The sequence below is a fragment of the Triturus cristatus genome, chromosome 10, assembly GCF_964204655.1.
Source record: "Triturus cristatus chromosome 10, aTriCri1.1, whole genome shotgun sequence".
In the NCBI taxonomy this organism is placed as follows: domain Eukaryota; kingdom Metazoa; phylum Chordata; class Amphibia; order Caudata; family Salamandridae; genus Triturus; species Triturus cristatus.
The window spans coordinates 628,804,663-629,093,020 of record NC_140593.1 but is presented as its reverse complement, the minus strand read 5'-3'; the positions used below and the strand labels follow the sequence as shown (position 1 = coordinate 629,093,020).

General features: G+C 45.5%; 2 long non-coding RNA genes across 2 annotated transcripts; one reads left to right on the top strand and one right to left on the bottom strand.

The window, feature by feature from the left end:
- Window positions 1-75,702: 75,702 nt before the first annotated feature.
- Window positions 75,703-251,703, top strand: LOC146789812 (uncharacterized). The gene is made up of 4 exons (XR_014969868.1): window positions 75,703-75,757; window positions 98,148-98,211; window positions 250,713-250,766; window positions 251,569-251,703. It is a non-coding gene; the product is annotated as an uncharacterized LOC146789812 (long non-coding RNA).
- On the bottom strand, window positions 165,552-173,932 carry LOC146789813 (uncharacterized). The gene is made up of 4 exons (XR_014969866.1): window positions 173,742-173,932; window positions 166,441-166,579; window positions 166,235-166,341; window positions 165,552-165,677 (listed from the first exon to the last, which is right to left on the bottom strand). It is a non-coding gene; the product is annotated as an uncharacterized LOC146789813 (long non-coding RNA).
- Window positions 251,704-288,358: the final 36,655 nt, after the last annotated feature.

Sequence of the window (288,358 nt, the reverse complement as noted above, 5' to 3'; positions counted from 1 at the left end):
ATACCAGTTGTCCTTTTACCGGAGTCAGTTGCAGTAGATCTCCAAAAACTATTACGTGTTTTCCTCCAAATAACATGTCATACTCTGTTTTAAGAATTTGCTGCATTCTTAAATGCACAAAGGCAAGCATCAAGTTTGAAACCATGCTCACCTCATCAATAATGAGAAGTTTCATTTTCTTCAGGACTCTTGAAACTTCACAACAAGCTTCTCCAGATAGCTTGTGGTATTCCAATTTGCTCTCATGCTCTACTAGTAGCATTAGTAAACGATGTAAAGTAATTCCTTTAATATTATGTGCGGCCAACCCAGTTGGAGCAGTGACAACACGACTCAGTTGTTTTTTGCAGATTACTTGTAATTACTTTAATTAAACTTTTTCCTGTTCCAGTTTGACCACTCACATACATTCGGATAGATTGAAATGACGTACATGAGCACCCTCTCTTTCATGAAGTAATCCATGGTCAATCTGCTCTTTCACTTGCTGATATATTTGTTTCTGTTCAACATTTAGTTGCTCTTCCAAGTTTCCTAACTGTATTACATCTTCTTGTGCTTAATACATTGCTGATTCCACCTCATTCCTTGCAATCGCTGCTTCATTTTCAACAATTGGTTGTCCTAGTGGATCTTGACTCAGTGCAGCGGAACTTTGACTGTCTTGAGAACTGTCTCTAGCAATCTCAGCTGCAATTATAGCTTCTTGATCAATTTCATCATTCAACATTTTGATATAATTTGCGAAAGCACTGCAATGTATGCTATCTTTACAAGCATTAAATGAATCTTCATAGCTGGGAAAATCTCCAAGTAATGCCAGTTCTGAACGCCATGCTTTGAACATTTGCAAAAGGGCTAAATAGTAAAATTCCCTTTTGTCAGCAGTGTCGCAACTCAGTTTTCTGTGATTAATTCAATTTCCTTTCCTTTGTTTCACCAGACATCCTTCGGAACCAATCACTCCATATTTTCCATCGTTGATGTTCTCTGTAGTATTCCGTTTAAAAGTGTAGTTTTGCAGCACTTCATAGAGACACATGTTCTCAAGATGATGACTTCTATTTGGATAGTATGTGTCCAGCATATCGGTTTTCAAAATATCTGTACTTTCAGGGTCATTTTCTGCTAAATATTCAATTTCTTGAACAGATCTCAGTACCCGATTTCGCATTCCTGCAAGACCTAAACTCACCCAAATGATTCTTCTATTTTTGGAATATAGACTTGCAGATGATAACCGATCTGAACATTCATATGCTCCAATTTCACGATGCAATAACATCTTCAAACTGAAACTGTATAATTTCTTACTTAGAGTCTTCTCGTGAGAAATCTCTTCCCACATTTCTTTCAATTCAGTCTTTTCTGATTTAGTAATGTAAGACGTTACATATCGAGCAACAGCAATGGAATTGTCCGCAACATACTGAATTTCCATGTTAGCGTTCCACATGGATAAAATAACTGGATTGTAGTCATTTATGTATTTTGATTCTTCACTTCTTCTTAAGTTGTAGGTGTTTTTCGGAGACTTTCTTGTGATGGTATGTCGTACAGCTGACATAAAACTGTTCACTCTTCCTTTGGATAATACAGGACGTGGAAATCCAAAACGACATTTGGTATAGAACTTATCCTTTGACTTGTACTTTCGTCAACAGTATTTTCCACACCTGTGGCTTTGAAATCGTAAGACTTGTTGTTTTAAGTTTTTGTCTTCTCTGCTATTGGGAAGAGCACATGTAGCATAATCTTAAAAGAAAGACAAAACAGTTTCATCTGAATCTGTTCCAAATTTGGGGGCGTCCTTGACCCATAACAACATATATATGTGAGGAGCACCTCTTGCTTGATACTTCTTTCTCCAAAAGAAATCCACAACTTCTCCAAGAGGAGGATTCTTTTTATTGCAGATGAAAGACATCATAGCTTCAAATCTATGATTGAAATATCTGCATACATTGACAGGATCCAAAGAGCACAATTCTCCAGGTGTCTTGTATTCAATATTTTTTATATCGGAATTTGCCTCTCGAAGAAATACAAGTAAATCATCCCCAGCATACTCAGCACCGCTTAGTGTAACGAACCATGTAGGAGTTCCCAAGTTCCGTAGCATACATTTCAGTTCTCCATGTCGACGATACCAATATTCATTAGTCCCACGCTGACATGCCATCAGATTAATCAACTGAAATTCTAAATGATCATCTCTCTGATGCACTTTATCCATAAAATCCTTTGCAGTTACATTTTGAAGATGCATTCCAGTTTTTAAAATGTGATTTACTGCATATGAAAGTCCAGACAAGTCACTTTCAAACACAAGATGAAACATATAAGGGATACATTGACGAAATCTTGGATCTTCTGCATATAATCTTGTTGTACGATATTCAGATGCAGGAATCTGCACAGGACGTTCACCATATCGTCCACCTTTTCCTGTTGGAAACAACTGCGGGAAACAACGAGCTTCCAAGCTCTCTTCCCATACACTCATGGGACTTCCTGTTGCTTTTTTCATTTGAAACAACTCAATCGTATTCCCCATCACCTCTTAGGAATGAAGTGGATGTACACTGTAATGTTCATAGATCTCTTCACATATGGACATGTCCACTTTTTCAATTTGTCCACTTAACCCCTTCTATGCCCATGACGAGATAGTCTCGTCATGGAGCGTGGTTGCGCTGTGCCCATGACGAGACTATCTCGTCATGGACCCCGCCCGCTAATGAAAGGCCCGTCACAGGAGGGGGAAAGGGCGGGGCACTCAAGGGGTTAATGTTTCAGTATCTTCTGCTAAATCTATTTCTTCTTCTCCAACAAACACATTTCGATAGTACTCATTATTTTTTAACAGATACAATGATGCCTTTTGCACTTTTCTAACATCCACTAACTCTTGACAGATTTTCTTATTCTTAGTAGGAACACCATTAACTAGAATGACTAGTGGCTCATTTTCTGCATGGTCTACACCAATAGTTTCAATATTTTTCCTTAAATCTAATGGTAAATACACAACTCTTCCTTTCAATCCTCTTTGCAACTCTGATGGAGGTAATTTACTTGCTTTGGGCTCCATACGAACAATAGCCTGAAACGGGTGAACACATTGCATGAGAATAGACTCATACGTATTTAAATCTATCAGCTCTGGTGGAATAGCAACCAACTCTAGATTATTATGAACAGCTCTAGCAGGCATTTTATTCTCATCTAATTTGTTATAACAATATTTGCAAATACGCTGCTCACATCCCAAATCAAAACAATCCTCTACCAACAAATAAGTTGCAAATTCCATCCACTTATCATTATCTTCTATTTCACTTTTTAAATACAGATTGACACCCCTAGTCTGATTTTTATAGTGACTTCGCCGACAACAAATACAAGAAACATTTGGTCTTTCACCTGAAATTACCTTAAACTTTGTGATTTCATCCTCAAATTTTTCTGTAATTACGGGTTCTACATTGTCTTCAACATTTTGTTCTACTAATGTGTCAGTTTCTTCACTCTCTTGCTGAGGCCTAAAGTAACAAAACTCTATATCCTCACAGACCTGCTTCACATCCGATACTGACCCACGCAAAAGAGCACTGTTCAACTCACTTAACTTTAGTGCTGGACTTTTTGCATAATACAACCTTCTCACTAACTTCCGCATTTGAGTATGATGTACTGCCAGCATTCTGAAATGGTGAAAAACACTTTGACAAACTTTCCTAGAAAGACAAGCCAGAGAATGACCATGCAAACCAGTATGTTTTCTCACTCTGCAAGGGTCTAGTCCTTGCAACAGCTTAATCTTTTGTTTTACACTTTTTTTTAGTATAGGCTTGTAAAAAACTACATAATTTTTCAATAGATTCCTGTCGTACACTGCAAACACTACTGCAATCCCAAGTGTACACAGGGTTTTAGCACGTCTCCCTAAAACTTCATCAGCTATCACTTCTTCTGCATTTGTTTCAACCATTTTCTCTTTCTCCATTGGACAACCGTCACTAACCTCATAACCTCTACCACTGGTGTCAACTGCATCATACAATAATTTTTCGCTCAGTGAATAACTCTCTTCATTAAAAAAAGGCTCTGAACTAGAACTGTGTTTCCATTCTCCCAAAAAAACATCAAACATTTTTTTTTTATTAATAACTCTTTTCCTCCTACTTTTGGCCTTCATTACATATCTTGGTTTATCTAGTGATAGAATTCTGTTTAACACTAAAATAAACAGTTTCCTTTTTACTTCAAAAGCCTTTTCCACAATGCTTTCAATATGCTTCTTCTTTTTATAAAATAAAGTTCTCTTTTTATATTTCTTCACATCATTCAGCAAATTATGCACTACTCTCCTGTAAAATATTTTTTTTTGTAATTCCTTATACTGTTTTTGCCTTCTTTTACCATACTTTATCTCCTTTGACTGAACATTTGCTTTTTTACTTTTCCTCTTATTTTGAATTTTTTTCTTACTTGAAAAATTCTCAGAAGTTCCAGCATTATCTACATTCTGTTTGCTCTTACAAACATTTTTAATAAATTGCTTCGTGATCTTACCAGAAGATTTTTTCCTTTTAGTCACATTATCTTTAAATAATCCTCCTGTCTCTGTTCTTTTCTTTTTCTTTTTTTTCTGGCATGATTTCTCTATTTTAACGTTGAAAAACAGTATCTGTAAAAAAGAATCACAAATAAATGTATATTAATAACTTTCAAATTTACACTATAACATTACTGTACAAACACATTTTATATAAAAACTGACTAAGGAACTATAGCCCTGAACCACAAGTGTGACAATGGTTAAAACACTACATGCATAGTGCATACTACTTTGAAGCAGTTCATGCCCTAAAGCCTACCTCACTAAAAGACTACATGCTAACTGACTGAATGATTACAATACTATAAGGAGACACACTGGGTGAGTAACAGGGTGTTTGCTAGAAGTGTATGAATACTAACTGGGGAATTGAAGGTGTGAAAGACAACTGTGTAGGTGATTAGAGGACTGAATGCATACTGGATAGGCATTTAAAGCAGTCCATGTGCTAAGGCCTGGCTCACTGCATGAGTACTTGGGTACTGACTGAATGATTAGAGTACAGCAAGGAGAGTACCTGGGTGAATTTATAAGTGGTAGGCTTTTGGCGCAGTGAATGGATTAGTATATGGTGCTGAATGGGTCACTAGAGGAGTGCAAAGGGAGTGACAGAATGTTTGCTGGACGGTATGGATACTGACTGGGGAATTGAAAGTGTGAAAGACAAGTGTCTAGGTGGTTAGAAGGGTGCATGCATAGTGGATAGGGGTTTGAAGCAGTCCATGTGCTAAGGCCTGGCTCAGTGCATGAATACTTAGGCACTGACTGAATGATTAGAGTACTGGAAAGAGAGTGTCTTGGTGAATTTATAAGTGTTTGGGTTTTGGCACAGTGAATGGATTAGTACATGGTGCTGAATGGGTCACTAGAGAACTGCAAATGGAGTGACAGGGTGTTTCCTGGAAGTGTATGGATACTGACTAGGGAATTGAAGGTGTAAAAGACAAGTGTCTAGGTGGTTAGAAGAGTGCATGCATAGTGGATAGGGGTTTCAAGCAGTCCATGTGCTAAGGCCTGGCTCAGTGCATGAATACTTAGGCACTGACTGAATGATTAGAGTACTGCAAAGAGAGTGTCTTGGTGAATTTATAAGTGTTTGGGTTTTGGCACAGTGAATGGATTAGTACATGGTGCTGAATGGGTCACTAGAGGACTGCAAAGGGAGTGACAGGGTGTTTCCTGGAAGTGTATGGATACTGACTAGGGAATTGAAGGTGTGAAAAACAACTGTGTAGGTAGTTACAGGACTACATGCATAGTGAATAGGTGTTTGAAGCAGTCTATGTGATAAGGCCTGGCTCACTGCATGAGTACTTGGGTACTGACTGAATGATTAGAGAACAGCAAGAAGACTGCCTGGGTGAATTTATAAGTGGTAGGCTTTTGGCGCAGTGAATGTATTAGTACATGGTGCTGAATGGGTCACTAGAGGACTGCAAAGGGAGTGACAGGGTGTTTCCTGGAAGTGTATGGATACTGACTAGGGAATTGAAGGTGTGAAAAACAACTGTGTAGGTAGTTACAGGACTACATGCATAGTGAATAGGCGTTTGAAGCATCCTATGTGATAAGGCCTGGCTCACTGCATGAGTACTTGGGTACTGACTGAATGATTAGAGAACAGCAAGAAGACTGCCTGGGTGAATTTATAAGTGGTAGGCTTTTGGCACAGGGAATGGATTAGAACATGGTGCTGAATGGGTCACTAGAGGAGGGCAAAGGGAGTAACAGGATGTTTGCTGGACGGTATGGGTACTGACTAGGGAATTGAAAGTGTGAAAGACAAGTGTCTAGGTGGTTAGAAGGGTGCATGCATAGTGGATAGGGGCTTGAAGCAGTCCATGTGCTAAGGCCTGGCTCAGTGCATGAATACTTAGGCACTGACTGAATGATTAGAGTACTGGAAAGAGAGTGTCTTGGTGAATTTATAAGTGTTTGGGTTTTGGCACAGTGAATGGATTAGTACATGGTGCTGAATGGGTCACTAGAGAACTGCAAAGGGAGTGACAGGGTGTTTCCTGGAAGTGTATGGATACTGACTAGGGAATTGAAGGTGTAAAAGACAAGTGCATAGTATGTTAGAACACTACATGCATACTGCATAGACATTTGAAGCAGTCTATTTGGTAATGAATGGTTCACAACATAAGTACTTAGAAACTGACTAAATCATCAGACTACTTCTAGGACAGTGCCTGGGTAAAACTTTTAAATTTTCAGTTTTGCCACAGTGAAGAGAATAGTACATGGTACTGCACCTTAGTGTCAAACTCTGACTCATTTTATCAATGCATAAGCAAAGACTAGCTTCTAATGCTACTAAAACTTGACAACATGACCGGTTTTAAAAGAGTTATCTGTCAGAAAATACACGATGTTACCCAATCCTTCTCTCACAGTGGTTCCAAAATGCACACAGACTCACTGTGTGATTCTAGACAACAACCACTATCCCTAGAAGTTTACCAAAACTCATTTACTACTGTGGAAGTGGTACGGGAACTGCACACAATTTACATATTTCAGGACTGCACCTTAGTGTCAAAGCCTGACTCATTTTATCACTGCATAAGCAAAGACTAGCTTCTAATGCTACTAAAACTTGACAACATGACAGGTTTTTAAAACAGTTATCTGCCACCAAATACGCGATGTTACCAAATGCTTCTCTCACAGGGGTTCCCAAATGCACACAGACTCACTGTGTGATTCTAGACGACAACCACTATCCCTAGAAGTTTACCAAAACTCATTCACAACTGTGGAAGTGGTAATGGAACTGCACACAATCTACATATTTCAGGACTGCACTTTTGTGTCAAAGACTGACTCATTTAATCAAAGCATAAGCAAAGACTGGCTTCTAATGCTACTCAAACTTGACAACATGACAGGTTTTAAAACAGTTATCTGCCACCAAATACACAATGTTACCAAATGCTTCTCTCACAGTGGTTCCCAAATGCACACAGACTCACAGTGTGATTCTAGACAACAACTACTATCCCTAGGAGTTTACCAAAACTCATTTACTACTATGGAAGTGTTAAGGACACTGCACACAATGTACATGGTGCTGAATGGGTCACTAGAGAACTGCAAATGGAGTGACAGGGTGTTTCCTGGAAGTGTATGGATACTGACTAGGGAATTGAAGGTGTAAAAGACAAGTGTCTAGGTGGTTAGAAGAGTGCATGCATAGTGGATAGGGGTTTCAAGCAGTCCATGTGCTAAGGCCTGGCTCAGTGCATGAATACTTAGGCACTGACTGAATGATTAGAGTACTGCAAAGAGAGTGTCTTGGTGAATTTATAAGTGTTTGGGTTTTGGCACAGTGAATGGATTAGTACATGGTGCTGAATGGGTCACTAGAGGACTGCAAAGGGAGTGACAGGGTGTTTCCTGGAAGTGTATGGATACTGACTAGGGAATTGAAGGTGTGAAAAACAACTGTGTAGGTAGTTACAGGACTACATGCATAGTGAATAGGTGTTTGAAGCAGTCTATGTGATAAGGCCTGGCTCACTGCATGAGTACTTGGGTACTGACTGAATGATTAGAGAACAGCAAGAAGACTGCCTGGGTGAATTTATAAGTGGTAGGCTTTTGGCGCAGTGAATGTATTAGTACATGGTGCTGAATGGGTCACTAGAGGACTGCAAAGGGAGTGACAGGGTGTTTCCTGGAAGTGTATGGATACTGACTAGGGAATTGAAGGTGTGAAAAACAACTGTGTAGGTAGTTACAGGACTACATGCATAGTGAATAGGCGTTTGAAGCATCCTATGTGATAAGGCCTGGCTCACTGCATGAGTACTTGGGTACTGACTGAATGATTAGAGAACAGCAAGAAGACTGCCTGGGTGAATTTATAAGTGGTAGGCTTTTGGCACAGGGAATGGATTAGAACATGGTGCTGAATGGGTCACTAGAGGAGGGCAAAGGGAGTAACAGGATGTTTGCTGGACGGTATGGATACTGACTAGGGAATTGAAAGTGTGAAAGACAAGTGTCTAGGTGGTTAGAAGGGTGCATGCATAGTGGATAGGGGCTTGAAGCAGTCCATGTGCTAAGGCCTGGCTCAGTGCATGAATACTTAGGCACTGACTGAATGATTAGAGTACTGGAAAGAGAGTGTCTTGGTGAATTTATAAGTGTTTGGGTTTTGGCACAGTGAATGGATTAGTACATGGTGCTGAATGGGTCACTAGAGAACTGCAAAGGGAGTGACAGGGTGTTTCCTGGAAGTGTATGGATACTGACTAGGGAATTGAAGGTGTAAAAGACAAGTGCATAGTATGTTAGAACACTACATGCATACTGCATAGACATTTGAAGCAGTCTATTTGGTAATGAATGGTTCACAACATAAGTACTTAGAAACTGACTAAATCATCAGACTACTTCTAGGACAGTGCCTGGGTAAAACTTTTAAATTTTCAGTTTTGCCACAGTGAAGAGAATAGTACATGGTACTGCACCTTAGTGTCAAACTCTGACTCATTTTATCAATGCATAAGCAAAGACTAGCTTCTAATGCTACTAAAATTTGACAACATGACCGGTTTTAAAAGAGTTATCTGTCAGAAAATACACGATGTTACCCAATCCTTCTCTCACAGTGGTTCCAAAATGCACACAGACTCACTGTGTGATTCTAGACAACAACCACTATCCCTAGAAGTTTACCAAAACTCATTTACTACTGTGGAAGTGGTAAGGGAACTGCACACAATCTACATATTTCAGGACTGCACCTTAGTGTCAAACCCTGACTCATTTTATCACTGCATAAGCAAAGACTAGCTTCTAATGCTACTAAAACTTGACAACATGACCGGTTTTAAAAGAGTTATCTGTCAGAAAATACACGATGTTACCCAATCCTTCTCTCACAGTGGTTCCCAAATGCACACAGAATCACTGTGTGATTCTAGACAACAACCACTATCCCTAGAAGTTTACCAAAACTCATTTACTACTGTGGAAGTGGTAAGGGAACTGCACACAATTTACATATTTCAGGACTGCACTTTTGTGTCAAAGCCTGACTCATTTAATCAAAGCATAAGCAAAGACTGCCTTCTAATGCTACTAAAACTTGACAACATGACAGGTTTTAAAACAGTTATCTGCCACCAAATACGCGATGTTACCGAATGCTTCTCTCACAGGGGTTCCCAAATGCACACAGACTCACTGTGTGATTCTAGACGACAACCACTATCCCTAGAAGTTTACCAAAACTCATTCACAACTGTGGAAGTGGTAATGGAACTGCACACAATCTACATATTTCAGGACTGCACTTTTGTGTCAAAGACTGACTCATTTAATCAAAGCATAAGCAAAGACTGGCTTCTAATGCTACTCAAACTTGACAACATGACAGGTTTTAAAACAGTTATCTGCCACCAAATACACAATGTTACCAAATGCTTCTCTCACAGTGGTTCCCAAATGCACACAGACTCACAGTGTGATTCTAGACAACAACTACTATCCCTAGGAGTTTACCAAAACTCATTTACTACTATGGAAGTGTTAAGGACACTGCACACAATGTACATATTTCAAGACTGCACTTTTGTGTCAAACCTGACTCATTTAATCAACGCATAAGCAAAGACTGGCTTCTAATGCTACTAAAACTTGACAACATGACCGGTTTTAAAAGACTTATCTGTCAGCAAATACACAATGTTACCAAACACTTCTCTCACAGTGGTTCCCAAATGCACACAGACTCACTGTGTGATTCTAGACAAACAACACTATCCCTAGCAGCTTACCAAAACTCATTCACTACTGTGGAAGTGGTAAGGGAACTGCACACAATGTACATATTTCAAGAGTGCACTTTTGTGTCAAAGCCTGACTCATTTAATCAACGCATAAGCAAAGACTGGCTTCTAATGCTACTAAAACTTGACAACATGACAGGTTTTAAAGAGTTATCTGTCAGCAAATACACGATGTTACCAAATTCTTCTCTCACAGTGGTTCCTAAATGAATACAGACTCGCTGTGTGATTCAAGACAAACAACACTATCCCTTGCACTATACCAAAACACATTTCTTCATCTACAAGGAGTACTACATTTTAGTGCAGAAACATATCTCATTTCACAAATTCATAAACAATGACTGGTTTCTAATTCTACCAAAATATAAAAACTGCACAGTTATCTGTCTGCAAACACATGAAAAAAACAAATGCTTATCACAGAATGGTTTCTACATGCACACACACACTGTCAATAAGATTGTCGAGAAAAAAATGTACTCCCTACACTTTAGCAGAAGAAATACATTAGTCTGATTAAAATCAAAATAGTCTACATACATCCCCTCACAATTAAATAACTCACCTTTCAAGTTGTTTTGTAGATTAAGAAGTATATCAGTCACACACCAGATATCAGTCACACACCCGATTTTCTTATACAGAATCTCTGCACTGTGCACCTGTCAGCAGAACCAAAGAATGGCAAAGTTTCCCTTTCATTTTCCACACATATACATGTAAACATCAAATCACATTCCTTCCCACATAAATTCAAAAGCAAACACACATTTCTATTGGTTAAACAGTTCAACCCTTTCCAAATTACATAAACTTCAACCCTTCCCCCAATCTGCCTTCTGCCCGTTACCATAGAAACAGGTCATGGAACACTGTACTGAGCACACAGGTCACACGTTCAGCACACACAATGTTGCTAATCAAGACAGCAAGTGTGCTTGACTTTTCAACATATCAGCTTATCATATATAATGTTCCTTACAATCAGTTTTTGTTAACCAATAAGAATCATGCGGTTAAAAAACAGAAATATACACCCTACCTTTCAGTGTAGAAGGTTGTCAAACAACCAATGATTTCTTGCATTCTTTCTTCAAAATTGCATCTTAGCCACCATTTTACAAATATCTTACTTTCCAAATTGCCATTTCATTTACAGAGACCATCTGAGTGCATCCAGACCTCCTTACAAGATGCTTACAGTGTGGATTGTGGGACACAGCTACATTTTCTGGAGCCAAAGGTATGCAGAAAACAAAGGCATTCACAAAGACCTAGGTTTGCCAAATGTAGACATTAAATGGATTGGACAGAGAGGGTTAAAGTGGCACCGATTGATGCCATTGGTGAAATCCTTCATGCAAATCCAACACCCTGACCTCATAATAGTGCACTGTGGTGGCAATGGCCTAGGTACTTTGACTGGGGTAGGTCTGGAAATGCTTATGAAGGACACCTTTGCAGAACTGCTTTCACTTTTCCCTAAAACTGCCTTTGTGTCTTCTAACATATGCCAAAGGCAGAAATGGAACTGGTCCGATCATTTTAGTCCACAGATTGAGAAAGCTAGGAAACATGTGAATAAATCTGTTTCTGCTTTTCTCCGAGACTACAGAATGGGGTCCATTTATAATAACAATCTGCGCTTTCATATGCAAGAGATGTATAGGAGAGATACACTTCACTGATGAAGGAAATAGAGTCTTCCTCAACAACTTTAGACTCTGTATAGGTACTTACTTATAAGTACCAAAAACTCTGAATGAACACAACGGCTCTTTTTAGAGCCACTCAAGAACAAAACACTTAACCTTAATCTTTATCTCGCAACAATTTCATTTTTTTTCCTTGGATCCGCGAACCCACCGCGAGAGAATCCGTGAATCCAACGCGATAGTATGCGCGCACCGTGCGCGCATCTCGCTGTTTTTTTTTTTTTTAAAAAGGGGCCCCAGGGGGTCCTTCTGGAACCCCCTAAGCACCTCTAGAGGGTCAGAGTATTTCCATTCTGCCCCCTTTATATGTTTTACACACTTATTCCCCTTGCTTCTTCAGCCTTGCTTCTACCGAGGCAGAAAATGGCCGCCAACAGTTCCTGGTTTCGAATGTAGACAGACACGCGACAGCCAGTTAGCATTCAGCGCACGATCGGAAGGATGTGCACTTGGTTCGGGGAGGGTGCGCTTACGGTGCGGGTAGGGTCCGAGGGTCCGCAGATCCTCCCCGGCCATAGATATTTATGTACTTTTAACTCTAATTTTCTCAGGAACTACTGAACGGATTCACACTATTTATGCAAAAGGCACGAGTCTGAACTAAGGACTATCTCTTTGCCAAATTTGGTGTCATTCCGTTCAGCGGTTCGGGCTGTAGCTGCGACAACAGATCCTATGGGAAATTGCATGAGGAAAACGTGTTTTGGGACCCCCTTTTTTCTCTGCCCCCACTTGACGAATCACCACGAAACTTTCAGGGTAGGAGCGGAGCGGAGCTGGCCCAAAGTTTCGAACATTTCGCAAGGATTCGTCAACCGGCGCCAGACTTATTGGGAATAGAATGTTGTGGATTTTCTATGGAAAATAGGTCAAAACTATAACTATCTACTGGCGACCGCCAGTAGAATATATATATATATATATATATATATATATATATATATATATATATATATATATATATATATATATATATATATATATCCCAAAAAAAGTCTCTCGTTACTGGAGCCCTCAACCCTTCAGGGTGGCCTCTTAACAATGGGCACGGAGCAGCCCATCAATCTCCAACATGAAAACACACAAAAGAAATAATTGAAGTCAGGTGAGTGAGAGTAATCATAGCGCATTGCTGTGCATTGCTCCGTGCCCATTGTTAAGAGGCCACCCTGAAGGGTTGAGGGCTCCAGTAACGAGAGACTTTTTTTGGGACTTACAATGAGGAGCATGACCCACTCACGCGCCCCTGCCTATCGAGGAGTTACCAATTTGGTTCATTGGGCACGCGTGGTGGAAGGGATTCAAAATGAATTATTTTCATTATTGATCGTGCTGGCTGGATTTCATGTTTATTTTCGTCCTAAGAACAATGTACAGCAATGCGCTATGATTACTCTCACTCACCTGACTTCAATTATTTCCATTCACGAGTGACACCGCCATGCAGGTACTGACTTTAATTTTTGTGAAACAGCATTGTGGCGATGCACTCTGGAACTTGTATTGTTTACTCAGTCACGTGGGCAACTTGATTTTAAAAAGCGCACAGCAGACTGCAATCAGCATTTGTATTTTGTCCTTCTACCTGTGAGCAAGGCTTGATGCCGAAACGTTAGGGACAGGAAGGAACCTGCTGTGCCTGACGGAAAATAAACGTCGATGTTTCACCAGCAATGGGCCTCTTTTGTGTGTTTTCATGTTGGAGATTGATGGGCTGCTCCGTGCCCATTGTTAAGAGGCCACCCTGAAGGGTTGAGGGCTCCAGTAACGAGAGACTTTTTTTGGGACTTACAATGAGGAGCATGACCCACTCACGCGCCCCTGCCTATCGAGGAGTTACCAATTTGGTTCATTGGGCACGCGTGGTGGAAGGGATTCAAAATGAATTATTTTCATTATTGATCGTGCTGGCTGGATTTCATGTTTATTTTCGTCCTAAGAACAATGTACAGCAATGCGCTATGATTACTCTCACTCACCTGACTTCAATTATTTCCATTCACGAGTGACACCGCCATGCAGGTACTGACTTTAATTTTTGTGAAACAGCATTGTGGCGATGCACTCTGGAACTTGTATTGTTTACTCAGTCACGTGGGCAACTTGATTTTAAAAAGCGCACAGCAGACTGCAATCAGCATTTGTATTTTGTCCTTCTACCTGTGAGCAAGGCTTGATGCCGAAACGTTAGGGACAGGAAGGAACCTGCTGTGCCTGACGGAAAATAAACGTCGATGTTTCACCAGCAATGGGCCTCTTTTGTGTGTTTTCATGTTGGAGATTGATGGGCTGCTCCGTGCCCATTGTTAAGAGGCCACCCTGAAGGGTTGAGGGCTCCAGTAACGAGAGACTTTTTTTGGGACTTACAATGAGGAGCATGACCCACTCACGCGCCCCTGCCTATCGAGGAGTTACCAATTTGGTTCATTGGGCACGCGTGGTGGAAGGGATTCAAAATGAATTATTTTCATTATTGATCGTGCTGGCTGGATTTCATGTTTATTTTCGTCCTAAGAACAATGTACAGCAATGCGCTATGATTACTCTCACTCACCTGACTTCAATTATTTCCATTCACGAGTGACACCGCCATGCAGGTACTGACTTTAATTTTTGTGAAACAGCATTGTGGCGATGCACTCTGGAACTTGTATTGTTTACTCAGTCACGTGGGCAACTTGATTTTAAAAAGCGCACAGCAGACTGCAATCAGCATTTGTATTTTGTCCTTCTACCTGTGAGCAAGGCTTGATGCCGAAACGTTAGGGACAGGAAGGAACCTGCTGTGCCTGACGGAAAATAAACGTCGATGTTTCACCAGCAATGGGCCTCTTTTGTGTGTTTTCATATATATATATATATCTATATATATATATATCTATATTACCTACTGGCGGTCGCCAGTAGGTAGTTATAGTTAGGACCACGTTTCCATAGGAAATCCGCAACATTCTATTTTGAATAACTTTGGCGCCGGTCGACGAATCCTCGCGAATTTTTCAAAATAGGTGGGGCGCTACGCTCCGCTCCTACCCTGAAAGTCTCGGGGGGAGTCGTCAAGCGGGGGCTGAGATAAAAGGGGGGTCCCAAAACGCGTTTTTCCCATGCATTTTTCCATAGGACCTTTAGACACAGCTACAGCCCGAACGGCTGAACAGAATTACTTGAAATTTGGCAGAGAGGTAGTCCTCAGGTCAAGGAAGTGCCTTTTGTAGGTTTGGTGTAAATCTGTTCAGTAGATTCTGAGAAAATAGCCTTTAAATCAATATATATATCTGAGCCAGCTTACGGTGCGCTTACCGTACGCGTACGGTGGCGTGCGCGAGCGCGATTCTGATTGGCCCTTAGATCTTAGTAAACATTCGAATCGGTCGAAACCAGGAAGCGGCGGCCGCCATTTTCTCTCTCGCACTCTGAGGGGGGAGCTGATAAACAAATGCCAAAAACATATAAAGGGGCTGTTTAGACAGCGCCCATGCACATAACCATGTTAGTTGAGTCTTCAAAGATCCCCCAAGGCAAAAAACGGTAATTTTTTATTTTTCGAAAATTTCGCCGATTACGCTTACCGTACGCTTACCGTACGCGTACGGTAAACAATTATTAAAAAAAAAAAAAACCCACTCTCTCCACCCCGTGTGCAAATGGTGGCATATGGCATATGAGAGCACAGCATTTCCCCAAAAAATTTCAACAGATTACCTATCACAAGGAAGCGCATAATATGTCCTCCATGTGCGCACGGTGCGCGAAGCGCATCGTGCGTACATGACCCGCGCACCGCGTTCCCGCCGTGCGTGCACGGCACTAACTGCGTAAAGTGGGCGCGCGGTGCGCGAAGCGCACCGCGTGCTCACTGTGCGCGCACGGAACAAACTGCGTTAAGTGGGCGCGCACGCCACGAATGGCGTAAAGTAACTTAGCATTTAAAAAACCGGACAAATTCACTGAAAAAACCATAGGTTTCACACACGTTATAGTTAGGAATTAGCATTTAAAAAACCTTGCAAATTCACTGAAAAAACCATAGGTTTCACACATGTTATAGTTAGCGGAAATTTTACTGATAAAAAACCAATGAAATTCCCCCGTTATAGTTAGTGCAGGAAACTATAACTCACGCGACCGCAATCTTCTGCTGATGACATATGTGTCTTTATGAAAAAAAAATATTTGTAATATATGTATAGCTAAAAATGTATGGAAGAAGACATGGGCAAATAAGTGTCTAAATACAGTATTAGCATCAGCAGAGGATTGCGGTCGCGTGAGTTATAGTTTCCTGCACTAACTATAACGGGGAAATTTCATTGGTTTTTTATCAGTAAAATTTCCGCTAACTATAACATGTGTGAAACCTATGGTTTTTTCAGTGAATATATATATATATATATATATATATATTATCTACTGGCGGTCGCCAGTAGATAGTTATAGTTAGGACCGTGTTTCCATAGGAAATCCGCAACATTCTATTTGGAATAACTTTGGCGCCGGTTGACGAATCCTCGCAAAATTTTCAAAATAGGTGGGGCGCTCCGCTCCGCTCCTACCCTGAAAGTCTCGGGGGGATTCGTCAAGCGTGGGCTGAGAAAAAAGGGGGGTCCCAAAACACGTTTTCCCCATGCATTTTCCCATAGGACCTTTAGTCCGAGCTACAGCCCGAATGGCTGAACAGAATTACTTGAAATTTGGCAGAGAGGTAGTCCTCAGGTCAGAGATGTGCCTTTTGCAGGTCTGGTGTAAGTCTGTTCAGTAGGTCCTGAGAAAATAGCATTTAAATCAATATATATATCTGTAAGCGTGCTCCGTGCGCTTACGGTAAGCTTACCGTACGCGTACGGTGCCGTGCGCGAGCTCAATTCTGATTGGTGGTTACATGACTGTAAACATTCGAATCGGTCGAAATCAGAAAGTGTCGGCCGCCATTTTCTGTCTCTCGCACTGAAAAACAAAGGTGGATATTGTGAAAAGGGGGCAACGGAGAGAGTTGCAGACCCCCTAGCGTTTGTCAGGGGATCCACGAAGGACCAAAAAGTATGAAAAATACATTTAATAATTTTTTTAAAAAATCGCGGAGTGCGCGTACGGTAAGCTTATCGTACGCGCACGGCAAAAAAAAATAATACAAAAACGAAATAACAATCACATTTATTAAATAAATTGAAGGACCCGCAAGGGAAAAAAAAAATTGATACTGTGTAAAAAAAGGCGAGGCGCGCACGGTATGAACTGCGCAACGTGGGCGCTCGGTGCGCAAAGCGCACCGAGTGCCCACAGCGCGCGCACGGTGCGCGAAGCGCATCGTGCGCGCAGGGTGTGCGCACAGTGAAAAACCAGAAAAAAAAATACAAAATAAATACATAACGCGTGGTCGCGTGAGTTATAGTTGCCTGCACTAACTATAACGGGGGAATTTCATTGGTTTTTTATGAGTGAAATGTCCAGCAAACTATAACATGTGTGAAACCTATGGTTTTTTAAGTGAATTTGAAAGGTTTTTTAAATGCTAATTCGTAACTATAACGTGTGTGAAACCTATGGTTTTTTCAGTGAATTTGTACGGTTTTTTAAATGCTAAGTTATTTATTTATTAAATTTTTTTTTCAGGTTTTTCACCGTGCGCGCACCGTGATTTATTTATTTATTTTTTTAAATCGCGAGGTGCGCGCTCCGTGAAAAACCTGAAAAGCCCACGGGTCATAGTCCGTGCCGTGCGCGCTGAGTGCGCGCACCTTGCGATTTAAAAAAAAAAAATTATATTTTTTTTCTCCCTTGGGGGTCCTTCTGTGACCCCATGACCAAGGCTAGGGGGTCAGGAACTGTCCACTCTGCCCCCTTTTCACGTTCTCCACCTTTTTTTTTCACCCCCTCAGACTGCGAGAGACAAAATGGAGGCCGACGCTTCCTGGTTTCGACCGATTCGAATGTTTACCGACATCTGACATCCAATCAGAATTGCGCTCGCGCACGGCAGGGTGCGCGCACCGTGCGCGCACGGTGCGCGCGTATAGATATTGATATGCTTTTAAATGCTATTTTCTCAGGAAATACTGAACAGATTTACACCAGACCTGCAAAAGGCACTTCCTTGGCCTTATGGCTACCTTTCTGCCAAATTTCAAGTAACTCTGTTCAGCCGTTCGGGCTGTAGCTGTGTCTAAAGGTCCTATGGAAAAATGCATGGGGAAAACGCATTTTGGGACCCCCCTTTTTTTCTCGGCCCCCGCTTGACGAATCACCCCGAGACTTTCAGGGTAGGAGCTGAACGGAGCACCCCAGTAGTTTAGGAATGCACTCACTCGTGTGCTTTTGATTCAAAGGCGCTTTATTAACAAAAACGCTACTTCACCCAACGCGTTTCACCTCCACCTGAGGCTTGATCACGGGATGTTGTTTGTCTCACCCAGCCTTCTTTTATTTCCACTTGTTGTGCACACTCCTTTTGTCTGTCCAGTGGTGCATTGTGGTATTTGTAGTGTGTACGTGAATACAAATATACATTTTTTCTTTTCAGTTTTTTAGTTTTTAGTGCTCTTATCCAGTGTTTGAAAAGGGGTCTTTAAAGAAGTGCTTTCTATTAATTGTGATTAATAGTGTTTATCAATTTACTACAAAGCCAATGAATTGGAAATCAATGTGTCCATTCATACTCTCCGGTGAGTTGTCTTTGAATTCACAGTCCCGGTTTAACTTGTCCTCATCAATCATTTCATCTCTCTGGTGAGTTGTTACTGTTCTCATGGATTGCATTTACACGCTCTGGTGAGTTGTATTGCAGCCTTCTATCCTGTTGGTCAGTTGTCTGTTTTTTGTTGTTTTGATGAGTTTATTGATGAGTTGTTATTTTCAAATGTGATTACAGGTGTACATATAATTCCTCATTTTGATTCAAACCTCTGGGGTCAAGGGTTCTGAATGTTATGATATGGCGGGATTCTTTCTGTCTTAAGATCCTTGTTCTGTCTCCGCCTCTTTCTGATTGCGGTATTTGTTCTAGAGCCCAGAATTTTAATGACTCCCATTTGCCATCATCACGTTGAGACATATGTTTTGCTATGGCATTTGTTGAATCTTTGTGAGTTGTAGCTCTGGTGTGCTCCAGGATTCTCTTTTTTGCTTCAAAGATGGTTCTCCCTATGTACCGTTTCTTGCAGGGGCATTCTATCATGTAGATCACATGAGTACTTTTGCATGTTAGATGTTGTTTGATTTGTCAAGTTTTGTTTTTCCCCATGTCTACGGATTTCGTTGGAATTGCAATTTTGCATACTTTGCATTGCTTGCAGGGCCAGAAGCCTATTCTTTGAAGCCAGGTTGTAATGGGGGCCTCTTGGAAGTGGCTATGTATGATTTTATCACTTATGTTAGTTGCTCGTCGATAAGTGATATTCAGGTGATTACCGATAATATTGTATAAGGTTTGATCCAATTGGAGGATTCCCCAGTGTTTCTTAATTATTGCTGATAGCTTGTTGTTTTCTGCACTTTGTGTAGTTATCAGTCTTATGATCGTTCCTTCTTTCTCTTTTGGTGTTGATTGCGGTTGTAGGATGTCTTTTCGATTCAAAGTCAATACTTTGTTCAAGCTTTTTTTCACCACATTTTTTGGATATTTTCATTTGAGAAATTGTGCTTCAGCCTGTTTGCTGTGTTTCTGGAATTCACAATCTTCTGAGCAATTTCTCCGCATCCTTAAAAACTCTCCATATGGTATGCTCCATTTGAGATTTTCTCTGTGGAAGCTTTCTCCATGTAAAACTGCGTTTGTTGCAGTTTTCTTTCGATGTAATGTCGTTTGGAGAGAGTTTTTTGTAACGTAGATTTCTGTGTACAAGAATTCAACTCTTTCAGCACTGAATTTGTATGTGAATTTAAGATTCATTGGACTGTTGTTCAATCTCTCAAAGTAGGTTGTGAATTCCAGTTCGGTTCCATCCCAAATGATAAAAAGATCATCTATGAAACGCAGCCATAGTACTATCTTTTGTCGAAATTCATAGTTGTTCGTGTTCCATGCGACTCGTTGTTCAAACCACCCCATTGTTAGGTTCGCGTAGTTGGGCGAAAAAGAGAAGCCCATTGCACATCCTTTTGTCTGTTTGAAGATTTGTTTGTTAAACACAAAGATATTGTTGTGTAGACACATGGAGATCATCTCATTCAGCATTCCATTATGTTCTTTATAATGAATGCTTCTTTTTCCCAGGAAAAATTTGCATGCTTCCATTCCTATGGTGTGTTCAATGTTTGAATACAATGCTACCACATCCATGGTTATTAGATTGTACGTTGGATTCCATTTTATTGAGTTCAATTTGTTTAAAAGATCCGTTGTATCTCTTAAGTATACAACGGATCTTTTAAACAAATTGAACTCAATAAAATGGAATCCAACGTACAATCTAATAGAGACTCCCCACGAAACCCCGGGAAGTCATAGGCGGCACACTCAAGCTGGCAAATACTTTCCTTTATTGAAGCAGCAACACAAAGCATCAGTTGCCTCCCCAACGCGTTTCGACGGGTAGTCTTGTTCACGGGAACGGCATTACTGTCGACCACCATGATATCCCACAGGTGAAACAATTTATAATATGCAAATGAATTGTCCAATCCACGCTATGCATCCTGGTCATGGTAGTCAAGAGACAACAATCAAACCTTTCAATGGTGTATTTCGCCGTGATTTGTTTGCTGCAACAATCAAAAGGGGAGCCAGCTTGTCCTATCAACAAACCCCAATTATGCTGGTCCGGACAGGCCCTAACGTGGAAATCCACGATGACTCAAGCCGCTCATTTCTCTATTCCATGAGCAGCCTGATGTCGTTTTCAGGTGGTGCACGCCTCTGCCGGCGCTGGGCTGCGCCGCGATATATGTCCATAGAGACTCCCCACGAAACCCCGGGAAGTCATAGGCGGCACACTCAAGCTGGCAAATACTTTCCTCTATTGAAGCAGCAACACAAAGCATCAGTTGCCTCCCCAACGCGTTTCGACAGGTAGTCTTGTTCACGGGAACGGCATTACTGTCGACCACCATGATATCCCACAGGTGAGACAATTTATAATATGCAAATGAATTGTCCAATCCACGCTATGCATCCTGGTCATGGTAGTCAAGAGACAACAATCAAACCTTTCAATGGTGTATTTCGCCGTGATTTGTTTGCTGCAACAATCAAAAGGGGAGCCAGCTTGTCCTATCAACAAACCCTTCAATAAAGGAAAGTATTTGCCAGCTTGAGTGTGCCGCCTATGACTTCCCGGGGTTTCGTGGGGAGTCTCTATGGATATATATATATGTATATATATATATATATATATTTATTGAAAATCCCGATATAATAACTGACTGGATATTATCTTGCACTATGGGAAATGAAGTTTTACTTGTGGTCATGTGACTTTTAATTTAAATTTGCACGCACGACGCACTTTGCTGTTACAATGTTTCCTCCTGTGAACAAGGCTCACGCCGAAACATGTAAGGAAATGGAAACCTGTGCGGTCACCTGTGGATTAAACGCTTTACTCTGGAAATGGGCCTCTGAGTTTTGTTTTGCTGCTGGCACTTGATGGGCTGCTCCATGCCCATTGTTTAACAGAGGCCGCCCTGAAGAGTTGGGGGCTCCGTGCACTTGGAGAACTGTTTTGATGTTTAATTCTCGGAGCATGACTCACTCGCGGCCACCCGCCTACCAAGGATTGCCAAATGTGGTGAAAGGGTGTCCGTTGTTTGGAAGGGAGTCGGGAGAGATGACCTCTCTTTCTGACCGTTCTGGGTGACGAGCGTTTTCCAGAGGCTGCTAAATCAACAAGCACTATGCAAGTAAGCAAAGCCACAGGCCGAATGATCAAACCCTTTACGAACTGTGCAGTTAATTGGACTAACTTGTAAATAGAGCACTAAGCGGAGTACAAAAATTTATTGAAAATCCCGATATAATAACTGACTGGATATTATCTTGCACTATGGGAAATGAAGTTTTACTTGTGGTCATGTGACTTTTAATTTAAATTTGCACGCACGACGCACTTTGCTGTTACAATGTTTCCTCCTGTGAACAAGGCTCACGCCGAAACATGTAAGGAAATGGAAACCTGTGCGGTCACCTGTGGATTAAACGCTTTACTCTGGAAATGGGCCTCTGAGTTTTGTTTTGCTGCTGGCACTTGATGGGCTGCTCCATGCCCATTGTTTAACAGAGGCCGCCCTGAAGAGTTGGGGGCTCCGTGCACTTGGAGAACTGTTTTGATGTTTAATTCTCGGAGCATGACTCACTCGCGGCCACCCGCCTACCAAGGATTGCCAAATGTGGTGAAAGGGTGTCCGTTGTTTGGAAGGGAGTCGGGAGAGATGACCTCTCTTTCTGACCGTTCTGGGTGACGAGCGTTTTCCAGAGGCTGCTAAATCAACAAGCACTATGCAAGTAAGCAAAGCCACAGGCCGAATGATCAAACCCTTTACGAACTGTGCAGTTAATTGGACTAACTTGTAAATAGAGCACTAAGCGGAGTACAAAAATTTATTGAAAATCCCGATATAATAACTGACTGGATATTATCTTGCACTATGGGAAATGAAGTTTTACTTGTGGTCATGTGACTTTTAATTTAAATTTGCACGCACGACGCACTTTGCTGTTACAATGTTTCCTCCTGTGAACAAGGCTCACGCCGAAACATGTAAGGAAATGGAAACCTGTGCGGTCACCTGTGGATTAAACGCTTTACTCTGGAAATGGGCCTCTGAGTTTTGTTTTGCTGCTGGCACTTGATGGGCTGCTCCATGCCCATTGTTTAACAGAGGCCGCCCTGAAGAGTTGGGGGCTCCGTGCACTTGGAGAACTGTTTTGATGTTTAATTCTCGGAGCATGACTCACTCGCGGCCACCCGCCTACCAAGGATTGCCAAATGTGGTGAAAGGGTGTCCGTTGTTTGGAAGGGAGTCGGGAGAGATGACCTCTCTTTCTGACCGTTCTGGGTGACGAGCGTTTTCCAGAGGCTGCTAAATCAACAAGCACTATGCAAGTAAGCAAAGCCACAGGCCGAATGATCAAACCCTTTACGAACTGTGCAGTTAATTGGACTAACTTGTAAATAGAGCACTAAGCGGAGTACAAAAATTTATTGAAAATCCCGATATAATAACTGACTGGATATTATCTTGCACTATGGGAAATGAAGTTTTACTTGTGGTCATGTGACTTTTAATTTAAATTTGCACGCACGACGCACTTTGCTGTTACAATGTTTCCTCCTGTGAACAAGGCTCACGCCGAAACATGTAAGGAAATGGAAACCTGTGCGGTCACCTGTGGATTAAACGCTTTACTCTGGAAATGGGCCTCTGAGTTTTGTTTTGCTGCTGGCACTTGATGGGCTGCTCCATGCCCATTGTTTAACAGAGGCCGCCCTGAAGAGTTGGGGGCTCCGTGCACTTGGAGAACTGTTTTGATATATATATATATATATATATATATATATATATATATATATATATATATATATATATATATATATATATATATATATATATATAATATATATATATTATATTATATATATTATCTACTGGCAGTCACCAGTAGATAGTTATAGTTAGGACCGAGTTCCCATAGGAAATCTGAAAAATCTATTTTGAATAACTTTGGCGCCGGTTGACTTATCTTCGTGACATTTTTCAAAACTAATGGGGCGCTCCGCTCAGCTCCTACCCTGAAAGTCTCGGGGTGATTCGTCAAGCGGGGGCTGAGAAAAAAGGGGGGTCCCAAAATGCGTTTTCCCCATGCATTTTCCCGTAGGACCTTTAGTCGAAGGTACAGCCCGAACGGCTGAACAGAATTACTTGAAATTTGGCAAAGGGGTGGTCCTCAGGTCAGGCATGTGCCTTTTGCTTAAATGGTGTAAATCCGTTCAGTAGTTCCTGAGAAAATCAAAAGTAAAATCACATATATATCTGGGCGGAGCCTAACCACACATCTCATCGTGAGATCTGATTCATCCAAGAAGTGTAGGCAGCCATCTTGGAACCAATATACATGAAAGCACCTCATTGAAAAGTATTGCAGTTAATAGAAGGTTTTAAGACTTTAGTTACATTATAAATCATTTGTTGATGGTACCATACTCATTTTAGGAATTGTGGTGTGTTCTAAGGTGATTTTACCATGTCAAAAAGCCTTCTGCTGTGATACCATGAATCATGTTTGAGAGAAAACTATTTTCTCATGCTTTTCCCACAGAGGTTTGGAAGGTGATCTATAAGCTAACTGAGAGCATATTTTCTGTAACTTCACATTATCTTTCTCAGTGATGTGAGAATGAAGTCTGACATTCTCAGTAAAACATGTACATCCAACAAGGGCAGAGACTGTCAGTTGATTCCTTTGTGTTCTACTGCAGCTTCCCAGAGTGTTCTAAAGAACAACTAGAGCGCTAACAGTCCTACTTATGACAAACATATGGCACACCTGAAGCCATCTTGGTTGGAATAAAGTGGTAATTCTTAAAACATTTAATTTAAAAAAGAACAAAATGAGGGGGTTCATTTTGCCATAGAAAGTATGATTAGTGCTGCAGAAAGCAAACTTAGGGCACATTTCGAGTGACTTCTCAAATCCTCTTCTATTTCATTAACCCCTTCGGTGCCCGCCCCTTTCCCCGCCCTGTGCCGGCCGTTACATTAGCGGGCGGGGTTTGTGACGAGCTGGACTCGTCATGGGCACAGCGCCACCGCGGCCCATGACGAGTCCAGCTCGTCACGGGCACCGAAGAGGTTAAAAAATTCTGACATGCTGACTGAAACATGCACTTTCAATACCAGCAGCAGACTTCCCTGGTGAGCAGTAGCTTTACTACAGTGATCTAATAAGCAACTAGAGTGCTAACATTCTGAATTCGTGGCAAATTTGTGACACATCTAAATGCCTTCTTGATGGAATCAAAGTAAAAAACTGAAAGTATTTCCTACTGAGGAGACTGTAGTAAATGAGGAAATTAGGAAGCATCATAACAAATAAGTCTCCCAAAATGGCCACCAGAGACAAAAGAGCCCATATGTAGCCCAAATATCACCCAGATGTAGCCCAAGTATAGCCCAATGACAGAATGTCCCAGAGTGTTCTAACGAACAACTAGAGCGCTAACAGTCTTACTTATGACAAAAGTATGGCACACCTGAAGCCATCTTGATTGGAATAAAGTGGTAACACTTAAAACATTTAATTTACAAAGGAACAAAATCAGGGGGTTCATTTTGTCATAGAAATTATGATTAGTTCTGCAGAAAGAAAAATTAGGGCACATTTTGACTTCTCAAATCCTCTTCTATTTCATAAACAAATTCTGACATGCAGACTGAAACATGCACTTTGAATACCAGCAGCAGACTTCCCTGGTGAGCAGTAGTTTTACTACAGTGATCTAATGAGCAACTAGAGTGCTAACATTCAGAATTTATGGCAAATGTGTGACACATCTAAATGCCTTCTTGATGGAACCAAAATAAAAAACTGAAAGTATTCCCACTGAGGAGACTGCAGTAAATGAGGAAATTAGGAAACTTCATAACAAATAAATCTCCCAAGATGGCCACGAGAGACAAAAGAGACCAAATGTAGCCCAAATATCACCCAGATGTAGCCCAAGTATAGCCTAATGACAGAATGTCCCAGAGTGTTCTTAAGAACAACTAGAGCGCTTACTGTCTTACTTATGAAAAAAGTATGGCACACCTGAAGCCATCTTGATTGGAATAAACTGGTAACACTTAAAACATTTAATTTAAAAAGGAACACAATGAGGGGGTTCATTTTGCCATAGAAATTATGATCAGTGCTGAAGAAAGAAAAAGTAGGGCACATTTTGAGTGACTTCTCAAATTCTCTTCTATTTCATTAAAACATTCTGATAGGCAGACTGAAACATGCACTTTTAATACCAGCAGCAGACTTCCGTGGTGAGCAGTAGCTTTACTATAGTGATCTAATGAGCAACTAGAGTGCTAACATTCAGAATTTATGGCAAATGTGTGACATATCTGAATACCTTCTTGATGGAATCAAAGTAAAAAACTGAAAGCATTTCCTACTGAGGAGACTGCAATAAATGTGGAAATTAGGAAACTTCATAACAAATAAATCTCCCAAGATGGCCACCAGACACAAAAGAGCCTAAATGCAGCACAAATATCACCCAGATGTAGCCCACATGTAGCCCAATGACAGAAGTGTGCAAAACACTTATTTTTTGTGTATTTGCAGTTTTATATAGTGCAGACTTGTCAGGTATTGGAGTGCTTTACATGAGCATTGGTTACATCGCACAAGATCAAATTCATTTTGGTTGTAGAAATGGGGAGATTAAGTGATTTGACCACAATCACAGAATGTTGAGCTGAAGCAGAAACTCCAACCTGGTTCCCCAGTTGCAAAGTCTGCGAAGTCTGCAGCTCTGGAAGTAACACCACATCCTCTCGCCAAGGTGCAACATTTAATCAAGTGGTCAACTGGATAAAAAAATATAAAGATTACAAATAATTTAAAAGTTCTTTGTCGCTATTTGAAAACTCAGAAAATATGTCCTCATTTTAGTTTTTTAGAGCACTAACCATAATTTTGATGCAAATAAGACCCTCTCATATATGTAATTTCTAAAGGAAATACTCTAGGTATTACAGTTTTGATCACATCAAGATGACGTCAGGCGTTCCACACTTTTGTAATAAATATTGAATGTTAGCAATCTAGCTGTTCATTGGGATACTGTTGAGAGGCAGAGGCCAGGGGCACGAACTCTGAAAATTGAAGGCAGGAAGGAGAGTGCAGAGGCAACAATTTTACCACACTGGGCAGGCAGGAAGGGCAGTGGCAACACAACAGACTATGGAGGGCAGTGGAAAGGGGGGCAGGGGCAACAAACAAACAATACAGGACTGGCAAGAGAGGCTGTGGCAATATAATAGGCCATTGTGGGCAGAAGGAAGAGGCAGTGGTAGTACAACCATACATGCCAACAGACCCGTTTCAGCCAGGAAATGTCCAATGTTTTTAAGCTCAAATGGGCTTTATTTGATCTGTCTCCTGTCTACAATCTCCTCTTTTTCAATGTAACTCAAAGGGGAAAATCAATACCCCAGTTTTTTTTCAAAATCTTCCTCTTACCAAGTTCATAATGTTCGCAAGTATGGTACATTGAATCATGGTAGGCAGGGGGAATTGGGGTAGGGACATGGACTCGGATAACAGAGGACAGGAGGGACATGGAGAGGTGCACCAAACTGACCCTACAGGGCAGGCATCAGGGTTTGCAGCAGCACAATACACCACACAGCGCATGCGGGACGGGAGTGCAGCACAACAATCCATAGTAAGCAATAGGGAGGGGACAGGACCATGCACATGGACAACAGAGAACAGATGGGAAAGAGGCAATGGTAGCTAGCTGACCATAATGGACAGACAGGAGAGAAAGCTGCAGCATAACAGACTATAAAGGGCAGGAGGGACAGATCAGGGGCATTACAATGGAACAGACAAGCCAGGAGGGAGGGAATAGGGGGTCTGCACATGGAAACCGAGGGCTGGGGGCAAGGTGGCAGGGCAGGAGCAGCAAGATGACCATGGAGGTCAGGCAGGATGGGCACTAGAAACAAGACACACCATGGAGAGCAACAATGAGACTATGGTGGCATACACACAGACCATGGAGGGAAGGTGGGAGGGGGTCAGGGGCAGCTAGCTGACCACACAGGGAAGGTGGGAGAGGCCATGGCAGCACAGAAGACCATGCATGGCAAGCGGGAGGGTTAGTGGCAGCACAATGGCTATGATGGGCAAGAAGGAGGGTGCAGGGGCATGCACAAAGGACCATGGAGGATAGAAGGGAGGGTCAGGACCTGGGCACAGACAAGAGAGTTCAGGGGAAGGGGCCTCACAACAGACCGCGCGGGGCAGGCAGGAGGAGCAGTTGCAGGACAACAAATCAGGGAGGGCAGAAGGGTGTGGCAGTAAAATGGACCATGGAGGACAGGAGGAAGGGGATAGGGGCATGGCATGTGGACAGGCAGGGTGGAGGTGGCAGGGACAGGTTACAGTCATCTGACAATGCTAGGCAGGTGGGAGGGGAGTGGCAGCTCAACAGAACACTCAGAGTAGATAGGAGTGGCAGGTCCATGGACCATAGTGGGCAAAAAGGATGGGACAGGGGCATGCACAAAGACATCGGAGGGCAGGGGGAAGGAGAATAGGGGCAGCAAGCTAAGCACAGAGGCTAAGCAGGAGGTCAATGATGGGCCATAGAATTGGGCAATGGAGGGCAGGAGGAGTGGACTGGTACATCATGCTAAATGGAGGGCAGTGGTAGCACATCGGACCATGCATGGCAGGAGGGAGGAGGCTAGTCCATGGATTCAGACAACAGAGGATAGGGAGGAGGTGGATGGGGCAGCAAGCTAACTGTTCAGAGAAGGTGGGTATTAGGAACTTTATTGTTTTTAAAATGTGTCTCTGTGCGAACTACTTAAAATATGAACAAGTATGCAGCATAATCTCACTTTTATTCAGGAAGAAGAGGACGTTTGTGACTGTGACTCCGGGCTCACTTGGCAGAAACACCCCCTGACCCTCCACCCCCATCGCAAAATGTAATGCCCGTGAAAAGGGTAGGTGGACGCAGTGTTATATAGAACATAGTCCTGAGAGCACGATTGAAAATGAAAACTAGATGTAGTATATGGTATAAACTATGCACCAAAAAGTGTGATATAAGATGAACCGGGGCGTGAAATATAATATGCAATACATTGTGCGCAATGACAGATTCATTGGAGATCGCGCGATAGCACAGGCACTAGCGCGTGCTATGCGATATGCGCCTTGGAGTGTAATATGCACAGGGCAGTGTTGTGTAACATAACTAGTCTCTAAAGTTGTAATATAAAATATGTGCTGGGGAGTGTAACGTTGCATATGCACTGTGACAAAGATATGGATCCCAGATTGTAATATGTATGGCATAGCGCTGTGCGTTATAACATACACATCGAGGAAGGCACGTTATATCGGGCAATATAACCCGTACGAAGGCAAGTGTGGCATGACATATTCACGGGGTGGTGTTACAGTGCACATGGGCTAGAGAGTGTCATAGCATACGCACTAGCTACTAGCTGGTGGAATACAACACAGAGGTGTGAGGCAATCGGCGGGCACTGGTGGGTGTAACACAGCATTGGGCTCAGCTAGGAGCACGCTGTGACTCTCAAGTGAGGTTCGTCTCCTTTCCAGAGAGTAAAATAAAAAGTATTACACATCCGGCGGTGGATTTGTTTTTTATTAACCGTGAGGGCGGTTTCTTGCATAGTTTGGTCGAATTTTTGTCGAATCCCCTTTGAATGGCTTGGTGTGCGTGTATATTAAATGTGCCCGTCAATAGCTACCCATGTTTGTATAAATAAACGACAAGGGTGTCTACTTGGAGAGTACCCACCGGCGGGGGCGCCGGGATTAGGCACGGTAGGGCGTCAGACACGTCAGAGCTTCACTAGCGGTGTAAATACATTCCATGTGGATTCATTCTATGCATAGTCGCCTTTTAATGAATATCACGCAAATCGTCATGGTGATAGGTACATACGGTTTGTCCAGCATGTCCTAGGTGTTTCTATATTTTTAAAATAATATAAAACAAAGGCCGGCCCCGGGGGATGGGGTCCCCGGAGCCATAAGTGGCCTGAGGAGGGGGGCAACGCAGCCCCCTCCTAAAGAATTTAAATTAAAAAAAAAGGCCATGACCCGGGGGTTGGGGTCCCCGGGGCCGATTAGGGCCTTGGGAGGGCCAAGTTTATTTTTTTCAACAACAAAAAATTAGGGTGCAGGCCCTGGGGGATGGGGTCCCCAGGGCCAGTAAATTAGAAAAAGAAGGGGGGCCACACAGCCCTCCTTCTTAAAAAAATAAAATAAATAAAAGACCGGCATCGCGCTGGAGGCCACGCCCCCTCCTTGTAGCACTCTGCAAACGCGCCCCCTGGCCAGTTGTAAGTTGGGGAATTAATTCCCCTTCAATACAGAGGGTCCCTGAGGGCCAACTAGCCCAACAAGTATCTCCAGTGTGCGCCAGGGAGCTGCGTTGCAGACAGGTGTTCTGAGGCCACGCCCCTGTTTACACCTCTATGCAATGCAGCTCTGTGGCACTTACTGGAGGTACCTAGTGGGCTAGTTTGACCCTAGGGACCCTTAGGATTCAAGGGGACTTAATCTCTCAACTTAGAACGGCCACAGGGCGCGTTTACACAGTGGTGAAGGGAGGGGACGGGGCCTGAGGTGACGTGTGCAAACACGCCCTGTGGCGCGTTTTAAGTTGGGGAAATAATTCCCTTTCAATCCTGAGGGACCCTGGGGGCCAACTAGCCCACCAGGTGTTTCCAGTAAGTGCCACTGCTCTGCGTTGCAGAGAGGTGGTGCAGGCCGTGCCCCTTTTTACACCTCTCTGCAATGGTGCTTACTGGACGTACCTAGTAGGCTATTTTGCCCTTAGGGATCCTCAGGATTCAAGGGGACTTAATCTCCCATCTTAAAAAACGGCCACAGGGCTTGTTTACACAGTGGGGAAGGAAGGGGACGGGGCCTGAGGTGACATGTGCAAACACACCCTATGGCGCGTTTTAAGTTGGGGAAATAATTCCCCTTCAATCCTGAGGGCCCCTGGGGGCTAACTAGCCCACCAGGTGCCTACAGTAAGCGCCACTGAGCTGCGTTGCAGAGAGGTGGTCCAGGCCGTGCCACTTTTTACACCTCTCTGCAACGCAGCTCTGTGGCGCATACTGGAGGTACCTAGTGGGCTAGTTGGACCCTAGGGACCCTCAGGATTCAAATGAACTTAATCTCCCAACTAAAAACGGCCACAGGGCGTGTTTACACAGTGGTGAAGGGAGGGGACGGGGCCTGAGTTAACGTGTGCAAACAAGCCCTGTGGCGCGTTTTAAATTGGGGAAATAATTCCCCTTCAATCCTGAGGGACCCTGGGGGCCAACTAGCCCACCAGGTGCTTCCAGTAAGCACCACTCTGCTGCGTTGCAGAGAGGTGGTCTAGGCCGTGACCCTTTTTACATCTCTCTGCAACGCAGCTCTGTGGCGCTTACTGGAGGTACCTAGTGGTCTAGTTCGACCCTAGGGACCCTCAGGATTCAAGGGGACTTAATCTCCCAACTTAAAACGGCCACAGGGCGTGTTTACACAGTGGGGAAGTGAGGGGACGGGGCCTGAGGTGACGTGTGCAAACATGCCCTGTGGCACATTTTAAGAGGTAGTTTTAATCCCCTGCCCTATTATATACTAGGGGCTTACGGAGGAGGTCATGCTGATCACAGGGGGACCCCAACGCATAGTGTTCCCTAGTGTATGTGGGTGTTTTCACTGTATTCTGAGTGTCTTTTAACATAGCACTGGCTCTAGGACTGGTTAGTCAGACTCAGTTACCACCAGTATCCGTCTGAAAAAGTTGAGGGTACAGGATGATTTTGCAACAAGGCTTCTTTCTGCTCTTCTGTTTGTTCTTTCTGCACGTTATCCTTCTTCCTGCACTTTACTTCGTCTTTGAGGACTTCTGTTGCCTCTTTCTGCATTTCTTTTTTTTCTTTCTGTGCGTTTTTTCTTTTTTCTTCACATGTCCTATCTCTGTAGGCATAGTTAGAAATTAGCATTTAAAAAAGCTTTGAAATTCACTGAAAGAACCATAGTTTTCAGGCACGTTATAGTTAGGAATTAGCATTTAAAAAACCTTAGAAATTCACTGAAAAAACCATAGGTTTCAGGGGCGTTATAGTTAGCTGGACTTTTCACTCGTACAAAACCATTGAAATTCCTCCGTTATAGTTAGTTCAGCTAACTATAACTCACGCGCCCGCAATGCACTGCTGATGATGTCACATATTACATCACTCATGACATGGTCAGTGACATCACGTGAGAAGGGGGCAGGATGGACAGGTCCTGACCCCCTAGCCTTTGTCAGGGGGTCACTGAAGGACCCCCAAGGGTAAAAAAAAAATATTTTTTTTTGCGGAAAATCGCGGGGTGCGCGCACCGTACGCGCACTGCACTAACAACGCATCGTGGGCGCTTGGTGCGTGAAGCGCACCAAGTGCCCACAGCGAGGGCATGGTGCGCGAAGCGCACCGTGCGCGTACGGTACGCGCACGGTGAAAAAACTTTTTAAAAAAATACATAACTTAGCATTTAAAAAACCGTATAAATTCACTGAAAAAACCATAGGTTTCACACACGTTATAGTTAGGAATTAGCATTTAAAAAACCTTGCAAATTCACTTAAAAAACCATAGGTTTCACACATGTTATAGTTAGCTGGACATTTCACTCGTGAAAAACCATTGAAATTCCCCCGTTATAGTTAGTGCAGGCAACTATAACTCACGCGACCGCAATCCTCTGCTGATGACGTCAGATATTACATCACTGATGACATATGTGTCTTTCTGAAAAAAAATATTTGTAATATATGTATAGCTAAAAATTAATGGAAGAAGACATGGGTAAATAAGTGTCTAAATACAGTGATGTAATATCTGACGTCATCAGCAGAGGATTGCGGTCGTGTGAGTTATAGTTGCCTGCACTAACTATAACGGGGGTATTTCAATGGTTTTTCACGAGTGAAATGTCCAGCTAACTATAACATGTGTGAAACCTATGGTTTTTTAAGTGAATTTGCAAGGTTTTTTAAATGCTAATTCCTAACTATAACGTGTGTGAAACCTATGGTTTTTTCAGTGAATATATATATATATATATATATATATATATATATATATATATATATATATATATATATATATATATATATATAAAATCTACTGGTGGTCGCCAGTAGATAGTTATAGTTAGGACCTATTTTCCACAGGATATCCGCAACATTCTATTGGGAAAAACTTTGGCACCGGTTGACGAATCTTCGTGAAATTTTCCAAACTTTTGGCCAGCTCCGGTCCGCTCGTACCCTGAAAGTTTCATGGTGATTCGTAAAGCAGGGGCCGAGAAAAAAGGGGGGTCCTAAAACGCGTTTTCCCCATGCAATTTCCCGTAGGATCTGTTGTCGCAGCTACAGCCCGAACCGCTGAACGGAATGACATCAAATTTGGCAAAGAGGTAGTCCTCAGTTCATACTCATGCATTTTGCATAAATGGTGTGAATCTGTTCATTAGTTCCTGAGAAAATTAGGGTAAAAAAGTTAGTGATATCTATGGCCGGGGAGGATCCGCGGACCTTACCCGCCCCGTAAGGGCACCCTCCCCAAATCGAGCGTGCACCCTCCCGATCGCGCGCTGAATGCTAATTGGTTGTTGAGTGTCTGTCTACATTCGAAACTAGGAACTGTTGGCGGCCATTTTCTGCCTCGGTAGAAGCGAGGCTGAAGAAGCAAGGGGAATAAGTGTGTAAAACATATAAAGGGACAGAGTGAAAATACTCTGACCCTCTAGAGGTGCTTAGGGGGTCCCAGAAGGACCCTCTGGGCCCCCCTTTTTTTTTTTTAAAAGGCAAAATGCGCGCAGGGTTCGTGGTTCCTATCGCGTTTGGTGCACGGATCCTCTCGCGTTGGGTGCGCGGATCCAAGGAATTTTTTTTAAAAAAGACAAGAAATCATTGGTTGTATGACAACTTTCTACACTGAAAGGTAGGGTGTATATTTCTGTTTTTTAAAGGCATGATTCTTATTGGTTAACAAAAACTGATTGTCAGGAACATTATATATGATAAGCTGATATGTTGAAAAGTCAAGCACACTTGCTGTCTTGTTTAGCAACATTGTGTGCTGAACTTGTGACGTGTGTGCTCAGTGCAGCGTTCCATGACCTGTTTCTATGGTAACAGGCTGAAGGCAGATTGGGGGAAGGGTTGAAATGTATTTTTTATTTGGAAAGGGTTGAAATGTTTAACCAATAGAAATGTGTGTTTGCTTTTGAATTTATGTGTGAAGGATTGTGATTTGATGTTTACATGTATATGTGTGGAAAATGAAAGGGAAACTTTGCCATTCTTTGTTTTTGCTGAGAGGTGCACAGTGCAGAGATTCTGTAAAAGAAAATCTGGTGTGTGACTGATATCTGGTGTGTGACTGATATACTTCTTAATCTACAAAACAACTTGAAAGGTGAGGTATTTCATTGTGAGGGGATGTATGTAGACTATTTTGATTTTAATCGGACTAATGTATTTCTCCTGCTAAAGTGTAGGGAGTAATTTTTTTCTCTACAATCTTATTGACAGTGTGTGTGCATGTAGAAACCATTCTGTGATAAGCATTTGTGTTTTTCATGTGTTTGCAGACAGATAACTGTGCTGTTTTTATATTTTGGTAGAATTAGAAACCAGTCATTGTTTATGAATTTGTGAAATGAGTTATGTTTCTATACTAAAATGTAGTACTCCTTCTAGATGAAGAAATGTGTTTTGGTATAGTGCAAGGGATAGTGTTGTTTGTCTAGAATCACACAGTGAGTATGTGTGCATTTGGGAACCACTGTGAGAGAAGCATTTGGTAACATTGTATATTTGCTGACAGATAACTGTTTTAAAACCTGCCATGTTGTCAAGTTTTAGTAGCATTAGAAGCCATTCTTTGCTTATGCATTGATAAAATAAGTCATGCTTTGACACTAATGTGTTGTACTTCAATATGTAGATTGTGTGTAGTTTCCTTACCCCTTGCACAGTAGTGAATGAGTTTTTATAAGCTGCTAGGGATAGTGTTGTTTGTCTAGAATCACACTGTGAGTCTGTGTGCATTTGGGAACCACTGTGAGAGAAGTATTTGGTAACAACGTGTATTTGCTGAGAGATAACTGTTTTAAAACCTGTCTTGTTGTCAAGTTTTAGTAGCATTGGAAGGCAGTTTTTGCTTATGCTTTGATTAAATGAGTCTGGCTTTGACACAAAAGTGCAGTCATGAAATATCTAGATTGTGTGCAGTTCCCTTACCACTTCCACTGTAGTGAATGAGTTTTGGTAAACTCCTAGGGATAGTGGTGCTTGTCTAGAATCACACTGTGAGTCTGTGTGCATTTGGGAACCACTGTGAGAGAAGCATTTGGTAACATTGTGTATTTTCTGACAGATAACTCTTTTTAAACCTGTCATGTTGTCAAGTTTTAGTAGCATTAGAAGCCAGTCTTTGCTTATGCGTTGATTAAATGAGTTAGGCTTTGACACAAAAGTGCAGTCTTGAAATATGTAGAAGTGTGCAGTTCCCTTACCACTTCCACAGTAGTGAATGATTTTTGGTAAACTCCTAGGTATAGTGGTTGTTGTCTAGAATCACACTGTGAGTCTGTGTGCATTTGGGAACCACTGTGAGAGAAGCATTTGGTAACATTGTGTATCTGGTGACAGATAACTGTTTTAAAACCAGTCATGTTGTCAAGTTTTAGTAGCATTAGAAGCCAGTCTTTGCTTATGCATTGATAAAATGATTCATGCTTTGACACTAATGTGCTGTACTTTAATATGTAGATTGTGTGTAGTCTCCTTACCCCTTGCACAGTAATGAATGAGTTTTGATAAGCTGCTAGGGATAGTGTTGCTTGTCTAGAATCACACTGTGAGTCTGTGTGCATTTGGGAACCACTGTGAGAGAAGCATTTGGTAACATCGTATATTTGCTGACAGATAACTGTTTTAAAACCTGTCTTGTTGTCAGGTTTTAGTAGCATTAGAAGGCAGTTTTTGCTTATGCTTTGATTAAATGAGTCAGGCTTTGACACAAGGGTGCAGTCCTGAAATATGTAGATTGTGTGCAGTTCCCTTATCACTTTCACTGTAGTGAATGAGTTTTGGTAAACTCCTAGGGATAGTTGTGCTTGTCTAGAATCACACTGTGAGTCTGTGTGCATTTGGGAACCACTGTGAGAGAAGCATTTAGTAACATCGTGTATTTTCTGACAGATAACTCTTTTAAAACCTGTCATGTTGTCAAGTTTTAGTAGCATTAGAAGCTAGTCTTTGCTTATGCGTTGATAAAATGAGTTAGGCTTTGACACAAAAGTGCAGTCCTGAAATATATAGATTGTGTGCAGTTCCCTTACCACTTCCACAGTAGTGAATGATTTTTGGTAAATTCCTAGGTATAGTGGTTGGTGTCTAGAATCACACTGTGAGTGTGTGTGCATTTGGGAACCACTGTGAGAGAAGCATTTGGTAACATCGTGTATTTTCTGCCAGATAACTCTTTTAAAACCTGTCATGTTGTCAAGTTTTAGTAGCATTAGAAGCCAGTCTTTGCTTATGCGTTAATTAAATGAGTCATGGTTTGACACTAATGTGCTGTACTTAAATATGTAGATTGTGTGCAGTGCCCTTACCTCTTCTAGACTAATGAATGAGTTTTGATAAACTCCTAGGATAGTGTTGCTTGTCTAAAATCACACTGTGAGTCTGTGTGCATTTGGGTAAGGATTGTGATAGAAGCATTTGGTAACATCATGTATTTGCTGACAGATGACTGTTTTAAAACCGGTCATGTTGTCAAGTTTTAGTAGCTTTAGAAGCCAGTCTTTGCCTATGCATTAATAAAATGAGTCATGCTTTGACACTAATGTGCTGTACTTAAATATGTAGATTGTGTGCAGTACCCTTACCTCTTCTAGACTAGTGAATGAGTTTTGGTACACTCCTAGGATAGTGTTGCTTGTCTAAAATCACACTGTGAGTCTGTGTGCATTTGAGTAAGGATTGTGATAGAAGCATTTGCTAACATCGTGTATTTGCTTACAGATAACTGTTTTAAAACCGGTCATGTTGTCAAGTTTTAGTAGCTTTAGAAGCTATTCTTTGCTGATGCATTGATAAAATGAGTCAGGGTTTGACACTAAAGTGCAGTACCATGTACTATTCTCTTCACTGTGCCAGAACTGAAAATTTAAACGTTTTACCCAGGCACTGTCCTAGCAGTAGTCTGATGATTTAGTCAGTTTCCAAGTACTCATGTTGTGAACCATACATTACCACATAGACTGCTTCAAATGTCTATGCAGTATGCATGCAGTCTTCTAACATACTATACACTTGTCTTTCACACCTTCAATTCCCTAGTCATAGGATCTGTTGTCGCAGCTACAGCCCGAACCGCTGAACGGAATGACACCAAATTTGGCAAAGAGGTAGTCCTCAGTTCAGACTCGTGCCTTTTGCTTAAATGGTGTATATCCGTTCAGTAGTTCCTGAGAAAATCATAAGTAAAATCATAGATATATCTATGGGCGCGGTGGATCCGCGCACCCTCCCGATCACGAGCTTTATGCTAATATATACATACATATATATATATATATATATATATATATATATATATATATATATATATATATATATATATATATATATATATATATATATATATATATATATTATCTACTGGCGGTCGCCAGTAGATAGTTATGGTTAGGACCTATTTTCCTTAGGAAATCCGCAACATTCTATTCCCAATAAGTCTGGTGCTGGTTGATGAATCCTCGCGCAATTTTCCAAACTTTTGGCCAGCTCCCCTCCGCTCGTACCCTGAAAGTTTCATGGTGATTCGTAAAGCAGGGGCCGAGAAAAAAGGGGGGGCCCTAAAACGCGTTTTCCCCATGCAATTTCCCATAGGATCTGTTGTCGCAGCTGCAGCCCGAACCGCTGAACGGAATGACATCAAATTTGGCAAAGAGGTAGTCCTCAGTTCAGACTCATGCATTTTGCATAAATGGTGTGAATCTGTTCATTAGTTCCTGAGAAAATTAGGGTAAAAAAGTTAGTGATATCTTTGGCCGGGGAGGATCCGCGGACCTTACCCGCCCCGTAAGGGCACCCTCCCCAAATCGAGCGTGCACCCTCCCGATCGCGCGCTGAATGCTAATTGGTTGTTGAGTGTCTGTCTACATTCGAAACTAGGAACTGTTGGCGGCCATTTTCTGCCTCGGTAGAAGTGAGGCTGAAGAAGCAAGGGGAATAAGTGTGTAAAACATATAAAGGGACAGAGTGGAAATACTCTGACCCTCTAGAGGTGCTTAGGGGGTCCCAGAAGGACCCTCTGGGCCCCCTTTTTTTTTTTTAAAAGGCAAAATGCGCACAGGGTGCGTGGTTCCTATCGCGTTTGGTGCACGGATCCTCTCGCGTTGGGTGCGCGGATCCAAGGAATTTTTTTTAAAAAAGACAAGAAATCATTGGTTGTATGACAACTTTCTACACTGAAAGGTAGGGTGTATATTTCTGTTTTTTAAAGGCATGATTCTTATTGGTTAACAAAAACTGATTGTAAGGAACATTATATATGATAAGCTGATATGTTGAAAAGTCAAGCACACTTGCTGTCTTGTTTAGCAACATTGTGTGCTGAACTTGTGACGTGTGTGCTCAGTGCAGCGTTCCATGACCTGTTTCTATGGTAACAGGCAGAAGGCAGATTGGGGGAAGTGTTGAAATGTATTTCATTTGGAAAGGGTTGAAATGTTTAACCAATAGAAATGTGTGTTTGCTTTTGAATTTATGTGTGAAGGATTGTGATTTGATGTTTACATGTATATGTGTGGAAAATGAAAGGGAAACTTTGCCATTCTTTGTTTTTGCTGAGAGGTGCACAGTGCAGAGATTCTGTAAAAGAAAATCTGGTGTGTGACTGATATCTGGTGTGTGACTGATATACTTCTTAATCTACAAAACAACTTGAAAGGTGAGGTATTTCATTGTGAGGGGATGTATGTAGACTATTTTGATTTTAATCGGACTAATGTATTTCTCCTGCTAAAGTGTAGGGAGTAATTTTTTTCTCTACAATCTTATTGACAGTGTGTGTGCATGTAGAAACCATTCTGTGATAAGCATTTGTGTTTTTCATGTGTTTGCAGACAGATAACTGTGCTGTTTTTATATTTTGGTAGAATTAGAAACCAGTCATTGTTTATGAATTTGTGAAATGAGTTATGTTTCTATACTAAAATGTAGTACTCCTTCTAGATGAAGAAATGTGTTTTGGTATAGTGCAAGGGATAGTGTTGTTTGTCTAGAATCACACAGTGAGTATGTGTGCATTTGGGAACCACTGTGAGAGAAGCATTTGGTAACATCGTATATTTGCTGACAGATAACTGTTTTAAAACCTGCCATGTTGTCAAGTTTTAGTAGCATTAGAAGCCATTCTTTGCTTATGCATTGATACAATAAGTCATGCTTTGACACTAATGTGTTGTACTTCAATATGTAGATTGTGTGTAGTCTCCTTACCCCTTGCACAGTAGTGAATGAGTTTTTGTAAGCTGCTAGGGATAGTGTTGCTTGTCTAGAATCACACTGTGAGTCTGTTTGCATTTGGGAACCACTGTGAGAGAAGTATTTGGTAACAACGTGTATTTGCTGAGAGATAACTGTTTTAAAACCTGTCTTGTTGTCAAGTTTTAGTAGCATTGGAAGGCAGTTTTTGCTTATGCTTTGATTAAATGAGTCTGGCTTTGACACAAAAGTGCAGTCGTGAAATATCTAGATTGTGTGCAGTTCCCTTACCACTTGCACTGTAGTGAATCAGTTTTGGTAAACTCAAGTTTTAGTAGCATTGGAAGGCAGTTTTTGCTTATGCTTTGATTAAATGAGTCTGGCTTTGACACAAAAGAGCAGTCATGAAATATCTAGATTGTGTGCAGTTCCCTTACCACTTCCACTGTAGTGAATGAGTTTTGGTAAACTCCTAGGGATAGTGGTGCTTGTCTAGAATCACACTGTGAGTCTGTGTGCATTTGGGAACCACTGTGAGAGAAGCATTTGGTAACATCGTGTATTTTCTGACAGATAACTTTTTTTAAACCTGTCATGTTGTCAAGTTTTAGTAGCATTAGACGCCAGTCATTGCTTATGCGTTGATTAAATGAGTTAGGATTTGACACAAAAGTGCAGTCCTGAAATATGTAGAAGTGTGCAGTTCCCTTACCACTTCCACAGTAGTGAATGATTTTTGGTAAACTCCTAGGTATAGTGGTTGTTGTCTAGAATCACACTGTGAGTCTGTGTGCATTTGGGAACCACTGTGAGAGAAGCATTTGGTAACATTGTGTATCTGGTGACAGATAACTGTTTTAAAACCAGTCATGTTGTCAAGTTTTAGTAGCATTAGAAGCCAGTCTTTGCTTATGCATTGATAAAATGATTCATGCTTTGACACTAATGTGCTGTACTTTAATATGTAGATTGTGTGTAGTCTCCTTACCCCTTGCACAGTAATGAATGAGTTTTGATAAGCTGCTAGGGATAGTGTTGCTTGTCTAGAATCACACTGTGAGTCTGTGTGCATTTGGGAACCACTGTGAGAGAAGCATTTGGTAACATCGTGTATTTGCTGACAGATAACTGTTTTAAAACCTGTCTTGTTGTCAGGTTTTAGTAGCATTAGAAGGCAGTTTTTGCTTATGCATTGATAAAATGATTCATGCTTTGACACTAATGTGCTGTACTTTAATATGTAGATTGTGTGTAGTCTCCTTACCCCTTGCACAGTAGTGAATGAGTTTTTGTAAGCTGCTAGGGATAGTGTTGCTTGTCTAGAATCACACTGTGAGTCTGTGTGCATTTGGGAACCACTGTGAGAGAAGCATTTGGTAACATCGTATATTTGCTGACAGATAACTGTTTTAAAACCTGTCTTGTTGTCAGGTTTTAGTAGCATTAGAAGGCAGTTTTTGTTTATGCTTTGATTAAATGAGTCAGGCTTTGACACAAAAGTGCAGTCCTGAAATATGTAGATTGTGTGCAGTTAGTTCCCTTATCACTTTCACTGTAGTGAATGAGTTTTGGTAAACTCCTAGGGATAGTTGTGCTTGTCTAGAATCACACTGTGAGTCTGTGTGCATTTAGGAACCACTGTGAGAGAAGCATTTAGTAACATCGTGTATTTTCTGCCAGATAACTCTTTTAAAACCTGTCATGTTGTCAAGTTTTAGTAGCATTAGAAGCTAGTCTTTGCCTATGTGTTGATTAAATGAGTTAGGCCTTGACACAAAAGTGCAGTCCTGAAATATGTAGATTGTGTGCAGTTCCCTTACCACTTCCACAGTAGTGAATGATTTTTGGTAAATTCCTAGGTATAGTGGTTGGTGTCTAGAATCACACTGTGAGTGTGTGTGCATTTGGGAACCACTGTGAGAGAAGCATTTGGTAACATCGTGTATTTTCTGCCAGATAACTCTTTTAAAACCTGTCATGTTGTCAAGTTTTAGTAGCATTATAAGCCAGTCTTTGCTTATGCGTTAATTAAATGAGTCATGGTTTGACACTAATGTGCTGTACTTAAATATGTAGATTGTGTGCAGTGCCCTTACCTCTTCTAGACTAATGAATGAGTTTTGATAAACTCCTAGGATAGTGTTGCTTGTCTAAAATCACACTGTGAGTCTGTGTGCATTTGGGTAAGGATTGTGATAGAAGCATTTGGTAACATCATGTATTTGCTGACAGATGACTGTTTTAAAACCGGTCATGTTGTCAAGTTTTAGTAGCTTTAGAAGCCAGTCTTTGCCTATGCATTAATAAAATGAGTCATGCTTTGACACTAATGTGCTGTACTTAAATATGTAGATTGTGTGCAGTACCCTTACCTCTTCTAGACTAGTGAATGAGTTTTGGTACACTCCTAGGATAGTGTTGCTTGTCTAAAATCACACTGTGAGTCTGTGTGCATTTGAGTAAGGATTGTGATAGAAGCATTTGCTAACATCGTGTATTTGCTTACAGATAACTGTTTTAAAACCGGTCATGTTGTCAAGTTTTAGTAGCTTTAGAAGCTATTCTTTGCTGATGCATTGATAAAATGAGTCAGGGTTTGACACTAAAGTGCAGTACCATGTACTATTCTCTTCACTGTGCCAGAACTGAAAATTTAAAAGTTTTACCCAGGCACTGTCCTAGCAGTAGTCTGATGATTTAGTCAGTTTCCAAGTACTCATGTTGTGAACCATACATTACCACATAGACTGCTTCAAATGTCTATGCAGTATGCATGCAGTCTTCTAACATACTATACACTTGTCTTTCACACCTTCAATTCCCTAGTCAGTATCCATACAGTCCAGCAAACATTCTGTCACTCCCTTTGCACTCCTCTAGTGACCCATTTAGTACCAAGTACTAATCCATTCACTGGGTCAAAAGCCAACCACTTATAAATTCACCCAGGCACTCTCCTTGCTGTACTCTAATCATTCTGTCAGTTCCCAAGTACTCATGTAGTGATCCAGGCCTTAGCACATAGACTGCTTCAAATGCCTATTCACTATGCATGCAGGCCTCTAACCACCTACACAGGTGTCTTTCACACCTTCAATTCCCCAGTCAGTATTCATACACTTCTAGCAAACACCCTGTTACTCACCCAGTGTGTCTCCTTATAGTACTGTAATCATTCAGTCAGTTAGCATGTAGTCTTTTAGTGAGGTAGGCTTTAGGGCATGAACTGCTTCAAAGTAGTATGCACTATGCATGTAGTGTTTTAACCATCGTCACACTTGTGGTTCAGGGCTATAGTTTCTTAGTCAGTTTTTATATAAAATGTGTTTGTACAGTAATAGAATAGTATAAATTTGAAAGTTATTAATATACATTTATTTGTGATTCTTTTTTACAGATACTGTTTTTCAACGTAAAAATAGAGAAATCATGCCAGAAAAAAAAAAGAAAAAGAAAAGAAACTCAGAAAGGCGCAGGAGCAGGAGTGTTTCTCATCCGTTTGCACTCTTCTCGTGCAAGATTGTTTGGATGAAGGGTCCTTAGGTGTTTCATCATACTTGCTCTGCCGTCCGAGTATTTCTTGTTAGGATCCCCTCGCAACAGAACTCTTTTACAAATCTTGCACGTGACCAAGGTGGCATTGATCTTTGTTTGCCCCTCTGGAAAAGTAAAAAATTTCCACACCACTGAAGAAAAACGTTGTGGGCGTGGTGCCTCCTCCAAACATTCATCCTTAGATTCAGTGAATATTTTAAAGCGACAACATTTACAGTTTTTGTAAGTTAAACTTATAAAATTTTGTTACCCGTAAGCATTTTATATATCTGTGATTTGTATCTTGTGGTATTTTGCTGAGAATAGCATGTTGGTTTTTTTTTAACAATCTTTCTGATAGTTTTTTTTTTGCCCGCTGTTAAGTGATGAGTACGATTGAAATCACTATTTTTAGTGAAATTCAATATATTCTGAGAACAGCAAAAAAGGCAAACAAATTACTTTGTGGAAATTATGCTGTGTTGTAAAAAATGTATTATTACATGTTATAATTTTTTTTTCCTCTTCTTTCATAGATCCAAATTTTAAAATAAGCAATTTATATGAATTTAGATTGCAATGAAAATCTGAAAAAAATGTATACTATTTTTTATTCCTATTACTGTGAAGGAAAGTTTAACTAAGTCTCAATATGCAGAATGAGGAGGTCTGCAAGAAGCTACAAAGTTGAAACACGTTTCTAAAAACACTCTGTTTATACCTATGTAGTTTTGAAATCTATAATCAGATATCATGTGACCTGCAAAAAAAGAGATTTGTGGGGTTCATAATATTTCCCATTGTAGGTATTGAAGGACCACAATCATTTCAATCATTCTTCTTTGAACATCTTTGCAGACAAAACTCTGTGCTTACCGTCTATCATTCGCAAGGAAATTTAAAACCGGAAATATGTCACTTTTTATAATATAATTATTGCGCAAGACACTCTTTCATATTTACAAAGAGAAGAAAAGGCACTCTGTGCACTTTTTATACTCCATGTAAATACAACCTCATTATGCACACCAGTTTGCGTTGAAAGGGTGTTCTATAAGTGTTGTTGTGCATGATTGCACTGAATACTCATAGAACAAGACACATGTCTAGATTTATCAGAAATCATGAATCTCGATATGTGTGTGAGTGCTGCACCATTCTAAAATTGGTGTAGGAAAGAACAACAAGGAGAATTGTTTTCATTTCTCCACATTTTTATATCTTCAATGCATGCTACAATGCTCAGCATACATTGAAAGAGAAAAATGCCTTTACTGATTGTTTTTGTGCAGGAAGGTGTGTCTTCCTGCACAAAAACAAACAGCACATGACACAGATATCCTTGCACTATGGTGCAAGGATGCCTGTGTCACCACATGGCTGCAGTTTAAGCAGCCGTGCAGAGAGAAGCATAGATTTGCAACATATGTACATATGTTGCATCCCTGTGCTTCGGAAGTACTACAGCACACTGCAGTAAAAGAGGTTACTGTGTGATGCTGCAGCACTTCCTCATAGTTCTGCACTTATACATTTACCATACGCTACTAATGCATTCATTCAGTCAATTTATACTACACATACATTCATCTAAACTTTCACACACTAAGAAAAAAATTTAGCTCTTTTTTTAAACCAGGAAAGTTAGTTCTTCCAAGAACTTTTTTTTTTCTTCTTTTTTGATTTTTATTTCTTTGGGGGGGGGGTTATTGCACAATTTTTGAATTTTTTGGGTTTTTCTGCAAAAAAAACAGGAGGAACCAAACAATAAACTTCAGGGAACAATAAAAAAAAAAAAATTTTAAACTAGCAGATGTGACTTTCTTGCTGGCGGCAGATCAGATCGATCGACTGCTCACCAGGCACAAAGTTGCATTGCACTTAGTGCAGAGCACTTTTAAAAATTGAAATTGAGGACGGCTGTCCAAATTTTGGGCTGATGGATGCTTTCTTGAAGTGCTCGGCTGCGATGAGGTGGAAGGCGCAGGAGCAGGAGTGTTTCTCATCTGTTTGCACTCTTCTCGTGCAAGATTTTTTGGATGAAGGGTCCTTAGGTGCTTCATCATACTAGCCGTGCCGCATGAGTATTTCTTGTTAGGATCCCCTCACGACAGCACTCTTTTGCAAATCTTGCATGTGACCAAGGTGGCATTGGTCTTATTCTGCCCCTCGGGAAAAGTAAAAAATTTCCACACCACTGAAGAAAAACGTTCTTTGCGTGGTGCCTCCTCCAAAAATTCATCCTCAGATGTATGAGGAGATGCAGGTGATGCCTGCTACCCTGAAGCCATTTTTAGTTGAAAAAAGTTAGAGCTCATTGTAAACTTAGTCTAAAAAAATCTTCTTCTCTGCAAAGAGATGCTCCTCCAAAGAAGGTCAAAGAAGAATGATTGAATTGGGTGGGGTCTTTCAATAGTTAGAAGAGGAAGTGTAATGAACCAATCAAATCTCTTTTTTTGCAGGTCACTTGGGATCCGCGCACCCTGCGCATACGCAGCACGCACCCAGCGCGCATCCGCGAAATTGAATTAAAAAAAATTATAGGGTTAGATGTAAAAATATATTAGTTTTAAGAATAGTTTAGAGTTTGTCTTCAATTAATATTCACATGAAATACATATATATATGTTTTTTAAATGTTAAATATTTCGCGGGATCCACGCACCTACTGCGTCATAGACGCAGATGACGCATCGCGGAAGCGCGTAAACGTTGCGTTACGTACATCGAATGTGTCGCGTATAGGCTGGGAGTCGCGTACCTGTCGAATTGCGATCGCGCACTAAACACGTACCCAACGCATACCATGCGCGGATGCTAACGCGTAGGGATCGAGAACGGTGCGCATTGTGTGCGCGGATCCAAAAACATGGGAAAAAAATATATAAAATAAAGTTTTGAACATATAGTTAAAGAAATATTTTTTAACATATAAAAAAATATGTTTGAAAAACCCAAAAAAAACAAATATTATTTTTTAATTTTTAAAAGAATTAATAAAAAAAATGTATTTAAAAAATGGTGATAAAAAAGAATTTCAAAAAAACATAATTAATGAAATTGACACACTGAATTTGAAAAATATAGAAATCCAATGAAAATCATTAAACATGATATCTTTAGAGATAAGTTATAAATAGGAATTAGCATTTAAAAAACCTTTGAAATTTACTGAAAAAACCATAGGTTTCATGCACGTTAAAGTTAGGAATTGGCATTTAAAAAACCTTAGAAATTCACTAAAAAAAACATAGGTTTCAGAGGCGTTATAGTTAGCTGGACATTTCCCTCGTACAAAACCCTAGAAATTCCCCTGTTATAGTTAGTTCAGCTAACTATAACTCGCACCCCCGCAATGCACTGCTGATGACGTCACATATTACATCACTCATGACATGGTCAGTGACATCACTGATGACATCACTGATGACATCTTAAATGACATCACTGATGACATCACTGATGACGTCATCCAGTGAATGTGTGTTTTTCTGAAAAGTTTAAATATGTTTTATATATTTATAGTGAAAGGCCTATGGAAGAATGAGTGGGTGTACGAGTGAAATGTCCAGCTAACTATAACTCCCCTAAAAACCTATGGTTTTTTCTGTGAATATATATATATATCTTTCCAAACAGATGCCACAGTAGTTTATGGCCACTGAAAGCGGACAACATTTCCTCTTCACTAGTTAAATTACATGTCCGCCATCACAGTGTGTATAATAAAGTACTATTTGATCCTTTGAGGGCTTTTCCAGCCACAAATTGATGAATCCCAGTAAATGTTGCACAGCACAAATTGAAGAAATAACACACTGTGAACTAACCTGCACTCTGCCATCATGTACAAACAGTTTTGTCCTTAGCAGTGGCCCTCCTCCCGGCCCTTTTCTCGGCACATACCTGAAGGCGCTGGTTTAGTAACCACCACTTGACATTTGCGTCACGTATAATGTATGCAGTGTGGGCGTTCCCCTCTAAAAAGCCTTGTAGAAGTGGCGCAGTGAATTCTATCCGATTTCACTGAGCCACTTCTAAGACACCACTGCGTCAAAATCAGTAGGCGTAAGACTGACACAGGCTAATTTACCATGTGACTTGCCCATGTGTAATGACACATTGCTGGAGTTGCATCACTTTTGCGACTCACTCCAGTAATGCATCATTACTGCGCCTACAGATACGTCAGAAATACTGAGGTTTCTGTAACTCCTTGTGACATGGAGTGCTGTACAGTAAATATGGCACATCCATGGTGTTGCAGGAAAGTACTGTTCAGGTTGCACTCCTTCCCTTTCACATCCATGGTTTTGCAATGAATGCAAACTGAAAAGTGTTGCATCAATGTTTTCATGCAGCAATGCAGCACTTTTCATAAATGAGATCCGAGATATGTATCTTGCATTGGTGACGTGGAACCAATGAAACCTTCAGACTGTGGAATTTCAAAATAATTTTTTTGCACAGTGTCTACCTGAACTACTCATTTACAAAACAGTGATATGCACTCTGGAAACTGACCCCCCGCTTCACTCCTCTGCACCCCCGGTCTCTTCTTCCCCGGCCTGAGTGGCTTATTGTAATCGGAACCATTTTCAAGCACAATATTCGCTACAGTAATGCTTCTATAAAGTGCCACATCATAAGTGTTAGAAACATATACGTGTTAAACTGATACCCCTTGACCCGGCACTGCTGCGTTATAGTGAAATGCAGTGAAAAGCCACGTGTCTGCATTTTCGTCACACGATATATGCAGTGAGCTTGGGCTAGCACGGCCCCATTTGTCATGATTAAAAAGAGATGGCTCATTCATTCTCCCACTCACCTTCACACATTCTTTAGGTCATGGTTTTGATGCTCTAAGGCCATTCACTGCTTTTATTTTGCATAAGTGTTCAGGGTATCTATACCCATCATGTTCATATCACTGCGCTACCCTCACTAAACCCTCATGGGCAGATTTACAAGCCCCTTGCATAATTTTTGCACTGCCGTTGCATCACCTTTTGTGACGCAGCGGCTGCGTAAAAATGTGCGCCCATTTACAACATGACACATTTTAGGAGATGCTTCACATTGTAAAGCCCTGCATCACATTATACCTACATCAAGTATGATGTATGCAGGGTGGGCGTTCCCACGCAGGAAAGCCTCGTAAAAGTGACGCAGTGAAATCCACAAGATTTCACTGCGCCACTTCTAGGACACCACTGCTTCAAAACCTTACGCCTGCTTGAAGCAGGAGTAAGGAGCGAAGCAGCACAATGAGGATAGGCCTCATCATGCATTGCTGGAGTTGCGTCGTGCTTGCGACACGACTCCAGCAATGCGTGACTTTTGCGCATACAGATGCGTCAGAATTTCTGACGTATCTGTCAATCCTTGCGCCATGGTGCGCCATATTGTAAATATGGTGCATCCATAGTGGCTCAAGGGTTTCTCAGGACGGTGCAGGGAAAGTGACGCATCTCTAAAGATGCACCACTTTCTTGTAAATCTGCCCCTTATGTGTGCTCTTTGTTCAACCGCACCCTACACATATTAGCAATGCCATCATCATTTTCAATTTCCGAACAGAAGGATGCATGATTTTAACAGTTCAGTCACAATTTAAAATGTTGAATGCTTCTAACAGCCCAAAATATGCCGATAAGTTAGATGTCATTGGGTTAGGGTCTGGGGCACAGGTGGGCTCAAGGACATTTTGAACTGAGCATTACATTTCCCATTAACGTACCATAAATGACTGGCACGACTGTTATTTTAAAGCGCTTGGACATGACAGAACTGCACAAAGCGCTATGTTAGTAGTATCCCCATTTTTATTAGGTCTCGCCTCAGCCAGCACATGCGCTGCTCTGCGAGACATTCAGTAAGCAGGTTTTGAAAGTGCTACCACAGGCTTTTGGTGGCCTCAAGCTTGCGGCAACCGCCATCTGTCTTTCCTCCGTCACGGGTCATTAAAACACGGTGCTCTCACTTTCGCGCGGCGGGCGCTCACTTGTGCACCACTTTTGAGGCCGGTCTTGTCTTGTCTTTTACTTTCACGGCCGCACGCACATTCCTCGCATCGCTCGCGAGCTTGCTCTCCAAAGCACGCACTTCAACTTACACCGCGGCGGGCGCTCGTGCGTGCACAACTGTTGAGGCCGGGCTTGTCTTATCTTTTACTTTCACGGCCACACACGCATTCCTCGCATCGCTCGCGGGCTTGCTCTTCCAAGCACGCATTTCAACACAGCCGCTGACCGGACATGACCCCTTCGCTACACATGCACAGCATCCTTAATTTTTCTCATAAGAGGAATTGCTAGAGGGGCTTCCAAACACGGCAGAATTAACACTCTGCATCACTGTCCTGACAAAGCCTGGCCCCGCCTAAGAGGACAAGCTCATTCATTGCAACCATTCACAAGCTGGATCCAACCATTCCAGACTCGGACAGGTGTGGCTTCCTAACTCCCCTACATGGCCTTCCCCCATGCCGTGTTTGAGGCCCACAACTTTACCTTCCAACCGTAACTGCATGTATTTTTAATGCAGCCGTACCGTGGTATGCAAATGCGAGTCTAGCATTAAACACAAATTGAGCTTGAAGTTGTTATAAAAGCCGCCATGCTCCGCCACAATTGTTAAAATGCAAGACCGTCTGCCTCCCCCATGGAAGGAAAGCATAGCTTTGGTTACTGACCAGCTTCAACGGACCGCCCAACTGGTCATCCCCCGCCCGCCCTGATCTCCTTAATCGACAAATTCCTCCTCTTGGACTGCCTCATCCCCCAATCCGGTCCGTCCCTCCTTTACCATGTAATCTGACCAGTTGCCGCCTCTTCCTTTGCCACTTAAATCGGTGCCCCAGTGCGCTTTTGTCGCCTTATAACCCTAATCAGCATGTATGTGTTTTTGGTTTTTTGGATTACCCAGCCTTGCCCACAAGCTCGTCTCCTCCCCTGAGACAGCGACCCCGCCCACTGTTACCTGCTTTCACCACCTCTTGCTCCCGACCCCCCCTCCCAGAATTCCTTCCCTCCATTGAATCCTCCCGCAGTCCAGGACACAATCCCCCCTATTGGGTGCCCCCCTGTACCCATCCCCCCTTCTGCCACCTCCCAAGCCATGCGAGTCACCCATCCCTAATTTGCCCCCCAAGACCCCCTCCCCCGCTCCCTGAAACCTCCGCTTCCTTCCCAACTCTCCACAACTAGCCCCCCACTAGCAGATCAAGCCCGGCAACACCTCCATTCTCCTGAATTGCAACCAAACCGTACCACCATCCTCCATGTTCACCGCTGCAAGGTCCGTCAGGTGGCCCTGGGCCCAACCTTGGGTGCAGCCGCACCCAACCTCCCCTTGGAAACCGCACACCCTCTGCCCCACTGCCCCCAAGTTCCCCCCAGCCAGGCTCTATTACCTCCCACCTTTGAGGGTGACAGTCTGCCCGGCAACCCTGCACCTATCACCCTCGGCCCTCCCCGCATCCTCCCTTGCAATACACCCCTGCACCCCTCCCATGACCGTGCCCGGCCCCCTGCCATGTCTCCCGAGCGCCCGCAGAAACTGTAATCAACCACACTGGGCTCAGAAGTATGAAAGGCTATGGCATGAAGACTACCCAACTCATGCATATGTCCCCTCCTGCAAGCACCCCTTGTTGCTCCTGCGCTCCGCTGCTTTCCCACCCGGCATTCCCAGTGCTCTCCTTAACTTCGTAATGAAACCCCTCGCTGCCCCTTCCCCAGGCTGCCCAATCACGGTGTCCCCTCCTTGCCCCCTTCCAGCTGAGCCCGCCGAAGAGACCAATCACCCTGCCCAGGAACACAGGACGTTGAACCACGCCGTGACCCAAACCCAGACCCCACCGCCCCTCCAAGATCGGCCGCTCCGAGCATAAGCCCCCACCCGCCCTGGAAACCCCACCATCCCCACTGTCTTGTTACGCCATCCTGTGCTCCCGAGCCCCACCATCCACGCCTCCGCAACCCTCAAGTGAGCATCCCACAGCCCGAGACCCACCCCCTTTCTCGAGTGCCCTTTCCTGCATCCAAGCATTCCCGTGTGCACCCCGGAGCCCCATCCAAAACTTCGCCCCCAACCTCACTGTGGTCCTCCTCATCCCTCTGTCGCACTTCATCCCTGAACGATTGCATTCATACGCCACATTCAAGCACCATGACCACCCACACCCACGGCCCCCCGCAACCAGATGCGCACACTCCACACCCGACTCCTCCGACCAGTAGAGGCGGCCGCGGATGCAACCCATCAGAGAGTAAACCACATTGTCGCTAGGAGCCGTGTACTCGTTCTTTATTCATTGGTAATACCAAATCTTGCAAAAGCCGCTGCCAACCGCTAATGGAATGAGGACGCTATTTGTGTATTGCGCTCAGCCGCACCATTGTTCAGCAAGACACCACGTCTGTTCCAATCACCATGTACGAGTGCATTTGTCGTAATCAAATGCAAGGTGGCATCCGGGCGAAACCGGGGGTGGAGCCCCATTATGCCGCTCCGCGATGACCATCCGCCCCACCCCCATAAACCACCTCCGCCTTCCCCAGCATTATTCCCCTTCCAGTGTTATAAGTGTACACGTATAAGTATTTAACCATGCAACAGTTGGTGTTGTTGCACTAAGGATATTCTGCTGCATAACTAATTACTTATAAGGTCCCAAAAGCGGGACCTATTGGCTATGCCAATGCTTGATAACGTATTATTGCTGGGAAGTCACCGCCACCTTACAGGAGGCCGTTCAATGGGCTGGGAAGTCTCCTTGCACAGACTTTGATAGTGCTCCACGTGAACATCCAGCGCACATGCCTGAACATGCAAACGCATCCTCACCTATACACGAACAGATAGATCATGTGCAAGCAGCGGGCACAACTGCCCATGCCATGCCAGTCCACGTGGATTGTACTATATACGCGGCACCACACTGTCCACTTCTTAGGAGTGTCCGTGTTCATAACATGAAACAGGCATCTAAAGCTTGGCCCTGGTGAATGTCCGTGCATTGCGAGCGCAGAGCGTGTGTGCATTAAACCTCGACTGGGAAGTAGTTTATGCTCCACGGTGTGTGTGAAAGACTTTGCTTGATTCTCACACCGCGGCACACACTTTGTCAGACATATAACATAGGGCTGTGCTGAAGAGGACACAGGGGGACGCCCAAGGGTCCGACTTGCACCGCTTGCACTAGTGCGTTTTAAACCTGGACCCAGCCCCGTGTGCCTCGAATCTCTTGTGTTCCAGAGTTCATTCAATTCATCTTTCCAGACAAAAAAGGAGGTTCCCGTTCTTTATATCGAAGTCACACGACAATCGCCAATACATTCTCGACTAGTTGTGGGGATAATTGATTCATCGTTGATACAGTTCTCCTGTGCACCTCGCTGCCTGTTCATCGATTCATGCACCCATACATTCAGTGACTCCTGCAATGCTATGTCCAGTGGTTATTGATGTGACCCGGATGCAAGCATTCAGGAAGGAGAGGCTTGATGCATGGGCATCCGCATAAATATTTCCGGGGGAGGCAAAATGTTAACGTCATCACCATCCTCCGACATGATGTGTGCCAGGTGGGGCACAAGAAACACTGGGGAGCAGGAGGAGCCATGGGGGACAGGAAGCAGGCTGTATATGATCTCATACACCATAGGGTTGTTGTGCCACAGCCATCTCTTTCTTTAATAAAGTAAGATTTCTCTGGTGGTTAATGCAAAGATCTGTGTTTTGTCTACACCCAGTTAAGAATCATGAAGTTTAACATGCAAATTTAAAATTTGTATTTTATGTATCAATGTAAGCAGGTTATTGCTTTTGACATCCTCTTGTTACTTGCTGTTCATAACTTGCAATAATTCTAATGTATCACAGAGAGCTATGGATTGGCATCAAGGAGCTACATGCAAGTGTCAAGGCATGGGTTTAGAACCTTATTGTTATTTTCAAAATCTATCTGTTAGCAAGATTGCCAAAAGAGGTCGTTCAGAAGTAAGAAAGTCTAACGGGGTTTTAAATCATGACTTTGTGTTTCTCCCGACCAGGCACTCTTGACAATTTGTAATCCTCATTGTTTTATGTAACATACTGTAGATTGATTTGAACACTTATGATTTATTGTCTTTTTTTAATGTGTGCGTGTGATGTAACATACTTTGACACCCTACACTGGGATGAGAAATGCTATGAAACATTTAAATAAAAAAATGAGAACATTTTAAAAATCATAGGCTCCAGGTAGTTCCCACCATGGTGATACTCAAACAAAAGGAGTGCTGATGGCCCTTTAAATTAGACCCTTGTTTTGGGGTTCCACCAGGTGAAACTCGAACAAAAGGAGGGCTGATGACCATTTAAAGTAGTCCATTGTTTTGGGTCCACCTGGAAGTGAAAATAAAAAAGCCCCTTCACCGCATGCAGGTTGATGCTGTAGGAGAGTAGGATCTGCTTCTGATGGTTACCCCCACTTTTTGCTGATGTTTCACTGTTTTTCGACTTTAGTCTGGCTGGGGCCCTGCTCTTCAGGACCCCAGCCTAGCTGCTTCCTATCTAAAATGGATTCCAGGTACCTTAGGTACCCTACAGATTGTATTCTGGAGTGCCCTTTTAAGTCCCTAGTATATGGTATACTATGTACCCAGGGCATAGGTACCCTAGAGGCCTACCAGGGGCTGAAGCATGTATTATGCCACCCCTGGGAAGTCCTCCAAAATTACACCACTGGACTGCTACTGCAGCCTGAGTAAGGTGGTGCATGCACCCCTTACTGTGATATAGGTTACCTGTATCACTACCCATACACACACATATAAACCTATAAGTCACTCCTATGGCAGGCCTTATCAATCCTGAAGGCAGAGTGCTTGGTTTTCAAGTGAGAGGGCGCGCCTGCATGAGCAGAGCCCCTCTGCAGCATTCGGAGTCTATTCTCTGATGCTGTTTGTGGTGCAGCCTGACCATATACTCTTAAGTGCATTATAACTTCAAGGTAAATGCTAACTTTGGGATGGCTGCACGGAAACATGTCATGTTTGGTGTCAAACACCTTGGAATCCTACCCCCACACCAGTAACTGGTGTGGGAGTAGGATCCCACCCTTCTAGAGGGAGAGACATGACAGCACCGGTATACCCGGTACCAACTTAACAGAGCCCTGGCATCACAAAATGGATGCTGCAGCCAAGACACAAGTCTGGCCTCCTGCTGCTGACCGAAACTTCGGCAGGGGAGACCTGGACAATAGGTTTCCTGTCACAGGGAGGTGTAACCACCTCCCAGACAGGCTGATGTGTATTGGGGCTGGGCGGAAGCACACCCAGAGTGCTTTGATGTCCTGCACTGGGGGCACATTTGGTGTCCCTGTGCATAGTCCAGCTCAAACCGGTTGCAGGGGCTACCAGCCCCTGCTCTGGCACAAAACTGGACAAAGGAAATGGGTGTAGCCACCTCTATTTCCAAACCCTCCCATAGGTGGGTCCCCTGAGTTAGTCCAACCCCTTCCTTAGGTATAAGTAAGGAACCTCTGTAACCAGAACTTTAGATATCCCTGGACGAAACTCTGAAACTGAATCCTGGAACTTCGACTTTCTACTCAAGACTAGAAGACTGAAGAATCTCCCTTGGAGTCAAGGAGTGACTCCCTTGCTTGTCAGGCACCAACGACACATCTGTCCGGTCTGCATCTCCGAAGCTCCCGCCGGACGGCAAAGACTTTGCAACACCAGAGGTGGATTTCCAGACTTCCCCGACGCTGACCTGAGTCCCCAGCAAAGCTGAGACCCGTTGCTGTCGTGGGTAACATGGAACTGGAACCCCTGGACTCCGTGCACATTTGCAAGTGCATCACCTTCCGGACGACTCTCGAAGCTGTGCTTTGGGTTACTTGTAGCCCAGACACCGAGCAGAAAATCCACCGAAGATTGCTGGCCTACCCACTCCGAGTGACCCGTGGGCCGCCATTTTGTGATTCAGCTCGAGGTACCTTCGCGATCCCTTGTCCGTCGACTTGTGGGTCCCCGAGATGGCAACTCTGATTTTCCTTGGGCTTTCCTGGTTGCTCCAGACGTGCCCCTACTCGCCCTCGCTGGGCAAGAACCTTGGACCTTGCTGGTCCTCACCGAAGCCATTGTTTTCTTTCTGTGTGGGTTGCTGTTGCCAAGCCTTGGTGTGTCCAATCCAGACCCTGACACTGCAGCACTCAACATCCTTCGTGGGACAGCTCGAATCCAGCTCCTGGTTGTCCTCGACGCCTCCTGGTCCTCGTGGCTGAAGAGTCAAGCTTCCCGTCAACTCACCTGAAGCACCCGACATCAATGGCATTCGACTATCGTGCCCCTGGTCACTGGCAAGTGACCCAGACTCTGTCCCCTCTGCTTTCAGGTTCTTCTCTTCTTCGATCCAGGCTTGGATCTCTTCGGACACTTCGCATCTTCCCGGCAGCAGCACTTCTTTGCCAGCTTCCACTGAAAACGATGACGCGACCCGACACCATTTGACACCTATGCACCCGGCTCCCCTGGGTTAGGTAACTCGAGTACTCTGGTGCTCCCGTGGGTGTTGGCTCTAGACACCTCTAAGTCCACAAGGGTTTGCTCCTAGTCATTTCCTAAGTGTCCTTAAACTTTAAAATTCCAACCGCGACTTTCCCCATAGAAGCTAACGGCACTCGCGGCTGTGTTCCCACACTGCACGCGTCCCCCGTGGGTCCCCTGTGTCACTACCTCGGGTGGTTCTGAAGGGGCCCAGCGATTCTACAGGCTCTAGACCTTTTGTCTAGTCAAGTCGTGGTTCTTATACCACTATTTTAGTATATGGTTTGGTACGCCCCTAGGGCTAACTGTATTTGTGCTATTTACTGTTGATATTTGCCTTGTAACTTGTGTACTTTGACTTCTAGCCTCATAAAGAGACTAGAGGGGTGTGTTTTATCCTAAATACATATATTTTATATATACCTGGTGTGGTTCTCCTTTCATTTGGTCATTCAAGAGATTATAGACTGGTAAAACAAGCTGCTTTACATTCCTTCAAGACTTAGCCTGAAGGCTGCTCTCCATAGCTACCACTAGGATAGCTTTCAATAAAGGTTGTCTTTAACCTATCATCTAGAAGGGGTTGTTTGGACTGGTACAGGGTGCCCACTATAACTAGTGGACAGCATATACCAGACAAACTTCTCACAGATGCTCAGAATAAAGAGCTGTCAGTGGCGGGTGCTGCTGGATGCGTCATGGTGTTGGCAAATTACGCCAGGCCAAAATCAGCATTACCTCATAGAGGGCACCCTGGATCCTGAACCATGCTTAATAACAGCCCTGGGATCTGGCAGGGGCACCCTCATGTTCTTCACTGTACTGAGCACATGTATTACCCCACATGATGTCATTCTCAATATACTGTAAAGGTGTGTGGTAAATCACCCGTTTTAAAGTGCACCAATCTCTGAATGGCGTGGGTTTACCTCAAATAAATAACGCTCACAAGCAAGTGGTAAATGCTTTCTACCATCTATTAACAATGTGTGCCAGGACAGGTTGCCAAACAAATACACAATTACACAAACAGTTCCATTAGTTTGGTCTGGTTCTTACGCCGACGGTTTAAGAGGAAACAGCACCTTACAGGCCTAATTCTGAGGTGGGTGGAGAGAACAAAGGCAAATGGTTATATTTTTTGTTCTTACTCCTGTTATGAGCTGATCATGCCGTTTGCTCTTGTGTTTGCTCAAGCAATTGTCAAGGGTCCTACCTGGAGGATATTTGATGTACAAATCTGTACGCTAGAAGTAATAACATTCAAAACTTGCCCCAGGAAACGTTTACTCATGTTATTCCTTATTTCAGGGCACATGTAATTGGGTGCAAATACATACCCCATTGCCAGCACCCAAATAATAATGCTGTATCAGGTGCAAATGGGAGTTTGTGCCTGAATTGTAATCGCCAGCAAAGCTGACATCGGAGACTAAAAAAGCAACAAACACATTCACAGATTTTAGCACTAAGAGTGTTTAAAGTCAGGCGGGCAACGCCCCTATGCGCTCAACGGGCTTCAGCAGCCCCCCCTGTCCCCTCCCTCGTATGTGACAGCTTCCCGGGCACACACACAGCCGCATCCGAGTACTTCACACAGGTCTTTAAAAGACCATTTACTTGTTAATGAGGCTTTGTTGTGTTTTCACCCCTTCTTAGAGCCCCTGCATCTCCACTCTGCATATGGGTGGATGAATTAGCCCCCCCACTCCCTCCCGAAATTTGACTCTAGTTGCACCTCTGTTTAAATTCGAGGTAGGAGAGAGATGAGTTGGTGTGAGGTTTAAAAGAGGGGTGAACGAGGGATTGAAGACGCCGCGCGGTGATGGTCATGGGCATCTGCAGGGAGGGCAAGGAGCAGCGCTCTGGGGGGGGGGGGGGCAAGCGCCCCTCCTTGCCCCCCCTGCAGACGCCCATGGCTTGATGCGAGGTTCAACACCAAGAGGCCAAGGCCTTGGAAGTCTCTGCGCTTTACACGGTGCCCTGGATGCAATGCGCTCTTCCTGCCTCTGCCAGGCTCCTGCGCTTTGGTGCCTGGCACAGATGCTGGACTCTCCAGTTACAGACAGCGGTGCCCCAATCAGAGTCCAGGGGAGTTCCAGGTGGCGCCCACCTAGATCAGGGCCAGTCTGAAGCGGTCAGGAGATGTAATGGCCCCCAGGGGCCACGACTCCCAGGTCACCAAGTTCACGGCCATGTCCCTGTACTGCCCCCTCGCCCCCTTACTGGCAGCATGATGCACCCATTCAGCCAGCCTCTTCCCAGTCGTGACTTCCCCTCACCTGCCTTGGGATGATTCTCCTGTCTGTCAGCCCTCTGCTTCATTCACCCCTCTTCTCTTGCAGCTCCCTCCCCTCCCCCAGTCACTAGCCTGTTCATCTCACCCTCCTCCACTCTCACTTCTCCTCAAACTCTGGCACCCCTCTGTCAACCTTCACATCCACTGCTGCCCCCACTCCAGGAATTATGCCCTCTGCTACCTGCAGTGCACACCGACTGCCTACTCTGCCCCAAATTTCACTTGCCCGCCTCCACATCATCCCCTTTCAGCATTGGTCGCTCTCACTTACTGCTGTATACACATTCAAAACACTTATTTCTACCTTTTCCCATATTTCAGACACTGCTCATTCATCACTGTCCCGCCCCTTATCCACTCTCTTGCCCATTCACCACTCTGACAATTATTTAAACTTTTTGTCCATATTTCAGCAACTCCACATTCTCCACTCTCCTGCCCATTCACCACGCTCTTGCCCATTATCCACTCTCCTGCCCATTTACCACTTTTTATACCTATTGCTACCTTTTGCCCATATTTCTGTAACAGCCCATTCTCCACTCTCCTACTTATTCCCCACTCTCCTGTCCATTATCAGCTCTCAAGCCCATTGTCAAATCTCCTGCCCATTCTCCACTCTGACGTTTACTTGTACTTCTTACCTTTATTTCAGTAACTGGCCATTATCCACTATCCTGTACATTCACCGCTGCTTCTGTTCATGTCCCCAACCATACCCTCGCCACTAACTGCACATTCTTCTCTCTCCTACCCATTCATCACTCTTTTGCCCATTCACCATCTCTTGCCAATGATTCACTTTCCTGCCCATTCACCACTTTGACACATATTTGGACTTTTTGCCGATATTTCTGTAACTACCCATTATCACCTGCAAATTCACCACCCGCCTGCCCATTCTCAAATTTCCCGCCCATTATTCACTCTGACCGTTATTTGTACTTTTTACCTATATTCCAGTAACTGCCCAATCCCTACTCTCCTACCCATTCACCGCTCTCCTGCTAATTCTCCACTCTCCTGTCCATTTTCAAATCTTCCAAACATTCTCCACTCTGATGCTTATTTCTACTTTTTGCCTCCATTCCAGTAACTACCTATTCTCCACTCTCCTACCCATTCTCTACTCTCCTGCTCATTCTCCTCTCTACTTCCCCTACTCGATTCTGCTGCTTCTGTCCCCCTCAGCGCCCATACTCCCTCCACTAACTGTCCATTTTCCTCTCTCCTGTCCATCCACCACTCTCCCTGTCCACCTTGGTAATATGCAACTCACAGACCCATACAGCCACTCACACACCCACTCACACACACACAAAACCACTCACATACCCATACAGCACTCACACTCCTAGTCACGGACCCATACAGTTACTCACACACCCACTCACAGATCCATACAGCCACTCATACACCCACTCACAGACCCATTCAGCCACTCACACACCAACACAACCACTCACAAACCCACTCACAGACCCATACAGCCACTCACACTCCCAATCACCAACCTATATAGCCACTCCCACACACACTCTCAAAGATTACTAGCTACAGTTAGGAAATAACATTTAAAAAACGTACAAGTTCACTAAAAAACAAAGGTTACAAGGACGTTATAGTTAGGAAATAGAATAATAAAAAACCTAAGAAATTCACTGAAAAAAACTAAAGTTACAGGGACTGTTAGACGGACCGGGAGGGTCGGCCGAGGACAAGGGGAGAGGTCTCCGGGGAGAGCCGTCTCCAGCGATCGTACAGACGAGTAACTTCCCCCCCCACAGATGTACGCCACACAAAGATAAGGTTTAACGTTCTTTATAAGCAATCTTTAGGTACGATAGAATGGTACACGGAGGTCAGGACTCAGGGGTCCCCTCGATTCTAGTCTCTTGGTGGGAAAAGGGGGTAGCGGGACAGTCTTGTTACCAATCTGGTAGATGCGATGGTATGATGGATAGCTCACAATCCTCGAGCTCGGTGTTCTAGATGGACGGGCCGCGGCAGCGCCAGCAGGTCCCGGTGAAGGTGGTCGTTACAACGGTCCGCGGCAGCGCCAGCAGGACCCGGTGAAGGTGGTGGTTACAACGGTCCGCGGCAGCGCCAGCAGGTCCCGACGAAGGTGGTAGTCACAACGGTCCGCGGCAGCGCCAGCAGGTCCCGACGAGGATGGAGGATGCAGAAGGCCGCGGCAGCGCCAGCAGGCAGGACGAAAGTTCACAAGGCAGGGCTACGGCAGCGCCGGTAGTCCGTCAAGGATGAGTTCTTCACGGTGTCTCTCGACTCCAGGATACAACTGCCTTCCTGCTCTGGAGCTGCCCCAGTTATAGGTCTGGCGCCCTTTGATGTCCGGACCCTCGCACTTGGAGGTCGGGAGGTCCGGGATGAGGGAGTCCAGACACCCAGCAGGGGGGTGGAGCCAGCGCCTGGGGGAGCTGGGGGCGATCGGCACCTGGCGGGGGAGAGCCATCGACACTTCTTTCTCCCATCGACCTGCCAAGTGGTCCGTTCACCTCCTGGGTGGATGGTGGTGCCGGGATGTCGGGGCCTGGCCAGGCCCAGGGTTAGGGTCGAGCTGAGGCCACGCGGCCTCGTGGTGCAGTGTCCAAGATGGCGGCCGGGCCGGGCGAGGGAGCCGGTAGTGGTTCGGCCCCATGATACAGAGATGTCCGGGGGCAGGAGTCCCGTCTGGAGACGGGGTGCGGGTTGTTTCTGTGGGTAACACCTGGAGGGCCGGGGCTCGGGCCCTGTCATGCGGGGAGGGAGCAAGCGCTTCGTGTGGCCTGTCCAACATGCGTCCCCCCCAGCTGAAGGCGGGGAGAGTCACCCATCCTCTTGGGGACTCTCGTCGAGGCGGAAAAAGCGTGACAGGCCATCTGCGTTGGCGTGGTCTTGGCCCGGTCGATGTTCCACAGTGAAGTCCATCCCCTGCAGGGAGATGGACCAACGCAATAGTCTGGGGTTTTCCCCCCGCATCTGCATTAGCCACTGCAGGGGTCGATGATCTGTTTGCACCCGGAAGTGGGTACCGAAGAGATAGGGCCGGAGCTTTTTGAGGGCCCACACCACTGCGAAGGCCTCCCTCTCGATGGTGCTCCAGCGCTGTTCTCGGGCCAGGAGGCGTCTGCTGATGAAGGCCACCGGTTGGTCAAGTCCCTCGGAGTTCAGCTGGGAGAGGACCGCCCCGATGCCATGGTCGGAGGCATCTGTTTGTACGATTAATTCCCAACTGTAGTCGGGGGCCTGGAGCACAGGGGCAGTGCACATGGCGGCTTTCAGCTTCTCGAAGGCCGCTTGACAGTCTGGGGTCCAGTTGATCTTCTTCGGGTGGTTTTTGGATGTGAGTCCCGTGAGGGGCCCCACAATGCTGCCATAGTCCCTCACGAACCGCCGGTAGTAGCCGGTGAGCCCCAAGAAGGCTCGGACCTCGGTCTGCGTGACTGGGGGCTGCCAGGACTGGATGGCAGCGATTTTGAGTTGCAGAGGGGCCACCAGCCCGCTTCCCACCTGGTGTCCGAGATAGGTCTCGGACCCCTGACCAATTTGGCACTTGCTGGCCTTGATTGTGAGGCCGGCCCGTTGGAGGGCCTGCAGGACCTCTCGGAGGTGGTGGAGGTGGTCGGACCAGTGGCGGCTGTACACAGCGATATCGTCCAGGTAGGCGGCGCTGAACTCCTCGAGCCCCGCCAAGACCTGGTTCACCAGTCGCTGACAAGTAGCTGGGGCATTCTTCATGCCGAAGGGCATGACTTTGAAGTGGTAGTGGCCATCGGGGGTAGAAAAGGCGGATCGTTCTTGGGCCCGGGGTGTGAGACCCATCTGCCAGTAGCCCGCTGTCAGGTCGAAGATGCTGAGGTAGCGGGCAGCCCCCATGCGGTCGATCAGTTCATCCGCTCGGGGGATGGGATGAGCGTCGGTTCTGGTAACAGCATTCAAGCCCCGATAGTCGACGCAGAATCGGAGCTCAGGAGTGGTGCCGGGGGCAGCAGCTTTGGGGACCAGCACGACCGGGCTGGCCCAGGGGCTGTCCGAGGGCTCGATGACCCCGAGCGTGAGCATCTTTGATACCTCCTCTTGGATGCAGGCCCGTACCCGATCTGGTACGCGGTACGCCCGGTGTCTGATAGGGGGACTGTCCCCAGTGTCCACGTCGTGCAAGCACCAGGGGGTGACCCCTGGGGTGAGGGAAAACAAGGTAGCAAACTGCAGCAGGAGGTCCCGGCAGCCTTGGCGCTGTTCCGGGGTGAGGGCATCGGAGAGCCGGACCCCGTCCACGGAACCATCTTTCTCACGAGTCTTCAGGAGATCAGGGAGAGGCTCGGAGTCTTCTTCCGCTCCACTGTCTGTAGCCATCAGGAGGCTGAGCTCTGAGCGCACAAAGTGGGGTTTGAGTCTGTTGGTGTGGAGGACCCGGAGGGGGTTCCGTGGAGATTCCATATCGATGAGATAGGTGACGGGGCTCTTGCGTTCGACCACTTTGAAGGGCCCCGTCCACTTGTCCTGCAAGGCACATGGTTCGGTGGGGGACATCACCCACACTTGTTGGCCAGGTTCGAATTCGATGGAGGAGGCATTTTGATCGTACCATTTTTTCATGTCCTCCTGACTGGCCTCAAGGTTCGCTTTCGCCATTTCTCTGAATCGCCTGGTCTGATTGCGTAGGGTCAGGAGGTACTTGAAGACGTCTGGAGGGGTCTTTAGGGGGGCCATCTCCCAACCTTCTTTGACTAGGCTGAGGGGCCCTCGCACAGGGTGCCCGTACAAGAGTTCGAAAGGGCTAAAGCCGAGGGACTTCTGGGGAACTTCTCGATAGGCAAAGAGGAGGCACGGAAGTAGTACATCCCACTGGCGACGGAGGGGCTCTTCCAACCCCCCAATCATTCCCTTGAGCGTGCGGTTGAACCGCTCGACTAGTCCGTTTCCTTGAGGGTGATAGGGGGTCGTGAATCGGTAGGTGACCCCGCACTGTTGCCAGAGGGACTTCATATACTTCGAAATAAAGTTTGTGCCTCTGTCGCTGACGACTTCTCGGGGGAAGCCCACCCGGGAGAAGATCCCCATTAAGGCCCGGCCGACCACCGGGGCTGTTACAGTTCGCAGGGGCACATCCTCGGGGTAGCGGGTGGCGTGGTCCACCAGTACCAGGATGAACCGATGTCTTTGTGCTGTACGGGGGTCCAGGGGCCCCACAATGTCTATTCCCACCCTCTCGAACGGGGTGGTGACAACTGGGAAGGGTTGCAGAGGTGCTTTGAGTTTGCGGCCGCTCTTCCCGCTGGCCTGGCACGTGGGGCAGGACCGGCAGTGGTTGAGGACGTCGTTTCTCATCTTTGGCCAGAAAAAGTAGGTCACCAGGCGACTGTAGGTTTTGTCCTGGCCCAGGTGTCCAGCCAGAGGGACATCGTGGGCCAAATTTAACAGGAAGTCTCTAAAACGGAGGGGCACCACCAGCACTCGACTGACCCCTAACTCCGCGATTCTCTGTTCACTGTACAATAGGTCGTTGTCCCAATAGATCCAATGGGCTCGGTGGTGTCCCCTGTGCTCTGGGCGAGGGCTTGCTGGCGGAGTCCCTCGAGGGAGGGACAGGTCTTCTGTTCTTGACGGAACTGTTCCTGGGTGGGCCCCCCTTCTTGACGCCACTGAGCCAGGTTGGGAAGGTCCTGGGGCTGAGTGAGCCCTTCGGGGGTTTGCTCTGGGGGGTCGGTATGGTCGGTGTCCTCTACTGGAGCGATCGGGGGAGGAGGTGCTGGCCATTCTGGTTCTTCTGGTCGGGGGATAGCACGGGCGGCCATGGACCGGGTGGTTACGCACGCCCAGTCCGGGAGGCCCAACATCCCCAGGTGCTCTCTTCTTTCTACGGCGGCCCACGGGGAACTCTCAAGATCATTCCCCAGGAGACAGTCCACGGGGGCATCATCTCGGACCGTCACCTTCAACATGCCGGAGACTCCTTCCCATTCGAAGGGGACGCAGGCCATCCGACATAGACTCTCCGAATTGTCGGCTGAACGGACGGGGCAGAGAATGTTCGGCAGGATCTGCTCTGGTTTTACCAGGTGACAGCGGACGGCCGTCACACTGGCCCCCGTGTCACGTAGTGCTTCGGCCCGGCGTCCATTAATGTTCACCCACTGACTATATTTTCTGGTGTTGGTGGGTAGGGGAGCCCGCGGGACCATGTCTCTTCCCCCTAGGTACGCTAGAACCATGGCGGCCGGTTCCCACTCTTGTTGTTCCTGCTCGTATTCTTCCTGTTCTTCGGAGATTTGTTCTCCCCCCAGGGCGGCGGCAGCTACCTGGCGGGGTCTCGGAGTTTGGTTCTGTGGACAGTTCGGGTCATTGGCGTAGTGGCCGACTCGCTGGCATCGGTGACACGTGACATTGGCTCGGAACCCCGGGCGCATCGGGGGTTGCCCCGGCTGGCCGGGGGCGGGGTGCTGGCAGCGGGAGCGGCCGGGACGGTGTCTCTTCCTCGTCCCTGGCCTCCTCCTCCTCCTCGGGGACGGTGCTGACCTTGGTTGTTCCGGTTCTGTTCGTGCGGCCCTCTCCGGCCCACTCGGGTGCTTTCCCACCGGTCAGCTTCGGCGGCGATTTGCCGTGGGTCAGTCAATTTACTGTCGAGGAGGTGCTGCCTGAGCTCGACGAAGCACTTGTTAGAGAGGTGCTCCCACACCATGAGATTAAAAAGTTGCTCGTAGGTCGTTACGTGGCTTCCCTTGATCCAACCCTCGAAGGCTCGGCTGAAATAGTTGACATATTCCACCCAAGTTGTACCCGGGATCCGGGTGAAGTCTCGGAACCTCTGGCGGTACATTTCGGGTGTGAGCCCATATCGGGTGAGGAGGGCAGCCTTCATGTGGTCATAGGATGACATCAGATGGTCTGGGAGCTGTAACAGGGCATCGCGGCCTTCATTGACGAACCTCCCCCATAGACCGGCTCCCCAGTCACTTCGATCGATCCGGTGGGAGGTCATGGCGATCTCGTAGGCCTTGAACCACTGTTGTATGTCGTCCTCTCGGACATACTCTCGAACGACATCCTTGGGGATGTGGACTTTCCTTTCTGTCGCTCCCGGGGTGCGCGGTCGCTCGGGCACCTCCATTTCTTTGTTCTGCTTCCGTAGGTCTATTTCTGCCAGTTTGCGCTCGTGTTCGTATGCTAATCTCTTTTCTTCGAGCTCTCTCTTTCTCTGTTTTTCTTCCCGTTCTTCTCGGAGCCGCAGATGCTCTAGGTTCAGTTTTTGTTCGGCTAATTTTAGTTCACCGTCCATTTTGAGCCGTGCCATTTCTAACTCATGTAGTCTGTTTTTTTCTCTCTCTTGGATCTCTTCCTGCGAGAGGCCCGTTCTTCGCTCTTCGGGAGCCGTGGTGTTCCTCTCTGATGCTGCAATGTTTTGGTCCGGGGATCTGGCGGCCCCGGTTTCTGCCCACGACTCAATGGCGTGCTTGAAATCGTCTTTGGTACTCAGGCCGGTGGTAGCAATGCCTAGTTCCATGCAGAATTGTTTCAATTCACGATGGCAGTACTCTTCCAATTTCTCCATCTGGAATTTCTCGGTGGATCCGCTCTCTTTGGTTGACATTGTGGTTTCGTCGTGGGGTGAGCTACTCTCTGTACGATTACGCGTTGATTCGGATCGCGCCGCTGGCCATCAATGTTAGACGGACCGGGAGGGTCGGCCGAGGACAAGGGGAGAGGTCTCCGGGGAGAGCCGTCTCCAGCGATCGTACAGACGAGTAACTTCCCCCCCCACAGATGTACGCCACACAAAGATAAGGTTTAACGTTCTTTATAAGCAATCTTTAGGTACGATAGAATGGTACAAGGAGGTCAGGACTCAGGGGTCCCCTCGATTCTAGTCTCTTGGTGGGAAAAGGGGGTAGCGGGACAGTCTTGTTACCAATCTGGTAGATGCGATGGTATGATGGATAGCTTACAATCCTCGAGCTCGGTGTTCTAGATGGACGGGCCGCGGCAGCGCCAGCAGGTCCCGGTGAAGGTGGTCGTTACAACGGTCCGCGGCAGCGCCAGCAGGACCCGGTGAAGGTGGTCGTTACAACGGTCCGCGGCAGCGCCAGCAGGTCCCGACGAAGGTGGTAGTCACAACGGTCCGCGGCAGCGCCAGCAGGTCCCTACGAGGATGGAGGATGCAGAAGGCCGCGGCAGCGCCAGCAGGCAGGACGAAAGTTCACAAGGCAGGGCTACGGCAGCGCCGGTAGTCCGTCAAGGATGAGTTCTTCACGGTGTCTCTCGACTCCAGGATACAACTGCCTTCCTGCTCTGGAGCTGCCCCAGTTATAGGTCTGGCGCCCTTTGATGTCCAGACCCTCGCACTTGGAGGTCGGGAGGTCTGGGATGAGGGAGTCCAGACACCCAGCAGGGGGGTGGAGCCAGCGCCCGGGGAGCTGGGGGCGATCGGCACCTGGCGGGGGAGAGCCATCGACACTTCTTTCTCCCATCGACCTGCCAAGTAGTCCGTTCACCTCCTGGGTGGATGGTGGTGCCGGGATGTCGGGGCCTGGCCAGGCCCAGGGTTAGGGTCGAGCTGAGGCCACGCGGCCTCGTGGTGCAGTGTCCAAGATGGCGGCCGGGCCGGGCGAGGGAGCCGGTAGTGGTTCGGCCCCATGATACAAAGATGTCCGGGGGCAGGAGTCTCGTCTGGAGACGGGGTGCGGGTTGTTTCTGTGGGTAACACCTGGAGGGCCGGGGCTCGGGCCCTGTCATGCGGGGAGGGAGCAAGCCCTTCATGTGGCCTGTCCAACAGGGACGTTATAGTTAGGCTCAGATTTCAGTTACACAAAACCATAGAAATTCAGCACTGAGCTAACTATAACTTATGCTCACACACTGCACTGCTAATGACCTCAATTATTACAACACTCATGACATGGTCAGTGATATTATATTACACAAAAGGTGAGATACAGGGCACCAGTGGGTTCACGCCTGCCCTTAGTCACTAATCAAAACACAGAAATGGCGTGACACCCCAGTGCTTAACTCAGTACGCTCATTTACCGACACATGAGAAAGAGATGTGTTGACATATCAGCTATTGCTACCTACTTCACTGCCATTATTTTTGGCAATTTCAAGAATGGGCCGAGGATGGCCCATTCACATAATGTGACATGCTTCATCATTTGCCACCTCGTCCCACCCTGGTAAGGTTATGCTACCAGGGAGGACTCGACCTCGGGCGGGGGCTTACCTGAGGGAACTTTACTTATCTTATCTGGATAATGCTGTGATACAGTTGACTGGTTAAAAACACCTTAGGATAGACCACAAAAGTGTCCTTTATTCAGGTGGTATCCCAGGTATATGAAAAAGTTACTAAATGTGTAACTACAGGAGGCAAATATGGGTGTAATATCAGTCACTGCATATGAGTAAATATACATGCCAACATGTTTCTGCCTTCCGTTGGCCTATTGGCCTATGGCATTCATCAGGGCTGTATTTGGGAGTCCCTATACTGCAAGCAGTCAGTGCAGAGTACCCGAAGAGAAAAAATATGCATATGAAGAGGACCTACCTCTCACCAACAATTTTTTCAGTTAGGAATAACCTACTTTTGTTGCGCTATTTGCTGCATGGTCTGCTCGTGGTGGGTCTCTCCTGTAGTCACACTTTCATCAAGGTAGAGAACCCACTGGTGTCCAACTGTGCCCCTTCCCTGGAGGGACCAGGACACCCGCATAAATAATACTAAAAAAATAATATCTATAGAAGAAATAATAATAAATGACCGGCTGATGCCGCCAATTAATTATTCACTGCTTCATGAAGAAGCACCTTATAATGCCTTTAGTGGACTAATTCAAATTTATTTCCATGCATGGTGGTGCCCTAATCTGGACAAGCAGCACAAAAAGATGATGGACTGAATGTTAAACATTGCCAAACATTCACCCCCAGTGTCAGAGATCTGGGTTTAATCCATCGTTATTTTCTCGCCATGCCATTCCAGTTTGGGCCCAGCCATATGCAAATCAGCCTTGACCCTGTTCCCTATGGGAACAGTCCAGCCCGAACTGCCAGGCCAGGTCTTCTCTGGACCGGAGAACAAGCATCCTGGGACCGGTTTTGGGGCATCACCCTTCATTAGCCAGACTAGCTTGAAACCAGTGGCGTAGCTAGCACGGGACCCAAGTCTGGGAATACCTTTCCCACTTGGGGTGAAAATGCAATACAAAAAGATGATGGACGGTATGTTGATCATTGTCAAACATTCATCCCAGTCAGAGGTATGCTGAGAGTATGGGACCCACATCTGGACATACCCTTCCCACTTATGTTGACATAAGCAAAAGGTTGGGGGAACAGGGTCAATATTGATTTGCAAATGTCTGGGTCCAAGCTGGGGTGGCGTGGTGAGCAAAAGAACAATGGATTCAACCCAGACCTTTGTGACTGGAGGCGAATGTTTGCATTGTTCAGCATTCTGTCCATCAAATGTTCCTTTTGCTTTTGTTGCCCTAAGTAAAAAGGGTATGCCCAGACGTGGGTCTCGTGCTCACTGTACCACTAGATTCAAGCTAGCCTGGCTGATGAGGGGTGATGCCCCGAAACCGGTCCCAGAAGGTTTGTTTCCGGTCCAGGGAGGACCTGGCTTGGCAGTTCAGGCTGGACTGTTCCCACGAGGAACAGGGTCAAGACTGATTTACATATAGCTGAGTGCAAGCTGGGTGGCATGGTGAGCAAAAGAACAATGGATTAAACCCAGATCTTTGTGACTGGGGGTGAATGTTTGCATTGTTCAACATTTCGTCCATCAATTGTTCCTTTGGTCTAATCTGGACAGGGGCACCACCAGCATTTTTAAGTGTTGTTGGGGAATGGGGGGAGTACTCTAGAACCCACATGCCAGAAATACTTTTTTTTTAAACTATGTTTAGTGGGGTCTATATAACATGACCCCAGGAAAACTTGCTCATTTTTTTAAAGCATTTTCAAAGGTAAAGCTTTTTTTCTCCAGCTTGGCAATGCAGGGACTCCTTGTGGTGGGTTTTATGGCTGCACTATGTGGTTTGAGGAGTGCATAAGAAATAATCTCACACTTGATTAATATTGTTTTGACTACAGATGCTTTATTTGAATGTTTATTGACAAATATAGTTATCATCCTTTGACAAACCCATTTAATATAATTTTTTTTTTTTAAAAACCTTTATTATTCGCAGTTACATCATCTCCCAATGTACAGTCACCATCCAGGGTGACGAAGCAGTTAAACAAAGTGCACATTTCCAGATGGTAGGACACAGCCATTCAGCCGGCAACCCGGAGGTCCGGCGGCGTCGTGCAGGTTAACATGTGGACAGGAATGAGGTGCGTACATTGTTAAAAGGGTAGGTCCATGGCACTTTTTCAGTGTTTTGTTGTGGTGTTCCTGATGTATGTTTATCAGCGACAGAGGATGGCGCTGTGGCCCAGCCCACTCCGCAGCTATCTCGGTTGCCACCCAGGCCCTGATCTGGAGTTGTGCAGGACATCGCGGGTACCCCGAAGTGTAAAGGCCTCCGGGCAGCCTAGCGCCAGCGTCGTGCTCATAGTGTAGGCTGGAGCGCGACAAGGATGCTGCAGTATAGCTCACTGCGACATATGTGGCAACGCGGAGATCCGGCGAGTCCAGTGTGCAGTTTCGCAGGCCATATCTATGCGTGTGCTACGCGGCGCATATCCGTCCTACCAGCGCCGCGCCCCCCAAGCCGCCAAGTGTCAGTGCACCCCTGGCATGCTACACAGTGCGCCCTGGGCAAGAGGTTTCCGCACTTTCCGGGCGTATCCGCCCCTGGCAGGGGGTGCGTGCCTACGCCACTTTGTCATCAGCAAGCGGGGCGCGCTAGGGGGGGCAGCGCGCCGAAGGCGCCGCGCAACGCATCTATCGCTTGTTATCTGTAGTTAGGTAAGGATCCGGTCCGGGAACTTAACCAATAAACAAACTGTTCCCCGCGTATGTGCGGCGATAGGAGGTGTCAAGGTTAAGGTTGTAAACTCTGGGGGGGTCAAGGGGAAGGGGGAAGGGGGGAGGAGGAGATCATTCTGCGGTATAGCGGGAGGGCCATCATCCGTCAAGTGGGGCACAGTGGGACCGCGCAAGGCGCGCGGGGAGCAGTAGGCCAGAGGGGGGGGGAAGGGGGCTGCCAGGAGAGCTGGAATCCCATGGCGCCTATGTCCACACTCATCTTTTCTATGTGTAGGATGCTCCTCTGCGCCGGAGAGGGAGCGGCTGGGCAGGGCAGAGTGATCATGCCCTCCCGTCGGGGCCCCCAGCCGGACATCGTGCGCGCTTCCGCAGACCGCGGCAGCAGCGATCGCTGTGTGTGGGCTATAGGTGCATAGCAAGTAAATCGCAGCAGCAGTCTCGTGTAGAGCGATAGGGTGGGGCTCTAGGGGCAAGCAGGAGGGGGCGGGAGCCAACTCCCTCGCAGTCCCAGGGCTGCCGCTGCCCCATCAGCAAGGGGGCGACAAACCCCAGAGACTCAGGTTATTCCTCGGCCCTGGCAGGCCCTCTGAAACTCTGTGAGGAGGTTATCCCAAAGCTGGGCGATGGGGAACTTCCGGAGCCCTGCAGTTTCCTCACGAAGAAGCACCGCACTCTCCGCCTGCGCCCAATTTACAAAGGAGGCCCTCCAATGTCTGGTGTGTGGGGGGGCGGTTGCCTTCTAATGCTTAGTGAGCAAGCGTTTGGCCGTTATAAGACCCATGTCCCAAAAGCGTGCCTGCACTTTGATATCTTTTGTGCGCTTATATAACCCTAGTATGCATGCTTCCCATGTGCGCGGGAGTCGTCCGTCAGAGTTGCGCCCGAGCAGTGTCAGTACGTCGTCCCAGTATGCCTTTATATGAGGGCAGTGCCATAGCATGTGTAATAGGTCTGCTCCCGGTAGCAAGCACCGCTGGCAAGTTGCGTCTGTCCGTGCGAAGTACCTGTTAATTTTTTCGGGCGTAAGGTATGCGCGCTGTAGTATATAGTATTGTATAAGTTTAAAGCGGGGATTGCATGGGATGTTGGTCGGACCGGCCAGTATCAGTGCCCATTCCTTGTCTGTCCAGTCTCTTCCCCTGTCTGTCGCCCAGTGCTCCCTCAGCGTTACTGTGGATGGCTGCGAGTGCGCCTGCAGTGCCTGTGCTAGCCAGTGTATAATGTGCGCGCCATTACCCATAACGTGAAGGTATTGCATGAAGGTATGCGTCGGAGGTTCTACCGCTAGGTCGCCCCAGGAAGCAGTGAGCGTGTGCAAGAGGGAGGCGTGCAGGAGGAACTGTCCCGCCAGGAGAGCCGTGTCTTCAGCCAGGTTGGCAAATGTGAGCAATTCGCCATCCGCATATAGCTCGCTCAGCGTGTCCACCCCCGCCTGTTCCCAGCCAGTCAAGTGGGCCTCCGTAAGTGGCCCCATCGGGCCAGGTGTACCCAAGAGCGGCAAACTCGGGGCATATGGCGTAGTTGCGCGCGTGAGACGAAGGCACCGCAGGAAACATTTGCGCGCCACTGCCAGGTAGATCTGGGAGGGGCAGGGTGTGCGGGTTATCGGGTGGAACAGCGTGTTTATTTGCGTTCGTGTCCAGGCAGCCGCGTGCGAGGCAGTGTCCTCAAGCTGCTTGCCGCTCGGCCATCCCGCCACCCATTGCATCTGTGCCGCGAGATAGTACAATTCCAAGTTAGGGACTGCCAAGCCCCCCGAATCCGTGGGCATATATAATTTAGCCAGCGCCACTCGCGGTCTCCCCTTGTTCCAGATGAGGCTACGCAACAGCACCTCTAGCTCACGGAATAGCTTGGTGGGAACATACAGTGGCATGTTCGCAAAATAATAGAGTAGGCGAGGCAGCACAATCATTTTGGTCAGTGCCACACGACTGGGCACGTTAAGGGGTAAGGTGTTCCAGAAGCCAATTTGTGCTCGGACAGAAGCGATCGCTCGAAAGAGGTTTCCCTCCAGGATATCTGGCAGGGTCCTGTAGATCCGTATCCCCAGGTAGCGGAAGGTGGTGGGGTGCCATTGCAGCTTGTCCCCTCCCAGCCGGATATCGCATTCAAGTGTGTCTGGGCTAAAGGGATATGCCCCCGACTTGGCCCAATTGACTCTCAGGCCCGACATTTCTTCAAATGTGCGGAAGATGTCGGTAAGGGAGGCAGGGATGGCAGTTATGTCCCTGACGTACAGTAGCAAGTCATCTGCATACAGTGACACCGCGTGCAGACCATCCTCCAACGGGATTCCCCACTCCAGCCCATGCGTCCTGAGAGTCGCGGCCAGCGGTTCCATGGCCAGAGAAAACAGCAATGGCGACAGTGGGCAGCCCTGGCGGGTGCCTCTGCGGACCCGGATGGCAGCTGAGAGGAGGCGGCCCGTGCGGACTCGGACTGTCGGTCTGTCATAAAGCAGGGCAATCATGGCACGGTATCCCCCCCCCCAGTTGATACTTCTCTGTAACCGCCCTCAGATACGGCCACTCGACTGAATCGAAAGCTTTCTCCAGATCCAGTATCAGGCATCCCGCTCTCGGCCACCGCTGCGTGGCGTATTCCTGGACCCGAAAGAGGCGGCGTATGTTGTAGGAAGTGTGGCGTGTGGGGACAAATCCATTTTGGTCTCGGTGCACCAGGGCGGGTACATGAGGGGCCAGTATCCTGGCTAATGTAGAAGCCAGGATTTTATAATCCGTATTTAGTAGCGCCAGTGGGCGGTATGAGCCCACCCGTGTGCTATCTTTGCCAGGTTTAAGAATAGAGACTAGCATGGCCTCATTTAACGTTGGGGGTAAAGCGGCATCTTCCGCTGCCGCTTTGTACATTCTCAGCAGTTCCGGGACGAGAATGTCTGAGCCGGCCTTGTACAGCTCCGCCGGGGTTTTGCCATTTGACAGGTTAAAGATGGCTTCTCGGAGCTCGTCTGGCTCCAGTGGGGCCCCCAGTTCGTCTTGCTGCGCAATAGTCAGGTGCGGCATTTGCAGAGGGGAGAGATAATCGGCTATATCAGGGTGAGGGACTGGTAAGCGGGAGCGATACAACGCATCATAGTGGGCAGTGAAGGCATCGTGGATGCCAAGTTGCGTGTAAACCAGCTCCCCCCCCCGTCCGTATGGCCGCCACCGGGGTCGAGCGGGCCTCCTGAGAGATCAGCCACGCTTAATGTTTGCCAGGCCTGTCGCCAAGGTGATGTGTTCTCGCCGAGTGCGCAGCATAGTTGACGTTTCGGAGTCGCTCTCAGAGGCGTGCATGCTCCGTACGGGCCTCGTGTAGCGGGTCTTCGTCCCCATCCATAGCTCCCTCCTCTCTTGTCAGTAAGTCCGACTCTAACCTAGTTAAGTCTCTCTCCAGTTGGTGCCTCACGTGTCCCTGTGCATGCAAGCAGTGTCCCCGGAGCACTACCTTGAAGGCGTCCCACTCCATCTGTGGAGTGGATGCCGTGCCAACATTATCCTCAAAGTATTGCGCGGCGCGTGCAAGTAAGGTATCTCGAAAAGCCGCATCCAATAACAGCGCAGGTTGTAGGCGCCATGTGGGCACAGGAGGGTGCGGGCGTGCCCAGGCTATGGACATGAAGTGTGGGTTGTGGTCCGAGTGCGTGCGACCCATGTATTGTGTGTCCGTCACGTGGGGTAGAAGGTCAGTAGATGCCATGAACCGGTCCAGTCGAACATGCAAGTCGTGAGCGCCAGAGTAGTAGGAATACGTCCGCGTCCCCGGATTGCGCAGCCGCCAGACATCATGTAGATCCCATTGCGCGGCCCATTCCAATAGCGCTTTCGTGGCTCCCCGTGTAGAGGCGTTAGCTGGGGGTGGGAAGGAGCGATCCAGTGTTGTATCTAGAGTGCAATTATAGTCGCCCCCTATTATCCACGAGGTTGCATGCCAAGGCGCCATGGTCGCTGAGAGCCGCGCCAGGAAGCCTCCCTGGTCTACATTGGGGGAATAGAGGGACACTAGTGTGAGAAGCTGCCCATCTAACCTGCCCTGCGCAGCCGTATATCTGCCCTCCCAATCTACTACTGCGTCTGTGATTTCCCAAGGAGTCCCAGGGCGGATCCATATCAGTGTTCCGCGAGCGTATGAGGAATATTCCGTAGCATACAATTGCCCTCGCCATCTACGGCGCAGCGCCCGCACTTCAGCTCCGTTCAAATGGGTTTCTTGCAGTAGCGCTATGTTGATTTTATGTCGTTTTAGGTATGAGTATATATGATAACGCCTGGCTGGCGTGTGCATTCCCCTGACATTCCAGGTGCATATTTGTACATTAGCCATAGCAGTCACGGGTGTGCGTGCGTCTCCCTCACCCCCCCAAGGCGCGGCCCCAAGCCCAAGGGTCCCCCAGCTCCAGCAGTCCGCTCCCACTGTGCAGTCGTGTTGAGTGTCGTGTGCGCAGTGCCATGTTCTCCAGCAGGGTAGGGGGGTAGGAAAGAAAGGGAATACATAAAGCCTTAACATGGCAACAAAGCCTAAAATACCAAAAGGTCGGTCACACAACAGGTCGCCGTCCAAACACTCAAGTGAGCTCGTAAACTATACAGTCTAAGGGGGTTCTTGTGGTTTACACTCTATCAGGAATCAAAACAGTGCAGCCTCGGAAGTGCCCGGCGTCTCACCCGGTGTGGTGTGCAAGCCTCCGCTGACCGGCGGACGTCTTGTGTCTGTCGCTCAATGCCGTGGCAGCTGTACGCCCATGTACCAGTCCAGTGTGGGCAAGGGTACCCGGGGGGGGGGGGGGTAGGCAGGTGCAAACCCATTTTATATAATGACATTGAATTACATTTTTTTTAAACTTTAAAATTCAGTGAAAAAAACAAAGGCAAAGTGATTGTTATAGTTTGGTATTCAAAAAACCTTTCGAAATTTACTGAGGAAAACATAGGTCAAAATGTCGTTTTAGCTAGGTGGCAATGCCAGTTGCAACATTACATTTTAAACTAAAAAAAACACTGACATTCGCAAGTTAATAATAACTATAATTTGAGCCCTGAAAAAACTACAACTGGTGTACTTGCCTAGCTGTTTTAGTAGGTTGGGCCCAGGGCCAGAAGGAGTAAAAGGCCTCCACCCCCCTGGCTGAGCCCAGTAGCCTCTATCTGGCCCATGCCCGCTGAAAGGGGTAGAGACAATACATATAAATATGTTGTCAGTCTCATGGTTATTGTATTGTCTGAGCTGTTAGTAATCTCCCAAACTATTTTATGCTTAGGAATGTACCTATCCCTGCATGTCTTAGAAAGCTGTTGGGATTCTGCAGTTGGATAATGGTGTTCTTGCAATCAGTCTTTGCATCAGTGCCTCCCAAATTCCCAGATTTATTTATATCATTCTGCCCAGAGGGGAGGAGGAGCTGCTGTGCAGCTCTCATATCTGCATCCTAAAGCACAAACAAAAGGCAAGTAACTGTAACAAAGTCTGCTTCAAAAACTGTTCCACGCAAACAAGACCGTTTTGCAATGTTAATCACTACAAGTATTCTTCTAGCCAGCAGAAAGGAATACTCTTCTCTGCTATGTTTCTGTTATTTTGCTAGTGGGACTAATGTAAACCTGCTTCTAAAATTGTATCCTGTGTCATGAACCTCCGGTACCACTGTCAGGTATCTGAACAGGGAGAAAGGTACTGGCGTTGGACAACCCATGGCAGCCTTTTGAACATGATTGTGTTCCAGAAATAATTCATGATTGTATGTGGTGCTCTTTTTATCTATGTGTTTGTTGTGCCCTTTACATTGTTTTGCCCTTTTGGTTGTTGCTTTAATATTAGCACACTCGAGTTTTCATTTCAGCTTGATTTCCTTCAAAATTGTCGTAAAAGCGATCCTGCGAAACGCGCACCCGAGGCCACCGTAGAAGCGCTATGCGTCCTTAAAAGGAGCCACGCCCATCCGCTGGCCACGGATTATTCTTGTTTCAAAGTCGGAGAGCAGTGCTAGCGGCTTCGTTCCAGACCGCATTGAAGCCGAGTCGCGCCCGCAGGTAATCTTGTCAGAGTCCTCGTTTGAGCCCAGAGCAAGTAGGACACTCCTTCTCTGGCTCTTTGTTATTGCTGATTTCTGCATACTTCTGTGATACGAGTACTGTGGTTTTCAGTGGCGCACGGAGCCCCAAGGTTTCTGATCATAGCGGGAGGACTAATGAGCTTGTGTCCCGCTTTCTGTTAGCAAACAGTGCAAAAAAGACCTTTGATGTGGACAGATGCCACAGAATGTGAAATGTTAAAATAAACAATTAATCCTTAAAACATTTACAAAGTAAAAAGGAGGTGGCAATTAACCCTGCAGCATCTGATACAGAACAGCATTTGTTACAGAAATAGTGAAGACATTGTAAGAACAAGAGAGACATATTGTAAGGCAAGACAGTTACCATATACTATTATACACATATATATCTTGTGCACATGATTCTTCATAAGAGGAGTAAATTCAATGCAGTGAATTGAGTTTACATGCCAAGGTGACAAGAGCTAGTTTGAAATCTCTGTTAAGTAAAGAAAAGGAAAGGATAGAACAGAAAAGGCCAAAAGGAATCTCTTCATGGAACTTCTTATTTTAATTCACAGGTAAATCTAAGAGTCTTCATCCAACTAATGTTTAAGCAATAATTGTATGTGTTAACGGTTGGAAGTCTTACTCAACGTATATGTTGTATCTCTTCAGGTCTCTCTCCCAGCAGTACCCTCCCTAAATTCCCTTCCCCTCATCTGGCCATTCTGAACAACTGTTCTTGTAAAAACCAGAGTCGGAGCTGCCAGAAGGTGGGCCTCTTCAGGGTACTGCTCCTGAGGAACTGAAAGAACTCCTGACAGAATAATCCGCCCACGAATTCAACGTTCCTCCCGAGCAGTAGTGCCAAGATGGCAACTTTGGAAAATCTTTGTAAAATGCTAGATTACATGCAAAAAGAGGTTGCAGCATCGCGTTTGGAAACTGCGGCCTTGGCCAGTCAGGTGGCCCAATTACAGGATCAAAGGCATAGTGAGCGTGTTCAACCCCCTCCCACTCTGGCCACTGTGGTTTGAATCCTTTACCCTCAGTCTCCGTAACTGTCCCACAAGTAGTTCCATTAGCTCCCCCAGAACGGTACGCTGGGGAACCCACTACATTCCAGACTTTTCTAACAAAAGCACAATTACATTTTATGGTGAGACCCACTGCCTTTCCAGATGCCCAGTCCCATATTGTCTTCCTCATTTCATACTTGAGTGAGGAAGCTGCTATGTGGGGGTTCCCTCAGTAAATTCAGATTACACTCTTTTACATGATTGGTGGGCTTTTAAGAGGGAATTTGAAAGAGTGTTTGGTAGAAGGACAAATACAGGTTCAGCCGATCGAGAATTGTTAGAATTAAGGCAGGGCAACAAAGATTTGGTGCACTATTTAACTCAGTTCAATTGCCTGATCGCCGAAACTAACTGGCCAGAGGACAAAAGAGCCGTACTTTTTTACCAAGGTTTACAAGATGAATTAAAAGACTTGATTGTACCAATTCATCCACAACCTACATCCTGTGAAGACCTAATTGCTTTGACTTTGCAGTTGGACCATCATTTGGCAGATCGTAAAGGAGAGAAACAACGACCGGAAATTCGTACGTTCACAAGAACCAAGGAAAGAAGCATAATTTTGAATCAAGATTCTACCGAACCGATAGAAATTGGCCGAATTAGTAAGCCACTCTCACAGAAAGAAAAGGACAGAAATCTCGACTTTGTTTATATTGTGTAAAAAAAGGGCACTTTGTGCGTGAGTGCCCCACAAAACCTAAAGGCTTGGGATCTGGAAGTAATAAAGATATCACAAAAACACAGGGAAACTAAGCAGCTTGAGGAAAGGTCAGGAGTGTTTCTCGAGTGGGATTCACCAATCTCCTGAACAGTCATTGGCATACACTCTGCTGATAGCAGTTCCTCATTTGTCTCTCTATGTATCCTTTGAAGTAGAATCTGTTCATGAGCCTGTAACGGTTATGGTCGATTCAGGAGCAACGGGGAATTTAATTGATTCTGCCTTTTGTCGTAAACTAACAATACCTACAGTAGCAAAAGTAGGGCCTGAAACAGTTCGCACTGTAGATGGTACTTTATTAACTTCAGGTTCAATAACGCATGCTACAGTAAATATAACAATGACATGTTTTGTACAAGATTCAAAACATAGCGAATGCATTAGTTTTGATTTAATTGATGTACCTCAATTCGGAGTCATTCTTAGGATGCCCTGGTTAACTCTTCATAATCCGACTATTGATTGGGCAAAAAGAACAATTGCATTTACTTTTGACTGGTGTCAACAAGAATGTCTATCTGAGAAACCATCATCTCAAGTCTTCGGATCACAATGTCGGGCCCATGTGAGCGAGTCTCAATCTCCTCCGACGGTTCAAAGCATAGCAACAGCTGCTGAACAAAACACAGACTTACCACAAATGTATGATGCATTCCAAAACGTGTTCAGCGAAAGTAAAGCTGAGACCTTACCACTACATCGTAGGTACGGCTGCGAAATAGAATTACTTCCTGGAGCAAAAATACCATGTAGTCGCATTTATGCACTCACAGAACAGGAAAATGCACATTTACGAGAATACTTAGACAAGTATTTAAAAAATGGATTCATTCGACCATCCAAGTCACCAGCTGCATCTTCTCTCTTCTTCATTTCTAAGAGTAATGGTGAGTTTCGTTCTTGCATAGACTATAGAGCACTAAATAACATCACAGTGTAGTGATCACTCCAGGCAGGTCACCATAAAATTACAGTGATCACTCCAGGCAGGTAGATGAGGTTCAGGAGGATTTATTCATGTTGGTTACAGGATCAGTAGTACAGCAGTAATTCAGCCCCACCAGGAGCAGCCAGCAAGGCGTTCAGCCCTTCTCCAACTGTGCATTTCATACACCAACATTCTATGTTACATCATTCTCTAGAGGATTCCACTGGTGGAGCAGTAGATGATCAGAACAGCATAATAACCAAGATACAGTAAAGAATTATTATCCGTTACCTTTGATCTCGGTTCTTCTTGATCAAGTACGATCAGCCACAATATACACCAAACTGGACTTAAGAGCAGCATATCATTTGGTGCGCATCAGAGCTGGTGACGAGTGGAAGACTGCGTTTCGCACTCGATATGGATTATTTGAATATTGTGTTATGCCGTTTGGTCTGTGCAATGACCCTGCGGCATTCCAATTCTTTTTAAATGACATTCTTAAGGACTATTTAGACCGCTTTGCTATTGTTTATATCAATGACATTTTGATTTTTTCTTCTTCCCAGTCAGATCATGAAGAACATGTAAAGACCATTCTGCAAACCTTACAGACCAAAGGCTTATTTTGTAAGTTATCAAAATGTGAATTTCACACTTCTAAGGTGGAATTTCTGGGTTTTATTTTGTCTCCGTATGGCATAACCATGGCTGAACGTAAAGTACAAGTGATACAAGATTGGCCTATCCCAACCTGTGTGAAAGACATCCAACGTTTTTTAGGATTTGCCAATTTCTATCGCAGATTTATTAACCACTTTTCCACCAAAGCAAGTCTGTTAAACAAATTGTTACAAAAAAAGTTACTTTTCAGTGGACCACAGAGGCTCAGCAAGCATTTGCAGAACTCAAACAAGCATTTATAACTGCTCCAGTATTGCAACATCCTAATTCTGAACAAACATTCATTGTAGAAGCCGATGCCTTGGAAACCGCAATAGGGGTGATTCTTTTGCAACGAGACTCCAGTTCTCACGAACTGCATCCGGTGGCATATCTGTCCAAAAAATTCCTTCCGACAGAGCTCAATTACACGGTGGCAGAAAAAGAGCTCTTGGACATCCGTTCAGCCTTTAAGGAGTGGCGTCATTTTTTATTGAGAGCAAAGTTCCCGATAACAGTATATACAGATTATCGCAACCTACAATTATTGCGCTGTGCAAAGGCACTGACTCCACGTCAATTACGCTGGACCCTCTTTATTGCGGAATTTAATTTTACTATCACTTTTCGGCTTGGCACTGCAAATCAAAAAGCTGATACTCTATACCGCTTCAATGAAGCAGATTAATCTAAGGTCAGAATAAACCCAGTACCCATGATTGCTCAAGATCATGTAATAGGAGTGACAAGGTCCATTCAGTTCTTGGAGAAACTAAAAGGATATATGTCATTAAAGAAATTAATCATCTGGCAACAACAACAATCAAGATGCTCTATTCATGACAATTTACCTTTTCAGGTTAATAACTTATATGTTCCAACCAAAAGATTACAAACCCAAATATTAAGGTGGTGTCCTGATTATCCATTGGCAGGGCATCCTGGTCAAGCCAAAACTTTAAAACTGATACAACAAAACTTTTGGTGGCCAAAGTGGAAAAAAGACACTTTTGGTTTTGTATAACATTGCGAAATCTGTGCTTGAGCTAAAGCAGAACATGCCAAAAAGACTGGTTATCTAATGACTTTACCTACTCCAAACCAAGTCTGGGAAGACATTTCGATGGATTTTATTACTGATCTTCCAAAAGATCAAGGACACAACACCATCTTAGTAGTTGTTGACAGACTATCAAAAATGGCTCATTTTGTGGCCTGTTCTGGTTTACCCACGGCTTCTGAACTGGTTTCTCTTCTATTACAACATGTTGTAAGACTCTATGGCTTTCCCAAGTCTATCACTTCAGACCGAGGGGCTCAATTCACTTCGCGCCTATGGAAAGCTTGGTGTACAGCTCTTCATACGGAACGGGTGAATCAGGTGTTAAAGCAATATTTTAGATGTTATTTGTCAAAAAAGCAAGATTCATGGGTCGACTTGTTATGGGAAGCAGAATTTGCTTACAATAACCTTAGCCATTCTTCAACCAAAATGTCCCCGTTCTTTGCCAACCATGGCTATCATCCTAGCTATCTACCATTTATAACTCCAAATCCTAAAAGTCAGATTCCATCCGTAACAGCAAAGGTACAAGAAATTACCACTTTGGTACGAGTATTACGAACCAACATCCTTAAAGCAAAAACTGTCTACAAACGAAATGTGGATGAAAAAAGAAAACCAGCTCCAGAATATAAGCCTGGAGACCAAGTGTGGTTATCCACAAAGAACCTCAAGTTTAGGAATAAGTACAAATTTCACCCTTGTTTTATAGGGCCTTTCAAAATCCTAAAATGTATAAATCCTGTTGCTTATAAACTAAAACTACCCAAGACCATGTCTGTACACCCAGTATTTCACACATCATTATTAAAGAACGCCACAAAGACAGCACAATTTCGTCCACCTCCAGTATTAGTGGAAAATCAAGAAGAATACGAAGTGCAAAGAATACTGAGTAGCAAACGCTGTAAAGGCAAGCTATGGTACTTAATAGCATGGAAAGGATACGGCCCTGAGGAGAATTCTTGGGAGCCCAGTGAGACAGTACATGCACCACAACTCATCAACAGATTTCATAGACTACATCCTGATGCCCCTGTCTAACGGGGGGACTTCATTTTGATGGGTAGGACTGTCATGAACCTCTGGTACCACTGCCAGGTATTTGAACAGGGAGAAAGGTACTGGCAATGGACAACCCATGGCAGCCTTTTGAACATGATTGTGTTCCAGAAATAATTCATGATTTTATGTGGTGCACTTTTTATTTATGTGTTTGTTGTGCTCTTTACATTGTTTTACCCTTTTGTTTATCGCTTTAATATTAGCACACACTCGAGTTTTCATTTCAGCTCGAGTTCCTTCAAAATTGTCATAAAAGCACTCCTGCTAAACGCGCACCCGCGGCCACCGTAGAAGCGCTGTGCGTCCTTAAAAGGAGCCACGCCCATCCGCCGGCCACGGATTATTCCTGTTCCAAGGTCAGAGAGCAGTGCTGGCGGCTTCGTTCCGGACTCTGAGTCGCACCCGCAGGTAATCCTGTCAGAGTCCTCATTGGAGCCCAGAGCAGGTAGGACTCTCCTTCTCTGGCTCTTTGTTATTGCTAATTTCCGCATGCTTCCGTGATACGCGTAGTGTTGCTTTCAGTGGCGCACGGAGCCCCAAGGTTTCTGATCATAGCGGGAGGACTAATGAGCTTGTGTCCCGCTTTCTGTTAGCAAACAGTGCAAAAAAGACCTTTGGTTTGGAGAGATGCCACAGAATGTGAAATGTTAAAATAAACAATTAATCCTGAAAACATTTACAAAGGAAAAAGGAGGTGGCAATTAACCCTGCAGCATCTGATACAGAACAGCATTTGTTACAGAAATAGTGAAGACATTGTAAGAACAAGAGAAACATATTGTAATACAAGACAGTTACCATATACTATTATACATATCTATATCTTGTGCACATGATTCTTTATAAGAGGGGTAAATTCAATGCAGAGAATTGAGTTTACATGCCAAGGTGACAAGAGCTAGTTTGAACTCTCTGTTAAGTAAAGAAAAAGAAAGGCTAGAAACAGAAAAGGCGAAAAGGAATCTCTTCAAGGAACTTCTTTTTTTAATTCACAGGAAAATCTAAGAGTCTTCATCCAACTAATGTTTTAGCAATAATTGTATGTGTAAAGGGTTGGAAGTCTTACTCAACGTATGTGTTGTATCTCTTCAGGTCTCCCTCCCCGCAGTACCCTCCCTAAAATCCCTCCCCCTCATCTGGCCATTCTGAACCTCGGTTATTGTAAAAACCAGAGTCGGAGCTGACAGAAAGTGGGCCTCTTCAGGGTACTGCTCCTGAGGAACTGAAAGAACTTCTGATATCCTGAGCACATACTTGTAATTAACATCACCATTCAGAATGTCTCAAACATACACCCTCTAAAGCAGTGGTCCTCAAACCTTTGTCTCCTGAGGACCCTCACTGAGTCACTACTGGAAACCCGGGACCCCCAAGCAATTTGTAGGATTTAAATTTCAAACATTTAAACAGTAATTTGCAAAAAGTACAGAAATAAGTGCACTCCAAACAAATACACAAATTACTAAAGATTTTGTTATTTTATATTGAAAAAATGTGCAAATATCGAAAAACTTTAATGGGAAGGTTGGTGCTCCATCTCGGTGATTAACCTTTTAATGTTTGGTTTTATTTTGCAGTAGGAGGCTTTTGCTCCTGCCAGGGCTGGACTGGGAACCCAAAGCAGCCCTGCCAAATGTTATCAGACCAGCCGCTGTATGGTGCATACCAACTGCAGCGAGTGAGCCTGAAAACTACAAAGGGAGCTCTCCCACAAAGAACATGTGGGAACAAATGATGCATTCTACAACATATTTGTCATTATATATTGAACTATATTGAACTATATTGGCTTTGAAAACATAATAAATGATGCTATTACTGCGCACCAGGATACGACAATCTTTGTTGGGGCTCTTCAATGATTCCCTCACTATCGCCCCCCAATAGTGCCTCTCATCTCTCCATAGCCCCAATGTCACATATATTTCATTTGTTTTATAGCACCTCTCATATCAGTGTAGGGTGTCAGAGCACTTTACATCGCACACATAAAGAGACAATGAATCATACGTGTGTAAATCAGTGTATAGAAAATGTTACATAAGGCAAAGGGGACTACAAGGTGTAGCATTCACGTCATCCATACTGGTACGCATTTTTAAGAGTGCTTGGTCTGGAGAAGCACAAACTCAGGATTCAGAACATAACACAGTGGTCAGCGTTGACTTTGATAATAAGAATCTATTTCTACCAAACAAACAATTTCTAGCAGCATCAGGAAAATGAAAGAATGGGAAAAACATAACTTACTAACTTACACCATGCACTTTGCATGCAGCTCTTTGATCGTAGTTCATAGCTCACTGTGCTAGATTACGATTGTAACTTATGAACTGAACAGTAACAAAAGAATATCTGTGACAAAAGCAGTAACCCTGAGCTGTGCACATAAAATACTTTTTTTTAAATGCATGGCACACATTCTTTGCAGCAGGCATATTAACTATCTGTACTACCTTAGATGAGTCAAAGTTGCCACTGGACCAAACTCCCATCTTTCTCCAGCAGGTACATTAATCATCGGAGTTATCTTGACAGCTTTATTGCTAGAGGAAAACTGCTGACTATACATGGAACTTTGCAGTGCTTTTAAAACTGCTGCCTGCACACCCCATGGGAATATGTCACAGATCCTTGGGGGTCCGCGGGCCACAGTTAGGGAAACACTGCTCTAAAGAGCTAGTGCCCTTCATTTTGGTACTCTATTAGGCCTAGTTTCTATGTAACATGTATGTATTGGCAGGAAAGTCTTGCAACACATAACAGCAACACATTTTTTTAATTGGAAAAATATCTGATGATGAATATGTAAAAGTTGTTAAGTTTTAGTTACTGTCAAACAAATCTTCTCTCAGGAGAAATTGAAGTCCATTAACACAAAAAGTCTGTGATCAAAGTGCAGGCGACAAGCACTGAGCAAGAAAATGACTGCCACTATTACAGTTAGGCAAGGCAATATTTTTCAATTCTGCAATACCAACACATTTTTAACTAGTGGGATATCACAACTTATTGAATAACAAATTGAAAAACAGTTCATACAATATGGTATATATCCTATAAGGATTCTAAAGATAAGGTGACAACACCAACATAGGCTGTCCCACAATCAGGCTACCTGGGAGCTACCAATCATAATTTATACTTTGCGGAAGGTCTGATGTAAATCAATACCTGCTCTTCACCTCAGATTTGTATGTGTGAAAACTACACGTCTCTGGGTCAGCCTGTCCACACATGGGCAGTAAATCTCTTTGTTCGGCTTTAATGCTTTTACAAACTTATCCAAACTTTGACATGCCCAAACTATGACATGCCTTTTTAGGTTTCGTCTGCAAAGGCACATTCGCTGCATGCACCCTCGCTTCCAAGAGGTATTGGATACAACAAGGCGCCCATTCCTTAACATTTGTTGGTTTCCTTGTCACTCTTAGTTGCTGCCTTCTAATTGGCCTTCTGCTGATAACGCTTTAATTGAGGACTACTTTTATTTTTTCTTCATCCCTTTTGTCCTTGTTGAACCTCTTGCTATGCCACCCACACTTCAGTAAAGCCCTTTTCTGCTTTTTGAATGGATGTTTATTTTGACAACAAATGTTACCTGCTTTTATTGTGGCAACAGATGTCTGCTTCCAAATGTATTTTCACTAAGACAGGGACATGAGCATAATTGCTTTCTTTATGTGTTAGGTTTTTTTTTGCCAAATGCCATATTTTTTTCTTTGTTTATGCTTCGGGAGATTAACCAATTTGCTCAGCACCACATTGCTGTTGTACCAAGACCCAACAAGCATTGCCAAAGACAATAAGTCTTGCCTTTCAAACTGTTAGCTCTGCCTTTATCTTCTGTTCATGCAGTACAGCATGGAAATTGCAGACTTTGGCTATAATGTGTAGCCATCCATGATGTATAGCTGCATGGTTGCTGTGCAGTATATGGAAAAATAATAAAGAAAAAAGGACCATGATTCATCCAGTGCCTATGCACTTTTTTTTAAAAGCGCATTATCCCTGGCTGCACCACAGTGATTTTTTAAGTAACTTTAGCCACACTGCAAAACATTAGCACTGCTGTACAGCATAGCTTCAAAACATTGCCAACAACCTTAGCTCTCATAGGCAAGGCTTATTGGCTTTGCCATTGCTAGTTTTCAGGAAGTCCTCTTTCTTCATGCATACTGCAGCAATAAAACCATCACACATTCAATGCTGAACCCTGTCTTTGCAACCAGAACCCTTTCAGAAGTGTGGCTCAATGATTAGAGTGGCAGACCCTGATGCAGAGGTCTAGCCCGGGACCAGGGTTCAATTCCCCACCTCGGCGGGTCTTGGGCTCAAAAATTCCACGGACCTGATAATTCTCGCCTCGGTGCCATTCCAATCATGGAGTCCCACTCTGCAACTCTGGGCAATAGCTTGCTTAATCTCCACAACGGCCCCCACAACGCTAAGGATGCCTGGCCTCCACCTTGGGGGTGCCCAGGAGTGGATGCCTCACAGGGAAAGCCAGGATGGGTTCCACAGCGGTATTCGTGCAAGCGCCTTGAGACCCTTGCGGGTGAGTAGTGCGCTATACAAGTATCATTTTACATTCAAACACTTTGTTCCAGAACATGTGGTTGGCATCTTGCTGCTCACGAGGGACCTCTGCACATGCGATAAAAGTGTGCATCTTGGAGCCGGACACCATGGTTGATGGACATCACATCCGAACCACTCCCTTTTGCCTTGCCTGTCACACAAAACACAGACAAGATAGTGCCCTTCAACTACCCAGGACCATCTACGTGCCCGGGCTATAATTACTAGTTTTCACCTTTATTGTGAAAACGCTACTCTGTCCTCACCTGCCGGGGAGAGCACTGTATTGTTTTGCGTAGAGTATTTGTTTTGCACATATCTATAGACAGGAGTGACACAGCTGTGACGTATAGGAGAGCCGGTGCTGCTGATGGAAGGATTTCCCACCCTTCGGAAACCCTAACCAAGATGTTTCACGACATTGGACAGCGGACTCGGGCAGGCTTTACTGAGAGCCGAGAAGGGTGTGGCATATCAGAGAACACACAGGACACCAGTGTTGTCAGACTGCGCACTCTAGCTTGCTGTGCCCTGTGCACGACGATGAAATGTAAAGCTAACGGCTGAAGGCACCAGTTGTTCTGCTACCAGCCAAGCAGAAATGAATCGTCAAAAAGTAACCTGGAGCATGAAGGGCTTCAGTAGACCCGAAGCAGCACGGGATGAATGTGCAATCTATCTCACTGGGAGGCTGTGCTAATGGTGGACCTAACTTCAACTATACCTGCTGCTGGTGGGAGCCACACGGTCTACAAAAACTGAAAGACAGTAATACACAGAATCCAAGCCCGTTTATGTGTCGATAAAAGGTCAGGGTCCAGGGTCTGTGACCAGGAAAGGGATGCGGGCCTTAGAGACGCCTGTCCCAAGCTACTTTGCGAAGAAGTGTATCGGCGCGCGCTTCTAAACCCTTCTGGAAGAGCGGATGATTTCAGGAGAGGCCTCTGGCGAGCACAGCCCGTCACCGCGCCCTGTCTCTCCCCCCTGCACTCTCCTCATGTTAGCCGCCCCTCCCGTGTCATCACTTCATTAATAACATCCACATATTTCCTTCCCTCCGGCCCGATGCGCTCGCGGCTGATTCTTTAAGTCAACGCATGTGAAAAGTCACCCACCTACCTACCTTTCACTGCTGGGTAATTGATAATATCCAACAAAAGCGGAGCGGAGTCGGCGCCACTCTCTGGTAAATATGCATGAGCTCACCCATAGTCAGGCCCATATTCTCACAAAATGGAGTCGATTGTCGGCCACTGCTTAGCATTCCATGGGTGTGAAACGTGCAACTGCGGGCAAGACCAAAACCATTAGCTCGGTATTTTATCTGTGATTATTTTCTGAACAGGATCCCAGCTTCTTTTCAACCTTTTGTGTTTTTTTCCTCAAACCTCCTTCCCTCCCAGGACCCCTGCAACTCCCCACCGCCGGTGGCCTCTTTTCGCTGGCTGCGCCATCCCCTTCTCCTTTGCGAGTGGGAGCGTGACTAATTTTGCCATTGGACGTCCCTGTGAGAGCCTGAATCACCCATTGAGGGGAGAGGGCGTCCACGCTTTCTCTTCCCAATGGTTTTTGTTCCCCCGCCTGAAAGTGTCTTTTTTAGGAAAAAGGGCTTCACTTAAATTATCTTCGTTTTTCCCCTTGGTAACTGGGAAGGGTCAGGAGGACGTTCAAGGCCGAAGAATATGTCAATTTTCCTGTAAATACGTCTCTGCCATTGTAGGCCATTGAAATGCGCTTCATGCAACAAACTTGAAAGGCTCAAGATGGCGGCATCTCCACTGGCAAGCTCAGCAGGACCTTGTGTTATTCTGTATCGGGGCCACCATGCACATATGGCAATGGCCTTCAATCTTGACTTGCAGCACCTATCAGCTCAGCTATGGCACCTCAATCATGAGCCGCGAAACCCCCCTGCTAGTCCAAGGACCCACCTGCTACTATGCTGACTTCCGTGTTGGAATGTGCCAACCTCAGTATTCATATCCAAGGACCACAAGCAACACGAATGATGCACATCGCTGCTGGTCCGCTGCACCACTTCTATCTTTAAGACCCTATTTACAACACTGACAATTTGATTGATTTTTGCCCCTTCGCACTCAGGGTTCACAGATCTCTGACGAGCTGAAACCTCAGTTAAGCTAGTTAATGCTAATGAGCCTCAGGTATGATGACCTCAATATATACTCCACACTCCGATATTATCCTGATATGGGAAGTGGGTCATGGCTCAAACAAAGCACTCTGTGGTAGACATTGGGGGAGATAAGTACAACAGTAGTGGCGGAGTGAGGCGTAAGCTGTCATGGCTTAACGCCTCACTCTGCCACTTCAGAAACGCAAGGCTGCACCATATTTACAACAATATGGTGCAGCCTTGCGTTTCCCCCTGCACTGGCGGTACACTTAGCAGTGTAGCGCCAATGCTGGCACCCTTGCACCAGAGGCGCAACTAGAGTCAAATTTCAGGGGGAGGGTGGAGCTAATAAAAATTTCCGGGGGGGGAGCTAATTCTTCCAGCAATCTTTAGAGTGAAGATGCAGGGGCTCTATGAAGGGCTGAAAGAACAACAAAGTCTCATTAACAAGTAAATGGTCTTTTAAAGACCTGTGAAGTACTCGGGTGCGGCTGCAGTAAGATGGACGCCAGATCACAACAGCTCAAAAACTGTCTGTGTGTTTGCCTGGTAAGCTGTCTTAGTCTGAGCTGACACACACAACGGGGGGGGGGTTGGTTGAAGCTCTTTGAGCCCAATGGGCATTGTGTGCCTGCCTTGTACGATAGTGCAAGGATGTCTGTGTGCAGGGAAAGATTGCTTATGTTTAGGAAAGTGTACATTCCTACACATAAACAATCTTTAAATACAGTTTTGTCACTTCTATGTGTGCTGCTTGATGCAGTACACATGGAAGTTACAAAATTTCATTTTTCTAAATGATTGTTTATGTGCAGGAAGGGGGACCTTCCTATACATAAACAATAAAAGGCTTTTTGCTTTTTCCATGTGTGCTGCACAAGGCAGCACAAATGGAAAAAGCAAAAACGAGAGAAATATAGTATCTCTCCTCGTTTCGGCAAATTAAGACCAGGTTTTCCCTTCTTAATTTTGGTGCTGCCTCCTATTTACGCCACCCTTCTAAATAGGGGGTAGCGTCAAAATCAATGGGTGTTGCGGTGGAATGCCCACCGCAACACCCACTGCCCGCCCCTTTCACACTAAGCATAGCATGAAAGGGGGCCTTATTTACAAGGCAGCTCTAAGCTGCGTTAAGTGGTTTAACGCTGCCTTGTAAATAAGGTGAAGCCCCTATCACCACGGAAACGTCACAAAAAGTGACATTCCCGTGGTGATAGGGGCTTATACTTATGCCCCTGAGTGTGCCTCCTTTACAGCAAATGTTAGGGACAGAGAAACAGAGCTCACAAGTCCTGAGCAAAATTTATATAATTGATGACCTCACAGGAAGTGATGTCACACATCCTTAGATAGCAAGGACAGCATGAGAAGTGCCTTCAAGTGAAATTATGAAAAATCAAACAAATGTAAAATTTATAAAATGACCCCAAAACATCATTATTGTAGGCTCTGGTTTACAAACCTAGTGGAGCAGCACTCTAATTCGTCCAAAGCCTCACCTTGTGTAAACAAATGGGTTTGTAGAAGAAACCCACAAGGGATGGGACTACTTATTGATGCCTCTTAAGCCCCGAGGTATGGCTTCATACAAAGTTGAACTCTGAAAAGAGTTGCCGTTAAATTTCAGGTCATAGCCCTACTCCCCGGGTGTGACATTTAGCCTGTTGTGAGTGAGAGCTGAACCCGAACCCCAAAGTGTGAGACTCACCCGCAATGACTCCATCTTGAGGTCTCTGCAGAAAGCATACTTCAAGCTAAGTACTTTACTGTGCACAGGAAAAGGGCTTTATGAATAGCATTTTGACTTAAACAGAGACAGCGTCAGGCATATTAGTGCAAAGTATACTGATGAGGATGGTGGCAGGGCCGGACTGGCCGTAGCGGGCACCGGGCAATCCCCCAGTGAGCCGCAAGGTTGGGGGACGTTTTTGGGCCCCTGGGGGCCGTTTGTGTTACAGGGCCATTTTTGCAGCATAGCTGCAAAATCGTCCCTGTAACAAAATCGCCCGAAAACCGGCCCTGGCAAAGAGCTCGGTGGCACTACCAAACCCCTGGGGGGGGCGGCCGAGCACTTTGCCACGGCCGGTTTTGTTTCCCAGTCCGGCCCAGGATGGTGGTGGAACAGCACGAAGATATACACCGGCAGGAGGGATCGAGCGTAGTAGTGTGGCGCATAGGAAGAAGGTCTAATACCCAGCAATGTGAGGTACATATGGAGGAGGATTATGGTATAGAGAAGGGAGGCCTCCCATGCATCGCTGTGAAATACAATGAGAAGAGGCCTAAGAAGGCTGAAACTCGCAAGGGGGTTGCTTGTGTTCCCTTCTGGAAGTTCAGATAGACAGTTCCTATGAGGAGCAAGGTCAGTACTGATTAGCATAAGGCAGGCCTTTGGTTAGAGTGGCACAGTGGATGAAAAACAATGATTTAGAATGCTACCCCGCGCAATCGTCAGTGGTTAGACTATTTCCAAGCAGTCACCTCTTGTGTGATTAATGTCACACTGGGATACACAGGGACATTTCTTTAGGTAGAGTACTCTGCAGCAAAAAGGTATTTATGCACAGGTGAGACATTTTAAAATGCAGGGGTGTGACAGCTGAGGCATACAAGGGATAATGGAAATGGTAAGGTCAGTGCTTAATTTATAAAATTATAGGTGCCAGGGCCCTGACCAGGAGACCACTGCAGCTTGCACCACCCATCGCCCCACTCATAGCTGTTAAAACAACTACTAACCATTCCTCTTGCCTGCAAGTGCATAAGTTCAGATTTTTCTAGGTCCCGAAAGATAAAGGAATGGCTAAGGAGGGAGGTATTAGAAACTTTAAATCCATATTGTATTTATAAATAACCGTTGTTCTGCTCATCTCTAAATTAAATGAGCATCACCACCATGTGGCAGACTGTCTTAAGTGTGGTCTTCACAATTAGTGCTGGTGGCAAGCACCGGAAACCGCTGGCTCAAATTAAGTACTGGGTAAGGTATGCAAGGGAAGGAGCCATAAAGGGCTCAGAAAGATGGAAATAGATTTTAAGATCGAATCTTATAAGACGCTTGCTGCAGTTTCTTTTTGCACAATATATGCCAATCACTGTTGGTGGAAAATGACTGAACATATGTCTGCCTTTCCCCACTGTTGGAATGGTCTCCATGTTCTCCTGTCCACCTTCCGTACTCTGGGTCTAGTTCTCCACCTTCCACTTTCTTGTTGATGTCTGATGTCACTCCTAGGATTTCCATCCATTTAAAAGGGCTGTATTCCCTTGTCTCCTTTTCAGCCGCCTCCCACTTCCTATTAGGCTTATTCATGGAGGTGTTTTCGTATGTCCCTTCTCCTAGTGTCTGACATTGGGAACCATGCTGTAAAAATAAAGCAGTCATGTGAAAGTCGGGAGGGTCCCACCTGTACAATGTCACAGTAAGTCGCTGTAGGAAGCTGGCTCTGTATGTACTATACCAAAGTGAGGTATAGTGTGCACAGAGTCCAGTGGAGCCCAAAAGGTAAACAGAGGTAAAGTAGATAGCACCTCACTCTCTATTTGTGGTAGTGTGGTCGAGCAGTAAGGCTTTATCAGTGGACAGTGTTAAGCATTTGTTGTACACACTCAGTCAGCAAATTAATTCACACACTCAAAGACAGACCAATTGTTTTAGTATAAACATTTTTTTTAGTTATTTTAGTTCCTAGAACCAAGCAAGCCTGGCACAGGTAAGTGATAAATACTTTGTCGTAAATATACACTTATAATGCAGTTTTGATTTTAATTGTATATGCACTTTGTTTTGACTTACAGTATTGTTATTGAGAAATGCAATGCTTTGCAAATACAGTACATATACTTTTGAATGGGTTTTTAAGTAAAATGACCAGTACATTACTTTCAGATTACTTTTCTTACACAGTGTAGTATACCTGGACACTACACTGGGACAATTCCTGCAAACAGGTAAGTAAAAGCGTTTTTGTTAGTTAGTACAATTTTAAAGAATTTCTTTAGGTTTTCCAATTCCACACTTCGAAACTTTTAATAGAGAAACAGTCAATGTTATCCTATAGAGGAAAATAGTGTTATTGGTTTAAAGGTAAGTACTTTGTTGTGGGAGTTGGTGTTCTGGGGTTAGACTCAGGGGTTCTCCAGGGTCAAGGATGCACTCTTGTTACAGCGTCAGCGGCACTAGGGCGGCCGGGTGCAGAGTGCTGAGGCCCAATGTTATCCAATGGGGGATAGGGGGCCTCCAGTTGGTGGCTGCTGGCGAGCAGGCCACTTGGTTGTGGGAGCAAAGCTCCTGAACTTAACCTCAGGGCAAATGGGGGTTTAGGCCAGCACAAAAGATGCACCCTCAGCAGCACTGGGGCAGCTGGGTGCAGAGTGCAGTTTTGGTGACGGAAGCCCTGTAGCTTTCAATGGGGAGTCTCCGGTTTGCAAAAGCACTGCAGGCTCGGGGACGAAGGTCTTCTTGGTGCGATCTTGGGATCTTGGGGGTTGGTTAGGCACCATCAGTTGGGCCACCCAAGGCCTAGGGCGTCGGGTGCAGGGGTGCCTTTTAGGGTCGTATCTTCTTAACAGCTCCTGGTCGCGGTTGGGGGGACCTTCCGGTTTGAGGCTGCAGGTGTCGGCTGGAGGCTTGAGGCAGGTCAGGGGTCACGGAATCTTGGGTCAGGATTGCCGGGGGGACCTACTCTTGGTGTAGGGCCACTCGAACTCGTGCCGTGGGCATGGGGTACAGAGTGGTGCGGACCCGTGGATCCTTGCGGAACTGGAGTCTGTTGTTTGAAAAAATCCGGTGTTCACAGGAGACAGAGCCTTTGGGATTAAAGGCAGGCAGGTCCTCCAGGTTTGTCGAGGTTGCTGGCTGCAGGACACACTGGGATTTTGCTTGAGCAGGTTAGAGGTGGGGACAGGCCGGTAGGTCTGGGGCCAAATCAGTAGGCGTCCTCCTCTTGTTAGCTTTGGCACGGCTGTTTGGTCCTTCTTCTTCTTTTCTTTTGCAGGTTCTTGTCTAAGGAAGCAAGGTTCAGGGGTGCCCCTAAATACTAGATTTAGGGGCGTAACAGGTAAGTGAAAAGGTTGGGACCAATGGGTCCCTTCTCTGGGGTGGGTAAACCCCCTATTATGCCACCCTCCAGTGGGAGAGGGGGCATAAGCCTTTACCTGGTTGGCTGAGTCCCCCCCATCTGCAAGATGGCGGGGACTGAGAGTTGGTCTTCACCTCACTTCCCCCACCTAAAGGGGGGAGTTGGCAGAGATGGGCACACCTCTCCCCCTCACTTGTTTTTCACGCCGGTTCTCGCTCCCAAAGTGGGGGTCAGAACCAGTGGGGACCAGTTGCTGAAAACAGCAAGTGGCCTGAGGAAGCTCACAAAGGTGGCAAGCCTTTATAGCTTCCCCTTCGTGGGGGAGGAGGCTTAGCACCTTGTCCGACGAAGTGCATTGTTTCAGGCCCCCGAGAACAGCAGGCTCTCGACCCAAGGCCCCAGAAACATGTCTGGTGTTGGCAGCTGAAAGCAGCCACTCAGCCTGGACACTAGTGGTAGGTCATTTTTCAGGGGGCATCTCTAAGATGCCCTCTGTGTGCATTTTTTAGTAAATCCCACACTGGCATCAGTGTGGGTTTAATGTGCTGAGAAGTTTGATACCAAACTTCTCCATTTTCAGTGTAGCCATTATGGTGCTGTGGAGTTTGTGATGACAAACTCCCAGCACCATATACTCTTAATGACAGAACTGCACTTACAATGTCTAAGAATGGACTTAGACACTGCAGGGGTACAGGGCTCATGCACCTGTATCGTCACCACTGGTATAGTGCACCCTGCTAGAGGGGTGACTGATCTATGACAGGGCAGTGGGTTGTAGGCATGGCACACGGGGCTGTGTGCCATATCGACTCTTCACTTTGTTCTGCACCAAAACACGCAGCCTGCAAAGGCAGTGTGTGAGTGTAGTGGTACAGGGCCTCTAAGTGTGGCACAATAAGTGCTGCAGCCCTTAAAAGTCTTCTCTGGTCACAGTGCCCTGGGTACCTGTGGTACCACTTACCAGGGGCTGACCTGTGGCCAGAGATGCCAATTGGGTTTTGTTTTCAATGCAGTTTTAGGGAAAGAACCTAGGCCCTGGGTACCTGATTGGCAGGAGCCCAGAGCACACTCAGACAAAGCACATCAGCAGTTCAGCAAAAAGTGGGGCTACCATTCAGAGAGGGGGCACTTTCTCACAGTCGCCTGTTAGATCTTCTGGGGAATCCGTGTTACCCTCGTCCTCTTGACACATCCCCACCCCAGGTTATTCCCAACTGGGGAAAAGAAGGGACATGGATAAAAAATCAGCCTTGCGATGGTCCCTGCATTTCCCGTGCCGGACTTCGAATTGAAGGGGCTGCAATGAAAGGAACCACCATAAAACCCTCTGGTTGTTGCCTTTGTTCCAACTCATCCTGGTTAGGAGAGCTTGGGCTTTATAGAGAATGAAGGGTTTGCCTTCCAAATAGTACTGTAGTTTCTCTACGGCCCATTTGATGGCTAAACATTACTTCTCTATTACGGGATAATTTTGTTCCCTGGGACAGAGTTTCCAGCTTAAAAATTGGACCGGAGATTCCAACCCATCTTCATTAACCTGAGAAAGCACAACTCCAATCCCCACCTCAGATTAATCGGTTTGCAAAATAAAATTGCAAAATAAAAGGTTTTTCAAAATTAGGGGAGGTAAGGACCGGGATAGATGTGATAGCTTGTTTGAGGTGTTGGAAGGCATTCTAAACATGGGCTGGAGGGTTTTGTATTTCTCGGTTGAGAACCTCCTTCTTCAGGAGATCAGTTAGAGGACCAGCTATAGTAGAATAATGTGAAATAAAGTGCCTGTAATAACCAAGGAGGTTCAATTAGGCCATTGCCCAACACGTATCCTAGGTATTTAACTCTGGAGTATCCTGCTCTAGATTTCTTTGCATTAATATGTAAATTTGCCACCTTCAGTTCTCGTAGAATGTTTTTACACTGAATTAGGTGTTGTTCCCAGGTTCTCCTGTAAATGGCTATATCATCAATATACACAGATGAGTACAATTGATGATTCTTTAAGACTTTATTCATAAGCCTTTGAAACGTTGCAGGAGCCCCATGCAGACAAAAGGGTAATACAGTGAACTGAAACAGTCCTTCTGGGGTGGCAAAGGCGGTCGTTTCTTGGTCTGATAGTTTCAGTGGCACCTGCCAGTATCCCTTCATGAGGTCGAGAGTCGGAATGTATTCAGCCTCTATTAACCTTTCTATTAATTCATCTACCCTTGGGAGAGGATATGCATCGAATTTGGATACCTGGTTAACGGTTCGAAAGTCTATACAGAAACGCATCATGCCATCAAGCTTAGGTACGAGCCCGATAGGAGAACATCAGCTATTCTGATAGGGTTTTATTAGTCACAGCTGTAGCATCATTTTGATCTTGTGTATAACTTCACGGCAGGCAGCAGGTATTCTATAGGTTTTTTGTTTCACTATGGACCCCAGGTGAGTAGGAATAGCATGTTCGGCAAGATGGGTTTTACCTGGGAGGTCAGAAAACAGGTGGGAAAAAGGCTGGAGTATTGACATAAACTTGTTTTTTTGTTTCTCTGTGAGTGCTTCATTAATTGGAAGGAAACTAAGGGTACTTGTGTTAGGAGACACTTGACTGATTGTATTCACCTTTTTTGGTTAAGGACCTAACCATTTTTTAAGCAGATTTACATGAAAGGTTTGTTCCCTTTGGGGGGTGATTTGCAGCCTGTAGGTAACCTTACCTATTTTGGTAGTGATCCCATAGGGCCCCTACCATTATGACTTCAATTTTTTCACGGAGGTAGGGAGCAACACCAAAACCCAGTCATTCACCAGGTAGCTACGCCATTTCTTCTCCTTCTCATATTCCCTTTTTTTGTGTTATCTGACTTCTTTCCACATTTTTGTGGGATAGGTCTCTAAGTTTTCCTATGCAGTTTTTTACTTGATTAGCATAATCAAGTAGCCCTTCCGCTTCATCCGCTGCATTCTTCTCCCAAACCTCTTTGGTCATTTCTAGCAGATTCCAGGGTTTTCTGTAATACAACAATTCGAAAGAGGAACAATCCAGGCTGCTCTGTGTTTGTCCCCGTTTGACAAAAAGAGCTAAAGGTAGAAGCTGACCCCAGTTTCTCCCTTCACCTGTTAGCATCTTCATTAATGGCAATTTTAACGTCACATTATACCTTTCTACCAGACCATTCATCTGGGGATGATAGATAGAGGTCTTAATATGAGAGGTACCAACAGAGGTCCATAAGGATCCTTTTATGACACACTTCGCATTCCTGGCTGTAATTGTTTATGGTGGCATATATCTCTAGCCAATAAAAGTGACGTAATATGGCTTGTGTGATTTTCTTGGTCCCGGTGTGACCGGCCAGCAAATGTAAATGTGCAAAGAACATGATTTGCTCATGAAATTCTCTAGGAACCAATAGCTGAGGTGATTCGTTGAGTTTACCTGTCCATTTTATGACAAATTGTGGATAAGACGTAGGGGAGTTGGGATTGGTACGTTGGGCTTCTTGCCATGCGTTCTGCAGGGTAGAATCTTTGGTTTGGGAGAGTTGGAAGTTACGGTCTGTTTCTCAAGGTTCTGGGGTAAGTAGTGTGTTTTATGGTGAAGACTCACAGGAGGGCGGTCCTGGTTGGGTCTGTAAGATCTTTATTTTTTAAAAACATTTCTAAGAATTCAAGATTGTCAGTGCTCAATATTATATTTTCTGGGATATTATGCAGCACCCCAAATTCTATGTTCATCTGGTGGCCTTTGGTGGTAGTAATAGACAGTTGAGCTACTGAATAGGTTTTTACATCTCTATGCACACATCTAATACACACTGCTTTTGCAGGTAGTATCTGTGAGGGATGGACTAGATACCCCAGGACCGCTGGTTGTTTGCACCCAGAAGCTAACAGGGGAGTAACCTACTTCCCATTTACCTGTAGACTTACATAAAACATGCCCTACACTCCTGGGTAATTAGAATAGAAGAGGTGTGTAACTCACGTCCATGGGTTCGTCTACTGATTTTGTTGTGGGGTAGAATCAAGATATGTGACCCCAGTCACCCCATTCAAAACAGTGGGGCCCTTTTTGTGTTGGGATTTCTGGTTTCATACTTCATCCTTTGTGAAGATCTATGGGAATTTTGTTTGCTTTCTTTTCATTCTTCTTCCCACGTAGTGGGGAAGTATTCCTATGACTTTTCTCAGGTTCCCATGTACAAAATCACAGTTGTGCCAGGGAGAAGGTAGTAGCCATATCTACTGCCTGTTCAGCAATGAGGCAAGTATGCTGCTGTAACCATCTCTGAGTGGCTAGGAGAAGAGCCTCCAAATATTGTTCTAAATATATTTGTTTCATTATATACTCTTTACTATTTTAATTTGGCAGCCACTCGTCAACTGCAAATTTAAATTTGAAGTATAAGGTTTTGGTGTATCTCCAGGGGCTTCCCTCTCTTTTCTGAACTTCACTCTATATGACTCAGCATCCATCCCCAAGTAATCAAGGATAATTTCTTTTAATGTTGTCATAAGGAGTGTTTCCTTAGGCATTGGCTATCTGGTAAGCAGCCTGGGCCTCTTTGGTAAGAAGTGGGGACAAGAAGAAGGGCCATTTGTCTTTGGGCCAACCACAGGCTCGAGCGACTCTCTCAAAATTGAGAAAAAAGCCTCTGGATCTTCTCCGATAACGTATTTTTGCAATGCTACGTTTGGTCCCATAGACTGGGGACTCCTGTTTCCTGCCAGGCTGGAGGTCAATTGAAATTGTTACTCAGTTACTTTGTGCAGTCCTTCAGCTTGAGATTTGATGGCATCACGTAATAGATCCTGTTCTGCCTTAGCGGATGAAACTTGTTGTTCCAGGGCCCATTCCAGTTGCTTTTGGCCCTGAACTAGTTGTTGAATTAGGTTTTCCATTGTATATTAAATGTAGAACTGCCCGCATTCTCCACCAGGTGTTGTACAGCGGGGATATAAAGGGGACACTACACAAGTTGACTGAAAATGCAGGTATTTTATTTGAATATAACTCAGTCAATAATAATAACGATGTGGACAAATTCTTGTCACTGTTCTTCTTTATAGTTGTGGGCAAAGCCGAGACCACCGGATCTTCACACGCCCCTCGGGAGAAAGACTGAGGCCACAGGTAAGTGAAAAGAGGTCTACTAACTAACTGTCTTTTGGGAAGGGATTGTGAGGGGAATATATTTGCTATACTTCCACCTTTACCCACTGGTATATTGCTTTAAGAGGGAAAATAAAATATTTTAGGCTGAGCTTTTCAACAAATGAACTCAATAACCAAATAAGCATAGGCCCCTTTCTTGAGTGTTTTCCTTTTTTGACATATCACTCTTCTCGCATTAGGGTTAATTTCATAGTGTGGGGTAATTGTTTCTGTAGTCAGGTTCCTCTAAGACTTTTATGTAAAGGTGCTTTAGGATGTTCCCCTAATGGAGTTTCCCCTCCTCTAGCCTTTCAAACCTTCCTAGGAACCACGATCGTACCTGACTAAGCCACGCTCCTCCTGGTGCGTGGCTGGGTGCAGTGTCTCTCCAAAATGCTCCGAGCTTCCTCTCATCGTATTCATCTTGCTTATTTCGTTTCAGATCGTCCTCCTCCTGAAAGCGAGTGATGAGATCCTTCTTCTTGCCTGCCTCGTCCTGACACCTTTTCCCACTGCCTGTATGGTCCTGTGCTCTTTTTCTGTCCACCCTCCATACTCTGGGTCTCGTTTTCCACCTTCTACTTTCTTGTCAGCATCTGACATCACTCCTGGGACTTCCGTCCATTTAAAGCAGTCGTATTCCCTAGTCTCAGTATCGGCCGCCTCCCACTTCCTAACAGGCTGACCTTGGGAACAAGGCTGTAAAAATAAAGCAGTCATGTGAGAGTTCGGGAGGGTTCAGCCTGTACAATGCCACGATAAGTTGTCTGATAGACCTTCTGGGGAATCTGTGCTACCCTCGTTCCCTTTACACTGACTCTATTAAAAATACAGTTGAAATCAATTGCGCTAAAATGCTAACCATCTTGAAAGAGAAATTAGATAAATGGTCAACCCTTCATTTAAATTGCGGGGACGTATTGCAGCACTTAAAATCACTATTGGCCAACACATTCTTTACAATCTATCAACGCTACCCTTAGGTCTTCCTTCTACTTTCTTTGCCAAACTAAAAAATGAATTACTACTTTTATTTGGAACAAGAAACCTATGCATCTTAGTCTTAAAGCTCTACAAGTTCCCAAATGTGAAGGAGGATTTGGTTACCTGATCTTAAGAAATACCACATATCATTTCTTGTTGCAAAATGCTCGCTATGGTTTCAAAATGTTGATCCTACAAAATGGCCTACATTATTTATTTATTTACTTGAGTTTTATATAGTGCTGGCTAGTTCCGGAGGTATCAGAGCGCTTTACATGAGGCGAGTTACATAGGTTACAAATTACACATTGTTACAGAAGGTACATACGTTACAGGTTACATCCGTTGGTTCAAGGCGTGTAGAAGGATAAGGGGGTAATGTAAAAGCGTAGCGGGGAGGGAGATTAAGCGGAGCATAGGCATAAGGATAAACAAAGTAGGCAGGGGAAGAAAAATGCAGGGGAGAGACGAAAGGAATAGGGAAGGTAGGCATAGAGGGAAGGAGGGAAGAGGTGGGGGAGGGGGTAGAAGACACAGTATGGAGACGAAGAAGTAACTGTGTCTGACGTCCGGCTGGGTGGGAAATGGTTCCCCACGGTAGAGGGGTCATTCCCAGTCCTCCGTTATATGTGATTCCCTTGATGCGGTTGACTCTCTCAGTGGGGTCGCTGAGACTCCAAGGCATAGATGCTAGATCCCTCCCCAAAAAGGGGAGAGGAGTGCTTTGGTCACGGGTGCACTCAGAAGACTGAAGGAGGGAAGAGGTGGGGGGAGGGGGTAGAAAACCCAGCATAAATACAGTGTCCGATGTCCGGCAGGGTAGGATATGGTTCCCAGTGGAAAGGGGATCAATCCCAGACCTCCACTATGTGTGACACCCTTGTCACTGTGGACTCTCTCAGAGGGGTCTCTGAGACTCCAGGGCAAAGATGCTGGATCCATCCCCAACAAGGGGAGTAGGAGCGCTTTGGACAAGGGCATACTTATGGGGGCCATTTTAGGGAGTTGGGTTGGAAGAGAGAGGCACTCGTTGTAGCAGGGTCTCCCCGACTGGGGGTTCTTCCGTGTAAGTCCCTGTAGCGCGTTCATCCGCGAGCTGCATGCCCTTTGAACTCTCTCGGCTTTGTTATTCATATAGCAGCCACCGGGTGAAGGGGAAGTTCACAGGATACGCACCCCATTCGGGGGGCTCCTGAGTATCCCCCAGGCCCCTCCCCTCCGGCCGCTCCGTACTGTTGTCGCGGGAAGCAGGTCTTCCACAAGAGCAGTTTTTCCTACTCGCAGGGGGCTGAGCTGCAGGGCCATGTAGCAGGATAAGAGCGGGGGCGCCATAGATGTCCAGTGCAGGGTCCAACGGTTGTATAGTTACAAGTGGCGATATGTTAAGGTCAGAACACAGGCAATATGAGTCATCACAAAATCAGTATCTCTGTGCAAAATAACACTCCTGATAATCATCGGTATTTCACCAAAACCAATACAAGACATTCATTGCCGCATCAGCAAAGGATCACCGCAAGTGAGGGAAAGCGGTAGTATGGAATTGTAGCAGTTAAAGAGCCTCAGCGTAGATTGAGACCGGAGAGAACATCCAGAAACCAATGTACATGAGCGCAGTCAGCAAGCTCACAACACCTCTTCTTTAGCACCGTTATAATTACACTGCATACCAACAACGATCGCCATGGAGGCAAAATCGGTCTCATACTGAGCCACTCCACATGTAGAACTGGCGCTGCATCAACACTGTCCCACTCGGCAACCTCAGAGGGGATAAATGCGCACTTCGTCGTCCTCACACGTCTGCCATTTTAGAGTCAGACACTGTTCGTCAGCATTCGTGAGGAAGCTGCAGATGGCCCGCTATAAAACGCACCTCACAGACAGCTCACTCTGCATCTGCAACAATGATCAATCAGTTGCCTCACATTCATTCTGGATCACCGCCGTAGCCGGTAAGATGTTTCTCGCTTTCCTCCCTTAGACGCCATTTTAGAGCCAGGCTACATTCAAGGAACAAAACATCAAAGCAAGGGACAAAACGTGGTTAAAAGGTGCAAAAACCTTGTTGGGATTAGGGTCTGATCAGTACCGCATGAGTTGGGTGCATTATAGGGCATTCAGTATCCTCGTTGGTCGCGCAAAGACCTCCGTAGTAGAAGTTGTTCGTGATCCGCCATTTTGAGCCTTCAAGCATTTCCCATCGGCCAAATTACAGACGATATTCATTACGAATCCGCACACCACTATCAGCGACACTGTCACCCTCAGGAGCAGTGCCGCAACAGGAACCGAAGCCTGGTTCTCCGGTGTGTCTTCAGCCACCCGAACTCCGGAAATGTTGCATTTTGTCTCTGCAATTGACAGAGAGACGGAATCAAAAAATTAGAAAAAACACTTTCTACAGCTTTTTCCTTTACCTGCTTTTTTAACAACTGCCAAGAGCAAATTTAGTAAAATCTCACCCACTATTATACCCTCTAAAACTGCCCATCTATCTTTGGATGAAAAATTAACTATTAACATAAAATTATCTAAAAACGTTTCCCTTTTTTTCTAAATTGCTGTATGAGATAAGGTCTGCTGTATTTATCTCTTTGCAGTTGTTTGGGGGGTCAAAGTTATTCAATTATATTTATGTGAATATTTATCATTTGTATAATGAAATATGCTATTAAAAACAATATCTCTGTATATATCTGCTATAAGAAATGCTATGACATGTATAAATTGGTTTTGTCTGCAAGAAAAATAAAAAATATATGTAAAAAATAAAAAAGTTTTCCTTTGGTTTAACCTCAAACTCCAATTGAATAAGCATATTTCTTTCTGGAGCTCATGGATTAATGCAGTTATGTTTTACATTACTGATATTTGGCGAGCAAATATGTTCTATTCATTTGACGACTTTAGCATCAAGTACCATTTACATCAATCGTAATTTTTTAAACATGAATTACTCTGCAATACCGTCCTTAATACTAATTCTGATTAGTTACCTACTGCTAAGTTATCTAATATATAGTTCTATCTAGGCCTTTTGAGTCGAACAGGACATATTGCTTCTAATGTATAAAAAAAGCTCTCTGTCTGTCCTTCCTCGTTTCTGGTTCTACATCAAAAATGGTGTTCAAACATTAATATATTATCTTCAAATGTACAATGGAAATCTATCTGGTTATCTAATATCGCTAGTTATTTACGGGCCACTCTTATATAAACTAATATTTATCTTTTGTATCAGCGTTTTTGGACCCCAGTTACATTTTTCAAAGTTAAACTATTAGATTCACTAAACTGTTGGCATTGTAGAACTGCCACTGGAGATTTACACCACATATTATATAACTGTGCTATCATTTTTACATTTTTGTCTGATGTTTGGAATATTATTACCCAGGTATTTAAAATCCAGCTACCGCTATCGTTTCATATATTAATCTACAAATCTTATTCTTTTGAAAATGCATTATCGCCTTTTGATTTTCTTATTTCTAATGTGATGGAATCAATTACTTAAAATTGGAAGAACGCAGAACTATTTTCAGTTAATGCTTGGTGGGAATGGGTTATTTTCCTGGAACGTGGACAATCCTCATTAATACATACTCATAAAGAATGTTCTGTTATTAGGCCCAATATGTGGCATATGTTGGACTCACATATTAATACAGTAACTCATTATAAAATGTATACTATTGTATTTCATATTTCTTATTGTTGCCCTTCTTTGTTTTTCATTCCTTAGTTTATAGTTAATGATTGATATAGTTCATTATATTGATGTAAGTTGATGTTCACATTTTTCTCATGAAATTGCTCTAATATTTATCCCTTATGATAATGTTTATACTGTGTTCACTGTGTATTATACTTTGTTCGTTCGTTTGTTCAATACTTTATTCGATTTCATTGTAAAATCATAAAAGTACACTAAATTACAGTTTAAACATTCCTAAAAACACAAAAATAAGACATCATAAACCAATTAATTTCTTTTAAACTATACCAAAATACTAATCAAGTATAATATACAATTTTATTTCTAGCATAAAAAATAGCCCAAAGAAAACTTGACATACTACTGCAAATCTCCATGGTAGGCAATGATTGTTAATAAACATAAGCAGGGCAACATTGTGTAAAATAAAATGGTCTTAAAATAGGTAAAACATTATGTTTTCTTAAACTGCTATAAAAATTACAGAAAAAGACTATGTGCATGGTGCTCTGTGCCATCAGGCAATCACAAGGACAGTTTGACAGTTTTGTAGACCAATCATTCATTTCAGGGAAGCTAATCAGGTTGTGAAAAATGTCCAATCTTAAGCGGGTCAAGTTAAATCTATGCCTAGAATTTAATACAAATTTAAGATAGGGTTGCATTTCATAAGTGGTTATAAATACGTTGATTTTTTAAATAACTAGCCATTGAGATTTCAGTAGTCAATTTAAGGTTCTCAATATGCATCATTAATTTGTTTTTCAAATCTTTTCTGCTAGTGGACTCTAAAGATTCAGGCTTCTCAAGTAGTCAGAGTACCCCAGGTCGCAGAAAAAACGCTGAATATATGTTAACCAAGGCATGCGTAGAGACAATCTCAAATTGACGCAATCGCCAAGTGTTATACTTAAAAATAATAAATATTTCTGAACTTAAAAAACACACTACTCATTTTGCAACACAAATCAACTGGTGACCAATTAACTTAAACAACCACTGTAGAAACACTTGCATTGCTATGTGTGTAACCTTCATGAGTGTTCCCTGTTATACAGTCTTTAGGAAAATGCCCTATTTCACCACATTTAAGGCATTGTTTTTTAGTGCTGAGCTGTTCATGACACTAACTAAATGAGACTTAGAGCAACATCTTTAATACGAGTCATACTTATGTTTACCCACTTACTTACCATCCTTTCATCTCTTCTATCACTCACTTTCACAACCTCCATCCCCCAACTTCACATATACTTACAGCACTTGCTAATGCTTTTGAGAATAAAATCAACATTTCCATGCATTTAGCCATATTACTTGACTCTGTCAAAATGTGATTAGAAGAGCAATAGTTTCTCTTGCATCTTTTTGCTAAACACAACCTAATTCAATTGGTCTCTTAAGAAAGTGTTGGGATGGCTTAGAGCGTCAAGATGGCGCTCGCACTCTAAGAGAGCTCCAGACCAGTCAGTCATCCGCTGTCATCCACACACCATCAGGAACCCTGTTTCTCTACAACAGTCCCATATGATGCCTTTGGACATTCTCTAGGTGGTGCCGGAATGCAGACAACACTGGTGTTCTGCATATCTTTCAGGATGTGAGAAACTCACCCTCTCCCACCATGGTGGTACGCGCCTGATTGGGGTCAGGGTGCCGCTGGGCCCAGGAACACGGAACGCCATGGGACACTTCCACTATGTGCTGTGCAGCGGCATCGCTTAAAGATCCCTGCCACTACTCGCCTGTGACACCCCTCCCAAGCCATCGGGTCTCTCCTGCACTCCAGCCTAAGGCCAGTGCATATTTTAAGGGAGACTTTGCAGCCCTACGTAGCTGGACGTGGTGAGTGCCGGACTGGTGGTGGAGGGCCGGATTCCTTGTGGGCCAGCACATACCTGAGGGCCGCCTGGATGATCCTCTGAGGTGCCTCGAGGGCTTAGTGTTTGGGGGGTGAGACATGTCTGGGTGCTCAGTGAGGGGTCTGAACTGGCCTTAGACTCCTGTGGTCTCTGTTCGGTCCTCTGGATGCCGGACTGCCTGCCCATGGCACCTGACCTTGGTGGCCCACACCTCCCAGCAGAGATAGCAGGTGAGTGCCCTGCCCATTGGACGCAGTCCTGAGGATATGCCACGGATCCGTCTGAGCATGAGATCGGCCTCCTGCAACTGCGGCAAGCATCGGACCTGTGGAGGCAGGTTGGTGAAGGGTCCCTCCTGGAGCTACTGGGTCCTTAGATGGCTCCTCACTGACCCCCCCGCCTGGAGTTGGCAGCTCAATGGCCCACAAAAGCTACTGCATACCTGTGGGACTAGCCCTGCATGCCTAGTCTTCAGCGCACGGGGCATACACGGCCCATCCGATTGCACCTCCCGACTTGGTTGATGATGTGCACTTTGTCTCATTCTATCCACTTAATAAGGTGCCCACTTCTTGTCCACTGACACTTTCTAATCAATGTGTGTCCTGGCTCCTTGGGCTGTGCCTGAAGACCTATCAGCAATGCTTGTGGGGAGTACCTCATGGAAAAGTCTTGGGCCCAGTTGATGTGGACCGCCCGACTTGGTGTCTCTTACTGCCCTGCCTCGTACCCAACAAGGATCATACATTGACAGATCACCACCTGTTCCAGATACGGTGTCCAGCACTGACGAAAGTGTCGGAGTTGCCAGCCCCTCAACACCTGATGCCATACTGCAAACCCGGCTAACCTCCCCTGGGGACAGACCTGCGGACTGTGTTTGGGCTACTGGGGTGCGCTTCCTCTTGGGTCCGGCTTCTCATGCTGCCACAGTTCTGTGGTAAGCAGGCTGGGCCCCCCTGAGGGCTGGCTGTACCACCGGCTCTCTTCACTGGCATGTGCAAGGATAGCCTCCCAGACCCTCATGGACCAGTATACAACAGGACATAGTCAAAACGGGGATGGCAGAACTGAGAAGCCACCGTCTTAGGAGGGCGACCTGGCCACGATCCTCTAAGCGATCCAGACCTCCCAAGCTTCAGTGGAAACCAAGATTGGAGAGCTGCGTGCAGATGTTGCTCTTCTGTGCTAAGACGTGCGCAACGCTACGGGCAAGATCACTGAGGCCGAAACCCGTTTGTCCACGGTAGAAGACGATATCACCAACTTGAAATCCCAGATCTCCTGCTTCTTCACACGCACAGCGGAACTCCATCGCTGCGCAGAAGATGCTGAAAATCGATCTCAGCTAAACAAAATGTTGGGATCCAGGATGGCAATGAGCTCCAGCAGGTTGTGGAATTCCTCAAAACCTGGATCAAGACATGGATGCTGTTGGATCAGTTGTCCACCTGCTTTGTGAGAATGAGCACACAGGGCCTTGAATCCTAATCCACCCCTGGGGCACTGCACAGGCCCATGATTGCCCAAATCCTCAACTGCAAACATAGAGATGCAATCTTGAGGGAGGCCCGCTCTCACACACACTTTAGGTGAGGCGACGCAAAGGTGCTCCTCTTTCCTGACTACACCAAACAGGTACAACAGCAGTGCTACTCGTATACGGCAGTCAAGACAAAATTCTGAGCGCTTGTATTCTCATACAAACGCCTCTTCGCAGCCAGACTTCGAGTTGTCCATGCAAACAAGTCCCGCTTGTTCAATACCCCAGAGCCTGCTTTGATGTGGCTCACCAAAGAACGCCTCTCCACAGGCTAGGCGGATCCCCCTTCTGGAGAGCAGACCCTCCGAGTCGGTTTGGACAGTCACAGCTCCTAAGCCGAAAAGAAACCGCACCCGCTCATGAAGAGGCCACAGCACAAAAAGATCCAAATCACCCTCTCTGACCCCTCATCTGCGGGAGCCGCCACTATCCTGCGGGCACTTCTCCCTGTCCACCGCCATGATGGACCCTTGACCGAGCCAAGTAGCCCTCCTTGCCATGACCTCTACACCTCCCACTGGGCAGATGGAGTACACCGATCCATCTCAAAGTCCTAAGATATAGTTCTCCAGTTTCTAGACATACCGAAGCTCTACAGCACTGTATTCTGATAATCACTGGCTGTGTCATTCCTGATGACTGGAACTGATTCTGTACCACGGAGGGTTCACCCCTCTATTCCCGGTTTCAAGTTGTGTTGTGTATTAGTTACTGATTTATGGGCAACAGATGCTTCTGGGGTAGAAGTATGGGATGGAGGGGTTATTGGGGGGGGCGGGATTACATGATGCTATATTTTATGGGGGAGTTTCGATTTGTTTATGGACTAGTTTGTTTTCCACCAGACTCAAATACACACCTACATTACACTTCATGCAGTATGACCCAGACACTCAGCCACTCAACTTGCACAATGGGTGCATCCTCCGGTTGATCTACCCTACAGGGCAGGGCACCCTTTCAAACGGACCCCGAACCTGACCCCTACTTTCTAAACAAAGTGCCTCTTCCTCGATTGTCCCACTCTCAGGCTCTGATGATGGACGAGCCATTATCGGCTGAAGAAATTGGGGCAGCCATCTTTGCAGTGGCTCCAAAAAGACCACCGGTCCAGATGGGTTCCCCACGGAGTAGTACACAGCATTCCAGGAAATCCCAACTCCCTGGCTTCATGCTCTCTATAATGATGTTCCACAAAATGGAGCTTTTCCACTCAAGATAGATGCTGCCACCATTGTGATAATCCCGAAGACGCAGCCCCCTTCGGCTTCCTGCGCTGACTACCGTCTAATCATGCTCATTAATGGTATGCTCAAGATATATGCCACAATCCTAGCCGCCCATCTCAAATGCGTCTTCCACACATTCATACATTCTGACCAGTGCGGTTTTATGCTGGTCCACAGTAGCCAGCACTGCCTCAGGTGACCTAACATTGCCTTAGCCCACTATCAGGGCCGGACTGGCCGTAGCGGGCACCGGGCATTCCCCCGGTGCGCCGCACGGGTGGGGGCCGGATTTGGGCCCCTGGGGGCCGTTTTTGTTACAGGGCCGTTTTTGCAGCATAGCTGCAAAATCGGCCCTGTAACAAAATCGGCCGAAAACCGGCCCTGGCAAAGTGCTCGGCCTGCCCCGTGGGGGCCGGCCGAGCACTTTGTCAGGGCCGGTTTTGGTTCCCAGTCCGGCCCTGCCCACTATCACCTGCTCCCCCAGTCTTGCCTTGCTTCTCATTGACTATGAGAAGGCTTTTGGCATGGTGGATTGGACCTACCTGGGGATTGTTCTACTGAGAGCTGGATTTAGGACACAGTTCCGTGGACTCGTCCGCTCGCTCTACACCAATTCCACTGCACAGGTCTAAGTGAACAGTGAACTCACCTGGTCCCTCAATCTCGATCCCCTGGTGCGGAAGGCCAAAGAGGACCTTGACAAATGGCAGTCCCTTCCACTAAATTTGATGGGCAGAATCATCCTGTATAAAATGATGATTCTGCTGAGGTTCCTCTATGCCTTTCAGAATCTCCTGATACTCCTAACTCGGCGCTGATACTGAGCTTTACATAAAGTGGCATCCTCCTTCCTCTGGCACAACTCTAGGCCTCGCCTGGCTCTTGCCCACTATCAATGTGTCCCATATGATGGAGGCCTGGGGATGACTAACCTATATCTTTACTACCTAGCCTCCCAACTTTTGGTGGTCAACGACTGCTTTACAGATCTCCGGTTCCCATCACCACCCCATAGTTACTAGAGTGGTTTTCCTCAACTGGAGGGCTGCACTCAGACCCTTTAAAAGGGATGCTAAACTCACACACCAAACCCCCCTTTCGCATGGCACTTGGCTGCGTGAGGTAGCGCTGCTGTAGGGTTTTGGGAAATGGGACCTCATCGGCATAACACAACTGAGCGGCATGTGATCTGGAAACCATATACAATCCTTCCAGGAACTCCAAGATAATTATGCACTCACCTGTTCATAATTTTAAAAATACTTACAACCAAGACACGCACCATGCGCCCACATACCACATGCTGCCCCTCACCCTGAGTTCAGTCCGATGGAGGTGAAGCTTCTCATGACCATGCTGGTCAAGGAAGGCATCTCTCAAATCTACCATACATTCCTTATTAACATTCCAGGCACACTACATTATTTCAGGATTTGTTGGGAGGGATGGCTGGGTCCCCTTGAGAATGACGATTGGCGGGATGCAATGATGGCACCTAGAGTTGTTACAATTTCCTCCAGGCTGCATTTGATCCAGACCTATTATCTTTATTGTGCCTATCTCACACCAGCCAGGCTGCACCGTGCAGGCCTCCTTTCTTAACTTACCTGCCCCTGCTGCACACATGCCCCGCCGACTTCTACAACATGCTGTGGCTGTGCCAGAGGATTCAGGAGTTCTTGAGCACGGTGGTGAGGGAGTTAACGAATATGCTGGGATGGCCTTTCACCTCTGAAGCTGTTGCTTGGGGTTAAGGAGTGATCCTGGGGCTCGAGGGCAAAACAGGCATTCCTAGGAACAGCCATCATGGTGGCCAAGCGAGATATGGGAGACGGCTAGAAAAACCCTTCCTCTCCCACTTTGTCGCAATGGAGACGGGAGTAGACTGGTGTGCACAGCAGGAGAGACCCATGTATGATGCCTGGGGCTATCGTTTGAAGTATGTTGCATATAGGGGAATTGGCTGGGACAGTTGGATTGAGCCTCACTCCTCATTGTATTTACGCATATGACTCTTCTTTGAGTAGTCGTCCTATAGTATCTTAATTGCTCGTATTGTGGTTAACTGCTATATATACCCTGCTGTACTATCTGAGTGTCATATTGTGCAAAACTCAGGAAAATTGTTATCAAAGAAAAAAAACAAAAAGAAAGTGTCATTGTTATCTTCAAGGTTACATGCTGAAGCTAAAATTCTAAGATTGGCGACATCTTCATCAATAATTTCTTAACTGCTTTGCTTCCTAGAATCGAAATTAAAGAATTCCACGACAACATTAGGTTCTTTTCCAATAGCCTCTTTACACTCGGCCCATGAGGCAAAACTACTCTGTGGCTTCTATTTTGGGCAGGTGGTAAAATACCTCCTGTCTTACAGCTCTCAAAAAGCTAAAAAGTCAAGCTTATTTCTGTTCTGGGTGTTACTTCTTTGTGTCACTTACTATCATTATGTTTTCAAAAATTCGATTCTATGTCTCTCACCACATAGGTGGCTTGCATGCACTGTGTAGAAATGGTGCTAGTGGGGACACTCCACACTGAAAAAGCTTCCTGTGGCAGATTACACAAGACAACAGGACAGTGTAAATTAATATCAGGCCAAGGTTTTCAATGTGTCAGGCAACATCAATGTAAAAGCAGGTGCCGAATTCTCTGACAATATGGACAAGAATTGCTATCATGATGCTGCTTAAAAATAATAAGCCTCTGATGATCATATAAAAGACTATCTCCAACATGAATGTCTTCAAGCCTGACACAAAGATGCTGATGATGATGTATAAGTCCACAGTTATGCACGACTCGCCGAGCACTTCTGAAGTTCGCGATACCAAATGCAACTCCCACTTGGTGCAAAACTCAAAATCCAATAAAGCAGCCACTTCTGGAGCTGCACAGTCCTGTGGCGAAGATGCAAATGCCGGAGGAAAAACAGACAATAATGGGGTAGCGTGTTGGCATGCATGGAGCGTTCCTTCTTGTAAGGTGCTATATTGTATGGACCACAACTTTGGCTAATTTTGCCTGATCTTCAGCATATACCTACCTACATGACATCATCTGTAGCACTGGGCCTCTTCTTGGTGATCAAGGAGCTGTGTTCTGAGTTGGGTAAATGAGTACCATTGACCTATGGGAGAACATCTAATGTTTGTAGTTCGTGGAAAACAGTATGACCAGGCTAAGCTCACCCTTCCTAGCCCTGGGCATTTATTGTAGGCTACATCTGGTCTGAGCCTCTGGGTTTTATTCCTTGCATGGATATAAGAAGTGTCTGTGAGGCCTACACTAAGTTAGCAGTCTAGCACTAATGCTGGCACCCTTACTTGTAACCTAGACTGATAGCAGGGGTAGCCAGTGATATCACAGGAGACTATACGGGCAACAGGGATCTGTTCCTGGAGGGCCCAGGAGGATTTTGAATTTGATGCTGGTTAAATGAGGATGGCAGAATTATCAGTCCTGTCAGAAGTCCACACGAGAACAACGCACATTAACAGTTGTTTAAAGCACTACCAGGGTACACCACTCACTTGTAATGGGGGGGGGAATGTCAGCCCATATGAATGGAATAGAAATGGAAGGAGGATATATAAAGTAAGATCAGCGACTTCAACAAGGTAACCCATGTGTAACCCCACACTGGAGACATAGAGCCCTATTTTGAGTTTGGCAGTTGAAAGGACGCCAAACCCATGGTGGCGGTGCGGCTACTGTCCGACCGCCCAATAACAAGTTGGGCGGTCGGACCACCATGGGACTGCTGATGCTGCCAGGGATCTGCAATCCCTGGCATCTTGCAATGGTCTGCGGCCCCTAATAGGCTGGCGGTGCCAGCTGCAGATCACTTGATGGTTTGGCCGGCCTGAGACGGCTGGCCAAACCGTCATACGCACTGACAGCAGTGCCCACCACTCCTCTTGCAGCCTGTTATTCCCCTTGGCCCCGCTTTCAAAGACTTGGCAGGAAAGGAAAAATAAAACGGTAATAAAATGTGTTTATTACTGTTTTATTTTTTCTTTCCTGCTGGTTTGAGGCAGATGGTGGGGAGGCTTTCTTCCTCCGCCATAGCGGAGGAGCCGCCGCTGCCTAGATTGTTTTTTCTAATTTGGGGAACAAACAGAAGGTGAGCTGATGCAGATCTGGTTAAAACTAGTCTGAAGAAACTTAGAATCTTTGGCAAGAAGGGCCCTATGACAAAAAAGCAGGCTCTTGAAAATAATTGGGTTATTGATTGGGATTCAGTGTAAAATGTGCAAATGTGTGGAAATATGTTATTTCCTGGAAGTAGCTGGATTGAGTTAACAGCATTACCACAGCCAAGATGGCCAGGTGTAAATAATCAAGACTGATTTGCATATGATTGTGTCTGAACTGGGGTGGCGAAGTGAGATGAAAATGATGATGGATTCAACCCAGATCTGTGACTGGGGTGAGTGTCTGAAAAGTTTCAGCGCTAAGTCCATCATCTCCTTGTGTTTGTTTTGTTCACCCTAAGTTGCCAGGGTATGCCCTGACGTGGGTCCCTTGCTCACTCTGCCACTGGATTTAAGCTAGCCTAGCTGATGAGGGGTGTTACTCTAAAACCGGTCCCAGGATGCTAGTTTGCTGTCCAGGCTTGGCAGTTGGTCTGGTCCCATGAGGCACAGGGTCAAGACTGATTTGTATATGGCTTGGTCTGAACTGGGGTGGAGAAGTGAGCTAAAGAACGATGATGGATTCAACCCATATCTGTAACTGGGGGTAAGTGTCAGAAAAGTTTCAGCACTCCATCCATCATCTCCTTGTGTTTGCAGATGTAAATGCCTGCACAATGATTGTATAGCAAGGCATCAAAAGCAGGTTAAGGCTTGCTTTAGAAAGTCTTGAGTATTCAAAATCATATCGATGTTAGCCATGTCTGAATTACTCAGCGGATGGGAGAGTTTCTTCTCGAATTTTGTAAATATATTTGAAAACTCTTTTAAAATAAAAGAACATGGAACAGAGTGCACCCAAAACCTTTGTGTACATTGTTCAGTATGAGGAAGGTCGAGAACAGATAATGACATAGAGATGGTTACATCTGTTCCCCAGTCTCAAATGTGAGGTGAAGTGGAGTCATATAGCATAAATGAAAGCGAAACCCAACAGTCCCAGAGGGTTCACTTCAGTGTAGGAACACATACATCTCATGGCAGAACTCTGTAATCAGTGACACTGGTGTGTGGCACGAAACTATTCAAGTTGCAGACCCACCCCTTCCCCTCCTATTACACTATCTGGATGCCTTTGAGGAGCTTTCCAGTTTTAGGATTAATCACAGGAATTTGATGGTGTTTCCTTTGGGAGCTTTGGTTGACTGTGAGCCGAACACAATGCGGGAATTGCCACTACGTAGGAAGATAGTTCAGTTTAGATTTCTAGGGGTTATGGTGGCACACATGCCCCAGAAACGCGTCTGACCTCTGTCCAATTCTGGAACTTTCTTCCATTCTCCCTCATTGGCTGGATGGCAGTTTCCAAGATGGTGTTTCACCCACATTTTCTGAATTCTATGCAACACTTGTTAGATATTCTTCTCCAAATGGTGTTTCGGAAATTACACTGCCTCATTACTTCGTTGATATGGTCTGGGGGTAGAAGCAGAGAGGCGAAGGATTTCCTGTTTTGATCGTTGGAGGAGGCGGAACTAATGGTTCCCAATCTGGAACTATATTTCTTGGCCTCCCAGATTTAGCATGCTTCAAATTGGCTTGTGGAGTGGAGTAACTAGGAGAAATCACTCTTGCAGGTCGAGGGGGGCCCTCTTTCCCGCAGATCCTGATGTTGGGGTATCAGGACGCGTGCCGGTGCCATATCTTATTAGACACACTAACTCTTTGTGGGAACGGACAGTCAAGGTGGTATTGGGGAAGGCTCCCCTTGCCAGGGACTTTGTGTTTTGGGATTTACCAGCATTTCAGATCCCAATTGAGCCTGTAGACATGTCTGCCTGGCGGGGGGGGGGGGGGGGGGGGGAGGTGTTTAGAAGACGCTGTGAGACTTATATCCCAATAAGGAGTTTTTTATGTTCGAATGGGTATGGGAAATGCTTCCGGGTAGGGCCTGGGAAATTTTGACACCATGGTAGTACAGCAGCCTTAGGGATAGCCCACATTTCCACTCACCCCATGCATGTCGTTTGCTTTTCAATAACTGTTAGAGTTGGTAGGGGAATGACTCTTGGTCTCCCACTAGTACAGAGCCATGACGGCAGACCAAGAGTAGGTCCTGTTTCCTGTCTGGGTAGCCTGGAATGGAGATCTGGGGATACAACTTGAGGATGTGCAGTGCACAAGAATGTGTACGTTGGTGCAGTCTGTATCTTGCAACTCCAGATTTAAATGTATACACTGCTTATATGTGACGCCGGTGCCTTTACATAAACTGGACCCTAGTAAGTCGTGTAGTTGTCCCATATACCAGACCCCTTTGGTCTCCTTTCTACATTTGGACCGGAATTGCTCTGTGGTATATACATTCTGGCTTGCTGTGGTGGAGCGAATGGAGCCGTGGTGCGGATGCCTGTCATGGCAGACCCTACCGTTTGCCTGTTGGGTAACGTTCGTCCGCCAAAAGAGTGGAAAATAGAGTTTAAGTTTTACAAGGAAGTAATCAGGAGCTAATCCTGAAGTAGTTACTGTGATGACTCTGGAAGCATCGCATTTAAATGTTTCGCCCTATATGCATACTTCAGGATGGTTTGGGATGACTTCCCCAGATAATTAAAGGAATAGCCTGGCTGAAGTCATCAGATGACTCCAGAATGACTCCAGGATGATCTTCCTTTTTGACTTGGGTGGCTAAATGGCGGGTCGTGATTATCTGCATGGGTTCGAGAGATCCTAGTGTGGAAGGATGGATGGCGGATGTGGTTGAGTGGGTAGCGACTGAGGAGGTGTGACTGAAGCAATGTAGATGTGATAATAAGGTGGAAGATGATTTGGGGAGTGGCCAGAACTCCCGGTCAGGTCCGTAGACCCAGGGGGCGCTTAAGTTTACTCCTCAACGGAGAATGGAGACTCTACTGGTTCAGACAATAGCTGAATCATGTCATGATTACAAAGGAGTCTGATTTGGGTGTAATGCTCCTGTGATATTGATTGATACGAGCTGCACGGATCTGTGACATGGTTGGGGATAGCTATTGTTTATTTAATTGTTGTAGTTACTGTTTGGCAACATCAATATTAAAAATCTAAAACAAAATTTAAAAAAAGTGCAGACCCACACCTTGATAGGTAAGTGAGAATCCTTTTGCTGTTAACAGATACTCTGCCATGTCTGTACTTAGTGCACAGATGCATATGGGGAAACCGGCCTGTTGGGTGGGTCAGAGTCAATCGAGCAGTTATACTAACAAACGCTGTGTTCAAAACAAGTTCAAATACGCATTCTTTCATATATGCTTCAATCTTGCTATTGATTTAATCAAGGGCTCTAACCTTATGCAAAGGATGGCCCAGACCCCAGCACCTGGCTCTGATTAAGCTTTGCCTTTATTCATCCACAAAAAAATCAGATAAGTGGATAACATGGACAAGAGAGGGGGAGATGTGCCCTTTTTTAATAAAAATGTGTAAAATGGCTCATTTGGATGGTATGACATGCATTTTACAGTTAATTCAATATCACAACTGAAAAACAGTATGGGGCAGATTTACAAGGAACTGACGCGCATCTGCATAGATGTGTTAGTTTCCTTGCGCCGGTGCCAAATGTCTTTGCTCCACCATGGATGAGCTGTATTTACAATACAGTGCTCCATGGCGCAAGGATTAACAGATGAGTCAAAAATACTGACGCAGCTGTTGGCACAAAAGTGACGCATCGCTGGAGTTGCTCATGAATGTGACGCAACTCCAGCAATGTGCCACAACAGATAGGTGAGTCCCACACAAAAAGCCCTGCGTCATTCCTTACGCCTGGTCTGAGAAGGCGTAGGGATTTTGACGCAGTGAAGGCATAGAGTGGTGCAGTAAAATGTTGTAAATTTCACTGTCAGTTCTTCATGGCTATTTGTGTGGGAACGCCCACCCTGCATACATTATACCTGATGCAGGTATAATGTGACGCAGGGCTTTACTCCCTAGATGCATCACGTTGTAAATTGGCGCCTGGTTTGCGCCACCGATGCGTCAAAAAAAGTGACGCAATGGCGGCGGAAGGAGGTGCAATCTGCTCCTAAATTGTTAATGAAAGCTTACTGAAAGGTACTGAGATTACCGGAATTTAACAATAATTTTTACCAGGAAATCATTTTTTCCTTTGTATCAGAGAGGAAGGCCCTCAATAGAAGTTTGAAAGTTTGAGAGCATTGCTGAACGTAATTTGTGTGGCTGGCTGGCCCACGAGGGTGCTGGTATGGTGACTGAACCACCTGCATGGGTGATGTTGTCCAGGATGACGAACTTTGTTTATTTGTGAAGACCTATGAATTCGGCATATACCACGCCAAATCTATTTCTAATGGTCTTAGTTCAGGGTGCAATACTGATGATAAAAATACTTGTTGACTTGCTCATATGTGTGTGTGTTGTGTCAGTGGGGACTCGAGAAAGCAGCAGGAGTGACATGGCAATCTTGGGAATTTTCAGCTAGGGGAGCAAAACCTCTAGGGGCTTATTTACACGACCCCTGATCGCCGGTACGACACTTTTTCCCATATTAAAAGTGACGCACCATTGGCGCTATGGGTTTGTAAATAAGCCCCCTAGGGAGAGATTTACTAAAATTTTGCACCATGTTGGCGCCACAAAAGTGATGCGATTCGTTGCAAAATCTTTTTTCCCCAATTTACTTTCCTGTGATAAACTTGTTTAGCGCTGGAAATAACAGAAAAGTAATGCAAAGCAAGTCCATCGTTACTTAGCGGCATGTGGGTCGTGCCAAGAGTCGAACATGGGCATTCCCAATCAACCACCCAAGGTTTAAACCCAATTTACTAAATAAAGTAGATTGGGTTTAATGTGAGAAAACTGCGCCCTTTAAAAGTAGGCGCAAGGAAGGAGAAATGCTTTCATTTCTCCTTCCTTTTCACGCATTGCATGCGTGCTGCATTGTGCAGCAAACATACAAAGTGGGAAAAGATTTGCATCTTGTCTTGGCATGGTATTTTGTACAGGAATGGTACCCTTCCTGTACAAAACCTATTCTAGACTCACACACACACACACCCTACCGCTATGGCACTAAGGCATGTGCGTGGCACATGGCAGCTATAATCTGTGCCGGCACAAGGGAAAGGGGAGGATAGAGCCATATCTTTGAAGATATGGCACTGTCTTGCTCCCTCCCTATTGCGCAACGCAGCACAGCCTCGATGGGGGGCTGTGCTGCGTGACTTTTTGATAAATCTCCCCCTTTGTGTCTCCCCTGATTCCATTAGCACCCAAGCACTAAAGGTGGGAGGCTAAATATTGCCGTGACAATAACCTAAGCGCCTCCAGTTCATGATAAACAACTAAAACCACTTCTGACTGTGTCCGTGCTGCGCTGGTGCAAAATGGTCGCTAAAACTATGCTGACTGGAACAGCGATACACATGTAAAGGAAAATACACTCCTCTTAAAGAAAATACTCTCCTCCTAGACAATTTTCAAAGGCTTAAACAAGCAAGAAGATGAAAAGAATATACTCTCATTATCAGAAACTGTTTAAATGGTGTTTACAGTGAAAGCTTGCTCAGTAGTGACAGCCACCCTTAACAACCGTTAACCCGCCTTTTTGCCTTTTTCACAGTAATGTTTTGAGTTTCTCAAAAATTATATGCTTTTTTTTACCTTAATTTGCTGGAAACTCTCTTCCACCATTCCCTTTGCTAAATGCCCACATCGTTAGAGCAGGTCACTTCCTAAGAAGAGTGGCCTTTTGCAGGGCCACATAGTGATGGGGATGTAAAACACTGTCCTATTCAGGTGAAGCTGGAGGGTGTAACGTAGGGACATCCGGAAGTGACAGGCAGCTCTTGCAATGTCTATACTGTCTCACATGTGATCCACCTTCTTGGGCTTACACAGCCTGTGGGAGACCCCCAGCCTGGAGTGCCCTAACACCTTATGTGCAACAGCAGCACACTGTGGAATATTGGTGGTTGAGAGAGTCAGTTGGAGGATGGGCTGGGCAGCAGGTATAACAACTACACACATCGTATGCTGTGAGGGGTGCCATTCATGGTAAAGTACACATGTTTACCACAGAGGGCGAGCCTCCTCAATTTTGGCTGAAGTTGATAAGGCTTTTACCACAAGACCATTAAGCACTGGCCACCATCAATTGGTCTAGTCGAGGCCTACGTACGGGGTGGCAGAAATCATGTTAAAAAGACTATCACCTTGGATGGACTTGTATCTCCAGCAGTGAGTTAAGAACCCTACAGGTAATCAGTACACAAAAATCACATGAGGCACCTGCAGGAGGACTTGAGATGCAAGTATCCTGTGCAGGAACCCAGCCAGATATGCCAGAAATGATGACACCAGTATCAGGATGACACACTGCGAAAGGACCAGGAGCTTTCAAACCTTCAACCCTCTATATGCATGTCAGCCGTCCAGCTGACCAGATGTAGAGTTAGAAGCTGCCTCATACAGGACATAGTTAAAAGACTGTACCACTGAAACATCCACTTATATATGATGAATGCGCTATACTCTTCAGCCGTGTCAGTGAAATGGTCAATTCCACATGTACATCTGTCATAGAGGTGAAAATAACTTATTCTCAGAGCTAATACCCTGAGAAATCCAATCAGAGAGCTGAAAAGGAATGCATCCCGGTTACGAGCCCTACGTTCATGGAAGTGCGTCATGTTTTACCAATAGAGTGAATATAGCCCAAAATGTGTTCCCCTCTGCCAGTCTTGCAAATTCACCAAGCAGAAAAGGTGAACGACTCAGCATAGATAGTGTTAGGGATGGCCTTGCAAACTCAAACAGACCTTATTCTGAGGGGAAGGTTCAATGCCAGGGGTCCCCAACCATTTCATTAATAGGATATACTTATTGCCATGAAAATCATCCCAAGTGTAGCGTCTTCCCCAGCCAGGGTACCCACCAATGACCACGCCACTCAAGGAGCTTTGATTTACATGTCTTTATTCATCTGCATGTAACTGGGAACTCAACATTCTGAACCAGCTTCAATGCATTCTTTTCTATCACTTACGTCACATTTCTACAGAGTCCCTCAGGAGCCAAAAGGGGTACATCATTTCTAACTCACAAGACACTACATCTCCCCCTCTGTAAAATGAAAATATATATATTTTTTACAAGATAGATAGATAAACATATGCAATTAAATGTCTTCAATCAATCTTTTAGGCACTTTAGTTGTTCAACCTGATCTTGTTCCCGGAAACTGGGAACTGTCATCACAAGTGTTGTGGATCTGCATCAGCGGTGAAGAGGTAACAGCAGTCACTGATGGTTCGGACCCAGTCTCTCCTTAAGCAGTCAGATCTGATGAACAATTAGTTAAAGGCCTCAAGTGAAAAGAGTCTCTAAAAATAGACTTCTCAGGGTGCTGACATTCACCATATGTCCTTCGGTAGACACCACTTGAAAAGGCTCTGCATCAATGGTGCATTAGATTTTCTTCTCTGAATCATATTCTTACCCCATACCTCGGTGATGCCAGCTACAGATATATTCCGCAGCACTAGCATCACCAAAGTTGATGATAATACAATCTCCCTCAATCGTTTTCTGTCTTGGCCCAACCCAATCCACCCTTCTTGCGAAAATAATTTTTGCCAAAACTCAAGGTGGTAATGTTCGATTCGTGTTAAGCCAATGGATACACTTATTTTTTAAATCGGTATAATCCTCACGCTGTCCCGGTCTCAATGGGGGCACCCCCGTCAGAATACACACATAAGGAGTAGATGCAGGGGGGAGGTCTATATGTGGGGGCTGGCCAAAGATATAACATATGGCATCCTGCTACCCCTGTCTAAGTCAGGGGGAATTAAGTTTTCACCAACCCCCACTGCGCCCTCCCTACGTGGGTCCTGTGCTCCAGTTGGGGCATGCAAAGAGGCCAGGGGGATAGGAACACTCTCAGTCGCGGCGAGGTTACTTTCAGGTACCACTATCTGTGGGGACTGTGCTAATGGATTTAGCCTTGAGGTGATCTTAGTGGTCCCCATGTGCAGCCCACTACTAGCACTAACCCCAGACCTCACACTATTGGTGGTTTTAGCTTCTGCACCTTCTATTAGCTTGAGTCTTTTTTCAATGGAGCGCAGTCTTTTATTAATAACGGTACAGATTCTATTGACTACGAGTTCAATTTTATCCCATATAGCCTGTGTCAAATCAAGCGGGGTATCTATCCCTAAAGGTGTTGCTTGACCTATCTCAACCGCCATTGGAGGCAGGATATCAGCGCTATTATCTAGAGAGACCAATGTGCCTCCACAAGATTCAGCTATAACATTTGACTTCTGAATTTTTGCCTTCCTGCCCTTCTGAGCCATACTCCCGCGCTTCTTCTTAGTTACTGGCAATGGGTGCGCTGGTTTTGCACCACGATTATAACGAGTCCTGGCATTACTCTCCTTAGGAACAGGCGAAATACTACCAACTGGGGAGCCTATTTGACCCTCGGATGGGGATGCAGATGTTAATATAGGCTCCGACCCTCTATAGGATTCGCTAGGAGCTGGGTGTACTAGAGCAGTATGAACACCCCGATCAAAGCAAATATGCTCACCTGATTGAGCAACTAAACCTGGGGTTGTAATAGGGATAGCTGGAATACTAATGGACGAGATAGGAGACACCGCCCCAGCTAGGAGACCCATTGATGATCTTCGATTGGCCGCAATATCCAATGATAGTCTTTTTTCGGTGCGGTCAATTTCATAGGCCAAAATTGAGGAAGCGCGTACAATAAATTGATCCAGTGTACCCATAACTGAGCCTGTGGGGATCACCTTCCCTCCCTTGGCCACCTTGCCCGACTTGGTTGCCATTACTTCCAACTGTGAGAGCTCCTCTTTCCCTGTCAATTCAGAGAAGCGCACCAAACTCCTGGTAGGTAGAATGATAGATTTCATCTGGCGTAATAGCAACAATACAAAAAAGCAGAGCAAGCTGGACAATGTCTAATGATAACAACAGAAGGGAATTCCCTAGAAGGCAAAAGGACACAGGTGCTGAACGGTTAAATCTTCCCCGGCAGTGACAATATGTCAGCAGTACCTTATAAGCGCCAGCGGAAGGACAGCGTTGGAGGGATGGCCCAGCCCTGCCTATTCCTGGCAATGACAGGCAAGGGACGAGCAGCGGGAGGCACTCGCTGCTTATGAGGGCTTCCTGCGCCCTCTGGTGTCGATCGTCGCGCTGGTAGCGCAGAGCCCCCTGGGTATTGGAGTCCGGGCCAGCGAAGTTGTGGCGGTTTTCAGAGCCTTTCCCCTTACGGCGGCAAATACAGGCGGCAAATACTGTTGGGTAAATGGAGACAACCACAAAAAGCTAAGGTCTCGCGTCCCGCGCAGCGGGAGGCACTCGCTGCTTATGAGGGCTTCCTGCGCCCTCTGGTGTCGATCGTCGCGCTGGTAGCGCAGAGCCCCCTGGGTATTGGAGTCCGGGCCAGCGAAGTTGCGGCGGTTTTCAGAGCCGTTCCCCTCACGGCGGCAAATACAGGCGGCAAATACTGTTGGGTAAATGGAGGCAACCACAAAAAGCTAAGGTCTCGCGTCCCGCGCAGCGGGAGTTACTCGCTGCTTATGAGGGCTTCCTGCGCCCTCTGGTGTCGATCGTCGCGCTGGTAGTGCAGAGCCCCCTGGGTATTGGAGTCCGGGCCAGCAAAGTTGCGGCGGTTTTCAGAGCCGTTCCCCTCACGGCGGCAAATACAGGCGGCAAATACTGTTGGGTAAATGGAGGCAACCACAAAAAGCTAAGGTCTCGCGTCCCGCGCAGCGGGAGGCACTCGCTGCTTATGAGGGCTTCCTGTGCCCTCTGGTGTCGATCGTTGCGCTGGTAGCGCAGAGCCCCCTGGGTATTGGAGTCTGGGCCAGCGAAGTTGTGGCGGCGGCAAATACTGTTGGGTAAATGGAGGCAACCACAAAAAGCTAAGGTCTCGCGTCCCGCGCAGCGGGAGGCATTTGCTGCTTATGAGGGCTTCCTGCGCCCTCTGGTGTCGATCGTCGCGCTGGTAGCGCAGAGCACCCTGGGTATTGGAGTCCGGGCCAGCGAAGTTGTGGCGGTTTTCAGAGCCTTTCCCCTCACGGCGGCAAATACAGGCGGCAAATACTGTTGGGTAAATGAAGACAACCACAAAAAGCTAAGGTCTCGCGTCCCGCGCAGCGGGAGGCACTCGCTGCTTATGAAGGCTTCCTGTGCCCTCTGGTGTCGATCGTCGCGCTGGTAGCGCAGAGCCCCCTGGGTATTGGAGTCTGGGCCAGCGAAGTTGCGGCGGTTTTCAGAGCCGTTCCCCTCACGGCGGCAAATACAGGCAGCAAATACTGTTGGGTAAATGGAGGCAACCACAAAAAGCTAAGGTCTCGCGTCCCGCGCAGCGGGAGGCACTCGCTGCTTATGAGGGCTTCCTGTGCCCTCTGGTGTTGATCGTCGCGCTGGTAGCGCAGAGCCCCCTGGGTATTGGAGTCTGGGCCAGCGAAGTTGCGGCGGTTTTCAGAGCCGTTCCCCTCACGGCGGCAAATACAGGCGGCAAATACTGTTGGGTAAATGGAGGCAACCACAAAAAGCTAGGGTCTCGCGTCCCGTGCAGCGGGTGGCACTTGCTGCTTATGAGGGCTTCCTGCGCCCTCTGGTGTCGATCGTCGCGCTGGTAGCGCAGAGCCCCCTGGGTATTGGAGTCCGGGCCAGCGAAGTTGCGGCGGTTTTCAGAGCCGTTCCCCTCACGGCGGCAAATACAGGCGGCAAATACTGTTGGGTAAATGGAGGCAACCACAAAAAGCTAAGGTCTCGCGTCCCGCGCAGCGGGAGGCACTCGCTGCTTATGAGGGCTTCCTGCGCCCTCTGGTGTCGATCGTCGCGCTGATAGCGCAGAGCCCCCTGGGTATTGGAGTCCGGGCCAGCGAAGTTGCGGTGGTTTTCAGAGCCGTACCCCTCACGGCGGCAAATACAGGCGGCAAATACTGTTGGGTAAATGGAGGCAACCACAAAAAGCTAAGGTCTCGCGTCCCGCGCAGCGGGAGGCACTCGCTGCTTATGAGGGCTTCCTGTGCCCTCTGGTGTCGATCGTCGCGCTGGTAGCGCAGAGCCCCCTGGGTATTGGAGTCTGGGCTAGCGAAGTTGCGGCGGTTTTCAGAGCCGTTCCCCTCACGGCGGCAAATACAGGCGGCAAATACTGTTGGGTAAATGGAGGCAACCACAAAAAGCTAAGGTCTCGCGTCCCGCGCAGCGGGAGGCACTTGCTGCTTATGAGGGCTTCCTGCGCCCTCTGGTGTCGATCGTCGCGCTGGTAGGGCAGAGCCCCCTGGGTATTGGAGTCCGGGCCAGCGAAGTTGCGGCGGTTTTCAGAGCCGTTCCCCTCACGGCGGCAAATACAGGCGGCAAATACTGTTGGGTAAATGGAGGCAACCACAAAAAGCTAAGGTCTCGCGTACCGCGCAGCGGGAGGCACTCGCTGCTTATGAGGGCTTCCTGTGCCCTCTGGTGTCGATCGTCGCGCTGGTAGCGCAGAGCCCCCTAGGTATTGGAGTCTGGGCCAGCGAAGTTGCGGCGGTTTTCAGAGCCGTTCCCCTCACGGCGGCAAATACTGTTGGGTAAATGGAGGCAACCACAAAAAGCTAAGGTCTCGCGTCCCGCGCAGCGGGAGGCACTTGCTGCTTATGAGGGCTTCCTGCGCCCTCTGGTGTCGATCGTTGCGCTGGTAGCGCAGAGCCCCCTGGGTATTGGAGTCCGGGCCAGCGAAGTTGCGGCGGTTTTCAGAGCCGTTCCCCTCACGACGGCAAATACAGGCGGCAAATACTGTTGGGTAAATGGAGGCAACCACAAAAAGCTAAGGTCTCGCGTCCCGCGCAGCGGGAGGCACTCGCTGCTTATGAGGGCTTCCTGCGCCCTCTGGTGTCGATCGTCGCGCTGGTAGCGCAGAGCCCCCTGGGTATTGGAGTCCGGGCCAGCAAAGTTGCAGCGGTTTTCAGAGCCGTTCCCCTCACGGCGGCAAATACAGGCGGCAAATACTGTTGGGTAAATGGAGGCAACCACAAAAAGCAAAGGTAATCTATATATGTTACCAGAGATATGAATTCCTCGGATTTTTCACCTTTATTAATTTTGCGCCCATTTGGCAAATCTCCACGAATCTTTGCAGACCTATTCCTCTTTCTACATTGGCAGAGAATGCAAAGTTTTGTGGAGATACATCTAGGGGATGCAAAAAAGAAGGGGGGGGTGGTCCCAAAAAGCATTTGGGCGCGAATACATTTCCCATAGAGTTTTTACTCAGGCATAGCATGAAAACAACTGGACAGATTTTAATGAAATTTGGCAGGGTTACACATTATGGTGCACAGATGATCATTTTGAGTACTACAGGTAAGTATTTTTTAAATTATATGGCATTTTAACTAAAAGTGATATCCTGTAGTCAGAGTACTTTTGCAAAATTTCGTATTATTTCATGGAAGTACTGCAGTACATAGCTTTGACAAGTCATTATGTGATTGGCTAAGGACTGCCTTCACAAAAGACAAAGGCCGCCATGTTGTCTTTAGGTACACTTGAGTTCTGATCTGCATTTCGCCCTTAGATATAGGTAAGTATTAGGTTTGAAATTTTTCCTCTTCCTGCTACCACTTTATTAAAGTGGTAAGAGGAAGAGAAAAACATTTATAAGCTTCGATATACTTTTTTTTAAATGCACCGAGTACTGCAGTACTGCTTCGGGAGTACTGCAGTACTTACAAAAATTAAAAGAATACATTATTGTGTTAAGAAATTAAACATACACTGTAATACTTAAATATGCACAAACAAAGTCTACGGAGTACCACACTTATACCTACAGATTACTGCTCTACTTACATTTTGTTTAATGGAAAGTTCTCCCTAAACTGCTGTAAAAATATGTGGAAATATATAAATACATTGCTTTACCTATTACTTCTTTAATAAAGTGGTAATAGGAAGTGAACAACAATAAAACCTACTACTTGCCTATATCTAAGACTGTAACCCACAATGCAGGGAAATGCAGAACACAGCCAAACTGTACTCAAAACGACATGTTTGCCTTTTACCTTTGTTAAACACAGCCTTTAGTCAATCACATACTGACTTCTCATCCGCATGTACCGCAGTATACCGGGAACTTACCTCAATATGCCGTGGCATATCACACCAGTGTATGTCTCTCCACTGCAAGCTATTCCGCTGTCTGCTAAATCACTGTATGCTACTCCACTCTACACTATACCTCCTTCCACTCTACGCTGCTCCAGTGTATGGCACTCCACTCTACACCACTCCACTGTACCCCACTCCAGTGTACGCTATTCTGCTTAACAACTCTCCACTGAATGATACTCAACTCTGCCACTGCGGTCTATGCTATTCCACTGTCACCACTACACTGTTCCACACTCCACTCTATGCCAGTTCATTCGACACCACTACTTTCTATGCTATTCCACTGTACGTCAGCCTATCCAACCACACTGCACTGTATACCACTACACTGTACGCTATTTCACTGTATGCAGCTCCACTGTACAACACGCCAGTCTATGCCACTACACTGTAAGCCAATCCACTCAACACTATACCACTGTATGCAACTCCACTGCACGCCACTCCACTCCATGCTATTCCAATCTATGCCACTCCAATGTTCAACATACTACTGGATGCCACTCTACTATAAACCACTCCACTGTATGCCACTCTACTCTACCACACTCCTCTATGCCAATCCACTTTATGCAACTCCATTCTACAACACTCCATTCTATGCCACTCCAGTCTACACCACACCACTCTCCGCTACTCCACTGTACGGCATTCCACTGTGCGCAACCCCACTCTCACCACTCCACTCAATGCTATTCCACTCAATGTCACTCCACTGTACTTTACTCTAATCTAAGCCACTCCACTCTACACCACTCCAATAAACACTATACCACTCGACGCCACTACACTGTATGCTAGCCTACTGTATGCTTCTCCACTTTACGCCACTCCACTCTATGCGACTCCACTGTACGCTTTTACACTTTGCCACATTCTATTCAACTCTACTGTACGCTATTTTACTGGCCACTACACTCTACAAAATTCCACTGTATGCTGTTAAACTCTATGCTACTCCACTCGACTCTACCCCATCCACTCTATGCCACTCCAGTATACACTACTCCACTGTACGCAACTACACTCTACCCCAATAAGCTCTATGCTATTCAACTCTATGCCACTCCACTCTGCACCCACTACACTGTACTCAACTCCACTGTACGGTACTCCACTGTAACCCACTCCACTATATGCCCCTGCACTCTTTGCCAATCCACTGTATGCTTTTCCAATGTATGCCACTACGGTGTACGCCACTCCACTCTGGACTGCTCCACTGTACACTATTTCGGTGTATGCAACTCTACTGCACGCTACTCCATTGTAGGTCACTTCTGTGTACGCCATGCGAATATACTCTATCCCACTCTACGCAACTCCACTATACAATAATTCATTGTATGTCACTACACTGTACCTCATTCCACTGTATGCCGATGCATCCATGCCACTGCACTCTATGCCACTCCAGTGTATGCTATTACACTCTACCACACTGTATTCAATGCAACTCTGCTCTTCGCCACTCCACCGCATGCTATTCTTCTGGGTGCCACTCCACTCTATAACACTCCACTATATGCTATTCCACTCTACGCCACTACCCTATATGCCAGTCCACTCTACATCACTCCACTTTACACCACTTCACAATTCAGTAATCCACTGTATGCAGCTGTACTCTAAGCCATTCAACTCTATGCTATTCAACTCTTTGCCACTGTGTGCCACTTCACTGTATGCTATTCCAGTGTACGCTACTCCACTGTACCTCGATCGAACACTATGCCACTCCTCGGAATGATATTCCAATCTACACCACTCTAGTGTACAGGACACCATTGTACACTATATCAGTGTATACTACTCCACTCTACCCAACTCCACTCTTGCCAATCCCCTGTATGACACTCCACTTTATGCTATTCTACTGTATGCCACTCCACTGTACACTACTCCAGTCTACAACACTCCACTGCACACTACTCCACTCTACACCAGTGTTCTCTAAACTGTTCCACTGCATGCAACTCCACTCTATTCTATTTCACTCTACCCTACTGTAGTGTACACTACTCTATGTATGCCAATAAAGTGTACGCCACTCAAGTGTATGCTACTCCACTGTATACTATTCCACTCTATGGCAGTGCAGAGTATACCACTTCAATCTATGCTATTCCACTACATGCCAAACCACACAATGCAACTTCACTATATGCTTGCTATTCCACTTTATGGCACTCCACTGCACGCTAGTCCACTGTAATGCACTACACTGTATACTTTTCTACTCTACCCCATTCCACTGTACACTAATCAAGTCCACTATACACAACTTCACTGTACACTACTACACTACTCCACTCTATGCCACTCCAGTCTACGCCACTCCAATGTATGCTATTCCTTTGGACGCTACTCCACTCTACACTGTTCCACTGTATGACGCTCCACTGTACGCTGCTCCACCCAACACTATGCCACTACACTCTACAACACTATACACTCCACAGTAGCACATTATACCACACTCTAGTCTAATCTACCTCATTCCACTGTACAACACTGTACTCTACACTATGTCACAACATTGTACTCCACTCTGCAACACAGCATACCAATCCACTGTACAACACGCCACTCCATTCTATAACAGTTTACTCCACTGTATGGTATGCTACTACAGTCTACGCCACTCCACTTCACCATACAATATAATACGCCATTCCACTATATGACACTTTAGTCCACTCTACCATCCGCCACTCTACTCGACTGCACTGTACGACAGTATAGTCCAATGTACGCCACTCCAATGTAAGTTGCTCTACACTACAACACTCTACTGTACTTTATAAAACTGTACTCTACAACACTCTACTACACTTTATGCCACTGTACGACACCATACTACACTGCTCTGTACAACACTCTACTCCACTCTATGCCATTCAACAACAATCAACTCTTTCCCACTCAATGACACTGCACTCCACTCGACTCCCCGACCCTACAGTCGACGATACTCCACTGTACGACACTCAGCTGTAATGTGTGACACCCCATTCCACTGTACAACACACCACTATATTCTACAATACTTCACTCCACTATACGACACACCACGCCACTCCACTATATAACACTTCACTACACTACGAGCAACATCACCCCACTCCACTGTATTCCACTCCACAACACTAGACTCTATGGCACTACACTGTACAAGACTTTCCTTTACTATACTCTACGACTCTGCACTTAACAACACTCAGTTAAATGACACTTGACACTATGATTTGAACACGTTTTTATTAAAAAATAAAAAACATTTAAATTTAATGAAAAAAAAGGGTTAAAGCTAGGTTATAGCTTGCAAAACTTTATTTATTCTTTATATGTAAACCCCATTTAAACTATACAAACTGGAGAAATGGTATGGTATGTTATGTTAAAATTATTTATAAAGCGCAGCGAATATCCAAGGGTGTCTTGGCCACTGAATCAGAAGCGGCGAGAGGGTGGAGGTGAAATCATTGATTAAATAGCCAGGTTTTCAACAGTCTCCAAAATTGAGACAGGGAGGGGGCTGCTCTGAGATAGAGTGGGAGGAGATTCCAGGCTGTTGTGGCTCTAACCACGAAGCTGCTGCCACCCTATTTAGATCTTTTGAATCTGTTAGGGTTTGCTCTGAAAGAGCCTGCTGATCTTAAATTTCTTGAGGGAGTATACCATAATAGGGCTTTTTTGAGAAAACTGGGTCCTGAATTATGGAGAGCCTTATAGGTCAGGCAAAGGGCTTTAAATTTGATCCTATTTTTGACTCACAAATAATAGAGATCCTTCAGAGCAGTGGAAACCGAAAGATGTCTAGGTACGTCCAAAAGGAGCCTGGCTGCTGAATTCTAAAGGATCTGCAACTTATTTAGATATTGAGCTTGATGGCTGATATAAAGGCCGTTACAATAATCAATTTTAGATAATACAAGAGTGGAAATGACTGACTTCCTGACTGACATACAACAAAGCTACAATGGTTCTATCGGGTATGAGAATAATTACTTCACAGCATTATGTAATTTTTCAATTTTTCAATAGTACCATATAATTTTAATAGTACCTAACAGGAACACATGCAAAAACCACTTCATGTATACTGAATTCAATCGGAATATTTATTTTAACCAGATTTTTTAGATTTTTCAGGTTGTCAACAATAAAACAGTGACATGTGAAATAAGTGCTCAGTGACTGTGATAAAGTGAATGCAATATATACAAGTGCAGGTAAAATATGTACAATTTGCATATCGTTCGCATATGAGGTAAGGGAAAACCTGAAGGATTCGACCAGTGGGGCTAGGTCTGTGACGTATAAGTTAAAAAGGGTCGGGCTGAGCGACTATCGCTGAGAACCCCACATGGCAAGTAAAATGGGCTTGAAGAGAAGCTATCTAAATTGATTGTATTTTCCCTGTTTGACAGGAAGGATGGAAGTAGTTTCAGGGCAAGATTTTTTATGCCCTTTGCTTCCAGACGATGTATCAAGGTGGAATGATCGACTGTGTCAAACGCTGTGGATAAGTCCAGCAGGATGAGGGCTGCTGATCCCCCACTGTCTAAAATGAATTTGAGCTCATTGGTTGCCTTAATCAGAGTGGTCTCTGTACTATGTTCGGATCTGAATTCGAACTGAGTGGGATCCAAACAGTTGGAATACTTGATGAACTGATTCAGTTGCATGTTCATTACCTTCTCTACAATCATCGCTGGAAAGGGGAGCCTGGAAATGGGTTGGTAATTGGCTGGGTCCTTGGGACCTAAGTTGGTCTTTTTTGGTAAAGGCAGGATGCAGGCTTGTTTCCATTGCAAAGGAAACAAACCAGTTCTAAACATGTTATTAAATATGGCTGAGAGATGGGTAGCAATAATGTCAGGGACTAGCTTCATAATGGAAGGTGGACATGGGTCTTCTGGAAAGCCTGACTTGGTGGTTGAGATAAGGTCTTTCATAACTGCCGAGGATACAGGTGAAAAACACTCAAAGCATTTGCTTGGCAAATCCGTGTCGGAAGCTAAGTCCGATTTGTCTAGACAGGTGCCTAACAAAGAATGACACAGTTATAACTTAAATTTCTAATTTACGCACCACTAGATAGAACTTACATTTATAATTTACACATCACCTTCAATGTACTATACGTCACACACCTGCGTACACATTCTTCTGGTATAGTCCCACTACATTAACTATAACTCTCCAATCCTCCATGCACTAGTTATACCCTTGCATATTAAATAACCTATAGCATGTAAAATCATAGCAGTCATAATTAAACTTATGACATCTGAAATGACATCATTTCTCAGACAACAGTGCACCAGGCTTATATGTAGCAAGTTGGGCGACTTGTAGGAGACATACTTACACGTAGCAGAAGAGCTACTCATTTGGAGAGGCTGCTCTATGCTGGATGCCAATCCCTCACAAAGTCTTTGTGTAAGTTGCTGATAAAATTGTCAAGGGGGTAATCATCTTATCTGTATGGTAAAAATATGAACCTATGTCTGAGGATAAGAATATGCATCTGTATTGTCATGGCAATTTCCTAAGCCAACTAGCCCTCAATGCTACATGCATTTACGCCCCTGTAACAAATGTTGAGGATTCTAGACAGCAGGAAAGCACCTTCTACCTTTGCCAGATCAATGACCAAGTTGGAAATGTGATGTTTCAGTTTGGTTTGCAAAAGAACAGAGTGTGGATGCAGGGAATTCAAATAGCTGCTTTGGCTATGGTGCTGTTGTTTCAGTTTGCTTTAGACTTTCCGTGTCCTGCGCCTTTCTTTTTAGGCCTGGAGTTAGTCAAACCCTTTTTATGTGACAAAAAAACACCCATAATGTAGTTATTGGTAGGGGTTCTCACCCAGTACTTTTCACCCGTTGGTTTGTTGTTGTGTCATTCACATTTTATTCCACCCACTAGAGCAGACAGCAGAGGTCAGCTCAGCCATTATCTAGATTCACAGTGAGCAATGGCATTCTGCTGTTTCACATGAAGAACATCTGCTCATTAAGTAAAGTTCGGTGTCAGTGACTACAAAAAATGTTTTTGCTTTTATGCATTTGCTTTTTTTTAAATAAATATATTGGTGAGGGCTCGCCAGTTCCCCCAAACAATGAGGTTTAACAAAAAACATGGTAAAACAAGCACTGGAAAAGACAAAAGGCTGGGCAGCCAACACAGACCTATTCCCTTAAAAATGCTTGTTTTTTAAGCCTTTAGACACGAAGATCCCAAGGAATAATTAAATGTGGAAAAGTGTTATCTATACATTACCACGAACCTCGACTCCACAGTTTCCTTACTCAATCCTGAGGTTTCTGTTCAGTTATGAATACACGCAAAAAGAACTATTGATGGACAGAATGCAGAACAATGTCATACATTCACCCCAGTACAGAGATCTTGGCCTAAATCCATCGTTTTTTTGCTCACCATGCCATTCCAGTTTGAACCCAGCCATATGCAAATCAGTCTTGACCCTGTGCCCAATGGGAACAGTCCAGCCCGAACTGCCACGCCAGGTCCTCCCTGGTCTGGAAACAAGCATCCTAGGACCGGTTTCGGGCTTTCGGCCCTCGTCAGACAGGATAGCTTGATTCCAGTGGCATGGAGAGCACGGGACTCACGTCTGAGCATACCCGTCCCACTCGGGGTGACAAATGCAAAAATAAATTGTGTGTCTTGCGTACACAACAGTAATAGAAGGAACATGATAGATGCATACCTGTTGATAAAATGCAAAGAGATTTGAAATATATTACTTGAAAATAATATTTGATTCACACCAAGCCCTGTGCTCTTACTGTTGTACTAGTTCCTTACTTTTGTGAAGATTAGTAATGCGGGTTAATATACAAAATTAATAAGATAAAGATAATGCAGACAAAAAAGTTATGTAGATTATTAGTCATTTAAACAGTATATTGACAATGTGTCTAATCCAACAATAGTCTGAAGTCTTTCCTAGTCGCTGTGAAGTCATCTCCAAATCCTATATTGTAATCTAATTTATCTAAGCACATTCTGGTTCCCACTTATTCTTTCGCATCTTTCCAGTTTCTTTTTGCTCAGATTGTTTTCCTATTTACTGTTCTTTATTAGCAATATGCTTCAGTTACCCCACCATTCATTAAACTGTGGGAAACTTTGACTTTTCCATAGCAAGGCTATTCATAATCGTACAAATGCTCTAGTTAAACAAAGCGTCATCTGCTTATTGATGAAGCTGTTACTGACATCAAATAAAGCTACACGTGTCAATTTCAAATGCTGGCTTATGTTTGTTTTAATAGAGCGATTAATTGTCATCCAAAGTGAATTCAAAACTGAACATTTAAAAACATATGTTTATGATCCGCATCTCCAAACCTACATCTTGAGCAATCTTGTAATGCAGATTGTTCTATTTTTCCAAGTCTTTTGGCGTATAATAAATATGACGATGTGTTTTCAAACATTGTCACTAATGCAGTGTAGTGGAAATAGTTTTATGTTGGAATGATATAAAGCTTTACCATGTGTTTTCTGGAATATCTAGTACTTCGGCTTTCCAGAGTCTACCAATTCCGATGTCCACCTCTTGCCACCTATTTGCAATTTTTGATAACTCTGCTTTATTCTCTTTCCACCTTTTAATGCTAACTCTAATCCAAACTTAACATATCCCCTGGGAAAACCCCATGCCCAAATGGTGCTAAATAAGAACCAATGACAAAGTTGTAAATCACTCACTGGAAATCTATATTTTAAATAAACGCTCTGCGGGCACTTAAAAAGATGTTTATAGAGCATGTGTACGCGTAATGAGGCCTACTTTTCACTCAATCACGTGGGCAACTTTGCAGCATCTGGGTCAATAAAATGTGCTTTTCAGAGTCCTCTGCCATAGCTTTCAGTTAAGATGGGTCCTGCGGATATGTTGGCTATACGTTTGTGCTGAATTTAGCAATGCATTGACTTGATCACAAAAGATTTAGGATCACTATTGACCTCCTCTGGCTCCTGAACTGCAATGATCCTCTAATTCGATTCCTGCACGATTTCTTAGTGAAATAACTTTCAGTCTTTCAAGAATTCACTGGAGAATTTAATTTCATTTCCTAGTTGACTGAGCAGAATTGTGTTGTACCTCATATCGAATCTTGCTGAATTGATTTTCTTCTTTGGATCACTGGTCTCTGGCCTCAGAAATGTTCTCTGGCTGCTTATGAGCTTGCTGATTAATTCGGTCTACTTGTGCATTTATTTGTTTGCAACCGGCCTACATTTTAATAGTAACATTGTGCACTCAATAGTGGATTTGTCTTAATTCAAACATAATCGCAGCATGATCTGGTACACTTGACTGAAATAAGTGCCTGCTTCTAATATGCTCTGGCTGCATTCACCGGCTGTGATCAATTACTGTTACAACACTTATAGTTAACTTATAGGGAGCCTGCTTGATATTTTGTAGTCCAGCTCTTGTATCAGAATTATAGGTTGACCTGTAAAAGGGGCTTTTAGTCTCTTCTGAACCTTTTTTTCATTTGCCTACATTTATCATCCCTCTGTACTCTCCTTCCTGCTTTAAGACATAGATCTGAGCATATCTCTACAGCTGATAGAAAGCTACCCATGGAATCTATCATGAAGCTAGACTCCACTGGCTGTAGATAATCTTGAAGTGGAACTGAATTGGCGATTATTTTCATAGAAGATTTAAGGCCGCTTCCTCCAAACCAGGGTCCTCTTTAGCTGTAGAGTGAGGGTTAGAGGAAACAAGTTCAGCAATGGATTACTTGTTTTATAAAAGTGGTGACATAGCACCTGAAATGCTTCCTATTTTCAGCCCTCCCTCTTTAATTTGCCTCACTTTAGTTTAGTCAGAAAATACTTGACTTTCCTTTGCTATTCTCTGTTTACCAGATTTAAATTCTGCATTTTGTCACTTATTTCTTTACTAAAAGATAGTAATTACTAGAGTGAGAATTATCTACTATTTTCCGAGCCTGCTTGGTTCAGGGACTTCCGTTACCACACAATGGCAGCTTTGTTGGTTTATATTTCATGTAGTCCCTCAGACTGGGATTCACCGGTACGACACCCGGCTCGTGATTGTTCGTCAGACAGCCCACGCTATATGGAGGCAGGCTAACCTCAGAAGTCCTCTGGAAATTCTGGAGTGTTCCAATGAATCACTCTGACACCTGCCTGTCATTTGCTCCATTCCATTGAAGGCATTTAGGGAGCCTCTGTAGAGCTACTTTGCTCTTTCTTCATCCTCTAGCATCTCCATCTAGGAGCGCACAGACACAAACAGTTGAACTACGGGCAATGTGCAGCAGAGCATTGTCCTCTGCCAACCATCAGACATCAGCTGCAGTACCCTTTGGTCTTTGGGTCTCAAATTTCAGATGAGGACCAAAAAAGAAAAGAAATGGCAGACAATTCCCATTCACAAAGGCAAGTAAGCCTTAAAGCATTTCCCTTATCTGCTCACCACAATAGCAGTTTCAAAATGCTAAACTCTATCTGCTGTTGGATACAGGAAACGGTTTGGGAACGGTTTGGGAGCACCACCGATGAGCTTCTCCAGTTGTTGAGGTGTTTTTTGCTTGTTCTCAGTTCTCTCAGGTATCCTCTATAATTCAATAAATGCACACTAGCCCCAGACTCGCTGGGGAAGAGAACTAGAGGCTCACCAGGGTAATAGGAGACGGCCTGCCTCCAACACAAATTGTTAAACACAAATGGGGCCGCTCCTATTAGAATTACCTAAAATATGCTCAGTAGTGTTATGTAATGTGAGTGTGGACATCTCACAAAAAGTTTAGGACGGGTCAACGGGGAGGAGAGCAGTATACAGCTAGGTAATACCACGGAGAATGCACCTTGACGAAGGTTTGACTACAGGGGTTCTCCTTTACTTCCCCCTCCCATGAAGTACATAGGGTTAAGGCTGTAGGGTACTTATGACCCATAAAACAGCAGAGAGTGACTAAGGTCACCCCACCACAGATTTTCTCTAACCACAGTGTTGGTAAGAGTGGAGCTCTGTATATATTTAAGTACCAAGGTCCTGATGAATGCCGAGTACCTCTGTTGACACAAGGCAGAAACATGTCGACCCAATTTCATACGGCGAGGGGGTAATAACTTTCCCAATTTCGCCGTTCACCTGTTTTTATATACCATACAGTCTCCTAGATCATTAAAAAGTAAATGAGGTTACTGTAGTGGTTTTTAACTTCACTCACTCACTTTGGGCCCCCACTTAGTTAGAAGTGCATCCCTGTCGTCAGGTGTATGCCCGCCCTCTATCAAACCGAGTTTTTAGAGGGCGAGGACAGGCCAATGATGAAGCATGACACCAGGTGGTGTGTGAGGCCAGTCCTAAACTTTTTGTGAGATGTCCACGCTCACATTCACATAACACTACTGAGCATATTTTAGGTCATCCTCTATAATTCTTCATACGTGGTGTGTTTCTGCACTATTTTGTCAATTCTGCCTTCTTCTTTCTAATCAGGGTTCCGCCTGACACATAGGCACCTTTTTAGCAAAGAGACCACAAGCCTACCAAAGGAAGACTCCACAGTACGCTGTCTCTATCTAATTCACCCTCTAAAATACGCATTCCAGATCTTTCCCCTAAACACTGAGAAAGTCGATCAACGAATCTGTCTCCTCCAAAACTAAAAGTAGCTTTGATCACACATCTCCTCACACAACAGAAACCCAAGTACTCTGCTTAGCTTGATGACAAAAGAAGAGTCGTTTGAGGCATTCAGAGAAAATGGATGACGCTCTCTCTGCACTTGCCAAACATATCATACATTCAACAGATTATAAAAAAGGTTATATTGATCAAAGGAAACTAATTCACTACCCGAGTGAATGAGGCAAAAAAAGGCCTAGAAGGTCGTTTTAAATGCTCAAATATCTATGCATTCAAATGATGAAACACAAAATCAGCAAGGTCCAATGTGATGAATCTGCTGAACATTTCTCCAATCAAAATATTCGGTCAGACAGGAATTTGACTCTCTTGTATGTATTTGTTGGTATATATAGAATGTGAAGCTAGCAAGAAAGCAACAGTGCCAGGGGTGTATCTTTGGGGGTGGGGGATGGTGTTTGCGGTGTTACACCCCTCTAATAAACGTATTTTCTGATAGTTGTGCACACGTGCTTTCAGTCGGGTACGGTGAGGTGTCACCAGACTACTTGGACCGGTCGATCCGCAGGGGTAGGGTTAACGCTGTGATCCGACTTGAAAACCGACACTAGACTTCAGTGTTGGCGGCGACCGGTACCATTATGGCCCGGCACGGATTGAACGAGGGTTAAGCATTGCTAACCCCTGTTGACACCAAGGTACCAACCACCCCTACACATTTTTTAGGGTGCTGTAATGGTGGCCGCTCCTTCACTGTACGCGTTGGGTGACCACCACCAAAAAATGTGGAGGTAGTACATCACTAGGTCCTGAGGAATTGCCATCAACTTTGATAAATAGGCAAGAAACATGTCGACCTCTTTTTAGCGTATCACTACACAACATTAAAGTGACGATACGCGCTATGTTCATTTTAATTAGGGAAGTAGCCACACTCATTAAAATATTTTTGGATTGGATTATTTTTCCCTATTTTAACGCACACAGCACCTTCACTTGTACTGACACTAGGACCCTCACTTGCACTTCACCTATCGGCTCTGGAAAAAAGATCTCCGAGAAGTAGGCCCCTTAACGGGTGCCTGATCGGGCATTGCAGCGCCGGCCCGAGTAGGAGCAGACCCGATGATGAAGCAAGACACCTACTTGTCAGGTGTGTGAGGGCCTTTTTCCAATTAGGAGATCACTTTCCGACTTTCCATTGGTTTCAACCATACAGTTAGCATTTTTCTTTTTTCATCTCTCGATAGGAACTTCATACTCAGTGTTTGAATACGGTGAGGTGTCTGTCAGATTTCACCACAAATTTTTACATAAACACAGACAAAAACACACATTCGCTATCTCCCTCTCTGTTTTGAAAGTCCTCAAAAACACTGGTTATTTTACAAAATACTGCATTGTCTCCCTTAGTACTCAACCAATTTGCATTCCTCTCCCTTTCCACTGCCCCTTCGGCCTCTGTAATGCACCCTGCTTGTCCTAAAAACATTATGTGCCAGCCTGATTGTCGTAAAATATGAAGCTCACACCACCCAATCTTACTAACCACGCTACACCCCTGAACGGCGCACTGAAAAGCACATAGTGCATGACCCCTGGGAAACTACAGATATTATGGGAAGGTCAAATGTAGACTGGTGGGTCAGGATTAGTACTCCTTGAAGAGGTGTATCATCAGTTTCTTTACAGCATTTTGAAGAATTAGGGCTCACCTGTTGTTGATAGAGCTACTGTTCCAAATCCTGGGAGCATAAACAGAGAAACCTTGCCTTCTGCTTTTCCTTCTTGTAATGGTTTGCCTCCAGTAATGCGATAACCAGGCTCTTAGTCTGATGCTTTCCCACAGACCAGGCTAGTTTGTTTGCCAGTTTAGCTTGGCTCTGCCTACTGGGGGTGGCTCTGACTCAACTGAATCTGCCAGTGAGCTGGATACACTGAAGATGGAGCTGAAAGTATCAGAGCACCCATCACAGCTTTCCAGACATAATCCTGGAAAGGTTTGGAAAATTCAATTTTCTCAAATGAGTATATATATATATATATATATACTTTGGTGTCGTTTGACGAACCTTTACGAAATTTTTCAAAAAGTTCCTCTTTTCAGATCAGCTCCTATCTTGAAAGTTTGGGGGTGATTCATCAAGGGGGGGCTGAGAGAAAAGGGGGGCCCCAAAACGTGTTTTCTCCATGCAATTTCCATAGGCAACTTTAGACAAGGCTACAGGTCAAAATGCTGAACGGAATTATGTCAAATTTGGCAGGGAGAAAGGTCTTGGTCCAGAAAGTACACTTTTGTTGAAATGGTGTAAATCCATTCAGTAGTTTTTGAGATATTAAAGGAAAAACATATATATATATCTGGGCGGAGCCTAACTCCCGAGCACGAGCTTGCCTCTGATTGGCTGCTAACACTTCAAACCAGGAAGTGTTAGCAGCCATCTTGTGCCTCGCATCGAGTGAAAATAAAACAAAGGTCCAGAGGTAATTTAATATACCGGAGCTCTGTCTGTGCGAGGTACCCCTTTCACGCTCCCTCGCCCCACTTCACCAGCTCACAGCTATCCCTTTAGAAGCCAGTCCCTCGGCTCACAGCTTTCTACCTCTGCGAGCCAGTATGCTGCTGCCTTGGCTCGCAACTCTCTACCTCTGTGAGCCAGTACGCTGCTGTGCCTTTGCGAGCAGACGGCCCGTAGCTTTCCTTATGTGAGTCAAGCCCACGAGCCGCAGCTCTCCCTCTGCGAGCCTGGGTGCGACCTGTTGAAACTAGGAACTGTTGGCAGCCATTTTGTGATTCAGTTCACGTCAGCTCGCATCTCTCCATGTACAAGACATCGAGTCCGTAGTTCTACCTCTGCGAGGCAACTCTGAAAACATACCGGAGCTCTGTCTGTGCGAGATACCCCTTTCACGCTCCCTGTCCCCACATCACCAGCTAGCAGCTATGCCTTTAGAAGCTAGTCCATCGGTTCACAGCTCTGCGTCTGCGAGCCGTCTGGCCCGCAGCTCTGCGTCTGCGAGCCGTCGGGCCCGCAGCTCTACCTCTGTGAGCCAACCCATTAGCTCGTAGCTGTGTGTCTGCTAACAGGCCGGTCGGCCCATTGCTCTCTCTGTGCGAGTTAGACCACAGCTCTCTGAAGCATAGCCCCCAAAAACCTTCTCGGGCCCACAACTCTCCCTCTGCGAACCACCAGTCAGCTCGCAGCTCTTTGTGTGCGAGTTCTCGGGCCCGCAGTTGTATCTCTGAAGCCAAGACTGGAAATATACTGCAGCTCTCTCTCTGCGAGATACCCCATTCACTCTCCCTCTCCCCACATCACTTTCCCGCAAGTTAGAAAAAACAGTACTAATGACAAATAGCAGAATAGTAGTTTAATATTTAAAAAATCTTGGAAATTCACTGAAAAAAACATAGGTTTTACAGATGTTATAGTTAGAAATTATCTTAGAAACAAATCTTTTTCTATGTGTATTGATTGAAACAATACCACTGATGACAGAAAAAGCAGTCATCAGTGGTATTGTTTCAATCAATACACGTAGAAAAAGATTTGTTTCTAAGATAGGTGCAGCACTGGCACACTCTTTGGTATTTGCTATTATTAGGCTAGGCCTTGCTGCCATTAAGCCAAGACCCAAGACTGTTGTTTTATAGTTAGAAATAAGCATTTAAAAAACCTTTGAAATTCACTGAAAAAACCATAGGTTTCAGAGACGTTATAGTTAGAAATTAGCATTAAAAACCTTTGAAATTCACTGAAAAAAACCATAGGTTTTACAGACGTTATAGTTAGAAATTAGCATTTAAAAAACCTTTGAAAGTCACTGAAAAAACCATAGGTTTCAGGGACGTTATAGTTCGTTGGATATTTCACTCATACAAAACCAGAGAAATTCCATTGTTATAGTTAGTTCAGCGAACTATAACTCGCGCCCCCGCAATGCACTGCTGCTGACATCACATATTACATCATTCATGACATGGTCAGTGACATCACTGATGACATCACTGATGACATCTCAAATAACATCACTGATGACATCACTGATGACATCATCCACGTAAAAATCTGATGCACCTCCTCACACCTGATGTAAACTTTGAAACACCCACTCTAAAATACAGACTACCATTTTAAAAAAAAATAGGCACATCAATACCAGTTACTAAATACGCACTGACTGGTTTGTAGGTCTACACACACATCCACTCATTCACCCATACAATCACTCATACATGCAGTCACTCATGACTGCAACACTATCATATGCACTCATACACTTATACAGACACTCACACACTGCCATATATCCTGAGTTACTCACACAGCTAGTCAGTCATGCAAAAAATCAATCACACTTCCATTTACTCATCTGTACAGTTATACAGACACCAGCTCACTTATTAATACAGATAATAACACATAATTACTCTGTTATAGAATCACTGATACAAATACACACTCATCCATGCAGCGACTCTCACAATTACTGCCTCTCACATATAGTTATTTATATACACCATCACTCACATATACTGCCTTTTACATATGTAGTTACTTACATATGTACCACTGAAACATCCATTCACTCACCAACACACCCATCCACACACTCACCCACCCATACAGCTATTTCCACATGCACTCTTAAACCCATACACCCAGTGAATCAACCACTCACACATATATGCACAGAGTCACACACCTTCCACCCCCTCCCCCCCCTCCCCCCCACACACACACAGACAGCCATACAAATACTCAGGCAAGCAGTCAATAACTCATATAGACACTCATGCAGCTACTCACCAACCCATGCAGCAGCTTACACAACAACAACAGACAAACTGATACTGACTTTCACACAGTTTTGTCACTAACCCATGCATTCAGTAAGACATGATTAATCACTCACTTATACAGTCAGTCACGTTTCAGTTTTCAGTGAATATATATATATATATATATATATATATATATATATAGATAGATAGATAGATAGATAGATAGATAGATAGATAGATAGATAGATAGATAGATAGATAGATAGATATTCACATGAGTTAAAAAGAAGCATGTGGATATGCACTTGGTAACTTCTTCCTTTCTTTTCCTCCACAGAGAAACCCTTCCAGTCCCCCTTGATTTTGGGTTGTTCCCTTTCTCTTCCTGTTCTGGAATGGAATTTACTCCTGCCCTGGTCTGGGGTAAATCTGCAACTATTAACTTACAACCATTAACATGGAGGAAAAGTTAGTTTGTGAGTACCCACAAGACAAACATGCAAGTCTGTAAGGGTTCACAAGCTTTCAGGGCATTCCCTTCCTGGAGTGCTCACTCCTCTCCCACATAAGGAGGTTTACATAAGGACACCTCCATGTGAATAAATCTTCTTAGAAGTGCAAAAATGGCTTTTGTGAATTGCAAGACAGTTTACACTCGTGCAAGAAGCCATCTGTGCAAGTAAGTCAGACTTATGCGCACAAACAACTTTGCAGATCAGAACCAATATATCTCTACCAATTATCTGAGCAGTCTGGCCCTAAGGGAACAAAGATTATAATCCCTGTGCAACCAACTGAGAAATTGAATTTTAGCTATAAAAGACCAGGGGTCCGATATAAAGAAGGGCGGGAAAAGGACGTTGCTTAAAACAGATATATGTCCTGCCCGTCCTTCTATGCATTACCAGGTGCCATTAAAAGAGCAAGGGAAGAAGGCAGGCTTGATTCTCTCTGCCCTTGCATCTGGCATCAGGGGGATGGAATGGCAAAAATGGTGGATGACCAGCAGACTAATTTGGGGTGGGAAGTCCACCACAATTTTGGCAGAGTAAATAACAAAGTCAGACTTACACTCTCTTCTGGTGCCGCATCCACACCTATTCTGAGATCCATACATTGGCTGCCAGTAAGGAAAAGAATAATCTTTAAAATCTGCTGCCTTACTCACAATGGGGAAAGGCCCCAGTTACCTAAACCAGAAGCTCAAGTACTACTGTCCAGTCAGGCTCTTGAGATAGAGGGAGAAAGCTTTGCGCGCTGTCCCGCATGTCAAAAATTCAAAGGGGGTGGGGGGAGGTCTTTCTATTATCTGGCCCCCTCTTACTGGGATGAACTGCCATATCACATCCGAATGTACACCGACTATATTAAATTTATAAAACTGCTCAAGACAGTGCTGTTTTAACTTAACTTCTTAGCGTCTTTCCATGCCTGCGATCTGCCCTTGCGCTGAGATACCCCTCCCGGAGTGATTTTGTGTGTGATATTAACATAACACAGAAACCTGTCAGTTTTCCCTGTCCTGCTGAGATAAAATGGCTGGAAGTCAGTAACATTTTAAATATAGGTAGTAGACATTTTGGAGATACATTTCACATCTTATGCATCTTATGCAGATTCGGGGCGCTGGTGACGGAAAGGGTGTGGCAGGTAAAGAGGGTGGGGTCATAGGATAGGTCCTGGTACATTTGGAGAGAGATGGGGGAATGTAAGGATGAGGCAAGTGATGGTAGACAGGGGCCTGTGGGACAAGTCACTGGAAACAATAATAATAATAATATCTTCTTTATTCGTTTTTTTTACAAATTTTAAAAACCATAAAAGAACAGTTATTTAGACAATACAGTACAAAATAAAGAAAAGAAAAAACATATGTTTTAAAGCATAAAAATAATAGTTAAAACCTATCATATATCATATGGGCTACCCAAAAGATTCACGCAGTATCATTTCGTCAATGTTCACTAAAATCCGACACCATATTACAGATTATTCCTATGTTTTATAATACATCTTAGAAAGTTGAGGACATAATAACAGATCAATTCGGAATCTAACATTTGAAGACGTAACATCGCGGGCCGACATTGTCTTAATCCCCATCGCTTTAATACAGGTAATAACCAAACCTTCCTATGTGGGTGATGAAATTTACAAAACAGAATAGTATGTATATTTGACTGCATTGATACTTCATCACAAGGACAAAAAGTGGGAGTTAAATCCCAACTATTTCTATCGGGAAAAGATACTAATCTGAAAAAAGAATCTAATCTGAATCTTGTCAGCAACATTCTATGATAGCTGCTAATCTGTACAGTTAAGTATGGTTGAATAGAGTAAGTGGTCTGAATCAAATTAGCGTGAAGGGCCGATGGTTTTATTGCCACAGAGGTCAACCTCAAAGACTCCAAGTGCGTTAACGCCAATTTTTTTAGCGCTCTCTTTGGCATTTCGATGATTTTTTTGGGGTCGTAATAATATTTCTCCAAGCCAAGATCCTTGAAGAAATTTCTTACATAACATAGCCATTTTATTTTTAAAGGATGGTCTATGGTCATTGAGTCTAACAAAATTTCCTGGGAAAAGACGTTATTAACGGAGGTCCAAATACGTAGCCAAAGCAATAGGGGCTTAATTCTTATCAGATCCTCGAGATAGGGAATTCCAAGCTCCAAATGGAGAGCGTATACTGAGGTGCTCATTGGTACAGCTAAAAGAAATCTCAAAAAATTATTTTCGGCGACCTGAAGGGCGCTGACCTCTACGGATCCCCATACTCCAGCTCCATAGAGGGCAATCGCCTGACATTTAGCCGAATAGATTTTTAGAAGCTCCACTGGGGGCCTTTTCCCTAGTCTCTGGGAGAAACTTATCAGAGACATAATAGCTCTTTTAAACAAGTGGCATCTAGCCTCAACTGCTGATCTCCAATTGAGCCCATCATCAATCATTATCCCCAGGTAGCAATACTTAGTGGTCACCTCCAATTTTTGATCTTTAAGATAGATGTTCTTTACTCGCTTTTTTGCTCGCCCGGCAACCATGACAAAGGTTTTTTTAACATTGACTTGTAATTCCAAGCCACCCATAAACTCGACATATCTATTTAGGGATTTCTGCAGTTCGCATAGGGTGCGGGCCAAAATGACCGCGTCGTCCGCGTAGAGCAAGGCAGGTATCAAACGCCGTTTTACCCGAGGTAGGTCCAGAGCCCCCCTCAACATCTCCACCTCCAAACCATTTGTGTACAGGGAGAAGAGGAAGGGGGCAAGGACACACCCCTGCCTGACTCCTCGCTCCACTCCGAAAGGCGCGGTCAATTCGCCCTTCGTACCAAATTGCACCCTTGCAGAGGCCCCTGAATATAACTCTCTCATAAAATCTACGAGAGGGGGGTCCACTCCCATATGTGTCAAGATGTTCCAAAGTTTTATGTGTGAGACACAGTCAAATGCAGCAGATAAATCTACATAGACCATCTAAACCATTTCTTTTTTTGCTTGGCAATATTTTCCCAAGATCAGACTAAGATTAAGGGCCTGCTCCACCGTTCCAAACCCCTCCCGAAATCCAAATTGTAAATCTGATATAATATTTCCCTCCTCAGCCCACTGCCGGAGTCGTTCAAGCACAACTCTACCGACCACTTTACCTAACGAGTCCAAAAGTGAAATAGGACGATAACAATTAACGTCTTGGCGGTCTCCTTTTTTAAAAATTGGGACCATAATTGACTTTGTCCAAGAATCAATCAGGCCAACTTTTGCCGCTGCGGTGCATACTCTTGTAAGGATGGGGGACCAGAGATCCGAATTGAATTTAAACAGATCTACTGGAACCCCATCCGGGCCTGGAGCTTTCCCGCTCTTACTTGCTTTTAGGGCCGCTAAAACTTCGGTAATATCAAAAACTAAAGAAATGGGATAGTCAACATTTGGGAGAGAGTGTTGTGAACCCTTGCTAACAATTACTGTGTCTTTAAAAATCTTGGAGAAGTGTGCCACCCACGTATCTTCATCAATGGCCACTTCTATCTTGGGACTGTCAGAATCCGAAAAATATGGTGTTTTGACAGTACGCCAATGGGCCAAGCTGTTCTTTGACACAGCGCTGGAGTGTAAATCATCCCATAACTTCTTCTTTAATTCAATGATTCTTTGCTTTCGTGCATAAGCATATTGGCGCCTCAAAGATCGAATTATTTCTGGAACTCTATCTGTTTTTTTAATTCCTTTTTTAGATTAGCTAGGGCTATAGTGCAGGAGTGATTAAACCAGCCTTTATTTGTTGGGAGTGACTTCCTTGATGCTATGGTGAGAAGTCCCTTGATCTTCTCTAGTATTTGTATAAAATTAGTTAGAACTTCTTCATCAGATAACGATAGGTCAAGGCAATTGATTATATTTATATATGCCGCTTTTACCAGTTTCCCAGTAATTACCTCCGGATTGATCGTCTCCCACTTCAGTGCATACCCATTTGTCCTGACTAGCTCTAATTTGTTTTGTGCGAGAGTTATCGCTATTTGGTCCGTTTCAGGTTGGCCCTTCATTCGTTGTATTTCTAATCTGAGAGCGGAATGGTCACTGAAAGTATTAATCAGCACCTCACAGGACCTCACTCGGGGAGACAAAGCTGACGAGAGAAAAATATAATCAACTGTCGTACTGTAGCCCCTACCGATGTACGTAGGTTGTAAGAGATTTGACCCTGGAGTTAATTAATTTACTATTTCAAGTTCTAAGTCCAATAACATATTATTCATGGCAGTCCCCGCTTTACTATGAGTAAAGTGCATAATAGGAGCGTTATCTTCGTCCACAATTCCGCATCTGTTTTTCCCAACATGTGGACATGGATGTATATTTAAGTCTCCACCACATATGAGATGAGCTGGCCCTTTACCAACCATGGAGTTATTTCTCAGTTTCTCCTTGATGTTGGAGATAAGAGACAGAAATTGATCATCCTCGAGGTTGTTATATAAATTAAGCAAGAGGATGGGCACAGCTTTATTGGGAAGAAGCTTTAGTAGTTGGTAGTTTGGGTCCGACGCAATCAACGATGTTTTAAAATGATTTACTGTATTGGCAATATATGTAGTCAGCCCCCCCTTAGGTCTACCAATACCTCCTCCCAAAGCTGGCGTAAAATATGTTTTAAACCCAGGGAGATGAAGCTCCGTTAGGGACCAGGTCTCCTGTAAACAGATAATTTTCTCCTGTGCTAGGAAATATGTTGCCGAGCCATCTTCAATTTTGGAGCGAAGCCCCGCTATGTTCCAAAAAAGAATAGATAGCGGGTGCCATTCTACGTTAGTCACTACTTCTTGAATTGGACAATTCATTATGGGATTGAGTATAGAATGTGATGTACTATGGTTGGAGTCTTTGGATGGAATTAATGGTCAGTCAACCATTTCAAGGACACTAAATCTATTGTCCGTTGGAATCCCAAACCAGGGTTCCCTTTGAATTGGCTCTCTATTTGACATTCGCTGTTGTTGGACGCCCCATTCATCTCTTCCTCCACCCCAAAATCGTGGTCCTGGTAAGTGCCGGTAACCACCATGCTCACGAAAACGGGAGCTCACTGTTTGCCATTGGTTAGAATAGTTATCATGAGCAGAGGCTGTTATTTCCCAAAGATGAGCATTGTTAGTAGGAAACTCCCTAAGAGGCCTGGAGGGATAGAAAAAGGAGAGTCGCCTAATTCCTATTTTACCATAAGTGTTTGGAAACTCCCCAGAGCATATGTAATCCACCACCCAGGGATGTTCAAATGAAATCAAAATGCAATCTCCCTGTATCGTTTTTCTACTTTTCCCCACCCAAGGGGTTCTACGGACCATCAGAATCCTCGTTGACCCGGGTTCTGTAATGGGACAATTATTGTTTAACCAATACTGGACCTTATTTTTCAACGACCATGTAGATTCCATGACATGATCTTCTAACTCGGGTACTCCTGTCATAACTACCACATATGGACTTGCTTCCGGGGGCAAGTCTACCGCCAGTCTGCTTTTAGTAGGGCCCCTCGTATCAGCTGTACTGGTGTCAGTTGTTGCTATTTTGGGTGGTTGCTTGTTTAAAGTCAGAATATTTGTTTGATGCAACGTTTTTTTTCCCCTAGGAACAGGGATTTTGGGACCTGCAGTTGCTACTCTCGGGGCAGTACCCTGCAGAGAGTTTATGTTGGTATTAACAATAAGTTCTTCTGCTCTCTCTATAATAAGTACATCGGGGGGTTGTAGTTTAGAGGGAGACTCTGATGAAGCAGTTTCGTGTTTTTTATTATGCGTGTGTGGCAAATTTTGAGGAGGTGGTTTAGTTCCCCTCTTTTTTTTTTCCCCTAGTGCTTGTTTAGGTTTCATAATGTTAACGAGAAGCTGTAATTGTTGCTCCATCTGGGACAATCTTAAATCAAGTGGTGCAATAGCGATTTTTAAAAGCTCTGCTATGTTGTTTATTATATGTGTATTTACATTGTCCCTTTGCGTATTACTAGATAGGAAATGGATGGAGTTTGCTACACTTGGAGAATCTGGATTGTCATGTAGGGACTGATTAATGGCTGAGTTATCAGAAAAGTGGTCGTCTTGTGGAGGTGTTATGAGTTTTACTTCGTGTTGAGTACTAGAATCATGATGAGCTGGAGTTTTTGCGTTTACCTTTCGTTTCTTAATAGCTCCCTCTCTCCTACCTCTGGTGGTCCTTATTTCATCTGGAGTTATTTCGGGAATTAATTCTGGGGTCCTTTCTAGGTCCAAACATAGTTGAAAGTCAGAGAGTTGTGAGGCCGACAAATCTACATTATTTGGGAGACTTCTCCTACCCTTGGAGATCGTCCCGCACCCCTATTGGGCAAAACCTCAGGGGTTTTTGCATTCTTTAAATTTCCCATGGACGACCTCTTTGCCAATGCGAGATCTAAGGACACCCTACCTTCAATTAGACTAATGCTTTGATCAATAAAAGTATTAGCCTTGATGATGAAGTCGTCCATAGGACCCAGGGATTTTCCTCCGCCCCCCTTTACTTTGGTTTTACTTCCTCTTGTGAGAACCATATCCACGATTACTCAATAAAAATATTCACCAATTAACGTTATTAAAAAGATTGGACCAGTCAATATCATACACAAGAAGAGTGACCTGTTCGGTGATGTTCAAGAAGAAGAGGCGGTCCACTGGGTCAAACAAACGTGATTTTTTAAGGGACTGGGCCCGGTCCGATCTCTTCCGTTCTCTGACGGCCTCAGACGGCCCGCCCTTTGCCCGGGCTTAGCCCCGGGCGCTCCCGCGTCGCTTGATTAGTATTCCTTAAATAGGTGGGGCGTATGGGGACGGGGGTGTGTCGTCCAGGGAGAGCAGCCCAGGTGGAAGCTATTGGGCACGCAAGGACTCCTGGACAATGGAGTCCCCTGCAGCTCGCAGCCCTGTCCGCTACCGCTCACCCCGCTTGATTCAGCCCAGATTCCACACCACCCCTTGCGATGTTTGGGAGGGCGCTGCGGGACCCGCGCAGCGGTTCCGGCGAGTTGTTGGCGCTAGCAGGGTCACAAAAAAGTCACGCTGTAATTCCCACGTCGAACTGGCAACAAAGGTGAATCCCAAGATTGAAGAGTTTTGGCTCAGTTTTAAACAAGCGGCTATGCAGGGGGGCGTGTCGTCCAGGGAGAGCAGCCCAGGTGGCAGCTATTGGGCACGCAGGGACTCCTGGACAATGGAGTCCCCTGCAGCTCGCAGCCCTGTCCGCTACCGCTCACCCCGCTTGATTCAGCGCAGATTCCACACCACCCCTTGCGATGTTTGGGAGGGCGCTGCGGGACCCGCGCAGCGGGTCCGGCGAGTTGTTGGCGCTACCAGGGTCACAAAAAAGTCACGCTGTAATTCCCACGTCGAACTGGCAACAAAGGTGAATCACTGGAAACAAATCATGGCACGATGGAGGAAAGGGTGGGCTTATGGAGCGGGTAAGCAAGGGAAGTGTCAGTGACAATTGCCTTGAGGGCGCTCCTGCTGTTGTGGTGGTACTGCTTCATAGAACAAGCCCTGCTCTAAGGGAAACAAAGATAAAATGTGTTGGACTATCTGCTGCCAAAAATGCAAAGTTGTTTCCTCTGCCACACCAGTGGCCTAGCAGTTCAACCACTTAAAGAAAGAGACACATACATATAGGTCCTGACAAAGAATTTGATGGGAATGGAGAATCTCCCATTTCTGGAGAAAATGCTAATTCCAGTTTTGAAATAGTAGGCTGGATTTTATCCACTGTAAGGATATCTGTACGTGTGTCCATTTATTTGGTCTTGCTGTACTAGTGGAAAAAGGCGTAGTTTGTGTCAATCCCATATGATCCTGAGGTCAAAATGGTATTCTAAACCTGTTTGCGAAAATAGGTGGAAGTATTCAGCTCATCTAGTCCCTAACAGAACGTTCAGTCACACCCAGTTAGATAGACAAAGGACGCTTGGCACCTCGTTGTATAGGAGGGCTTCACACTGTGCTAATCAAAGGCCAAAGTGGGCAGGATCGGAGGGCTAAAACATGCCCATACTTTTTTAATTTATGAAAAACAGTTCCCCAAACTTTTGTGAAAAGACAACGGTCCAGGGATGATTAATTCCGATAGTTCACATGCTTCAGCTGAAGTGTCAGGCAGGGAGTCTCTTGTGCTGTCAAACTGAAGGCGAGCAGACAGCTATTCAAGAAACAAGCCCAGAGCTGGACTGGCTACCGGGCGTTTTGGTGTGCTGCCGAGCTGGAGGCTGATTTCACTGCGGTGGGGGCTGATTTCGTTGATGGGGACCTGCGTGTGCACCTAAATAAACAAGGCAAAACAAATGGTTTTCAGCACACGCAGGTCCCCATCAACGAAATCAGCCCCCATCTCGGCAACACACCAAAACGCCCGTTGCCTTCTTGACATGGTGCCTGCTTGCCTGAAAGAAATGTAAATGTGCACAACTGGTTAATTTGCAAATGTAAAGGGTGCTTGGAAGTCAGTATTGCCTATAAATGATGCAATCATTTGAAGCTTCATAGTGACACAGATTTATTATTTTTGAATGGTGTGCTAGGGTGTTACCAGCTGAACTGTGAAATGCGTGCTCTGGGTATTACTAAAATTTATATTTTGGAAGCACGTTTTTTTTTTTTTTTTTTTCATTTAAAAAAAAAAAAAATCTTTATTTTCATTTTGAATGTTTTTTTTTTTTTTTTTTTTTAAGTTTCAAAAAACCTTTATTGACAATATAGGAGAAACATAGGGCAGTAGACCGCCGTACACTATACAAAAGCCAAAAGTTGCCAAACGGGCGGGTCCCCTCAAGAGCAATAACAGCCATTCAGCCGACATCCCGGAGGACCGGCGGCGTCTTGAACACCCAACCCATGACAAATGCGCGACCACGAGGCTGACTGCGTACTGCAGCAACGCTACATCTAGCCTACGTAATAGTCTGCATAGGACTCAGGCAGCCGTAGGCCGTCAGTCTGTTTCGGCGAACCCAACCACACTCTCAGGAACTCCAAACATAACCCCAACCCCCTACCCTCCCTCCCACCCTACGCACGCACATCGTCTTGTCTGGTCAGGCGTCCTTGCCTAAGTATGTCCGCTGCCACGGCAGCCCACATCAGCCAGGCGCAGCACTCCACCACTATCAGACCGTCCGCCTCACTGCCCCGCGCCACTACTCTCATAGGACTCCCGCTCCCCGGACCCCCCGGGGCAAACTGTAGGCCCTCCCGCATGCTCCCCAGACAATCGGCCCCTCCAGTTCACCATACCGCACCCCACAACCACACCTTCACCCTGAGAACGTATCAGAAGCAGATGCGCACTCAGCCAGAGCACGCGCATCAATGACCTCCCCCCGCGAGTCACCATCATCAGTTGGCGCTGGAGCTTCAGGGGTGAGGTACGTTCTGTATAATCCCCAGAAATTCTTAGGGCGACTCCTCAGCGGCAGCAACTCACTGTATATCTCAGCCTGTGTGCTGCAGTACAGCATGTCCCTAGCCCACCGTTTCATGGTGGGGAGGGGCCCTCTCATCCAACAAATTGCGACAACTCTTCGAGCAATAAGCAACACCATGTCCACCAATCGTCGCTGAGCCACCGGAAGAGGCCTTGAGTACCCCAGCAACGCCAGAGCGGGGTTGGGGGAAATCTCAGTGCCCAAGATCCGGCTTAACTCTGCAAAGACCTCCGTCCAGAACTTTGCCGTTCCCGGGCAGAGCCAAGCCATGTGCATAAAGTCCGCCACAAGATAATGGCAGCGCTCACACTCCGCCGACGGCCTGAGCCCATACCTATGCAGCCGTTCCGGGGTAAAGTACACCCTCTGCAGAAACTTAAAGTGCACTAACCTGTGCCGGCCGTAGAGCGATATCTTCTTGGTGCTAACACAGCAATAACTCCACATCTCGTCCGTGAGTTCTAATTGTAGGTCCTCTTGCCAGGCTAGCCGCACCACATCGTACTGACGCGCCAACTGCCGGTCTCCTATTCTTTTAAGATTCGAAATCAATTTTGACGGAGCTACCGTTTTGATAACATAGGTGAGTTCCGGAACCACCGAGGGCTCTACCATGCCCGGACTCAGCGCAACCGACAGCGCCCGACGGACCCTATGGAACTGAAAACGCTGCAGGAGCGTGGGGGTGGACTGAGCCAGCTCAAGCTGGTCCCACGTCCTGGCAACCCCACCCAAAAATAAATCTTCCATCCGCTCAATGCCCAGCGCATTCAATGCCTGGATCACTCCTCTCTCCCTCAGAGGTGGGAGCCAAGTTGCCCATTCCACCGGTAGCACAGGTGAGTACAGCAATGTACAGCCGTGCGCCCTCCTCAACTCCTGCCATGCATGTGTCGTGGCTTTGAGGGAGTCCAGGCGCCCAACCGAGCGGCCCGCAGGCTGGAAGACGACCGCAGGTAAGGGGAGCGGGTCCGCAAACAGACGTTCCAGAATAACATGAGGGACATCCGCGCTGGCATGTATCCACGTGTGGAGGTGCGCCGCCTGCGCGACCCTGTAATATCTTTCCATGTCTGGAGCACCCAGCCCCCCCATGTCATACGGAAGGGTTAACACCTTCCACTGTACTCTAGGCTGTTTGCCCCCCCAGGCCAATTTAACCAGGGTGTGAGTCAGCTGCTTAAAAAAGGCCTTAGACAGTACTATGGGGATGTTGGTAAAGAGGAACAAAAATCTTGGTAAGATGACCATCTTCATGATGGCTATTCTGCCCAGCAGGGATAACGGCAGTCGATTCCACGACTCGACATCGTCTACCAATTTAGCGTAGGCTACACCATAGTTTTCTCTGAGAAGTACCTCAGGGTCTTTATGTAACTGTATCCCTAAGTATCTGACCGAGTCCGTTGTCCATTGCAGTGGGAATTCCATCGGGAATTGGGTCGTTACCGGCGTCAGCGGGAACGCCAGCGACTTGTTCCAATTCACTCTAAGGCCAGACAGCTCTCCGAACCTGACCACTTCTCGTAAGATTGACGAAAGGTTCTCCTCCGGGTCGCGGACATAAAGCAGCGTATCGTCTGCGTATGCAGAAATACCAATTTGGTATGTAGGGAAATTAATGCCCTCGTACCGGTGGTACTCCCTGATCGCGCACGCTAATGGTTCCGCCACCAGGGCATAAAGGAGAGGGGAGAGAGGGCAGCCTTGCCTTGTCCCTCTGCTGACCCCAAAGGCCTCTGTTACCCGATCGCCCATGCGAAGCCTGGCTGTAGGCTGGTGATATAGTGCTCCAAGCATCTGCAGGAAGGGCTCACCCAATCCAATCTTGCGTAGCACACGTACCATAAAGGGCCACTCCACCGAGTCGAAGGCTTTTTCCATATCAAGGAAAATGGCCAAGACCTTGGTGTCCTGACGCACATGTTGCATTGTCCCCAGTACTGTGCGGATGTTGTATGTAAGGTTCCTGGCCGGTATAAATCCCGCCTGTTCCGGCGCAACAAGTTCCGGCACCAGCAATGCCAAACGCGTGGCCAGCACCTTGGCGTATAACTTCACGTCCACATTGAGAAGTGAGAGCGGCCGGTATGAGCCGCACAGGTTAGGGGGCTTCCCTGGCTTCAGGATAGTAACTAGCAGCGCCTCGCGCATAGTGTCCGGCATGTAGCCCTCCTGGCATATTTCATCAAACAAGGTGATCAGATGGGGGAGGAGCTTATCTTTGAAGGCTTTATAAAATGCCACAGTCAGCCCATCAGCCCCAGGGGCGCTGCCCGCCCTCATTCCCTCTAGTGCTTCCAAGATCTCGTCCTGCTGAATGGGGAGCGACAGAAACTCCCTCTGGGAGTCGGATAAGAAGGGCATTTTGATGTAACTGAGGTAATCCTCAATTTCCTCCTCCATCTGGGTAGACCTGGCTGCGTATAGCCCCGCGTAGTAGTTCTTAAACTCGGCGTTAATCGCCTCCACCCCGGTGACCACTGTACCATCCACAGTAATCAACTCGTCGATGACCAGGGGTTTCCTGCTGTTTCTCAGTATTCTGGCTAGCAGCGATCCCGGACGCTCGCTCTCCCCATATGCACGGGCCGTAGCGTACTTGCCCATATGCTGTACCTCCCTGTCCGCCTCCTCGTGATATTCCGAGACTAGCGCTTGAATCTGGGCCTCCACAGCAGTATCGACAGACGACTGTCGTTTCTCTTCCAGCTGCACCAGCTGGGCCTCTATCTCCTTAAGTCTCCCCCGTATAGATTTGAGAACACCCGAATGCTTGGCCATGGCCATGCCTCTGATGTATGCTTTAAACGAGTCCCAGATCGTGTGGAAACTTTGAACCGAGCCCAAATTGGTGGCGAAGAAGGTCTCTATGTCCTCCGCCAGTTCACCCCGGAAGACCTCATCTAATAGCGAATACGGCGGAAATCTCCAAGTAAATGGAGGGATACGTTTAACCGGGGTGTCCAATATGAGGAGCAGCGGGGAGTGATCCGAAAGTGTACGCGGGAGGACCGCACAACTCTTGACCAACTCAAATATCGACTGCGACGTTAGCCAATAATCAATTCTGGTGTGGACATCGTGGTAAGCAGAGTAGTGCGTATACCCCCCTTTACCCGGGTGTCCTTGCCTCCAGACGTCCACCAAGTCTAGTCTGGTGAGCTCCGCCTGCATGAGTAAAGCCGCTGCCGCCGGACGACGCGTCGGACCGGAGGAACGATCCAAAGCTGGGTCAAACGTAAAGTTAAAGTCACCCCCCCACACCATGCGGGCGTTAGCGTAGCGGCGACAACTGACGGCCAATGCTGCATAGAACTCGGGGTTGTCGTAGTTGGGACTGTACACGTTTACTACTATGAGGTCATGACCTTTCCCAGCGCATCGGGCGATCAAATAACGCCCGTCCGAGTCAGCCTCCAGTACTGTCAACACCAACTTGGAACGGGGGTTCACCCAGGTGATCACCCCTCTGGAGTGCGAGGTAAAGCCGGCCGCCACGCTGGTTCCCACCAAGCCCCTCGCATTAAGCATATGGCTCGCTAGTGGGAGGTGCGTCTCCTGCAAGAGCGCCAGATCTATATGATGTCTATGCAAGTAACTCAGCACTTTCCTCAATTTGCGGAAATCATTCAGTCCCCTCACATTCCATGTCAGCGCCCTCAGGGAAGCATTGTCATTGTCACCAGTCAAATCCCTAGGGTCTCCCATTGTAGGAACCTCGCGCTTCAACAATCATAACCCACTCGATCCAGTGAGACGCGCCACCCATCACTAATAACCGGACACATCGATCCAAAGACAAAGCCAGGAAACAAACAGCCTGCCATTCCACAGCACGTGCGATCCCCCAACCCCCAACTCCAACCCGCCCCCCCACCCACAGCCGACCTCCCCCAACCTGGCCAGACAGTTCTCCTAAACTCCCTCCCCCTCCCCTAAAACAAGCACTCCTCACAAACATCCCGCCAATCATACCCCACCTCTTCCTACTAGACAACTGCGCTGGGGCCAAGGTCGTCAGGCGTTTCGAAAGACTCAATCAGGCAACAGGTCATCCCTAAGCGCGCCTCCGCCGCCCCGTCCCCGGATAACCTAGCTGCGTGGTGAGCTACTTTCTAATCTCTCTCCAAGATATCAGTGGACCCCCCACGGTCTTCTCCAGCAGCCGACTCCACTCGCCACAGGGACAACTCAGTCTGCCTCAGCCTGCCCACTTCCCGGAGACACCCCCACCCAGGGTCACCCAACGAAAGATCCCAACAGCCCACCCTCCCACTCAGGCCCAATGAGGGCTCCCTCTATTCCACGCCCAACGTGCAGGCCAGCCGGCAGCCTGCCACCTCCCAGCGTCTAGTCTCCTATAGATCAGTGACCTGTGTAATTTATGGGAACATCATCGTTTTTGTGGCAATAACAAAAGAGTCATCAGGAGGGGTGCCCCGTAGAACTTAAGTGCCAGTGCGTCAAACGGCAATTAGAGAGTCAGACACGGGTATCCCCGGACATCTTGCCACCCCCAAGCGGCATGCGCGGCAAAGCAGACCATTTGCAAACCGTGTCAGGCCTCCCATCCGCACCTAGTCCTACCCTTCCAGGCCTGAGGCCCCCTCCAAAGCGTTCCCTTGACCTCTGGGGCTGTTCTGCCGCTCCCTAGACCATACCTTCAGGGATTTCTGGAGTTCTCTCGGGTCCGTAAAGAAGTGGGAATGACCTTGCCTGTTAATCCGAAGCCTAGCAGGATAGAGCATGGCGTAGTCCAGGCCAAGGTCCCGAAGCTGTTGTTTATACGGTGCAAACTGTCGTCTCTCCTCCTGAACTTTCGCCGTGAAGTCTGGGAAAATCGAGATGTCCATGCCCTCATATTGCAGCTTGCCTTTCTCCCTGGCCACCCGGAGAGCCACATCCCTGTCCCTGTAATTCAGGAGCTTCGCGATGATCGGCCGCGCCGGTGCTCCCGGCCGGGGGCGCTGGCCCAACGATCTGTGAGCCCGCTCGACCACAAACATGGGCGAGAACACATCGTCTCCCAGCAAAGTGTGCAAAAGTTTTTCGACAAAAAGCTCCATCTTACCAGTTGGGGTCGACTCCGCAACTCCCGTTATGCGTATGTTCGACCGTCTTGACCTGGCCTCCAAGTCCTCGGACTTGTCCTGGATAACCTGTAGAAGCTTGCTGAGCTGTTTGCGGTCCGCGTCCCACTCTGTTTGGGCCTCTTCCACCTTCATGATTCTGCTCTCGGCCGTGTCCAACCTCTCCGCGTTCTTGTCAACGCGCTCCGACATACGGTCCATGCGATAGGTGAGCGCATCCAATTTTGCGTCAATGGCGGTCAGGCTACCCTGCAGGCCCTTCTCCATCACCACCAGCATCTCCCTGATGTCCGCGCCTGCCGAGGTCTCCGCTCCTGCCCCGCCCGCAGGTGCCTCCTGCCCCGCGCCAGTGCCTGCGACTCCCTTTGGCTTGCGCGGATCAAACGAGAGCTTGGGCTGCGTTTTATCGCCTTTCACCATGGCTATGTCTCTTAGTCTCCACACCACCAGGCCTGCAATCCTCAGTCAGGGCGACGCTGCAGAATCCAGGATCTTCAAACGGGTCAGGTATGGAAGGAAACTCCCGGGGAGGGCCACCAATCCCTCGTCTAGGCCAACTTCACACGGCACTCCTGCGACCAGGTTCACGCCGCCACAGAGATCCCACTCAAGAGCGCGGTCCCGCTGCGGGTCACTCCAAGCGGCCACCTGAATCACCACACTCCGCTTTCCGGGGCTCCCCGGCTCCGCTATTAACGCTAGGGCGTCCCGCCCCTGGGGGCAATCAAGCTGGTGACACCTCACCCTGTACACGGCTTGGTGCCGCTCACCCAGTCTCCCCCTCCAGATCACTTCAGGTACCTGGGGGACTCACCGACGGGAACCACCTGCGCGGCCGTGAGGGTCCACTCTGCTCCTCCGGAGCCCAGTCGCCGCTCACGAGGTCCCCGGCAGAGAGCCCCGCCGCGCGATGTTGTCCGCGCCTCAAGGGCCGCACGTCGCTGATGTCTCCCGGGCTCCCAGTCCGGTGCGGACGGCTCCGCTAGCGCCAATCTCTACCAGGCCAGGGGCAGGGGGCCACAATTACACTCCAGAGCATGTGGGGGCTCCTCGATGTCGTCTCTACCTCCGCCGATCCCAGCAGCCGCCCCTCCGCGAGGCCCTCCGAGAGACCGGGTCCGCGTCCCACAGCACTGCCGCACGCCAGAGCACGCAGCACGGGCTTCCGCACACTACAGGCCGAGGACTGAGGCCCAGCCCAGCGCGCCTCTCTCCACTTCCTTCGCGCGCTCCTGTCGTCTTCTCCGAGGACAGCCGGGATCCGCTACTTCAGTCGCCAGCACCCGTAGGGGTTCCCAAAGTCACAGCGCCGTGTAGCTCAGCAGCAGAGGATAATTAAATGGATTTTGTGAGGAACGAGGCAGGGAGCGCTGCGCTCACACGTCCGCCATCAATGCCGGCAAGCTCCGCCCCCTTGGAAGCACGTTTTTATCGTAAACCTTTGTGCACACTTTGTAGCAGCCTATTTTATACTATGTGTAAACCAATTTTAAAATAATTACATATACTCACAGAGCTTTTTGTCACAGTCTGGGACCTCATACCACTAAAAATACACAAGTGACTATTCTCCACGGTACCAAGCAAGATTCAGTTCTGTGGCTCTCTGGTCACACACACTGACCTCGGCAGTGCATTAACTAATAAAGGTTTCATAATGTACTATAGTGTATTTCCCACTAATTAACTTAACTTTTGTATTTATTTTCCATTTAAGCTGCGCCTTATTGTATACGTTTTTACCTGTAGGCGAAAGAGCAAAAAAAGTACAGAAAATGTTGGTTTTTTAGCCACACCTTTGGCCCTGCCCCAGCTGCGGTCCGTGCAGGTAACAGCAGTGGGGCAGTCGTGTAAGGGGGGATTTCGAGGCACGATTAAATCATCCCTCGAAATCCCCCTTACACTGCCCCACCGTCTCACCACCCCACCGCTGTTATCTGCACGGACCGCGGCAGCCCTGCCCCCATGTCCTCTGACCCCCACCTCCATTGCATGCAGCATCACAGTTCCCATGCATTTTTTAATGCACTTCAACTGCTGGTGCTAATTACCTGATAACATTCAATTACAGATGTGGAAGTCTTCCAGACATCCTTGTGGTCTTCTTTTTAGTGACTCTCCGCATACTCAATCATGCCTATCAGACCAGTAATTTAGCAGATTAACAACATGAAGATTAACAAGCATTGGCATAGGCAATAGGTCTCGCCTTTCAGACCTTATAAGTATTTAGTTATGCAGCACAATATCCTTGGTGCAACAACATCAACATTTGTATAGCTAAACACTTATAAGGTCCCAAAGGCGAGACCAATCGGCTATGCCAATGCTTGTACTACCAGTCGAGGCCAGCATTGCTCGCAGGTGGTGGGCAGGCGCCATGGGTCACGGGTGGGGGGGGTTTGCAGGGGTGTCGCAGGATGGGGGGTCATGGGTAAATTTTTTTAAAAATACATTAAACTTACCTTCCTTTCCGCCGGGTCCCGCGTCTTCTTGGCTCCTGTTCCTGCTCTCCTGCTTCCAACAGGAACAGAAAGCAGGCAGCCAAGCTACCTTTGGACCCTCCCCTAAGCCAATCACAATGCTGGAATCAGCGTTGTGATTGGTCGGGATGCTGCCCAGCCAGGTGCTAATGGGGTGGCGAAGTTCTCCATGTAGGCTGCAATGCAGCCTGCATGGAGAAAGGGCAGAGTGCGCATGACTGGTTTGGGAGGCCCAGAGGGCCAACCATAAAGACAGAGTGTGCAAACTACTCCTCCGCTGCTTAAAGAGCAAAGCAGCCCCGCCCACCTGCAATTCACAAAGGAAACACAAAATGGTAATAACTTTTAGTTATTACCATTTTATGTTTCTTTCTCTGCAAGAAAGCAGTGGGGCAACGCTCCTCTGCCCTAGTGGCGGAGTCGCCCCTGGTTACTACTGTTTCACAAAGTGTCCATCATAAGTTGACCCAAAAAGTCTTTGTCCCAAAATCTAAATAGGTTGTTGTGCTGCCGTGCTAGACAAAACATTATGAGTGAATAACATTTTAATTATATGTTAAATGGACGACTTCTTTCTTTACAACCCTGTGCATTTTTGTTTTGCACTGGGGCCTCTTTTATGTCTTAAATTTTCATACTGGCGAATTACCAATGGCACAAATTGTGCCACTTAATTTGTATTTGATCTAAAATATGTCACATAATTAGATTCTTCTTGGCACATGTTCAGCTTTTCCTTGCACATACTTTGCCTTTCCTCTACTGAAGTATATAGTAAATCCTGCAAAATAATACTTCTATGTAGAAAACACACAAAGTGCTCAAATTAGCAGCCTCAAATATGTCCATATATTTCAGAATTTCCTTTTTTTCCTCCAACTAATGTGGTCGTTCATTGCCACATAATTCCAGTGACCCTGATACTGTGTTTCATTTCTATGGCTTAGCTTAGACTGTGCTACTTGACTCCCTGTCAGCTACCACTGCTCTTTACCAGTGTCAATACCAGTGTGTATGGAATGAACGTTACCATGTGTTTTGCAAGTGGTTAAGGGCAAGGTCTGTAACTTTTAAACCCCACCACTAAGATTTGTTCTTTTGTTACTGCAGTAGCAGAAACTGAAAATTGAGGCTGACAATCCCCTTCAAACGTCAAGCACAAATGGGATAATGCCATTGCAGCCTTCATTTTCCATTTGCAGGTACAGGTCTGGTTGTTAATAAATCCTGCATGAACTGAGTCAGGAGGGGACTGCAATCTGGAGACTAGGAAATGCTGTTCAAGGTAGAGCTTCATCAACATAGGCAGAGCATTTGTCTCAGTGACTTTTTTGTGCAGACCACAAGTAACTTTTAGATAGATGAGCAAAAGGATGTTTAGAAATTTAAAAACTGCGGCCTCTAGAAGTGCCTTAATGGGCAGCGGCAGCCGCAAGAGACAGTAGAGGTGTGGCAGTGATGTGGAAGATTCTTCACCAGGCACCCTTAGGACAGTGACGTTGTTTGTAGTGAGGCTGGCAGCCAATAAAACAGCTGAACAATGTCTTTGCTAAAGTCTGTCTCCTCTCCATGACCTATTTAGCTTAAATAATTCACAGATAGTAACACCTCCATTTTCAAGAAAGAAATAACCATGAGTATCTTGCTGAGGCGAAGCCTTTGTGAACATTGCAGGATGGCAATGACAAAACAGGAAATTGATTCTTGAGTTGTAGGTGGGCCTATAAAAATGATTTGCAATCCCAGCAGCAACCTCAGATGACACAATAATTATTCTGCAGTCTGATTGGTGCAGGCTTCAATGACTGTTCAGCCCATCAACATCTGGGGTGTCTATGTGCGTGCGAGTGTGTGTTGTGCTTTTATGCGCCAGTGGTAACCGCGTGAGGTAGTAGCACTGACACATAAAAGCTAACTTTCGCCTTCAAACAACTGAGACTACAGACTTTGTGACTAACTGAGCTCTTTGTCAGGACCAGCAGTTTTATAATGTTGTAAATGTTGTATTCTTTTCATAACGTTTCCTCTCAAAAGGGAATTTGGTACAATATGTCTCACACCGTCATTGCTTTGTCAGAAAAATGGTCTCTGCTCACAAACTATTTTCCGCAATGAGTACCAATATTTACTCCCCTGAATTGGACATAACGGTAGTTTTATTTATTCATGTTGTGAGTAGTGTGAGCAGTCTTCTGTTTTTTCCACACTCTGAATGTATTTGCTTTGCTTTAACCCCTTCGATGCTGCGCAGATTCCGCCGCTGTGCTGACGGAATCTTGCGCGGGCGTGGTCATGACGGAATGGTTCCGTCATGAGCACAGCTCAACCGTGGGTCATGACGGAACCATTCCGTCATGAGCACCGAAGGGGTTAAGCTCACGGAAATCATGAAGGAAAATTTAGTAAAAGTTGGAAAGGTATTCTCTGTAGATTACCTCTTGGGGTTGAAGCCGATTTCTGATTTGTCTGTGATTCGCGAAAACCTCTGGAGTACCCATGGAAGCACAAGAAAGTTGTATATGTCTAAGTGTTCATACAATGTCGACCTTACACACTCATGTGTCATTCAATTGTAAATACGCGTGTCTACGTAAAGAAGGCAGGACAGAAGCGTACGTAAAATGTACATTTTACAATAACATTTTTTCTTTTTTTAAAAGGAAAAGTTATTTACTTGCCGTCGTAGATTCTTGTTTCCTGGGAACGATCTTGAGAAAAATGCGCTAATAATTCAATTTACACCCATACATTTGCATTCTGTTGTGTTATCAGTAGCCCATCTGGATCCAGCTTGAAAGTTAAAGTGATGGCGATCGCGATCAAACATCAAAGCGGCCGCGCGGCCGCGAAAGTAAAAGTGATCACGGTAAAGCGCGGCGCGCGCGCCCGAGCACATGCACTGTAGCTCTAGACTGGCCTGGTAGCACTTTTTGGAGCCCTCTCAATAAGTCTCGCCAGAACAGCGCATGCGCTGGGTCAGGCGAGACCTAAAAAAGGGATAAGATTTAGTAACGGATCTAAAATAGCTGTCGGTGTACACACATTTGCTTGTCCTACAGGGCTTTCCACAGAGGAGTGTATTATTGTGTTGCTAATGGTTAATTATTGCATCTAACTATTGCCAACTCTAAAAAGCATTGCAATGTGAAAGTATATTTATTGCTTGAATACAAACAGACCTAGAAAAGTAGTGATCCAGCGCTGGGCCAACCTCTTACCATTGATTACCCAACAGACCTTTTATATGTCGGCTGAGAGGTGAAGGGAGTTAGCATTATTCAAACAATCTAATAAACAGTGTAACCCATTTGGCTACTGTGACAGAACCCCCACCCACCCCATATCCGCACCTTTTTCAGGGTTACAACATCAATCTTCTCATCCTGGCAGGCGGGGAATACAGTCAAACCTAGAAGGAAATGTAGGACCATTACAGGGGGGTGGGTAAAGAATCATCAGATATTGACACTAAAGAGAGACTTATGCCAGCAGGGAAGGAGGGGTGGGACTGAGAGCCTTGTAATAGGAGCGGATTGGACCGGGGGAGGAGATTGGAGAAGGAGGTGAGATGGAACAGAAAGAGGGAGGAGTCGAAAAATGAGAGGGAGGAGAGCAAATTAAAAGGGAATTTCGATGCTTGGTAGGAGGAAGAGGAGGAAGGAGAGAGTTACGGGGACACTGAAGAAGAGGAGGAGCTGGCAGAGGAGTGGTCTGACGCCACCTAGGGGATACTGCCAGAGATGCTGCAACAGCCTGCCACAGCTCAAGAGAGCTGTGGCTAGTGGAGAGAGAGAGAGAAAGAGAAAGAGAGAGAGAGAGAGTGAGAGTGAGAGAGAGAGAGAGAGAGAGAGAGAGAGAGAGAGAGAGAGAGAGATTGAGGACTGTAAGGAAGTCCTTTTGATCTTAGGGACAAAGCTGAGGAAAGAAAGCTTTTTTTTCTTCTTCTTTTGACTTTTCTTTCATACACATACATTTCTTTTAACCTCTTCAGCGCTGCGCGGATTCCCGCGCGGTGCTGAAAGTTCTGAGCGCGGGCGGGGCCATGACGGAACGGTTCCGTCATAAGCACAGCCCAACCGACGTGCATGACGGAACCGTTCCGTCATCGGCGTCGAAGAGGTTAATTATTTAATTTATTTACCTACCTGTATACTCCAATTAGGACTTCCCTTGCCTGACTTCTCATAGTATAAGTTGTGCCACTTCGCTATTTCAATGACCCTGTGATTGGAGAAGAGCATAGAGAAAGTAAGAACCAAACGACTCGGTAATATAGTGACAGAAAAACTATCAAAGAGAAAGGACTTTGTCGTTTTCACTGTACTCTTCACATTTTTCTCCTTTGAGGGCTCTGGTGGTGACCTCTATTTCTAGACACTTTAGCAGAAGAACAGATGGAAGGAAGTTAATTCTGCACCTGTCGATCTGGGGAATAACGCCACCCTGAACCCAAGAATGTAATTCCTTGCCCAAGTTGTGGCTACATTGTATTTTCCTTATCATAGAAACATTTAATAAAAAGGCAAAACTCACTGTACTACCAAGCCTTCGAAGGCATATTTCCGCAAATCTCTCAACACATCTAAACAATGAATACCAGGAACCAGTGAATAAAGAAGAAAGATTTATTTCAAGTAAGCAGTCAAATTCAGGTTAATAAATCTTAATGCCATGCTGTAAAGATACAGAATAGTATAATAGCCTAACCTCCTAAATGAGTGGAGGCGCATCAGCATACCACAAACAAGATGTTCAGTTACAGCAATACAGAAGATTAATAATTAAATATGATGCTCAGAGAATAGTCTCTGATCCTCTCTCCTGGACATAAGTAAAGTCTAACATCATCTAATTTAGAGTCCAAACTTACTAATGAGGTGATTAAGTCTAAAAGAATCTCAAAAGGTTGGGGGAATGTAGAAAAAGAGAAAAATATGGGAAGGGGTCAGCATTTTAGAAGCTTGGTCAAGGCTCATATAGGGACAGGGAAATAAGTGTTTGCCTAAACCAAAAAAGTGTTAGCCTAAGCCACACTCAGCAAAGAGTCAAGGGGGAGCATAGAGGTCTGCACCTCTCACAGTCCAAAGGAATAGTGGTCAACCTCAACCTGTGAGCACACCCGTTATTTCCACACTAATCTTCTGGGTAATACCCTTTGCTCACAGCATTAGGGGTTCCATTGTCCTTTCCATTCTCACGTTGTGAGCTGCAGCATTCGTAGATTCTCCCTGACCAAACCTGGGAACAATATCGACCTTTGGTACCTGCAACTCCTCATAACATTCCTGAATAGAGACTGTCAGTTAACACTCTGGTTCTCCACGTTCTTTGTCAAGGTCTTCTTATCAGGGTCTCTATCATTAATACAGTGTTATATCAATTCTCAAACTAACAAACCATGTGAATGCACCCAGCGGCAGCCGGCACAGGTAAGCGCGGTGAGACAGGGCAGGGCACGGTGGGGGGAAGTTGACAGAATAGGTATTTTTTAATGTATTTAATTATACCTATTCAGTCATCTGTCAACCATACCCCTCCATCCCTGCCCCGCCCAGTCTCACCGCGTTTACCTGTGCTGGCCGCCGCTGGAGACAATCTACCTTAAAATTTAAAAACACTTTTCACCCCCCCCAAATTATAATTCCCAGACCAATCCAAATCAAATCTGGCAAGACACTAATGCAACAGTTGTGTAAATTAGGGACAGAATTTCATGTGAATTAGGGACACAATTTCTACCAGCGGAGGTTGGCACATGTAAACGTGTTGGGGCAGTGGGGCTGGGGCGGTGAGGCTGGGGCTAGGGCAGCGAGACTGGGGGAAGTGGACAGACAATGGAATAGGTATAATTAAATAAATAAATAATACCTATTCCATCGCCTGTTGACATCCCCCCCACCGCGCCCTGCCACGCCCCACCCCAACACCGCCCACCGCGCTTAACTGTGCTGGCTGCCGCTGAATGCACCTGCAAGAAAAAGACACGCAACTAGAAATGGAAAAGCAGTATTTTATGGAAAAGGAATACAGGCCTACTTGAGTCAACTTAAATGTATTAAATCAATAGCACATTTAATATGCGTGTCATTTGTTCACACATGACTACAAATAAATGAAAAGGTCAGTACATAGATTTCAGAATTAAATTCATGTTGCAGTATAAGTAAATGTAAGATAAGTTGGCATACATAAACATGAATATGAACTACATTCTAATTCAAATATGAAATCATTAGTGCACACGTTTACATAAATCCTTTTTCATTTCTGAAGTATATACATTTTAGTTTGAAGATAGTTTCATCCATTCCCTAAAGACTACATTTAATTTTTAATAAAGTTGAGACACACAATATATGTGAATTCCTAATTTTCCAGTGAATGTACATCATTACTGAGTTCAAGTGTAACACTTTACACTAATATTGTTAGGGCACTCTGAATATGTAGTTTTAAGTATTTATCACGTATTTGTGATGTGGAAGGGTGTAACCAAAATTATGTTGCTCCAGTTAAAACTTTCTTTTTTACATAAGAAACAAAGATATGGGTATGAAGAGCAACTAATAAACCTGGATAAAGACGGAAATGTTAAAAACACAAATCTGGAACAGAAAACCAGCAGCCCTAACTATAACATTATTGTTAGATTGAGTCTTGGCAGCGCATGTGCTGCTCTGCGAGGCATGCTGTATTAGAGGATGAACTTGAAGCTCCGCCTTCTCTCCACCCATATTTTTCATTGGCTTTTGTGTTTGTCCTTTGTAAATGCTGGCTTCTGATTCAGTAATTGGTTTGTTAGTCCCTCCTTAGTACCGCCTTATCTTCATTTGTAACCTCCCATGAGGACTGGCCCTTTTACATCTGTTGTTACACATATGTGTTATTTAGTCTGTAAACACTATTTCTTTAGTGAGTTTTGTCTCACTGCAGGCATGATATATTTTGCAGCAACATTCAGCGCGCGCCTCATGGGCGCTTTCACTTTCCAAGTAGCTGGGACAATGGCGGCCACTTCTTTGGAATGCCATAGGTCGCGCATTAAGGAGAGTTTGAGCTATTGGCATTGTAAATGACAATAGCTTAAACACTTGTAAATGCGACACCTATTGCTTACAAATATTTTTTTTATGGGTTGTTTCAAGCATCCCATGCCGCGCTTGCACTTAAGAGAGGCCACACCCCTTTCTTTAGACGCAGCTCGTTTAAAGAAAGGGGAGCATGGGGAGTTTGGAAACAAAATATTTGCAATTCAACAGGTCTCACATTTGCGAGAATTTAAGCTAATGACATTTAAAGTGCCTATAGCTCAAAGTCTCGTAAATGCGAGACCTATTGCATTGCAAATGCTGGTTCTACAAATGCCTGGCGGATTTGCCACTAGAAGCAAATCCAAACTACAATGCTAGCGGCAGCCCTCTAGGGTAGCACCGGATTTAAAAATTACTCAATGTATCCGTTGGTGATATAATCACTTCACCATAAGTGTGCAATTTTGGTTGGCACCCGCCAGCACAATGCCGTTCCAGTAACTGGAGTATACATGTACAAAAGCAACACCAAATGCACCACTTAAACAATATGATTAAAGTAAGTTCAAATCCTTGAGGTATTTTTCTTTTTCAAAAAAGTCTTCTTTATTATACAGTAAGTATTTCAATTGTAAAAGATTTTTTTTTTAAAACACAACCAAAGCAGCCGACGCGTTTCGTCCACCTCTGGACTTCTTCAGGGCTGCAACAAATTTGTACAAAAGCGCAATGTCAGTGTTCAACATAAAGACTAGGCACAAACACTTATGACATAACTCAAAAGACATTGTGAACATTAATAGACACATACTTGATACCAAAAATACACCACAAACTCAAATAATATCATGACTAGTTTGAAACTTTAAAAAACAACAACAAGTGATATTACAAGGAAGGATCATTAATTCCTGATTACACAGTTGCTGGTTATGACAATCTTTTTGTGACAAATTGAATAGTGACTAGGCCGGTAAGTATGTGAGCAAAATGTATGAACACTCCTCTCAAAATGCCACATAAATTTGTCTTAGGAAACTCATTTTGTCGTAAGGGAAAGTAAGGAGAGTCAGGTAATTAGTGCTAAAACACCAGATTTTAAAAGGTAACGGAACGAAAATGAACTAGAGAGATCAAAAATGGATAGACAGTATCGCCTAGAGCGGACGTCATTAGCTAGTCTAGGTCCAACTAGAATGGGGAGAAAAAGAACACACAGGGAAACAATGACCAAGGGAAGAATGAAAAGGCTGTACACACCTAGGAAACTTGTAGGTGAGTAACTTCGTCTTAGGGTTCGGACCTTCTTGTTACAACTCCCCCACCATTTAAGGTGACAATATTACTGGAGGTAAAGGTCAATATGGCTAAAAGAAAAAGACAAAATAAGGAGTCCACTGATTTGTAAAAAGAATTATTTAACTCAGAAAAAATCAAGTGTAGGATCATAGAAATACTATACTCACTTATTATAAAGTGGAAAGCATGTATATCGTGGTAGAAATGTTGTCTATTTGTTAACCCCAATAAGGCTTGCAAAAATGGTGATGGTTATTGTCAGTATACATCAAAAAGTTAGGGTAACTGTGACGCCTTCCAAGATACCTGCAGTGAGGGACACATGTAGAGAAGAAGTATCCAATCAGTAATCTGACGTAAAAGAGTCAGCCGATGTTACTAAGTTATGGGATTGATAGGGTAAAAAGGTCTCATTTTATTAGGAAATCGCATGCCTGTCGCACAATCACAGCAAAAAATTCAGTTCAATTTCAGAGCGCTATAATGATCAAAGTCAATGGGTTCTGCCACTTATAAATGTCCAAGTTAGAAGAAAACCCAAGGTGACATCAAAGCAGAGAAAAACCAGCAAAACGCTAGCAAAGTGGGCTTCCCTATGTAATTTAATCATGCAAGGGAAAGTCAAAGCGACATATAATGCCAGGATTTGCCACTAGACTTAATTCGCAGGTCTCCACTTTGCACCGTCTCCACTCATTGATTCATCACTGCAAGGGGTGCACTTAGGGTGACCAGACGTCCCGGATTTGCCCGGTCAGTCCCGGGTTTTCACCAGCTGTCCTGGCAGATTTTGTCAATTTGGTTCATGTCCCTGTTTTTAGAGGGGGTCGACTGAAAACAGTGAGAGTCACTTTTTGGACGTTCTAAAGCTGTGCTAGTTAGCAGCTGTTATAAGTAAGCAATTTAATTAATAGGTACGATGTTGGTTGTAGAAATTACATTTTATTTATTTTCTTAATGCATCTTCTGTGATCCTCTGCTGATGAGAGCTGTCATTCTGCGCCATTCCGTGGATGAAAAATTGTAGTCCTTCTATTTTTAGGTCTCGCCTAGCGTTGCAGCGCATACGCTGCTCGCTCTGGCATGATCTATTGTTGTCAAGTCGACTTCAGAAGTGGGCTAGAAGCACCGCCTATGCTTTCTATTTGCGCGTGTCACAGTTTATGCTAAAGCCTCGCTTTCTATTGAAAGCGAGGATTTTTGGTAACCACCCTGTCTCCCTTCTGGCTCACCCCCCTGGACTGGATAATGTGAACGCGCACGGCACCACACACTCGCAGGATAGACATGCGCGTGGCACCACACACTCGCGGGATAGGCACGCGCGCGGCACTACACACTCGCAGGATGCCAGCTTTGGCAAGGGAGGAGCAGCAGCATCTCTGTTGCTCGTCTCGGTGCTGTTTGCTGCCAGACTCGCTGTTGGATGTTTTGGAGTGGGCTGAGGGCACCCCACCGCCATTACCTACTGTTGCTGGCTCCAGTCCTGTCAGTACGTAGACATCTTTGTGCACAGGATCGCGATGCCAGCTTTGGCAAGGGAGGAGCAGCAGCATCTCTGTTGCTCGTGGCGCTTCCCACTAAGTCGCGGCGTCCATTATCCAAAATACTTTGCAGATTCGCGGTGCTTTACTTTCAATTTGGGGCTTCTACATTTTTGGAGCACTTTTGTTTTGCCAACAACAGCCATTGTAGCAGGAAGCAGAGACTGTCGAGCAGGGCAGCAGCCTTCCCATGCACGTGGTGAGCACAGGTGTGTGCAAGGAAACGGGACACCAAGGGGGAGGGTGCGGGTAGCGCAGGCTGGCTATGGTGGCAGTGAGCCAGGCCCGGCCCATCCTTCGGTCCCTCTCTCCTGGCGTGGCACTCCCATCAGCAAAGCACGGTGTGTGTGTGTTTTACATCAGTACAGCACCGCCTCGTCTGCAAAGCGCCTAGCAGATCATCAGGTGTGTGTGCTGAGATGGAGCACTTTGTGTCATTCATTTTGGTATAACGCCTAGCAGATCAACGGGTGTGCGCTGAGACAGAGCACCTTCTGTTCTACACACCGGTATAGCGATATCTCGTCTGAATAACGCATGGCAGATCGTCCTGTTAGTTGAGGAAACGGAGCGTCTTGTGCTATTCATATCGGTATAGCGCCTACCATCTATCAGGGTGCCTCTAGGAAGGCCTTTCTTCCCTCCCCCAGTAGCTGCTCAGTGGCCCTGCTCAAGAGTTTTGGCATCACACAAGGATGTGTTTTCACTTATCTACGACGCAGCGAGATACGAACTCGACGGCAGCCGTATCAACTGTTAGCCCTTTCCCTTTGGTGATTAACATCAGAATAAAGCGGTACAAAAGGGGGGGTGATGGACAGAGCATCAGAACCAATCAAACACTTACACCCAGTCAACAGATCTGGGTTTGATCCATCACCGTTCTTTAGCCCACTCTGCCACCCCAGTTCAGACATGGCCATATGCAAATCAGTCTGACCCTGTGCCTCATGGGAACAGTGCAGCCCGAACTGCCAAGCCATGCCTTCCCTGGACCGGAAACAAGCTTCCTAGGACCGGTTTCTGGCATATCAGCCGTCTTCAGCCAGGCTTGCTTGAATCCAGTGGCAAAGTGAGCAAGGGACTCACGTCTGAGCATACCCTGCCAACTTACGGCGAACAAAGCGGTACAAAAGGGGGTGGTGATGGACAGAGCATCAGAACCAATCAAACACTCACACCCAGTCAACAGATCTGGGTTTGATCCATCACCGTTCTTTAGCCCACTCTGCCACCCCAGTTCAGACATGGCCATATGCAAATCAGTCTGACCCTGTGCCTCATGGGAACAGTGCAGCCCGAACTGCCAAGCCATGCCTTCCCTGGACCGGAAACAAGCTTCCTAGGACCGGTTTCTGGCATATCAGCCGTCTTCAGCCAGGCTTGCTTGAATCCAGTGGCAAAGTGAGCAAGGGACTCACGTCTGAGCATACCCTGCCAACTTACGGCAAACAAAGCGGTACAAAAGGGGGTGGTGATGGACAGAGCATCAGAACCAATCAAACACTCACACCCAGTCAACAGATCTGGGTTTGATCCATCACCGTTCTTTAGCCCACTCTGCCACCCCAGTTCAGACATGGCCATATGCAAATCAGTCTGACCCTGTGCCTCATGGGAACAGTGCAGCCCGAACTGCCAAGCCATGCCTTCCCTGGACCGGAAACAAGCTTCCTAGGACCGGTTTCTGGCATTTCAGCCGTCTTCAGCCAGGCTTGCTTGAATCCAGTGGCAAAGTGAGCAAGGGACTCACGTCTGAGCATACCCTGCCAACTTACGGCGAACAAAGCGGTACAAAAGGGGGTGGTGATGGACAGAGCATCAGAACCAATCAAACACTCACACCCAGTCAACAGATCTGGGTTTGATCCATCACCGTTCTTTAGCCCACTCTGCCACCCCAGTTCAGACATGGCCATATGCAAATCAGTCTGACCCTGTGCCTCATGGGAACAGTGCAGCCCGAACTGCCAAGCCATGCCTTCCCTGGACCGGAAACAAGCTTCCTAGGACCGGTTTCTGGCATATCAGCCGTCTTCAGCCAGGCTTGCTTGAATCCAGTGGCAAAGTGAGCAAGGGACTCACGTCTGAGCATACCCTGCCAACTTACGGCAAACAAAGCGGTACAAAAGGGGGTGGTGATGGACAGAGCATCAGAACCAATCAAACACTCACACCCAGTCAACAGATCTGGGTTTGATCCATCACCGTTCTTTAGCCCACTCTGCCACCCCAGTTCAGACATGGCCATATGCAAATCAGTCTGACCCTGTGCCTCATGGGAACAGTGCAGCCCGAACTGCCAAGCCATGCCTTCCCTGGACCGGAAACAAGCTTCCTCGGACCGGTTTCTGTCATTTCAGCCGTCTTCAGCCACGCTTGCTTGAATCCAGTGGCAAAGTGAGCAAGGGACTCACGTCTGAGCATACCCTGCCAACTTACGGCAAACAAAGCGGTACAAAAGGGGGTGGTGATGGACAGAGCATCAGAACCAATCAAACACTCACACCCAGTCAACAGATCTGGGATTGATCCATCACCGTTCTTTAGCCCACTCTGCCACCCCAGTTCAGACATGGCCATATGCAAATCAGTCTGACCCTGTGCCTCATGGGAACAGTGCAGCCCGAACTACCAAGCCATGCCTTCCCTGGACCGGAAACAAGCTTCCTAGGACCGGTTTCTGGCATATCAGCCGTCTTCAGCCAGGCTTGCTTGAATCCAGTGGCAAAGTGAGCAAGGGACTCACGTCTGAGCATACCCTGCCAACTTACGGCAAACAAAGCGGTACAAAAGGGGGTGGTGATGGACAGAGCATCAGAACCAATCAAACACTCACACCCAGTCAACAGATCTGGGTTTGATCCATCACCGTTCTTTAGCCCACTCTGCCACCCCAGTTCAGACATGGCCATATGCAAATCAGTCTGACCCTGTGCCTCATGGGAACAGTGCAGCCCAAACTGCCAAGCCATGCCTTCCCTGACATGAGAATAACACTCACATAGGGTGACAGTCAGAGACTCAAACATGGCTACTGTCTGTGCTGAACCTCAGACAAAACGCCTCCTCTTTTCATCAAGTCAATGCCTTATTTTACACATACAGTGGAAACATTATAACGTTCTGAATTTACAATTTCCTTGCATGCATTTGAAAATGCCTTAAGATAATTTTTTTCCTTTTTAGATCTCGCCTGGCGTAGGCTGCACGCATGCGCAGTCTCGCTGGCGAGATTTAGTGTTAACAGGGTATTTTCTATAAGGGGCTTTAAGCCCCGCCCCTCTGTTCCATAGGCCGGCGTCACCGTTTATGGTAAACGGTGGCCAGCCATTGGAACAGAGGTGTCGATTACGTTTTTGCTTGGCTTTTCGAGCCGTCCCACTTGGACGGACTCGCCTGAAGCACGTTCGTAGCAAAAGCTTTCTTATCTTTATGGGGCCATGTGTTTCAAACACATGGCCCCATAAAGACAAGAAAGCTTTCACTACGGACGAAAGTGAAAGCCGACCCTTCTTGTTAATGCAAATTGGCTTTTCGGCGCTATGCCCAAGCTGAAGGACCCCGTGTGCCCGGATCTGCGGCCGAAGGTAGGAGAGGCTCCCTCTGCACAGTGCCTGCGAGGCTCGGCCCCTCCCGGCTCTCCCTTCATTGGGCGCGGGCTCAGCTCTGCTGCCTATGCCTGGGACATCTGCCGGGGTGAGGATGGCACCGAGTGCTCGGAGGAGGCAGTGCCCGCCGCCTTAGCCAGTCCAGCCCGCACAGGGGTAGGGGAGAGTCTCCTGCAGGATTGGGGCGACTGCTGGAGCACGGGCTGTGCTGGCCGCGGGTTCCGGGGTGCTGTCCCTGGGGCAGGTGCTGCCCCTCCAGTCAGGCAGGGTCTCTGCTGAGGGCTGCTGCCCGGGAGGATGCCCGCTGCCCTCCCCTGGAGTTCGTGATTGAATGGATGACTGTCGATCAATTATTTAGTTAGAAACGCATATAACACACAAGACCGGCACAACCGATTCTAGGTGGTACCAGTGAATGGGGTGAAACCTGCAGACTACGACAATCATACATCAATCTATTGGAAGAGTTTGTTAACACCCCCAAACTGCGAGCATCAGCGTACACTCACTATGATGTCATTTACCCCTGTCTTCCTAAGTCTTGTTCTTAGTCTGAGAATCTGACACCTGCAGTGGGTGTCTGGGGCCCCAGTGCAAGCGGAGCCACCATGGTGCTGCTTTTGAAGCAAAAGTAGAAGTAAACAGGGTTCAGGTGGCCGATCAGACTTCTGGGCGCCGGTGCCACTGCACCTGCTGTACCTGCTGCATCGCTGTTAGCCCCTGGCTAACTTGACGATGGAAGAACTTTGTGGGGTGATGTGGGAGGAACATAGGTCGCAACATATCGTACGGATTTTAACTCAGCACCGACAAGGTAGTTTACGTAATTTGGCCCATCGCAGGTTTCAATTGGCATGGATAGTAGCAAAAACCTCTTACAACTTTATACATTTCTGCCACTTCCCCGACTAATTAAAAAAAAAAAAAAAAAAAATAAAGTGGCTAAATAGCTCATAAGGTATGTGCTCTATTAATACACGGATTTTGTTTCTTGGAATCACAGTTGTGCAGCTCTTGCATTCTGTTTATTGTTCAAGGCGCAGATTACACCAGCTCCCACACAGGAAAAGGATTAATCGGATCCTATGACTAATGATGTCCTTGCCTCTTGGCCTTTCTTTTATCAGAACTATGCAGAGGATCCTTTATTTTAAACTTTCAAATAAGGTGTGTCGACCAAGCAACAGCCCGTATATTCTTCACTGGCAGGATGTATCAAATTTCTATTGAATCTTGACCTGAAATTTAACTACAGCCCTAAAGTCCTTCTCCTGTGTCCCTCTGCCAAGTGGGGTCCTAAAGCTGGACAAGTCAAGATGTCACGAGAGATGCAACAAGCATTTGCAATGCAATAGGTCTCGCATATACGCAAGTTTAATCTATTTACATTGTAAATGACAATGCCTTTTATTTATGTTTTAAAAACAAGAACAAAAATACAAGGCATTGTCATTTACAATGTCAATAGCCCAAACTCACGTAAATGCGAGACCTATTGCATTGCAAATGCTTGTTTAAATGGTGAAATACACTTAAAGAAATCCGTAAAATAACACCCATAAAGGTAAAAAATACACGTACACTTTCACAATGCAGATATCGCTTTGAATTACCTGCATGTGTAATAAAATATTTTTAAAGGAGGCCACCGATTTTTACCATTTCAGAGCTATATTGATGTTAAGTGATTTAGTAGAAATTCAGTTATAAACCTCAGAAGAATGAAATTCTGAGCAGTCCTTCCCAGTGTGTGACCTTCAGCTCATACCAGATGTCAGCAAAAAGCGCTTAACTGAATGAGACATCTTGCCAGCTACAACAAGCATTTGCAATGCAATAGGTCTTGCAATTGCGAGAGTTGGAGCTATTGGCATTGTAAATGACAATGCCTTGTATTAATTTGTTTTGAAAACCTGCAACTGGTGCATAAACACGCACTTTTGTACGTATATTCCTTGCTTACGAGAAGCATGGCTGTCAGTAAAATAGACTGCCAGCTTTGCTTCTCATAAGCAAGGACTATAAGTACAAAATGCTAGTTGACGCACAGCTTGCAGGTTTTCAAGCGCATAAATAAAACTCTCGCAAATGCGAGACCTATTGCATTGCAATTGCTTGTTCAAAAATGTCCCGGTTTTTAGTTCTCAAGATCCGTCACCCTAGGTGCGCACTGGTCACAGCTCACTTCTGCAAGGAAGTTCCTGACCTCTCCTGCCCCTTAATTTCCTCCTAAATCCTCGGGGACACCGCACCTTCCTCTTTCCTGGATGGCCGGCACTTTTACAGCGTGCCCTCTCTCCGTAGCGCACTCACCCATAGGGTGTCTGCTGTCACCAGCCCAATGACGCACACCTTTCGCACTCCGACTCCGCGTTTTTTGACTCGGCGCTCGATGAATCCGCGGCCTAATCTCGCCTGTCAGCGCCAGCCGTCGGTCTCTCAACCCGGCCGCGACGCATCCAAGACCCCTTTGTGGCTGTAATCAAAGTGCGCTGAGTGATGAAGGAGGGTGGGGGCCGGGTGTCCCCGGCGGGGTCTCTCCTCTCTGCTGTGTGTTTAGGGGTAGGGGCGGCTGGGACGAAGCTCCGAGGAGCAGCGCGTTTTTCGATGGTGTCTTTGAGTGTGGATGAGGGACAGAGCCGGGCAGTGAGCAGACCCTTTGTTCCGGCCTCACCCGCCCGGGCCGTTCTCAGCGGAGCCGTCGCAGGTGTTCGCCGTGGGTGGCAGGGTTTGAACTGAGCCGGCCACAGGGAAGCGACAGGAATGGAGGCACGCATGTCAGAGAAGGAAGGAATCTGAGAGGAGAGAGGGGACACAGAGCGAGGTTCAAAAGGGAAGAGCACACGTCAAGAAAGGGACATGATTTTGAGACCAGTTTTGAAGCACAGAAGGGACCCCCAAAATAAGCACTGTTTTTGTATCACCGTTGAGCGCTGGAATTAGAAAACATTTACATAGGGTCTAACACAAGCAAACCCCACCAGATAGACAGATCTCTTCCCCCATATTCATCTATGCTTAATGCAACCGCCCAACATTCCAATGCTACACTAAACGGGGGCAATATGGGAGCAGTTATACGAGAACATAGCTCTAACTGGATTTCTTGTAATCAAGCTAATGAGCCCCTATTTGCCAGGACAACTCCAACTGAACCCCCTTCCTTAGATTTACTGCCAGTTGCCACACAATATATGGTTATACTTGCAAATGTAGCCAGGTTGAAGGTACAAGACAGTGAATCCTGGGAAACCCTAAGAAATAAGTTCCCTGCATTGGCTATGCACAAAGGTTGGGCATACGGAACAACTTTTTATGGAGTTTAAGATGGCTCGTAGGGTTAAATGGGTTGGTAAAGATCGGAAAACTCTATCAGGTGACTGCGTCGTCCTAACGTTTAAAATACCCCAGTTAGTGGAGAACATCCTATGGAAGGCAGGGAATAATATCATGATTACGGGGGGGGCATTAATATATTGTCCCTCGCATCTTCTATCAACCGCCCCCGTGATGGAGAGGGGCAGTATCAGCAGAGATATCGAGGCGAGAAATCAATATACATATAATATACCAGTGGATTTGCACTACTTCCAACTCTAGACGACATAGATTGACTGGATCGGTCACCCATAACAATTTTAAACAAACTATTGGTTTATATCATCCCCGACCCAGAAACTATTGACTCGAGTCCTAAGAGTGATTTTTTTTTAGGAGGAGAAGATATGTGGAAGAAACAGAGTGAAACTAGATGATAATCCCTTTAGCACTTGTGTCATCTCTAACTGTAGACTAGAGATAGGGCCGGAAATAAATATGGATCGGAGCCTAGAGACTCTCTGACCTACCGTTGTAGCACTTGATATGCCAAATGAGACCATTGTGAATGAGAATAGTATCTCGATTTTACACTGGAACATAGAGGGCCTACAATCCAAACTAACTAACCACCTTTGGCATGAATTTGTGGGGAAATTTAATATACTTTGTATACAAGAGACGTGGACTGTGAACTAAATTCACATTGATGGTTACAAGACCTACCATACATCTACTATACCATCCACTCAGAGGAGGCCCAAGGGCGGCCTTAGTATATATATCTCAAATTTGGTAATGACACACATAATATCTGTGGTAACTTCTGAACCTAATTATCAAATTGTGATTTTGAATATAGACAAACAAAATTGTGTTGTTCTGATCAATTTCAATAATAATGAACAGAAGGAGCAGTTGGTGGATATTTTGAAACATTTTAGGATTACCCTACAGGAAATACAGAATGGCAGTACAGAGAACATTTTATTTGTGTGTGGGGGGGGGGGGGGGGATTTTAATACGGTCTTGTGTCCATCTAATCATGATGTAACCTGTGGATTGTTAGATGAAGATAACTGTAATCTATCCCATTTTCCCCACTCTGTATATGGGGATTTTTTAAATGAGATTCTATTTGTTTTGGATTTGGGCTTTGAAAATGTATTATGTTCATCACCAATTCTATTTACCCAGACCTTTAATAGGAGAGGATTGAGCTCGATCATAGATTTTATAATCATTCCGAATAGGTTCGCGCCCGCTTATTGAGATATAACACGCATAAGAACGCCATAAGTGATCATTTTCCCTTGAGTGTATCCATATCCCTCTCCTCAAAAACTCGTAGTTCTCATAGCAAGCGGGTCTGCGCGGCTTAAAATTTGGTAATTGATAAGTTAAATGGCTATTCCCTAAAGTGGGATAAGGTAGAGCCGTATAACATCACCAAGAGAGTGGTCGAGAATAGCTATACATCAATTATGAAATGCCTGAATGATTCCACACCACATGAGGGTATAATGGAGACCTACGCACAAATCGCAGAAACAATTAGGAATACTTTAAAGGTTGAAATAAATAAGGGGAATGGGAAGACCAAGGGGTGGTTTGATCAAAAATGCACGAAAGCCTATTCAGAACTAAAACATGCACTCCACAAAAAACAAAGAGAAAAAACTGAAATGAAGCAGTGTAGGAAGGCTTATAATCAGGCCGTGAAAATATGTAAAAAATAAATTAAAAATAAAACCTGGGCTGACCTCTGTAAAGCAAGCATTAATAAGGATAGTTCCGCCTTCTGGCGCGTGGTAAAATCCCCATTTCTAACAATCCAAGATACACCTACTATAGAGACCGCCATTGAAGAAGGACAATGGGTGGAATACTGTTCTAACATCTTTGGACAGGCAGGGGTGGAGGATGGCATAGTTGTAAGTGCTGCAAGTTTGAGAACATCGTCAACAGATTTCCCAATAGATCTAGCCTTCAATCTAGAGGAGGTACAATTTGCACTAAAAGTCAGCAAGGGGGGAAAGGCTCCGGGGCCAGATGGGGTACCTGTTGATATTTTTAAATATAATACAGAGCTATGGGGCCCACTATTAACGCGAGTGCTAGCGGCTTGCTGTGTGATCGGATTTATCGAATCCTGGTCAGACTCCATCATGGTACCCATTTAAAAAAAAAGGAGATAGACAGAATCCGGCATGCTATCGCCCTATCTCACTGCTGGATTATTTGGGCAAAGTGGCAGGACCTATAGTGCTTAATCGGCTCCAAAAATGGGCCGAGGATAATAATGTTTTATCAGATCTTTAAATCGGTTTTAGCGAGGGGCTGGGCACAATAGAACAAGGTCTTAATTTAACCATCCTCACAGGAAAATATGCAAAGGCGAGAAAAGGAAAACTGTACCTGGCCTTTGTTGACCTCACGGCCGCATTTGACTGCATACGTCACAAAAAATTATGGAGTATTTTAGCGTCAGTGGGGGTGTACAGCGTCGTTCCAAGTGGAGAGGGGGGTTAGGCAGGGCTGTTCTCTGGCACCTTTCCTATTTACACTATATACCAATGGTTTGGAGCAATCCATGTTGGAAAGGTGCCGGGACCTACCTCAGCTGTCAAGTCGCCCAATACCCGCCCTACTCTACGCGGACGACACCGTAATTATGGCCCGAACACCAATGGGATTACAACGGGCTCTTGATAGTTATAATGAGTTCATGAAAAACTTAGGCCTTAGAATAAACACTACTAAAACTTTTATAATGAGTTGCGGGACAGGTAGAAGGAAGCATAGGGATATCTACATAGAGAGTAAAAAGTGGAAACCACTATAACGTACCCATATTTAGGAATTTTAATTGACCAAAAGGGTTCATGGTGTCAGACTATCAAGGCTAGAAAATTTCTCTTTATGAGAACAAGGACAGCCCTGGTGAATTTCTCAAAAAAGTTAGGGAAGAGACCCCCAGTAGAGTTGATCCATATCTACCAATACCAAGTGCGTAGCACAGCCATTTGTGGCGCTGGGATATGGGGATACTGTGACGTAAATGAAATCCAGAGGGTGGAGAACGCATTTTTAAGGTATGTGTTGGCGGTCCCACGCTGTACATCAACCTATATCTGCCATACTGAGTTGGGGCTACCATACATCACAGATATAATAAAGGTGCAACCATCTCTGTTATGGCACTGGATCTGGTCCTCGACTAGAACCACATTCAATCGTAATGTATTAAGTGATAGCCTTAAACTAGAACATGCATTAGAGATCAGGTGGTTAAAGTACATAAAAGTTTTTATGTCTGACTTGGGCCAGCCAGAATATTACCACAATCCTTCTTCGATGGGTTCTATCTCTACAAAGGCTTTCAAAAAAACAATGCATGACCCATATGGAAGCAAATAGATTTGCCATTGAGGCATCACGGCCGACGGTCCAAACTAACCAAATGATGCAACCTTATTTAGCCTATACATTAAGTGGGTATGATAGATGTGTTCTTGCATGTCTTAGACTTGATGTATTACACTGGTTGGTAAGCTTTCCGGCCATAAATGATTGGTCCAAAATCTTACCAAATTGCCCCTGTGACGGAGTCTCCCCGTAAACATCAATCCATGTAGTCCTGTTCTGTAAAGTTTATTTGGAACAGAGGAAGAGGTGGATCAAACCTATACTGAAATTATGGGGTATGAGGCAATGTTGCCCGGCCTATCTTGCATTGCAGCTCTTAGATAATGATTGTTTTGTGAGATATATCGCCCTATTTTTGAAGCGCACGATCAAGTGTAGGAAACATCTATGAATATTGCCCCATTTAAAGTTTGCTGCTAGGCCTTAGTTTTTAACTATTTTTAGACTCTTAAATGTTGTGTCAACTTTTAAATACATTTTTTTTTAATGAAATATTGTATAGTAATGTGATATATAATTGTAAAACCGTGCTTTTATGGGTTTTTGGTGTGCTGAATTGAAAACCGAATAAAGCAAAATTTTGATTTTGATTTTTTTGATATGTTGCTACATTTTAAAGAAGGATCAACCTGTAACGGTGGTGAGAAGTGGTACTACAATGACCACTTTCCAGGGAGATCTTCCTCAGGATTCCATTGTAAGTTGTGAGGAATTGTGCACTCTGAAGCAAATTGTTCCAGCATATTTATTTCAAACTCATACTGCTTAAAGATCGCTTTTTGAAATTATCCAATTATGGAAGGACAACTAACATTTTAAAGTACATTGTGTGAGTAACATTGGTCAGACCTGACGTGGCTAACATGAGGGTTGAGAGGTCTCTCACAAGAAACTTTTGTAAATGTTGTGAGAAATGGTATTCTTTTACCTATTTAAATGTTATGCATTTTAGAACCTGCAGAAGCATGGAAGGCTGAACCAGTATTGCTGGATTCTCATCCTATGAACTGAAGGGTGCACATTTCCCTGAGCAGCAACTGTTTCCGACAGAACTATCCTGTCAGTGTATCTGATGAGTTGAGACTGAGCCTCAGAATTGGATTAGCAGGGATTTACTGTTGGTAGGATTGAGGTGGACTAGCCGGGGTGTGAAGGGGCCTCTAGGACATAACTGGGGCGCATTGGAAATTTGAGTCCCAGTTCTGTAATAGCAGAAAATGCTTCATGAGAATGAATACATTTATTTCTGGAAATCATGAACCCCTTCCACACCGGTCACTCTCATTCAAATCCCTGAAAATCTTAATGCTGTTGGCATGGCGTGTGATCTTAAGCATAATTTAGTAGTTGTTTTTCAAGTGTCTACCAGGAAATAAGGATCCAGTGGTTGGACTTAAGATCTTGTTCATTCTTGCTGATTGGTCATTTTGTAATGCCCCTGCCCCCCCCCCCTTAGACATCTGTGCTGTCCGCTTCCCCTTCTCACCGCTTGTAAACATTTTGTGACGTTTTCTTGCTATCTTCCCCTACCTGTCTGTAACTCGTTTGTTCATGCCAATTCTCCATAATAACCCTACACCTGTCCCTTTATCCTTTTGGAGTTACCACATTTTCTGCCTTTTCCAGAAAACTATAAGAAATCACCACCTCTCTTCCAAGTGAGTGAAATAACATGGCTTTTGATGTATGGAGTGAGAAATGGGCATTTTTATTTTGGAGGGGGGCCATGTGGCCCCCCTCATGAGGCCAATTATGGCCCCAGGGTCCCAATCCCCGGGGCCTTGCCAGCCTTGACTTTTATTTGTATTGGAGGGGCCCCCTCCAGAGGCCAATTATTGCCCCGGGGACCCTATCCCCAGGGACCTGGCCTTACGTTGGGGACCACGGGGGGAGCCCTAATGCCCCCGCTGTCCCAGCCGGCTCCCTGCCTCCTGCAGGAGCTGGTATTGCTTTTGAACAAGAGGAGCTGCTGACATGCAGCTCCCCTTGTCCAAAAGCAATACTGCCTTGCTTCATGGAAGCGAGAGCAGGTTTCTTGCTCTGGCTTCCATGAAGTGAAACACAAGTTTGCAGTGACAGGGCAGGAGCCGTGCTCCCACCCTGTCATTGCAAACTGCAATGTCCCGGGGGTGGGCACCCAGGGACATTGGTGGAGCCGGCCCTGGGGGTGGCCATCTAGGGCTCCAGGAGAGGGCCACGCCTCCCCTTCCCAACAAGTTTAAAGCTACGGGAGGTGGTGATCCCCGGAGCTGTGGGCTCGCAACGAATCCCCGCATTTTAATATTTAGTGCCCCTGGGAGGAGGTGGTCACTGGGGCAGTGTGGGGGGTTCAAGCCCTAGGGGGTCAGGGTGTTTCTACACTGCCCCCTTTTTGTTAAAATCATTTAATTCCTTTTTTGTCTTGTGACTCAGTTTTACTGAGTCACAAGATGGCTGCCAACACTTCTTGGTTTGGAGTGTTGACAAAATGAAGCACGTGATTGGGAGGGTTTGCGGATCCACCACGGTCACCAGATATCGATATTTTTTATTTTTAAATATCCCAGGAACTACCAAAAGGATTTACACCATTTAAAGCAAAGAGTGCACCTTGGACCAAGAGCTACCTTTCTGTCAAATTTGGTGTAATTCTGTTCAGCAGGTCGGGCTGTAGCCGCCACAAAAGTTCCTATGGAAATTAACATGGAGAAAACGCGTTTTGGGACCCCCCTTTTTTCTCAGGGCCCCACTTGATGAATCACTTTGAAACTTTCAAGACAGGAGCTGACCGGAGCGGGCCATTAGTTTGTAAATTTTGTGAAGATTCGTCAAACGGTGCAACTGATATGGGCAAATCCAAAAATGCTTTTCCCATGAAACTAGGTCCTAACTATAACTACCTACTGGCGACTGCCAGTAGGTAATATACACACACAGATTTTTTTATAATTAGCCCCTGGGGGGCCAAATCCCGGGGGCAAAATTATTGAATTTAAAGGGGGCCCAGAGGGGCCCCCAGCCCTGGGGACCGCCACCCCCCCGGGGCTACAAAATAAATTGGGAGTGGCTCAAAAGCCCCTCCCAGTATAATTTGTTGGGGGGCCCAACGGCTCCCCCAAGCCCCGGGGACCACCACCCCCTGGGGCTTTATGTATTGAGGGAGGGGGGATGCATGGCCCCCCTCCTGGAGCCCTGGGGACTGCCACCCTCCAAGGCCGGCTCCTGCAGTTTATTGGGGTGCCCACCCCCAGGACACTGTTGTTTGCTATGAGGGGGCGGGAGTCTCCCGCCCTCCCATAGCAAACTTGGTTTGGATTTTGAAAGAGAGAGCAGGGAAACCTGCTCTCTCTTTCAAAATCCAAACCATATTGCTTTTCCACATGGGGAGCTGCATGTTAGCAGCTCCCCATGTGGAAAAGCAATGCTGGCTACCAAAGGACGCGGGGAGCCGGCTGGGACCGTGGGGGCGTTGGGGCTCCCCCCACGGTCCCCAACATTTTTTATAAGCCCCGGGGGATGGGGAACCAGGGGATAATAAAAATTAGTGATAGGGGCTATTTTTTTTTTACTGTAAAATTAGAAGTCGTGCATCCAGCGCGGCTCTCAGCGCGGCCCCTGGTGTGCACACGTTGGATGCACGACTACTAACCTGTAGGGTGCGTGACTCCAGCGCGTTTGGTGCACGACTTTTACGCATCGGATGCACGATTCTAACACGTTGGGTGAGCGACTCCAAGCAAAATTTTATGAGATATGCATCAAGCTTATGTCTTTAGATCTTGGGTGACTCTAAAAAGAGCTGTTGTGTTTATTGACAGAGTTTTGGTACCTACAAGTAAGGCTGGACACTTTGTAATGATGCTCAGTTGGTTTTCAAACAACGTTTGCCTAGCGAATTACCAAATTCCTACCTAATATTTTTAAAGCCAAAGTTTTAGGAAGATAATTCAGCCTCTGAGGAATTTATTATTATAATTTAATAGGATTACCATTGGACAATTTACATAAAAAGGAGTGCAAAAATACCATTTGGCCTCATGGAAAGGTATATGTTTGAATTATGGACTTTTTCTTACACATTGTCTCGGTGTATATTTTTAAGCGACAACATTTACAGTGTTTATAAATTTAAGTTATAAAATTTTCTTAGCAGTAAGCATTTTATATATGTGTGATTTGTATTATCTGGTATTTTACTGAGGATAGATTGTTGTCTTTTTTTAAACAATATTTTTGATTGGTTTTTATTGCCCGCTGTTATGTGATGAGTACGATTGAAATCACTGTTTCTAGTGAAATTCAATATATTCTGAGAACAGCAAAAAAAGGCAAAGAAATTACTTTGTAAAATGTTTAAATTATGCTGTGTTGTTAAAAATGTATTATTACATGTTATAACTATTTTTTCTTTTCTTTCACAGATCCTAATTCTAAAATAAAATATGTACCACAATTACATTATAAAAAACAACTGAATCAAATGTGTAGCGTTTTTAAAATGTATTACTGCTGAGGTAAGTTTAAGTAAGTTTTAAAATGCACAATGGCGTGTGTTTCAACACAGTTGAAAAAAGTGAAGCTGGATGGAGTAGATTTGTACCAGAGAATTCCATTGCAGAGAGGTATCAAATAGGACACAACTTCAGAGCACCTGTCTGCAAGACACATGGTATAGTATACAATAGAGAGATAGGGTGGTCTTGTAGGACCTGGTAATTTTAGAATTAAAATAAATAAATCTATTTAACTTAAAGTACATAACTGAGTGTTTTTGCACATGTCACATTAGGCTCCCATCCCTTCCCTTCAGTAATATATAAACATGTCCTATAAGTTTCCTAAAACGTAAGTACTTATAAATTTATCTTGTTCTCTGTTAGCAGTACATAAATGTACTCATATAATAAGAATTGGCCTACCATTAACTCTGTTTCATATTTACAAGGAGAGGAAAAGGTACTCTGTATACCTTTTGTTTTCCATGTAAATACAATCTCATCCTACACACCACTTTGCGTTGAAAACACGTTCTATAGGTGTTGCTGTGCGTTTTTGCTCAGAAGATTCATAGAACAAGATACATCTCCAGTTTAAAAAAAAATCATAAATCTGAACATGTATGTGAATGCTGCACCATCCTCCAATTGGTGTAGCAAGGCACAACAAGGAGAATTGTTTTCACTTCACCTCATTTTTTCTCTTTCGATATATGCTACACTGCACAGCATATATTGAAGGAAAAAATGCCTTTACTGATTGTTTGTGTGCAGAAAGGTGTCCCTTTCTCCACATGCCACAGACATCCTTGCACCATGGTGCAAGGGTGTCTGTGTCACCACATGGCTGCAGTTAAGCAGCTGTGCAGAGGGAAGCACAGACTTGCAACATATTTATGTACATATGTTACATGCCTGTGCTTCGGAAGTACCACAGCACGCTGTAGCTAAACACTTTACAGTGTCATGCTGCAGCACTTCCTTATAGTTCTGCACTTATCCATTCACCATACACCACAAATGGTTTCTTTCATTCAATTATCTACTACACATACATTCATGTAAACTTTCACACACTAGCATACAAGTTTAGCTCTTTTTTTAACCAGAGTAGTTAGTTCTGAAAATAACTTTTTTTTTCTTTTTGTTGTTTTATATTTTTCTTTTGATTTTTTGAACAATTTTGTATTTTTTTTTAAAGCGGGCAAAAATGTCAACAGCACAAACAGAACTAAAAACTAGGAGGAGAAAAAAAAAGGCAACTCGCAACTGTGGTTGTCGATGGCACGACAAACAAGGTCCACTGATTTCTCTCCATATGCAATTAGGTGGTAGCATTTAACACAATGCATCTTGACTTTCTCAAATTAATAATAATAATAATAATAATGTGATTTATAGAGCGCGAACAGCTACCTCACAGGGAGGTGTCCCGGCGCTAGAAGAGGGGAACGTACCACAGAGGTCCAGGGGCAGGAGAGGGAGACCTAGCGAGGCTGAGAGAAGAGCCAAGTCTTTAGCAACTTCTTAAAGCAGGGTTCAGATGGAGCCTGCTGGATTGCTTGAGGTAGGGAGTTCCATAGCACAGAGACATTTGCTGAAAAGGTGCGACCACCAAGGCGCGCCTTTTTTGCTCGTGGGACAGCCAGCAGGATACGGACATTAGACCGTAATGCACGGTGTTGGGTATACCTAGGAAGGCGTTTTTTTAGGTAGAATGGGCAGGAGCCATGCAGAGATCTGAACGCGAGTGTCAGGGCTTTGAATTTTATCCGGTTGGCGACAGGCAGCCAATGCAGGGTTCGAAGATGCGGAGAGACTGACTGTTTGAATGGAATTCGCAGTAGCAGCCTCGCAGCCGCATTTTGAACTACCTGCAGTCTATGGATTAAGAATTTAGGGAGGCCCAGGTAAAGACCATTGGCGTAGTCCAGCCGTGAAGTGACAGTTGCGTGGACTACCATTTTCCTGCAACTCTCGGGAAGGAGTTTAAGAAATTTACGGAGGTTTCTTAATTTACTTAGGCAGCCGCCGGCCACTTGTTGGACATGGGAAGAGAAAGACATCTTATCATCCCATCTCACTCCAAGATTTTTTGCCGAATGACTGGGCAAGGGTGAGGGACCCATTTCCACCGGCCACCATAGCTCTGGGGCTGGGACAGGGCCTTTACCGAAGAAGATGACTTCGGTTTTATTGGCGTTTAATTTTAGTTTGTTGGTATTCATCCAGTGTGCAATGTCCTGGAGACAGCCTTTGAAATTTGCAAAAGATTCCTGTGTCATTTCTGTGTAGGGGAATACCAGCTGGGTGTCATCGGCATAAGAAATTGCCTTAACACCCCAGTTGGCAATGAGCGTGAAGAGGGGGGCCAGGTAGATGTTGAACAAAAGAGGACTGAGGGCTGAGCCCTGCGGGACTCCACAGTTGAGGGTTTTAGGTGTGGAAGAGATCGTCCCGAGTGCCACCTTCTGTGTTCTCTGAGATAGATAGGAGTTAATCCAGCTCAGCGCGTGGTCTTGAATGCCTATCTCTGCCAGTCGACAAAGTAATCTGGCGTGGTCCACCGTGTCGAAGGCGGCCGATAGATCCAGGAGTACCAGCATAGCTGAACTTCCTGCATCCATCGACCACCTCACTGACTCGGCCACCTCTAAGAGCGCCGTTTCAGTACTGAAACCGGGCCGGAAACCAGACTGAGTTTCATGGAGAATGTTGCTGATTTCCACAAATTTACTCAGTTGGCGTTGTATCACTTTTTCCAGCATTTTTCCTGGTGCGGCTAAAAGGGATATTGGGCGGAGGTTCGTCAGATCATCTGGATCCCCATTTGGTTTTTTCTTTAGGGGAAGGAGCGTAGCATGCTTCCAAGCGTCCGGAAAGATTCCTGACGTAATGGAAGAGTTCCAGATGCTTTGGAGTGTGGGCGCTACAGGGCCCGCTAAGGTGCTCCAAAGTTTAGCCGGACAAGGGTCATCGGGTGAGCCGGATTTACAACGGTTGAGCTCTTGCCTCACCTCGTTCAGAGAGACATGCGCGAACTGGGTGAGGGTTTCTTTTTTTTCGCTGTTGTACGCTATGTCTTGTTTCTCAGTATTTATCGCTGGACCAAAGGAATCATAAACTCTCTTGATTTTATGGTCAAAGTATTCTGAAATTTGCTCACAGAGTAAAGGTGTGGGGGTGACTTCTCTCTCAATACATTGAGGTTTGAGGAAGGACTGTACAACTTTGAACACTTGTTTGCTGGATTGTTCTGCCTGCCTAATCGAGTCCGCATAGAAGTGTTTTTTATTATTCCTAATAGCTTTCCGGAATTTTTTTAATGCATCCTTATATATAGCTTTTCCTACTGGATCGTACTTTTCTCTCCAAAGTCTTTCCAGTTTTTTACAGGCCGCTTTCTCCTCTCTAAGTTCCTGCGTAAACCAGGGAGCTGAGGGGGCTTGTCTTTTAGATAGGGCACGAGAGGCCGGGGCGATAGAGGATACCATTCCTCCTATCCATTCATTAAGGAGCACTGCGTCCCTATTGGGATTATTTGTCAGGAGGGGAGTGGTACTCGCCAGTGCCGGGAGCATAACCTCGGGGGTCAGTTTGTTCCATTGTCTTTTCATAAAGTAGCGCTTACTGGGCACCTTAGTATCACTACGGAAGTCCAAGGTGATTGTGATAAGTGAATGATCTGACCATATCAGAGGGAGAGGTTTTTCAGGTCGCACGTCCTTAATGTTGGTAAAGATAAGATCAATCGTATGGCCCCCAGTATGTGTGGGGCCCTCATTGATCAGTCTAAGGCCGGCCGCATCTAACGTTGTTCGGAGTGTCTCTGCCAAGACACAATCTACTTTATCCATATGGATATTAAAATCACCCACCACAAGAAAAAGGGGATGAAGAAGTGAACTCTGTACTATTGTATCTAATAGGGAAGTGAGGATGAAGTCTGCGCTGGCCGGGGGACGATAAATCACTAGCCCTGCTAGTGAGAGCTGAGGGCTCACTTGAAAGCAAAAGTGGAGACCTTCCATACCTTGAATCGTCGTGGCAGCCGAGGATGTCAGTACTATGTGCTCTTTAAAAATGATTGCTACGCCTCCGCCTCTTTTTGTCCCAGGCCGGTTGGCGAGGCATATTTTGAATCCCAGAGGGATAGCCAAAGCGGTAGAGGACAGGCTGTCCTCTTTGATCCATGTTTCAGTTAGGAACAGGATATCCCAGTTCTGTTCTTCTAGTAAGATCCAGATCTCATCAGTGTGTTTGACAAGGGATCTACAGTTGAGTAGACCCGCTTTGATGTGGGTTTGAGGGGGGGTTTTAAGGATGGGCTGTATTGCGGGGGCGGCGTTGTCGAATGTTATCCCACAGTTGTTGCAGGTTAGGGCGGGGTCAGGAGTTGCTGGATCTATAGAGTGGGGGCAGCAGTTGGATGGTGGGTTGAATACCTTTAGGTCCTCACCGGACCATACTGTCCGTCCGCCGGATGTACCGTTTTTGGCAGCATGTCTGGCCCCGGCCGCGGTCTGGTCGCGGACGGGCGCAGACGGGCTTGCCTTAGGCGCGCCTTCGGCGCGCAAACGGCGCTCCCGCTGCGCTCGTCCGCTGCGCTTCCTAGCGAGACACATAATTTATGACTGAAGTGGAGGGCGTCACGGGGGCGTGGCCAGCTGAGGTGGGCGTGTCCGATGACGCGCCTCGCCCTCGGAGTGGCGGTTGTCAGGGGAAACGTTGCAGCGTTACAACACGCTGTTCAGGCGAGATCGAGCAAGTTTTTAAAAAGGTATTTCTACAGGGTATCACACACAAAAGTTAAAACAATAGTTAAAACAGTGGCAGCACACTCCCGGCTTCCGCCTCAGGAGACTCTAGGATACGTGGGAGTCGCGCTTTTGAGCTGCGCGTTCTTTTGTAGTCAGGGAGGGGGCGTGGCCAGCTGAGGTGGGCGTGTCCGATGACGCGCCTCGCCCTCGGAGTGGCGGTTGTCAGGGGAAACGTTGCAGCGTTACAACACGCTGTTCAGGCGAGATCGAGCAAGTTTTTAAAAAGGTATTTCTACAGGGTATCACACACAAAAGTTAAAACAATAGTTAAAACAGTGGCAGCACACTCCCGGCTTCCGCCTCAGGAGACTCTAGGATACGTGGGAGTCGCGCTTTTGAGCTGCGCGCTCTTTTGTAGTCAGGGAGGGGGCGTGGCCAGCTGAGGTGGGCGTGTCCAATGACGCGCCTCGCCCTCGGAGTGGCGGTTGTCAGGGGAAACGTTGCAGCGTTACAACACGCTGTTCAGGCGAGATCGAGCAAGTTTTTAAAAAGGTATTTCTACAGGGTATCACACACAAAAGTTAAAACAATAGTTAAAACAGTGGCAGCACACTCCCGGCTTCCGCCTCAGGAGACTCTAGGATACGTGGGAGCGAATATCAGGAGGAGATGTTGAAGTTGATGGTGTTGCTCCAGATGTACTTGCAACACCCGGTGGTGCAGGAGCATTTTCCCTCAGTCTTCTCCTCTCTTCTCTTGCGAAGTTGACGGGATGTCGTGTCTGAAGATGTTTCCGCATACTCGCCGTTCCACAAGAGTATTTCTTTGTAGGGTCACCCCTGGAGAGAACAGCCTTGCATATTTTGCAAGTAACTAGGATTGCATTAACCTTTTTCAGCCCTGGTGGAAAAGTAAAAAACTTCCACACAATTGAAGTGTACTTTTCTGGAGGGGGAGGTTCAGGCACAAATTCTTCTCTCTCAGAATCTTCTGAATTAGATGATGGTGGATTAGCTGCCATTTCTCCAAATTTGAGGACAAACAGGTGTGCAATAAGCAAAAACAGCAGTTCTTGCTAGCAGATGTCTTCTCCCAAGGAAGGTCTAACAAGAATGATTGAAATGGGTGGGGTCCTTCAATACTTACAATAGGAAGTGTAATGAACCAATCAAATCTCTTTTTTTGTGGTCACATGGGGTCCGCGTAGGGTGCGCGCACGCAGCTCGTACCCAACTCGCACCCAGCGCGACTTCGCAAAATTGCATTTAAAAGAAATGTAACTTTATTTAAAGTTAAAGAATATTATTTTTAAGATTAGCTCAAATAATGTCTTCTCTTAATATTTATATTAAATATATATACATATATACGTTTTTGAACATAAATTGTTTTTGCAGAAGTCGTGCACCCACTGCGTCCGATATGCTTATGATGTCAGGTGCAACCATTGTGTCGCGTAATACATGCAAGTCGCGTATGCGCTACAAGTCACGTACCAGTCGCATAGTGTCCACGTTGGGAAAGTCGTACTCGTCGCTTACCGTACGTGGATCCAACACATCAATCCTAAAATGGCGGACACGTTCACATTCCGCGCAGTGAACGAGAAGGGTGCGCTTTGGGTGCGCGACTCCAAGAAAAATATTTAAAAAATATATAAGTATATTTAAAAGAATATAAAATAATAAAAAATATATATATTTATTTAAAAAATAATATATTTTTTCAAAATATGTGTAGTGTAATTAAAAAAAAATATATAAAAATAAGTAGATTAAAAAAATGTAGTTGGGAGGAGCCTAGCGCGCAACCAAGATGGCCGCGTAGGTGCGAGGCTCCCGAGGACCTCCGCGACCTCCTACGAATATCCTGACATTATCCTGCCCTGGATGAGGGGACTAGGTTGGTGAACCTGAGCTGAGGTGGCACCCGTTTCCCGCTTCCGAATCGGACCTCGAACACCGGAGTGAGCACCGATTGAAGTGTGCGGCCTTCCCCTCGCCGGACCCCGGATTTGCGCTGTGGGGTGATCCAGTGACAAAGTGAACAACAGCGGCAGGCAGGGCCTGGCGACTCGCATGCCCCGCACTTTTGCTTTCGCTTTCGCACCACCTTGTGGTCTCTGCGAGGTTGGGTCGCGGAGCCCTTGGTGTTGGTGTGGTGTGGCCTTGCTGGGAGACCCTGCCTGCCTGCAGGCTGTGATCCACCCCGCTGCCCCGAGGGGGCCCCCCCGGAGCCTGTGTCTGCTTTCCTGCCCTACACGATGTGGCTGGTGCGACTGGGAGACTGGCGGCCATGGCCACGAAACAAGATGGAGACCGGGTAAAGACCAAATCGACCCGGCGCGGCGCCGTCCATCAGGCCAACAGTATGGACCGCTATACCCTCCAGAAGGGATCGCCCGATGGACCGCGCAAGCCCCCTGAGAGTCCTCCTGATGCCCCAGACCTGCCCGCAGATTTGACTCTGCGAGATGTTATGGGCGCCATTGCCGAGATGAAGGCCTCGGTGGGCCAGCGGTTTGATACACTGGCGCAGAAGATTGACTCGGTCCTCGTGGATGTTGGCCTGGTGAGGGCCGATCTTTCCAAAACCAATGACCGAGTAGATTCTTTGGCCCACACCGCATCGGGCCTAACGACAGATGTGGCGGCCTTGCAAACGGAGGTGCGCCGGCTTAGTCGGGCGACGGCGCTAATGGATCGACGCCTGGAGGACTCCGAGAGTCGGGCACGGAGGAACAACATCCGCATTATCGGGGTGCCCGAGGGACGCGAGGAGGCGGCGGCGGATCTTTTTGTGGAGGACCTGATTGCTACCCATCTCCAGCCACGGGGGCTGAGCAAATTCTTCGCTGTGGAGAGGGCTCACAGGGTTCCCGGGGGTCGGCCGAATGTCGGAGCCCCTCCGAGACCTCTCATCGCCCGGATTTTCAATTTTCGGGATAGAGACGCTATCCTGCAAACCTCCAGACTGCATGGACCGGTCAAGCTAGACAATATGGAGGTTAATTTCTATCCTGATTTCACTCCAGCGGTCCAGAAGCAGAGACTGAGCTTCCTAGGTGTCAAACGCCGTCTTCGGGACCTAAACCTCAAGTATGCCATGCTTTTCCCGGCCAAGTTGCGTGTGGAGGTGGATGGTCGCACGCATTTCTTTGATCGTCCCGAGGCGGCCGGGGACTGGCTGGATACTCTGCCCGGGGATCGTGATCGGGGGGGCGGGGTGGGGGCAGCGGGGGGAGACGGCACGCTGGATCAGGACTGAGGGTCTCATAATGGGCCTCACTCTGGACGAAAATGATGCCACTTTTAATTCTGCGTCAGTTTTTTGTAAGTACCCCTCCTATGGAGGTTGTGATGGGTCTCTTGGGGGTTCTCCCTCCTCCTCTAGGGGGCTTAGTTAGTCTAACTACACATGGGGCGACAGGCACACTGCACGTTGGGGGGGCTGTTTGGGCTCATGCAGGGGTGCAGGGAGGGGGGAGTTCTGTTGGGGTGGGTGGGTAGGGATGGGGTGTTGTTCGTTTTTACCACAAGGCAAACGTATTATTGTGTTGGTTTTACAGTGCTCTCCGGGGTACGAATGATGGCTTTTGTATATGATGGGGGGTAGGGAACTAACTTTGTTATCCTGGAATGTGAATGGACTGGGGGACAGGATCAAACGGGGTGTGGTCCTGCAATTTTTGAAGCGAATCTCGCCTGATGTAGTCTTTCTGCAGGAGACACACCTCATTGGTAACTCCTTCTGCGCCATGAATCGGCGTGGCTATCGCCTAGTGGCTCACTCGGGCTTTACGTCCGGCTCACGGGGTGTGGGCATCATGGTGAAGAACTCGCTCCCGTTGGAGATTGATGAGGTGCTCCACGATGATAGGGGACGCTATACGGTCTTGGTGGGAAGACTGGAGGGCAAAGTGGTTGTCTTTGTGTCAATATACATCCCACCGGGGCTGCAGTCAACCACTTTTGCGGACCTTGGGCGCCTTCTCCTTGGCCTTCCGGGGGGGCTTTTGGTTGTGGGGGGGGATTTCAATGCGGTGGTATCTGGATCTTTGGATCGTCACCTCCCTAGGGACCTCCCCCGGGCACAGGCGTGGCTCCCCGGCCTCTTAGATACATTTGGATTAGTGGACTGCTGGCGTTTAAAACACCCCGCGCAGCTGCAGTATACTTTCCACTCGGGAGCCCATGGTAGTCTCTCACGACTAGACTATGTCCTTGTCCCGGCGGCCTATGTTGGGAGGGTGGGAGAGGTACGCCATTTGCCACGGGGTATTTCGGACCACTCCCCGCTCCTACTGCACTTTGATGTCTTTCCGAGGGGTGAGGGTAGGGTGGTCCCAATCAATCCTTGGTACCTGCGCGACCCCTCCATTCGCGCTGCATTGATTAAATCCCTTCAGCGATATTTTGATGAGAATGTGGGGTCTGTGCCTTCGGCCATACCGCTATGGGAGGCCTTCAAGACAGTACTCCGAGGGGAGGCCCTATCCCTCATTTCCCATGCCCGGAGGCGCGAGCGGGAGGAGGTGACCCGGATGGAGGCTGAAATAGCCGAGTTGGAGGGGAATTTAGAAGGTGGGGTGACGGATGCTGCATTACATGTCCTCCAACTCAAGCAGGCGGCCTACAGGGCCCTCGTCACGGAGGCGGCCAGGGGCCTCAGTAGAGAGCAACAGGGGCGTTTGTATGATGTGGGTGATAAGGCTGGTAAGCTTATAGCGTGGTTGGACAAAAAAGAGAGAGCGAATCGTGTGGTCCCGCTGATTGAGAAAACGGATGGTGTGTGTGTGACTGAGCCAGAAGAAATTGTCTCCTGCTTTGCGGATTATTTCCATGGGGTGTATTCCCCGGTGTCTCCCTGCTCGGAAGAGGATTCCCTCGCCCTGCTCAGTGATATTGCGCTGCCCTCCCTTTCTGGGGAGGACAGGGTGTCGTTGGACGCCGCTCCCACCTCCGACGAGATCGCCCTCGCCATACGCTCGGTCGCTTCCGGCAAGGCCATGGGTCCGAATGGTCTCCCTATCGAGTTGTATAAGTTACGACCGGATACGCTGGCACCCCACCTCCGGGCTATGTTCCTGGCGGCACACTCGGTGGGCTCCCTCCCGCCGGACCAGCGTCTGGCTACAATCGTGGTCATCCACAAGGAGGGGAGACCTCGGAACCGGGTTACATCCTATCGGCCCATTTCGCTGCTGAATGCGGAGCCCAAGATTCTCGCTAAGGTACTGGCCAATCGGCTGGTCGGCGTGGTGGGCGATTTGGTTCATCAGGACCAGTCTGGCTTTATTCCTCATCGCAACACGGCCCTTAATCTGCGGCGTTTGCACGGTGTGCTCGCACGTGCCCCGTTTATACGGGAGCCGGCCATTTTGGCGTCCTTAGACGCCACCATGGCGTTTGACACGCTTGAATGGCCATATATCTGGGCGATGCTTGCGAAGTTTGGATTTGGCCCAGGGTTCATCAGTTGGGTCAAATTGCTATATTCGGGCCCATTGGCGCAGGTGGTGGTGAACGGAAGAGTATCGGCTCCGTTTGAGCTGGGCCGAGGCACTCGACAGGGCTGCCCCTTATCGCCGCTCCTTTTTGCACTTGCCTTGGAGCCCCTGGTGGAGTGGCTGCGGTGGGAGCCTTCCATCCGTGGTCTCCGCTGGACCCCCGAGTATGAGGACCGCGTATCCTTATACGCTGATGACATCCTCTTGTACCTAGCTTCCCCACGTAAATCACTCATAGTACTAGTTGATGTTCTGCATTCATTCGGTCGTAACTCCGGTCTGGTCATCAACTGGGCTAAATCGTGTGTGTATGTTCTCTCTGGGGAGGCTCCTATCCTCCCGCGGGGCTGTCCGATCCAGGTCGCCCCGCAGGGATTTAGGTACCTGGGTGTCTTCATTACTCTGGACCCGGAGGCTCGGTATGATCGGAACTTGCTTCCCCCCCTCCAGCGTCTGAAAGAGGATGTCGCGCGCTGGTGGCGTTTGCCGCTTTCGCCACTCGGCCGGGCGGCATTGTTTAAAATGATGTCGTTGCCGCGTTTCCTATACGCGTTACAGAACACGATGGACCTTGTCCCAGCGCGCTACTTCCGAGAAGTGGAGAGTTTGCAGCGCCGCCTGTTCTGGGACGGGAGGCCACGTATTGCCCTGGCTAAGCTGACGCTCCCCTGGTATGATGGGGGGATTGCCCTCCCGGATATTAAACGGTATTATTGGGCCTCCCAGCTAGCCGCAATTAATCAGGGCCTATATGGGCCAGCCTTAAACCCTGCGTTTGAAATGGATAGGATGCTACTTCCAGGTGGTGACTATAATCGAGCGCTCTACTCTAGCGCGCCCGACGCTCGCCTGACGGGCCCCACGCGTGTCATGGTGCGAGTGTGGCACGCGGCTAATGCTGCAATGGGGTGGAAGGACCGTTTGACCCGGGCGTCACCACTATACGCATCTGAGCGGTTGGGCTCCTTGTGGACCTCGAAGGGCTTTGAGAAGTGGGATTTAATAGGCATCAGCAGAGTGGGGGATCTCTGGACGAGGGGAGGATTTAAAACGTTCGAGATGCTGCAGACGGAATTTCAGTTGCAGGGCAGCGAGTACTTTCGGTACTTGCAGGTCTGGCATGCGCTGGGCTCCGTCTTTCCGGACGTTGCCTCCGTCCCGGAGTGCTCCCCCCTGGAGGATAGAGTGCTGGACGGACACGTCCCTGACAGCACGATCTCACTGATCTATAAAAAACTGATCAACGATCGCTCAGACTTGCTGACTGCCCTTCGTGAGGCTTGGGTAGCCGATGGGCTGGAGCTGGACGACGAGGACTGGATCTCCGCGGTGGCCTCCCCGAAAGAGGTGGCCATACCGGCTCGCCTTCGTTTCGTCCAGCTCAAGATACTCCACAGGGTCTATATGACGGGGCCAAAGCTCCTGCGTATGGGCTATGCTGAGGACGGTTTGTGTAAGCGTGGGTGTGGTGCGCTGAGGACCTTTCTGCATATCCTTTGGGAGTGCCCGCAAGTGGAGGGGTTCTGGCGAGGTGTGCATGAGGTGCTGCGAGTGGTCACGCATGTGGCGCTGTTGCCCGAAGCGAGGAGATGCTTGTTGAATGTGTGGGAGCCTACCGACTACTCGGTGCCGCAGACGTGGTGGGTGACTCTGGGATATATGGTTGCCAAGCGTGATATTGCCCAGCTGTGGGGATCCCAGAGCCCCCCGACAGTCTCGGCCTGGAAGGAGCATATGGACTGGTGCATGTTTCGGGAAAAGGTGGTGTATGTGGCGAGAGGTAAGCCTGCGACATGGGTGAAAGTGTGGGGCCCCTGGAACGACTACCGCGGGGGAATCTGTGCTCCACCCCTACTGCCTGATCCATCGCCGGCCCCGTCCCCTTAGCCAACTCATCCCCCCGGTACCTGGGCATTGGGTGTCCCCAATCCTAGTTCTGATCTCTCCCCCCCCTCTTGAGATTCCTATGGATGGCTAGATTCCCCCCTCTAGGGGAGCACGTGTTGCTATTTCGATTGAGGATTGCCTTGTGGATTTGTTTGTGTTTGCTGTGCTTTAAATTTAAAATGGAACCGTATGATGGGGTCTGCATAATGTGGCACGCAACGATGTTATCTCCTGTAAATGCTCGGCAGCGGCACCATGTGTTTTACAAATGTATACCGTATGCTCCTTTTATTGCTAGCGGCCGGCCGGAAGGTTGTAGGCCCATACTTGTACAATTTTTTGAGTCCTGTAATAAACGGTTTCAAAAAAAAAAAAAAAATGTAGTTAAAGAATATAAAAAAATTAGAACAAGAAATACATTTTAAAAATATCATTTAAAAAACCTTTGAAATTCACTGAAAAAACCATAAGTTTCAGACATGTTATACTAAAGAATTAGCATTTAAAAAACCTCTGAAATTCACTGAAAAAACCATAGGTTTCAGATATGTTATAGTTAGGAATTTGCATTTTAAAAAACTTTGAAATTCACTGAAACAACCATAGGTTTCAGGGGTGTTATAGTTAGGAATTAGCATTTAAAAAACCTTTGATATTCACAGAAAAAAACATAGGTTTCAGGGGTGTTATAGTTAGCTAGACATTTCACTTGTACAAAACCATAGAAATTCCCCCATTATAGTTAGTTCAGGTAACTATAACTCGCGCCCCCGCAATGCACTGCTGATGGCGTCACATATTACATCACTGATGACATGGTCAGTGACGTCACTGATTACATCACTGATGACATCACTGATGACATCATCCCTGTGATAATTTGATGCATCTTCTCACACCCTAATATAAGCTTTGATACACCCACTCTAAATTACAGACTGCCATTCTCAAAACCATAGACACTCCGACACCAATAACTACATACCCACTTACTGATTCTTAGGTCTGCACACCCATCCACTCACTCACCCATACAGTCACTCATACTTATGGTCACAAAGTACAGGACTATCATATGCACTCCTACACCTATATAGACACTCACACACCGCCACTCATCCACAGAGGTACTCACACACCTACTCAGTCATGCAAATAATTAATCACACTGCCGTTTACTCACCTATACAGATATACACACACCAGCTCAACTACTCATTCAAATACTAGCACATTCTTACGCTCTTATACAATCAATGACGCAGCACACACTCATCCATACAGCCACTCTCACTCTCACAATCACACACTCTCACTTACAGCCATTTATGTACTCCAACACACATATTTACTGCCTTTCACATATGTAGCTACTCACACATGTACCACTGAAATATACATTCACTCACTAACACAACCATACACACACTCATCCACCCATACAGTCCATCACAGATGCACTCTTGAAACCATGCACCCAGAGAATCACCCACTCACGCATCTATGCACAGTCACACACACCCCTCCCACACAAACACTCAGGCACCCATACAGATACTCAGACAACCAATCTATAACCCATATAGACACTCATTGCAAACCCATGCAGCCGCTTACACACCAACAGAGAGATGGATACAGACATTCCCACAGTTTAGTCACTAACCCATGCATTCAGTAAGATACGTTTAATCACTCACTTATAGAGTCAGTCACGCACCAACAAAATTATCCATTCACACACTTATATACCCACTCATTCTTCAATATGCCTTTCCCTATATATAATAAACATATTTAAACTTTACAGAAACACACAGACACTGGATGATGTCATCAGTGATGTCATCAGTGATGTCATTTGAGATGTCATCAGTGATGTCACTGACCATGTCATGAGTGATGTAATATGTAACGTCATCAGCAGTGCATTGCGGGAGCGCGAGTTATAGTTAGCTGAACTAACTATAACGGGGGAATTTTATGGTTTTGTACGAGTGAAATGTCCAGCTAACTATAACACCCCTGAAACCTATGGTTTTATCTGTGAATTTCTAAGGTTTTTTAAATGCTAATTTCTAACTATAACATGTCTGAAACCTATGGTTTTTAGTGTGAATTTCAAAGGTTTTTAAAATGCCAATTCCTAACTATAACATGTCTGAAACCTATGGTTTTTTCAGTGAATATATATATATATATGTATATATATATATATATATATATATATATATTCACTGAAAAAACCATAGGTTTCAGGGGTGTTATAGTTAGCTGGACTTTTCACTTGTACAAAACCATTGAAATTCCCCCGTTATAGTTAGTTCAGCTAACTATAACTCGCGCGCCCGCAATGCACTGCTGATGACGTCACATATTACATCACTCATGACATGGTCAGTGACATCACTCATGACATCACTGATGACATCTCAAATGACATCACTGATGACATCACTGATGACATCATCCAGTGAATGTGTGTGTTTCTGAAAATTAAATATGTTTTATATATGTATATCTCAAGGTCGATGGAAGAATAAATGGGTATATAAGTGTCTAAATGGATGATTTGTTTTTGAAAAATTGATTGTGTAACTGACTGATTAAGTGTTTCATAGTGAATACATGGCTTAGTGAGTAATGTTTAAATATGTAAATATCTGTATCAGTCTCTCACTTTGTGTATAAGTGGCTGCATGGGTTGGTGAGTAGCTACATGGGTGTTTATATAGGTTATTAGTTGGTTTTATGAGTATCAGTCTGAGTATCTGCATGGTTCGGTGGGGGTATTACGTAGTGCATAGGTGCATGAATGAATGACTCACTCTTTGTATGTGTTGAAGACAGCATGTGTGCAGGACTCTATGGGTGGATGAGTGAGTGTATGGGTGTGTTAGTGAGTGAATGACTGTCTCAATAGTGTCTTTATGAGTAACTACATATGTTTTAAACTAGTATATGTGACTATTGGTGTATATAAGCGAGTATATGTGACAGTGAGAGATTGAAAGAGTTCCTATATGAATAAGTATGTGTTTCTATAAGGGATTGTTTAAAAGACTAAGTATGTGTAAGTTTCCGTAGAAGTAAGTGTGGTGGTGTGTGTATAACTGTATATGCAAGTAAATGTATGTTTGATTCTTTATTAGCATGAGTGACTATGTGTGTGAGTACCTCTATGGATGAGTGGCATTGTGTAACAGGATGTATAGGTGTACGAGTACATATGATGAGTGAGTACATGTATGAGTGACTGTATAGGACTGTTGGTGAATGAGTGGATGTGTATGTGGATCTTAGAATTACTGTATAGGTTGTTGTAACTGGTATTGGTATGTCCATTGTTTTTAAAATTTTAATTTCTATTTTTGAATGTGTGTATCAAAGGTTATATTAGGGGAAGAGGAGGTCTGCCACTCTATCACAAGGATGATGTCATCAGTGATGTCATCAGTGATGTCATTTGAGATGTCATCAGTGATGTCATGAGTGATGTCACTGACCATGTCATGAGTGATGTAATATGTGACGTCATCAGCAGTGCATTGCGGGCGCGCGAGTTATAGTTAGCTGAACTAACTATAACGGGGGAATTTCAATGGTTTTGTACAAGTGAAAAGTCCAGCTAACTATAACACCCCTGAAACCTATGGTTTTTTCAGTGAATTTCTGAGGTTTTTTAAATGCTAATTCCTAACTATAACGTGCCTGAAACCTATGGTTTTTTCTGTGAATTTCAAAGGTTTTTTAAATGCTAATTTCTAACTATGCCTACAGAGATAGGACATGTGAAGAAAGAAGAAAAAATGCACAGAAAGAAACAAAAGAAGTGCAGAAAGAAGCAACAGAAGTCCTCAAATACGAAGATAAGTGCAGGAAGAAGGATAACGTGCAGAAAGAACAAAAAGAAGAGCAGAAAGAAGCCTTGTTGCAAAATCATCCTGTACCCTCAACTTTTTCAGACGGATACTGGTGGTAACTGAGTCTGACTAACCAGTCCTAGAGCCAGTGCTATGTTAAAAGACACTTAGAATACAGTGAAAACACCTACATACACTAGGGAACATTATGCGTTGGGGTCCCCCTGTGATTAGCATGACCTCCTCTGTAAGCCCCTAGAGTATAATAGGGCATGGGGATTAAAACTACCTCTTAAAACAGGCCACAGGGCGTTTTTGCACACGTTAACTCAGGCCTCGTCCCCTCCCTTCACCACTGTGTAAACACGCCCTGTGTCCATTTTTAGTTGGGAGATTAAGTTCATTTGAATCCTGAGGGTCCCTAGGGTCCAACTAGCCCACTAGGTACCTCCAGTAAGTGCCACAGAGCTGCGTTGCAGAGAGGTGTAAAAAGTGGCACGGCCTGGACCACCTCTCTGCAATGCAGCTCAGTGGCGCTTACTGGAAGCACTTGGTGGGCTAGTTAGCCCCCAGGGGCCCTCAGTATTGAAGGGAAATTATATCCCCAATTTAAAACGTGCCATAGTGCGTGTTTGCACACGTCACCTCAGGCCCCGTCCCCTCCCTTCACCACTGTGTAAACGCGCCCTGTGGCTGTTCTAAGTTGAGAGATTAAGTCCCCCTGAATCCTAAGGGTCCCTAGGGTCAAACTAGACCACTAGGTACCTCCAGTAAGCGCCACAGAGCTGCGTTGCAGAGAGGTGTAAAAAGGGGCTTGGCCTCAGAACACCTGGCTGCAGCGCAGCTCCCTGGCGCATACTGGAGATGCCTGTTGGGGGCGCGTTTGCAGAGTGCTGCACGGAGGGGGCATGGCCTCCGGCACGATGCCAGTCTTTTATTTATTTTAGTTTTTTAAGAAGGGGGGCTGTTTGGTTCCCCTTCTTATTCTAATTTATTGGCCCTGATGACCCCATCCCCCAGGGCCAGTCTCCTAATTATATTTTTTTGACCCCAATCCCCAGGGCCGGCCACTGTTTTTTATTATTTTAAAAAAATATATATTTATAGACACACCTAGGACATGCTGGACAAACCGTACGTACCTATCACCATGACGATTTGCGTGATATTCATTAAAAGGCGACTATGCATGCAATGAATCCACGTGGAATGTATTTACACCACTAGTGAAGCTCTGACATGTCTGATGCCCTACCGTGCCTAATCCTGGTAGACACCCTTGTCGTTTATTTATACAAACATGGGTAGCTATTGACGGGCACATTTAATACACATGCACACCAAGCCATTCAAAGGGGATTCGACAAAAATTCGACCAAAACTATGCAAGAAACCCCCCTCACGGTTAATAAAACACACATCCACTGCCGGATGTGTAATACTTTTTATTTTACTCTCTGGAAAGGGGACGAACATCACTTGAGAGTCACAGCGTGCTCCTGACAGAGCCCAATGCTGTGTTACACCCACCATTGCCTGCCGAGTGCCACACACCTCTGTGTTGTATTCCACTAGCTAGTGCATATGCTATGACACTCTCTAGCCCATGTGCACTGTAACACCACCCCGTGAATATGTCATGCCACACTTGTCTTCGCACGGGTTATATTGCCCCATCTAACGTGCCTTTCTCGATGCCTATGTTATAACGCACAGTGCTATGCCATACATATTACAATCTGGGATCCATATCTTTGTCACAGTGCATATGCAACGTTACACTCCCCAGCACATATTTTATATTACAACTTTAGAGACTAGTTAGGTTACACAACACTGCCCTGTGCATATTACACTCCAAGGCGCATATCGCATAGCACGCGCTAGTGCCTGTGCTATCTCGCGCTCTCCCATGAATCTGTCATTGCGCACAATGTATTGCATATTATATTTCACGCCCGGTTCATCTTATATCACACTTTTTGGTGCATAGTTTATACCATACACTATATCTAGTTTTCATTTTCAATCGTGCTCTCAGGACTATGTTCTATATAACACTGTGTTCACCTACCCTTTTCACGGGCATTACATTTTGCGATGGGGGTGGAGGGTCAGGGGGTGTTTCTGCCAAGTGAGCCCGGAGTCACAGTCACAAACGTCCTCTTCTTCCTGAATAAAAGTGAGATTATGCTGCATACTTGTTCATATTTTAAGTAGTTCGCACAGGCACAATTTTTAAAAACAATAAAGTTCCTAATACCCGCCTTCTCTGAACAGTTAGCTTGCTGCCCCATCCCCTTCCTCCCTATCCTCTGTTGTGTGAATCCATGGACTAGCCTCCTCCCTCCTGCCATGCATGGTCTGATGTGCTGCCACTGCCCTCAATTTAGTATGATGTACCAGTCCACTCCTCCTGCCCTCCATTGCCCAATTCTATGCCCCATCATTGACCTCCTGCTTAAACTCTGTGCTTAGCTTGCTGCCCCTATTCTCCTTCCCCCTGCCCTCCGATGTCTTTGTGCATGCCCCTGCTCCATCCTTTTTGCCCACCATGTCCCATGGACCTGCCACTCCTATCTACTCTGAGTGTTCTGTTGAGCTGCCACTCCCCTCCCACCTGCCTAGCATTGTCAGATGACTGTAACCTGTCCCTGCCACCTCCACCCTGCCTGTCCACATGCCATGCCCCTATCCTCTTCCTCCTGTCCTACATGGTCCATTGTACTGCCACACCCTTCTGCCCTCCCTGGTCTATTGTGCTGCAACTGCTCCTCCTGCCTGCCCCGTGTGGTCTGTTGTGAGGTCCCTTCCCCTGAACTTTCTTGTCTGTGCACAGGTCCTGACCCTTCCTTCTATCCTCCATCGTCCTTTGTGCATGCCCCTCCACCCTCCTTCTTGCCCATCATAGCCATTGTGCTGCCACTAACCCTCCCACTTGCCATGCATGGTCTTCTGTGCTGCCATGGCCCCTCCCACCTTCCCTGTGTGGTCAGTTAGCTGCCCCTGACCCCCTCCCACCTTCCCTCCATGGTCTGTGTGTATGCCATCACAGTCTCACTGTTGCTCTTCATGGTGTGTCTTGCTTCTAGTGCCCATCCTGCCTGACCTCCATGGCTATCTTGCTGCTCCTGCCCTGCCCCCTTGCCCCCAGCCCTACTCCCTCCCTCCTGGCTTGTCTGTTCCATTGTAATGCCCCCGATCCGTCCCTTCTGCCCTTTATCGTCTGTTATACTGCAGCTTTCTCTCCTGTCTGTCCATTATGGTCAGCTAGCTACCATTGCCTCTTGCCCCTCTGTTCTCTGTTGTCCATGTGCATGGTCATGTCCCCTCCCTCTTGCTTTCTATGGATTGTTGTGCTGCACTCCCGTCCTGCATGCCCTGTGTGGTGTATTGTGCTGCTGCAAACCCTGATGCCTGCCCTGCAGGGTCAGTTTGGTGCACCTCTCCATGTCCCTCCTGTCCTCTGTTATCCAAGTCCATGTCCCTATCCCATTTCCTTCCATGATCCAATGTACCATACTTGCGAACATTTTGAACTTGGTAAGAGGGAGATTTTGAAAAAAAACTGGGGTATTGATTTTCCCCTTTGAGTTACATTGAAAAAGAGGATATTGTAGACAGGAGACAGATCAAATAAAGCCCATTTGAGCTTAAAAACATTGGACGTTTCCTGGCTGAATCGGGTCTGTTGGCATGTATGGTTGTACTACCATTGCCTCTTCCTTCTGCCCACAATGGTCTATTACATTGCCACAGCCTTGAAGGAGGGTAGATTTTGTATCACAGGGGGCCCCTGACCCGTTCTGTCCACACCTGAAGTATGAGACCCTTGTCCTTGCCCTGCCAGCTGCATTTGTAGGCCGTATTAAATTGACCAGCGGGTCCTGTGTTGCTATATAATTATCCTGAGACATCCTTACCACTCAGCCAGCATAAAACCCCTGTGTAGGCCCTTCTGTTCAATATGTAGGCCTCTTTGTTAAATTGACCATAGCTCTGCAATTTTAGTGTATAGCAGTCTGAAGGCAGGTCTGCGAGGCCTTCTGATCCAAACTAGTAGCCCCCACCCTACCCGAGTGCTCCGTGCTCGGTATCAAAGTTCAACATCCCCCTGAAGCTGTCGACATACAGTAGGCTGCATCCTGGACTGGTACTTGCTTCCTGGGCAGGTTTCCCGCTTTTAAGGAAGTGGCAACCGCAGAGCGTCAAGTTAGGAGAACTGAGGAGATTTTATACATGAATATATTGAATTCCCGTACAATACCCATTATTTTCTGCTTGCTCTATGGAACTTACGATAAGCGATTGGCCTGAGAGACTGACCTTTTCACCCAGTCCATTGTCAGCATTAAGTGGGTAAATGACGAAATGTCTGGTAAAATCTGCAGACGAAGCTTTTGGGTAGCATACGTAGGTAGATGTAGCGTGCAAAGGAGCCCACAAAATGATATAAAAAGGGAGCACCCACAGATATCGACGGACTACCTCGCCGTCTGTATGTAGGTTAACAGGCAGTGCAGGTTTTCCCCAAGAGCTGGGAGCTCTTGTCTTCCTTTGCTTAAAATGTCTTGCTCTGCTTTGCTTGAAGTATCTTATTCTATTTTACCTATATGAAATGTCATGTTATGTTTAACCATTGTTCTCTTTACTTTTGCATTTAAAAGATTTTGTATTGTAATTGCAGGAATGCTTGCTCTAAGAGTAAACGTGAGTGTTCCTAGGTAACATTTTCCTTGGTGTAACTTGTTTCTCATGATGCATTTATAGATGTGTTTTCTCTCTCTCTCTGTCAGTACATTAATTGAGATACAGAGAATATTATGACAGCTGTATGATTATCTGGATTCTGTATTTTGTACTTTATGTCTCTATTCTGCGGTTTCTTTGAAGTTGCATCTTCTCATTAAACTGCCATTATATTCTGCCTCCAATTCCATGTCTCATATGTCTGTTTTCTTCATTTTTGGAGCAAGCGTTCCTAGGCACCCCGGCTCAAATTAAGGTGCCCCTTTTGTCCCTGACTCACTCTCCTGCTCAGTTCTGTGGTGGCTCCCGGGGATCTGGGGACCGCCCCTAGCTTCCTTGACCCGTAATAGATCTTCCCTCCAACAGCCTCTCTTGCAAGTCCTGTATTGTTGGTTTGTTGCCCCTGCCCCCCTGTCCACTGCCCTCCATAGTCTGTTGTGCTTCCACGGCCCTTCCTGCCTGCTCAGTGTGGTTAAATTGTTGCCTTTGCACCCTCCTACCTGCCTTCAATTTTCAGAGTCCGTGCCCCTGGCCTCTGCCTCTCAACAGTATCCTAATGAACAACTAGATTGCTAACATTCTATATTTATTACAAAAGTGTGGAACGCCTGACATCATCTTGATGTAATCAAAACTGTAATACCTAGAGCATTTCCTTTAGAAATTACATATATGAGAGGGTCTTATTGGCATCAAAATTATGGTTAGTGCTCTAAAAGACTAAAATAAGGACATATTTTCTGAGTTTTCAAATAGCGACAAAGCACTTTTAAATTATTTGTTATCTTTGTTTTTTTATCCAGTTGACCACTTGATTAAATGTTGCACTTAGGGGAGAGGATGTGGTGTTACTTCCAGAACTGCAGACTTTGCAACTGGGGAACCAGGTTGAAGTTTCTGCTTCAGCTCGACATTCTGTGATTCTGGTCAAATCACTTAGTCTCCCCATGTCTACAACCAAAATGAATTTGTTCTTGTGTGATGTAACCAATGCTCATGTAAAGCACTCCAATACCTGACAAGTCTGCACTATATAACACTGCAAAAACACAAAATAATAAGTGTTTTGCACACTTCTGTCATTGGGCTATATTTGGGCTACATCTGGGTGATTTTGGGCTACATTTGGGCTCTTTTGTCTCCGGTGGCCATCTTGGGAGATTTATTTGTTATGAAGTTTCCTAATTTCCTCATGTACTGCAGTCTCCTCAGTAGGAAATGCTTTCAGTTTTTTACTTTGATTCCATCATGAAGGTATTCAGATATGTCACACATTTGCCATAAATTCTGAATGTTAGCACTCTAGTTGCTCATTAGATCACTGTAGTAAAACTACTGCACCATGGAAGTCTGCTCCTGGTATTAAAAGTGCATGTTTCAGTCTGCATGTCAGAATTTTTTAATGAAATAGAAGAGGATTTGAGAAGTCACTCAAAATGTGCCCTCATTTTCTTTCTTCAGCATTAATCATAATTTCTATGGCAAAATGAACCTCCTCATTGTGTTCCTTTTTAAATTAAATGTTTTAAGTGTTACCAGTTTATTCCAATCAAGATGGCTTCAGGTGTGCCTTACTTTTGTCATAATGAAGACAGTAAGCGCTCTAGTTGTTTTTAAGAACATTCTGGGACATTCTGTCATTGGGCTATACTTGGGCTACATCTGGGTGATATTTGGGCTACATTTGGGCTCTTTTGTCTCTGGTGGCCATCTTGGGAGACTTATTTGTTATGAAGTTTCCTAATTTCCTCATTTACTGCAGTCTCCTCAGTAGGAAATACTTTCAGTTTTTTACTTTGATTCCATCAAGAAGGCATTCAGATGTGTCACACATTTGCCATAAATTCAGAATGTTAGCACTCTTTTTGCTCATTAGATCACTGTAGTAAAGCTACTGCTCACCAGGGAAAACTGCTGCTGGTATTGAAAGTGCATGTTTCAGTCTGCATGTCAGAATTTTTTAATGAAATAGAAGAGGATTTGAGAAGTCACTCAAAATGTGCCCTAATTTTTCTTTCTGCAGCACTAATCATACTTTTTATGGAAAAATGAACCCCCTCATTTTGTTCCTTTTTAAATTAAATGTTTTAAGAGTTACCACTTTAATCCAAGCAAGATGGCTTAAGGTGTGCCATACGTTTATCATAAGTAGGACTGTTAGCGCTCTAGTAGTTCTTTGGAACACTCTGGGAAGCTGCAGTAGAACACAAAGGAATCAACTGACAGTCTCTGCCCTTGTTGGATGTACATGTTTTACTGAGAATGTCAGACTTCATTCTCACATGACTGAGAAAGATAATGTGAATTTACAGAAAATAAGCTCTCAGTTTAGCCTATAGATCACCTTCCAAACCTCTGTGGTAAAAGCATGAGAAAATATTTTTCTCTCAATCATGATATCCCAGCAGAAGGCTTTTTCACATGGTGAAATCACCTTAGAACATACCACAATTCCTAAAATGAGTATGGTACCATCAACAAATGATTTATAATGTAACTAAAGTCTTAAAACCTTCTATTAACTGCAATGCTTTTTAATGAGGTGCTATCATGTATATTGGTCCCAAGATGGCTGCCAACACTTCTTGGATGAAGTGCTGACAGCCAATCAGATCTCAGGATGAGATGTGTGGTTAGGCTCCGCCCACATATATATATGGTTTTAAATGCTATTTTCTCAGGAAATACTGAACAGATTTACACCAGACCTGCAAAAGGCACTTCCTTGACCTTATGGCTACCTCTCTGCCAAATTTCAAGTAATTCTGTTCAGCCGTTCGGGCTGTAGCTGTGTCTAAAGGTCCTATGGAAAAATGCATGGGGAAAACGCGTTTTGGGACCCCCCTTTTTTCTCGGCCCCTGCTTGACGAATCCCCCCGAGACTTTCAGGGTAGGAGCGGAGCGTAGCGCCCCACCTATTTTGAAAATTTCGCGAGGATTCGTCGACCGGCGCCAAAGTTATTCCAAATAGAATGTTGCGGATTTCCTATGGAAACAGGGTCCTAACTATATCTACCTACTGGCGACCGCCAGTAGGTAATATATATATATATGTATATATTATCTACTGGCGGTCACCAGTAGATAGTTATAGTTAGGACGCTCTTACCATAGGAAATCCGCAACATTCTATTTTGAATAACTTTGGCGCCGGTCGACGAATCCTCGCAAAATTTTCAAAATAGGTGGGGCGTTGAGCTCTGCTCCTACCCTGAAAGTCTCGGGGGGATTCGTCAAGCGGGGGCTGAGATAAAAGGGGGGTCCCAAAACGCGTTTTTCCCATGCATTTTTCCAGAGGACCTTTAGACAGAGCTACAGCCCGAACGGCTGAACAGAATTTAATGAAATTTGGCAGAGAGGTAGTCCTCAGGTCAAGGAAGTGCCTTTTTTAGTTTTGGTGTAAATCTGTTCAGTAGATTCTGAGAAAATAGCCTTTAAATCAATATATATATCTGAGCCAGCTTACGGTGCGCTTACCGTGCGCTTACCGTACGCGTACGGTGACGTACGCGAGCGCGATTCTGATTGGCCGTTAGATCTTAGTAAACATTCAAATCGGTCGAAACCAGGAAGCGGCGGCCGCCATTTTCTCTCTCGCACTCTGACAGGGGGTTGAAAAACAAAGTGCAAAAACATGTAAAGGGGCTGTTTAGATAGCTCCCAAGCACCTAGCCATGTCGAGGGAGTCCCCAACGATCCCCCAAGTGAAAAAAGGCAATTTTAATTTTTTCAAAAATTTCGCCGATTACGCTTACCGTACGCGTACGGTAATAAATAATAATAAAAAAAAAAAATATCCACATTCTCCCCACCACGTGTGCAAATGGTGCCCGAAGGGCACCATTTGTGCATGGCTTATTACAGCAAAACAAAACATATATTTTACCTGTCACAACGATGCTCATCATATGTCCTCCATGTGCGCACGGTGCGCACTGCGTTAAGTGGGCGCGCACGCCACAAATGGCGTAAAGTAACTTAGCATTTAAAAAACCGTACAAATTCACTGAAAAAACCATAGGTTTCACACACGTTATAGTTAGGAATTAGCATTTAAAAAACCTTGCAAATTCACTGAAAAAAACATAGGTTTCACACATGTTATAGTTAGCTGGACATTTTACTGATAAAAAACCAATGAAATTCCCCCGTTATAGTTACTGTAGGCAACTATAACTCACGCAACCGTAATCCTCTGCTGATGACATATGTGTCTTTATGAAAAAAAAATATTTGTAATATATGTATAGCTAAAATTTAATGGAAGAAGACATGGGCAAATAAGTGTCTAAATACAGTATTAGCATCAGCAGAGGATTGCGGTCGCGTGAGTTATAGTTGCCTACAGTAACTATAACGGCAGTTAACGGCAGTTATAGTTACAAAGGATACAGGCTGTAGCACTTAAAGAAGTCTTGAAAGGCTAGGCGCTCTGTGGGCAAAGATGGAGATGCTCAGCTACAAAATCAAGGGCAAGGTGCACATGGTCGAAAAGAAAATCAATGTTTTGGGTTGGTGACACCGGGCAAAGTTTACCATTACTATTACACCGGGGCTTGCAAATCCTATCTTTTTTGAAGGACACAACATTGAAGTTGCCGCTAGAAGAGTCCCAAGTGCAAAAAAGTGGGCAGATAGGTTCTGTACAATATTTGAGGTCAAACTAGGGAAGGAAAGTGTTTGTGTATACTATCAAGTTAAGCAATGGGTGACTCCACCTAAACACAAATTGCGTAATGTAGTATAAAAATTATTTAGCAACAAGGCTCAGGGACACGTGCATGCAGGGTATATTTGAGCTAGTGCAAGCATGCAACATTAAGGTTGTCTCAGATTGTTTTTGCAGGCAAGTAGTTTGGTAAATTGAGGTTGTTTGCGGACTTAAGGTGTCTGAATGAGGTGATCTGATTTGTATGGCCAGGCATCGCCGAGGCCCAGTCCCCGTAATGAGACCGGACTACCCCAAGCTACTCCTCCCATCATCCCCCATTATTAAAACAGAACACCACCATTATTAAACTTTTGAGTTAGGGGCCGTGAACCCCGAGGCCATATATATTATGAGGACAAATTAATTCACAGTAAAAATCACACAATGACACTTGAAAAATTATACAGAGCAACTCATAACGTACAATAATATTTAGGATTTTGATTGATGGCTAACATTAGAATAGACTCCAACACATTACATTTCTCACCATATCTAGCTTTGTTCCTGCGTATCCAGCATTAGGCCTTGAAGTGACTGGTCAACCTGCACCACCACCTTGCATCCCCCCGAAATATGCTTCTGCAGGGGGCACGTAGCCCACCAGGTTACCTACATCGGACACCCCCAACATCCCTCATTAACCCCCCCAAGGGCATATGCTAGCTTGGTGCCCATACTCAAGTGCTGAGATTGCCCATAAGGGTCTGTTGGCAACAAGCACTCCCGCACCTCCCGCACTCCACAGCATCTAGCCGACCCTGCAGGAAGCATCCCCTGGAGGGCTCGTGAGACAGCTGTCCCACCTAACCCAAGTAAAAGGATACCTTCTATGGACCCAAACTGCCCCACCAATCATGACCTCACCCGCCGACCTACCATACAAACACATAAATATGACAACGCTAAAACAGCTGAAAGGGAAAATTAATGAACATGAAACAGAAAATTGATACCACTCACCTTAATACAACATCATAAAGCAGCTGAAAGAGAACATTAATGCACATGAGACAAGAAAAATTGAACCACACAACGATATGCTGTCCAAGGGGATGGTGGGCACCACAGTCAAAGAATCCTGGCACTCCTGGTGGGGTACCGGCGGTGTCTGTTCCGTGGTGGAGCGGTGAGCAGAATAAAGAGACCGCTTGCCGCTCTGCTGCCCTTTTAATGGGCGGGCCTGGTGTGAATTCAGGTGACTGCGATCCCAGAAGCCCTCAGACTGCTTCTAGGGTGCCACACGCCCAAGGCCCAATCACTGCTACTTTTACTGGACGGTGGCAGTGGCAATGTCACATGACGCCCCCCCTACCTCTCTGGCTGGCCCTGCCGCAACCACCAAATATGCGGCTCCCCTGATTTGGGGCAGCCTTTGGCATATGGCCAGGTATTGCCGAGGCCCAGCCCCTGTAATGACCCATGACCTACCCAATCTACACCTCCCATCACCCCCCATTGTTAAAAGAGAACAATACCATTAATTAACTTTGGGTTAGGGGTCGCGAATCCCTGGCCATATTTATTACAAGTATAAAATAATTCACAGTAAAAATCACACATTGACACTTTAAACATTTTATGCAGCATCCCACAACATACAATATTATTTACAATTTTGATTGATGGCTAACCTTAACATAGACTCTAATCCATTAAATTCCTAACTATATCTAGCTTTGTTCGTGCATATCCAGCATTGGGCCTTTGAGTGAGATCATGACTGATCAACCTGTGGGTCCCTCCTTAGGGGAGGACCCCGTCACCTTGCATCCCCCCTGGAGTAAGCTTGTGCAGGGGGCCTCTCTGCCCACCAGATTACCTACCGCGGGCACCCCCTACATCCCTCATAATCCCCGCCAGGGGCCTATGCTAGCTTGGTGCCCATGCACCAGTGCAGAGATTGGCCATAAGGGCATGTTGGCAGCGAGCAGTCCCACAACTTAAACTTACTCCTAGCACCCCAAAACCCAAACACATCCTGAACCATAAAATTACCCATGCTACCCCAAGACCCATACCCACCCTAAAACTTAAAATTACCCTTGGCACCCCAAAACCCAAATTCACCCTGAACTCTATGTTTACCCTGGGCACCCCAAAACCCAAACCAATCCTGAACCATAAAATTACCCATGCTACCCCAAGACCCATACCTACCCTAAAACTTAAAATTACCCTTGGCACCCCAAAATCCAAATTCACCCTGAACTCTATGTTTACCCTGGGCACCCCAAAAGCCAAACCAATCCTGAACCCTAAAATTACCCTTACTACCCCAAAACCCAATCCCACCCTAAAATAGACAGAGAACCCTCCAAACATTGCACATGGCCTAGATGCAGCCCCGCATGTCCTTCTTGTTCTTGGCCTCCAGTTCACCCATCCCGAAGGCCCCATGGAAGGCCAGGGTAAAAGCCGCCCTGAACAGGTGAACCTCTTCTGTGGGCCTGCAGATATTACCCAGGGAGCCTAGGATTGTTGCCAGCTTGCCGATATCGATGGGGCACCTAGAATCTGGCTTGGCCCCCTGCAAATGCTGCCATCCCAGCAAAGCCCTTGTACTAGGAACAATCTGGTCACATCGAGTGGCCAAGCATTTAAAAAAAGAAGGAAATTGCTGCAATGTGGCGTGTAGCACAAGCTACTGAGCGCCTCTGATTCTTCAAAGTTCCCAGGAATGACAGGATGGAAGAAAAGGAAAACAAATCCCCCAACCCCCAATAAGTTACAGTATTTACTGAATGACCCTTCATAGGCACGCCTCATCCTGGGTGCTAACCTGGCTGCCATGAGGTCCAATAGGCTGAGGCACCAAGCTGCCACAAATGGTCAGGTAAAGGTGACGGGAATTCCGCTTCTTCTGGGTGGTAGGACCTCAAAACCTGCATCTTGAAATGAGAAAAAGCATCAGCAGCGCTGTTCAACACACCTGGGACCTGCTTGGCCCTAAACAACACATTAAGTTTCAAGCATTGTAACACAATATCTTTCAGTAACCTGAGTATCATCTTCACCAGCTCCAACACCAACAACATCCCGCCGTCGCAAGCCCTGTGCAACTCCCTCGCCACTTTCTTCCACCGCAAGATGGCAGACATCCACGACAGCATCAACACCCAGACAGCCCCAACAGACAGCAACACAACAGACTCTCCGCACACCATCGACCACGACCCCCTGCTAGCTTGGACCAGCGTGAGCATCAATGACACCATCAAGACTGAAGAACCGGGATTTAAACCCAGCGGTGCAGGGGACACGCCCGAAGTCTTCGGGTTCACCTCTCTTAGAGTACAGAGACACAGGATTCTTCTGTTGACATCAAAGATCAAATTTATTCGCTGCAGCCAGTAACAGAGATCCTAGAAGTGCAACACGGTGTATGTTCTCAGGAGACTGCTCAACCTAATAGAGCGGAGCATTGTCTTTTATGCCAAAAACCAAGTTCCTGGCTAGCATCAATTGCTCACAAATTTGACCAATCAGAGGATGATATTTACAGAGGCATCACATAACGACAAACCCACTTTCAGTTATCCAACCCACCGCCAATGACAAGGCAAAAATCCAGCATTCTTGCTCGAACAGGCCGGACGGGCCCATCATAAAAGTCCTCAACCCAAATCAATAATTAGGCCATAGGGCCATAAAAGGAAGGAGCAGAAACAGATGAGAAGCAAGAGCAAGATAGAGGGGTGTGTGCGTGTGCCGTAGAAGCAATAATGTCCTGCTCTTTGATCTCTATCTGGCCAGCTGCTTAACAAGGTACTGGCTCAACAAGTTTAGCCTCGGGCAACAGGGTCAGTTGACTCAGGTCAAACAGGAGTCAACACGAACTCAAGCTAAGGTGTATGCGTCCCTAGAGGCTCGCTTGGCCACAGTCATCCTGTAGTCATTAGCCGATGTGAGGGCAACCACAAAATGGCGGTTATGCACAAAATGGAACCCAAGGGTGCAGACTAGATCGTCAAATACACAGTGAATCCATCGGTGTAGCATGACGAAAACGCTTACGCATACCGCACTTGTCAGTCGCGGTTCGCTGATACCAAAACCATCACGATACGACAACCTTCATTGAATGGGTTCAGAATTCACGGAACCACAGACCCTCCTTTTGCCCTTACATAGGCAATAACCTAAACTCACGTCAATCTGAATCCAGGTCTATATTCATCAGATCATTGAGATGTTGCTGTAGCATCATCCTGGTACTTAGTAACTCTCTCTGGACAGGTCTCCTCGAACACAAGGTAACAAAAAGGCCACAGATAGCAGGAGCACACTGTATACAAAGGCAGAACAGGAAAAGGATAGCTAATACCATCCCAATGACCATCAGAATCTTCCATCCCCAGGTGGATAACAATCCCCAGAACCATACCATTAACGACCAATCTCCTTCGCCCACATGTACGGACTCAGAGAGCTTATGTAGCTTGGAGATGGCTTGGAAAACTGTCGGAGCGTTGTCTGGAATGAAAACACAACAGCTTGATTGGATCAATTTACAGACCCCTCCTCTATCTTCAAGTATGACATCTAACGCAACTCTGTTCTGAAGAGTCATAAGGCGATCCGACTGGAGCTCAGCAGTCAAATTACTAAGGGCGCCGGCAGTCTCGACTATGGTGGACTCAACTACTCTCGTCAATTGCCAGATGTTCCTGCTGTTAACCATAGGTCCCCAAAACGGCAGAAAACCCTTCAAGAAATCTCCCAATTCTTGTCCTGCGGTATCTTCCTTTCTGAAGACACCTCTAACGACTCTCATCTTGTGGTAATCTGCAGCAGCTGTAAATGTAGGAGGTAACAAGAACGAGACAAAACATGTGCCCGAGAAATCAGGGGGCAACCATGTATACGCTCTGTCATGGCAAATGAAGTAGGTACCCTTAGCTGCTAGAAACGGTGGGGAAGTCTGGGATGCAAAAACATATGTCTCAATGCAAACACTCTTCTCTAGCTGAGCTCTAGGATTCTTGCCATTACCTTGCAGACAGTAATGACCCTGATGGGGTACTATCCAAATCGGAGAGGATCTCTTCGCTTGCTGGTTCCCACTCAGACTAGCTCCATATCCAGTAACGTTCCATCCAATATACGCTAGCGTCTCATCTCTCGGGATAGTCTCATAAGAACCTATTCCTCTAATCATGTCGACTATGCCCTTGACCAGAGCACTATTCTTCGGATTATCCTTCACAGAACGTAGGGGGTTAACTTCACGGGCATAAATTAACATTGTTCTGTATGCCCACACAGAACCATTGTAGCTAAATGGCAGGACCAGGTAAGGAATACCTTTATCGGTAGTATGGGGCATAAGGCCACACACCCATCAATTAGTCGTGTTCACTACTAGCTGGTGTTGGTGCAGAAGCTGAACAAAGGAATTATTAGCGAATTCCATTCTCCTAATGGACTCATGTTCAGGCAGAGGGTGAAAAGAATGCGAAGAAACAGTAGGAGGAGGCATAGGTTATGCAGTGGGCATGAATGTTACTTGAATAGAGAATGTCACATATCCAATTAAAAACATCATTAAACTAAACAGAATAAACAGACATAATATCAAAAAACTTTTCTACTCATTATTATACACATTTCGTTCTTGAAGCTCATTCTTTTAGTAGGTCTCTCCATCCCGAAAAACTCCATCCTCTAATCGTGCTGCTCACGGCGGATGGGTGTTCCGTGCTAAGGAATGCGCCTGTCGGTCCAGGGAACGCCCTTAGACCAACCAGAACCGTCGACCTAACGTCTTCGGCTTGCACTCCAAGGACTTGGCACCGCGACCCTACAGCTGAACCCGGATGGTGGTTCGAAAAACAAAAATCAAAATAGTTTCTCGGAGGGGAGCTAACCTTAAAAAAAAGCAAAGAAGGAACTTAATTTGTTATTTGTCCCGCGACTCTTGGTCGCAAGTTATAACGCTCTTTGCCAGTCAATGTCTGTTCTCGGAAAAGTAGCTCAGGTTTAACAGTGTTCAAACAGTTCGATGGAGGCACAGCTTCTTGAAGAAGATTATCGCTTTCTGGCTTAGTGTTTGTTCCAATCAAACGGGCATCGCTGAAAGGCAGAATACGAGGCACGGTCTCAGTCTCAGAATCAGGAAGTCCTTTTTGGACCCACCGGTCATACGGCAGAGGCAACGGGGCCCTCTTACAATGTACGCCGTGAATCCAGTTCTTTTTACCGTGCACTCGTACCGCAGAACGGGTAGACAATAACACCAGGTAAGGTCCTGTCCAGCGGGGCTGCTCGTTCTTGGTTCGCTGAAAATTCTTCACGAGCGCCCACGCGCCAGGTTCAATGGTGTGCCCTGGATCTTCAGAAACCTGTGGCAAAGTATCATGAACCTGTTGATGCAGAACACGCAATTTAGCCATCAAATTCGTACAGGTAGTCAAGCAATACAGGGTGTTCTATCTCACTAAATTTTGTCGGCCACGGCACTCCCCAAATATTTGCCGGGCGACCAAACACAAGGACTCAGACCCATTCGCGAATGCACAGTCAGTCTTGTGGACAGAAGGGCTAACGACAAAGCAACAGGCCATTGTAGACCAGAGCTCGCTTGAATTTTGCCCAATTTCAATTTTAACGTGCCATTGTAGCACTCAACTAGACCAGCTGACTGGGGATGATTGGCAGCGTGGAACTTCTGCCGGATTCCTAACCCATCACACACTCTCTTCATCACTTGACCCACAAATTCACTCCCATTGTCACTCCAGACCATTCTCGGCAACCCATACCTAGGGAAAAATTCTTTAATAAGGGCTTTAGCTGTGGACAAGGCAGTATTGTCCTTCAAAGGGTAGGCTTCCACCCATCTAGAAAAAGAGCAAACAACCACTAAGACATACTTTAGGTTGTTGGACCTCTCCATGTGGATGAAATCTAGCTGCAAAGCCTCAAATGGATACGTGGGAGGAGCAAAATGACAAGCTGGAGTTGGAGTTCCCTTACCAGGATTGTACATCAAACAAACCATACAGTTCTTGACCAAATTCTCTGCACACTTAGGAATTCCAGCATTTTGCCATACTGGGGCCAACAACTTACAAATCCCTTTCACACTGATATGGGCCATTCCATGTGCCATCGTAACCACTGGAAGTACATACGCATCAGGCAACAACCATCGCTGATGCTCTGACAACTCAACCCAACAACCATTCGAGTCCAATTTACCCTTGCTTTCTCTCCATTCATTCAACTCTTTCTCTGTAGCTTCAGCTTGGATGGATTTCACACTCTCAATCGTATCTTTACACATACTTCTATTTGGAACCCATCTCGCCGAACCCGCAACATACATTCGACTCATCACATCTCTCGCAGCCTCTTTCGCGACTTCATCTGCAAACGCATTACCACGACCAACATCATCCGTGACTTTCTTATACGCACTGCATTTCACGATCGCAACTTGCAACGGCAGAGTAAGAGATTCAAGAAGTTCATTCACCAATTGACCATGTTGGATCTTGGTCCCATGCGAAGTCAGAAACCCACGTTCTCTCCACAATCGTCCAAAACTAAGAGCAACACTGAACGCATACTGGCTGTCAGTGTATACAGTCACTCTTTTCCCTTTCGACAACACACACGCTCTTGTCAATGCAATCAACTCTGCCGCTTGTGCTGAATTATGTGGGATACGAGCAGCTTCAACAATCGTATGCAAAGTCGTAACCGCATATGCCGCAGTCGTATCACCATTCGGAAGCTTGAAGCACGAACCATCAACCCATAAAGTACCATCACATTCTGCAAGAGGAGTGTCCCTAAGGTCTATCCTCCCTTTCGTTTCTTCCTCAGTCCTAAGAAAACAATCATGCTGTTCGGTATCATCTGTCTCAGTTGAGATCGGCAACAACGTGGCTGGATTCAACGTGTTGCATCTTTTTATATGTACATGACTTGCTAACAAGGTCAATTCGTAACCTGACAACCGAGCACTAGTTAAGTGCTGTGTCTTGGTACGGTTCAGCAAGGTATCCACTGCATGTGGAACCATCACAGTAAGTGTATTGTCCATCACCAAACCAGCAGACTGTCGGATTGAAACAGCCGCTGCCGCTGTAGCTCTCAAACAACTCGGCAACGCTCTAGCTACCGGATCCAAAGTCGACGAAAAATAAGCACATGGACGTTGCTTATAGCCAAACTGTTGAGTCAAAACTGACAATGCACATCCCTCTCTCTCATGGACATACAATGTGAAAGGTTTACTGTAATCAGGGGTACCCAACACAGGAGCCGAACACAGGGCATCATGCAATTCTGAAAAACTCTTCTGACATTCGTCAGTCCAAGGAATAGGATTCGGAGTATCCTTAACAGTAAGAGCTATCAAAGGTTTTGCAAGCAACGAAAAGTTAGCAATCCACTGTCTACAGTACGATGTAATACCTAGAAATGCACGCACTTCTCTCTGTGTCGTAGGCACACTCATTTTCGCAATCGCTTGAATTCTTTCTGGGGTCAATCTTCTTCCCTCCTTCGATAAGAGGTGACCTAAGTAGGTAACTTCTTGTCGGCAATACTGCAACTTCGATAGAGAAACCTTATGATGGAAATCAGACAAGTGACGTAACAACGACAGAGTAGCCTCTCTACAAGTCTCTTCACTGTCAGCAGCGACTAATAGATCGTCAACATACTGAATAAGGGCGGCACCATCAGGTAAAACCAACAAATCAAGTTGCGTCTTCAAAGCTTGACTATAGATCGATGGACTCTCACAATAGCCTTGAGGAGCGCGTTTAAACCGGAAACTTCGGCCTCCTAAAGAGAAGCCAAAGATATCTCTACTCTCCACTTCAATTGGGATGCTGAAGAGAGCATTCTTCAAATCAATCACCGAAAACCACGTGGCTGTAGCCGGAATCAAAGTCAGTAAAGCGGTGATATCAGGCACAACAGGGAATTGTGGAACAACGATCTTATTCACCTCGCGAAGATCGATCACAAACCTATATATAGGAGGTTGTGAAGAATCGGTTCTTTTCAGAACAGGCAACACCGGATTATTGCACACATTACCTCACGTTTCCTCAATCACACCTTTCTCAATTAGATCAGAGATGATCGCCAAAAGTGCTCTTTCACCATCACTTGAGATACGATACTGTGGAATGCGTGGCAATCTAGCATTCGCCTTCAATGTCACAACATATGGCGGAATCTCCAAGAGACCCACATCATTAAGACCAGTAGCCCAAAGAGAATCAGGAAGAGAAGACAATTCAGCTGGAAGCTGGTCTTTAGCCAAATACATCGGAGAGATCACTCTCTTTCCCAATGTAAGCTGCACTCCTGAAGGAGAACAATAAAGCGTCGCATACAATCTCTTCAACAAGTCCAATCCCAACAAGTTCTCACCACAACCTGTCGTCAAAATGAGGGGTGCTTCGAAGTCACATGGTCCAACAGAAAGAGACAAAGGACTAGAAATCGGATTTCTAACCGGGGCGCCAGAAAAACCTACTGAAACATTCGCTGAGCCAGACAAAGGTGCGCCAGGGAGTTTAGAGTGCATGATAGAACTCTTCGCAGCACCAGTATCCAACAGAAAAGGCTCTGACACACCTGATGCAATCACTTCAACATAAGGTCCACTCTGATCTACTGGAACTGAAACGACTCCCTCTCTTTGTCTGTGGCTGTCCTAGCAATCATTACCTTCCATATTCTCACCTTCAACGTAATAATCATCCGCATAGAACTGAGCCGTCCTACCAGACGCACCATTCTGTTGATCAAAACAATTCATCGAATTCTGCGGAGGCAAGGAACGCGCAATCTGAGACATACCACGTCCTCAACCTCGCGGAGCTGGTTGAACACCTCGACTTCTCATACCAGAAACACCATTCGTGCGCTGTAATAAAATCGGGCAACTATTCTTGAAGTCACCCTCTTCTTTGCAATACGCACACTGATTAGGGCCTACAGAAAAACGCTGTTGAGAAGACTCGAACCTTTGCGAGTTTCTCTGATATTGTTGGGGTTGCTGATAATCACGCTGGGTATTGCGAGGCGGGTATGCTTGCTGCAAAAGAACCTTAGTCTTCAATTCTTTAGTCTTTTTATCCGCTTTCTCTATCTCATCCTTATTTCTATTCCCATAGTACTGGGCAGTAGCCAATATCTGTGCTGACGAAGAAACAGCCCAGGCACTTTCAGAATCCTTAAACCTATTGCATAATTCGGGAAGAAAATTATGCACAAACTTGTCAACGAACAACCTTTGACCACCTTCTGTACTCATGTCTTGACCACTGTGGTCTGCAAATGTCTCTTCAAATCGAGTGAAAAAGTCGGACACAGTTTCGTCTTTCTTCTGCTTGCATGCAGACAACTTGTCCCAATTGACACGCATAGCAGGCATCAAAGTCTTCATATAATCAATAATTCTACCAGGGAGATCAGCAATCACATTCTCGGGTTTAGCACCACCTATTTGTCTCTCATCTGCAGTTCTAAGGTTATTCCATGTATCACCTAATTCCTGTGCATGGTCCGTATGACGAATCTTACTCCATATAGGCTGTGGAACAATATTCCCAAATAACATATCTATATCAGCCAAATTCATAATACATGAACCCGCAGTTTGAGATAGCTCCTTATAAAACCCCGCAGGATTTTTATATGGATCAGGCAGAGTCTGCTTTAGGGCTAGGACTTCGGCACGCTTCCATGGAACATGTACCCAAACGCGCTGGAAATGTGCCAGAACAGGTGGATTAGCATTCGCATCACCAGGTCTCCAAACGGGAGGAACCTCACGGATCGGGTATTGACGTGCCGTTCTCCTAACTGAAGAATTAGGCTCAAATAATGACTTAGAAGGAAACTCACTCCTAAACGACAACAATGTCGCGACTGCTCTTTCAACATCAAGACCCACTATAGTTCCTTTCGCAAACTCGGACGGCACACGGAACAACTCAGGCGGAGTCTGCCCTACCTCACTATCTTCCCACTGTTCGCGAAGGAAAGAACACATCATATCAAATACGTATCTCTGTTTCGGTGCTTCCCATTGATGGAAAACATCCATAACACCCTTAAGATCATAGTGCGAAGGAAAGGTAACACATTTACGCGCCAAGTGATCCAACACTGTCCGTTCATCAGGACCAGGCAATTGACTACGCAATTGCTTACGTTCTACAACAGGAGACATACCCAATGAACCCATTAGAGGAGAAAAAAAGACTAGCAACCGCATCAGTCATTCTCCGTCGAGCAGAAGGAGAAGGTGACAAAAGAACAGGGGACCAAGCAAAATGAGAAGGAACCGAATTCGGAACAGTAACAGAAGGGACAGACAACACAGGTATAGGAGTAGCAGACGAAGGAGGTAGCAAAGACGGCGGCCCTTGAGAAGGCTGCGCCGAAGCAGTAGTAGCCAGTAGAGGGAGAGCTGGCTGTTGAGGAACCACTGGAGGTAAAACAACCGGGGGTTGCGCAACTACAAGTGGCGGAGGTGCGGTAGCACTCTGAGCATAAGGGGGTGGTGAATTTAATAGATACGACATTAAAGGATCTTTCGCAAGATCTTTCTTTTCTTCTTGCTGTTGAGGCGGCAAAGCTGGATAACATTTGTCTACCGCTAATTGACGTTGCCTAAACATCTGTTCGCTTTCTTGCTCTTCCTCATTATCCTTAAACTGTATAGCAGCCTGCACCATCGACATACCTCGTGCACGCTTATTTCGTTTCGCTAACTTAATTTTCTTCTGTTTGGCTTCTTTTCGTCAAAGGCGGAAAGAGTCAAACATTGCCGGCCGGGCTTTCTTTTTGAAGAGTCTAACTTCTAAATTATCTAAAATCTCTGTGTCATAACTACCATATTGGGGCCATTTTAGGACACCATCCTTCCTAGTATACCTAATCCATATATCATTATACGTGATGGGGCCCACGCCGTGTTTTAAATAGAGCTCATAGGTCGGAGTTCCAATCGGAGGCACCGGACACGAGTCCTCCAATCGGGAATCCCTATTACAACCATAACAGAATAGCTTTCCAAGTCTGCTAAGACCAGGCATCTTCGCTCATTAGTCTAGCTTCAAACTTCAAGGGAATATCAAAACGATAGCCTCGTGAATACACGAGTCCCTCGGCTTTGGGGCCTGCAGGTACCAAATCAAAGCGATCCCGAAGGATACCAAAACAAACTAAGGACTGGGAGACGCTCCACTCATACTTAACTGAAATATCGATGACGTCGCCAGAAGACCCGTCTATCGGCTCGCTTTACAAGTCATCAAAGGGCTCCAAGACAGGGCTACAGTCAGGGCAGCAGTCCTTTGTAGCCGTCGGAATGCGGGGAACTTCGCAGCAAAGACTTTCGGACCACAACGACATACAGGGGTCGATGAAGTGGTAGGCCTCCCTCCAGAATTTTCACACAAAGCTCCTCACGATCTTCAGGCTTGGACCAGTACCGCTGAAGTCGCCCCGAGTTGGGCGCCAACTGAAGAACCGGGATTTAAACCCAGCGGCGCAGGGGACACGCCCGAAGTCTTCGGGTTCACCTGTCTTAGAGTACAGAGACACGGGATTCTTCTGTTGACATCAAAGATCAAATTTATTAGCTGCAGCCAGTAACAGAGATCCGAGAAGTACAACACGGTGTATGTTCTCAGGAGACTGCTCAACCTAATAGAGCGGAGCATCGTCTTTTATGCCAAAAACCAAGTTCCTGGCTAGCATCAATTGCTCACAAATTTGACCAATCAGAGGATGATATTTACAGAGGCATCACATAACGACAAACCCACTTTCAGTTATCCAACCCACTGCCAATGACAAGGCAAAAATCCAGCATTCTTGCTCAAACAGGCCGGACGGCCCCATCATAAAAGTCCTCAACCCAAATCAATAATTAGGCCATAGGGCCGTAAAAGGAAGGAGCAGAAACAGATGAGAAGCAAGATAGAGGGGTGTGTGCGTGTGCCATAGAAGCAATAATGTCCTGCTCTTTGATCTCTATCTGGCCAGCTGCTTAACAAGGTACTGGCTCAACAAGTTTAGCCTCGGGCAACAGGGTCAGTTGACTCAGGTCAAACAGGAGTCAACACGAACTCAAGCTAAGGTGTATGCGTCCCTAGAGGCTCGCTTGGCCACAGTCATCCTGTAGTCATTAGCCTATGTGAGGGCAACCACAAAATGGCGGTTATGCACAAAATGGAACCCAAGGGTGCAGACTAGATCGTCAAATACACAGTGAATCCATCGGTGTAGCATGACGAAAACGCTTACGCATACCACACTTGTCAGTCGCGGTTCTCTGATACCAAAACCATCACGATACGACAACCTTCATTGAATGGGTTCAGAATTCACGGAACCACAAGACCATGAGCACAATCCACTCTGGCTCCCCGTCAGACCCATTCCCGCACCACATCTTCAACAAAGCCAGCAGCTCCATCGCACCCCACCTGCGCAACGTCATCAATCTCTCCCTCAAGACCGCGACCTTCCCAGAGAGCTGGAAACACGCCGAGATCAACGCCCCACTCAAAAAACCCAAGGCAGACCCTAGAGACCTCAAGAACTTTCGGCCCATCTTGCTGCTCCCATTCCAAGCCGAGGTCATCAAGAAGATCGTCAACAGACAGCTAACCCGATATCTCGAAGAAAATAGAATCCTGGACCCTCCCCAGTCAGGGTTCCGCAGCAACCACAGCACCGAGACTGCCCTCATCGCCGCCACCGACGACATCAGGACCCTGCTGGACAACGGTGAGACTGCAGCCCTCATCCTCCTGGACCTCTCCGCCGCCTTCGACACCGTCTGCCACCGCACACTACGTGCACGCCTCCATGCCATAGGGATCCAAGACAAAGCCCTGGAATGGACCACCTCCTTCCTCTCCGGCAGAACCCAGAGCGTCCGCTTCCCCCCATTCCGATCCGAAGCCTCCGAGATCATCTGCGGCGTACCCCAGGGATCCTCCCTCAGCCCGACACTGTTCAACATTTACATGGCCCCGCTCGCACAAGTCACCCGACAGCACGACCTCAACATAATCTCCTACGCCGACGACACTCAACTGATCCTCTTCCTCACCAAGGACCCCGTCACCGCCAAAGCCAACCTCAATGAAGGAATGAAGGCTGTCGCCGACTGGATGAAGATCAGCTGACTGAAGCTGAACACGAACAAAACGGAGGTCCTCATCCTCGGCTCCAACCCTTCAGCCTGGGACGACTCCTGGTGGCCGACAGCACTGGGGGCAGCCCCGACACACACCGACCACGCACGCAACCTGGGAATCATCCTCGACTCAACGCTCTTCATGACCAAGCAAGTTAACGCTGTCTCCTCTTCCTGCTTCAACACCCTCCGCATGCTCCGCAAGATCTACAGGTGGATCCCAACAGATACAAGAAGAACAGTCACCCAGTCCCTCGTCAGCAGCAGACTCGACTACGGAAACGCCCTCTACGCGGGAGCCCCGACCAAGCTCATCAAACGACTGCAATGCTTCCAAAACGCCTCGGCACGACTGATCCTCGACATACCACGCCATGGCCACATCACCCCCATCTGAGAAACCTGCACTGGCTGCCCGTCAACAAGAGGGTATCCTTCAAGCTCCTCATCCACGCACACATGGCACTCCACAAGACTGGCCCAGCGTACCTCAACAACCGACTTTCCTTCTACATCCCCAACTGCCAGCTCCGCTCGGCCGCACTCGCCACCGTCCCGCGCATCCGAAGAACAACCACTGGCGGGAGATCCTTCTCCCACCTCGCCGCCAAGACCTGGAACAACCTCCCACTGAGCCTACAACAGACCCAAGACCTGCTGACCTTCAGGAGGCTACTCAAGATCTGGCTGTTCGATCAGTAGTGCCCCCCCCCCCTCCCAGTGCCTTGAGACCCTCACGGTATGTAGTGCGCTCTACAAATGTTTGATTGATTGATTGATTGATTGATCTTACATGTAGCTGCCTGTTGATTAATGCATTCCACCATCATCATATTATCTGGCCAAAATATAACCGACTGGTTGAGGAACCGATCTGGCAAAATGGGCAGAGCCATCAGGATAAGAAGTATGTTGAGGAAATCAATTTTGGTAACCAGACCAGACTCCACCCAGGCACCAGGCCAGCGTTGCTCATACCTGGCCGGACCCAGGATGGCACCAAAACCTTCGCTGCCTGCAACCGTCCGCGAGGAGACCTAGCTTTTCAATGGACTTGGCAGGTCTGAGCCACACCACCATGCCATTGAAGTCTCGCAGAAATTCCTATTAAATGCTCATGTCCAGTCAAACCTCAGTTGACAACCTGGTGTGGTGGTGCTTCTCCCACAGGCTAGACATTGCCTAGGCAACGGATCGTGAGAATGGGTGGCCCATGGGAATGTCCTTCAAAGTAAAATTGAGCTGACTAAAAACCTTCTGCAACTGATGTATATGTGACCTTCTTTGTTCCCAAACAAACCTGCAAGGCCTGGGAGAAGGCGGAAACCTACTCCCTGGGGAGCCGCTACACACCAATCGTGGAATCTCAATCTCAAGGAACTCAATGACCGTTGCAGCCCCCATAGACTTCCCTTTTTACAATAGAACACTGAACTTCCTAAGTAATGTGCAGAAGGACTGCAACACATTGCATTCCTGTGCACTAGGAGGACCCAAGAAGTGGAAATCATCAAGACAACGCAAGACCCACCAGTGACCCGTCTTCCATCTGAATAACCACTTGAGGAATGAGCTAAACTTCTCAAAATAGGAGCAGGAGACCGAGCATTCCATAGGCATGTACTTATCAAAATAATATGATCTCTCAAACTGGAAAACTAGTAGGTGAAAGTCCTGCTGGTGCACAGGGTATAGGCGAAAGGCTGACTCTATGTCTGATTTTGCAAGGAGAGTGCCTGGCCCTAACTCCTGGAGCATCAGAATAGACTGGTCCATGTAAGCATACTTGATGGACCATAAGGTCCCATCAATAGCCTCATTCACAGTCTGACCCCTGGAAGCAGAGAGGTTATGTATCAATCTAAACCCCCCGGGGCCCTTCTTGGGAACCACCGCTAGGGAGGAGCAGACAAAACCTTTAAGGGATGCTGAATTGAATGAACCGGACACTCTCTCCAAGCCTACCTCTTTGATATTATTTGCTCCATCAACCCTGCGATTGGACCTCAGGGACTGCTAGTTCTTGCTGTAAGACATGCCCACCCACTCCTCAACTGGTATCTGGAAACCCTCCCTAAAACCTTCATACAAGAACTGTGCTGCATGCCGAATTGCTGTGTTCATTAAACTATGGGACCATTGCCATCCAATTAACCGGGGAGGGAGCTTGTAGTGTAGTTCCTATTTCCCTTATAGGCTCTGCACATTGGAATAATATATGCTATAGTTGTGGCATAGAACTGAGGTTAGTATGCCTCTATTGAGTACATTAAACTTAATTACTTTGTGTGCCAGCTAACTCAGAGGCCACTAGAAACTCCTTGAATAAATAAGAAGGGAGTAGTTTCTGGCAACCGCATAAACATGACAACTTTGTTTCCCTTAGAATCGGAACATGTCTCAGAATCGTGGAAACCACAGATACCAGTTTCACTCAGTCAATCGTGCATTAGTTTCTTCAGAGTTACACAGAAATAGATAGACGGGCGTTTCAATAAAAGGATTTATTGAACAGTCTTGTTTCTCGTGTAAGAGATATGAGCTGTTACAATCACAAGACAGTATGCGGGATATAATACGTACAGCGTAAGCAGTAAGAAGAAATAATACTGCAACAGCATTGTCTTCTAGCTATGACATATATTCATATACACATACATAAATAACATAGGCTAAAAGTGGATACTCGTTTGATGCTTCTAAATAGTTCTACCCCAGTGTAGTATACCTAACCTAAGTATAGTACAAGATAAGAAGTAGGTGCCGTATTCTATAGTATGGTAAGCTATAGTTTTGCATATGTCGAGTCCCTTTAGGTTCTAGTCAGCTCCATACCTTAGTATGAGAGAGGTGGGAATCTCTTTCCAGCTCTCAAACTCTAACACCCCGTGAAGGGAGTCAGAACACTGGAAGCTGGATTCTCTGCGAGCAGGGATGACAGCGTCTGGTCAGTGTGTCAGGCGGGGACTCAAATTATTGCGAACTTGCCGTAGCGAGCCTCATCGAGCTGTGCAGCCGAGCCGAGCCGTAGTTTGCCATGGTTAGGGAAGGTATATTTATACCTGGAAGGTGCTTAGGAATGTTAGCATTGACGTAAAGTCAGGCAGAGGAAGACGTAATGAATGAACCCCTAAGGAATAGTAGTTTATGCATAATAGATGAGCTCTTGGAGAAATCAATAATCCTAGCTAGGGAAAGTCACAATGGCTTAAGGGTCTGGTTTCTAAGAACTCATTGTGACGTGGGGATGGACGGATGTAGGTGACCATGCCTGTATTTGGATAGCATGGCTAATGCCTAAATAAGGACTGGGATTCTATGCCTAAATAAGGGCAATGCGAATTGTGCCTATATAAGGACATGATTTAGGAAAACCTATGTACGGACATCTAAATCGAAACACAACACCCACTCCACTTTCGAATGAACGATAATACTAAATGCTAAACATGAAATGCTAAACATTTAAAACTGAGTACCGCATGTTACTAAAAACATTTATAAAAGCATACTAATATAAGTTTATGATAAAAAACGTTTGCTAGACATGAAATACAAAGGTGCTGTACATATTAAAGCAATGTTTCATTCTAAGCATATGTTTACAGTGAATGCTAAGTGAATGAACAGAAATATATACCAATATGATGACATGGCTCACGATTACAGAAGAAAAGGTCAAAGCCATTTTATGTCATCGTACATGAATGAAATTGTGGTGAATAAAGGTGACAATGTCTCTCTGGAAGTGTTCAAAGAAGTCTGTTCTCTTTGAATAGTTCTACTTTAAGCATATTACTTCGCCATAAAAAGAAAAATTCAATTTTAGAGAGAAGAGAAAAACAAATTGTATGAAAAAGTTCCAAGGTTTTGTCTTTGTTTTGAAAAATGAAGGCCAAATTTGTAGCTTTCCCAGTACACTGTGAGCCGAATAAAAAGTCAGTGTAAGGAGCTGGTGAAAACATGAAATCCTCTATTCCTGTAGACAAAAGATCGTCTACCGATGTCGGTGATAGTTGGAATACCTCGTTTAGAAGATTAACTGCACATAAATGTGAAGCATCGTCAGTAGCAATGTTCATTTCCGATGTTACCTGTGTGCCGGTTGATCCATCTCGTACCTCAGCAGTAGCATATTGCGTCTGTGAGATCTCAACGAATGCCGTCATCAGGATTGGTAGCCTCTGGGGACAACACAGAGCATGAGCCGTAATTGGGTCCTGCAGAGTATCGATATCCGTTGGCATGACTGATGGGAGTGTTAGACAGATGTCTAACACGTGTTCTTCACCGCAAAGCAGACAGCGTAGAACAAGTAAGATGCAATCTTGCCAGATTGGTCTGAATGACAGAAACCATGTGGTATTTAATTTTCATAGACGAGGTAAGCCCAAAAGTTGTACTATGCGTTCACAACACTTCCTTTCCAGGAGAGCTTTCTCCAAGGTGCTGGGAATGACGCTGGTGGATTGGCTTGCCATAATAATAATAATAATAATAATACTGGGTTTTATAAAGCGCGACAGCTACCTCGCGAGGAGGTGTCCCGGCGCTAGTAGAACACAGACCTGGGAGGTAGTTAAAATAGCAATACAGGAATTAAAAAAGCTAGCGTAGTTGGTTAAAAAGCCAAGTTTTTAGCAGTGTTTTAAAACAGGATTCGGAAGGGGCCTGCTGGATTTCTTGTGGGAGGGTATTCCACAGAGTGGAGACGTTAGCCGAAAAAGTCCGACCCCCGATTCGGGCCTTTTTCGTGTGTGGGATTGCCAGTTGAACACGGCAATTAGACCGCAATGTGCGGGCTTGAGAGTATCTGGGAAGACGGTTTTTCAGGTATACTGGACAGGAGCCATGCAAAGATCTAAAAGCCAACGTTAGTGCTTTAAACTTTATTCTGCTGGCAACTGGCAGCCAGTGTAGAGATCGGAGGTGCGGAGAGACTGCCTGCTTGAGTGGAATTCGCAGTAACAGTCTCGCAGCCGCATTTTGAACTACCTGAAGCTTTTGTGTCAGGTATTTTGGTAGGCCTAGGTAGAGTCCATTGGCATAGTCCAGCCTTGAGGTCACAGTGGCGTGGATAACCGTTTTCCGGCAGTCTTCTGGAAGGAGTCTGAGAATTTTACGCAGATTTCTCAGTTTGCTCATACAACAACCGGCAACTTGTTGGATATGGGAGGTAAAGGACATGCAGTCATCCCATCTCACTCCAAGATTTTTTGCCGTGTGACTGGGTGTCGGAGCAGGACCCATCTCCGACGGCCACCAAAGATCTGACGCGGGCGGGGAGCTCTTGCCAAAAAAGATAACCTCTGTCTTGTTGGCATTAAGTTTTAATTTATTAGCGTTCATCCAGTGGGCTACGTCTTGAAGACAGCCTTTGAAGTTAGAAAAGGACTCTTGCGTGATCTCGGAATACGGAAATACCAGCTGTGTGTCATCGGCATATGAGATTGCCTTGACACCCCAGTTGGCAATTAGCGTAAAGAGAGGAGCAAGGTAGATATTGAACAGAAGGGGGCTTAAAGCCGACCCCTGCGGGACTCCACAGCCAAGGGGCTTGGGTGATGACGAGATTGTTCCAAGTGCCACCTTCTGGGTTCTCTGAGATAGGTAGGAGTGTACCCAATCCAGCGCCTTATCCTTAATTCCTATCTCGGCCAACCGGCTGAGTAGTCTGGCGTGGTCCACCGTATCGAAGGCGGCCGACAGATCCAGGAGTACCAGCATAGCTGAGTTCCCTGCATCCATCGACCACCTGACTGACTCGGCAACCTCAATAAGCGCTGTTTCCGTGCTAAAGCCGGGCCGGAAGCCAGACTGTGTTTCATGGAGAATTTTGTTTACTTCTACAAATTTACTCAGCTGGCGTTGTATAACTTTTGCCAACATTTTTCCCGGGGCGGCTAATAGGGATATCGGGCGGAGATTCGTGAGATCTTCCGGGTCCCCGTTAGGCTTTTTCTTTAAGGGCAGGAGGGTAGCATGTTTCCATGCATCCGGAAACATGCCCGAAGCAATGGAGGAGTTCCAGATATGATGAAGTGTAGGAGTTACGAAGTCGGCTATAGAACTCCATAATTTTGCAGGGCAGGGGTCGTCGGGGGAACCAGATTTGCATCGGAGCAGTTCTTGCCGTACCTCACTCACGGGGATATTAAGAAACTGGGTGAAAGTCTCACTTAGCTCGCTCTTATTCGCGCGGTCCTGTTTCACTGTTATTATTTCTGGACCAAAGGAGTCGTAGACCTTTTTAATTTTTTGATCAAAGAACTCAGATATTTGCTCGCAAAGCATAATTGTTGGAGCAACCTCCCTCTCAATGCACTTAGGTTTAAAAAAAGACTGTACTATTTTGAAAATCTGTTTACTAGACTGTTCTGCCTGTAGAATCAAGTCTGCATAAAAACGTTTTTTATTTTTCTTAATAGCTTTCCGTAGATTTTTAGAGGCTTCTTTGTACCTAATCTTTTCCTCCAGACCATAGTTTGCCCTCCAGAGTCTCTCCAGCTTTTTGCAAGCTGATTTCTCTGTTCTTAGCGCCTGCGAAAACCAGGGTGCTGAGGGAGAGTCTCTTTTCGATAGTGCACGGGAAGCTGGCGCAATAGAGCAAACCATTTTTCCAACCCACTCGTTGAAGAGTTGAGCATCAATATTGGCGTTGTTTGTCAGGGATGGGGTAGTCTTCTCCAGGACAGGGCCCATAGTCTCGGGGATCAGCTTCTTCCATTGTCTTTTTAGGAAGTAGCATTTACTGGATGCAGAAATGTCATGCGCCAAGTTCAGTGTGAAAGGGACAAGTGAGTGATCTGACCAGGTCAGAGGAAGTGGATCCTCGGACAGCACATTTTTGATATTAGAGGAGATAAGATCAATAGTATGGCCCCCCCTATGTGTAGGGCCCTCATTGATCAGTCTAAGGCTGGCCGTGCTTAAAGTAGCTCTAAGTAGCTCTGCCATGGCACAGTCGGATTTATCCATGTGGATGTTAAAATCACCTACCACAATAAAATGGGAGTGGAGGAGCGAGCTCTGAACAATCATGTCCAGTAGGGTAGATAAGTTAAAATCTGCGCCGCCCGGTGGGCGATAAATCACCAGTCCTGCTAATGAAAGCTGAGAACTTGCCTGAAAGCAGAAGTGGAGGCCTTCAATTCCTTGAGTAGTCGTAGGTGCTGAGGAGGTTAGTCTTAAGTGCTCTTTAAAAATGATAGCTACGCCACCGCCGCTTTTTGACCCAGAACGGTTGGCGAGGCATATTTTAAATCCCAGAGGGACTGCCAGTGCAATAGAGGTCAGGTTGCCTTCCTTCATCCATGTTTCTGTTAAAAACAGGATATCCCATTCCTGTTCTTCAAGTAACAGCCAGACATCATCAGCATGTTTGGCCAGGGATCTACAATTCAGTAGTCCGGCTCTAATGCCTATCTGAAGTGGAGATTTGGGAATAGGAAGCCTCACCGAATTTACATTGCCAAAAACTGACACACAAATGTTACAAATCTGAGGAGGGGCGAAGGTTAGAGGGTCAGTAGAGTGCGGACAGCATTTAAAAGGGGGAGCCAGAGCCTTTAGGGCCTCACCAGACCACACTATCCTTTCACCCTGAGATCCCTCGCCAGCAGCATGTCTGGCCCCGGCCGCGGTCTGGTCGCGGACGGGCGCAGACGGGCTTGCCTTAGGCGCGCCATAGGGTAGTAGTAGGAATAAAAACAGGATTCCTGCAATGAGTGCTAGAATTAGAGGCAGACCACCAAACATCGAGTGCACGGAGTTTGGAATGATTCCGAGGACTGCTTGAAAAGGTGTTAACAGACCTGAACATATGGTCTTAAATACATTCACAATACCCCTTGTATCAGACATGTTTAAGATACGTCCCAACATTTCTGTGAAATGTGTAGGGCAGTTTTTACGTAACAGAGCCTGTATCTCAGCCGAAGTACTTGCAATTTGTAGATCATAGGTTTCTTTGGCCGAGGTCAAAGGCACGGTTTGTTGTAAAAGAATGGCTTTAATTCTGCTTAAAGTATCAATTCGTATAGAAGAGATGTTCAGTGAAGGCCATAAAGACGACTCTCTGACGGTGTCTATTTGAGGGAACACAACTTGCATACAGCAAATGACCCTGGAGCCAACCGTTAGATATGGGATGCCTGGCAACATGCCTCAACAGCTCTGATCATTCAACATGAGGTAACTCCCATTTGAAAGTTGGCCATACGTTGGATGAATCACAGCGGCTGGTGAACCTTGCAGGTGGCAGGATAAATTTGCAGTAGAACCGCTACAGGCCCCGTGTAAACTAATATCCCGACATATGAGTGAACCGCTCAGTGCATTTTCACAGTGTGTACTGCTAAGGAACACTTCACGTCCCCACTCCAACATCTGTGTGTGTAAGGTAAATCCCAGGATGTCTTGATGTATTCTTTACTCAACCTTTCATATTTGCCTGCTTGCATTTGTTTGAGGCAATACTGAAAATGGAAAGTTGTAAAAGGCAGAGTTATTTTGCCATGAATGATCCATTCTGTAGCTGGTTTTTCTGCTACTGTAAATGGCAATTTTTCCAGTTTTTCAATGCTCAGCATTGTATACTTTGCTCCCCTCTGTGCCAGTTTGATCTGTTTATCAGTGACATTGTATTCTGAAAACAGAAGCGACGTGTTGATTAAATGCCAATGCACAAAGCCTGCCTGCATGCAAGTTTTGTAGCATCCAGTCTAATAACAGAATAGAACGTAATTGAGACTGGCCTTTTTGCAGCAGGACCAAATCTTGTTCCACAATGTCTATAGCAGAGGATACAATGTTGCCCAGTGAATATATCCTAGATGACAGAGTCGTTAACCCATTGTTGACCACAGTGAGAGATTTCTTTAAATTAATACGATTTCTCGTATTCTTTCTGCGGCGTCTGCTTGGGTAACCTTCCATATTTCATTATAAGCAGCATAGATGCCAGCAAATATGAAACGTTTTTGATGCAGTTTTCTTGGACCTAGTAAGAAATCCCTAAGGTCTGCACCTTCTTTAAGGGAAGATAAGTGTTGTTTCACATCCTCTAGTGTAGATTTCTGAAACCAATCAAGGCATTTTCCAACACTGTATGTTGTTACTACCCCTCGATGCTGTCTTAGAACATAACGTGGATCTGGCCTATTGATTTAAAAACCCTGTATTCTGTTCAGGAATCTTTCTTGACAGATGTTTGTGTCTGTGGGCCAGAGCAACCATTTTACCCATTCAGGATCTAATCTGTTGTTTTGTAAATTTGTATTTACGTCGACCTCCCCCTGTGTAGTGCTATTACTTGCATGTGTAGGAATGGACGGTGTGTTCATGCCTTTGATCTTGGCTAACCCAAGGCAAGACGTTTGTTGGACAGTGTCATTCAAAAACATTATTTGGTGTGGAATGATGCAGGCTCTAAACGAATCTTCTATATGCTGCACTTGCCAATCTTTTGTACCCCGGACAGATTTCGTGTCAATTGTGTCTTTCCAAAAGTCGAAACCCTGTCTAGACAGTTTGGCAATAAAGGCTGCAGAATAAATCTGTTTTGTATTGGTTAACATATTTTTCGCTCCTGTTTTGTTCACATTCTTAAAGTAAAACGTTTCCGGATTGAATGTATTGTACCTTGAAAAATATGGAAACTTAATTGCAAACGTTTTTGAGCTAGCCCTTGGTGGTGTAGGACAATGTTCCCATTGGTTATACATAAATACATTTCTAGGTGTTGCAGATTGATGCAAGAAATGATGACCATAGTGGTTGTAACAATAAAGCTGTTCATAGTCTGTTGAACCCTCTAAGTATTCATAGTTAGAGAATGCAGCAGACCTTTCTAGATCAGACATCATGTTATTAACAGTCTCAAAGTCCCAATCATCAGACTAGGTACTGGAGGTAATAAAGTCACTTAATGAAATCTTAAATAAGTGTGGAATCTTCAAAAGTTCCGAAGGGCTGAATATATCATAATCCGTTTTGTCCCAAACTATACCATCTTGTATAGGAACGGCTGTGAAGTTCACTGCTGACAAATCTCTTGCTTCACGATGGGATGATTTGTGTGGTTGCAAAAGTAAGTTCACATTTTTACTTTCTGTGTCCAAGTGAATATATCTTCCATTTATCAGCATGCTCAGAGTCATTACTAAAGCTAGCCAAAGCAGAAAGAAAAGTATTCCAGAAATAATCCATAGTTCAATCCATGGTGAAACCAGATAAGTCTTTTCCAGGAGATGAAAAAGTCTTGTGCTCGTTTTTTGAAAGTTCTTTTGGTTGGCATCGTTTCCGGTTCGCTTGGATCCTCAGAAAACATATTAAAGTTATTGGAATAGCCAGAGGCAGTTCTGCCAATGGTTAAAATTGCATCAGGATTAGTTGAAATCGCTGGCACCTGTTGATCACGTGTTACATTGGTGTAGACAGGTGTATCAGGACGAACTGTTATTTGGGTTTCAAGAGGAATGAGTTCCATAGCATTGTTGCTTAGTCCTTCATTTCTTACTGCTGACTCCTCGATGGTGATGAGTCTTTCAGTTTGAACCTCTTGAATGGTAGCTAGAGGAGTGCGTCTGCTACTTGGTCAGAGTCCACAAGGCCTACTGATTAGTATTGGCCACATGGTGTGGTTTGATGAGGTCGATTGACACAAATCTTTTCTCCTTTTTTCCTGCAAGGGGCGGCAGAAGTACTGTTCTTGTTCAGTGGATGGCTAGGACAGGTACTGGTTGTCTGTAAGAAGGCCCAAATTCCTTCTTGTCCGCGATCTTCTCTCTGACTAGATCCTCAAGCTTTGGGATCCAGACAGGCCTTGCTGGGATGGATGGAATTTCCCCAGTGGTGGTTGGCTTCAGGAACACGTTGCTTTGTTTCGATCTTAGTTCATTTAAGTCCTGTAAAACAGCAAAACGATCTTTGATATCAAATGGTTTATTTTCCACCACTGTGCCTTTACATTCGAGATCTGGAACCCACAATTCTGTCCCAAATAGGACCTCATATGGAGTGACCTCCCCTACAGAACTTCTTGGCAAATTGTTTAATGAGCGTTGGACCCCATAAAGATGTTTGACCCACCCATTACCTGAACCTAATACCCTAGCTGTTATAGACTGCTTTATGTCCCGTTTTTCCTTTCCACAACAGAATTTCCCACAGGATGAAACGGAGAGGAGTACCGCAATGCAACGCTCAAACTGGCCATGCCATCTTTGTAAGCTCGAGAGCTAAACGCAGGACCCTGGTCAGAATGTAGTGTGCCAATTGCGTATGTGCCAATAACTCGCAAGTCTTTTATAACAGTTAGAGCGTCAGCTGAGCTCTGAGGTCACATCCATAGGAACCTTGAACACGAATCCACTGCGACCATTATATATTTATAGTTACCATCCCTTTGCAAGTGACCGCAGTGATCCAGGTAACCACAAGATAATGGTTTATCTGAAATTAACAGGGGTGTCTGCGCAGGACGTTTCACTGTAGAGACTTTCATCTGTTGGCATATTTCACATTCCAAAACATAGTTTTTGGTCTGTTTCCTAATGCCGGGCCACCAATATCTCTGTTTTAATAATGGTACTGTGGCAGAAACACCTGCATGGGCAGAGGCTATCCCTTCATGTGCTGTTAGGATTAGTCCTAATCTACGTTCCATGTTTGGAATTACCCTATCCCCCACTCCAGGGATTCAAGCAAATGGAACGTTGTTCGCATCAATTATATACGAGTATTTGAGTGGAAATTTTTTAGGTAATGCTGTACCACTGCCTTTGCTTGAAGCATTGACAGCCAATAATATCTCACTGTCTATTCTCGTTTTTGAACGAGTGATCGCAGCTACAGAAGCCGTTTGTACAGCCCCCTTCACGGCTTCGTCAGCCAATGAATTCCCTGCAATGTGAACACCATCACGTTGATGACTCAGCGTGTGTATCACGTGAGTGTTTTGTAGTCCGTCTCGCAACTGAACTACTTATTCCCAAAGCGTTTTATGCTTGATTGTACCACCTTTTGCATCTTTGAAACCATTGTGATGCCAATTCTGTAAATATTCATTATACGATTGAACACAGTAAAAAGAATTGCACACTTTAAGTGTGGGGAATTCGCGATCCGTATTTTCAAGTGGCAATTTGAATGCTTGTAGTTCAGCTCGCTGAGCTGTACAATCTCCTAGAGATTGTGTTTTAGCGACCATTGGTCGGAATTTACCATCGTGCATGCGACCTTTAAAGATTGCGCACACTGCAATGTAAGCTTGCTTACTTTCCGTAGCGGGTTGTGCTGATCCGTCAGTATAAATTATGAATTCGTACTGCTCAAGAGAGAGAATCTCAATAGGCAGAGGACATTCATGTTCACACTGCAGGAATGCTTCTGTTTTTAAATAAGGATCAAAAACATATTCAACATCCGTTGCTGCAATAGAATTAACCCATTGTATCCATCTTGGATGTAAAGCTTTTGCATTTGGAATGCTCGCTTTTGTAACTGCCTCTAAGGCTGGTACCGGAGTCACGACAATAATGCTACTCCCCTGAGCTAGAGCTCTTTCTTTTGCTACTGCAGTTTGAACTGCTGTCAGAATGTTTTCTGTCGAAGTGAAGCGCATTTCCGCTTGTGAATACAAAGGTGATTTGTATGCAATTGGTACTTTTTCACATTCATTAAAAGTTAAGTAGGTGAATCCGCTTTGACCTGAAATTATTCGGATCACTAAATTGCATGTATTTACCCGTGTTTGTAAGTGATTTGTTGCTAACATATCAGCTTGAAGTGAACGCAGGATATCTGTGTGTTCCTGTGTCCAATTTTTGATTTTGAAATCAGGTTTGATTAATTCGTAGAGAGGTTTAACCCTTTCTGCTTAATTTAGAATGTAAGTTCTTCCAAAATTCAGGAAACCTAGAATCGACTGTAAGTTTTTCAGCGTTTTTGGAGGTTGGAGCAGCGCACACTTTTCTAAAAAGTTAGCTGCCAGGCTTTTGCCTTCACTTGAAAGCTCATATCCTAGGAAAAGGACATTGAGATGGGCAATTCTTGAATTTTTATAATTGAATTTGTAGCCCTCAGAGGCGAAGCCCAGTATAATGGTGTTCACCCTGTTCAAGTGCCTATCCAGGTCATCGTCTGTCAGATAGATATCATCGACACATGACAATGCCTCTTCATCATAAATTTGTAGTAACTCTGTTACTCTTGCTGAGAATAACCCCGGGCTGTTCTTGAACCCTTGAGGGAGTCGACAAGGTGACGCTGGGTCCCCATTATTGAGAAAGCTGTCGAGTACCTACTTTCAGGTGCTATGTTTTGACAAAAGAACCCATTTGAAATGTCTAATGTGGTTTTATATTTTTTACGCACAATGTTATTCATTAATGCTGTACTGTGTGCATTTTGCACTGCAAATGTCTTAGTACAAGTGTTCAGGTGTCTGTAATCCAAAACTAGAGGCTATGTATTGTCTGGTTTGGAGACAGGAAACAAAGGATTGTTCATTGATGAGGTGCATGTTTCAATCACCCCTTGGTATTCAAGTTGATCTAAGATCTCCCTAACCTGTTTTTTAGCTTCTTGCTTAATTGGGCACTGCCTTTGTGCAGCAGGTTGATTTTTTAACTGTATCTTGTAGTGAGGTGAGTCCTCATCCCATCCTACATGATTTTTGTATAATGCTGGGGCCTGGGCAACTGCCCATGTCCTAGCATATGTATATTTCAGGTGTATTGGAACATGGTTTGAGAAGGCTGGCATAATGATGTCTTTGCCATGTGGGCACTCCCTGACAGATTCTGGTGGCCAGTCCTGTTCTGCTATAAGTATATCATAACCCCTTGAAAGTTTCTCCCAAAAGAGTGCTCTCACTTTTCTTGGTATGTCTCCCTCCATCCGGAGTGTTATTTCATATAACCTTTGTGGAGTACTAAACCTAGTGTCTACAGTCTCAACTGTGATGTACTCATTCAAGTCCACTATCTCCAGAAGTTCCTTCAGGTTCTGGCGAGCTATTGTTACTTCTGCTGCACTGTCCAGCATTGTCCGAGCCCATTCTCCGTTCTTGAGCTGTGCTCTAAGAATTCTGGGCATGTCTGATCTTCAGACCTGCTATCTTCTTCTTATTGAATTGAGGTTTTGTTTTGTTTTTCTGAACGTGTTGTTCGTCTTTGGACTTTACGCGTTCTTCTTTGTGATCTGACTGTCCTCTTCTTTCGGATGTCTGTGACGATATCTGAAAGGTACGAGAGGAACGTGTATCAGTATCTTGATACCTGTCAGGTTTTTTCAAATTATTCCTATTTCTGAGGTTATACCTCCTTTCAGAGGGCTCCTTTTGAGGAGACCTACCTCGGGATTGAGAACGTTTCTCTTTTGAATGCCGTTTGTTATTTTCCCATTTCTTTTTAGAAGATGTAGGATTGTGTTTAATAGAGTCCTTCTCAGGACCTTCAGACAGTTGTGGTTTAACTGGTTTCCCACCCAAACTATCTCTGCCTAATTCTTCATAGTATTTTTCTATTATTCTGGATAGTTCTTGTTGATGTTCTGTTCCCTCAAGCGTTGGCGGATCGCCACTGATGCTGCCTCCCCTTTAATATTAGATAATATTATTGTTGAGACCTGGTCGAAGTTTTTTAGTAATTTCATACCTAAATTCAGAGCAGGCTCTGCCCCGTATTCATTTTGAATTTGTTTCAGGACATCGGGTATTACTGCAATAGACGGAACACCATGTGTTTTAGTATAGATGGCAGCAAAGACTGTGCCCCAAGTGGTGCAGTCTTCCAGATGTGGAGTGATCCCCATTGGTAAACAGATTGTTAGGATTCTGTGTTTCTTATAAAGGATAGTATTAGGAAATTCTGGTTGGATTTGAATAATTTTTTGAGCTATCTAGAATGGAATTTGTTCACGTTTTGTGGGCATTTTACCCATGACTGCGTGTAAAGTCTGTGGAGTAATTTTTAGTGTATTCCCCTGGTGAGGGGTTTGATTTGGAATGGTTAATGGTGGTTGGACTGTGAAAGTCCGCATGACATATTGGACTAACTGTCTGTACATTTTTATTAACTCTTTAAGTTGAGTGAGTAATTCATCGTCTGACATCTCTTCGATGTCAGGATGAGGTGTGTAGCCGGCTAAAATCGGCCATGTTGCTCCTGGTCTACCTAGTGGACCAAGCCTGGTAATGTGATTGTAATGTTTTAGGGCGCCTTTAAACCAGAGATTATGTTCTTGGTATGTGAGTGGAATTTCAACATCCTCGAAGGAAATATATTCCTCAGGTGGTTCATCTTCTTTATAGAAGTGAAACTCTTTTGTTACTGGATTTGATTCTGGGAATACTATCCATGAATAGAATACCGCTGTCTGAAAAGATTCCATGTGCCTCTATCATGAAAACTGCTCTACCACCTCTTGGTGTTAGGCCATGTTTTATAAGTTTTAAAGTGATGGCTCTCCTTAAATTTGGATGGATGTTTATAACACCCTCATCGGTTTCATTTAAACCTGTAAGATTAAAAGCTGTTACGACTTTGTGAGTCGTAGCCTCACCGGTCACGGTATTATTATCCCTGTTTTGGGACACTGATTTTGAAAAATGTAGAACTAGTTTCAAGGAAACAAAAATAAGGTGCACAATATTTTGGAACACTGTATCCTTCAACGCTGAACAAACTAAACAGCTAATACATAGGATTTTCGTCCTACTCAGCTATGGCGGATATTAACCCTACCCACTCCAGACGTCTTATGGAGTATTATGAGTAGGGGTCTATGAGAAATGCACGACTGAGTTACTTCAGTATCTAGCATTAAATTAGTGCCTTACCAAACACGTTGGGCGCCATGTAGTGTAGTTCCTATTTCCCTTATAGGCTCTGCGCATTTGAATAATATACACTATAGTTGTGGCATAGGACTGAGGTCAGTATGCCTCTATGGAGTACATTAAACTTAATTACTTTGTGTGCCAGCTAACTCAGAGGCCACTAGAAACTCCTTGAATAAACAAGAAGGGAGTAGTTTCTGGCAACCGCATAAACATGACAACTTTATTTCCCTTAGAATCGGAACATGTCTCAGAATCGTGGAAACAACAGATAACAGTTTCACTCAGTCAATCGTGCATGCTTAGTTTCTTCAGAGTTACATAGAAATAGATAGACAGGTGTTTCAATAAAAGGATTTATTGAACAGTCTTGTTTCTCGTGTAAGAGATATGAGCTGTTACAATCGCAAGACAGTATGCGAGATATAATACGTACAGCGTAAGCAGTAAGAAGAAATAATACTGCAACAGCATTATCTTCTAGCTATGACATATATTCATATACACATACATAAATAACATAGGCTAAAAGTGGATACTCGTTTGATGCTTCTAAATAGTTCTACCTCAGTGTACCTAACCTAAGTGTAGTACAAGATAAGAAGTAGGTGCCATATTCTATAGTATGGTAAGCTATAGTTTTGCATATGCCAAGAGTCCCTCTAGGTTCTAGTCAGCTCCATACCTTAGAATGAGAGAGGTGGGAATCTCTTTCCAGGTCTCAAACTCTAACACCCCGTGAAGGGAGTCAGAACACTGGAAGCTGGATTCTCTGCGAGCAGGGATGACAGCGTCTGGTCAGTGCGTCAGGCGGGGACTCAAATTCTTCCGAACCTGCCGTGGCGAGCCATATCGGGCTATGCAGCCGAGCCGTGGTTTGCCATGGTAAGAGAAGGTATATTTATACCTGGAAGGTGCTTAGGAATGTTAGCATTGATGTAAAGTTGGGCAGAGGAAGACGTCATGAATGAACCCCTAAGGAATTGTAGTTCATGCATAATAGATGAGTTCTTGGAGAAATTAATAATCCTAGCTAGGGAAGGTTGCAATGGCTTAAGGGTCTGGTTTCTAAGAACTCGTCGTGACGTGAGGATGGACGGATGTAGATGACCATGTCTGTATTTGGATAGCATGGCTAATGCCTAAATAAGGACTGGGATTCTATGCCTAAATAAGGGCAATGCGAATTGTGCCTGTATAAGGACATGATTTAGGAAAACCTATGTACGGACATCTAAATCGAAACACAACAAGCTTTGACTAAAGATGGGTGATCAGTCCTGCTTTTTGCCAACTTTATCTTTGGACTTCCTGAAACATTTTGACTCCGGATGGGAGGACACAAACAGTGCCCCCTATATGCCTGCCAACTGGCAACTCACCAGCCACTATCACCTATGCTGCACATCTGGAGAGCGCAATCCCCACACCCAGGAATACCCCTCAAAGCACTTACTTTGTATGGGGAGAAACAGCTGTCTCCAATGAACAAAAAATAAAGGAAAATAAAATGAGGCATCGTGTTCTCAGTTGTCCGACCCTGGAACTACATGTGGAGACCACAGGGAGACAGTGGTTATCAGGAATAAATACATGAAGAGCTCATTCGTGCAAAAGGGAAAACATGCGTAAACCACCATTAGAATACAATGCTAAGTTTAACAGCTAACATGGAGACTAAATGTAAGCTACATAACAACTTCCATAACAACTTCCCCTTGGTTGGAAAGAGATGACTCAAAGAAAAATAAACTGTAACAGTGAATATACATAAAAAACCTTGCATTATGTTTGTAAAAAGATTTGCCTTTCAAATAATTGCTTCAAGAATATAAGCAGATACTAAAAGCTATAAAAAAAAAGCCAAATTAAAAACAATGCAAACTGTAAAAAAAGAAGAAAAGGAATTTCATACAATTAGAAAGCCAATTAAAGAGCTTAGGTGGCATCTGAAATGAAATGTGGCATCTCCATCATGTCTAAGACAGACACATCCAAAATGTTGTTGGGGCCCAGGAAAGAACCTACATTTACAGATAACACATCAACAGGGCCTGAAGAACAAGATCCAAGTGGCAAAGTGAGTCATCTCTAGTCTTTCAACAGATGTTGAGTGCAACTGTTGTAGGAGTGCATCTGCCGAAGAGTAACCAGAAGTCAAAGGATTATCCCGCATTTGCTAAGACACCTCATAGTAGACGTCTTGCAGCAAAGGAAGCAGAATCACAGGACAGCACAACTGATATGACTGCAAAAAGACTGACAAGCTGATTTATGTCAAGAAACTGGGACAATTGTGTAGCAAGGCACAGGTCAACTGCACACTTGAAAGTGCACCATTGGCAATGAAATACAGGTTGCACACTCTGAAACCACATGGGCCGAAAGGACAGAAACCAGTTCTTGTTCAGTGCCAATAGCATAGACTCTCTGAAATACTGTATCATGTGTTCAAAACAAAGGAGAATGTGTGGTAGTACCATGACCACCAAGCCTTGTTGTGGGACATCCATTGCATCCAGAAGAAACAGGACAGTTGGAATGCCTCCAGAAATGCTTGAAAACAATGAATGTATAAAAGACTGCATAACTCCACATACAGTCTCAAATATATAAACAAATCCAGACCCAATCCCTTAAAAAAGTGTGCCACTCCAGCAGTGTTAGAAGCATTAAAAATACGGAGTATCAGCTCACCAAAATGCTGTGCCAATTGAGTGCATAACAGTGATTGTACCTTAGTTGAGGAATGGGCTACTTGGAGATCAAAAGTTTCCTGGGCAGATGATAAAATAACATCTTTTTGAAACAATAAGGCTTTCTGTCTGCTTAACCGAGCAAAGTTAATCTGTGAAAGAAGGACCTTCGGCTACAAAATACCTTTCCTAATACAATGTGTGGGTGATATAAGACATTCATGCAGCAAGTCACAACCTTGGAAATAGTGACTATATAAGGGACACCTGGTTTCATCTCGCAGCAACTCTGATCATTTACAATTAAGTAGCTGCCAATTGAAAGTAACAAACATTCAGACTTTATCAGTGGTACAGGAACACCATTAAAATAAAAAATAAGGTTAGCCATGGATGCAATACGGACACCATGAAGTGTTATCTCTCTCCAAATGAAGGAGTGACCCAATGAAGTTCCATAGTTATGTTAACTAACAAAAACCAAAGGAGAGAAACCAAGCCTCGTGTACAAAATGTGCACCTATCCCTTTGTATCTGTCCACAGGGAACTGTCTAAGACATGAGGTAAAATGAAACGTAGAGATAGGGAGAGAAATGAAACCGTGAAACAGCCATGTAGCTGACAGAGTTTCAGCTGCAGAAAGAGCGATGTTTCTAAACTTTCTATAATAAGCATTGTATAGGTCAATTCCTTCCTCACCATGATTTTCTGCATGCATGTCAAATTATAAAGCCAAAATCAATCTCAGCTGACTTTGAACATGCTGAAGTATAGACATGTCTTTTTGAATTATATCAAATGCAGATGAAACAAGATTATTCAATGAATAAATACCTGTTGACAATGTTGTAAACCCATACTGAGAACTACAAATGCTGTTTCTAAATGTTCCTTATCAATTTGTCTTAACATTTCAGCAGCTTCTTGTTAAGAATTATTCAAATTTTCATTGTATGTGGCATGAATAAAACATTTCGTACGAGAAGCTCTAGGACCTAATAAAACATCTTTTAAATCCATAGTATCAGAAAGCAGTGTCAGGTGATCTTTAACTGCAGACAAAGTGGAATGTTCCAACCATTTCTAGCATACCTTTCCTACGCTATAGGTAGTAACTACTCCAGAGTGTTCACCCACCTAAGCTAGAAAATGACGAGTTGTAAGTTCCATATTGCACCATCTCATTGAGCTGTTGTTCTGTGAAGTAAAAAAAAAACTGTTGCAAATTGGCAAATTGTGCAACAGAGGGAATGCTTGGCATAGTCAAGCTTTTAGTATTACCCAAGCTAAGGCATGTAGTCTGTTGCACTGTTTTGTTTAAAAAGATCATTTGGCGAGGAATCAGACAAGTCCTAAATAAGGTATCAGTGCCTTGGGCCTGCAAGTGTCATGTTTCCAAACTGATTTAAGCTCAAAATTGTCCTTCCTATATTCATAACCATGAAGGGCTAGTTGTGAAGTAAATGAGTTGGAATAAATCAATTTTGTGTGAGCATATTTTTCTTCGCTGAAAAAGGTGTAAGCTTATAATAATATTAAACATGATCTGTAGGGACATGACCAGAAAAATTAGGGACATTTTTGAAGTATATATTAGGACTACCAACAGGTGTTCCCACTGTGTATAATTAAAAACAGCACATGGAGTACTAGATTTGTGTAAACAGTGATGTGCATAATGTTGGTAACAAACCATTTCACCATAATTTGCAGAATTCAAATACAAATCCTGATTCTCAAATACATTGTACAATTCTAATTCAGATAGCATATTAGAAACAGACAGAACATCCCAATCATCAGAAATGGAACCTAGGGAAATAATTTCATCCATAGGAACCTTAAAAACATATTGAGTTTGCAATGTTTCAGTTGAACCAAAAAGGTCATAGAGAACTTTATCGGAAACAATACCATCATGGACAGGGAATAAGGGTTGAGAGAAGAATTCCGCTCCACCAGCGGAGTTCACAGAGTTTTTCCCACTCCGTGTGGAGTTCTGAAAAACTCTGCGAAGTATTGCAAAGCAGAGTACTTGCTCTCAAGCGGCTCACCGATATTAAGTTGGCGAGCGCTTGCGAGAAAACAATTGCACACTAGACCTCCTTCCACCGGGATTTCTAAATGCGGGCAGTCATGGCAGGTCGCGGCAGGTCGGGACCGCTCGTATTGAGAAATCTGCCTCTAGCTTTGAGGAAGCTGCCGCTGGAGTAGAATATCTACTCAAGCAGCAGAAAGCAACAGAGCACTCTGGTGCAACACATAGTGGCGGATAATGCTGATTTTACAGTGCAGTACAAACTACCGGAGCTAATAATCAGAGCGAGCAGTGCAACTTAAACGACTCCGCTGCTGGCGGAACTCTGCAGAGCTTGGCGAAGTATTTCTGGCACTTCACGGATTTCCATGGAGTAAAACTCTGTGAACTCTGCCCAGTCCTACAGGTAATGCAGTAATGATCTCTAGGGACAATTCTCTTCAGACCTTATGTGATGAGGAATGGGGTGTAAGCGCCTCAGCTACAGTTTCTGGTAAAGGAATGATCTGAGGGAAAGTGTCTATTCAATATTAGAAAGAAGACTGTGATAAGTCCAATCCAAATGAGGAGAAAAAATAGTGCAAGGAAAATTCAACAGTAGGACCATTGAGGAATCAGATAAGTCTGTTTCAGCAAATGAAAGAAATGCATTTGTACCACGTGCAGAGGTATGTGAAGAGTAGAAAGAAAAATCATCAATGATGACAAAAGAACCAGAGGCAGTCTGAGTAAAAGTAGAGACCTCATCTGGCAAAGGAGAGCAGGCAGGCAATTCCAAAGGTGGTTGGTAGTATATAACATCATTGCAAGGAGCAGCAGTAGAAAACAGCAAACTCACGTTAGAAACACATCCTGTGTTGTCATCATGAATTGGTGTGATTGAAAATTCTGCATCTGTAGATCCCAGCTGGGGTGCAGAAAGATTTGGACTGCTTAGTGCATGCACAGGGATTTTGTGAAGGGTAGAGAGAGGTGTAAAGGAAATACCCAGAAACTCTTGTGGCCTACTGTGTAAACCTAGCCACATTGTATAATTTGATCAAATCAACTGAAACTAGTTGGTTATATTTACAACCACCAAGCAATGGCAAAATTACTGTTTGAGTACCTTTGACAGCAAGGACAGGCACTGATGCATAGTAGGATGGGCCAAATTCTTTTTATCTGCAAAATTCTCTTTACTAGATTCCCAACTTTAGGAATCCAGCCAGAAAGTGCTGGTTGCTCCTTCACTTCGTCAGTGGCAAAATGTTTAAAATTCACATTGGAATGCTGATCTCTGAAGTCTTGTAATTCTTGTAAGACAGCAAAGCATTCATTGATGTCAAAGGGCGTATCCAAAGCCACTGTGCTAGAGTTATCAAGATCTGCAACATATATATGGACCCCAAAGAGTACTTCGGAGAGAGTCCGCTCACACAAAGACCTTCTAGGCAATTTTTTAATGCTCTATTGTCTCCATACAGGTGATGGGTAGAACTACGACCTGAACCCAATACTCTAGCTGCAAGGACTGCTTTAAGTCACAGTCCTTCCGTTATCCACTGTTAAATGTTCCTCAGGATGATAGGGAAAAGAATAATGCACAGCAACAACTGGAGTGTTAATAGTATTCTGGTAAGCCTTAGAGGTGAAAGCTGGTCCCTGGTGTGAGTGGAATGCTCCAACTGCATATGTACCGATAAAGACTTGCAAATCTTTATTAACAGTTTGAGCGTCAGCTGAGCGTTGTGCAAACAACCATAGAAATCGAGAACAAGAATGAACAGCCACTAAGATAAATTTAAAGGCACCATCCGAAGGAAGTTGTCCACAATTATCTAAATAGACACATTTAAAGGACTTATTTGAAAATAAAAGAGGTGTCTGTGGTGGGCGTGCAACTGTAAAGCTTCTAATTTGTTGACAAATGTCACCACCAAGGACAACGTTTTTTGTCTGTTTATAAAGACCCTGCCACCAGAAACGTTTCTGTAGTAAAGAAACTGTAGCGGCCACACCAGCATGGAAAGACACTAAACCCTCATGACCTGCTATTATTAACTCTAACCTGCAGGCCCGTTTGGGTATCACATAATAGCCCACCCCAGGAATGCAGGCTAAGGGGATATCTATTTTGTGGACTCAATAGATAGGAATATTTTGCGAATAGTCTTTAGGTAAGGGCTCTCCACTGGCCGAAGCAGTGACAGAAGCCATTATGTCTTCTTCCATACTCATATGTGGCCAAGTAATCGCAGCTACAAAAACTGTTTCAACTGCTGCCTTGGTAGCCTCATCAACCAATGAATTCCCTACAATGTGTACATTAAAACGTTGAGACTCAATGTATGAATAGCATGAGCCCATGACAAAGCATCCTTTAATGCCACCACCTTTCCCTAAAGAAAGTTATGCTTAATAGCCTTACTTTTAGAATCAGTGAATCCATTCAAGTGCCAGTAAGGTAAATTATCATTAAAGGCCTGGACACAGTAATAAGAATAGTTCACTATAAGTGTGGGGAATTCTGATTCCAAATTCTGCAAAACCAGACCCAAACCTTCTATTCATCCAGCTGAGCGGTACAGTCACCTAAAGTTTCCGTATATGTTTTTTGTACCTCAAAAACACGTTTTACTGCAGCACATGCTGCTGAGTGTTTGTACTTTGTACCAACCAAGGGGTGAGCTGAATCATCAGTATACATTATGAAAGCATACTGATCAAAAGGTAAACCTTCACTAGACACAGGGTATTCTTTCTCATACTGGAGTTTTTCTGTAGCTGCAAAACGCATTTCAGCATTGGAATATAAATGTGATTTATATGCAATTGACACTGTTTCTTCTTCATTGAATAAAACGTAACTGTAAGCACTTGAGCCTGCAATTATGTGGATCACTAAGTTGGTAGTGTTAACACGAGTGTGCAAATGTTTAGACTCAAGCATGTCTGTTTATAAGTTTCTAAGAATAGTAGTATGCTTAGTACTCCAATGTTTATTAGAAAAAACTAGAGGAATTAAGTCATTCAACTATTTAGCCCATTGTGCATATTTTGGAATGTATGTCCTACCAAAGTTTAGAAAGCCCAAAAGCGATTGATGCTTTTTCAAGGTATTTTGATGATTGTAAGAGAGCACATTTCTCTACAAAATGTGCTGCTAGGCTTCTACCTTCATTTGACAACTCATATTCCAAAAACAGGACACTGAGAAAGGCTATTTTAGATTTCCAAAAATCTAATTCATAGCCATGTTCAGTGGAACCCAAAATTATATGATCCACCGTGGCCAAATATGTGATTAAATCCACATTTGTGAGGTAAATGTCATCCACATATGAGAATGATTTTGTGTCAATACCATGTAAAATTGAAGTTACTCTGTCAGGAAGCAGACCTGGACTGTTCTTATACCCCTGTGGAAGCCTGCAGAACTGTCTCTGAGCTCATAGCGCTGTGAAGACGGTCAAATCAGGGCTTTCAGGCACTGTATTCTGACAGAAAAAGCCATTGGAAATGTCCAACGTAGTTTTATATTTTTTACAAACAATGTTGTTAATTAAACTTTGTCTCTGTGAATTTTCCAAAGCAAAAGTGCATGTTTTGACTGTTTAATTGTCTATAGTGTAAGACTATATGATAGGATATGATCTTGTTTAGGCACAGGAAACAATGGTTTATTCATCAGGAAGCCACAAGGATTAATCACACCTTGAGATTCTAATTGTAATAGAATCTCCCAAACTGGTCATTTAGCTTCATGTTTAATAGAGTACTGTGCTTGCACTTGCAGGCTTGACCTCATAGGTATAACATGATAAGGTGAGCCTTCATCTCAACTTTCCTGGTTGTGATATAATGCTGGGGCTTAAGCAAGAGCCCATTCTGTAGCATATTCTGCTTTAACATCTTTGGGAACAATAACAGAGAATGAAGGCATGATTACATCTACTCTTTGTGGGACTTTTCTAACAAACTCAGGTGGCTACTCAGTCTCAGCCAGGACAATGTTTTAGGGGCATATGTATCAACATCTCCATTTGCGATTCTCAAATAGCGATTTTTTGAGAATCGCTATTTGAGAATTGCAAAACGGGATGTATTTAAAAAATCGCACAAATTTAGCGATTTCTTAAAATTCCTTAATTGTGATTAGCAAATTGCGAAATCGCAATTAAGGAATACCTTCCCATTCATTCCTATGGGCCAGGAGGCCCATAGCAGTGAATGGGAAGTCCTTCTCAATTTGCGAATCGCTATTTGCTAATCGCAAATTGAGAATATTTTCAAAGGTGCAAGGGTTTCATGATGACACCCTGATGCACCCCTGAAATCAGCATGTGTGCACATATGGCGCACATACATGCCCTAAGGGCATGTATGTGCACCACATGGCACTTTGAAATATGCAAAAAAGTGCATATTTCAAAGAAATCGCAACTTACCACCAACTTGAAGTTGGTGGTAATTTGCGATTTCTTAAGGAGAAATCGCACAACTTGGGTGCGTGTTACATTGCATTTAAGAAATGGCAATTTGCGATTTCTTAAATGCTTACGCAAACTTAAGAAATCACAAATTTAGCGATTCCTTAAGATTGCGAGGCTGAAATGCCTCATACATCTCCTTTTGCGATTTTGTATTCGCAAACGCTGTTTTTTTGCAATTCACAGCATTTGCGAATACAAAACCGTTTGATACATATGCCCCTTGGTCATTAGTTAACTTCGGCTAGAATATTACTTTAATAGTATGCGGTATGTTATCCTCAATTTGTAAGTCCAACTCAAAGAGTCTTTCAAGAGGGCTTAGCCGCTGATCTGAAGTTTCTACTTGTACATAGTCATTAGTTGGTCTCATCACCATAAACTCTTGAAGAGTCAGGTGAACTATGGTGACTTATGTTGCGGTGTCGAGAAGAGTCTTGTCTTGTTCTGAAGAACAGTTCTGAGCATTAGTGCCATATTTAGGAGAAATTCTGGCCACTTTCTTTTTTTTTTAAACTGTGCTTCTTGCTGTGGAAGTTTGTCTTCCTTTTTATGATGACATCAGAAAAGCGCTGTCAGTTCGTTTTCGATTTCACATACTCCTCCTGTCTGTGGTTGCCTCATTCCCCTCTCTCTGACCGTCAGTCTGTGGAGTCCTGAAAGAAATGAGAAGGATGTGTATCAGAATACTGATACCTATCAGGCTGTTTAAGTGCATAATTGTTACGTAGATTATAACGTTTTTCGGAAGACTTCAGTGGCAGAGATGCAGTCTGTGTTTCAGCTGTGGCTTTGTTTTTATTCCAGTGCTTTTTAGAAGACTAGAGTGTCTACTTGGTAATTTTGGCATCAGATTTGCCTTTAAGTTGTTGCTTTATAGGCCGGTTCCCAATGTCATGACCTAAAGATGTGAAGGTTTCTGAAATAATTTTAGGGAGCTTGCATTCCTGATCTTCTAGTGAACTTGTAGTGAGCCCTTGGCATATTGCTAAAAAAGCTGCTTCCCCTTTAATATTACTTAAGATAATGGAGGACACTGCGGCAAAGATGCCAGTGAGTTTCATCCACAAATCAAGGGTGGGGCTGCTCCATGTGTAGATTGCTGCAAAAACAGTGCCCCACGTATTAAACTCCTCAACAGGGGGAGCCATACCAAGTAGAAGACACATAGTGAGAATTCTAAATTTATCACGGGGTCTTTATAGGGAAACACTGGTTCAAGCTGATTTGTATTTTTGAGCAATCCAAAATGGAATGTCATCCTGTTTAGTAGGGACTTTGCCCATAATGGCATTAATAGTAATAGAACGAATTGCAGGCATAGCTAACTGATCCTGTGCAGTTGGAGGAGCCCTTGCTGGTGCTGTAGTGATTGTAAGCAGAACATACTGCATCAGATGGTTTAAAAGAGCAAGCGTGTCATGCTGGGAGTAAATGCTGTGCATTAAGATAAGGCGTATAGCCTGCTAAGACTGGCCAAGTTGCCCCTTCATTACTGAGAGGACCCAGTCTGACATTGTGTACTGTGTGTGGTAGGGCACCTTGGCACCAATTTTAATGTTCCAGGTAAGTTAGAGGAATTTCTAGATATTCATAATGTCTATCTGCAGCTGGAACTGTAGCCTCAGTATATGTGTGAAATGTAAGTGAAATTGACATAGACCGCAGGAAAATCAACCCATGAATAAAACACCTCACATCTGTATACTTCATGTGCCTCGGCCACGAAGGTACCTTCTCCACTGCCATTGGCGAACCCATGTCTAATTAAGTGTGCAGTTACTACTTGTCTGAAATTAGGAAGATTGAACACTGCTTGCGCTATGCTTAGTGAATAGAATTCAAAGATAAAAACACTACAGGGAAAAATCCTTTGAAACAATCAAGCTTGATTAATCTACAGACATGAATAGGTGCTTCCTGTTAAGCAGAAGGGGGATAAAACCCTTATCACCACAGACATCTCTGTATAGATGTAATAAAAGAGCTTTGGGCACACTCATATAAACTACTCAGGAGACCCATTAAATAGGTACCTTACAATTAAACGTTGGTGGTGCCATGTCATATGGTTCCAACAAATCTAGTAGGACTGTGTTTTTAGAACAACAAAACTTCATAATACAAAGACTAAGTTTTCTTATATAATCAGTAAATGTTGGGGTGTTTGGCTAGCTCACAGTACTGCATCTAAACTCCTCAATGTACAGTTATAGAAGTTGTCAGTAACCTAGAACATGACTCTCAGATTCCCAAGGAAATCATGGAAACAGATCTAACCCTTTCATTTCTCACTTTTGCATGCCCAAAGTGTCACAAAGAAAAGATATAATATTTCAATTTGAAACATTTATTGAAAAGCTCTAGTCATTATAAATAAAACATGAAGTGTGATGTCAAGGGCACCAAATCACTCTTACCTTCAGGAGACTTGTTCTTTCTTACCTGAAAGGTGATTGGTGAGTTTTGCAGAGACGCTATAGACCAACCTCCCTGAACTCCTACTTACAACCTGCTATTGATTTTACGCTAAGGGCATACAATAGAACTTTGGGGAGAAGGGACGGAAAGACTTGTTCTTTCTTACCTGAAAGGTGATTGGTGAGTTTTGCAGAGACGCTATAGACCAACCTCCCTGAACTCCTACTTACAACCTGCTATTGATTTTACGCTAAGGGCATACAATAGAACTTTGGGGAGAAGGGCCGGATTCGGACGCTACTGGATCCTGTTGTCGACCTGCGAGGCAACAAGATGTGTTTGAGGAACACGAATAATAATACTGCCTAAGCTTACACTTTTAAGTGTTGATGCAAGAATTAAGTGGTGCAACGTCCTACCTGCGATTCTACAGGAATTGTCCTAGCGTCCTGAAGTCTTCGTCAATGGATGATGGTGTATTGCTTGGAGTGCAATTCAATGTGTTGTCCAAGTGAAGGTGGTGGTCTTGACTGTGGTGTAAATCTTTTCCTTTAAAAGAAATTATTACATATTAACATTTCAATTCGTTATTCAAAAAGGGGCTACTCTGAATATCTATATTCTCACTTTCTCCTTTTTTTTTTACGTACTTCACTTAATCTCCTTCTGCACACTCTCCATTTGTTGACGTAAGTTCTTTCGTGAGGATTGCCTAAAGATTACAAACATACATCACAAATATTCACCATGATACTAGTAACATTTGTCCTTTTGAAACATATGTGTATCCAAAAAGTAAGTTCCAAAAATTGTTCGTATTATTCACGTTGTTGTTAAAGCCTCTCTCTCTTGCGTTGGGCGCCTTGTTGAATAATAGAATTGTAAAGTTACTTAGCTTTCTCTGTTTTCATTTTCAGGTCCTGAAGCTCCGGTGAAGAACTCCCCGCTGTCCAGAACGCTGACGGAATCAGGTAAGTGCAACGCGATGCTGCGAGGTTGCTGCGAAGCGAACGGGATGACTCTCAGAAGGCCAAGCACCTTCTAGAGGTTCGGGTGTGGCTTTTATAAGCCTGCCACACGCGAACGTAGGTTGACGTTGCCCGCCTTGAAACGCGAGGCAACGTTCTTTCCAGAATTTCCCCATGCGCGTAACTACGGAGCAGCCAACAATGTGTCCTAAAGCAAAAGCACCAAGCATTGCACGAACTCCTGACTCCACGCTATGATCATAATTATAAAATCAAAATGTGCGCACAACATTCTTAGAATCATTTGCATAAACAAAAAGCATTTATGAACGAAATCACAGTACATAAATCACTGTACATAGATAAAACATATACAGACATAATCCAAATACCAGCAACACATACAGATATAATACATCGTCATAAGGAGTGCTGGATGCACGGGACAGGGGCGGGTTTCCTCCTCACCTGAACGACCATAGATTCATAAGTCCTACAATCTATTGTCGTTTTTTCAGTCAAGTTTACCGAGAATCATGACATGTGATTGGTAAGAAGATGAGACATCATTTTGTAAGCATTATTAGAATGGTGAAAAGCACAAACATTTCAACCATGTTAATTGTTCATAATGTTACTAAGGTTAATTCTATTTATTACTCATTTCTATATGCTAAAGAGAGCATATTGCGAGTACCCATCTGCCAGGCCTGTTGGAATGACCTAACTCCATACCTTGGTACTGTATATCAGGAGGCAGGCTTAATGCATTCACATCTGAGTGTACAGCTTTCTTCCTTCGCAGGATGAAGATCAGGAACAGCGGAACTGCATCTCATTCACATCTCACAGCAGCATTCTGTGATGACTTTGGTGGGAAGTGAACCCCTCAACAACTTCAACATGGACACTGTTTAAATAATAAAACATCAAGCTTATCACACTGTGCCAATGGTGCAGCATCTTGCTTTGTCTGTGGAATAATAGTCATCTCCAACGAACAAAAAATAAAGTAAAATAAAATGAGGCATTGTGTTCTCAGTTGTGTGACCCTGGAACTACATGTGCAGACAACATGACGACAGTGGCTGTAAGGAATAAATAGGTGAGATCAAATATGGTCCGGTACGGCCTACCGCCCCCTCCTCCCTTCTATTGTGACAGAAACCAATACAATCAATTTTTGTTTTGGGATAGGGTGTCGTCGACCCCCGATCGTATTTTATTAACAAACACACATATTTGCACCCAAATATATAATTACGCAGAAATGAAATGACAAGACAGGATTCGGTACATTTGATTCATTCCTAGCTTTAACCAAGCTCTAATACATACTGTTCCTATCCTAGTCTAAACATATAGCTGATCACATTTCTGCGTATTCCTTTTGGGCCTACGGCAAGGTCAACACGCTGGCCCTCCCCCTGTAATCCAAATTGTCCCGCGCACCCTAACCAGAGTGCGCATGCGCAGGGGGCCCAGCTGACCCGGAAGCACTTCCTTCCAGGCAACCCCCATACGTTCAAGACTTATTCCATAAAGGGGCAAAAATGCTGGCCCCTCCCCTTTTTATCCAATTTGTCCCGCGCCCCCCAACCAGGGTGCGCATGCGCAGCGGGCCCAGCTGACCCGGAAGTAGTTCCTTCCAGGCAACCCCCATACGTTCAAGACTTACTCCATAAAGGGGCCATGCAGACAGCGCAGCTTACTTACGCCCGCGTGCAGGCGGCCAACCAGCCAATGGAAAGCGTAACCCCCCTTTGTCCCCGCACCGTTGCAACCAACCGGTTGTAACTGCCCCTGGAGTCTGGTGAGAGCCACATATCCCTCCCCTCTGGGCGCCCCACTTAATAAGGCGCCCCAAAAGATTAGTAAATTTAGTCTGTCCAACCGATGACCTTACCGCCTGACCTGAAATACCGCCTAAAACACGACAAAAAGGCATTTACATCCAAATTTTCTTCGCAATTGACACCCTGTGGAAAAAACACACTAACATATTTCGCTCCAACAAACATCTATCTCAGGGATGGTGGGTGGGAAAAAAGGTTAAAGGTCCTCCCGAGGGAGGAGGCACACGCGACGGGTGTGCTGCCGAGGGGAGCGGAGAGCAAAGAGACTGCCCTTCACGCTCCCCCCGGCTTTATAATACCGCACCTCCACCAGCTGAAACTGGTTCCTGGTGAGGGGATCACCCGCGCCCCGGAAGTGATCTGATCACTTCCGGGGCGCGGCGGAGTCTTCCATGACCCGGAAGCGATCCGATCGCTTCCGGGGCACGGCCCCCAGCCAATGCGGGGGCCCACGGGACGGGAAAGATACGGGGGCACGGCCGACCACCATAATGGCGGCGGGGCCGATGCCGGCCCCGCCTTCCTCTATGGTCCGGTACGGCCTACCGCCCCCTCCTCCCTTCTATTGTGACAGAAACCAATACAATCAATTTTTGTTTTGGATCGTATTTTATTAACAAACACACATATTTGCACACAAATATATAATTACGCTGAAATGAAATGACAAGACAGGATTCGGTACATTTGATTCATTCCTAGCTTTAACCAAGCTCTAATACATAATGTTCCTATCCTAGTCTAAACATATTGCTGATCACATTTCTGCGTATTCTTTTTGGGCCTACACAAGGTCAACACGCTGGCCCCTCCCCCTTTAATCCAAATTGTCCCGCGCACCCTAACCAGAGTGCGCATGTGCAGGGGGCCCAGCTGACCCGGAAGCACTTCCTTCCAGGCAACCCCCATACGTTCAAGACTTATTCCATAAAGGGGCAAAAACGCTGGCCCCTCCCCTTTTTATCCAATTTGTCCTGTGCCCCCCAACCAGGGTGCGCATGCGCAGGGGGCCCAGCTGACCCGGAAGTAGTTCCTTCAGGCAACCCCCATACGTTCAAGACTTACTCCATAAAGGGGCCATGCAGACAGCGCAGCTTACTTACGCCCGCGTGCGGGGTGGCCAACCAGCCAATGGAAAGCATAACCCCCCTTTGTCCCCGCACCGTTGCAACCAACCGGTTGTAACTGCCCCTGGAGTCTGGTGAGAGCCACATGTCCCTCCCCTCTGGGCGCCCCACTTAATAAGGCGCCCCAAAAGATTAGTAAATTTAGTCTGTCCAACCGATGACCTTACCGCACAGGCCTGCATAGGTGACCGACTATCAGGCCCCCCCCAAAACCCAAGGTCATACTCACCATTGCAATTGGTCCAGCCAAGCTAAAATGTTGCCCAGGAATATCTCGTTACCCAACCTATAGAGGTGAACCCCATCTCGCCAGTAGCAGACGTCCCCTTTTATGCACCCATGGGCAATCACTTGTAATCTCGGTGCCCTAAACAGTTTGTCCATTTATTATTGATCCTCTGAACCGAGTGATTGAGAGCCCTCCCTGATTCCCCCTCCCCGCCACTGAAACCTTGGCATCATGTGTGACTACACAATAACCGCGCCTGGGCAGCGCCTGGCCAGCCATGCTGACTCTGACAGTACTGTTTCAATCAGGATCCTCCTATTTAGGTGCACCCAGTCGTTACCACCAAAATGTAAAATGTCGGAGGGAGTGCCCATGGAAGCAAGCATGTGACCTATCCGCTCCCAGAAACTGTCGAAACGCAGCCCCGCGTGCCCAAAAAAGGAGCCCCTGAAACCTAAGCGCTTTGCGCGGGCTGTCCCTTTTCCTGCAATAAAAAGGTTACTTAGACGGGAGACATAAGAATGGCCGAAAACACACGCCTGACGTTCCAACTTGGCGTCCAGAGAATCGACTTTCATCGTGGTTGTGTCTTCTTCATGATGAGGTGTCGCTGTCTCTCCTCCTGCGTGACAGGCCACTTCAGTCCTGGATCTTTCGGTCCACCTGCCTGCCCACATCTTGCAGTCATTGTGGTGCGGAGCGCCTCCCATGTAACCGTCATGGATCCAGCCATACATAAATGAAAATCAAACACCGATGATTAGTATTTTTGTAAAAGATACAGTGTGATACAATGTGTGACACTAAACGAATGCAAGATATCATGGGCATCCCACACACTATAAATGCACAAGCCGTGAGCGATAGGTACAGTGTATCGCAGAACCGAGTGCAGAGATACCGCGTGACGCACCCTAGACCTCTAATGCGTGATCAGGTATATATAGGGTGGTCCGGTAGCGTGTGCCACCACACCGACATCCAATGAACCAGTGTTCTGGCACCTGGGTGCAGAGATAGTGTGTGACACAATAACTTAGTAATATGCATATCTACCAGTAATGCACCTGGGTGAACCGGTACTCTGTGACAACCACCGGCATATATTGCCACACCCCCCTGTGACCTAACGGGTTTCTAATGTATAGATGTCATTCCAATGCGCTTGGGTGACCTCACCCGGGCCACCGCCTCGCAAGACTGACCTCAACATATGACAGCTTGGAAGTCTAGATGTGAATGGCCACTGAAAGGCAAGTCACGTATTGTACTGCAAATGCCAATGATTTGGCCATTCTGATGGCAACAAAATGTCCCCCGCCCAGGCCATTAGTGCCCCAAAAACCTTGCCGCTGCCACCTTTCTATGTGACCCTTAAAACACGCATGGGCATGTAACATTGAGCGCTTTGCATTCTCAAGCACCGGCCCCCCTTGTCACGCTAAAGGTGTATTACCCGAATTGCCCAGTGAGAGTTTCTTGTAAGACTCCAGCTCCTAGAATCTGAGCACCTTGCTGCTGTTTAATAGAACCATCCTGGAAACCTAATTCCAGTATTTGCAGCAAAAAATGCCGTCTGTGTTTCTAAAACAAGCATGATAAAATGATGGATCTAATCCTATCACTGCGTTTGCAATCCCATGGAAGGCACACATCAAAGAATTTCAATAGAGCTAAAAATTTGATCGCTGGCTGAGTGTGTGCTTTCAAGAACCAGACAGCGTGAGGTCCAATTGCGGCTGCCTAACCTGAGCAGTCAAGAAATCCCTGGGCTAAACACTACCCTAGCCACTCACTCACTGCAGATCATTTTTAATTGTATGTTGGTTTTCTGTAGAATTTGGTCTTGTGAAAGTTTTTAGTAAAGATACATTATTTTTCTAAAACTGGTGTGGAGTAAATCTGTGGTGTTTTCACTGTGTTACTGTGAGTGTTGGTACAAATACTGTACACATTGCCTTTGATAGCCTAGACTGCTCAGGCCAAGCTACCTAGAGGGTGAGCAGGGGTTATCTTAACCGTGTATCCCCCTTTCCTTGACTAGAAGCAGGAGTCCTTACTTGGACAGTGGTACCTACCCTGCCAACCAGAGACCCCCAGATCTAACATCGGTCAGCCAGCTGAACAAGACACTCCTTGTATAGATAGCTTAATACACGAACATATATAGTCTAGGAAGATTCAAAGGCCCTGCCATTTATGACAGAAAAGGCACAAGTGACCAGAAATCAGGCCTGAATAACAAAACAGGCTGGAGAGGAACCTCCCCACAATTGTTCACATGTTACGGCGAAACTCAGTAGGTCTCACGACGCACCCCCCGGAGATAAATTGTACATAGCTTTTGAACCATATGCGTGAAATATTGGTGGAAAGATCACCCATTGTTCGAGGTGCTAAAAGTTCACTGTGAAGTAATACTTAAAAGACAAGTTATGGCTCAAATCATGAAGGTAAAGTCAGCCATGCCCATCATAGCCAATAGTAAGTGCACCACCAAGCTGCAAATAATTTAAATTCCATAACCCCATTTAAGGAATACCCCAGCATTAATGCCCATGTAATATAGTGCCATCACAACCCGCACCAACGAGCTACAGACCCCAAAACCCGCCTCCGATGGTGCAAGTACATTGTTGACAATAGCTAATTCGTTTTAAGGTGTCTTGACACTTGTAGTTTTTACATTCCGACTGCCGCGCCCCCGCGTTGATTCCAGTTGACTGTCATCTAGCTTACAGCAAAAACAAGGTCGGGTGCTGCCTCCGCAGAGGCTGGGGGCAGCTGCGCCTTCCCTGACCCAGGACAATTGGTATGATAAAGTAAAAGTTCCATGAACAACCCGTGCTTCCCACGTGTTTGTTACCAAATACCTTTTAAAAGTCCTCCGAGCGTTCCTCACATAATCTGCCCCGCTCCCGACCCCACAATCGTCTAAATGTGGCGCTAACACTATGGGGAATACGTCACCCCAACATGGCTGCTCAGATGTCCCACCTCCACGCTGTGAACGATAACCCCTCTAATGTGAAATTGCCCTCAAGAGCGTGCTGCGCAGTAATACAAAGCAAACCACAACATTTCTGGCAACTAACTTACTGTATAAACAAAGAAGGGGGTATCCTTAAATGAGAGAAGGTAAAAACCTTCTGTCTGTTAGAGAGTTCTCAGAGAAGTAAAAAGAGAAATTATTTCTTTTGTATGAAACCCCTCACTCTCCAACCTAGTTGGTGACGTGCTTCATCATCTGGGTCCACCCGAGCAGCCGAATACCACCCGGGTGTGCTTCGACGCCTGATTACAGCGGAGCAGGTTTGTTATTATGTCAGTACGTGTAAGTGACGTGTGTGAGTGAGTGAAATAAAGTTAAAAGTAATCCTACTGTACTCCCTAATAAATTTAATATGGAGCAGCAGGGTCACGGTTAAAAAAGTGGTGAGGTGTAATACTGATGTAGGTTTGATTTGACCTAAAGTATTATCCAAATATTGATGGTCTACATGTTTCAACCTTTGAGTGTGGTCACAGGTTTTCGTCAGGACCTATCGACACACCGGGCGGTCTACACACACTAAGGTGCATCCAACCCTGGAGCGTCTGTGTGCCACCTACATATACTTGCGAAGGTGGTAAAAAGGGTTCATGGAGTCCTCTGTGTACAGATGAACCTGAAAAAAGAACATACAGTTCTGGGCAATCAGAAAATGATCTATTTAAAATTAGAGTGAACAGTGCCCATTTCCGTGTGAACTCTCATTTTTGCGCATATAATCACCTCATTCTGAGTTATGCGCCCCAGGTAATTACCAGTGATTGTTGGAACCGAACATCCGTTCCATATTATGCGAAATTAGCATCAACCCACTAAATCATTGTGGAAGTCGTGGGTGTCTTATGGCTACACAGCAATTGTGAGCATACTTGATGTGTGATTCTATAGAGCGGCCAGACGCACGTGAAAAAGACTCTATTTGTGACATGCGTGCGCTAAGGAAATTATTTAAAAACAGAACACGGTGAAAATAAGGAAAAGACTCAAAACTCACTCGCGATTCTTACTCGAATCGTATCATGGGCTCATAAGGGAGGCAGACGGTGCTGCGTTACTGTTGGACAAAAAACACAAAACACGGGCAGCAATGGTCAGAACACTCAACTCTAAGTGCCTCACGTGTGTGTGGCCACCAGCTCTTCCCTACACACTCTTACCTCAGCTCACCGACTGCCTGCCACAAACCTGCGGTGCTTCCCCCAGGTGCCCGGATGTTACTGAATGGGCAGCAAGGCTTCAACTAAATACTCCTCACTTCCTGGTTATACGTCACATGACTAGTGGGCGTGGCCTGGAGTGAGGAGACAATTCTTAAAGGGGCAGGTCGGTTTTACCGGTGAATGGCTAGTCATAGGTGAGAAAATAAAAAGGAGTCAAGAGTGATTGTTAAAAAATATATTTACATGGAATAGGACATTCCACACGTGGGAGGAATGCTCCAACAAGGAAAACAGTAGTTCAGCTAAAATTACATGGCACATTGAGGTTACTTGTTCTGCACAGAGTTCCATGGTATGCAATCGTTCATACCATGTTTGTGGGTGGACAACCTATGTATCCAGCGTTGTTCTTTCTCATACAGATATTTCTGTGTGTTGGTACCAGTCACAGTTTCAATTATCGTCCAACGCATGTCGTTAAGTGTATGATGGTGTTGAAGAAAGTGTTCTGTTAGACGTGTGGTTTGTTTTTTGCATCTAATAGTGCTCCTGTGCTCACATATTCTCTGCTTCACTTTCCTTGTTGTCATCCCTATGTAACGAAGTTTACACGGGCAGGTAATTAAATATACTGCATTGGTGGTATTACAGTTTGTATGTTTTCTTTGTGACCATTCTCTGCCAGGTTCTAAGGATAGTGTTTTTGTGGCTGTGGTGAGATGGCACACGCTACAGTCACCGCATGGAAAATGACCTGTAATGTTAGGTAGGCCCCATGAATTAAGGACAGTACATCTTGTTGGTGTTTCTGGTTGTTTTGGTCTGGTGTGTACCAATGCACCTTTAATACTCCTTGCTCTCTTGAAAGAGAACAAGGGTTTTTCCCATTTTAGATTGCCTGTATTCAGGATGTTCTAGTGTTTGTTAATTGTCCTTGTGACCTGGTTAGAGATAGTACTGTATGTGGTGACACATGTAAGAGGCGTGTCCGTCACTTGTTTGGGATTGGGTTCCAACAGTGCCTCACGGTTCTGATTAGCAGCCCGTTTTTTGCAAGTTGCTAATATCTTTTCGGGATATCCTCTGTCTGACAATTTGAGTGACAGGTCTATAGCTTGGGAGCGGAAGTCAGAGCTCTTGCTACAATTTCTCCTAATTCTGAGATATTGTCCGAAGGGGAGGTTTTCCCTGAGGGGCCTGGGGTGGAAGCTATCAAACCTAAGTAGATTGTTTTTCGCAGTCGGTTTGTAGTGTGTGCGGGTTTCAAGGGCCCCGTTCTCTATGGTGATCACAACGTCCAGAAAGACTAAGGACTGGGTGTCACTGCAGTGAGTAAATCTGAGATGGTCATCACAGGTATTTATCCATAAGAAAAATTCATTTAGAACATTCTGAGGTCCATTCCATACTAGGAGTACATCATCAATGTACCTGCGCCATAGTGTTATGTTTCTAGAGAAGGGGTTGGCTGTGGTCAGGATGAATTTCTTCTCAAAGTCGTAGACATAGAGTCCTGCCACACTAGGGGCGAAGGTACTACCCATAGAAGTACCGCCCGTTTGTAAATACAGGGTACCCTCGAACTCAAAAAAATTCTGTTTCAGGGCTAGGGTGGCGCAATCGATGATAAACCCCTTGGGGGTTCTATGGGACCATTCTGAGTTCTCGAGTGACTGCTCAAGCACGTTTAGGGTCGCATCCTGAGGGATGCTGGTGTAAAGGCTTTCAATATCCAGGCTGACGAGGTGTGCTCGTCAACCTGGATTGTTTTAAGTAATGACAGAAGACTTTTGGTGTCCTGGAGATCTGTTTCCGATTGTTGGACCATAGTCTTGAAAAAGAAGTCACAAAATCGTGATAGTGGCTCCAGGAGTGAACCAATCCCAGAAACAATGGGCCTCCCTGGTGGTGGGAACTTATCTTTGTGCATTTTGGGGAGGATGTAGAAGTAAGGAATTTTGCCATCCGTGGTGGTCAAGTAATCTGCCTCCATTTTAGAGATCTCATTGTTACAGGCCGCTGAGTTAACCAATGAACTGATGTCGCATTTGAGGTCATTAGATGGATCAGAGGGGAGTGGGAGGTAATTTCTCCTGTCAGATAACAGTCTCAGACATTCTGCTTGATACATTGCTTTATCCAGTATGACCACCCCTCCACCCTTGTCGGCTTGTTTTATTACGATGTCCTCACAGTTCTTGAGACCCTCTAAAGCAATTTTGCAATCTTTGTTGAGATTGAAAAACGGCTTCTTGTCTGGTAGTCTCTCGATTTCATTGAAGACCGCTTGTTCAAAGGTGCTTATTTCACCAGGGACCATGTGTGGTGGTGGTGTAAAACTAGATTTGAGTCGTAGTCCCGCCCGTCTCGTTAGTGCCAACATTTGGTGTGTCGTTACTTTTAGTTGCAAAGAACGCCTTTAGTCTTAGTTTATGGAAGAAAGTGGCAAGTTCACAGTGTAGATTGAACTTATCTAGTTTAGGTGTCGGGACAAAGCCCAGTCCCTTTTCCAAAACTTGTTTTTCTGCCGATGTGAGCACTTTTTTCGACAGGTTTGTGACTAGGCTCTGTTGCTGCTTGTCCCTGCCTGGGGTTCTTTGGTCTTGCTCCTTGTGTTGTGTCCCACTGCCCCCTCCTCTTCTTCCCAATGGACCTGTTGTTGATTTTGCGGCTTCCTTCGTCCTCTTCCCCTCCTGCCTCTCCCTAAAAAAGGCGGCCTGAACATGTTTTGTGGGAAAGAGGGTTGCATGAAAGGTGGTTGCCAACCGTACATGGGATATTGCTGATGTGGATTGAAAAGGCCGGGTGGTCCCCCCATCATTGGTGGATTTACGGTGGGCCAGCCACTGAATGGTCTTGATCTGCCCTTGTTTCTGTACCTCCCACTGTTCGTACTGGAGGTACTACTATCGGATGAGTCATTACTAGACTGATCTGAATTCCTGTCAGTCCTGGGGGGGGGTGTGAAGTCTGGGTCTGAGTAGGGATAAGTTTTTACAAATGAAAACAGTTTAAGATCTTTTTGGAATTTCTGGATCTTTTGTTGTGTCAGGTTTTCTTTGTATTCATTGAGTTCTTTGTTAATTTCTTCTAGTTTTTTCTTATAGCCAGTGATGGTGGTTTTAATGTGTGTCTCAGTGAGCTGTATTTCGATAAGCATAGCGTCTGATAGACTTTTGGCGGTTTTTACTATCAGCACTATCCAGTCTCGTGTACAGTGCCACGCTATCTGGGCCCAATCCCTTCTAAAAGCTGGGTCATCTAGAAAAATTTGTGGGGCGTTAGTAACTAGGAGACCTTTGGGTGCTATATTCGTCCTTAGATATTCTGTCAGAATTGTGCCATGTAAAATAGTTCTGATTCTGTTCCTCTTGCTTTCTGAGAGTGAATCCCAGTCAGTGGTCTGGGAGATTGTCTGCGAGATGTTGGTATCAGCAAACAAAGAAGATTCTGCCAGAATGGCATCAACATCCTCTGTGGAGAAAGTGAGTCCTGGGTTTTCCCCCATCCTAAGCCGTGTCTGAATAAATAATGAGTAATCTCTCACAGCTGTGCGCTGCCTGAAAACAATATAACAAAAGAGAGAGAAAGGGATTTCACAACTAAGTTGTAAGGGGTACTCCCAGTCCCCTGAGGTATACAAAATAAACAAAGAAGGGGGTATCCTTAAATGAGAGAAGGTAAAAACCTTCTGTCTGTTAGAGAGTTCTCAGCGAAGTAAAAAGAGAAATTATTTCTTTTTTATGAAACCCCTCACTCACCAACCTAGTTGGTGACGTGCTTCATCATTGGGGTCCACCCGAGCAGCCGAATACCACCCGGGTGTGCTTCGACGCCTGATTACAGCGGAGCAGGTTTGTTATTATGTCAGTACGTGGAAGTGACGTGTGTGAGTGAGTGAAATAAAGTTAAAAGTAATCCTACTGTACTCCCTAATAAATTTAATATGGAGCAGCAGGGTCACGGTTAAAAAAGTGGTGAGGTGTAATACTAATGTAGGTTTGATTTGACCTAAAGTATTATCCAAATATTGATGCTTTACATGTTTCAACCTTTGAGTGTAGTCACAGGTTTTCGTCAGAACCTATCGACACACCGGGCGGTCTACACACACTAAGGTGCATCCAACCCTGGAGCGTCTGTGTGCCACCTACATATACTTGCGAAGGTGGTAAAATGGGTTCAGGGAGTCCTCTGCGTACAGATGAACCTGAAAAAACAACATACAGTTCTGGGCAATCAGAAAATGATATATTTAAAATTAGAGTGAACAGTGCCCACTTCCGTGTGAACTCTCATTTTTGCGCATATAATCACCTCATTCTGAGTTATGCGCCCCAGGTAATTACCAGTGATTGTTGGAACCGAACATCCGTTCCATATTATGCGAAATTAGCATCAACCCACTAAATCATTGTGGAAGTCGTGGGTGTCTTATGGCTACACAGCAATTGTGAGCATACTTGATGTGTGATTCTATAGAGCGGCCAGATGCACGTGAAAAAGACTCTATTTGTGACATGCGTGCGCTAAGGAAATTATTTAAAAACAGAACACGGTGAAAATAAGGAAAGGACTCAAAACTCACTCGCGATTTTTACTCGAATCGTATCATGGGCTCATAAGGGAGGCAGACGGTGCTCCGTTACTGTTGGACAAAAAACACAAAACACGGGCGGCAATGGTCAGAACACTCAACTCTAAGTGCCTCACGTGTGTGTGGCCACCAGCTCTTCCCTACACACTCTTACCTCAGCCTGCCGATAAGAGTGTGTCGATAGGTCCTGACGAAAACCTGTGACTACACTCAAAGGTTGAAACATGTAGACCATCAATATTTGGATAATACTTTAGGTCAAATCAAACCTACATTAGTATTACACCTCACCACTTTTTTAACCGTGACCCTGCTGCTCCATATTAAATTTATTAGGGAGTACAGCAGGATTACTTTTAACTTTATTTCACTCACTCACACACGTCACTTACACGTACTGACATAATAACAAACCTGCTCCGCTGTAATCAGGCGTCGAAGCACACCCGGGTGGTATTCGGCTGCTCGGGTGGACCCCGATGTTGAAGCACGTCACCAACTAGGGTGGTGAGTGAGGGGTTTCATAAAAAAGAAATAATTTCTCTTTTTACTTCTCTGAGAACTCTCTAATAGACAGAAGGTTTTTACCTTCTCTCATTTAAGGATACCCCCTTCTTTGTTTATTTTGTATACCTCAGGGGACTGGGAGTACCCCTTACAACTTAGTTGTGAAATCCCTTTCTCTCTCTTTTGTTATATTGAACTAACTTACTGTCACATACATCCACCACCTTGAGAATGGGAGTCTAAGACCTTAAGTATTCTGCCACCGCAACTCTCCCGAGGACCAGCAGGCGCTTGTTAACGAACAAGCTCCACAGAACATGCTCCACAGAACAGCTCATCCATTCAATGCCACAGCAGCTGATCCCTCCCTTGCTAAAGCGTGCGATGCAACCGCGCAGCAAGCGCTCCTTAGTCAAAGCGCTATTATCTCAACACAAATCCTATATTGTCCCATATTGGGCAATGTACGGAGTATAATTAAGGTGAAAGGTATTGAGAAATGCGACTTAAGGGATGAGGTAGCTGTCTAAACTGACGTGGTTTTTGGTCAAGTGCCGGTACCGGGTTTCGAACCAGAGGACTCGGGTTCCGAATGGACACCACAGACTCTACCAAGTACCGCTACATAAATAAAACCCAGGCCACACTTCCTGCTTGAGCAGAGCAGTGACGGGAGTCTATGGGGAGCGGTGTTGTGGGGTACCGCAGTGATGTGGAGGGCGGCCCAGAGGCCAGGATTCCTACGTAAATTCGGCTAAAGAGTGCCTATGCAGGCCTAATAGGAAAGTTGCGGGGTACTTTCGTATCGGGTAAAACAGTAGCTTGTAACGTCATGAATGATATGATTAATGGACTTTACTAACAGGTTTAGAGAAAATACTGTGTGTATTACTGCATGTGACGGTGCAGTAATACATAAGGAGCCATTGCACGTCACTGTAACGCATGCAAAACGGAAATCGGAAAAAACAAAAGATACAAGCACAACTGTGAATGCTATTTTACCTTCAAATGAAGTAGGGTCTGACCAAGGTTCACGCATAACTACCAAAAAAATGTAAGCATGACATAATTCTGACGGAACAATTCATACACAACGCAGTGAATATGGCAACATCAGCAAAATACAGTTAGTATATACAAGAGCGCGCGAGCCCCGAATTCACCTTTCGTAATAGATTGTGTCAGTTTGACAAAGTGCTGCAATAAACGAGCACATCGAACAATAATTAGTTCTGGTCATCTATTCAGTTCAAAGTTCAACCAGTGACACGATGGCCCTGTCCCATAGCTACAATGTGTAATAAATACAACCAGCACACAGACTCGTGTGCATTTGCGCACCCCCATACATACACGGGAGATACAAACATAGAATACTCGTACCACACCCATACACGCTATAGCATGCCTCTCTTGTGCAAGTAAATGAAGAGGTTTGGGCATTTCATACACTTCTGCGCGCGACTCACACTTTAGGTGATGAGAAACGGTTAAACGTCATTGACTCCGCTGCACGATTGGACGCCACAAGTCCGGGGTAACTTCCTTTCTCCCGAGGGAGGGTGCACACGCTGTTGAGATCTCCGACGCGCTGCTCTGTGCTCTCCCGCTCGCACCACGGAGATCCAGAAGTCCGGTGAACTGGAGCGACGACACTGCAAGGAAAAACAAAAAAAGGTTAAAGGTCCTCCCGAGGGAGGAGGCACACGCGACGGGTGTGCTGCCGAGGGGAGCGGAGAGCAAAGAGACTGCCCTTCACGCTCCCCCCGGCTTTATAATACCGCACCTCCACCAGCTGAAACTGGTTTCTGGTGAGGGGATCACCCGCGCCCCGGAAGTGATCCATGACCCGGAAGCGATCCGATCGCTTCCGGGGCACGGCCCCCAGCCAATGCGGGGGCCCACGGGACGGGAGAGATACGGGGGCACGGCCGACCACCATAATGGCGGCGGGGCTGATGCCGACCCCGCCTTCTTCTTCTTGCAGTAGGCGACGCGTGCAAACTACCATTAGAAAATGATGCTAAGTTAAAACTGAAAAGCTAAAATGGAGATTAAATTTAAGCTACATAACTCTAATGAGCAAAGTGATCACCCAGAAAAGGGAAACGTGTTTAAAATAAGAAAAATTGAATATTTGGTACGAATGTTGTCTGTAAATGGGGTCAAGCATAAGACAAGTTTAGTTCAGAGCATTTTAAAGGCTCCTGTACCAGATTATATGGAGCAATTATTGTTGTTCCTAGGAATATGTGAATTTTGGTTAAAGTTTCTGAAAGATTTTGCTGAATTAACCAAATATTTTGGGCACTATTGAAGAAGGAAACCAAGTTTGCATGGTCTGATGAGTGCCTGAAGGCTTTTAAGGAAATCAAAGAAATAAGTCTGTGTGCACAAGCATTTCAACAATACACTTAAGGACATCAGAGTTGCATAACAGTGGATGCAAGTGCATAGCCTTGGGGTGATATTGGTCAAATGAGGGGGGGTCCCTAATGCTTGGATGGGTAGACAGGGGAAATAGGGAACAACGAAGGCCTTCAAAGAAAGAGCAAAACCCACTGTCTACACTAAATCTGATTTCATTAGGCCCAGAATTGGGTCACATTTATAAAAAAAGCCAAGGGCAGAAATAGACTCAGAATGATAGGAAAAACAAAAGATATAAAAAAATAAAAAAAGAACATACTTTATTTCAATAACAGTATTCAAAGATGATAATTTTTACATAAAGGATAAGTCATATAACATACAGAATATTTTATCTATATATAGAGGTCCCACACATAAAGACAAACAAACATACACTCATTCAGACGACACGTTCATATATAGACCAAAGCTGGTACAAATACACACAATATACATTTAGATTTGCCAATAAAGTTAAAAATCGCATCAGCGATATAGAACTTCAACAAAAAAAGGGGTAACAATTCAGGTAGGCTCGTGCATTCCCAATTCGTAGGGGTAAATGAATTCTCTCAGAGAGCACGAGGGAGCAGAGGCCAACGCACGTTTCGGTGTGAACTACACCTTCATCAGGGCAACGGAGATGTAAAGCGTGTGGGACAACACAGAAGGAGCCTATTGCCAGGTCATAGGAAAAACAAAAGACAACAAATCAACAAATCAATATTAATACCATTTAGACAAAAACATTTTAGTCAGTATACAATTACATTAAGGTGTCTACTTCATAGTTTGCTGAAAAGTATTAGAATATTGGGGGGATAACAAAAGGATAAAGGGGTAATAATCTCTATATCGAGTCAAAAAATCCCAAGGTCAGAATGATATATAAGAGGATAACATATAAGGCCAGAACTGGTGGAGAGCTTAGGGATGGATGAAATCGAGGTGCACCCAGAAAAATGGAGTCAAGACTAAAGTAATCAAGGTTTAAACAGGGAGGCAGATACACGCACGTGAAGTAGAGGATATAGAGTCCAAAGGAGTGCAAATGTGGTTCGCCAATCACCAAGAGATAAAACAAAAATGAATCATACGAATAGAAAAGGTGAATATGTAGAAAGACGAAGATAAAGAGTAGAAACATAGGAGGAAACACCGTACCTTTATATCGAGGATGCCTTTTACAACTCAGGTCTTCTGTAGGGTATAGAGGAGTTTAAGGATGTACATCAGAGGACAAATCAGGTCTATGGAGGGAGAAGACAACGGGGATACACAGGAATAAACTACCCTTGAAATCCATGAAAAATAAATAAATAACATAGGTACCCAAAATGCCTGCAAACAGACATAAAGATGAAATAGAAGTATACGGAGTTGACGTTGCTTACCCAGAATAAGGTCCAATCAATAGTGGTCTGGGGCACATAGGCAGATACTGGGCAGAGGTTATAGGGGTCGTCAAGGGTGAAAACCCCCCGGGTATGACAAATACGGGTATCCCGAACTATCAAGAAAAGACACAAAAGGTTTTTCTGTAAGGAGAAGACCAAGGGTACGCGGAAAGGTCCACTAAAATTTGTTTCAAGTAATGTAGAACATAAGACGATAACTAGATACCAGAACACTTAGCCAGCGTCTAGCAGGCCTTCAGACGAGGCAGTAAGTGGTGGGAAACACTGCAAAACAATTTCTCACAAACGCAACCATAGAAGAGAGGATAAGGCTAGTCGCAAGTTCGCCCGTTCGATGAGGGGTCTAAGGGAGAAAGGAAACATAAAAGGTCTGATACAGGGGATATATATAACTAATAAGCACAGGGGTCAGTGTAAAGACATCCCAGGCCGCATCGATGCGCTAGATGAGGCCCCAATGACGTGGGATGGGGTTACGGGGACCAGAGGCGTAGCGATAGAATCCGTATTCTATCGCTACGCCTCTGGTCCCCGTACCCCCATCCCACGTCATTGGGGCCTCATCTAGCGCATCGATGCGGCCTGGGATGTCTTTACACTGACCCCTGTGCTTATTAGTTATATATATCCCCTGTATCAGACCTTTTATGTTTCCTTTCTCCCTTAGACCCCTCATCGAACGGGCGAACTTGCGACTAGCCTTATCCTCTCTTCTATGGTTGCGTTTGTGAGAAATTGTTTTGCGGTGTTTCCCACCACTTACTGCCTCGTCTGAAGGCCTGCTAGACGCTGGCTAAGTGTTCTGTTATCTAGTTATCGTCTTATGTTCTACATTACTTGAAACAAATTTTAGTGGACCTTTCCGCGTACCCTTGGTCTTCTCCTTACAGAAAAACCTTTTGTGTCTTTTCTTGATAGTTCGGGATACCCGTATTTGTCATACCCGGGGGGTTTTCACCCTTGACGACCCCTATAACCTCTGCCCAGTATCTGCCTATGTACCCCAGACCACTATTGACTGGACCTTATTCTGGGTAAGCAACGTCAACTCCGTATACTTCTATTTCATCTTTATGTCTGTTTGCAGGCATTTTGGGTACCTATGTTATTTATTTATTTTTCATGGATTTCAAGGGTAGTTTATTCCTGTGTATCCCCGTTGTCTTCTCCCTGCATAGACCTGATTTGTCCTCTGATGTACATCCTTAAACTCCTCTATACCCTACAGAAGACCTGAGTTGTAAAAGGCATCCTCGATATAAAGGTACGGTGTTTCCTCCTATGTTTCTACTCTTTATCTTCGTCTTTCTACATATTCACCTTTTCTATTCGTATGATTCATTTTTGTTTTATCTCTTGGTGATTGGCGAACCACATTTGCACTCCTTTGAACTCTATATCCTCTACTTCACGTGCGTGTATCTGCCTCCCTGTTTAAACCTTGATTACTTTAGTCTTGACTCCATTTTTCTGGGTGCACCTCGATTTCATCCATCCCTAAGCTCTCCACCAGTTCTGGCCTTATATGTTATCCTCTTATATATCATTCTGACCTTGGGATTTTTTGACTCGATATAGAGATTATTACCCCTTTATCCTTTTGTTATCCCCCCAATATTCTAATACTTTTCAGCAAACTATGAAGTAGACACCTTAATGTAATTGTATACTGACTAAAATGTTTTTGTCTAAATGGTATTAATATTGATTCGTTGATTTGTTGTCTTTTGTTTTTCCTATGACCTGGCAATAGGCTCCTTCTGTGTTGTCCCACACGCCTTACATCTCCGTTGCCCTGATGAAGGTGTAGTTCACACCGAAACGTGCGTTGGCCTCTGCTCCCTCGTGCTCTCTGAGAGAATTCATTTACCCCTACGAATTGGGAATGCACGAGCCTACCTGAATTGTTACCCCTTTTTTTGTTGAAGTTCTATATCGCTGATGCGATTTTTAACTTTATTAGCAAATCTAAATGTATATTGTGTGTGTTTGTACCAGCTTTGGTCTATATATGAACGTGTCGTCTGAATGAGTGTATGTTTGTTTGTCTTTATGTGTGGGACCTCTATATATAGATAAAATATTCTGTATGTTATATGACTTATCCTTTATGTAAAAATTATCATCTTTGAATACTGTTATTGAAATAAAGTATGTTCTTTTTTTATTTTTTTATATCTTTTGTTTTTCCTATCATTCTGAGTCTATTTCTGCCCTTGGCTTTTTTTATAAATGTGACCCAATTCTGGGCCTAATGAAATCAGATTTAGTGTAGACAGTGGGTTTTGCTCTTTCTTTGGGGTGATATTGGCACAGAATGATGGAAAACAAGAGACAACTGTAGGCTTTGCATCATAATGCTATATCCAGTAGAATGCACATATTCTGTCATAGAAATGAAGTTACTAGCATGCATGTAGAGATTAGAAAAATACAATCATACGGTTTCTGAGGAGCAGCGTAAGTGAAAGCAGAAATTGAACAAGGATGTGGTTTTTATGAAACTATAACATATGTATTAGTTTGGTGGACTACAGAAAGGGACCTACAAAGGAGTTATAGCCGTATTGCAAGGTGGCAGAGAAATTGTCTTTCAAGAACCATAAATTTGTGCGTGAACAGTAACTGGTACTTACTGTCTGTTTCCAAGACAATGGAGGCTGCACACAGTGGAAATATTGGCTCAATTGTCACCAAAAGAATGGCCCAAATAACTTATTGTGGCCAGGATTGTATGATGACATAGATGGGATGGTCAAAGGTTGGATCCAGTGTTAGTAAGAAAAGCTTAGTCACTGGCATGACTGTGGAGATTCTGGTTCCATGCCCAGCAAAAGTGTGACATACATTTTGTGTTGATTTTTTGGAATAACCGCAAATGTAAATTGACAATCCAGCCAAAAGAATGTCTACCTTTTCTTTTCACAGTTTGTAAATATCCTCTATGAGGTGTGGATGCCACCAAAAAGTGGAGACAATGAATCCGTACCTCCTCATTGAGAATATTTACAAATTGTTAAAGGATTAGGTATACATTCTTCTATCCAGATTTTTCCTTTTGGTTAACCCCGTGAGAGAGGATGCAATCCTTAGACTGACCACGCTATCTGATTATAACAAGTTGCATTTTTGGGAACTTACCAGATTTTACCCTCACAGAGGTGCATTTCGTGGTGATCATTGACCATTTGACTAGATGGGTAGCAGCCAAGTGTTTCATGGTACCTATGACAGGAGGCATGGTTGATATTTTTCTGGAGGTATTTATGAGAGAGGGGGAACAACCTTCACAACGCAACTTTTACAACGCACTACCATTACAACAAAACTGTTACAACGCAAGTGGATTTACAACGCATGCCATTACAACGCAAGTCTTTACATCGACTTGCGCTAGATGGCGTGCTAACATTACAAATAATGTAGTTTACTATCCCAACACCTTCCCTACTGTTAAGTGGACTGGAGTTGGAATAGTAAATTACACTTTTCTAATGTTAGCACGCCATCTAGCGCAAGTCGATGTAAAGACTTGCAATGTAATGGCATGCGTTGTAAATCCACTTGCGTTGTAACAGTTTCGTTGTAACAGCATGCGTTGTAACAGCACGCGTTGTAACGTCATACATCCTGAGAGAGGGACCCCGGAAGAAATGATTCTGGATAATGCAGTGCCGTTTGTGTAATCTTAGATGCTACATTTCCTGGATAACTGGGGTCAAACAAACAAAGACTGCACTCTAGCACCCTCAGAACAATAGAAGGTTGAGCGTTTCCACAAGCTGTTTGTGGAGTGTATCCATGCTGCACACCTGCCAGCATGGACGTCTGTAAAGGGTTTGGTGTCATTGTACTGCACCACTTCTCAGGTTGTCACTGACAAGATCCCATTGAGTTGATGAATGGTATAAGAGTTTTGTCTGAGTTGTGGACATCTCAGGTAATGAAGATGTTTATAAGAGAGAGGGGGCAGCAGATTTTGGAAGACTGATAAGGCAAAGTCAGAAATAGTGAGCAGGAAGAGGTTGGGGTGCAATGTAAGGCATGAGACTGATTGCATATTGGGTAAAAGTAAAAGATGCTGAATTAGTCAAAATGTTTATCCAAGTTCTGCTTAGCTACGTAGGTATATGAGGTTCGAGGAAACTCAGTGAAGTTGTAAGATGGTTGCTGGTAGAATATTTAACCTGTAGCATTAGATTCTGGGAAAAGTTTAGGAATTGACCCGCCCCAAGTTGGGCACACTATGGCCGTCAGCACTTGGCTTGTGCTGTACGCATGGGGCCAGAAAATATTGAGACTGGATATCGGTACTGTACCACATAAGGGGGGGGAAATAGGTCAGGGGGAGTTCACCTAGCAAACGGAAACTATGAAGCGTCCGGGACTATATGGTTTCTTTGAATCTGTTCTTGTCTCATTTTAACACATATCTTGAGGTCTGCTGTTTACTCCCATTCTTGCAGTTTTATGATTATTTTGATTATGTTTACTCTAGTTATTGTTGCACATTCATGCTTTTTGTTTTGTTCCAATTCAAGTTCAGTTAATTGTTAACTTATCTTTTCTGCTGAGGAGGAGTTGTGGTGATATCTCGTGTTCCTTGATACTGAGCAGAATATTATGATGCGTCATGGAACGGTGGGAGTGTTGCATTGTCTTGGAGTCAATTGACCCTCGGCCCACGCTGTGTGAGGGCTGATGTTGTGTCTATATTAAACCAAACTAGACCCACAACAACAACGCGGCTTAATTGGTCACTCACTTCATCATAAGGATACTGAGATACAACCAATTTTTTTACCTTATTTTTTGTTACAACCATTGCCTATTAGAACGGAAATCAAAACAAACACTGACTGTAGGTGGAGATCTCCCTGCTGTCTTCCTCATCCCCATCCACTAGTGTTATCATCAGTAAGCTGTGGTTGGTATCGTAGATAACATTCTAAGGGATAGTGAATTTATACTTAATGGGTATCAATGGCACAGTAAGAAAAAACCTAACACACTCTTATGGGGCATATCAGCAACAACCGGCGATAATTGTCGCTAAGCGCACTTAGCGCTAGGATAATTATCGCCGGCTAGCATGGATTTTTATCGCTGAGATAGCGTGCTATTAGCAACGCTTATCTCAAAAGCGATAAAAATCCTAGCGCTAACTGCCAAACGTGAGATTATCGCTGGAAACCTGGCGATAATCCCACAAAGTTTGGCGATAGCTTGCTGATAGGGCCTCACATACTTAGCCATGATATCCCCCTTCCATAGGATATCATGGCTAAGTCAGTCTTTTTTTTTTTTAAAACCTTTATTTACACATCGAATATTCACAGTCATGGGCCTACAACCGCATGGGCCGGCCGCTAATGTAAGACAATAATACAGTAGTCACAAGAGTCGGAGCAAGCTGCACGCATAACGGCTACAGCCGCCCACAACTGAACATAGTACTACAGAAAGGTTTCTTATTAACTATTTTATAAAGAAAACAACAAAAAGAAACTTATACCAGGCAAAAGAACTCCATGAATAGGGACTTGCTCTCTCATGGGCGGGGGACAACAGCGACAGCTCAGCCAATTACACAGATGTTCGTGTGATAAAGGGGGCAGGGGGAGGCCAGGAGAGGAGCGGGCATCAATCCCGCAAAGCGACCAGGAACCTCAAAGTTAAGGGGACATCGTCACGTCTGGTGCGACCACCAAGGGGGGGGCGCAGATATTCCCCCGATAGGAATTCCAGGGACCCCACACCTTACTCCACGCCCTAGGCTTGCCCCTGGCCACGTACACCGTCTTCTCACGGAACATGCACCAATCCATGTTTTCTTTCCATTTCGCAACTGTGGGGGGCCGGCTGGACCCCCAGAGCTGCGCAATGTCCCTTTTAGCGATCATGTTGCCCAAAGTCACCCAACGTTCTTGTGCCACATCGCAGTCAGTCGGTTCCCATACATTCAACACACATCGCCGAGCCTCAGGGAGCAGCACCACACCCGTAACCTCCTCCATCACTGCATGTACACCAGTCCAGAAGCGCATCACCTTCGGGCACTCCCACAGAATATGAAGAAAAGTACCAAGCAAGCCACAACCACGCCGACATAGACCATCATCTGTGTAACCCATGTGAAGCAAGCGGGGACCGGTGACATAGACCCTATGTAGTATCTTCAACTGCACAAATCGAAGGCAAGCCGGTATAGCCACCTCCCTCAGTGAGGCTATGGCTGCGACCCAATCCTCATCATCCAACTCTAGGCCATCAGCGACCCAGACCTCTCGCAAATGCGTGAGGAGGTCCGCTCGAATGTTAATCAGTTTTTTATAGATCAGGGAGATAGTACTATCTGGCAAGTAACCATCAAGCAAACGATCTTCCAACGGGGAGGCTTCGGGGACAGCTGCAGGATCCGGGAAAGCGGAAAGTAGCGCATGGCGCATCTGCGCATAACGAAAGAATTCCCTATCGCTCAGCTTATATTCCGTCTGAAGAGCTTCAAACGATTTAAAAGTGCCCTTCATCCAAAGATCCCCCACACGACTAATTCCGATCAAATCCCACCTCTCAAAGCCTTTCGAACGCCATACACCTCCCAACGCATCCGACGCATACAGTGGAGTCGCACGAGACAGACGGCCCGTCCATCCCGTAGCAGCGGTGGCGCAATGCCAGGCGCGCACCACGATTTTCGTAGGACCGGTCAATTTAGCACTTCCCTTCGTAGAGTAAAGCGCCCTATTGAAGTCTCTGCCCGGCAACAGTAGCTTATCCATCTCGTACGCAGGGTTCACCGCCGGGCCGTATGTCCCATGATTCACCGCCACCAACTGGGACGCCCAATAATATCGTCTAATATCAGGGAGGGCTATGCCACCATCATACCATGGTAGGGTCAGTTTAGCGAGAGCAATGCGCGGCCTCCCATCCCAAACTAGCTGCCTCTGTAAGCTCTCTACCTCACTAAAGTATCGGGTGGGCACCACGTCCAGTGTATTCTGCAATGCATACAAAAAGCATGGAAGAGACATCATTTTGAATAAGGCTGCCCGGCCAAACGGCGATAGCGGGAGCCTACGCCAGCGAGCTACATCGGCCCGCAGTCGCTGGAGCGGGGGCAACAGATTCAGAGCATAACAGACCGCCGGATCGAGGGACACGTGGATACCCAGATATTTAAATCCAGAGTGTGAAATCTGAATCGGACAGCCACGCGGGAGAAGAGGGGGGTCGCCAACCAGCACATAAACACAGGATTTCACCCAATTAATGACAAGCCCCGAATTGCGACCGAAGGAGTTCAGTACATCAAATAGCACTATCAACGATTTCCGCGGGGATGTGAGATAGAGCAAAATATCATCTGCGTAGAGTGATACGCGATCCTCAAACGTCGGTGTCCACCGAACACCCGTGATGGAGGGCTCCCACCGGAGCCACGCCGCCAGGGGCTCCAACGCAAGAGCAAAGAGAAGCGGGGACAGGGGGCAACCCTGCCGCGTGCCCCTGCCAAGCAAAAAGGGGGCAGAGACTCTGCCATTCACCACCACCTGCGCCAGTGGTTCCACGTATAACAACTTCACCCATCCAATGAACCCAGGACCAAAACCAAACTAGCCAGTGCCGCCCAGAGATACGGCCATTCCAGCATATCAAACGCCATTGTGGCGTCCAGTGACGCCAAAATGGCAGGCTCCCGAATAGAGTCAACTCTCGCGAGGACTCCATTGAGGCGCCGCAGGTTCAGCGCGGTGTTGCGATGCGGAATAAAACCAGACTGGTCCGGATGTACCAGGTCACCGATGACTTTAATCAGACGATTAGCGAGCACTTTAGCAAGAATCTTAGGTTCAGCGTTTAGGAGTGAGATGGGCCTATAAGATGCACAGCAATCACGCGGTTTGCCCTCTTTATGGAGCACCACAATGGTCGCTAGACGCTGATCACGCGGCAGGGCGCCGGCCTCTCGGGATGCAAGAAACATCTCGCGGAGATAGGGCGCCAACTTATCTGGACGAAGCTTGTAAAGCTCGATCGGAAGGCCGTTAGGGCCGAGAGCCTTTCCTGAACGGACCGAGCGAATCGCCGACGCTATCTCATCGTTTGTAAGCGCCGCGTCCAGCAGTTTTTTATCATTGACCGAAAGGCACGGCAAAGCAATATCTCGCAACAATTGGCAAGAGTCCTCTTCTGGCCTCTCCGAGACCGGAGAGTAGACGTCCCGCAAATGGTCCGCAAAGCAGCGCACAATCTCCCTCGGATCCGTAACACTCACACCATCAGCACGTACAATCACTGGGACCACACGACTCGCTCGTTCTTTCCTCTCCAACCATGCAATCAACCTTCCAGCCTTATCACCAACATCATACAAGCGCCCCTGTTGCTCCCTACTAGCGAGCTTAGCGGCATCCGTAACCAACGCCTTGTAATCCGCTTGCTTCAGGCCAAGGGCATGGAGTTTGTCCCGTGTGACCCCCCGCCCGAGATCTTCTTCCAAGTCAGTTATGTCCGATTCCAGGCGTACCACCTCCTCAGTTTTACGCCTCTTAGCATGGGAGATCAAAGATAGGGCCTGCCCACGGATGACCACCTTGAAAGCCTCCCACAACGTTACGGCCGAGGAGACCGAACCCTGATTTTCCTCGAAATAGCGGTCCAGAGACTTAACCAAAAGGGCACGAGTCGTGGGGTCATGCAAATACCAGTTATTAATCAGGGCCACCCTCCCCTCTGCCCCCATGGCCACATCTAAGTGGAGCAGGACCGGGGAATGGTCAGAGATGCCCCGGGCCAGATGTCTGACCTCCCCGATCATTTGGGCTTGGGCGGCCGGCATCAGCACATAGTCCAATCTAGATAAGGAGCCGTGGACGCCAGAGTGAAATGTAAATTGGGCGAGCCCCGGATGCATTGATCTCCAACAGTCCACAAGCCCCATAGTGTCGATAAAGCCACCCAGCCAAGAGTGCGCCCCGGGGAGGTCTCTGGGAGGGTGCCGATCCTCTCTACCCGACACCACAGAATTGAAGTCACCACCCACCAGCAAGAGGCCCTCCGGGAGCCCAAGCAGCAACCCTCCCAAGTCCACAAAGGTAGTGGTTTGCAACCCCGGGGGAACATAAACTGAAACCAAACACCAAGTCTGTCCTTCCCACCGGCCCACCAACACCACGTAGCGCCCCAGGTCATCATGTATTACCTCATCAATTTCCAGCGGGAGAGAGGATCGAACTAGAATGCCCACCCCTCTGGAGCCGGTTGTAAAACCAGAGTGGGCCACCAAACGGTAGCCCTTTCTATTCATAGCATGGCATGAGTGTCCCACCAAATGCGTCTCCTGCAACAGAACCACATCAGGAGAGTGACGTTGCAAATATTGTAGCACCACCCCTCGCTTCAATCGGTCCCCCAAACCATTTACATTCCATGTTAAAATGCGCAATCCCCTACCCCCCATCCCCACAGCAACGGACACCCCACCCACGATGAGAGCTAAAATCAGCACACTGATTGCCCGGTACAAAACGACCACCACACAAAAACAACACCCCTACCACCACCCCCCCAACTCCCGCTACAAACCCCCCCACCCTGCACCCCTGCACAAGACCATTAAGCCACCCCAACTCGCAGTGTGCCTGTCGCCCCCCCATGAACCTACTCTACAGAAAGAAAGAAGAAAACCCCTCCCGAGGAGGAAGAGTCTCACCAGATACCCCGCAGCCCCCCAATGATGAAGGAAGGGTAATGCAGTCCTAGAAAAGAAAAACCAGTACATCAAACCCAAGTCGGGGGTGAGCCCAAAATTGTCAAGGAACCACAAGTCATTCGTTCACCCTTGGTCTGCTGATCCACCATCCACATCCGCAGCTCGTTCCTCCCCGCCGTGCCGACGGTGCAAGGTGTCAAGCCAGTCCTCAACCGCCTCGGGCCGGTCGAAAAAATGAGTCAGTTCTTCCAATTCAATGCGTAACTTGGCCGGGAAAAGCATAGAGTACTTCAAGCCCATGTCCCTCAGCCACCGCTTGACAGTCATGAAGCCCATTCGCTGTTTTTGCACCGATTGTGTAAAGTCAGGATAGAAACTGATATCAGCATTGTCATATTTCGTCGGGCCATGCACACGGGAGGCCTGCAGGATTGCGTCACGGTCCCTGAAGTTGAATATCCTGGCAATGATAGGTCGCGTGGGGCCCCAGGCCTCGGCCGGCCCCCCGGGACTCTGTGTGCCCGCTCCACCGTGAAGAATTTGCTGAGGCCTTTCGGCGCTAATTTGGTCAGGATCAGATCTTCCACAAAGAGATCGACCGGCCCATCCTCCGACCGCTCCGGCACACCGATAATGCGTACGTTATTCCGCCGGGCCCTGCTTTCAAAATCCTCCAGTCTCTTGGCAGAGAGGTCGCTGAGGGCCCGCAAACTACGGATCTCCGTCTGCAGATCCGAGACATCCGTCTTGAGGCCAGATGACGTAAGATCGAGTGACTTGACCTTCTCACTAGTTTTCGACAGATCAGCCTTAAGTAAGTTGATATCGATCAACACGGTGTCCAGCTTGTGGGCCAGCGAGTCGAATTGCTGGCCGACCGAGGCCTTCATGGCGTCGATGTCACCCATGACGTCTTGTAGTGTCAATTCCGTCGAGGGTGACGGGCCCTCCTTGGCTGTATCTGAAGGTCCACTCGATCCGGGAGATCCCTTCTGCTGGGCATAGCGGTCCATGTTGTTCGCTTGCACGTAGCTACCCCTCCGGGGAGCTCTAGACTTGTGCTTGTCGCCGTCCAGCCGGGTCGTCATCACTCAGCAGGGAGGGCAGATCCAGTACACTTGGTAGACGCAGCACTCACCCTGGGGAGTCCACCTGACTGGTGGGCAGCCCCCGTGTCAATGCCACTCGACCGCTACAGTTCGGTCCAAACTCCGGGCGACTATGAGCGCCTGCCACCAGACTCGTAGAGGAAAGTCGAAAACGAAAGTGAAACCAGGGGAGGGATGCCAGCCCAAGACCCTAGTGCCGTTGTTGTTCAATTGGAGCTCGGGGACAGTGCCAACCCAAGTCCGGGGTGGCGCCACGGAGTAGGCCTCTTTCTGGAGCAGAGGATAAGTCGAGTTCCCAAAGTCCGATTTAAGTCCCGCAAACGGGAATCACCTCCGCTTCGGTTCACCAGTAATATTCCTTCAGAATAACAGGATTATAGCCAGGATAGACGTGGGAGGCCGCGAGGGTCCCGGGAGCCCTGTGCCTACGCGTCCATCTTGGTTGCGCGCTAGGCTCCTCCCCCGGCTAAGTCAGTCTTAAAGCAGGCGTAAGGAATGTAGCGATAACAGATGTTATCGTTACTTTTCTTGTCGCTATGCTGCCTTGCGTGAGGCTTGATAATAGGAGAAATGTCGCTTAGCGACATTTCTCCCGTTATCCTGGGGAGGAATGCCCACTTTGCATCTCATTAGAGATGCAAAGATGGGCGTTCGGAATTCAGGCAAGGTTTCACGCGATAGCGTGACCTTGCTGATATAGCAATAAAATTATCGCCGCTTTTCGGCAGAAAACAGCCGCAAAAGCGACAATCATTTTATATCGCCGCCTTGTAGATATGCCCCTAAATTCTTTAACTCCCATAGATTATTACTCCACTATCACTTACCCCCTGGCATATTATGGCACAGGAGGAATTCACATTCAAGTTTTAGAAAGGTGGCAATTCAAAGCATGGTTAGCCTTGAAAGTTTGTGAACACCAAGAAATATGTGAGTTTGTGGGCATTCACAAACTCCTTTCTGACCCTTTCCTACATTTTCTACCTTTTTAATGCATGCAAACATTTTGACATTTGTGCCTTATCACCTTCATTCCATAGCTAACCACACACAGCATGCCAAGAATTGCCACCATTGGGCAAAGGACATCATAATGCTATGGTTGCCACATACCTGTCCACAGTAAGTCATGAATTACCACCATAAAGCAGTAGCCAAGATTATAGCAGGTGTGAGGTGAGTGCCACGGGTTTCCACAATTTGACAATAATTACTTTCATGGTGCAACAGATGCCCTAAAAAGTGCAAGAATAACCAAAACCGTTGTGGTTTCTTGGATTCCAATAATATTCCAAGAATATCGATCATTGTCCCCTGGTGAGCAGTGTGGCAGGATTGGGTGTCAAAGTGCAATGGATGCCCACAATATGCTACATCCTGCCAAGTCAACTATTATCTAATAAGTGGGCATCTCTGTGCTATGAATGCACACGGTATGTCAGGAAGGACCATCTGTCTGTAAGGGTCGGCACTACGCCATTGATACACCATGGATTTCCAGGTATGCCAGGAATTACTATGATTATTCAGATCCAGCATTTAACCAGTGGTAGGCAGCAAGCCATTGATGTCCATAAGGTTTCAGTAATTACAACCTTTGGGCAGGTCAAGAAGTTTACCAGGGTGGGCGTCATCCCATTGATGCCTAAAAGATGCATTCTAGTTGCCAATAAACACACCCTATTATGCGAGAGCTAGCATTTTATGCAAAGTGAGCAATAGGCATCTACCTTTTATTGCCACAAATCACCAAGAATTACAATTGTGCCAGGGACAATATTTTACTTGGGTGGGCATAAGCAACATGCCATGAATTTCCACAAGTGACTAAGAACTACTACTGTGTCGTGGCCAGTATGTCACCAGAGTGAGACATCATACCTTAAATGCACTCAATCTGCCAACCATTACCACATTATGTACCATGAATTACCATTATTGTGCCACTGACTGTATTTTACCAGGGTGGGCAATAGACATTACCCAAGAAAGCCCACAAGTTGCCAGAGTAAGGGTTCACATTTTACCAGTGGGGGGGGCAACAGCTATTATCCCATAGGCGCAAGCAAGTTTCTAGGATATACCATAATTGTCCCAGGGCTAGCATTTTACCACAGTGTACAGTGGATGCAGTACTTATGCACTCCTTGCACATACTCACAGACAGACCGCAGCTGCACACAGACACTGAACTCGGGCAAGAATGCATGCGCACACACACCGACATGTACTTGGGTACAAACACCCTGTATCAACATTCTTTCAAAAACATGTTTCTTCCTAGCAGCGGCTCAATTCCAACTTCTTTTGGTGCTCCAGGCTGCTGATTCCCCAATCCCTACTACACACTGTCCGCCCTTGCTCTTGAATGTCAATCTTCGGAGAAGGGAGGGGCAAAAGGAGTCAGCCTGAGTCCAGGGGGGAGTAGGAATGCTTGGTAGAAGAGAGCAAAAGGGAGTGCCTTGGGGATGAGGAAGGAGAGGTGAAATGATAAAGATTACCGTGGCGGAGATGGAGGGTAAAGGGTAGAGGCTTCCATGGGTGCTATCATATTCCTGCCAGTAGGAGGCGTAGAATTGCTTCCTTTTTGTGCTCTAGCTTGACAAAGGAAGGAACTTTGGTTCTACCCACATACTGGGTGCCAGGAACCACAAGTACATGTTTTGATTGGGCAGAAGTCGTGTGCATCTACAAACAAAGTGCTAGCCCTTTACGCAACTGTGATCATTTTGTTTATTTATCCGGTTGAGTGAGTTTTAACTTTCAGGGGCACTCACATGACATTGTAATGCTATTAATGTGTGTTAGATAACTATATAATTTATGTCATTTTTCTCTGACAGCAGCACAGATGGGAGCAGGTAAGTCATTAACCTACATGGATTTTTAGGTCTGTCTTGACAGTACAACTGCCACCTGACATTTTAACAAACACTCATTTTATTCTACCGTTCTTTGCTTCCACACAAAAACATATCTATTCATATGCTATTTAATTGTAACACTACACATTAACATACCACATTTCTTTAAAGCCTCACCTTTTGGCACTGCCAGTGCTTGTTCGCTTTTTCCCCCCTTGCCAGAAAGGCTAGCTGGGAGAACTTGTTTGACCTTTTGCTTTCCCGTGGAAGATTTCTTCCTCCTGCATGAGAAAAATGTGCTAGGTAGGACATGAGGGGTCATTCTGGGTTCACAGCCACATTAGATTCACCTCGAAAGGAACGTAAAAAGTCAGATCACATACATAACTTCCAAAATAGTTCATGTGGAAAGCTGCAAAAGGTACAGACATTCCACTTTTTGTGAATAAGACAAAGTCGTATATCTCTTGCAATGTGGAGACATGACTCTACAGTGCATAATGCATATTTATACAATCTTGTGTGACTCTTTCCTATGGTTTAGATCGATCAGTGCGATCTGGCCGCCTGCTGCAGGTTGCTCTCCAGTCAGCAACAGCAAGAGCCCATCTGATCTGGAAAATGTCTTCAGAACAATAGATAAACCCGGCCGTCTGGCCTGGAGCGGAGGCACGCGGCAGCGCTGTTATCGCCTTCTGGATCACGTTAACACAGCCTGGCCGCCCTGGAACCGTGTCAGGGTTTATGAGACCGGGACCGGCTTATCTCCAGGGTAAACCCCACAATTAGCCAATTGCTGTGAAAGTGCGAGTAACTGCAGCATTTATCTCGATGACTTCCTGCTGTCCACCCGCGGCACATTTATTGCCTGTCACTGTTTAGGCCTGCGCTGGAATGTGCTCTTCCTCGAGACTGACTGACTGCCCGTAAAGAGTCAGCGCTGAGCGACTGGAAACACGTGTAAACTTTAAAGCGGCGCGCGCTTTCATGAAGGACCTTGGTTGGAAATTGAGGGCTTTATTTATGAGAAGTGACGCATCGCTGCGTGAAAACAGCGATGCCTCACTTCTCAGTCCGCCCTCCTTGTGACATGATGGATCTGCCATATTTACTATATGACGCATCATGTCGCAAGGAATTACAAATAGGTCAGTACTTTTGCAGGCGCAAAAGTGATGCATTGTTGGGGTGTGCCTGAAAACAGACGCAACTTCAGCAATGTGTCCTTTCACATGGGGCCTGCGCCAGTCTTAGGCCTGCTGTGAGGCAGGCGTAAGATATTGACGCAATGGCGTTCTAGAAGTGGTGCACTGAAATCTCATAGATTTCAATGCGCCACTTCTGCGAGGCGTTTTGCGGGGGAATGCCCCCCCCTGCATGCAATATATCTGGTGCAGGTATAATGTGGCACAGGGCTTTACAAAGTGACGCATCTGCCTGGATGTGTCACTTTGTAAACAGGGCCCAACATGGCTCATTTTTTGCGCCGCCGGTGCGTCAGTAATGCAAGGCCTCATAAATAAGGCCCTAAAGCTCTACACACATGTGCTTTATAATGCAGGGTGAATGAGGAGGGCAAAGGAGGGACGCTGTCTGCAGTGGCATAGCAAAGGCCCCCACAGCCCATGCAGTGCGGGGGACGAGCTCCAGGGGCCCTCTCAAGGCAGTACCCTGGCCTGAGAGCTACAGATTAAGTCTGGAAGGGGGCCGCTCCATGGACTTTGCAGGGGAGACCACTCAAGTTTCATTACACTACTGGCTATCTGATTCCCACCATGACACCGTATGTATGCCTTTACTAGCTGCTCCAGTCCAGGTTTCTTTTTACATTCTGAAACTTGCCGTCTTGTTTGTCCCATTCTAACAGCAGAAGTACAAATCCCAGAATGCAATGAGAAGAAAATCCTGGGCTGGAGTAGTTTGTGTCGCTTTATCCTTGTCTGCAATGGTGTGCCCCAATGCTGCTATGCCAATGAGAGGTTGGCAGTCCAGTCCATGTATGGCAAAAACCTTGTAGGCATTTCAGAGCCTCATTTCTTCCCTAACAGTTGATTCTAATATTTCTTTATCAGTTTGTCTCAATGCTTCCTTGTCCATTTGTCCTAAAGTGAACCCTGAGAGTGAGGCTGAATGATCCACGCAAGTGCACTTAAATGCACTCCTAGCCACTCTGGAATAAGGTCACAGAACAGTGCCATCCAAATAACCAGTTGATCACTTGACGTATGACGTATCCAATGTTGCCCTGAGAATGTGCCAAATTCTGCATTGCTATGTGTCCCAATGTTGCCCTGCCAATGGGTCCCAATGTTGCTCTGTCATTTTCCTAATGCTGATGCATTCTTTTCAGTCTCTTGTGCTGCTCTGCCAGTATCTTCCGTTGGAAAAAAGGGTAGACCCAAAGATCACTGGGACCTGGGTATAAGGCAATATAAAGAAAAGGTCCCAGAGCATAAAAGCTTATAAAGCAATAGCAAAATCAACATCAAAAATACTTGAACAATTAAATGATAGCAAAGTGTCATTTAATCACACTTAGCAAAATACACATTTTTTAAGAAGTAAATCGACATTGATCAAAAGTGCAAGGTGCCAAGGAGGGGGAGGGAAGTGAGTAGAGTGAGGTAATGGGGCAAGTGACATATAACGTTTTGACACTATCACAATTCAATTGTTGGGCATATTACTCTATGCCACACAGTCAAAGTGAAATTCATTCATTGGATATACATTCATTTACAGAGCCATGTACATTTGAGAAAACACAGTGCACATTGCACTATTGATGGTACTGGTAAAGTTGTATGTCGACGTTTCGACCCCTTAACCCAGGTAGGTTGATTGGGTCCTTACTAGCGGGGTCTTCATCAGGACAGAAGTGACGGTGTAACGGGGAGGAGGGGCACCTACAAAGATATTAAATCAGTATTATAAAATGGTATTACATAGAGTCCCAAGAGAGGATTTTAAATGGGACTAGGCAGGGAAAGAAATCACTATAATTACCGTATTGGAAGATTAAAGCATAGTAGATACTGGCTTAGCGTCGAAGGCGCAAGGGTTGGAAGGCTCCGAATAAGGTGGGGGTGAAGGACACCTAAAATAATAAGGTGTCAATGTAGGGGTGATCCACAAATCAATTAACTGGATTCTCACAATTAAAACAAGAAAAGTGCAACTTACTTAGTCCAAATCAATTATAGCACCATTCTGGAGGCATTAATTACTACAGCATCGCTCGCCGTGGATAAACCATCGGTGGAAAAAGTGAAATCAATCACAGAAGAGTTGGCCTCTATGGATATAAAACGGAAAAGAGCAAATGTAAAAAGGATTTAAAAAGAGGGGGGGGCCCACACTCAAGACATTCAGCGCACAGGAAAAGGTACCGTAATCTACAGTCATCAGATTGAGCTTATAATGGAGGGAACAACACAATGTAAGCAGAGCCTATCGGTTAAATGTAAGCCTACATAGGAACATCATATGGGCAAGTCAAGAAAGGAACCTCTTAAAAATCAGAGGAAAGGGCTTACCCATAAGTCAAAAGGAATAAAAACTTCAAAAGGGACACACGGAGTCAAGTAGAAATAACCAAAAACAAGGGACCCGGGGGTAGAGGGGTATTAACCCTTTCTTTAAAGAAAATATATATAATATACAGAGTCGCGTGGACACAATCAATCAGCGGCCCCTGGCAGGGAAGGTGGTGTGATTAGAAAAAGGGCCACAATGTCGGATAGTAACCGTATCTGTTTTAAACAACATGGAATACACATTGCCGGAAAAGTGCTCCAAAGGATGGGGGCCGAGAAAGGAGCTTACCGTTACTCGTAATAGGCTGATATCCTCACAATTGAATGAAAAAGGCGCTGTGGCTGCATGGACCCCTCACTAATGTTAAGACGCCGTGCGCCACATGACTTCCCGCGTGGCGCAGCTTCTTGATGCTGGCAGTGGTAGTGCATTAGAAGAAAGACACCGAAGTGGTGTTTTCATTAAGAATAGTTTAAATCTGGAAATAAACAAATTCTTTATACTGCCAGTATCTTCCAGCGCTGTAATGCAAGTGTGCCCTGGTGTGAACAGACCAATGGGTCTCGATGCCCTAATGTCATTGCTCCCAAATACTTCCCTACCAGTGTGGCCTAAGTTGATCTGTAATTGAGTCCTATGTTTTGCTCTGCAAGGCATGCTGTATCTAGTGTATGGGCATTCAGCCTGATGATCGCTTTTGATTAGCTTCTTGCATTGGTTTATAGCTTACATTTGTCCCTCCTTTTGCTGGTTTGGTCACGCCCTGCAGACTGCCCCTGTTACACGCATTATTTCATGATGGGCCATATAGGTTAGTGTTGCGCACTATTTGTTCTGTTAATTTCCTGCTCCGCTGTGTGCACTCCCTGCAGCCTTGCCGTGAAGCGCGTCTGTCCCTCAGACAAGCTGTTTATTACCAAAAAGCTGTGCTAATGCGTTGAAGGTGGAGGAGTATTTTATATTGCAGCTTGCAACTGATGTATCTTTCTGTTTGTAAAGCTCCCCTATGCTTAATCTTGTCCAGGGTGCCCAGTACGCCACAGCTGCTGGGACAGGAAAAGCCTCTATCGTCTCTACCACAGGACTGGGATGACGTCAGCAGAGAGCTGCTGGTCCCCACCTCTTCTGCCTCCTACAAGCTTCTTCTTGGGTTGGGTCATGGGCCTTGTATAATGTCGGCCTCTGTTGCCGGCCACCCCAGGTCCTAGCTTTTCCAGTTCCTCTACGTCTTCTTACTGGACCTGGATTGCATCGCCTGCCAAAGCTGCCTGTTCCCAGTCCTGACTACAACGTCTGTTCCTTTCATTGTGGTACCTTTTGCTGCAGTGCTGCTAGCTGCTTCTCTTGTCCCATCAGTAATTCTTCATTCTTAATCCTCCAGGCAGTGCTGCCAGCTGCTTCTCTGGTCCCAGTCCCAGTGGGAATTCCTCATTCTAAGTCCTCTAAACGGTGCTTCTAGCTGCTCTTCTGGTCCTGTCTGTAAATCCTCATTCTAAGTCCTGTACAAAGTGCTGCAGCTGTGTCTCTGGTCACAGTGGTAATTCCCCAATCTCAGTCCTCTGTTCCAAGTTGAAATTCCTCACTCTAAGTCCTCGAGACGGTGCTGCATATGCTTCTCTGGTCCCAGTGATAATTCCTCATTCTTAATCCACTAGGCAGTGCTGCTAGGTATTTCTCTGGTCCCGCCGGTAATTCCACATTCTAAGTCCTCTAGACTGTGCTGCTAGCAGTTTCTCTGGTCCCTTCGATAATTCATCATTCTAAGTCCTCTAGGCAGTGCTGCTTCTCAGGTACCTGCGGTAATTCCTTATTCTAAGTGCTGCAGCTTTGTCTCTGGTCACAGTGGTAATTCCCCATTCTTAGTCCTCTAGGCAGAGCTTCAGGTGCGTCTCTATTCCGAATGGTATTTCCACATTCTTAGCCTTCTAAACAGTGCTGTTAGCTGCTTTTTTGTCCCAGTGGTAATTCCTCATTCTCAGTCCTCTAGACAGTGTTGCAGCTGCTTCTATGTCCCGAGTGGGAATTCCTCATTCTAAGTCCTCCATAGAGTGCTGAAGCTGCTTTTCTGGTCCTGTTAGTAATTCCTCATTCTACATCCTCTGGGCAGTGCTGCTAGCTGCTTCTCTGGTCCCAGTGGTAATTCAACATTCTAAGTCTGCTAGAAAGTGCTGAAGCTTCTTCTCTGGTCCTGCCAGTAATCCCCCATTTTAAATCCTCTAGGCAGTGCTGCAGCTGTGTCTCTGGTCACAGTGGTAATTCATCAGTCTTAGACCTTTCAGCAGTGCTGCCTGCTGCTTCTCTGTTCCTGCCGGTAATTCCTTGTTCTAAGTCCTCTAAACAGTGCTGCTAGCTGCTTTTCTGGTCTCATCAGTAATTACTCATTCTAAGTCCTCTAGACAGGGCTGCAGATGCTTCTCTGTTTCCGTCGGTAATTCCCACATTTTAATTCCTCAAGGCAATGCTGCAGCTGCTTCTCTAGTTTCAGATGTAATTTCTCATTCTTAGTACTCTAGGTAGTGCTACTATCTGCTTCTCTGGTCCCGTTGGTATTCCTTATTCTAAGTCTTCTAGATAGTGCTGCTAGCTGCTTTTCTTGTCCCATTGGTAATTCCTCATTCAAAGTCCTCTAGACTAGAAAGTGCTGGTTGCTGCTACTCTGGTCCCGTCGGTAATTCCTCATTATAAGTCTTCCAGACAGTGCTGCTAACTGCTACTCTGGTCCCGTCAGTAATTCCTCATTCTAAATCCAATAGACAGTGTTGCTAGCTGCTTCTCTAGTCTTATCGGTAGTTTTGCATTCAAAGTCCTCTAGACAGTGCTGCAGCTGTGTCTCTGTTCCCATTGGTAATTCCTTATTCTTAGTCAAACAGACAGTGCTGCTTGCTGCTTCTCTGGTCTCATCGGTAATTCCCCCATTCTAAGTCTCGACAGTGCTACCAGCTGTTTCTCTGGTCCCAGTGGTAATTTCCCATTCTAAGTCATCCAGGCAGTGCTGCAGCTGTGTCTCTGCTCCCAGTGGTAGTTCCTCACCTTAGTCCTCTAGATAGTGTTGTTAGCTGCTTTTCTAGACCCATCAGTAACGCCTCATTCTAAGGCCTCTAGGCAGTGCTGCAGCTCTTTCTCAGGTCACAGTGGTAATTCTTCATTCTTAGTCCTTTAGGCAGTGCTTCTAGCTGCTTCTCTGGTCCCATCGGTAACTCCTCCATTCTAAGTCCTCCAGGTAGTGCTGCAGCTGTGTCTCTGTTCCCAGTGGTAATTCCTCATTCGTAGTCCTCTAGACAATGCTGCAGCTGCTTATCATCAGTAAATCTCTCACTCTTAGTCCTCTAGACAGTGCTGCAGCTGTGTCTCTGGTCGCAGTGGTACTTCATCATTCTAAGCCCTCTAGATAGTGCAGCAACTTCTTCTCTGACCCTGCCAGTAACTCCACCATTTTAAGTCATTTAGGTAGTGCTGCATCTGTGTCTCTGATCACAGTGGTAACTCCTAATTCTCAGTCCTTTCGGCAGTGCTGCCTGCTGCTTCTCTGGTCCTGTTGGTAATTCCTCATTCTAAGTCCTCTAGACAGTGCTGTTAGTTGCTTTTCTGGTCTCATCTGTAAATCCTCATTCTAAGTCCTCTAGACAGTGCTGCAGCTGCTTCTCTGGTTCCGTCTGTAATTCCTGATTCTAAGTCCTACAGACAGTGCTGCAAGCTGCTTTTCTGGTCTCATCTGTAATTCCTCATTCTAAGTCCTCTGGGCAGTGCTGGTTGCTGCTTATCTGGTCTCATCAGTAATTCTGCATTCTAAGTCTGTTAGATAATGTAGCAGCTTCTTCTCTGGTCCCTCCAGTAACTCCACCATTCTAAGTCCTTTAGGCAGTGCAACAGCTGTGTCTCTGGGCACAGTGGTAATTCCTGATTCTTAGTCCTTCAGACAGTGCTGCTTGCTGCTTCTCTGGTCTCATCAGTAATTCCCCCATCATAAGTCCACAAGGCAGTGCTGCTTGAATTTCTCTGGTCCCGC